Source organism: Podarcis muralis, chromosome 10 (genome assembly GCF_964188315.1).
Source record: "Podarcis muralis chromosome 10, rPodMur119.hap1.1, whole genome shotgun sequence".
Taxonomy (NCBI): Eukaryota; Metazoa; Chordata; class Lepidosauria; order Squamata; family Lacertidae; genus Podarcis; species Podarcis muralis.
The window spans coordinates 41,232,045-41,473,164 of record NC_135664.1 but is presented as its reverse complement, the minus strand read 5'-3'; the positions used below and the strand labels follow the sequence as shown (position 1 = coordinate 41,473,164).

At 41.0% G+C, this 241,120-nt stretch overlaps 8 protein-coding genes and 1 long non-coding RNA gene across 18 annotated transcripts in view; 6 read left to right on the top strand and 3 right to left on the bottom strand.

Moving 5' to 3' along the window:
• The first annotated feature begins 38,373 nt into the window (after positions 1-38,373).
• On the top strand, positions 38,374-51,489 carry USP44 (ubiquitin specific peptidase 44). Of its 2 annotated transcripts, XM_028747570.2 has the most exons (7): positions 38,374-39,193; positions 39,817-39,906; positions 43,780-45,279; positions 47,401-47,599; positions 48,439-48,547; positions 49,889-50,094; positions 50,616-51,489. In XM_028747570.2, the coding sequence occupies exons 3-7, from the start codon at positions 43,855-43,857 to the stop codon at positions 50,813-50,815; spliced, it is 2,139 nt and encodes a 712-aa protein (XP_028603403.1). In that variant the 5' UTR covers positions 38,374-39,193; positions 39,817-39,906; positions 43,780-43,854; the 3' UTR covers positions 50,816-51,489. The 2 variants fall into 2 exon arrangements, with proteins under 2 accessions (XP_028603403.1, XP_028603402.1); XM_028747569.2 differs by lacking the exon at positions 39,817-39,906.
• Positions 51,490-54,505: 3,016 nt separating this feature from the next.
• Positions 54,506-70,214, bottom strand: METAP2 (methionyl aminopeptidase 2). The gene is made up of 11 exons (XM_028747571.2): positions 69,816-70,214; positions 68,791-68,892; positions 64,937-65,002; positions 63,976-64,078; positions 60,238-60,399; positions 59,607-59,788; positions 59,431-59,525; positions 59,243-59,339; positions 58,183-58,286; positions 56,882-56,997; positions 54,506-55,672 (listed from the first exon to the last, which is right to left on the bottom strand). The coding sequence occupies exons 1-11, from the start codon at positions 69,976-69,978 to the stop codon at positions 55,420-55,422; spliced, it is 1,443 nt and encodes a 480-aa protein (XP_028603404.1). The 5' UTR covers positions 69,979-70,214; the 3' UTR covers positions 54,506-55,419.
• Positions 70,215-73,845: 3,631 nt separating this feature from the next.
• LOC114605895 (uncharacterized) lies at positions 73,846-100,414 on the top strand. The gene is made up of 18 exons (XM_077934819.1): positions 73,846-75,217; positions 75,303-75,403; positions 75,897-76,462; positions 77,548-77,628; positions 78,294-78,393; positions 80,678-80,908; positions 82,910-83,059; positions 84,054-84,174; positions 85,491-85,622; positions 86,484-86,585; positions 87,746-87,881; positions 89,086-89,302; positions 90,178-90,276; positions 91,533-91,818; positions 92,853-92,969; positions 95,464-95,606; positions 99,577-99,669; positions 100,086-100,414. Exons 1-18 carry the CDS (start codon positions 75,089-75,091, stop codon positions 100,162-100,164), a joined length of 2,883 nt encoding a protein of 960 aa, XP_077790945.1. The 5' UTR covers positions 73,846-75,088; the 3' UTR covers positions 100,165-100,414.
• A 604-nt stretch (positions 100,415-101,018) lies between these two features.
• Positions 101,019-131,838, bottom strand: VEZT (vezatin, adherens junctions transmembrane protein). 2 transcript variants are annotated; one of them, XM_028747566.2, is made up of 12 exons: positions 131,676-131,838; positions 120,631-120,765; positions 115,804-115,893; positions 114,274-114,449; positions 112,492-112,767; positions 110,287-110,436; positions 108,650-108,797; positions 107,196-107,527; positions 105,663-105,856; positions 105,018-105,118; positions 103,732-103,939; positions 101,019-102,690 (listed from the first exon to the last, which is right to left on the bottom strand). In XM_028747566.2, the coding sequence occupies exons 1-12, from the start codon at positions 131,709-131,711 to the stop codon at positions 102,119-102,121; spliced, it is 2,418 nt and encodes an 805-aa protein (XP_028603399.2). In that variant the 5' UTR covers positions 131,712-131,838; the 3' UTR covers positions 101,019-102,118. The 2 variants fall into 2 exon arrangements, with proteins under 2 accessions (XP_028603399.2, XP_028603400.2); XM_028747567.2 differs by having other exon boundaries at positions 110,287-110,424.
• Positions 131,839-131,989: 151 nt separating this feature from the next.
• Positions 131,990-184,826, top strand: FGD6 (FYVE, RhoGEF and PH domain containing 6). Its single transcript, XM_028747559.2, has 21 exons — positions 131,990-132,254; positions 144,187-146,599; positions 153,962-154,121; positions 156,367-156,434; positions 156,533-156,563; positions 160,084-160,235; positions 162,425-162,581; positions 164,531-164,618; positions 167,884-167,934; positions 169,133-169,191; positions 170,051-170,122; positions 171,213-171,281; positions 172,347-172,430; positions 173,518-173,597; positions 174,229-174,331; positions 175,518-175,664; positions 176,400-176,502; positions 177,156-177,286; positions 179,935-180,063; positions 180,774-180,922; positions 181,624-184,826. Exons 1-21 carry the CDS (start codon positions 132,242-132,244, stop codon positions 181,658-181,660), a joined length of 4,296 nt encoding a protein of 1,431 aa, XP_028603392.2. The 5' UTR covers positions 131,990-132,241; the 3' UTR covers positions 181,661-184,826.
• On the bottom strand, positions 155,704-164,999 carry LOC144328975 (uncharacterized). Its single transcript, XR_013394369.1, has 3 exons — positions 164,675-164,999; positions 164,303-164,370; positions 155,704-155,827 (listed from the first exon to the last, which is right to left on the bottom strand). It is a non-coding gene; the product is annotated as an uncharacterized LOC144328975 (long non-coding RNA).
• A 3,343-nt stretch (positions 184,827-188,169) lies between the features above and the next one.
• On the top strand, positions 188,170-210,554 carry NR2C1 (nuclear receptor subfamily 2 group C member 1). Of its 7 annotated transcripts, none has more exons than XM_028745809.2 (16): positions 188,171-188,374; positions 192,933-192,988; positions 195,493-195,568; positions 196,240-196,347; positions 197,456-197,686; positions 198,456-198,537; positions 198,912-199,091; positions 200,964-201,129; positions 201,212-201,302; positions 202,484-202,668; positions 203,588-203,753; positions 205,130-205,251; positions 205,992-206,131; positions 206,400-206,537; positions 207,630-207,735; positions 208,292-210,554. In XM_028745809.2, the coding sequence occupies exons 3-16, from the start codon at positions 195,515-195,517 to the stop codon at positions 208,464-208,466; spliced, it is 1,944 nt and encodes a 647-aa protein (XP_028601642.2). In that variant the 5' UTR covers positions 188,171-188,374; positions 192,933-192,988; positions 195,493-195,514; the 3' UTR covers positions 208,467-210,554. The 7 variants fall into 7 exon arrangements, with proteins under 7 accessions (XP_028601646.2, XP_028601642.2, XP_028601647.2 ...); XM_028745814.2 differs by having other exon boundaries at positions 188,172-188,374; positions 200,982-201,129; XM_028745811.2 differs by lacking the exon at positions 188,171-188,374 and adding an exon at positions 188,638-188,756.
• A 3,353-nt stretch (positions 210,555-213,907) lies between these two features.
• On the top strand, positions 213,908-221,731 carry NDUFA12 (NADH:ubiquinone oxidoreductase subunit A12). Its single transcript, XM_028747695.2, has 4 exons — positions 213,908-214,063; positions 216,196-216,278; positions 217,280-217,367; positions 221,458-221,731. The coding sequence occupies exons 1-4, from the start codon at positions 213,975-213,977 to the stop codon at positions 221,636-221,638; spliced, it is 441 nt and encodes a 146-aa protein (XP_028603528.2). The 5' UTR covers positions 213,908-213,974; the 3' UTR covers positions 221,639-221,731.
• A 14,837-nt stretch (positions 221,732-236,568) lies between these two features.
• The window catches only part of TMCC3 (transmembrane and coiled-coil domain family 3), a 106,425-nt gene continuing 101,873 nt past the window's right edge, over positions 236,569-241,120 (top strand). The window contains exon 1 of one of the 2 annotated variants that reach the window (XM_077934814.1): positions 236,569-236,959. In XM_077934814.1, coding sequence (XP_077790940.1) covers positions 236,753-236,959 — 207 coding nt within the window. In that variant the 5' untranslated portion in view covers positions 236,569-236,752. The remainder of the gene's footprint in view (positions 236,960-241,120) is intronic. The other variant, XM_028747693.2, reaches the window with a different exon arrangement.

Genomic DNA, 241,120 nt, shown 5'->3' with positions numbered 1-241,120 from the left:
CCAAGGTTTCTGTACTTTCTTGTTGATTTTTTTTCCAATGACAGTGAGTTCCGAAATCTAACCTTGCACGAAGGTCAAGGCAGCTCATAGCTCCTTTCCCACAGTTCAGTAAGAAAAATATTTACACATGTCCCTCACTAATCTGAGGGAGGACAGGGCCACAGGGAGAAAAACAAGCAGGAAAAATATTTCTGGAAATATTCTATATATGGAAAAACTTCAAGGCATGTTGAAATATTAATATAACCCAGTGCCTAGAACAAAAGATTGGGCATAAAAATACCTTCTGGTAGGCCCTAATTTTGGAGTTAAGCAAGCTGGTATCCTTGAAGAAATATTAACTCTCCACCTGCTAACATCCTAAGCCTGGCAGTTGTATCTTCCCCACCCAAGCTGATCTTAAAAGTTTTGTGCCAAGTCCTCTGAAATATACTCGGAGTCGAGAGTGGATTTCATGCTCTTTATTCAGCTCATAGTGGTGAGGAGGAATGGGAGTTCCCCCAGAATGTCTGCTTTATATACATTATTTACACAATGGGCCCCACGTGATTGGCTAATTCCAGGATTCTCCTGTAGGCCAATCAGGTTGTGGATTCACTTCCACCTGGAGCTGGATTGAGTGGCTCCTGTGGACCAATCAGACTGCTGCATTCTGGGTTCTATTGTTCTAAGACCAATCAGACTGCTGGATTCTGAATCCGCAGACTGCTGCATTTTGGATCCTATTCAACTCAGTACATAACATCCTCAAAAGGCTTCTTTAATTCAAGCACACCATACCTGGCTGGTATTTCTTCCAGTTATGCTTCTGCTTCCTTAAGAGCTGCCAGCTGTGGCAGCCTCTGGCCCACATAGGGGATGTAGATGCTCACCCATCCCTCCTTACCTAATACTTTCCCTGCCATATTTATTTTTTGTCATGTCCCATCTGTGAGTTGGAAAATGAAGTGACAAGGGGGGGCGGGGCGGTGTGGAGCTCTGTGGGTATCTAGTGGCCATTGACTCACTTGTCTTATTTATTTAGTTTATTTATAGAGTGCAAAGTCATAAATGGCTGTTTACACCTTAAATTAATAGCTTACAATTTATAATAGACAAGATAAAAAAAAAAAGTAAAGGAGAAAAGAAGAACATAAATAAATTCAGGTCCCCAGAGCCACAGCATAAACCAGAAGGACATAAGCCAAATGATGGGTGAAATGAAATGAAATGAATGAAAGTTGGTACAAATTACCGGTAAGCTAATGGGTTGGGGCTCTGCTCCCCTTCCTGCACTCACAATAAGGCCCTTACATGGATCTCAAAATCTGACCAACAGGAGACTGACTGCTGCTGGGCCCTCACAGCTCCATACTGGTACATACAGTCATTCATTAAGAGTGACAGCTTGGAGGTCACAGCAGCTTGGAAAAGAAGTGATCTATTTTTGTACAGAGGACAAAAATGATCCCATGAAATCCTTAGTACATTCTAATGACAGAGAATGAGGATATCCTTAAAGAAGTGGTCAACATCACATTTTCTTCATATTTTATGCAGACATGCAATAGAAGCTACAAGTGGTGACCTCACCGCCCACTTTTATGGAAGAAAATCACTCATCTCAGTCAGTGGCGGAGAGCAGGCGGAGCGGGGCTGGCGTGCGTCCAGCGGGCGTGGTGTGCCGCCTGCGGGAGCATGGCACCCAGTGCGGGGGGGCAGCTGTGATAGCACCCCACTGGGATCGCGCTGCCAGGGGTGGTGCACTCCTCTCACACTCCTCTTCCTCCGCCAGTGGTCTCAGTATACCCACTGGTACTGAAGAGAAAGCACCAAGAATGCATTTTTTTGAAGTGAAGGATTTGTAAGAACTGATATGCACCTATATCTTTCTGTACACGCACAACAACAATAACACACAAATTGTATAGATACTACCAGTCGCAGAAGGTGTGGTGGGGCCCTGCTGGTCACCCGACCCACCTCCAGGAGCAAGGCAGTGCAGCAGTTGGTGTGGTGCAAGAACTGGCAGGAGACCAGATTGGCTCTGCCAGAATGCTTGCACCATGCTGGCCTCACTACCAACTAGTCCCCGTTGGTATGCAGTAGCAACTCAGCCAGAGGGAGGTCAAGTGAGTGGTGCAGCCCCACCACACAATCTGCTAGGTGATATTACATGTGCAGGCATAGAGTAATCCAGAAGACTATTAATTCCAAGTTGAGTTCCATGTTTGAGTATCTGATTTCACCGCAAACATTTGCTTTGTATTAAATATGTATTAAATAGTATCGTATTATTATTACTTGTATGCAATTTTTATGTTGTAGTAAGATTATTGTTGAGGGTCTTTAACTCCGATTTAACTCTCCGGCTAGGGAATCACAGTAAGACTCAATTGATAGTGGACTCTTGCCTACGTGCTTCCCATGTCCTATTTTGTGTCTTTCCTGTTCAAAAGAAAAGCTCTCTCCATTTGATCAAGTCAACAAATATTTGAATGTACCGGTATTTTGCTTGTGCAGTTTCCTACAGACAATAGATTCTGCTAGCACTAGCTGTGATTCGTACTCAGGTGGTTACCGGTGTTGAAACCAAACACTGACCTGAAGTTGACTTTTACCAAGAATACCTCTTGTGTAAACACCATAAAGGGACACTGAGGATAAATAACTTTTTTTCTGCTCTGGGAAATGAACTAGATAATTATTATATCACTCCTAGAAGGAGAACATTAGTGCCAAGGAAATTATTTCCCCAACTGTAGACAAAGAAACAATTACAGTGGTACCTCGGGTTACATACACTTCAGGTTACAGACTCCGCTAACCCAGAAATAGTGCTTCAGGTTAAGAACTTTGCTTCAGGATGAGAACAGAAATCGTGGCATGGCAACAGCAGGAGGTCGCATTAGCTAAAGTGGTCTTCAGGTTAAGAACAGTTTCAGGTTAAGTACAGACCTCCGGAACGAATTAAGTACTTAACCCGAGGTACTACTGTATCAAGAATAAATACAGTATCTCTAGAAAAAGAAATTTGTGTATTTTATATTAAATATATGCCTTTTGTCAGTAGTCATCCTGGAGTTATGTTGCTTTTCACTAGAATTAGAATTACATGTTAGATGTTCTTTTGTGCTGATCATCAATGGGGGGAAATATACAACATAACAAATCTAGTATTGGTTAGCACAAATTTTCCTTAATGTTTGCTTAGTAAAACAACCACTTTGTCAAATGTAGACCCAGAGCTTATTATGTTTTAAGACTGGGATGTGAACTTTACTGTTTCAGAGTGGAAGATACATACTATAAAAATACAAAGCAACTTCTGCTAAAAATTCCTGATGAAATTCAGCACTTAAATTGGAGTACATATGCCAAATGGAACTGTAGTTCTCATACCTTTTACTTTCAAAATTAGAGCTCTCTTGAATTTCTGGCTGCTTCTGGCAGCACAACAACAATAAAGAGCACAACTTTCTATTATTTACATTTGGTAAGATGCTTAAAAGGGATGGGCTCTACATAGGAACTGAACTTAAGGCCAAGCAAAAATCTCAAGTAATTCATACATTCAACTGTGAGCACATTCATGTTTCCTGAAGTATGTGTCCTGCATACCTATAGCACAGTTTGCATGTTGCATGGGGAAGGGTCTGCAATTATGAAAATTACCAGATAGCATGCTGCACTTCTGGGAGATGATGGCGCCGAGTCAAGTCTCCACTGAGTCTCTGCTGTGTGAGTAGGAGCTCTAATTATCAAATTACTCTGATAAAAAGGCTCAACCTATGAAAATAACTGCCAACTTTTATCAGTAAAAGACTCCGGGAGCTGTTGGACAGACTTTCAAATCTCCCCTCCCTTTTGAAGCTACTTAAATCAACTTTGAACTCCCCCCGTGCAAAGCCCTTAAAACTGTGGGCTGGATAAAGTAGCCCTATTTATTTCCGATTCCGAGCACGGTACTTACAAGACAATGTTGCAAAGAACTGGGGATTTCACCCACAGAACCTGTAACAACTCCCCCAAAGAAAAAGCAGGCCAAAATTTCAACCTACTTTCAACCCAAGGCTAATGAAGCAAATAATCCAGGAAACCTCCATTCTCATGAGTGGTCTGTTGACCACACCTGGATTGGAAGGGAAGAAAAAACTACCTGTAATGACGGAGGTGAGGGAGTGGACCTGGCAACCGAACTAAAACAAGCTGAACTAGCCAAAGAGGGGCCTGAAACAAGTCTAGAACCAGCAAATGGGCGGCCTACTTTCAATGCTCCTTCCTCAGATGCTGTCAGGCAAGGCAGCAGAATCCTGAGGCTACCTGTTTTCTTAATGCCTCCTCATCTTAATTTGCTCTTCAGGGCAACATCAAAATTCCCAGGTGAACACATCTAATAAACTAAATCCACTGAGTACGTAGAGCAAAAAATAAAACGGGGGAAGGGAATAGAAAATGGAGCATGATTTAGGCTTTATAAACTCTCTCACACAGCACAATCCTATGCATGTCTACTCAAAAGTAAGTCCCATTGAGCTCAATGGAACTACTGTAATTCCTTTAAAATAGGAATGCACCTTTAGTGGGTTGCTGGCCCTGTCAACTGGTAAGGTATCTCACAGACTTTGATGGCATTCACAGGAACACAGAATGTAGTTGAATCAGACACACAGGGCTGTATTCAGCAGTGGCTTTGCACTCGTTGAAGTGCATTCCCTTGGACGAGGTAGGACATCAGATTTTTTACTGATGCCTCCTACCTAATGCAACCTTTCCATGCCCCCAAAGCCCCTAAAATTTCTCCTAAGGGTTCATGAACCCTCTGGAACAGTGTGGTATATGGCACAGACCCCAAAGGGCTACAACTAGTAGGGCAGGAATGATAAAAATGAGGTGCCTCACCTTGCACTAGCCACAGAAGTGCTTCCAGTTAGCACAAATCCATAGCTGGATGGAACCCGTACCTAATATTCAATATGCATATTTGTCACCCAGGAACTGGAAACATTTCTACAGCATCCCTGAAGCCAAACAGGTCCTGGTCTTGGGCCAAAACACCATTGTAACCTGATACGATCCTAATAGTGAACATTCTGAGGGACTCTGGGGATAAATTTGCATCTCTGTACAAGGAGAATTTGGCTTCTTGTACTTGGGACTATATTTTCGTTCTGGGAGGCTAATTGTAATTTTCCACCTAGTGCTCTGCAGGAGGTATGGAACGTGTCCACAGTGCCTAGGTATTTGCATTTAAAGAATTAATAAAAATTCCTGGCTGGTCAAAAAGCTTCCATGAACATTATGACCTTGACATTTTTATCACCTCCTAGCTTGTTTTCTCTTTCATTGACCAAACACAAATCTCTTTACCAAAGTATGCAAGTATCCATTCTCCCCTAGAACTATGCAGTTTCCCTGCCACAGAGCTTCAGAAGGGAGAAACAAAAAAATAATAAAACAAAGGCAAGAATTCAACTCTCCACCCGCCATGCTTGGACACCCGTCATAATGACTGCTATTTAAAGGAGAACTTTTCTATGTTAGCAAATAGTTGATAAAAATGGTCAAACATACTGGTGATATTTTTAAAAAGGTCGATATACTGAGTCTTACTGGGTGTTATTTGCTTAGTTCAATATCTCCCTCTCACGCCTTTGCATAGTCTTGGGGTAGATAACTACAGTTAAATAAAAATAAAAACCAAACCACACATCCATTAAAAACAAAATACTCAGTTAAATTAATGTCGCTTTAAACCTGCTGAATCTGAATGCTTTTCCTCAAGGAGGGAAGTTCTTCAGAGGAGAGATCTGGTTGTGAGTAAGCCACTTTCGACAGCTCCCTGCATGCACTTGTGTTGGATTGCATGGTAGTCAAGAAAATGTTCTTGGTAAATAGTAACTGGTTGTGAATTGTTGAGACAAGGTGGGCTCTGGGGCATTTAGAATCGAAGCTGCCAAGTGTTTTTTAGACCAACGCTCACACCCTGAAAGACTTTAGGGACGGAGCCAGTACAGATGTTGGGGTAGTTTATTGTGCTGTCTGCAATCCACCTCAGCCAGGAGGTAGTCTGTCATGGTCTGCTCTACGTGAATCTGTCATCAAAGGCAACCCAAAATACAGGATTATTTTCCACAACAGCATCCAGAAATTCCCTGGCAAGGTTATTGACAGCTACAGAGGGAGCATGCTGTTCTGTCTTCTTCCATAAAAGCTTATGCTAGATTGCACATTGACTGGGGCCCCATTTAAGCATTCTGCTCCATATCAGCATCCCGCCACCAGCTCTGCCCTGCAACCATGTATGTATGTATGTATGTATGTATGTATGTATGTATGTATATTTGAGAACGATGGATTCAATCAGTGGGCTCTCCTTTACAGAAATTACCTTCCTTGTGTCTGTCATGGATACTTTAGCTGAGATTCCTGCATTGCAGTGGGTTGGACTACATGACCCTTGGGTCCCTTCCACTTCTATGATTCTATGAAGTGGTGGAGAGCAACAGCAAGTGCAATAGCCATGGCAGGGCTAGTCAGCACAATCTGACTTTCTACCACTGAGTACTTGGGTACTGGTCTTTGTATCCTATACCTCTGAAAATAAACAAATCATTACAAGATTCTTATCATTCTTATCTTTCTCATCTGCCAGTCAAAAGGCTGGCCCAATATACATTGATTTTTGTGGGAAAGGTCAAGCTGCCCACCACCCTATCACAACTAGAGAAGATGATTGGAATGGCAATAGAATCTTGCTTCACCACGGGTAATGAGACAGTGTCCTCCACCACAACTGTGAGAAGCAGACCAGGGTGCAGGGCACATTCAGCTCCGAGCATCACACACAGCTCTGTCCTCCCACTCCTCACCACCACTGTCCATCCTACAGCATTTGCCACCTGAAGCACCCAACACATGTAGCTCATTGGGAGAGCATCTGCTTCTCAGGCAGGAGGTGCCTGGATTGTTCCTGGCATCTCCACGTCAGACTAGGAACTTCCCCTGTCTGAAACCCATGAGAACCACTGCCAGTCACTGTAAAAGACAGTATTGAACTAGACAGACCAATGACACAAGGAAGCCTCCTGTGTGCAGTCTCTGTCTAATGCTCACAAATGGAGAGTGAAAAACAACACTGCAATCAGGGCTGGATTTAGGTTTGATGAGGCTCTAAGCTACTGAAGGTAATGGGGCCCTTTATATGTCCAGCTGTCCTTTGTCAACAACAAATTGTCACGAAGACAATTCAAAACACCCACCCACCCCACTCACACATGAAAACAAAGATCACCACAGCCAATCACAAACAAACAACCACACCCTAGGCCAGGGGTCTGCAACCTTTAAGACAAAAAGAGGCACTTGGACCTGTTTCCGAAGGGGGGAAAAACTGGGAGCCGCAAAACTCGTCATTATAAAAATAACTTTTTTGTCACTTTTTTATTATTTCTTTGTTTGACCCCTCAGAATTACTCCTCCTCATAGAAATAAACGTTAAATTAAAAAGTTACCTTTTTGTGTGTGTGTGTTCTTCACTCCCCTTCAAAACAGTGACCAGCGTACATGCCCCCTTTCAATGCAGTGACCAGCGTACATGCCCCTTACAATGTAGCGGGCGGGCGGGAAGGTGACGTTGGGACGGTGCGTGACTAACACACGCACCGCCCCCATGCGACGTCACAGCCAGTACAGCGCCCGCCACAGTGGGGAGTGTCGGGGCGCACAATGTGCCTCCTCCCCTCGCTAGTATCCGCCCCGGAGCCGCGGCAAAGGTGTAAAAGAGCCACATGCGGCTCCGGAGCTGCGGGTTGCCGACCCCTGCCCTAGGCCAACCCCAACCTCTCTCACCACCAAAGGAACACAAGTGAACAGCAGAGAACCTGCACAAGCAACGCTGACACAAAACCCCCTCATATATTAAGTAAAATAGAAACATCACCACCCCACCCCACCCCCACTCATCTTTCCCCCCTCCACCTCTTTCTCCCTATTCTTCCTAATGTCTCAACAAATGAAACCGATTTGTAAAAAAAAAAAAAAAGTTACATGGGGGGGGGGAAATATGAGAGAGACATTGCACTTACCTTTGTAAATCAAGAAAATCTTTAATAAAAATACATTTAAAAAACAACAACAACAACTTGTTGCTGTTTTTTGTGTTGAATATATGCTATATGGTAATTTATGGACCTAGTAGGTATCTAAAGCCATTTGCACATAACAAATAGGAGCCTACGCAACACAAAACACTGTTGCTGTATGTAGGTTTTATTTTATTTGTTTTTTAGCTTATATTTTGGAAATGTACATCCAGTTTTTCCCTTTAATTTTTTTGGGGGGCCCCAAGAGGGTGGGGCCCTAAGCTATAGCTAGTTTAGCTTTTATTTAAATCCAGCACTGACTGCAATACTGGAAAGGACAGCATGGAGTCCTTGAATTATATCTGCTACCCCAGTGCACTTTTCCGTGCTTCTTTGCACAATCTGGACAATTCTATTTGTGGGGGGAAAGTTTCCAGTTGTCAAGGGTGTAGAGGTATGCAAGCGAGCTAACAATGAGGAATCAGAGAAAGTGCATGTAAAACAAATCCCACATTCAATATGTTTCTGGACTGTCATGACATCTGCAAGAAGCAAGAGCCAACATCCTCAAGATGCTATCAAACAAAATACAAATTTGACTACGATTATGCAGTTCATTGTACATATTTTTTATACAGCCCTTAGATCTAAAACAAAAAAGGCACAACTGCCTAGCTCTGCTATAACATTCTATAGATTCCTTAAGCAAATGGAGATGCCTAGTATACTGTAACTTGCAAAATATTTAATACATATTGAAAGCAATGCCCTGGGAAGGTGAATACATTCAACAGCATCTGCAGCCATTATTGCTTCAGAAACATTCCATTTTCAGAGGAATGAAAAGAATGGGGTCAGAAGGGATTTAGTGTAATTTTAATTGGAAGCCGTTTAAACTGCATACTTATACTGCAATTGTGAGGTATAATGAGATAGTGGTGCTGCTTCTTTCTATGACTTTATGTAATGATCTAATATAATTGAAGCAAACTTGTTTTAACAACTGATTTTATCAGTAGATTTAATGTCTATTTTATATTTTATAAATAAGCTTTTTAAATTAAGCAGTATATACATACATTTTATTAAATTAAATAAAGAAAAATGAACTATACTTTGTCCCATTTTGCTGTTGTAAAAAAAAGGGCAAATAGCTTTTAATTTAAGCAACACGACTTGTTTCCTTCACATGTATCTCAGGGCCAAAGTAGATGTGACACTGTTCACACAGTGAGTAATTATGTGAATGGGTAAATATCAGGCAAAGGGGGGCCCAATCCAGATTGGGATTTTGGCAAGGACTAGAGGACTTTAACTCATTGTGTCCTACTATTGTCCCAGATATTAAACATCTGCTATTTGCATTGGAAAGAAATCTCCCATTGGTGCATGTCATTTGCATTGGAAAGCAAGCTTCCATTGGCAAATGCACGTTTTCTTTCCAATGCAAATGGCAAGTGCAAGAGACCATATTTAGACTGGGAAAACTTGGGGGGGGGGAGAGAAGGGGTTATTCCTCTACACCCCCATCAGGATCCTAATCTAGGCTTCATGTTCACTTTTTTTGAAAACCATTCACACATTATGAATGAAGGGGTGTGTGCATATTTTATACAGATGATAGATGATGATAGATAGATAGATAGATAGATAGATAGATAGATAGATAGATAGATAGATAGATATAGATGATAGATAGATAGATGATAGATAGATAGATAGATGATAGATAGATAGATAGATAGATAGATAGATAGATAGATGATAGATAGATGATAGATAGATAGATGATAGATAGATAGATAGATAGATAGATAGATAGATAGATAGATAGATAGATAGATAGAGATAGATAGATAGATGATAGATAGATAATAGATAGATAGATAGATAGATATAGATAGATAGATAGATAGATAGATAGATAGATAGATAGATGATAGATAGATAGATAGATATAGATATATAGTGTGTGTATGTAGGTACAGTGGTACCTCTAGATACGAACAGGATTAGCTCTGGAGCCCCGTTCGCATCTAGAAGCAAACATAACTGGAGATGTCACGTCTGCGCACACACGCGTTGCTTTTTGCCGCTTCTGCTCATGTGTGTGACGTCATTTTGAGCGTCTGCACATGCGCAAGCGGCGAAACCTGGAAGTAACGCGCTCCGTTACTTCCGGGTTGCCGCAGAGCGCAACTCAAATGCACTCAACTCGAAGCGTATTCAACCCGAGATATGACTGTATGTCTGTGTGTGGCATAGTGAATATGTGTGGGGGCCCTCTTACTTTGGCCATGCATACTTTTGGTATGTAGAACACAGTCCTTCAGCTGAAAAATTTCATCCCACCTCAATCTACAGTGTGCCTATATTTTATCCATATGACAGTTATAGGAAATATTAGCATAACAGAAAGTAAACATCACTGGCCCCAATGTAAATAGTCCTACTGTTACATTTTTAAGGCAACATTATCTCAAAAGAGGGTGAGGTAAACAAAATCTTTTAAAAAATTGCAAGTGGATCAAATAAACAACATCATTATTAACAGCTGTTAATAAGCAGACAAAGAATTTACTTCCATGTCTGGATTTGCCCTTCTGCAATATTAAATCCAGTATGTATCTGCTTTTAGACTTGAAAGTGTGGAGATATAATATTTCCTTTTCTTCTCTCAGCCTCCTTGGTGCTCTTGTATTCAAGAAGAGTGGAAATGGTATCCCCTTGTAGCAGTCTTAAAATTCCCTGAGGAGGAACCTGAAATGACTCCAAATGTGTTGAGCATTTAAAGAGAGATTTTTATTCAAAACATTTGCACAACCACCTCTGGGATTTCCCCCTTTTGTTTCCCTAATAATAAGGGACACTTGAGAGGCGGCTGGAGCATGCTTCTGGCAGGTGGCCAGGGTTCCAAATGCTCATATCCAGTTCCTCAAAGTTAAATCGGTGGAAGTTGAGGAAAAAGAAGAATTAACTGAAGGAAGTTGTTCATCCATGAACTATAAATACATTAGAAGGTTGATCCCTGTTCCCTCAGTTGTGTTCTTGTATTGCACATCATGTTCCTCATACCTTTTCCAAATCCAGAATTCTCAACCTGGTTTGAGGTTGTAATATTTTGTGCAAATTAGAAGAGAGAGCAATGTAATTTAAAATGCCCTTCACAATAAATAGCAGTCCATTGTCAGCAGTCTATATGCCGTAAGGAAACTTCCTATAATATGATAGCGCTAAGCAGACCTCATCTACGCCAATATAACAGAAGCTGAAACAGTAAGTCTCAGATTTCAACACTGATTGAAATCCTCTAGGTTAGAATGTCAAAAGCAACAGTTTAAAATTCTGAGACTCTCCCCGACAAATTAAACAAAGCAGGTGTCCAAAATGAACTATTATAACTATTAAAACATGAACCTAACTCATACCTCAACTTAATGTGGATTGTGAACCCCTCGTGCCTCTTTTACTTCATCTTTGTCCATGGGGTGTTATTTTCCAACCAACGCTGTCCCACACTTTCTCTTCCCCAGATCTGGAGATTCCCTACGTTTTGAATATCAGTATAGGAGAGCAACAGTATAGGAAAGTAAACTATTACTCAACAATTCGCAGGCTCCTTGTCCCAGGTCTTCCAGTGTGGATGGTTCAAATTCACTCCCTCCCAAGCCTCCCTTTGTTCCTAGTTGCTGGCATTGCTCAGTTGGTTGTGGAATAAGTGGTTTGTACAGAGGTAGACTTAGAGACAGGCATCGCAGGAAACAGTGCTGTGTGAAAAAAGGAGACACCCACCAGGTATGGCAGTGTTTCCCAACCACTGTTCCGCGGCACACTAGTGTGCCGCGAGATGTTGCCTGGTGTGCCGCGGGAAAAATTAAAAAATTGAAAGATTTTTTTTTAAAAAAAGTCAAATTTTCGATTGGGGCGCCGTCACTAGATGACCCCTGGGGTTCCCTCCCTCCCTCCCGCTCTGCGCCTCCCTCCTCCTCCTCCTCCGGGGAGGCCCTTCCTGGCTCTCGGCCAAGGCTTGGCGGCTGCCACTCACTCACTCGCTCGCCCACCCGTCCCTCCATCCCTGCACCCGGCCTCTCCCCCTCCGTCCCCGGCGCGGGGGCTGCCGGGATCCGTAGTCCCCTCGCCCTTGGGCTCCGCGCCCGCGCGGGGTGCACGAACTACGTTTCCCAGCGTGGCCTGGAGGGCCGGGCGTTTTGTTTGAAGCGCTCTTCTCCCGGCCATGGAATGAGCGCAGCGGCGGCGGCCGGGCGGGCAGGGGCTCTTCCGCGCAGACCCCGCGCAGCCTGCCTGCGCCCCCCGGAGATCGGGCGGCAGGATGGAGCCCGGGGATCCCCGCGGAGGCGGAACGGCGGAGGCTGCCCCCCAGGTAGGGCTGCGTCGGGGGTTTTTTATTTTTGCAATGCTGCATCCGCGCCGGAGGGGACGCATCGGACCGCGGGGAGACCCCTTGGCGGGCGTGCAAGGCAATGCATGCGTGCAGGCGTTGCATGGAGTGCAGTGCAATGCAATGGCAACGCGGCGCCCTGCATGCATGCATGCAACTTCCACCGGCGCTCCGGACTTGGCAGGTGAGGGGGGTCCCCAGTGGGCGGCAGAGAGAGCCGGGAGGGCGAAGGGGAGCTGGGGGGGAGCAGTGCTGCTCCCCGAGCCGAGCCCGGGGGGAAACTTCGGCGTCGTTGCGCCGGGTGTTGGAAGCGGAGGCTGGCGGGGGCCCCTCACCTGCAAAACCTGGTCGCCTCTCATATATTTCGTGCATTGCATTCATCGCCCGCTTTCTCCTCCAAGGAGCTCCCGGGGGCGCGCGTGGTTCTCCCCGTGTTATCCTCGCAACAACAGCCCTGCGAGGTGGGTCAGGCGAGTGGCCCAAGGGAGCACCCAGGGATTGTCCTGGCCAGGTGGGGGTGATTTGAACCCTGCTCTCTGCCCGGTCTTCGTCCTCATTTAGCCCCCACATGTGCATGACTGTGCATGACTGAGGTTTTCCCCCCTCGTCTTGGCTATGGTGTGAGTCTGTGCTGTTAATTAATGGGGTTCTGCCTTCGGAGAAGATGAGCCAGCCCTCAAGGAGGTGATGATGTAATTTGCTAGCAATTCATGTCCCTCCCGGCGTGACGCTGCGCGCTGACGTCACGGGGCTGTAATGGTGGTGTGCCTCGAGATTTTTTTCATGAAACAAGTGTTGTTGTTGTTTAGTCGTTTAGTCGTGTCCGACTCTTTGTGACCCCATGGACCAGAGCACGCCAGGCACTCCTGTCTTCCACCGCCTCCCGCAGTTTGGTCAGGCTCATGTTTGTAGCTTCGAGAACACTATCCAACCATCTCATCCTCTGTCGTCCCCTTCTCCTTGTGCCCTCCATCTTTCCCAGCATCAGGGTCTTTTCCAGGGAGTCTTCTCTTCTCATGAGGTGGCCAAAGTATTGGAGCCTCAACTTCACGATCTGTCCTTCCAGTGAGCACTCAGGTCTGATTTCCTTAAGAATGGATGCGTTTGATCTTCTTGCAGTCCATGGGACTCTTAAGAGTCTCCTCCAGCACCATAATTCAAAAGCATCAATTCTTCGGCGATCAGCCTTCTTTATGGTCCAGCTCTCACTTCCATACATCACTACTGGGAAAACCATGGCTTTAACTATACGGACCTTTGTTGGTAAGGTGATGTCTCTACTTTTTAAGATGTTGTCTAGATTTGCCATCGCCTTTCTCCCAAGGAGCAGGCGTCTTTTAATTTCATGACTGCTGTCACCATCTGCAGTGATCATGGAGCCCAAGAAAATAAAATCTCTCACTGCCTCCATTTCTTCCCCTTCTATTTGCCAGGAGGTGATGGAACCAGTGGCCATGATCTTCGTTTTTTTGATGTTGAGTTTCAGACCATATTTTGTGCTCTCCTCTTTCACCCTCATTAAAAGGTTCTTTAATTCCTCCTCACTTTCTGCCATCAAGGTTGTGTCATCTGCATATCTGAGGTTGTTGATATTTCTTCCGGCGATCTTAATTCCGGCTTGGGATTCATCCAGCCCAGCCTTTCGCATAATGAATTCTGCATATAAGTTAAATAAGCAGGGGGACAATATACAGCCTTGTCGTACTCCTTTCCCAATTTTGAACCAATCAGTTGTTCCATATCCAGTTCTAACTGTAGCTTCTTGTCCCACATAGAGATTTCTCAGGAGACAGATGAGGTGATCAGGCACTCCCATTTCTTTAAGAACTTGCCATAGTTTGCTGTGGTCGACACAGTCAAAGGCTTTTGCATAGTCAATGAAGCAGAAGTAGATGTCTTTCTGGAACTCTCTAGCTTTCTCCATAACCCAGCGCATGTTTGCAATTTGGTCTCTGGTTCCTCTGCCTCTTCTAAATCCAGCTTGCACTTCTGGGAGTTCTCGGTCCACATACTGCTTAAGCCTGCCTTGTAGAATTTTAAGCATAACCTTGCTAGCGTGTGAAATAAGTGCAATTGTGCGGTAGTTGGAGCATTCTTTGGCACTTCCCTTCTTTGGGATTGGGATGTAGACTGATCTTCTCCAATCTTCTGGGCACTGCTGAGTTTTCCAAATTTGCTGGCATATTGAGTGTAGCACCTTAACAGCATCATCTTTTAAAATTTTAAATAATTCAGCTGGAATATCATCACTTCCACTGGCCTTGTTATTAGCGATGCTTTCTAAGGCCCATTTGACTTCACTTTCCAGGATGTCTGGCTCAAGGTCAGCAACCACACTACCTGGGGTATACGAGACATCAATTTCTTTCTGGTATAGTTCCTCTGTGTATTCTTGCCACCTCTTCTTGATGTCTTCTGCTTCTGTTAGGTCCTTTCCACTTTTGTCTTTTATTATGGAAATCTTTGTACAAAATGTTCCTTTCATATCTCCAATTTTCTTGAACAGATCTCTGGTTCTTCCCATTCTATTGTTTTCCTCTATTTCTTTGCATTGCTCGTTTAAGAAGGCCTTCTTGTCTCTCCTTGCTATTTTTTGGAAGTCTGCATTCAATTTCCTGTATCTTTCACTATCTCCCTCGCATTTTGCTTGCCTTCTCTCCCCCGCTATTTGTAAGGCCTCGTTGGACAGCCACTTTGCTTTCTTGCATTTCCTTTTCATTGGGATGGTTTTAGTTGCTGCCTCTTGTATAATGTTACGAGCCTCCATCCATAGTTCTTCAGGCACTCTGTCCACCAAATCTAAATCCTTAAACCTGTTCCTCACTTCCACTGTGTATTCATAAGGGATTTGACTTAGATTGTATCTTACCGGCCCAGTGGTTTTTCCTACTTTCTTCAGTTTAAGCTTGAATTTTGCTATAAGAAGCTGATGATCTGAGCCACAGTCAGCTCCAGGTCTTGTTTTTGCTGACTGTATAGAGCTTCTCCATCTTTGGCTGCAGAGAATATAATCAATCTGATTTCGATGCTGCCCATCTGGTGATGTCCATGTGTAGAGTCGTCTCTTGTGTTGTTGGAAAAGCGTGTTTGTGATGACCAGCTTGTTCTCTTGACAGAACTCTATTAGCCTTTGCCCTGCTTCGTTTTGAACTCCAAGGCCAAACTTGCCGGTTGTTCCTTTTATCTCTTGATTCCCTACTTTAGCATTCCAATCCCCTATAATGAGCAGAACATCCTTCTTTGGTGTCATTTCTATAAGGTCTTGTAAGTCTTCATAGAATTGGTCAATTTCAGTTTCTTCAGCACCAGTAGTTGGTGCATAAACTTGGATTACTGTGATGTTAAAAGGTCTGCCTTGGATTCGTATCGAGATCATTCTATCATTTTTGAGATTGCATCCCAGTACAGCTTTCACCACTCTTTCGTTGACTATGAGGGCCACTCCATTTCTTTTACGGGTTTCTTGTCCACAGTAGTAGATATGATAGTCATCTGAACTGAATTCGCCCATTCCCGTCCATTTTAGTTCACTGATGCCCAAGATGTCAATATTTATTCTTGCCATCTCATTTTTGACCACATCCAACTTACCCAGGTTCATGGTTCTTACATTCCAGGTTCCTATGCAATATTTTTCTTTACAGCATTGGACTTTCCTTTTGCTTCCATGCATATCCGCAACTGAGCGTCCTTTCGGCTTTGGCCCAGCCGCTTCATCAGCTCTGGATCTACTTGTACTTGTCCTCCGCTCTTCCCCAGTAGCATGTTGGACACCTTCCGACCTGAGGGGCTCATCTTCCAGCGTCATAACTTTTATATGCCTGTTGTCTTTGTCCATGGAGTTTTCTTGGCAGGGATACTGGAGTGGCTTGCCAGTTCCTGCTCCAGGTGGATCACGTTTGGTCAAAACTCTCCACTATGACCTGTCCATCTTGGGTGGCCCTGCACGGCATAGCTCATAGCTTCTCTGAGTTATTCAAGCCCCTTCGCCACGGCAAGGCAGTGATCCATGAAGGAGGAAACAAGTGTGCCTTTGCCCAAAAAAGGTTGGGAAACACTGAGGTATGGACATAGAAACTCTGGGTTTGAAAACATGCCCGAATGCAAGCCGCTTGGTATGGACTGCTAGGGGACAAAGCAATTAGAGAAAATGTGGATTTTGTAACCAAGTACAGTACCTAGTTTCCTGGAAGCTAGCCCCACTGAACTCAATGGGATGGTTCACATACCATGTCAAGCCAAACTTCTGAGTAAACAAGTGTAGAATTGTGCTGTTAAATAAGCTGTCTTCAGCTTCCTGGATTGTGGAGGCCATTGTGGAAGCCCAATATGAACACTAAAGTAATTTCATCCCATCCTGCCAATTCAGTGTCAATCATTTTAATATTTGTATATTTTGTCCATGATAATAAGATATGCTACAAAATACAACCTGAAAAATTTGCCTAACTCTCTACATGAAAATAACTATATATGCTTTGCTATATAAGGTATGTGGTTGTTTGCTAAGGATATAGTTTTATTTTTTATGACAAGAACATTTTTGCCTTTCATGAAACAGCAGCTTACAGCAAATGAGCTGGTTCTAAATAATTAGTCCAGTTTATCTATATAGAATATTAAAATGGTAGGTTCTGAAAATTCTTTTTACTCCTGTGGGAATGCTTCACAGATTATCCTCCCATTCTCTGGGATTTACGCTACTGAAGGGAAAAAAGTCAAAGGATAAAAGCTCCATCCATCTAATTATACCAATCAGGAAGCTTTATCACATCAGCTTCAAGACTTCATGTTGTATGTCTGGGAAAGACCCTGCTGTTGTTGGGACATAACAGAGAGTCTAGTTTTAACACACCCTGAAAATAGAGCTCTTTCAGCAAGTTATTTATAGAATTTGTGCCAAGCAACTTAAGCAGCAGTAAGTGATAGGGTAAAAATGTGAAGGCTGGGTTTAGTTGATTTAGCAAAGATCTTTAAATTAAGACTCTGCAAAAAATAATAAGGGCGCCTTTTCTTTATTTATCTATTCAACCACAGGGCAGAAAGGGCAAAGAAGCTTAAAAGGCCTATTCATGCGAACTGAACTGGTGCTTTGAGTCAACTATTTACACATTGTAAATGTATTTCATTCACATTAACACAACATTCACGGAGTAAAATGCATGCAAATTAAGCATCTCTATCTATACAGAAAATAAATTTTAAAAAGGAAACTGATCTTAATGTTCACTTATTTGGTCAGGTAGAAGGGTTAAATGGCTTTTTCAAAATGCAAATAGTAAGCTGAAACATCATTACTACCACTTTTTCAGTGCATTGTTATTTTAACTGAATATAATTTATCTGCTGGGTGAAGTTGAGTTGAGCTTTTTTTTAAATTCAACTACCTCAAATACTACATAGATATTCAAAATTAGGAGAAAACTCCTCATACCTGAATCTATACAATTATTTTACCAAACATTTGCATCTGATGTTTTGGAAATCCTGCTTACCATTTGGCAGATTGATACAGATGACTTAGTGATGCAGTATGTGATGCAATTATATCACTTTGCGGGGGAAAGCTATTTGACCTAGTTCTCCCTAAGGTGATAAACCTGCGTCTAGACTGCTTTAGATTTCACTTGGGGCTGAAATGATCAGCAGCATCTTCATCTGGCTCCCTTAACCTGGCTCCCAAACCCTTAAAATAGAAAATTAGGTATCAGGGGGAAAAGTTCTAGCTGAGAAAACAATCATATCAGAGAGAAGCATGGCTTAAAACACAGTTAACACACATTATTTCTCTCAAACAGTCATGGGTGCTGTAGTTAACCTCTCACAGTTACAATTCTCAGCAACTCTTAGCAAACTAAGGTGCCCATAATTATTTAATGGAAAGAATGAACTTTACAGGTTTAGTGTGCACTGTCTAAACATGGGAAGCTTTTTTCATGAGGCAGCATTCCAGTCCTATCAGCCCCTACCTGAAGACTAAAGCCGTACAGCCAAGAAACAGGACTTACCATGGAAGTGTACTGGGACAATATTAAACTTGGAGTTAACTTAGTAGTTTTCTGCCCCTCCTTTAGATGGTATGACTTCATCAAATGGTCTTCCGGAAGCGACACTCCTTTTATGGTGCATTACTTCGCTTTCTTCAAATTGCCTTGTGTGGAGAGGAATTCACTGAAGTGAATTACTTCAGTGATTCCCAAAAGCGAAAAGTTGGCCAAGCTGCATCCTAGGCGCCTCTCTGTTCATTCTGCTGATCAGATCTCCATGTCTTTAAATTTGAGGAAATGGCAGCTGGAGGAGAACTGACATTTATCAGGGTGTGTGTGTGTTTCCTTTCCTCTATGCCTTTTTTTTTTTTTTTTTTTTTTTTGCCTGTGACCCCCACCCTACTCCTTTACCAATGCTTCTATTTGGTTTCCCAAATGTGGGTCTCCAGCTGTTTTTGGACTACAATTCCCATCATCCTTTACCACTGGTCCTGCTAGTTAGGGATGATGGGAGTCATAGTCCAAAAACAGACCCAAGTTTGGGAAACCCTGTATTAGAAAAAATTATAGGTATAGGCTTTGTAAACACAAGTTTTCCACAAAGGAAGCAAGCAGCAGCTTCAGGGGGGTGATTCTCATTGGGGGAATGAGTTGAATTGATCCTTCTCTCCCCCAGGGCTCCAGTTCTGTTCTGCTCGCTTCACTGCTGTTATTACTCAGAGATATGATCTGTGCACAAATCATTGTTGCCCAGCTCAGCCCTCAAAACGAAACTTAGAAATGCTATAATTTCAGAAAATATTGATTGCGTCTTCACAAAATCAATATACTTATTTTCATTAAAATAAGTCCACGTAATTCTTACAGAATTTTATAAATATATATACTTATCCAATGCAATTGTTGAATTCTTCTTTCGCCCTAATCCTCGATGAACCCAGATGGGCAAGCATCTTGTACATAGTTCATCAAATATTTTCATTGTATGTTAGCAATGTTAATATACTATGTATGCTAAGTGACTGGAATTTCTCCTTCAAATATGATGCCTTAAGGTTATTTACATTTCACATACAATTGCAAGTAACAGCTTGCTTTAGTGGCAGAACATCTATTTAATGAAGTTATTTGTAGCTGCACCGTAGTAAATAAGCTCAAAAGTAATTTCATGAAAAATTAAAAGAAAATGATCTGAAAGCTCTCACTGGAATTATATGCTAATACATTCAGTTAAGAAAGGGTGCTTTCAAGGAAATGGATTATCATTATTTTTATTTTATTAATATTTTTTTCATGCTCTCTTCCAAAGGATAACTTATTTCAAACATGATAACTAATTTATAGCAATTCCGTGAGTGGGAAGCCCACCCTCTATTTCATAAACCCCAGTAAATGGCAGCTCATACAGCAAGCACTATAACATATAATGAGATAAGCAGAAACATGGGAAAATACCCCCACAACAAGTAACAGCAAAGCACCAACTTTTCTGATACATTTTAATTTTTTATTAGCACTATTATTTATTAAAATCCTAATGTCACATTTCTTAGCAATGACCCAAGGCAAGAAGAGAAGTAGAAGAGCTTGGATTTGATATCCCGCCTTTCACTCCCTTTAAGGAGTCTCAAAGCGGCTAACAATCTCCCTTCCCTTCCTCCCCCACAATGAACACTCTGTGAGGTGAGTGGGGCTGAGAGACTTCAAAGAAGTGTGACTGGCCCAAGGTCACCCAGCAGCTGCATGTGGAGGAGCGGAGACGCGAACCCGGTTCCCCAGATTACGAGACTACCACTCTTAACCACTACACCACACTGGCTCTCAACATACATAAATATGAAAATATATATAATATAAAAGAATAAAATATAAAAGAAATATACAAAATTTTAAACCAAACAACAATAAAGCCATATAATGCTAAAAACAAGCAACCCGTAAAAATTAACAAAAATCACTCTCCTGGCCTACTCAGGTGTCCCTGCCCTACTTATTTCAACCATGAGTGGCATGTTACTGGGTGAACCTGACCTAGCATCTAGTCTACACCTTGAGCTGCACCAATTGAAACTCATACAACAGAAATGGACAAGACAGTTGGACCAGCATGTAAACGATCTTAATTTTTTTTTTTAAAAAAAACCCTCTGTTGAATAACATAAAGTGAGGTGGAGAAAAATAACTTATTTGCTGCTTTCACTGCCACTGTGTGGGCTCAAACATGGAGAAACATAGCATCCTGTTACATTCATCTAGAGTTTTTCTCTACAGTACAGTATTTGTGTTCAAGTCAAACCTCTGAACGCCTGAGGTTTCCACTCGAGTGCAGGAAGCTCCTGCAGCCAATCGGAAGCCATGCCTCAGTTGTTGAACATTTCAGAAGCTGAATGGGCTTCCGGTATGGATTATGTTTGACAACTGAGGTTTGACTATACTGTGTGTGAGAGGGCACTCACGAGGGCCACAGTAGTGAGACTAAGGGCTATGGGGAGAGCTTTTCTATCTTGCAATGTAAGGAAGGAAACCCTTCTCTCCCAGCACAGCACAGAAACCAGATCCCTGCCCCTGTTGTTTTTTTAAGGTGCCATGGGTGTAGCCAGGGAGGTACGGGGGGTGGGGCAGCTGCCCTCCAAATAAAGTACAGTGGTACCTCTGGTTAAGAACTTAATTTGTTCTGGAGGTCCATTCTTAACATGAAACTGTTCTTAACCTGAAGCACCACTTTAGCTAATGGGGCCTCCTGCTGCCGCCGGAGCACGATTTCTGTTCTCACCCTGAAGCAAAGTTCTTAACCTGAGGTAATATTTCTGGGTTAGCAGAGTCTGTAACCTGAAGCGTCTGTAACCTGAAGCGTCTGTAACCTGAAGCGTCTGTAACCCAAGGTACCACTGTAAATACATAGAAATACTTAACTAACTGACCAATTGTGTCACAGATAACTCGGTTCTGCCCCCCTAGCATATGCCTGCCCCCCCTAAAATAAATCCTGACTACGCCCATGAAAACAACACAATCTGCTTCTTCCTTCTGCAGCTTCCTGTCCTGTCTCCAAAGTGTTCTGTTGGCCAAGTTTGTCTCTCTCAGAACAGAAATGCAGGAGCAGTAATCTGATTGTCCGAAAGCATCCAGAATGAATATTGATTGGTCCAAGGACACTAATCAGAGTAAAGATGGGGGAATGTCTTGAAGTGTTTGCAGTGGATTGGTTGTGTGCATAGGTCTGAAGTGAACCCCTTTGTACGAATTGCAGCCCTGTTCTGCAGTTTCTAATGTCAAGGAAAGAAGGCTATGTAGAGGATGTGTGGGTCTTGTCACTGACTGAATATCATTACTTATCATTGCTTGAAAAAAGCTGTCTCCCTAGCAATGTAGACTCCAAGCAGGAAGACAGGCAGAGTGTTAGTGATTGTAACATGAAAGAAGCAGAGCATGTGTGTAAGCAAAAGCCCTGGGATTAAGAGGGGACTGCTCTTGGTAGCTCACTATTCCTTTTGGCCTTTAATTCCAATCATTCCTGAATTACAGCTGCAAATTAAATATGCATCAAAAAGCACTTTGGAAACTGCATCAAAATATGCACTTCGTTTCCACGCTCTCAGTGGGGGGTGTATTTGAATATGCAACTTTAAGGTAACGGTAAAGGGACCCTTGACTGTTAGGTCCAGTCGTGGACGACTCTGGGGTTGCGGCACTCATCTCACTTTACTGGCCAAGGGAGCCGGCGTACAGCTTTCGGGTCATGTGGCCAGCATGACTAAGCCACTTCTGGTGAACCAGAGCAGTGCACGGAAACGCTGTTTATCTTCCCGCCGGAGCGGTACCTATTTATCTACTTGCACTTTGATGTGGTTTCAAACTGCTATGTTGGCAGGAGCAGGGACCTAGAAACAGGAGCTCACCCCGCTGTGGGGATTCGAACCGCTGACCTTCTGATCGGCAAGCCCTAGGCTCAGTAGTTTAAACCAACCTTAAGAGTATCTCTCCATAAAGGCTGTGGGGGGAGCTTTTCTGTGTTGCCCAGCAAGAAAGGAAATCCTTTTCTCCCAGCACAGCACATGGTCAGGTTCATGCAATGACTGCTGGGAGGAGTGCAGAAAGAAGGAATGCCATGGTAAATCTACATCAGCACAAACAGACGTCTTCATCTGCCCCAGCTGCTACAAAACATGTGTGATCATTCCCCATATTGGTCTCTACAACCACAGCAGGCACTCTAACTCTACAACAGTTTGCCTTCACCCCTGAAGCCAGACACTTCCATTGTCTCCTGAGACAGACGGATGCCAAACAACCTGTCTACCTTCTGACACAAATAATCACATTCAAATATTGTTGAAAAATACTACTAAAGTTGGAAAGCGTCTATTATGCTTTGACTTAAGCAATTCTGTCTACATGTGAGAATTTTTTTTATCAAAACTGTTTATGTCTTAGACTTTTAAATTACAAAATCACCACAGTTCCATCGCTAAGTAATTCCAAAGGATAAAACACCTGAAATACAGGATTCAGAGCTGGGCCCAAACCCAAACTTCCTATAGACGTTTGATGATATTCTGTGCCAGACCCAGCTGCTTAAGCCAATCCCTAAACTCCATACACCAAAAGCACACTGAGCTTAAAACAAATGGTGCTTATTCTACATCAGGCTTTGGTAACAATGGCAGCATTGTTAAGCAAAGAGACAACACTATTTTTTTTCAGTACAGAAGAAAGGATCTCTCACTAACAACAGCTGCCTCTAGAATCTAGATGGAGTGACTCATATCCTGAGAACAGGCACACCTCAGCTTCTCACTCTGGAGTCAACTCTAATTCTAAGTACTGTACTCAGCAGTGTATGAAAATTGTCTCATTTTGCCACTGTTCACTTTAGGAAACTGAGAGTGAAGAGCCTTAAGTTCCATTCACATATCACAGGGAGATGACTTTCGTATTGCTGAGGGGGGGGGGGTGAATGGGACTTGCTATATGCCAATACAGTGGTACCTCGGGTTACATACGCTTCAGGTTACATATGCTTCAGGTTACACACTCCACTAACCCAGAAATACTGCTTCAGGTTAAGAACTTTGCTTCAGGATGAGAACAGAAATCGGGCTCCGGCGGTGCGGCGGCAGCAGGAGGCCCCATTAGCTAAAGTGGTGCTTCAGGTTAAGAACAGTTTCAGGTTAAGAATGGACCTCCGGAACGAATTAAGTACTTAAGCCGAGGTACCACTGTATAACAATTGACTTCAACTCCTGCAAGAAAGAATAAGGCCCTATTACACTGCAAGCATATGCTGGCTTCATTTCACTTCATCTGCCATGGCTTCCCTCAGAAAATCCTGAGTGTTTGGATGGAACTGGGAAGACCAGAATTCAAATTTCCACCCAGCCATGAAGCTCTTTTCTGGGGCAAATGATTACCCCTAAATCTAAACTACCTCACAAAGTTGCTCTAAAGAGGTCATCCTATACAGGCAACCTCCAATTGGGGGGGGGTTTGCATTCCTGCCCTCCTCCTCGCCAGCAGGTTGGCAGAGCACTCATAAGCCTACCCTTTTCCGCCCTGTTCTGCCCTCTTCTGGGTCCAAAACAACCCACACATTGGTAGTTGTGTGTCAATTGAACAAACACAAAATGGTCACCACTTGTATGAGACAAGTGGGAGATAGCTAAATAATGGAATAATGCAAATTACAATATTTTCAGAAAATCACTAGTACTAAAACAATATGAATAACTATTGCATGTAAATCAGAGCATATCCATTGCTTTTGAACTGCAGCCTATTTTACTAATGTATTAACATGTGACTAATTGTTAATTTATTGTATGTTGATTTCTTAATGGCTTTGACCTCCATGGAGGCCTTCTTGTTAAATGAATATTTATTTATTTAAAATAAATAAAATAATTTTTTTATATATTTTGTGAGAATGCAAGACCTATTTAATCATTTTATACCAAGGTCCCAATATATTAAAATAAGAAATATTTTCAATATAATTAATATTTCATATTCAAGAACTCTCTGCAAATATTAATCAACTTGATCCATCTGCAGGCAGGGAAGCATGGGAGCTGCTGTCCTAGAGTGCCATCTTGTGGCCAAATCAAAGTAAGTAAAATCTTATTGTGGAAATGTTTAATGTAAACTGCATATTTTATGGCAGGGTGAGGAGGTATTCTGTATTTAGTGGTGAGCTTCCTAGTAGTGCCTCCTGGTTGCTGCGATTCCTACAAAGAATTATGGACTAGGTAAACCTTGGTGTGATCCAGCAATGCGCTTTGGATGTTCTTAAGCAAGTGCTCATATCCAAATCACTGAGTAAATTATTAATTATGACTGTACTGCCAAACATATCTGAGAATACATGCACTTTTTCTTTGTAAATTTAAAATATTTCAGTGGATCATGGGAATGCTAGTTATAGATAGATAGATAGATAGATAGATAGATAGATAGATAGATAGATTATAGCCACTGTGGTGTAGCAGTTAGAGTGTCGAACCTGAGAGACCAAGGTTTATATCCCTACTCAACTATGAAGCTCACTTAAGCCAGTCACTCACTAATCTACCTCACAGGGTTAATTGTGAGAGAGAACTATGCATACCACCTCGAGCTCCTTGGAGGAATATAAATGCATTAAACAAGTAAGTAATCTGGACCCTGTGGTATGGAGACACCCAAATATGTCATCTCATACATTAAATGCATTCCACAGCTTTCCTCACAAGCTGCAGCACTGACAGTATGATCATTGTGACCTGAGATGCATATCTGCAGTGCACGGCAATAAATGTCCAACTGTACCCTGATACTTCCTGGAAACCCTGTCAAGTCATAAGTACAGTGATAAATAGTTGTCAAACACAGACCAGAAAGCTAAAACGACACGTCTGATAAATCATCTGCACTCGCTGTCCCGATGCTACTAGGACAGGTTCAAGGTTCTTGTATCAATATAGAAACAGATACCGGTATATCAAGACTATTGCCTAGACCAGTGGTCCCCATTTAGTACTGTTTTTCAAAAGCCAAGCCACTGACCCCTTTTTAAATAAATTAATAATAATAATAATAATAATAATAATAATAATAATAATATATCAATGGTAGTTTTTGTAATGTGAATGGTGCCAGGGACCCCCTGGATGGGTTACTTCTGACATCAGGAGTGGCCCAAGCCATTTTGTTGCCTGAGGTGAATGACAATATGGTATATTCCCCATTCTGTACCAAAAAATGTAAGTAGACTGATAGCTGAATATTACTTCAGCATTGGCGATAGAACAGAGTCCTCCACCACACACTCGGGCAGCAAGCTAGCATAGAGGCTGCAGGGCAGACCATATAGCACACATTTCTAGCCACTTTCTTCCCCTTACAATTTGCCTTGTGAAGCAGCTGGCTCACTCTGCTCCATGAAACAGCCGGCCCTGTCTGATATACCAGGCTCTGGTAGCATAAACCATTTTTTAAAAGGATCAAAATCAAGTCCTTCAGCTAGGAACAGAATAACTATTTAATTTAGCCTATATCCCCTGTGCAGCTATTGAAAAGTTAAAGAATTGCAAGATCCTAGACATTAATGGGCTTGGAGGGGCATTTTACAAGTCTTTTAGTGGGGTTTGAGTCTGCTTTTTTTAAAGCAACCTAATGAAATCTTAGAATGGGGTGTGATTCCAGAAATGTGGTGCTGATTGAACCTCATAGCCATATTAAAACCAGGTAATGATCCCTTCTCTCAAGGGTAGTACCACCATATTGATCTCTTAATATGCTAAATTCCTCACTTCCAACCTAGCAGCCCAGCTTAATATTTCCTTTCCTTTCCTTACTTTACTTTACAGAATATACTGGAATAGACCAGACTGGCTTCATACCAAGATGTCAATTGTCAAATTCTGTGAGGAAATACTATTCTTTATAACAAAATCATTAAAATTCCCTCAGCTTTATTATCGCTTTACGCTTTTTGCGTAACATTTTGTATCACTTAGAATGGCCAATTTTAATGACACTCCTACATAAATTAAATTTTAGATCACATTTTTTGAATGCAATCCAACAATTCTATTCATCTTCAGAAGCTATGGCTAGAGTCAATGTGTACTACTCAGACTTGATAAAATTATCCTACTACTCACACTTGATAAAATTATCCAAGCAGGCTTCCCCCGCTCCTCAGTTCCTTTTACAGGAACTACTGAAGGACTAGCAAACAAGATCTGAGCAGAGAATTACAATTAATAGGAGGCAGCATGTAATACATTTACTAATGACATTTTATTGATGTTAAGTAATATGTTGCTTGTCATTCCAGTGCCTACAGAAACAGCTCGGCGACTTCCATAGGGCATGAGATAAATTACCATATGTGCTCATCCTCCTATCTATTAACATCCCTGGTAACAGAACAAAGGTGATTGCAACAGCTATCAAACCTAACACTATATCTGAGTATTGTTACATCTAAAGAGGTTATGAAAGTGAAATCTTGTTCCCCTTTCAAGAAATGTAAAGTAATAACTTGCCCAGTAGAAGAAAAATAATCTTTCACGGCTGGGGGAAACCTAAATTCACCTTCCTATTTCAACACCTCCCAATTATGATTCTTGAGGGTGCATTAAAACAATGGCAATATTTGTTAGAGAAATTTACTGTTGGTGGTAAAATAATAATACCGTAATTAATAGTGCTATCTTATATAGATGGGATGCGGGCGGCGCTGTGGGTTAAACCACAGAGCCTAGGACTTGCCGATCAGAAGGTCGGGGGTTCGAATCCCCGCGACGGGGTGAGCTCCCGTTGCTCGGTCCCTGCTCCTGCCAACCTAGCAGTTTGAAAGCACGTCAAAGTGCAAGTAGATAAATAGGTACCGCTCCGGCGGGAAGGTAAATGGCATTTCCATGCGCTGCTCTGGTTCGCCAGAAGCGGCTTAGTCCTGCTGGCCACATGACCACAAGCTGTACGCCGGCTCCCTCGGCCAATAAAGTTCTTCAGGTTAAGAACTTTGCTTCAGGATGAGAACAGAAATCGGGCTCCGGCGGTGCGGCGGCAGCAGGAGGCCCCATTAGCTAAAGTGGTGCTTCAGGTTAAGAACAGTTTCAGGTTAAGAATGGACCTCCGGAACGAATTAAGTACTTAAGCCGAGGTACCACTGTATAACAATTGACTTCAACTCCTGCAAGAAAGAATAAGGCCCTATTACACTGCAAGCATATGCTGGCTTCATTTCACTTCATCTGCCATGGCTTCCCTCAGAAAATCCTGAGTGTTTGGATGGAACTGGGAAGACCAGAATTCAAATTTCCACCCAGCCATGAAGCTCTTTTCTGGGGCAAATGATTACCCCTAAATCTAAACTACCTCACAAAGTTGCTCTAAAGAGGTCATCCTATACAGGCAACCTCCAATTGGGGGGGGGGGTTTGCATTCCTGCCCTCCTCCTCGCCAGCAGGTTGGCAGAGCACTCATAAGCCTACCCTTTTCCGCCCTGTTCTGCCCTCTTCTGGGTCCAAAACAACCCACACATTGGTAGTTGTGTGTCAATTGAACAAACACAAAATGGTCACCACTTGTATGAGACAAGTGGGAGATAGCTAAATAATGGAATAATGCAAATTACAATATTTTCAGAAAATCACTAGTACTAAAACAATATGAATAACTATTGCATGTAAATCAGAGCATATCCATTGCTTTTGAACTGCAGCCTATTTTACTAATGTATTAACATGTGACTAATTGTTAATTTATTGTATGTTGATTTCTTAATGGCTTTGACCTCCATGGAGGCCTTCTTGTTAAATGAATATTTATTTATTTAAAATAAATAAAATAATTTTTTTATATATTTTGTGAGAATGCAAGACCTATTTAATCATTTTATACCAAGGTCCCAATATATTAAAATAAGAAATATTTTCAATATAATTAATATTTCATATTCAAGAACTCTCTGCAAATATTAATCAACTTGATCCATCTGCAGGCAGGGAAGCATGGGAGCTGCTGTCCTAGAGTGCCATCTTGTGGCCAAATCAAAGTAAGTAAAATCTTATTGTGGAAATGTTTAATGTAAACTGCATATTTTATGGCAGGGTGAGGAGGTATTCTGTATTTAGTGGTGAGCTTCCTAGTAGTGCCTCCTGGTTGCTGCGATTCCTACAAAGAATTATGGACTAGGTAAACCTTGGTGTGATCCAGCAATGCGCTTTGGATGTTCTTAAGCAAGTGCTCATATCCAAATCACTGAGTAAATTATTAATTATGACTGTACTGCCAAACATATCTGAGAATACATGCACTTTTTCTTTGTAAATTTAAAATATTTCAGTGGATCATGGGAATGCTAGTTATAGATAGATAGATAGATAGATAGATAGATAGATAGATAGATAGATAGATAGATTATAGCCACTGTGGTGTAGCAGTTAGAGTGTCGAACCTGAGAGACCAAGGTTTATATCCCTACTCAACTATGAAGCTCACTTAAGCCAGTCACTCACTAATCTACCTCACAGGGTTAATTGTGAGAGAGAACTATGCATACCACCTCGAGCTCCTTGGAGGAATATAAATGCATTAAACAAGTAAGTAATCTGGACCCTGTGGTATGGAGACACCCAAATATGTCATCTCATACATTAAATGCATTCCACAGCTTTCCTCACAAGCTGCAGCACTGACAGTATGATCATTGTGACCTGAGATGCATATCTGCAGTGCACGGCAATAAATGTCCAACTGTACCCTGATACTTCCTGGAAACCCTGTCAAGTCATAAGTACAGTGATAAATAGTTGTCAAACACAGACCAGAAAGCTAAAACGACACGTCTGATAAATCATCTGCACTCGCTGTCCCGATGCTACTAGGACAGGTTCAAGGTTCTTGTATCAATATAGAAACAGATACCGGTATATCAAGACTATTGCCTAGACCAGTGGTCCCCATTTAGTACTGTTTTTCAAAAGCCAAGCCACAGACCCCTTTTTAAATAAATAAAATAATAATAATAATAATAATAATAATAATAATAATAATAATAATAATATATCAATGGTAGTTTTTGTTATGTGAATGGTGCCAGGGACCCCCTGGATGGGTTACTGACATCAGGAGTGGCCCAAGCCATTTTGTTGCCTGAGGTGAATGACAATATGGTATATTCCCCATTCTGTACCAAAAAATGTAAGTAGACTGATAGCTGAATATTACTTTAGCATTGGCGATAGAACAGAGTCCTCCACCACACACTCGGGCAGCAAGCTAGCATAGAGGCTGCAGGGCAGACCATATAGCACACATTTCTAGCCACTTTCTTCCCCTTACAATTTGCCTTGTGAAGCAGCTGGCTCACTCTGCTCCATGAAACAGCCGGCCCTGTCTGATATACCAGGCTCTGGTAGCATAAACCATTTTTTAAAAGGATAAAAATCAAGTCCTTCAGCTAGGAACAGAATAACTATTTAATTTAGCCTATATCCCCTGTGCAGCTATTGAAAAGTTAAAGAATTGCAAGATCCTAGACATTAATGGGCTTGGAGGGGCATTTTACAAGTCTTTTAGTGGGGTTTGAGTCTGCTTTTTTAAAGCAACCTAATGAAATCTTAGAATGGGGTGTGATTCCAGAAATGTGGTGCTGATTGAACCTCATAGCCATATTAAAACCAGGTAATGATCCCTTCTCTCAAGGGTAGTACCACCATATTGATCTCTTAATATGCTAAATTCCTCACTTCCAACCTAGCAGCCCAGCTTAATATTTCCTTTCCTTTCCTTACTTTACTTTACAGAATATACTGGAACAGACCAGACTGGCTTCATGCCAAGATGTCAATTGTCAAATTCTGTGAGGAAATACTATTCTTTATAACAAAATCATTAAAATTCCCTCAGATTTATTATCGCTTTATGCTCTTAACGTTTTGTATCACTTGGAATGGACAATTTTAATGACACTCCTACATAAATTAAATTTTAGATGACATTTTTTGAATGCAATCCAACAATTCTATTCATCTTCAGAAGCTATGGCTAGAGTCAATGTGTACTACTCACACTTGATAAAATTATCCTACTACTCACACTTGATAAAATTATCCAAGCAGGCTTCCCCCGCTCCTCAGTTCCTTTTACAGGAACTACTGAAGGACTAGCAAACAAGATCTGAGCAGAGAATTACAATTAATAGGAGGCAGGATGTAATACATTTACTAATGACATTTTACTGATGTTAAGTAATATGTTGCTTGTCATTCCAGTGCCTACAGAAACAGCTCAGCAACTTCCATAGGGCATGAGATAAATTACCATATGTGCTCATCCTCCTATCTATTAACATCCCTGGTAACAGAACAAAGGTGATTGCAACAGCTATCAAACCTAACACTATATCTGAGTATTGTTACATGTAAAGAGGTTATGAAAGTGAAATCTTGTTCCCCTTTCAAGAAATGTAAAGTAATAACTTGCCCAGTAGAAGAAAAATAATCTTTCACGGCTGGGGGAAACCTAAATTCACCTTCCTATTTCAACACCTCCCAATTATGATTCTTGAGGGTGCATTAAAACAATGGCAATATTTGTTAGAGAAATTTACTGTTGGTGGTAAAATAATAATAATTAATAGTGCTATCTTATATAGATGCAGAAAAAAGAGATTCAGTTTATTAAACTTAAGTCTGTCCTGAGGTGTTTCATCTTAAACTATTAGTACACTAGAATTAGAAATTATAAGGACATCACCTAACTCATGACACAATGGAGATTTCATAAAATGGACTCTCAATGAAGCATACTGCCTCTGACTCCAAGGTGGTTTGGGTCATTTCAGTAGGGTACTTCAATGGGATTGGGGAAGAGAACTACATTGTGATGGGATGCCATTGGCTTCATTGTGTCCTCTATGCAGAGCCAAGGCCGATGTCTAAGAGAAGTGGCACTGGGGAGGAAGAGGAAGCTGCTTCCCTGCTGCTCCTTTACACCGTGGGGTAGCCATAGCCACTGGGCAAAGTGGCGGTGGCAGTGGGGTAGTGGCTTCTCTTCGCCTTCCTTTTCATTGAGGTGCTGCCCCTCTCTGGGCGGTTGGCCTAGGTGAATAGGCTTGCTGCTTTCATAGCCTATGTATGACAGCAGCAAGCCTATTCGCTGCGTGTCCAAAGAGCAGCAGGCCTATAGGAGAAGCAAGCTACTGCCCTGGGGCTGCCCTTGCTTTACACAGCAACTACAAGGACCCTACCTTGTAAAGCAGCAGTGAAGCAGCAGCTTCCTCTTCTGCTTTGACACCTCCTCCTACTTCCCTTGTCCACCCATTCCCTCTGCCCCCCACCCACCTGTTCCTTGATTTTTGCCTTGGTCACCCTCTCCACTTTGACTTCATATTTCAAATGTTGCTGGACCACAATTTATTTACCGCATTTATGCTCCACCTTATTATTCCAGGAGCTCAATGTGGGGTACATGGGTGCTCCCCCTCATCATTTAATCCCAACAATCTTGTGAGGTAGGTTTAGGCAGAGAGAGACAGAGAGAAAATGGCCCAAGGCCACCCAATGAACTCCATGGCTGAGTGGTGGTTTGAACTCTGGTCTCCCAGGCCCTAGTCTGCCACTCTTAACTACACCACACTGGCTTTTGAGTGTCATAGCATCTCTGACCATAGGCGATTCCAGCTGAGGGCTGGTGAGTGCTTGGTGCTATACATGGAAATGTTGATTATAATTGCTACCAGGTACTCAGTGCTGTAGAAATTCAAAATCATCATCCTCATTGCTGGTGAGTGCTTGGTGCTGTACAAATGTGGAAAATGTCCTAGTAAGGTTGCATGTCGGGGAGAGTGCATTTTGTGGTTTGCACAGTAGCAAAACAACACACACACATTTCAAAGCCCAAAGGTTGGTAATTAACCAAAGATTTGTGAGAAGATATGTAACGAAAGTGCCAGGTGAGCCTCCCTGGGGAGAGCATTCCACAAATGGGGAGCCCCCCCAGAAAAGGCCTGTTCTTGTGTTGCCACCCTCTGGACCTCTCGTGGAGGGGGCACATGAAAAAGGGCCTCAGATTATGATCTCAGGGTCTGGGTTGGTTCATGTGGGGAGAGATGGTCCTTGAGGTATTGTGGTCCTGAGTTGTTTCAGACTTTTTTGGTCAAAACCAGCACTTTGAATTGGGCCTGGAAACTGATTGGCAGCCAGTGAGTGCACTTGGGCCAGGATTGGTGCAATATGCTCAAACTGTCTTGCACCAGTGGGCAACCTGGCTGCTGAATTCTGAACTCATTGAAGCTTCTGAACTGTATTCAGCATGGATGTTGAAATCCCCCCCCAAACCAGCAGTCTATGAGTCCTCAGAGACCAGCTCTGTCAGCTCAGGCTGGAAAACTGATGGGCAGTGAAGTGGATGGTAAACCAGAAAAACTCCTAATTCAACACCAGGAACAAACACTCTAGATCCCCATTTAACTGGACACAGAGCCAAGAGAGAGAGGTGGCATTTCTATAAGACCAAAACAACTCCCTTTCCTGACCCTCAGGTCTGCCCTGATGCTGCCCTGAGTACCTTGGCAGGCACAGCTGGGTGAGACCAACTCTGCTCTGCTCTCCCACCAAGGTCTCAGTCATACATACCAGATTGGCCTCCTCATCCACGATCAAATCATTGATGAAGGAGGTTTTATTGAGAATCGCCATGGCATTCAACAGCAGCAACCACAGACACAAGACAACCACAATTCCCCAGGTTGGAGGTGACACAGTGGTGGTACAATGTTTTTGTTTCATCTTCAATCAATCCTCAATGTTTTTCTTTTTCTCAGGCTTCCGTTTGAAATCTCTCAAATATTTTGTTCAGAGTCCCTCAAGGCACAGCCATTTAAGCTTTGTCTATGTTGCCAAGATTATGATGGATAGCTGCCCACCCTTACAGAAAAGTACCAGGATTCCCAGCTATCACTACCAACTGCAGCCAAACTACTAGCTCAATTACTGACTGATATTCTGGGAAGAAGTTCATAATGTGATTAATCTCTGCTGTAGACACACTCGAACCTTTATGGATCTATAGGCTGCTATATTTCTGTGAGGTCAGAATAGATTCACCGAGGTGGGTGGCTAGCATTTAACCAATTCAGCTGATTTAAGCAAAAGCACAATTCCACAATCTACTCAGACGTATGTGGGATCCCCCAGGGCCAGCAGTATAATTTTTTCCCCTTAGGAGTGGAGGGCTGGGAGGGGACTCCTTAGAGTCCTTCTGAAAATGAACAAATAAAAAGTAAAAATAGCAAAAGCAATAATGTAAATGAATAACAATAAAATAAACAAACAAATAAATATTTACTTCAACTATTTATATTCTGCTTAGCACTGTTGTCTAGAAGGAGAAGGAGTATACAATACAATACGTTTACAAAAGATACACTAAAGATAAAATCTGTCAAATTATCTACAAAATCAGAAAACTTCATTTAAAGTGCCTGCTGAAAGGGGGGGGGGGGGGGAGAGAGATTACCAAGCACTGAAGTTCAACAGGAAGGAGGCCTGTATGCTTTCTGCCAGGAAGGATTTCCACAGAGTTGGGTCCAAGCAATCTTCTTCTTCTTCTTTGGAGATCACTCGTACCTGAGTAAGATTTTCTTCCATAAACATGGTTTTAACTATGAGTCCATAAGTGACCATGGAGGCCAATTCTGGATCCACATGTCATTCCACAGTGGGGACATTGGTGGGAGTTGAATGGGGTACTACTAACAAAGACTCCCCTGTAATGGGGCAGGGATATAAGGAATCAGGTGGTCCTTAAGGTTTCCTTGTAAATTAATGCAAGAACTCTGAATCTGGTCCAGTAACATATAGTCAGCCAGTGCAAGCTTTTAAGCACTAGAGTTATATCCTGGCAGTAGTATATCCTCAAAAAAGTCCAGCAACAGCATTTTGCACCACTTGGCACTTTCAGAAGGGACCCCAGGGTAGCTCTACAGTAAATTGCAGTTGAAGTTAAGGTAAAGGTAAAGGGACCCCTGACCATTAGGTCCAGTCGTGACCGACTCTGGGGTTGCAGCGCTCATCTCACTTTATTGGCTGAGGGAGCCGGCGTACAGCTTCTGGGTCATGTGGCCAGCATGACTAAGCCGCTTCTGGCGAACCAGAGCAGCGCACGGAAACACCGTTTACCTTCCTGCTGGAGCAGTACCTATTTATCTACTTGCACTTTGACATGCTTTCGAACTGCTAGGTTGGCAGGAGCAGGGACCGAGCAACGGGAGCTCACCCCATCGCAGGGATTCGAACCGCCGACCTTCTGATCGGCAAGTCCTAGGCTCTGCGGTTTAACCCACACCGCCACCTGTGAATTTATCACTGTAGCCAGGCTATCCTTGTCCAAGAATGTCCATATTTGGTGTAATAGCTATAGCTGATAAAAGGAACTTCTAACCACTGAGGCTACCTGAAGCTTCAGCAACCATGATGGACTCAGGAGCACTATGACCCTGTTCTTTCAGATGGAGTCCAACCCCATCCAGAACAGGCAACTGACCAATCTCTAAGACATGGTAAAGTTACATACAGTGTCTCTTTTCCCCCAGGATTCAAATTTAGTTTAGATTCCCTCATCCAAGTCCACTATGAAACCAAGACAATGGTCTAGATCCATGGTTTCCAGTTAGGTAAGTACTGCAGATCCCTTGTTTTTCAAAAGCCAAGCCATGGATCACCCTACTTTTGAAAAGTTGATATCACTATGGTAGTTTTTGTTACATGAATGGTGCCATGGACCCCCTGGGGTCTGTAGACCACCAATTGGGAAACACTAGATCATACACAGTTGTTTCTGACTCAGATGTTATGGAGAAACAGAACAGAATACTACTGACATTTTGCCCAAATTACTAATGACCACTCCTGTTGGCTTCATATAGAAGTAGAACAGCATTGAAGACAAGATCGCTCATGGCAGCACAGCATAGTGCAAGGAACACGAGGCAAAAAACGTTTCCCAACACTATTCACCTATAGGTAGTAGTCACTGTTAAGAATGTGTCCCCAATATCAATTCAGACTAGAATGTCTAGGAGGATACTATGATATTGGTATCAAAAGCTGCTGAGAGACTGAGAAGCAGAAACAGAGTTGCCTTCCTTCTGCCCAACTCTCCATTATCTGTATTGTCCAGGAACACCTGCAACAGCTCCGTCACTTTCTCCATCAATTTATTCAAGAAGTGGGTATTTGTGGGAAGTGAGATAGGATGTACTACTGCCTATTCAAGGGCAGCAGGCATAACTCCTGAAGAAATGAAGAAGTTTATCACAGCATTGCATTGGTCTTATCTCTTTAGCCATCTGTAATGACTTTGTAAACTTCAATGACTTTGCTGGAGCAACAATTACTACACCAGGTTCAGTTTGTATGTTTGACATTAAATTGCAGTAAGGTAATTCCTTTGTTTTTAAATAAGCCCTCAAATCACATTATACATATCCAAAGAACAATGGAAAAATCCGATGGATGCATTCCTATTGCATTAGAATCTGTCTCTGGCCTACTCCCCAGGGTTATAATTAATTTAATTTATATGACAGACTACAACTCGAATACAATAAAATAGCATAATCATGAACTCACATAAGAAACAGGAATATATTCAAGTTTAAGTAAATAGTGCTTTAAATGCATAAAATCTCTAGATGAGATTTCTTGAGAAGTAAAACCTCTTTCCTAAAGTGTCAAGGCAAAATTTTGTTAATCTGCTTTTGCTGCTAACAATAAGTATTAAAAGAAAAGATAAAAGTAAATTCTCAAAGGAGTTGTTGGCAAAGAAAATCCCAAGTAAAAGAGAAGTAGTAAAAAAACTAAGAAGCTGAGTGAGGAGGGGCAGCTCCATTCAAATCAGCATAAGAATGGGCTGTAACATTTTCTTTTATTCTTAGATAGAAGAGGCAGGAAGATCTCTGAAAAATAGGGCAGCAATTCAATTACAGTGCTTAGTGGGACTTCAGTAAGCAATCTGAAGCACTTCAATAATGTTATAAATTTTGTAGAATACTCAGAATGTGTAAGCTATCCATATCTACTTAAAAGTAAGCCTCAGTGAATTAAAAGGGATCTATTCCCAGATAATTGCAAAGCAGTTATAGACTACCTATTTACCAAGAAGTAAATCCCACTGAAATCATTTAAACTTATTTCTCCATAGCACTGCTAGGGTTATGCTGCTGAGATACTAACTTGAGGTATTAAAATCAGTACCGTATTTATTTATTGCTAATGAATTAAACAGGAAAACTGCACTCTTACTATGCAAACCTATACATATCTACTCAGATGTTCAGTGGGGCTTACTCCCAAGTTCCTATGATAATTATTAATTTCATTTCTATACCATTTTATTTATTTATTTTTTAAAATACTATCAGAGTGGTTTACAACACATTAAAACATAAAATAAAACAATCCAGAATAAAAAAAACCTGAAGAAAGTCAAGTATAAAGTACTGTATACATTAAAAACAACATAATTAACAGGACTGTCAATCCTGCCAATGGTGGTTCATGGCGGGCAGTGGCTGTGGAAGCTCAGGCTTGATGACTTGGGTCTGTTCTAGCTGGAGGGAGTCAGTCAGGGCCCTGACCTCCCAGCCCAGGTGGAAAAAGGCCTGCAAGGCAGGGAGCAGGCCATCTAGCATGGATGCTTTCCTCGAAATTCCTGCATTGCAGGGGATTGGATTAGATGACCCTAGGGAAACCCAGCCAGGGGTATAAATAATAAATTATTTGTATTATAGGGATACCTTCCAACTCTAAAAATCGATGGCTCACAGCAAAGATGGTCTGTATAGGATTGCAGATTTGTTAATAATCTGCACTCTGGCACATTTCTTAGAACTATCCCAGAATAATTTCAAAGTCTATTCTTTTAAATTTGTTTTTCACATTTTTATTGTAAGCCATCTTATAGGGCCTTTCCCTAAAGTAAGGGGTGGACATTATGGTAGCCTCTACTTGTAAGTAGAGGTAGCTGCATGAGGCCAGAGGAACACTGCCCAGCTATGAGGCCGCTCCCTGCAAGGCCCTTTCACCTGGCCTGGGGGGCAGGGCCCACACTCACCAACCCTACTGAAGAGGCTCCTCATGAGGCCGGAGGAACCTCACAAGGTTGTCATATCGCCCAATAATACAGATGATAATGCAACCTAAAACCTAAAGGGATAGTGTTTTGAACCACATACCTTTTACCAGTGATTTCCTCTGCTAGTACTCCTGCACACTCCAGACTCATAGCCTAACTCTGCCTTTGTTCGCAGCCTGTTTTGTCCTCAAAATATCTGCAATGTTATAGGGCTGTGCTCTCCAGCCCAAGCTGACTCAACTCCTATAGCTTACTGTTCAGAATACAGCTATGTCTGTTAAAGGAAGAATTCTTCCCACTACATCCATGTGCATAAGCTCTATCGTGTTGCTAATGGAGAGCTTTGTTCTCTGGCCGTGAAAGAAGCATCTGAAACAAGACAATGACCCTATCTTCCTGCATGGCAGGAGGTGCAGTCTTTTTAAAGACATGCTTCCTCACACCTTAACAGGGGGCAGGGAGTGGATCTAAAGTGCTGCATAAGTGGTTCTTTCTTCCACATATGTTTTACAGCAGGGGTTCCCAAACGGAGCAATGCCCACAAATTTCCATTCAGGTGGCTCACAGTGCATCTGCATTAAAGATTCATATTGATTTCTAATTGTAGGTAAAAGTCTTCTTTTATTTCTTATATTCGATGGCACTCAGTTTTAAAACAAGAAATGTAAATGTAAGACCCTCTGCAAAGAAGGATCTGTTAGTTTGGCCAAGTGGGGCTGCCCAGGAACAGCAGAGGAGGGCTGACCATATTACAGAGGCAATTGGCGCCTCTGCTCACTCGCTCTTCTCTTTGGGCAGATTGACTGGGAAGGATGGATGTCCGGAAAAAGCACATAAGCAAATGAAGAGCAAGATCAGCTTCCACTCCTGCTGTAGCGCCCAAAGAGTCTCGGCAAGAGGCGGCTGCTCGGTTGCGGGAACCTCCACACGCTCCACCTTCTCTGTGTGGTGCCCTAACAGCGTTCAGTCGCTCCTCTCCTCTTGGTACGCTGAGAAGAAGAAGAGCAGGGACCCAATCCAAGACAGGCGGCCAAGGCCACCTTATGCATTGGGGCGGGCGGCAGCCAGGCCTCCAGACTTCACCTTCAGGAAGGGCCGCGGTGCAGCAGACGCTTCTGAGCCACCGCCTGGCAGGAGTCCCTGGGAAAGACCCTTGTCCCAAAGTCCGAAGAGCCGCTGCCAGTCAGTGACCACAACGCTGAGCCTGAATGGGCCAATGGTCTGAACTCGGTGCCAGGCAGCTTCCTATGTCCCACCTTGGCTCAATAGTAACCCCCAAAGAGGGGAGGCGGAGGCAGCACATGGCGAAGGGCTCTTATTATGGCAGGTCGAGAGACAGACGCTCGAGCGGGACTCCACCGAGGACCACGAGGCAAGCGCCGCCCGCGGGATCCCCGCTGCGTGTGCGAGCGAGAGAGCCGCTCGAGGGAGGCGCGGCGCTGACGCGGCCGAGGGGGCGGTTGCTTGTGACACTGAAAAGCTGGAGGCGCGGGGAGCACAAGATGGCGGCGGCTGCTGCTGGCGGGCGCTGGCGCCGGGGACGACGGCTGCGTGAGGGGCTGAGCGGCTGAGCGGGAGCGCGCCGCAAGCAGAGGGACATGGCTGGAGCCGGTCCGGTGAGAGTTGGCGGGCTCTGAGGCAGCCAGGCGCTCCGGGAGGCGGGGTGGCGTGGGGGGTCCGGTCGGGGGCAGCCGGGGGATGCCAGGCGCTCCGAGAGCGAGGAAGCAGCCCGTTACTTCTTCCAAGTAGTGTCCTCCGCTGCTCTTCCCGTCACCCGGGAAGCCCCCGCTCCCGAGCTGGGGTTTTGGCGCCTCTTCGAAGGAGCCGGGAAGGAGAAACTTCTCTCCCTCGGCTTCTTCGCCATCCCGTCGAGAGGCTCCTTCCCTTATCCTGGGACGAGAAAGAGGGGGCTCGGAGGCGCCACTCGGAGGGCTTAGGAGTCCCGGGGGCGCTGGTCTGGGGCGCTGGATTAGCTGCATCCTTTTAAATAATTGCGAGTGGGCTGGTTCCCCGATGTGCATCTTGATTCACGCGCGCACAAATGTTTTATAGGTAACTTGCTCGTGTGGAGATGGTCCCCATGTTATCGGCCTCCATAGGTTAAAGCCGGTTCTGGATGACTAGACGTTTTCGTTTTGAGATGGTGGGATAGGAAGGAAGTGTGTTAAAAACTTTTTATGCTGTGGAAATGGGTGTCTAGCTTTTACTTCTGCCTTGATTTATTTATTTATTTTGAAAGGGAACAGATTTCTGCGGACCTGTTGAGATGTTTACTTTCAGAGATATAACTCTCATCTTTCAAAGGAAGCACTTGTTGCACCTGGAATAGGTTTGTAGTGGTTTTTGAAAGTCGAGGTTAATACACTCAGTATGTTGTCACTTCCTCTGAATTAATAACTCTCATCTTACTTATATCCACCCTTCATTACATATTTATTGTATTTTGGAAGTTGGCACCTGCAACCTCATTGATCTGGAATACTTCCTGTTGGTAATAACTGACATAGATTAGGTGAACAGATTAGAAGAAACATAAATAGGAGAAACTTGTCTATTTACTGTCCCTTAACTATCCTGATTGAGAATACAAAGGACTACTAAATATATCTTAAGTGATCTTGATTATGCACCTGAAAGCTGTGTCTGAAAACACAAGTTCTTAAAGAACATCCACTGATAGGAGTATCACAGGTGAATGTGTTTTTTTAAAAAAGAAGAAAAAAAGCTAGTGACCAGAATGAGTAGAGGAAACATTTTTCTTAATAAATCTTATATGATTTATAATATTCTTAGAATAAGCATCCACACTTGGCCCCACACTTGAACTCTTCTGTTGTGTTGAGTAACTGACAGTAAGACATACCTTTTGAATCTTTGTTACTTAGGGTTTGTGTGCATAAAACTCATTGAAAAAGTATCAGAAGATAATGGGAGGGGGAAATCTATGAAACAATGTGAACTAGTAGATTTGCTAATAGGTCAGCATGGAGCTGCAATTAAATGTAAATTGGAGTGAAACAAAACTGTTTCACTCAAAAAAGCCAGCCTATTATTTCCAGAATTTTGGGTTAACAGTGCTTATGTAGAAAGGAGTACTGCATGTAGTATATTTTACACAAAAGTTTGTGACTTTTAATGATGGCAAGTGATTATAATGATAAAAGGTTGAGATTTGTTAAGTTTTTATGTACTTAAATTACTTTGGTAGTGCATGAACTTTATTACATGAAAAGGTCATGAAGATCCAGGTTTCAGGGTGCAGTCTTAACTTCACATACCTGGGTGTAAGCCACTTTGAATTTAGTTCTGAGTAGACATAGTTAGGATTGCAGCCAAAGAAACACTTTTCATTGTAAGAAGTAAATGATTGTAGTAAGATGTTAATTCTCCCCTAGACCCCCACCTTTCCCCACCTATCTGAGAGTAAGCCCCATTGAATTCAATACAACTTACTTCTGACTAGGCATAGGTAGGATTGTGCTGTTAGGCTGTAATCCTATACAAACTTAACTGGCAGTAAATTCATTGAATTCACTGGGGCTTACTCTTAATGTATAGGATTGTACTGCTAAGATGCAATTTTAAAGTACTAGACCAGATTTATCATGTATTGGTTATACATGCTAACATTCATCATTCAATTTCTACTACACAGCTCTTAACATTTGTAACTTATTTTCTGTGCTTGACATCTGCACTGCACCAGTTTGGGAATTGTTCCTTTAAATAATGTGATGCTTAATGATGAAAATTTGAGTCCTGTCTGTAAATACTGATTTATGATCGTAGGAGTTCATATTTTCTGACTTGCATCTAGCACTGAGTGCCTATTTGTGTTAGTAAGAAGTTAAGCTACTGCTTTTGTATTTGACTTTTTACTTCATATTAAAAATTCCTGTTCTGTGATTATTTCATGATGTGTATGGACCAAAGAAGGAATGATTACTTTTTACTTTTGCATTTTGTCAGTGAGGTATGACAGCAGGTAGAAGGATTGTATTTAAAGTGAAATGATATATATTGAGGCTATTTGCTCAGTTATTTCAAAATTGTATTTAAGACATGAGCCAGAAAACCTTGATGTACAGGTATTCCGTTTACTTAACTGTAGGAAAGCATTTTTGTTGCATCTTTTTATTCATTTTTTTACTCTTGCATTAGAATCTTCTCTACAATGAAAAGAGTTAAGAATTTTGGACTTTTTATTTAACAAAAAATGGCTAAAGGTAGAAGGGAGAGAAAGAATCTAATAATTATCAGGGTGATTTACACATAAAATAAAATGACATAATGCACATCTTATTAAACTATGTTCAATTATGCCTGGTGGCTGAATGAGAAAAAGTAAGCTGAGCTTGAGTCCCAACTGTTTGTAAGTTGGACCCCATGAGGGAGAATTCAGCAAATTGTCCACGGTGCAAAATCTAAAGGTGGCCAGGGGTGCCTTTTATCTATGGCCCTTTAAACCGGCTGTGTGTTGTTTTTGTTTGTTACTATGTTATACATATTTGTGTTTTTATATTGTAAACCTCCCTATGATCCTCGGATGTAGGGCGGTATAGATATTGAATAAATAATAATAATTTTATCACCTCCGACTGTTGACAGGAGCTGCTGTTGTCCCTGGACCAGAATAGTTTGAGCACAGTAGGCCAAGCATTGGTAAAGTCATGGTTGAATTATTACAGTGTGCTCTATGTGAGGCTTTCCTTGTGCTTGATCTGGAAACTACAGTTAGTACAGCATGCTGCAGCACAATTGCTGACAGGAGTAAGATCCTGTCAACATATAATACTTCTGCTCACAGAACTCTCCTGGCTTCTGGCTTGTTTCAATTAGTATATAAAACCGTCAACTCTTTTACTTGAAGTATTGCCACTCCATATGTGCCCACTTGACCTCTTCAAGCTGTGGTACTGGCAGTTTTACAAGTGCCATATAATATCCATTCTGCACTTGTGAGGAAAATATTTTAGTATGTGTCAGCATCTATGCTCTGGAACTCTGTGCCTATCAATATCAGGCAGGTGTCTTCATTGCACTGGATTTTTTGTGTTTTTTTTTATGCCTGCTAAAAACCTCCTTGTTTAAGGAAGCCTACCCAGACATGTAATTTAATTATGTTTATTGTTCTTAAGATTCTGTTGATTTTTATCAGCATTTTAAAGCCTGATTATTATCAGTATTTAATTATAAATATTTTATACTAATTAATGTACACTGCCTTAGCTAATTAAAAAAAGTGTTTCTAAACTGAGTTTTTAAAATGCTATGTTTATAAAGTTGTAATTCAGTAGATAGGAATAGGTGCAATGCTGAACAGAATGATATGTGCTAATGAAACAATGGGAGTATCCAGTAAAGTTTGACTGCTTGTCAGGCTAAAGTTTCATAATCTTCCTTTACAAGGGCACATGGGGCTTGTTTGTCTTTGTATACAGATGTAGTGACAAGTGTAAGTGCTGTGCCCCATCCTAATATTTGTCAGTGGACCACCTTGAGCCGTGATTTATTAAATAGATCTGTCTTAAACTGATGCTGCATGCTGATTAGGGCAAATTTTCAGATAGACAGAAAATGTTCTGCCATACTGAATAATTTATTCCTAAGGGGAAAGATTTTGGCATTTGGCATAAGGAGAAACATGATAAAGGTGTGTACAGTTATGCATTAAGTGAAGCAGGTGGATAGAAATAAGTTTTCCCCCCTCTTCCTTTCATAGTATTAGAACCCAGGATCATGCAGTGAAGCTGAGTGTTGGAAGTTACAGGACAAAAAAAGGAAGTACTTCACACAGTCCATAGTTAAGACATAGAATTCACTATCATAAGATGGATTGTAGGCTGCCAACTTGGACAGCATTAAATTGGGGTTAGACAAATTCATAGAATCATAGAGTTGGGAGGGACCCCAAGGGTCATCTAGTCCAACGCCATGCCATGGAATGGAGGAAAACTGCCATCAATGGTTACAAGGAATGATTGCTTCTGTATCTAAGGTGGTATGCCTCTGAGGCCAGTTGTTGTAGAGGATGAGTGAGGAGTGTGCTGCTAAGTTCATGTCCTGCTTTCAGGTTTGCTGGAGGCATTTGGTTGGGCACTCTGAGAACAGGGCGCTAGACTAGGTGGGTCTTTGATCTGACTCAGCAGATTCTTCTTACGTCCTAAAAAAAGCTGAAGCTAACTTTTGTTTCCGCTTGCAGGTCAAAATGCAAAGACTGAGAAACTCTTTGGAAGATGAATTTCTGTAGCATTTCATTAACATTATAGTATTGAGAATGGATAAGTGTAAACATGTAGGAAGACTTCGGCTTGCCCAAGACCATTCCATTGTAAATCCTCACAAGTGGCATTGCATGGTATGCAATACTACAGAATCTGTATGGGCCTGCCTCAGCTGCTCACATGTTGCTTGTGGAAGATACATTGAAGAACATGCACTAAAGCACTTTCAGGAAAGCAGTCATCCAGTGGCATTAGAAGTGAATGAGCTGTACGTTTTCTGCTACCTTTGTGATGACTATGTTCTTAATGATAATGCAACTGGTGATTTAAAGCTGTTGCGAAGTACATTAAATGCAATCAAGAGTCAGAATTATGACTGTACTACTCGCAGTGGCAGGATTTTGCGATCGATGGGCACAAGTGACTACCTTTCCCATAATAGTGCTCAAGCCTTGCTTCGTAATCAAGACCGTATGTTCACAGCTCTGTGGCACAGGAGGCATGCATTAATGGGCAAAGTTTTTAGATCTTGGTTTGAACTGACACCAAGTGGGAAAAGGGTTTTAGAAGAAGAGAAGCTAAGGGAAGAAGCAGAAGAAAGAAGGATCAATGCTAAGAAGAAAAGAGAAGAGAGAAAGCGCCAGTTGAAAGAAGAAATGGAAAAAATGCCTCCAAGAAAGAGCTTTCGCTTGCAAAATCAAAATAAGGAATCCTCAAAAATATCACTCTATGCACTAAAAATGTCACAGAATTTGGACTCTGCTGTAGAACTGAAAGTAACAGCTACCTCAGATGATGTAAAATTAAAAAAAATTAATGACTCTCCAGTTAAACGAAGGCCTACTGTGACTCCCGGTGTAACAGGATTACGAAACTTGGGGAATACATGTTATATGAACTCTGTTCTCCAGGTATTGAGTCATTTGCTCATATTTCGGGAATGTTTTTTAAAGCTTGATTTGAACCAAACTCAAGAGTTGTTAGCAGCTGCAGCCAATGGCAAAACAAGATCATCTTCTAAGCATTCTCCATCTGCCGGCTCTATATTTCATGTGAACAAAAGTCAATTTAAGGACAAGGAGTCTTCTGCAAGGCGATCTAGTGTTTCATCAGGCTTAAGTGGTGGAGCGTCAAATAGCAGAAATATGGAACTTATTCAGCCTAAGGAGCCAAGCTCAAAGTACATTTCTCTTTGTCATGAGCTGCATACATTGTTTCAAGTCATGTGGTCTGGCAAGTGGGCTTTGGTATCTCCATTTGCCATGCTCCATTCTGTGTGGAGACTAATCCCAGCCTTTCGTGGTTATGCCCAGCAAGATGCTCAGGAATTTCTCTGTGAACTTTTGGATAAAGTACAGCAAGAATTGGAGACAGCTCGTACAAAATGCCCAGCCCTCATCCCCACTTCTCAAAGGAAACTCATTAAACAGGTTTTGAATGTGGTCAATACAATTTTTCATGGACAGCTTTTAAGCCAGGTATGTTGTGTTGCATTCACAAAGCTCTGCAGTGATTTAAAATATTAATGTAAATTAATGGGTCAAAATGAAGACTCGTTTTACTGTTATCACTGGAGTGGGGTGTAGTCACTTTTAATAAATATTTTAAATAAATATATTGCCTTCATGGATTATGTAAATTAAGTGTCAGAAAATAACTTTTTAAAGAACGCACAAGAAAATATAGAATACTGTCAGATACAGAAAGGTACTGATTGTCGGTAGTTACAGCTATTCATTTATTTCAAGCTTGCAAGAAGACATTAAGTTGAAGGCTAAAGGTATGGCTGTTGGAAGGGAGTATCTCCATTACTCTTCCGGAGAGCATACTGATCATTCAGGGCATGACCATATCAGAGTGCTACTAAACCAACATCTAAACCAGCTTTCCTTTCTGTTTTAATTATTTTCTTTAAGCACTGATAAAATTAAACAGCATAATCTCCTACTCCAGGAGGAAAAAAAATAGAGCAATTATTAGCCTCTTATAAATCAGACATCTTTTTATGTGTAGTAAAAACATGCAACTTGCTGCAGGTTGTTGTGATTTGAGACCCATATTAAGATAATTGAGATCTGGAACATGGGGCTTTCAGGTCAAAGCTGACTTAGATTTCCATCACTGAATTGGGATGTTTGTATAATGCATGCCAGTAGAATAAGTGTCTGCAGCTGTTACAACTTTTCTACTTCATACACAGTAAAAATCTAATGATTTAAATTCACATGTATTTGATACTTTGCCGTATATGAAAATGTACTCATCTAAGAGAGTTAATCTAATCAGCCGTCTGTCAGCTTGATTTTTATCTTTAAGGAAGTGAGAGTAATAGCATTAATAGCATTTCAAGCAATTTTCTGCACAATTCACTGATCTCGGAGCATCACCACTGATTTTACTGGGACTGCTCTGGTCTGTTAATTGCAACTATAATAACTTATCAGAAGGCCCTCTGTAGTCTTGATGTGCAGATTCCTAAATGGTATTAAAAATACTACCGGGAGCTTGTAAGTACTTACTGTATTTTGTGGTAATTCATGTACAGAAGCCTGTACCCAGGAGAACCTTGCTTGAGTCACTAACATTCCCGTCATCCCTGACCACTGGTCCTGTTAGCTAGGGATCTGGAGGACTGAGTTTGGGGATGCCTGCCCTATGGAGTTGAACTGCTTGGGTTTGGAAACTTCACCTGGGCCCACAGTTTCACAGTCAGCATAATAATGCAATTGCACTATTGTTCTATCCCTAGATTTCAGCAGTTTGATTATTCATTGAGGGGTATTTTACTTCTTGTTCCACTCCCCTCATTTGCTTTTCCTTGCATTTGCTAGTTTCCAGCCACTTTAGACTTGTTTCCTAGAAACAAATACAGTGAAACCTTTGCACCATACCCATGAATGCCCACTTAATTTTCACCTTCAATATACATTGTTTCATTACCTGCATAAAAAAATTGTATCTTTTGCCCCCCATTGGAAATACTAAAATGACTATAAATATTAAGACTCTCTACTAATGAAGCACATTAAACTGGTAATATATAAAATATTTATTGATAGAATAATAACAGCATTAATTACAATGGAAAATAAGAAAGAGCATCATATATCTGGCTTTGTCACTGAGCTGTAATTTTACATTTTTTAAAAAAAATGTAATCAATTTTAAGATGATGATGAGGCTTTCAACAAAGCAGCTAAGGCCACAGTCCTAATCCCTTGAACCCCAGCGACAGGGCTTCATGCAGGCGGCACTGCATCCGTAGTCTCAGTGTTTGTGCTGGCCAAGACAGAAAGGGGGCAAATGCCACTTCATTGCATCAGTTCCCCCCTGGATTGGGCCCGTTGCTGTTGCTTGACTGCAGCATGCTGGTCATGCTGGTCCAGTCCATCCCCAAAATGCCCTTCTCCATCAGTGGAACTAACCAGAGCTGGGCAGGAGGACCCCTCCCACTCTGTCCAGACCCCCTCCAGTGTGAAGGATTTGGGTTTTGGATTGCTCCACCCCTCCTCTTCACATCTGCAATATGTATGCACATTCACTTGCAAAAGAAGGAAGGTCTAGAGAGTCAAATTAAGTGTTTTTTTTTGTCTCGACAGGTAACGTGTCTTGCGTGTGATAATAAGTCTAATACTATAGAACCCTTCTGGGATCTGTCACTGGAATTTCCTGAACGATACCACTGCAATGGAAAGGAGACAACCTGTCAGCATCCATGCTTGTTGACGGAAATGTTGGCCAAGTTTACAGAAACTGAAGCATTGGAAGGAAAGATATATGCCTGTGATCAGTGCAACAGTGAGTAAAGGCAGCATGTACTCGGGCACCTGACTTTCATGTAACATGTGGCCTAGCTTTGGTTAAGAGCATAGATACTGCCAGTACATTTTTAAACATCATAATCAGAAAAAATACCTCTTATTTGTGCATCTGTTAAATGTGCAAAACAAGGTGTGAACAGTCCCTTGAGCTCACAGTATAAGGTCATATGATACATAAAGGTAATCTCAAAGAATGAAACTATCAATCTACATTTGTAATTTTTTTTTATTTTTTTTTTAGTATATATATCATGCGCTCATCTCAGGATTGCATCAGTACATTGTCCATACTTCACTGGAGCTCATCGCGTTTTATACCAACATATACACCTGTGATAAGGGTTTTCTGGAATTTTTTTAACTGAATTGCATTGAAATGTATTATTTAGAAAATTTTCAATTCATAAAATTTTCTGATGCCCTAATTTGGTTTATTTTATTTGCTTATAGTAAACAAGGCTAGAAATTACAAAAATGCCATGCTTTCCTAATTATTTGCAATTGGTATTAATTCACAAACTTACATAGTTTTTTTTCTGCAGAAAATCTTCAACCCCCACATAACTGATATAAAGTTGTATATTGAATGTTCTTTAAGTTCAAGTAATGTTTCCACAATATATCTCCAAAATGGATTCCTGCCAAGCTGACTGTACACACAGAAATTCTTCTAAACCAATGCTTAGTTGAGAAGCTCTAGTCTAGACTGAGGCAACCTATGTTTGGCGTGTATTATCCAAAGTGCATTGATTTATTTTTTCTACAACTTGCATCTATTGTGAATATGAGTGGAGGATTTTCTTTTTCTTGTCATAGCAAAACGAAGGAAGTTTTCTTCTAAGCCCATTATACTCACAGAAGCACAGAAGCAACTTATGGTATGCCGACTACCTCAAGTTCTGCGGTTACACCTTAAGCGGTTCAGGTACTGTAGTGAACTACCTTTGCTATCATATTAAGGAAAATGGGCTGGCAACCTTAATGTGTTTTTTTAAAAAAAATAGATCTGTATATTTAGTCAGATTATAAAGAATGCTTCTTGAGATTACAATAAAAATGTGTGCTCCACCCAGAACCCAAGGGATATTATGCCTGTTATCGATACTGTTTTGCATTAAAGGAATTTGATGAAGCTTCTGACAGTGATTTGAACTGGTGTGAATATTGAGGTGTTCCTGAACATTTCAGGTGCTCAAGGAATGAAGTTGTCAGTATCCAAATGTTAGCAGCCTGCCTTCTGCGAGGCAAAGTTGTTTGACTTAAATTAAGACCTTGTATATGCCTCAGGGACAAGAAGCACCACTGTGAAGCAAATCTTAAGTGGGAAGAGACCCCAGGAAGCATAGAGTCTATAGGAAAGACAGATGCTTTGTAAATTACAAAGCAGAGAATAATTCCCTCAGATTTTCTTGTTACTTCTAGGGAATGATTGGGGAAGGCACAGCTGGTGAAATTCTCCCTTCTATGAAACTCTTAAATGGCCCTCTCAGAGTCTGTGACTGGAAATCCCTAAGGAACCAGTGGCATTAGAGAAAAACATTTTACAGTGGTACCTCTGGATGCGAACGGGATCTGTTCCGGAGCCCCGTTTGCATCCTGAAGTGAACGCAACCCACGTCTGCCGTCTGCACGTGTCACGATTTGCTGCTTTCGTGCATGATGTCATTTTGAGCCTCTGTGCATGCGCGAGCGGCGAAACCCAGAGGTAACGCGTTCCGTAACCTGAAAACACTAAACCTGAAGCATATTTAACCCGAGGTATGACTGTATTTTATCAATTGGGTTTGAACAAACCAGTCAAATTTATCACGGGGAGTGGTTGTGGTTGTGAGGGAACCAACTGCTGCAATGGACATAAAGAAAGCAATTTTTCAGATACAAAGGAGTGTCTTGCAAATGAGGACTTGATCTAGTGGGAATAAGTTACAGGATTAAAAGAAACCTCCAACAGAAAGTGTTCTACAATGAAACTAATAATCTGTAAGAGTGTTGGAGTCTCTCTCACTTGTGGTTCTCAAGTAGCGACTGGAAATACTATTATTGTGGATTCTCCTAACTGTGAATTTCCTGCACTTTGCAGATGGTAGGACTTAGCCTACAAGGTGCCTATAATTATGATTCTGTAACTGCTTCCACACTGTAAGAGATACACATACTCCCAGGCTTTAGCCCACAAATAGAGATTTTTTAACTTCTAGTTATGTTGAAGTTACCCTACAGAACAAAGAAATAGAAAATAACCTTTTTATACTTTTCATCACCCAAGATGGTCAGGACGTAATCATCGTGAGAAGATTGGTGTGCACGTCAGCTTTGATCAGACGCTCAACATGGAGCCCTATTGCTGCAGAGAATCTCTCAAGTCCCTTGTTCCAGATTGCTTTACCTATGACCTGTCTGCTGTTGTGATGCATCATGGGAAAGGTTTTGGCTCAGGACACTACACTGCCTATTGCTATAACTCAGAAGGAGGTACAAACAAATTTGAATCTGAAATCCAATTTAAGCTTGCCTTTTAGATACAGTGGCTTGCACTGCCACAACAGAAGGGTTATATTCGACATATTGTTAAAGAGAAGGTTCCATCAGGGCAAGGATTTCTCTTTGTGCAACTGTAATGCCCCCCACCCCACCGCATTCCCTCTAAATCTTTTCTGGGGTTTCTCCCAATCCCATAAAGTAGCTTTTTTGGGTGGTGCATGGGGCAAGGAGTCCCATTGTGCTAGTGCTAATCATTTTGCTGGCACGAGTATTTATTGAATATTTCATTCCCTAAACTCAATACTTTTAAGCAGGGGAATCTTCTAAAATTGTAATGAATGCTGCACAGAGAGGCCAACCTGTCATTTGGACAGTTCTGCATATATCCTTTTGGTGGGGGTAGTACAGCTATTTCTGTGTAAAATGTAGTATTCTTATATTGCAATACATAAAATCCTTTGATCTGTTACAAGAACCAGTACTGCAATACTTTTATTGCTCTTGTCTTCTAGGATTCTGGGTTCATTGCAATGATTCCAAGCTCAACATGTGCACTATGGAAGAAGTATGCAAGGCCCAGGCCTACATCTTGTTTTATACTCAACGAATTACTCAGGCAAATGGACACTGTAATGTTTCAGCTCTTGACTCACCATCTGGAAAACAGCCAAATACTGAGGTTAATTGTTCCAGTGCAGATAGTAACAGCTAATCCAAAGCCAATTTAATATGTACAGTACAAGTCTGAGAGTTGTCACTTGTACATGTGTTGAGATGAGTAAGTGCAGTATTGTACAATGTATCTTCATACCCTTTTGTACTAGCTGAAAACTTGTTTTGGGGAATTTTTTTAGTATAAATACTTTTTATTGATGGTAGTTAACTTCCAAAATTATTAGGATATCTGTATAGCTATTTTTTTAAAAGAAATTTGCCATTTGAATTGTTAAATCTTACCTCAAGCTGTTTCTCAGCATTTTTATATTTTGATATTTTGGTGTAGAAAACATAGATAAGGAATTTTGGTGAGCAACTTGTGTAATTTTGGATTTTTTTTATAAAAAATGTGCATTTTATACCATGTTTCCTGAAGTACCAGTCATTGCAGGCATATGTCTTGCTTCCACAGAATTTAAAAAAAATAAGATGGTATAAAATGTAGAACTTTGCTTTCCCCTCTGAAGTGAAAAGTCCTGCAGAGAGCAAAATAGAACTCTGCTTCCTACCTCCATTTGGTAAACCATATGATCTACTCAGTCACTAAGTCCTGGGGAGAAGCAACAAGATATTTATTCGGTGTATGCAACTGCTCAGTGCTAGGGGAAGAACAACTGGCAAATTACCACCCTCTGAGTCAACTGTATCAATAAAACACCCCAAATCTGATAGTGCCCTCACAAAATCTTGTGTTGCTCTATTTGTCTTTTATCTGTTCCTTTAGGACCATAGGCTGTGTAAGAAGTGAAGCTGTGTAAGTGAAAGTGGGCTGTGATTTGTTTTGTATAAGCAAAGCAAAAGGTTTTTTTATTGGTAAGAGCTTAATTTTTTTAACTGCCTGCTGCTCTGCTTGGGGGGGGGGGGGGAATCCTTCTGAATTCTTCAGCACTTCCTAACCAGCATGAGGGACAGCCTTACATTGTGATGTCTGTTGGAGGACATCTGCCTCCAACAAAAAAAGTGCTGAGAAAGTGAACTGGTTAGTGTGAAGCTCCTAAGATTTTTTTTTTTTAATTGCAGAGATAGCTGAGGGGTATCTTTGAGCAAGAGACACAAACCCTTGCTCTCCTGCCCTCTGGAAATAGGATTTTGGAGTTTTGGGTGACTTGCCCTGTGTGAATTAGGGAGGGAAGTTACTGCTTATACAAAAACCTTTCTCGTCTTCTATCCTTCCAACTCTGAAGGACACAGAGAACTGTATAAAGTTTCCCCGTAGAGAGGGAATGCAAGCACTTCACCACCCCAAGAGAAAGGGCTGGGAGGGAAGAACTGAATCCAGCGAAGCTGTCTGTGCAGAAGTTCTCAAATGCCACATAAAAATGCATGTCTCACGCTCACATAAAAATAAGCATTAAGTCCCTAATTCACTTTCTTCTCAAAGTTATCTGGGGTGACAGGAAAAATACTTTTGTATACTCTAGTTTAATAGGCACTCTCTCTGCATGAAGAACCCAAAGAATAATGGTTAGTGCCCTTTTTTCAGGACCTCTTAACACAGCAGGTCCCCTGATTATTTGCACACAAGGCAGAAACTTGAGCATAGACATTTGTCTTAATTACTGTAATCTTACTAGTCCTTGAACTGATAGCCACCCAACATAAGTGAGATACCTAGATAAAGACTGCATATTTTATTAAACACAAAACTCATTGCCTATGAATATTTGATGTTAAGTAGCAAAATGTCTTCATTTGCAGCCTGTTTTCTACTGCTCAGCTAGAAGGGTACTAAATTTTCTTTCCTTTGTTGGCCAGTACAGCGAACAGTTAACCTGTCTGCTACAAAAAAAAAACCTACCATCTTAAAAGAACCCAATGTCCCAACTTAAAAAAACACCATGAAAGAGAATTAAGCATAGCAACTAGTTAAGTTCTAAGAGCTTGAACCAATTTGTCAAAAGTCATCCTCTGAGCACGTCAGGTGCCTATTGTGTCATTGTGGGTGCAGGTGTATCAACCCTGATTATTGGGCATGCTGGCTGGGGTTGATGGGAGTTGGACCCCAACAAAGGTTACCCACCCCACAGTTTTAGGACAAGACCCATCTGTAAATGAAACATGTTTGTGCAAAGGAAGCAGGAGGGGCAAAGAGAAACAGGACAAGAGAACATCTGTAAAAGAAAAGCAGAGACCAAGAACAAAACTAAAGGGAAAAACAGGCAAGGTTCCACCAAAAGCAGAGGAAAAGGGGTAAAGATGAGCAAGAAAAAAATGGCAATTCTAAGCTATTTCAGATTTAATAAAAATCAGTTACATTTTCAATGGCCTGCTGTGGCAAGTCTGATCTAGCTCTATCTTGGCCTGTACCTTGAGAGATAGTAGTTCAGTTAAGAGGGTTTTAATGTTGTTGCTGCAGTTTCAGTGCCTTTAAGAGCTACATAAACAGAAATCCAGCAAGTGAAGCATTTCCTTCTCTGCAAGTGGCCTGGGGGGGGGGGGAGGACTTCCTTACCCTATTCAGTTTTGAAAATGTATCATTTTAAAACAGCCCATCAGAAAAGTAGCTATTTGTTTTTTATTTAAACTTCCAGTCGATACCTAAGCAAAACACCATTCTTTATAGAACAACCAAAGCACTCAAATAACTCCATGCCAAAAATTATACATACTAAATATTTATACTACTTTAGTATAATTGATTCTGCAATGCAGGGACCTCTCTGCTTCTCAAAAGGCATTTTAAAAGTATTGATAAGGAATTGGCCTGTTCATAATTGTACATAGGTCTTCACGGTCTGTGCCTATGCAACACAGAATCTGAAGCCTTTCAGACAGACAATGAAACATGTCAGTCCAGACGCTCAGGACACATCTTCCAATGAGCATGGGCACCAATTTTCTGCTTGGCTCCTTTGACTGCTACAACAGTAGCATCGTTCAGAACTTTATTCTTGTTACTGACAACTAGATGGTTTTCTTCCCTTTTGGCTTTTTGTTTTTCCTACAAGCTGCTTTGCTGCTAGTTTTCTTCAAGAAGCTTGCTGCCTATAGGGGGTTGGTGGGCTATGTCAAACACCTTGATGGGCTGGATCTAATATATGGTTTTAGCCTTACATTTGCCCTTCTACCTCAATGTGCATTAGCTTTTCCCAACATAAAGCTCAATCCATTAAATGTTCCTTTATACTCAATCTAGCTACTATTGCATAGAGGCTACCTAAAAATAAAATGGAAATCTTTAGGTAGCTTTCTGGATAAAACAAATGATTTTCTAAAACCACCTTGCGTTTCTGCAATAATTTAATAAAAACTAAGTAATCTCACGGACAAGGTGAATAGTACTTGGTGGCAGAGGGGTCCAACTCAATTGCATTTGAGCAATGCTAGGTCATAAAATAAACAGCATTGAAAACAGGACAAATCCCAGAGTCAATCTAACAACAATTTATACAGATAGTACCTTATTGAGCATGAACTGTGTTTTCTATACCTTAACTCCAAAGCACATCCTAACAGTCTGCAAAAACCTACTGCATGAATGGTCAATGAAGCATACGGATTAGCACTACTTAATGGTTGGACTTTTTCTGCTGCTTTGTACGGAAGAAATATGCAGCCTGCTAAAACCTTTTCTAGGCTCAAACTAGAATGTCAAACAATTCTGTAGAAAATATGTGGGAGTCCTGTTATACTTTGATTAGCCTCAACCCTACTGCCACTTACATGGGTACAGAAGAATAGCATCTAATGTATCAAACTTTTATTAGCAGAGATTTCAAATGAAACTAGTCTTAACAAGTGTAATGGGAAAATAATATAATCCAGTTTCTGAACATAATGAAGAATATCCAGAGTTCTGATAAATGGAATATTTGCATTGTCATTTAAATAAGTGTCATAACTGAAGTATCAAATAATGTTTAAGCTGGCTAGGGGATTTATCATAAATGAATGGGGGGAAATGAGCAGTATAAGACCAACTTCAATTCCCCATTCATAGAAAGAACCTATCAAGCTATGCAATATAGGTCAGTGTACCACAGCTGAGGGCAGATAACATTCCTGAAAGTTCGTAACTTCATGACTTAAAGCAAGGCAAGACTCATGCTATATAGGACAAAACTTCAGAAAAGTAGACCATGCCTTGTGTTGATATCCAATGTAAGTAGAGAAAGAATACATCTACAGGATTTAATAAGGCAGGTTTTTCCCCCAGAGCACTGCTGCCTAGCACTTTTAACACTTTTAAAAACCATATTTGGTGTTAGATCCATAAATCTGTCTTTATTTTTTACAAAATGGATTCCAGGAAGTTAAAAGGCAATACCAGAGACGACTTAGGCGCAGAAATCAGGTGTAGTCATTCAAAGCATTCAAGTAGGGAATATGGTAATATAAATATTCAAAAGCCTTCTCTCAGAAATATTAAAACAATATGTATAACTCATTCCAAACTAAGAAGTAACCTGAAATACTCTAGAGGCCTCAAAAGCTGTTTTTCCTTTTGTTAGATACATGAGAGAACTTGCCTTTGATTAAATTCCTCTTTCCGAACATGGAAAGTTATCACATGGGGTCCACTGTTAAAACAGACTGCAAATTTATTCTGGCATAATGTGTTCCAACAGAGTACATAGGTGAGGTAATGGCCTTGAAGTTTTAATAGTCATCTCCTCTACTGACAACTTCTTTGCATGTTGGACGCAATAATATGGTATGCTCAAACTGTGCTGTATATGAGCCTTTAATATCACATAGGGGAGGGTATGGATCCACTATACCCAAGTCACACAGGTTCTTCAGAGCCATTAGATATTTACTTTCTCCCAGACGATCTAGCCATCTGCGGCAGAAGGCAAGAGTGCCAAAGTTTTCGTTGATAACATTCAGCAAGTGTTTTGCTCTTGGAAGCCTAGAAGAAAGAGTGCACTGAATGAGCAGGAGGAAATGCTGATCAGACAGATACTGTGCAATCCCATGCATGTTTACTCATGAGTAAGTCATGCTGTGTTCAGTAAAGAAGCAGTAAAAATATACTTTAAAATTCCATAATGCATAGCACTAGTAGCCAACAAGACACGGTAAACAAAAAGAAGTATTCAGCATGCACCAGAATTGCATCACTGCTGCTGCATACCTTCTTTCTGGTGAGGAGACCATTCCAGAGAGAGTGGTCTTTGCTTTCATGTAACAGTGAACATACAAAGCTGTGGTGGGGCCTGAGGGTTGCATTTATTGTTGGCTAAGAAGAACAGAAGGGATTTTTCTTCCAATTGCAGCACTGGAAAAAGCCTCTCCACTAAGTCCAGCACTGCTATGGGAAGGAAAATAACCCCCTTGCTCCTACCAGCCTAGTGCTGCCCTTCCATTGGAACAGATCAGAACACTCCTGTTTCTGAAGTGATCCAGCCTGCTATCAATGGCGGTATTCAAAAAAATATTTAAAAAAATTGTCCAGTGGCACCTTAGAGACCAACTAAGTTTGTTCTTGGTATAAGCTTTCGTGTGCATGCACACTTCTTCAGATACAGTCAAGAAGACTGAAAGCTGCCTTGCTGAGTGTTGTTATTCCTGTCACTGCAGGTAATTTGAGTCAGGAGGCTGATAGGCTACGTCAAACACCATCATGGGCTGGATCTAGCCCATGGGCCACTTTATTTACCACTGCTGATTCAAAGAACAGAATTCAAAGTATTTAAGATGCTAGGCGTTTTTTGAAATCGCTATGATTAAACCACAGTAATGTAAAGCTGCTGCTAATATTGGCTGTATTTGGATGTCATGCTAAACCATTCTTCCCAAATCAGGTGTTCCCCAGCTGTTCGTAAACTGATTATCCCTGACTACTGGCCATGCTGGCTAGGGCTGATACGAGTTGTTAGTTCAAGAACATCTGGAAGAGTTTCAGCAGTGGTAAATTACTGTCCACTCACACACAAGTAAATCAAGTCACTTTAAGGACAAGTAGCTCTAAAAATTGTTGGTTTTTGTCTCATTTGTGCACCTATAGTATATAGGCAGTCTACTTACCATTCTTTTCAAGTTGTGAATTAGCAACGATATTTCTTTCAATAGTACAGACAAAGGGACATTTACCCACTGTAATAAAAGCAGGACTAACCTTATTGGCACATGTCCAACATCAAAGTTCTTCATATAATGAGAACATTCCATATCATCATGAACAACACCTTTTCCTGTGCTGCCAAAGGTTTCTATAGCATATACTTCTCCCTCCTAAAATTAAACAGACACATATACTAGATAAGCATACTGGAGTCCATGCTGAGAATTAATCAAAGAACTATTTTTTTGCATTTGAAAACATGGGTTCTGGCACAATATTATTTTGCTACAGGAGACTAACTCTAGAAATTTTCAGAACTATAAATGTAGGACAACACATAATACCCCACAGAGCAGATGTACAGGCAGCATGCCCATGAAATACAATCAATCTATTCACTTCCTGTAAATCAAAGATTTTCAAATACTGTCAGGGTGATACTTCCTTACTTAGACACTGCCCAATCAGGTTTAATGAACAGCTTAATCCCATGTACTAGGAATAGCTGTTCTGGTGTTGTATTTCATTTATAGACTCAGACTGGTTCAAAGGTGGCCTCCCATACAGGCAGCTTACAATGTTAAACCCTCTTCACTTCAGCAACATAAATTAGTCATATACCTTCAAATTATTCTCTGGGGCAGTAGGTTATGCCTGGGAGCTAAAGTAGAGTACTTAGAATGCCACCAACAAGTGAGACAATGGTATTCCAGTTAGCTTACTCCTGGTGGGTAAGAATAGGGAAAGTGGGGCATTTTCAGAATAAATTTCTAAGACTTCTGAACTATTTCTGGAGTGGCATGTATTAGAACAAGAAAGAACAGTTTGCAAGATCTTCTGATCAGTTGTAATAACTATCAGATAGTGCATGAATTGTGCTGCCCTTTGTCTTCTTAACTAAACAGCCAGATTTTCCACTTTTCCCAATTAGGTAGTTCACCTCCCCATTTTATTTTTATTTTTTTAATGACACCTTCATTTGCTTCTAAATACAAATTGTAGATGTGGGGATAGGGCATTTTGAATTACTTGCAAGAACAAAATGAATGTTAGGCATACCATTCATTTTTCATTTTAATAAAACTAATGCCAACTGTTAAGTATTACACACATTTACAACATTCTGTTGTGAGCAGTAGCCATATGCTTCCTGGGTAATTTAGTACTACAGACTAAAAAACTTCTGAGTTGAGGGGGATGGGAACAGAATTTCAAACAAGGGCCAGGTGAAACTGGAAGTTCAGCTGCAAATATTAACAGGCTAATACTGTGCTTATTCTTCAGTGGGAGTAAAGGCCCATGGAGCTCTATACTTCTGTGTACAGAGGGTAAGGGTGTAAGAGTTATTTGCTTACTTCCATTCTTGTTGCTTCTCCTCCTTTCACAATGGGAACAGTTTTGCCTGCATGTATCCTATATGGTCCAATAGAGTGTCCATTCAGGTTGCGAATTGGTTTCACTGTAACATAAAATATGAAACACTATAAAATTAATGCACGTAGGTAACTAGAACAGTTAACCTTTCCAGAATAAGCAATTTCATTTTTTAAAAAAAGCTATTCTCAATTTTTGGAATCCAAAAGACAACATGAAATTCCCGAAAACACAATTAAATGCAAAAATCAAAACCTTTTGAGAAGTTTAGTAAAGGTAAAGGGACCCCTGACCATTAGGTCCAGTTGTGGCCAACTCTGGGGTTGCGGCGTTCATCTTGCTTTATTGGCAAGGGAGCCGGCGTACAGCTTCCAGGTCATGTGGCCAGCATGACTAAGCTGCTTCTGGCGAACCAGAGCATAGCACGGAAACGCCGTTTACCTTCCCGCCGGAGCGGTACCTATTTATCTACTTGTACTTTGATGTGCTTTCGAACTGCTAGGTTGGCAGGAGCAGGGACCGAGAAACAGGAGTTCACCCCGCTGTGGGGATTCGAACCGCTGACCTTCTAATCGGCAAGCCCTAGGCTCAGTGGTTTAACCCAACCTTAAGAGTATCTCTCCATAAAGGCTGTGGGGGGAGCTTTTCTGTGTTGCCCAGCAAGAAAGGAAACCCTTTTCTCCCAGCACAGCACATGGTTAGGTTCATGCAATGACTGCTGGGAGGAGTGCAGAAAGAAGGAATGCCATGGTAAACCTACATCAGCACAAACAGACGTCTTCATCTGCCCCAGCTGTGTGATCATTCCCCATATTGAGGAATGATACCTTCTGATCGGCAAGTCCTAGGCTCTGTGGTTTAACCCACAGCGTCACCCGCATCCATTGAGAATTTTGATGGATCTCAGAATGTTTTACTTGTGAGCAACAACAGTAATCAAGTCATACAAATGCAATGCCTTTGTCTGTTTCATATTCACACATGCTCTCTCCCTTAGCGTTGAATCAAAACTATCACATGTACTAGAAAGGGGAAATTTACCTTGATATGTTTTGCCATCAATTTCAACTTCGTAAGATTCCATAACTTCTTGAATAGCCTCACCAACATCACAAAGGCGAACGTCTATTCCAGCGCACTATACACACACATAAGACAGGTTGAAATTGAAGATAAAAATTCCCTCTCACAAAGTATGTAGGTAAGAGATAAAGTTACACTTCCCCTACCTTTATTCCAGTATTAGTTGCATCTTTTACAGCTTGTAACAGCCTGTCATATTTTCGATTGAATGTGACAGTAAAAGCACAGTCAATGATACGACCTGAAATTAGATACAAATTAGATGAAAGAATCTGAACTCAACTAAATGACCTAACTGCAGAGTAAGCAAGAGAAAACTCACCACTGACATGTGTTCCAAAATCTATCTTGCAGATATCATCGTACTGCAATACAGTTGGATCTCCAGCGTTAGGGGTATAGTGGGCTGCACAGTTATTCAGAGAACATCCCGTGGGAAATGCGAGCCCAGCATTTAAGCCATTCTCTTTTATCAACTTCCGTGAACAGTCTTCTAGTTTTTCGCTAGGGAAGCAAAGGTCTTTATTACATGAACGGATTTGTTTCCCAGCAGCTTTATTTAGTTGCTACATTAAAAAAATTTCAAACGATTCCCCTCCTTCCCGTTGCTATGCATATTACTGGGAATGTTCTTAGAATATGAGATATTTGCTGTCCCGAGAATATAAGAACTGAGGAAGTGCCAGGTCTCCAGCTGTATCATACTCGTTGAACAACTTTGCAGCAACATTCTGTTAGCTGCTTGACTCCCAGCCTCATAGTCCATAGAAGCAATTGTGAAAAAACAAAAACAAAAATATACAATCATCACCAACAGTCACCAGAACTGATGGAGAACTAGGCTGATATACGGAAGCCCCACACCTAATCTCTAGGTCCAGCACATTCAATTAAACTTATGGAGATGAACCCTTGTATAGTCCTCCCTTGATCCTATGATCTTTTATTCTCACCAGATTTCTATCATTGTCATTCCAGGTTTGATCCAGCTCATAACGTATTTTCTCACTTGTCTGTGTGCTTCAGCAGCCTCTCTGAAATCATTCCAGATCTCTTCACTTGCTTGATCTAGCGCTTTCTTTTCATCACTTGTTGTTCTCCAAGCAGCAGTTCGCCTTTAATATTGGGATAAAAGGATTGTCAGACTGGCCGTTTTAGCTTGTAATCCAAACTAGATGACACAGCTATACTCAACAGGACTACTACTTTAATATACACATTTTAGATTAACAGACGTATACTTCAAATTACATATACAATCACTCAAGTTATTAAACTCTAGCTAGCCCACTCTGGCCAAGTTCCAGAGTAGCTCAAAATCAATGTTTGTTGCCAATTCTACTGCCATCACAAAACACCTCACTGATTTCAGAAACTGGTAGGTGAAGATTTTGGTAAAAGAAAAAATTATTCATTGAAGGAGAAATATCATTATTGCACCATTTCCACCACGAAAAACCTTGGGTACCTAGCCTGACTCCAACTTGGGAGAATGTAAGGAACAGGTTTAGGAGTTCAGCCAAGTGACTTGCTGATAAGGAAAACTGCAGGTGTCCAAAGCTCCTCTACACATGTTCTTTGAATTCTAGATGTAGCCTGCACACATGCAATAGCTGGTATAGTGGACTGTACCACTTTAGACTGCAGGTGGAAAGGATCATGTTTTTAAACAATGCTCCATATAGGTAAAAGTAAAGGTAGATGACTCAACAGTTAAGTCCTGCCGAATTCAACTATGGGGTGCAGCGCTCATATCTGCTTTCAGGCTGAGGGAGCCTGGATTTGTCTGCAGACAGCTTTTCCGGGTCATGTGGCCAGCATGACTAAACCACTTCTGGTGCACGGAACACTGTGATGAATGCCAGAGCGCACAGAAATGCCATTGACCTTTCCGCCACAGCAGTACCTATTTACCTACTCGCAGTGGTAAGCTTTCAAACAGCTAGGTTGGCAGGAGCTGGGACAAAGGAATGGGAGCTCACCCTGTCGTGCGGATTCAAAATGCCGACCTTACGATCAGCAAGCCCAAGAGGCTCAGTGGTTTAGACCACAGAGCCACCCGCATTCCTCCGTATGAAAAGCTCTTGGCTATGCAGAACACTAGCCCAGTAGAGAGCAAACTGGACTATAACTTCTTCCCTTGTTTTGCCGTTTTACTTGCACAGATTTGTTTACACCACTTAGAGATGATTGTGATTAAGCAATATACAAATTGCTGAAATAAAATAAATAAATAAAACTACATGGGGACATTCAAAAGTGGTACAACCCCACTTACTGTCCAAAATTATACAAGCCACTCTACCACTTCACTGTTCTACCAAGTCATTGTTGCATGTGTAGACCAGGTCTTATGTCTTATCTCAGGGATGGAGAACCTCTGACCCACCAGACCATTTTGGCCAAGCCACACCCTGCACTGTACCTCACATCATATAACAGTGCTCCAGCACACTTGCCTAAGCTGGCCTGTGGGTAAAAAAGCATCTGGATAGACTAACAAAGCATATTCCTTCATGTGCCATCACATATTTTTTTGAAAGGTGCGAAGCCTGTCAACTGCATGACTTAAGATATGCAAGTTTGGCAAATGAAAGACTGGAGGATATTTGTGGAGAAGGATCTTGTTCACTTGCCCTCCATTAAGTCTGAGCAAACAAACGGGTATGCGGTCCAGTCCTGAATCCACAAACCAAGGGAAAGGTTCTGTGGCAGGAAGACTGAGCAATTCCAGTGGTGATTTACACCAGTGATAACCATTCATGCCTGCCTCTGTGAGTGGCCATCGTCTCCCCAATTCCTGGCCAGGTGCCATACCAGTTACCTGCCAAAATGTGACATGTGCTCTAACTAGCAGGAAAGAACCAGGTGCCACTCAAACCAACGAGCAGAAAAGAGTCCTTACAATGGGCTTGGGTATGCAGTGCTTTGTTTCCTCTATTCAATCACCACCTACCCTCCATCGGTGACCATCAGGAAACCATGCAACTGACCACCTAAAGCCATGCTACTCACAAGTAGACCAAGCAGTCAGTCTGTAAATAACTAGGTCAGCACAGGTAGATTTGATCTACAGAGCTTTTATTTTCAGTATTTGTCCATTTGCCTTTTCCTCTTCCATTCTTAATAAAGCTTCATATTATTTGACTGCTGCGATCTGAAGGGTGTTTATGCCAAACTTTAGGATTTGGGTAATCTCCTACATGCTTAACCACTGAGCGTATATATGCTACTAGGGCAAAAGTATGGATTTCATAGGGAATGTGCTGAATTCCATGGTGGAAGAGACAGTTAGATGCCAGCCCCACTGTCCTGAAAGGCATCAGAATTCTAGATTTTTATTATTTCCTGGAACACCACAGAATTCCCTCCCACTGGGGGCTGGAATCCAACTGTAGAACTGCAAAAACTGAGTGATGGTGGCAGCAGTTACTGGATAGTTTAGAGGGCACTGCTGGTCTACTTTGCAAGGCAGCTGTGCAGAGTGTAGGCAGGCTCTCCTAACCTTCCCCCTTCCATTACAGTATTTTATTTTATTTTAAAATTGTTTACTGTTTTTTAAACAAACACTAATACAATTACCACTAAGCACTTATCCAGCAGCACATCTAATGGTGCTTGATTTATCCATTGTCTCTAGACAAACATTTACACATTCAACATTCAAACATATTACTTAACGAAACCTCTCCACTGAGAAAACGGAGTGGTTGGTATAACAAGGTCTTGATTTTGGTCATTAACATAAAGGGGTCCGCATTTCTTGGAAGGTATCTCTATTTGTTATGCCTTTAATTGCCCTCTTGTGTCTAGTGAAATGCTCAAACGCTAATCATGCTGCAGTCAGTAAGAAGCCTACAAGTTCTCTGAAGTGCAGGGTGGAGCCTAAGCCTATGTCCAAAGATAGTAGGGCTAAGGCAGGATTTGAAGAAAGGCGTTGGCCTGTAATTGTGGATATAATAGAGAATACTCCATTCCAAAAGTTTTTAACATGGCGGTATTCCCACCAAAAATGAATAAATGAACCCAGCTTTTCCATCACAGTATTAACCTACTGCAGGCTTTAAGGACTGCAGTGGAGTTCTCTACAGAATTAAACAGAACATAGTTTTGAAGTATAAAATACACAGGTACATTGTCACTTTTGAATGACAAGCATCATTATTATAGTTATTACTATTATTAATACCTCCCCTTTTCCCCTAATAGGACTCAAGGCAACTTACAGATTTTTAAAAAGGAATTAATAAAAACATAGAAAAATAATAATTAAAAAACAAGAGAATTAAAACTATATACATTTAATAGTATATAAACAAGCACAGGCCTTGATTATGCCTATGTTCAAGTACTATATAGTTTGCTGGCAAAGTCACTGCTACATGCATTTACCATTCATACATAAAAGTAGTCCCAACTCATTAAGCATATCTACATCATCCCAAGATCAACTGCCAACAAAATACAGTATGCAGTTACAAACATATACAAAGATCTGCAGGTAGGAACACTCTAAAATTCACTTACTTCCAATTAGCACCTCCAACATAACGGATAACAGTAGAGCGAATATAATAACCCAGCTCTTGGGGCAGAGACTTATGAACAACAGGCAAAATTAGGTGAGCCTACAAAATAATTTGTCAATGTACCACACTGTGCATGTTAAAATTTTTAAACAAGATACATACCCATCTTGTGTTGGTGGATACTCACACTCTTCACCTTTTGGAAATATTCCAGTGGTAAACAAATCACATATTGGAATAGACGGAGGATCTGTCTGGACTTTAGCTGTTGGGTGAAATGCAGAAGTTGAATCTCTTACAATGCACTGCATAGTTCTATCATTTTCAATACAAAAGCATTAAAAAAATTTTTTTTTACATTGCCTTACTTGGGCTCACATCTAAAACTGAAAACATGCCAAGATACCCTTAAATAACCTTGCCAGTTCTGAGTGCCTTTTGCAATTGCAGCACTGAGTCACTTTAAGCAAAAAAACCTGGGTTGTGCATAGCAATCAATTTCTTTAAGAATTCAAATATCTGCATACACTTCAAACACCACTGTTTACCAAGACAGCTTCTATATTCTCATACCTGTCCTTGGTGAATCACTGAAATCATTTACAGTGATTAAAAATATAAGACTGTAAAAGTGTGCACATAGGTACTAAAGTGTTCCTCTCCCAGGTCTCTATAAAATATATACATGAGGATGGTTGTTGTTTTGAGATTTAATCTTCTTTTCAACTATACCTTATAGCTGTATACCAAAACCACTTCCCTCCCCCATGTACCTGCTGAAATGAAGGGTCTTACAAAGTAATCTTCCCCCAGCACTGGGGTGGGTTAACACATTTCCCACTTGGCCTATAAAGAGCAGGCAAAGAGCCTTATCTTCCCTTCACAGCACTGAACATCACAGCTTTGCAACTGGGAGATAAAACTGTGGAGGCTCACTTGCTACAACTTGCCAAGCTGGGTGCCGACTGCAGGACAAAGGTTACCTACCCCTGCAGTAGACAATACTGAGCAAGACAGCTAAATGTTCTTGCTATGTATAAGGTAGTGCTATGTGTAAGCTCCATAAACATGACATAAGCAGAAACAAAGTTTGCATGATACAACCATAGTAACAAACACCTACGTCCTTTCTTCTTTTTCTTCTTCTTCTTTTTCTTCCCTGCTGCACCATCACCTTCACCTTCACCATCTACAGAAGACAAACATTTACAAATTTATAAACAATAACTACAGATAATAGCACTACTACCTAAGATTATTATTCTATAGTTGCAAGAGGGGAAAAATCGAGTTAAGAGGCTTGGCTAAAGAGCTAGAGCAAAGCTACATATTAGAGCAGCCTGATTAGACTCGCCCAAACTGCATGCAACTTCACACCTGCACAGGGCATGAAGATTTCTAAGAACAAGCAGGGATAACTCCTGCTGAACCTCTATTGGCAAGAGTTCCACAGAGCAGGGCTTGCTACACTAAATGCTCAGCGCTGGTAAAGACCAGCTGAACCTCAGGGGTATATGAGACCACCAAGTGCCTCATCACAAGACTTCAGTGATCAAAGTGGAGCATAAAGAATCAGGTGGTACTTCAGGCCCAAATACTTTATGGCTTTGTGAGCACAAGAACATTGAAATTGGTAGTCGGAAATTGGTATCCAATGAAGGTTTCTCAGCAGCTATCCCTTATGCAAACATACACGCACACACAACCATAGCTAACATCATTCAGTGAAACGAGTGGTGATGACCTGAGTACACCCCAATAAATATATTTCTTTGTGTAATAAACAGTATTAGCAGTAATAATAATAATAATAATAATAATAATAATAATAATAGAAGAAGAAGAACACTACCAGATCCTTAAGTGCAGATTGAGACACAAAGTTTAATCATGGCTGTAACCACAAGCATCTTCACTGTGATGTCAATAAGGCATCAGCAGCTTTCAACATGCCCGTTATGACACCAGAAATCTGGAGTTTAAAATGTACACTAGTCACTGCATGTTGTATGCTTAATTTTGGAAGCATACCAAGACACATTATAGAAATTAGTATGCACAGGTGGAATCTGTAGCAAGCTACTGCAATGTGGCATGCTCCTGGTCAGTGTTTCAACCAGTCATGCCCTCCATTTCATTTCCTCTATTACTTCATTACCCCGCAAAAATAAATCAGGATTCCATGCCCACGAGACATGCTTAATTCTCAGTGGCTTGTTTTGGGATCCCCCTCCCCCACATTTTTAGTTTAGTTTACTGTCTTTCTATGCTGGCTAAGAAGCAAGGAGCTTCGCTTTCTCCATGGCGTATACTGAAGTCAAGCTAGTTGGTGAAAGATGGGTAAAGTGATTTGTCCCTCCTCAGCCAGTCCATTTGTTCTCCGGAGAGAATTCCATGCACTTCCCTGAGTGGAATTCCTGGTTGTTGAAAGTAATTAAATATTTGCTAATAATGCAAGAATAAGAGGGCAACATTAGATAAAAGCAAAACCATATTTTTAAATAAAAAACCCCGCTGATGCTAAGCAGCATTAATAGTTCAAACATGTTGTGTAAGTGCTTCACACATACAGTTGGGTACAACATTCATAACAAAACCACTTTCAAAGTGAACTAATTAATGCCACATGAGAAATCAATAAAAATCATGGCTTCACAAGGGCAAATCATATGCTGTTCAGCACTGCCAATGATTATTCCTTCTAGCCACACACTTCCATCACCCTTCAGTTTACAGCAGCTACCACCAGAGAAGTCTAAGGCCTCTGGCTGGCAGGTACATTTCTGGCAACAAAAAAGGAGAGAGATAAAGCGCATGAAAAGATAGGACCGCTGCCTGGAAAGAACCCTTTGTTTCTGTAGTTCTATGGAGAGGAAAGGTAAGAGGCAGCATAAAGAGAAAGAGAGTATCCTTCAGGCAGCCAGAGTTGGCCAGGTAGCCACTAGTTTCCAGTAACTGACCTATGCACTTATTTAAAATTCTTAAGTTTTAAAATAAGAAACTATCACTTTGGTAGTGATCTGGCTGACACACATTATTTAAGTTTTACATTAATTTTATTTTACTAAAAAGATATAGTTAGGGCATTAAAGACTGTAAACACTTTTTTATATATAAAAAACCTAGAACCCATTTTAAAGCATAATTTCAGTCTGTCACAGCACATTCTGAAACAAAGACACAGTCGTTCTTTAAATAGTCAATGCTCTTTAACACTGCTACTCGTTTGAATGAAAACTGCATCAGATTCCTCCTGCCCTTGAACTATGCTTAATCCATTTACACTACATCAGAAAAAAAGTTCTGGCATGCAGTTCATTCATCTACCAATCTGGAATACTTTCCAGTTCCATATGCTAACCACTGCAGATTCTGGCAATATTCAGTCCTACAGTGGCTGCTGTTCACTTATTACAGGCTTCTTCTGCGGTACTGTGCTGGTAGATTTGCCAATCAGCAAGCCAAACTGTTTAGACTGCCATGTCCTTGAAGACTGCTGCATTATTTCCATCCTTTTGTCAGAGTCACAACCACTGTCTCTAATCAAGGCTATAATCCTAGGAGTTGAATGAAAACTTAATTCCAAGTAACATGTTTAGCTTCCACCATGAACAATTGATTCCTAATGCAAAACACCAGACAGCAATGAAGATTCTGTCTGAAAGGTTCTTGATTTGGTCCAAAACATATTTTTGCTATTAGGTTTAAAAAAGCTTTGCCTATTTATTTATATTACTAGATTGCTAACACACCTTTCCCCACAGGACAATCAAGGTGCCATTCATGGTCCCCCCCTCCATTTTACCATCACAAAAACCATGTGAGGTAGATTAAACTAGGGGAGTGTGGCTGACCAAGGTCACCCAGTGAGTCTTATGGATGAATGGGGATTTGAAGCCTAGAGTTAAGCATCATCATGTAACAGTCTCTTAACATTTAGGATCTCTTCTGAATTATATGAAGCTCAGGTCACTAGCAATCCAGTTAATTAGAACTTAAGCTATTAAATGGGTGGGTGTGGGGAGCCCCAGACATCTATTCCAACACCCAACAGGAATAACAAGATTGTTCTTGTTCAAAACCAATTAATGTGGACATGAACTTGAACTGAAATGTTTTGTCTATTTTAGATAAATAAACTCACAGCAAAGTTTCTAGGAGAAAATCATCAAAGTGTATTGAAAACATTGTTAGCTTAACCACCATGTCTTATATACAGCCCCCTATTCTTGGTCCAGAAAAAGCCCTTTGCATGTAAAATGGGGCTTCTGGCTGTCATTCATATTTCATTCCTATCTTCTCCATCATATGGCTTTTCAAAATGTAGATATAATACAAGGACAACAGTAATAAAGCCTGTTTTCTGTAGTTTAAATGACTTATAATTTATAGAATAATCTAGGTAAAATTGTCACTTTAAGAATTAAGCTGAATTTTATTTCATCTCTTTTAATGAACAGAAAGACTGTCATTTTGTTTAGAACAAAAGCTCATCAGAAATTGCTTCATAAATTGAATTCAATATCTGACTTTCAAGCATGTATGTATGTACCAATAAAATTAGCCAAAGATCTATCAATATTCTCTATTACCATTCCCAAACAGGAGTTTCAATATATATAACACAGTCACTGTGTTGCAGTGGATAGCCTATTGTACCTGAACAAAGGAGATCTAGGTTAAAGTCAGTGCTCAACCATCCCTTGGGATAGATCCTATCTCTCATCTTGAATTACCCTGATAAGAGTTGCTCTTTCCAAGGTTATAATTACTTAGTATAATATGATCTCTTTTTAAAATCAATGAACAAAACATTTGATAATAGCCTTTTTATACAGCAGCGCTTTCAACAACCTACATAAAACTGCTTCAGCATGAAATATCTTTCCCAACTCCAGTAATCCCTTAACTAAAGCAAACTCCAAATATTTTTACATTAATATTTTACATATCATGGACAGGGTAAATTATACTTGCCTTCATCATCATCTTCTTTCTCCTTTTCCTCCAGTGCTTGTTTATCCAATTGTTTTGTCACCTCATCAAGTGTTGACTCAGATTCTCTCTCGGTTTCTTGTCCTGTTTGCAAATAAGCAGGTAGTTTAAACAATAACGCAAAACCCAGCTAAACAAAGACAATATACTTTCAAAATTGTGTGTCTCTACTTTCTAAATTCTACAAGACTGTTCCTATATTATCACTGCAGGTAAATAATAAATTTCTTCCAAGCAATTCCATAAATTGAAATCTCTCTCCCTAGACCTTAGGACAGGTACCATGTACTAATGAAAGCATGTAAATCCACCCCCCACCTCCGCCTTATGCAACTGCAACAGTCTCTGAGCCTTAACACACACCCTCAGTCCTGTAAGGAAACCATGCAGTTACAATCGTCCTCCTTCTATACCATACGAGTGAGTGTCCGACGGCAAATGCATCATGCCGAAGACCCCATCTCCAATTACATGTGAATTTCGTGCATGCTCCCACCATAAAAGTTATCTTCCGACTGCAGTGTTGATTAACTCCCCTCCCCTCTTCCCCAGGCCCCCTGACAGCTGCATACCAGCACTCTCTTGCTTCCCAAGAAAACCCCGGCAGCGTGTCACCACCCCGACACAGAAGATCTCACACGCGAGGTCGCCTTGCCATACACGACCCACGCCCTAGTTTAACGATTTCCAGTCTCATATACCGCGGTGGGCTATGATGATGAAAGGCTTAACATGAGCTTGACGGCCTAACACCCAGACCCTCCCCATCGCTTCCCCCTAAACCCCTCCGACTCTGGGAACATTTCCCCACAGCGGCGCCACGGAACGACGTCTTTCTTTCCCTCAAAAGGGGCTCGTCCTCCCACCGACCCACCCTGCTCCCTTCAACCCCGAACGTCTCAGGGGCCAAGGAGGCTTCGCTCCCGCTTCTCCTCCTCCTCCGAAGTTGTCCCCATGGCTCGCCCCTGACGCGGCCTCGCCATCGCCTTGCCCGGCCCAGCTCCTACCCGCGGCGGCTCCTTTGCTCTTCTTCTTCTTCTTGCGCTTCTTCTTCGCTCCTTCTTCAGCGCCAGGCCCCGCCGCGCCTTCTCTTTCCTCGGGATCCAAGAGCACCTCCCCGTTCAGGTGCTTCTCCTCTTCGGGGCTGCCCCTTTCCTCCACGGCCGCCATGTTGCAGCGCCGCCGTCGCCGCCTCTCCCACGACTAGCCGCCGCCAGCGAGCGAGAGCCAGAGACCGAGAGTGGGGGGAAGGCCGCTCCAGCCCCAGCTACTCTATGGCTCAGCCCTGGGGCACGTCGGGAAAGATGGAGGGCTAAGAATCCCGTCGGGGGCGGGGAGGACGAGCAGCGAGCACGTGCGCTGTGGAAGCGCGAGAGAGTTGTTGTCTGTGAGGCTGTCCGTGGGAGGTGCAGTTTAGGGCCGGGCTCCTAGCTCATGCCGTCGCCTGGGCCTCCTCTCTTCACACCACGTGGTTGTTGGGTGTCCCCTCCCCGCCCCTCCTCGCAACCAATTTCCCTGAGTAGGTTGCAGCAAAACTTAACGTAGAGAGCTTCATGGCACCTTAAAAGACTAACCGTGCAAACCTATGGCTGCTTGTCTGTCCGTTCAAAAGGAAGCCCCGTTGAGTTCAGCGAGTGAGTCTTCCTTTTATCTAAAACTCTGGCGGGATTGCAACCCAACACATTTTATTGTAGCATAAATTGTCCCTGGACCAGAGCCCATTTCATCAGATGTGTACAAGGCACCATAAATTCGACAAGACTGGATTTGTCTGCTTCTATCACTAATCTAAAATGCTGATTTTGAAAAAAAATTGCTTCAGAGACTTAACTCCTGTTCTATTTCGATATAGGATGGATCATAGGCCCAAAATGCGCCTGAAAAATAACACTGAAAAGTACTATAAGCTACACCCAGCTAAATAGACTAGGAGCATACCTATCTGACAAGATGTTCACCACACATTGTTTTTTCTTCCATTTTAGTATGTCAATTCTCTATTGTTTTTAATTGTAATTACCTCATTCAGCAAGGGATACCCACAGATGCACATCTGCACCCGTCAGTGCTCATTCTGAGAGTATTGTCATTTAATGAATGATAACTAACATCTGTTGGATGTGAATGGGGATGTGTGTGCTATTAGAGCTGGATCAGGGGAGCTACTTAAGTTATGAAATAACTTAATTTTAATAAAATTAAAACATCGCAGCCAAATGCCTATCAAGCTGTTCTCAAGCCAAACAAATGTGATATGCCCACCAATGTGTTTTCATTCCAGAAAAAAGTTAATGCCCATAGTTACCAGCCAGAAAAATAATTTTGGGAGGTGGAGGTGCAGAACGCATCCATGGCCAACTGGAGCAAAACAACTGCTGTGGTTGATGAGGGAGAGACAGATCTGGCCTGTTTCATTGATCAATACTGTATATAACAATGCAGGGAAAGTAACCAGGGCTTTCCTTTATTGTAAATCTTCCCAGTTAATTTAAATGTATTGGCCCCCAAACTGGAAGACAGGAAAAGAGAATTTACTAAGGACAGTTATAGCGCCTATGTTTATTACTGAGGGGGCAGAATAAAAAGCCCGTCCCTGTATGGTACTATATGGAAGTGCTGCATCCCCCTTACTCCACTTAATTGCCTTGATTCAGAGTTTCAATTGAAAATTGCAGTTTTGGGTCAATGTGTTTTTCTTTAAAAAGCAATATTGAACAATTGAATCGAACAGGGTACTAGTCTGTCCTAGAGCTGACTGCCACTTCGGCCCTTAATACATTCACTTAATTTGAGATGGAAGGTTTCCCAGTGTTTCCATTTTATGAAGATTACGTAATAAACTTGGTTGACTTTAAAAGATTATTAGACAAATTTATGGAGGATAACACTATTAATATCTATATGATGGCTCTACTCTCTCTCCACTGTTAGTGGCAGTATTTCTCTGAATACCCTCAAAGGTGCATTCCTCCTTTGTCTCCTGAGACAGACGGATGCCAACAACCAGTTGCTGGGAATCACAAGTGGCAATCCAGTCCTTGCGGACTTCTCATAGGCATCTGGTTGGTCATGGAGGGAACAGGATGCTGGACTAGATGGGCCTGATGTAGCAGGATCTTAATAAGTTCTTACTCTATAGCTTGTTAAAAGTGAGACATTTAAAGCAGCCCCAAGGAATCCTGGGAATGTTAGCTTACCCTCACAGAGTTACGTTTCCCAGTACTGTTAACAAACTTGAGCTTCCATGGTTCTTTTTTAGGGTAGGGCACTAAATGATGGTGACAAAAGCACTGAAGCTAAGCAAAAGCTTTGTTTTCAGTGAAATAATATCAGCCGCCATCTGGAGCAGTTAAGCATCCTAATAACCATTTACTTATGCTGGTGCGCATATGAGTACCTTTAATAGTGGCTAGCTTGCTGCTTAAAGCTTAGAAGTGGCTGCGGAAAGGAAGTATGGTTCGGTATAATCCACACCATGTGGTAACTAAGCAACAGGGCTTTTCAACAGTGTGTTGACTGACTGCGACCACAGAGAGGTAACTTTTATTCTGTTCACTTTGAAAGAGACAGCTTTTAACTGTTACATTTTACATTACTGACAAGCAAGATCTGCTCTCTGTGGGAAGACTTCTAAGGTACGTTATAAGATTTATTGACTATATACAAACAGAATCATACAAGGGAGGTTTGAAAAGAGAGAGTACAACAGAGACAGATAGGAAGGGATTATCTATATCTGTATTAAGGAAGAGTTTTAACAGGGAATTATTTTGTTTGTTCAGTTTATCAGAACAGTCCATAAATACCTGTAAATCTATGGCATTAATGATAACCTTCTAAATACTGGTGGAAGACTGCTGGAGATCTGAAAAAAGGGAGTAAGCCGTATTAACCACATTTGATACATATAACCAACATGATCGCATAAAATGTCCTGTAAAGATATTTTTTGAATTTAATGAAATTCTTTTTACATTGTGTCTGAAGATGGAAGTTTAAGTCTGGCTTTATTGCTAGCTTTTGTAAACTAGAGCAATCAATAAATTATTGCTGATATTATTATTTATTAAAAATTGATCCCGACATTTTCTTCCAAAAGAGCCCAGAGCAGTAAACACCAAAGTGGTAAAACAATGCAATTAAAAATAAACATTCAAAAACATCTAAAAGCATTAAAATATATAAAATGTTTATTTTATTTAAACAATCCAAAATCTGCAGAAGGGCAATATCTCCAATTGCATCAGCCAAAATGTCACGAAATACATTTGCTTCCTTGTCCCAAGGTGCAAAGCCCTAGGTGCAACCTGAAACCTGCATAGCACATAGTATGGCTTAGTTCAGTTAAGGCTGCAATCTTATACATCAGGAATGGAGAAGCTTTTTTCAGCCTATGGGCTTCATTCACTCATAGACAGTGCTGGATTTATGTATAAGCTAAACAAGCTATAGCTTAGGGCCCCACTCTTTTGGGGGGCCCCAAAAAATTTACCTGTATGTACATTTCCAAAATATAAGTTCAACAATTACTTTGATAAAATACATATTTTGTTATGTGCAAATGGCTTTAGATATCTATTAGGTCCATAAATTACCATATAGCATATATTCAACACAAAAAACAGCTACAATTTGTTGTTGAGAAAGGACAGTTGGACATATAAAGGGCCCCATTACCTTCAGTAGCTTAGGGCCTCACCAAACCTAAGTCCGGCCCCGCTCATGGACAACATCTTTAACAAACTGAAGTTCCCAGGATTCTTCAGGGGAAGTCATGTGCTTTATATGTGCCTTGGATGTGCTTTAAATGTATGGTGTGGACCTGGCATCTGCCATATTCTCTTACACCCCAACTTAAAGACTGTGACTAAACGCAGACTTTGTGGCTTCAGCATCAAGCCACCTTTCTCTCCCTGCCCCCGCCTTTAACTTAATATCCAGCCTAGAAAAATTCAATAACATAATATCCAGCATGTTCACTACTACAAAATGTCACAAAGGACATATCTATGGAGATTACATTGTTTTTAATTCATCAAAATATCTTTGTATACTTTTTTGTTTTATTTTTGAAGACGTGTTTGTCAGTGAAAGGAGTTGAGTTTGTAACCATTGCAATCCATTTGCATTGCCAAATGATTGGCTAATTATTTAAAGTCGAAAAATTAATTCAACTTTATTGAAATGGCAATATACAGTAATTTTAGTCTCATTCTTAAAACCATTGGCTTGGCTCCAGAACAGTCACATTTAAAGCAAATGATCTGTTCAGTATTAGGTATAATAAAGATTATAGCTTTAAAGCAATGATACAGCTGTAAAAGGTGAACATATATTCCTGACCTACTATGAGACAGATGGCTTGTCAGCCTTAATTCAGAAGTGTATGTATTATAAGTTTATATCAGTCTGTATAATAATATGCCCTTAATATTATTTTAATGTTATAGAATCAAAGCCAAAATTAATTAATGTGAAAATATGTATTAACTAGTCAAGCTGCAAATAAATGCACTGGATACATAAACAAATTTTATTCACAGAAGTTAGGAAACAATTTAATGTTTATTTTGGTTTCAAATGCAGGCAGTCCTTGGCATAACACTAGAAATGACAGTTTTGTCAATTGTATCCTCGGATCATTTTGTATTTCATTTAAACCATTGGATTTGCAATATTAGTTTTGTCTTAATGTCCATATTTGAAGGCTAGTTGTTCTACCACAACTGTTCCTTTCCTCACCTGGTTCAAATATGTTTTAGATCTCACTTCTGCAAGGAGTTGCATAAAATTAGTACCCCATTGCAAAGAAGTCAAACTATTTCCAAACTGTCTGTGTGTGTGTGTGTGTGTGTGTGTGTGTGTGTGTATACACACTATACCATATTACACCAATTAAATGGCTACAGATGTCATTCATTAGCTACAAGTCTCACCCCACTGATAAGAATGCAGAATGCAAAATACTTCTCCCATGAGAGCTCTATGTGCACAGTTGTACACTTGAGAAGGCCTGCTGCGTTTTCAGTTTCTGTTAGATACTACTTTAGGAACACCAAATCTGTCTTGGTTATAGATTCAGGTAGGTAGCCATGTTGATCTGACACAGTCAAAATAAATAAAAAAATTAAAAAATTGTCCAGTAGCAACTTAGAGACAACTAAATTTGTTCTGGGTATAAGCTTTCGTGTTTTTATACCCAGAACAAACTTAGTTGGTCTCTAAGGTGCTACTGGACAATTTATTATTTTGTTTGGTCTTGGTTATATTTCATTTAAAAATGCAACCATTTGTATTCTTGTGTCCCATTTTTCTTGGTATATTCATATTTTATCTCTGTAGGCACAAAATCCTACTGAGAGAAATGGCTGAAACCCTGGAACAAGAACCCATATATTTCTTTGACCAGGTACTTCCCATCTCATATTTGATATGTTATTATTGCTCTCTCCAAATCTATTAAGTGTTTAATAAAATCCTATATTTTATTTTAGCTCAAAACCAAACGAAAGCGAAATATGAAAATAGAACCAGGAGAACACTTTGTTGATATAAATTTAATCAGCACAGATCCAGATCCTCATGAAATTCACAGGTAATAGTGGTGATGTACTTAAATTGGAATAACTGATTGAATGCATTAATGAATTGATATATTATATTAAAATTTAGTATTTTCCCTGTTTTTGTTGGTTGGAAAGTTCAAATGGGAAAACTGTTAAGGGCATATTGCAACTTGAAAATTGTTCTGATTTTAATTTTTTAAAGGATGAATAGGATGTAAAAGCGCACTGTTCCAGCAGGAAGCAAGTATGTCTTCTGTACTTCCTACTTACCTAAGTCCTGCTGTTCTCGTAAGAATTTAAGCCTGAAAATATATATAGCTGTGTCTAAAGATTTCTGTACATAGTTATGTCTTCTTCACACTTATAGAATTTGGTCTATATCTGGGTAGTCCAACATGCAACATTTGACACCCCTCCCCCAGCCCAGTGGCAGACCTACCGTACATTTTTGAGACCCTCTTGGTATGAAAAGTCTGAATTCTGGAATCAAAGGCATAACATACATTTACTGTCCACATGCAGGAACTCTGGAAGCATGGATGAACACAGGGAAAGAAATTATGCTTTTGTGAAAGACAGTTTAGCAAAGAAAGAACCAGTTTCTACTAAAACAGATGATCCTTCTATATCCATAAACATTTGTGAGAATCCTCTGGCTCACCTCTCCCAAATACCTTCATTTCCACCTGCAGAAGAAGACCTACGGTCAACTTCACTGGAAGAACATAAATGCATGGCTGCTACCATATTATGCGAGCTGGAAGAAATGTTGAAGCGTTTTACCAAGTTTAAGTTTATTTTACCACAAGGGGTTTTAAATATATTGAGCTCCAGTTGGAAAGATCTCATTGAAGGTGTCTGGCAAAATAAAAAATATTTGCAGGAATTAGCATACAAAAACTTTAAATCAAGGAGAAGGCAAGCATCACAGGAGTCCAACAGATTGCCACCTGCATTTGAATATACTGACTATGAGACGGCTAAAAATGTGAAAAGGAAAAGCAGGAAAAGTGTTGATTTTCCCATGGGTGCGACAAAAGGAATGGACAATCCTGGAACTCTGTCAAACAGACTCAATGGAAGCAAGAGTAAGGAATTTTACTGGTTTTCCCTTAATACTTAATATTCCAGTATCATATAGCAGAGGGTGGTTCAGCTTGGCCATTATACTACAGGGGGCGACAATATTGCAAGTGTTTGTTTGGTGTGCAACTGCTGACACACGTTTTCAGCCCTGGAAGGAGGTGGGGAGGGCTTACATGCACTCCACCAACATGTGAGATGGCCTGGGGCAACTTTTACATATAAGAATAGGAGCAAACTGATTGGTTTTTATCCTAATACCAAAACTCCGGGTTTACTTTGACTACTTTACTATACATTTAGCACTCAGTAGATAAAGGTCCCCGATTAGCATAAACAGGAGTAGCTCTCATTGAGACTAATTTCAAAGTAAACCTTCAGGCTGCAAGTCTCTAACCTAATAGCATGAATAGGCAACAATGGAGAATATTAAATTCCAAGATATAGTTTGTCTTAATACATGTTTCTATACAGTGCTTTTTGCAGGGTTAAAAATTAGGTGCTGGTGCACATAAATAAAAGTATTGTGGGCAGCAAAAAGAATCATACTCTATACCAGTAAATATGACCACACAAAAAACCAGTTGTCCAGCACTCGTTTAGAATGATATTTATTCTTGACACATCTAGGCTAGAGAGAAAATGCCAGCTCTGAAATTTGCTATCTTCGTCCCAGACCACAATCACAAGTGGAAGTAAGAGATCTCTTGTGATTGAGAAAAGTTGCTGAAGAATACCAGCAAATGGCCTTTGCAGCTGAAGTTAGAGAGGTACAAGCACTTGGGGGGGGGGCTGAAAATAAACTAGGCAATTTTTCAAACCATTTATTACAGAAGCTTCTCTTTCCCATTTCAAGGTGAGTGAAAAAGTAATCATAGTACTCAGCCAGGAGAGGCAATCTGTACCCAGAGCACTTCATTCAATAATGAAAAAATTTAACAGCACATAAGCACTTACTCTGGCCATTACCTAGCTCTTTGCAAGTTTGCAATTATAAAACAACAAACAGTTCTTAATAAAGAACTGTGATTATGTGTGCTTATGCTGCTGAGGACTCATGATCAATACTTTTCTTTTCTCTCCTATTTAGCTGCAGTCTCTCAGCAATATAGCAATGATTCACCTTTTGCAATCAGTTTCTCACTGTCATCAAAACTATGCAAGGAAAGAGGTATTATGTGTGCACTCTCTCTTTCTTCATTCAGGTTAATGTTTAGATTAATGAGCTACAGTTGGAGGGGAGCAAGCTTATTCATTTACTGTATAAGATATCTTATCTGCCCTTCACTATAGGGCCCCAGGGTGGGGTACAACATTATAATGATACAGTTATGAGGGTGGGATGGGGATGACAAAAGTGAAACAGCTTTAAAAAGAGGAAAAAAAATATAGATTAAACAAAAGAGGTGGGTCTCACAACACAAAATATCTTAACTGTCAAAGGGCAGGGGAAAGAGGTCCATCTTTAGTGTACGACAAAGGTGATGCTAGATGCCCTCACAATCTTCCAGGCTGCCATTCCCCTTTCTTCTAGTAGGACTACCAAGAGATGATACTTGAGGAAACTATTTTTATTTTATTTTTTAGGTTAATTGGTTCTGGTGGATGACTGTAATAGGGAATGAAAAAGAAAATATTAAAGATGGCCTTTACTTCTAACAATAACTGATACTTGTGTTTGTGTTAACAAATCAGCTTTCTTAACTTTTAAATGTATTTTTTTGATTAATCAAAAAATGTCCCGATGTCTTGGAATTCAACAGGCACTTAAAATTTATTTATTTATTTGCAGCATTTCAGTTAACTAATTATGAGTTTTTTCATTTCTTCATAAAGGTTGGGTTTTTCAACATTCTGACTGTGACTCTAAAGACCTAGAATGGAAAGCACCGTATGTCTGGGCAGTGGAAAGATTACGAATGGCAAAGATTGAAATGTAATATTAAAATGGGGTTTTCTATTATGGCTTTTAAAATCTATTCTTGTTAAACTGAAAATTCATCTATTTTATTACAGGCTAAAATAACCAGAGATAGTTTAAGATGTGTTAAATTGCTAATACAGATGCTCAGAGAGGTCCATGGGAGAGTATGGAGGGCCTCTGGCGTTTTCTAACTGGAAAAGGGTAGCATGGAGGCACTGGCTGTATGAACCAATGGCCTGAATTGGTGCTTCCAATTGGGACCCATATATGACAGCTGTTGCAGTTTTTCATAATCAAAGCATCTGCTTTTTTAGCCACTGTGACTGCACAAATCACACAGTGTGAAAAGTCCTAATGTGAAAGTGTTGCTTCATGCAGTTGGTGCCTTCATGCAATCATTGTTGGGCCCAAGAGCAATCCTGTATGACCATGTGGAGCAGGACTGGCCATACCATTAGGCAGAGTAGGGCTTTTGCCTCAGGCAGAGGGGGTGTTGGGAATTTGTGTGCCAAGTGGTCTTCCCTATGTTTCCTTCTTCCCTCAGGTATATCACAGTTTTGACATAAGAATCTACTGCCAGTCCAGGCAGGTTTTGGACGTAGACTAGGGGGCAGCATCCCCTGGTCTTTTCCCTCAGAAAGTAAAATGTCTTGGGCTAGCCTTGATGTGGAACATAACACCATGTTGCAAAACCACATTACAGAAACTCATTTCCTTTGGGGGGGAAATTAAATAATTGAACATTGAACATTTGGTATTTGACAGGAGTGGGAAATAAATATACTTTTTTCTTAGGGAGAACAACCTCAGAATCATGATGTCTGGTAATTTTTAAAAACGTCCCCAATGTAGTGCAGACTGAATTAATCCTAGCTAGTATTTTTGAAAAACAATAACTATATCATTTTCAGAAGTCTTTTACTTTTTTGTGCCCTGTGTTTCCCTGTACAGTTCTAAGTGAATAACTCGATTAATCTTGATGAACTGAGATCTTCTGTTAGCTATTACTGTTTTTACACTTGTATGTTTTATATTATTATTGGAAGATTTATTTTCATCTGAGATATAATTATATAGACAAAATCTCTGCAAACCAATCCATCCCAGAGGAGGAGAGTATGTTTTCTTTTTCAGTGTTTATCACCCCTATTGGCACATAGACCTGGCGCTGAAATCCTGATCCTCATTTTGGAAGGTACAGCGCTGACTGCTGCCAGGTTTCTGTGCCAACGCTATTGCACTTGACTTAGTGTTATTGAATGCTTATTCCTAGCCTGGTCAGCAAAAAGGTGTCCTGAGTGCTATCTTGTTGCAGAGTTTAAGGTGTAAGGAATGTTGGCTTCCAGTGAAGGGTTCTCCTTAGATTTCCTCTAATTAATATTTAGAATTACAAGCTTCTGGAATGCTTTCCTGCTTAATTCCAGCCTTCAGTTAAAGGTTTGGATATCTGACTCTCTCAAAGTCAGCAATGTGTAATACATAGACCATGAGAAAATTCATAGTGACCTTGAAATAAAGCTGCTTGAAGGCTCGTAGAGTAAATATGTTGCCTACCAATGGAAAGGACAGTCCAGTCCAGTAGCTCTTCTTTGAATGAAGTACACATAGTAGCTTATGCAAGTGCAAGCCAAAACAATATAACCCTCACTCTCCTTCAGCACCTACAGTGAAGAAAGCTAGCTGCTCTGTTGAATTTTCCCAGTTTTACTGGTTCTGTAGCTCAGTATCTGCTAGGATACTTAAGAGCTGCAGGTGACGTGCAAGTTTCTGTGTAAAAGGGACGTGGGACATGGGACAACTATTGACTCAGAAGTACTTACCACTAAGTCTGGACTGGGGTTGAGCCTTGGCACTGGTTGGTGTTCCTTTATTAATGTGCTTATTCAGAATAACAGGCAAATAATTGGTAAAGATCTTTTGAAAATAAAACCAAAAATGTAAAATGGGGATCAAACGTGGTATAGATTAGGATTTCTGTGTTCGGAATCAGTATTAGGACTCTACCAAGTTGCCTGAGCAGAAGGCAAGTGAGTTTAGACTTGCAACTTACATTTTATATTTAGAAAGAAAAACAGTTTAGAATGTATTTTCAAAGCTCTTACAGGGTTTGGAGTGAATTGAACTGCTTTTTACTCGGATGAATAGAAGACTGGTGCCTGGAATATGCTATACTACATTGCTTATTCAGATCATATAGAAAGCTGAACTTTTTCAGCCTAAATGCTAGCTATGTTGAAGACCTTATTTAAGAGAATTTCTTAGTAAATAATTGATTAAAAAAAAATCTTCCAAACAGAACTGAGCAGCTGTCTAAGCTGAAAGAATCAGGATTTGACAAGCCTATTATTCTTCGTCATTATGGTGATATCAAGAAGGAAACCTTTCCCCAAAACATCAAAGGGCAGCCCAGTAAGAAAGTCTCGTCTGAGAGCCTGTATGAAAAACCACAGTTGCCAGTGATCAAACAAGCTGATCCAGCCTTAAAAAAAATGCACTATGGATTGGTTGATGGCTCATCCTTCATTTAATATCCTTTGAAAGTGTAACATAAAAGAGAATTCCATCTAGCAGGAATGGGAGGAAACATTCCTACAACAAAGAAAAAGCATGGATTTAAAATTACTTAATTCACTTGGCAGGTAGGAAGCAAATTTCTTTAGGATTTCTGAGTAAACGTCTTTAAGGATTGAACTGTAAAAGGTTCTAGATCACTTTACAGGAGCAAGACGTTTGGAAAAATCTGTTTCCAAATAATGGTGTGCGATTTTATGCAGGTTAAGTCTAGAATCAAAAAGTGGGTGTGTGTGTTTTTTTTTGGGGGGGGGGGACTTGCTTTGGAACCTTTTATCCAAACTGAGAAGAAGGAAAGTTGTGAGTCATGACCCAAGCATTTTTGTTCCTACACACTTGAATGTCAAATTTTTAGATTATTACCTGCTGCTGATTTGAGAAAACTCAGAAAGGACCCCTTACTAAACCTCAAACTGTCTAAAGTTTTATATAGAAATAGGTCTTTGCATGTCTATATCTATCTAGCTATCTATCCATACATCTATCTGAGCAGACAAACACCTGCCAACAGTGGTGATGTGGAAAGTCATTCATGATAGCATCCACTTTAGCACAGATAGGTCACTGCTGCTTACCACAGTGGCTGCTTATAGTTTTGAAGTTTTGAGATGGATACTTGGTAAATCCTCTGAATAAGCATTGAGCAAGTTTGAGCTGCAGTCAAATGTACAGTAGACAAGAAATAGAATGAGTAATTGACAGTTGCATCACACAAGCCATTCACGCTTGTACATCCCAATACTGACTCCTCGGTGCAATTTTTAGTTCAGCTCTACATGTATTATGAGTGAGAGAAAGCAGGCACTAATATTAGAGTTGTTTCAGTCATGGCTGCATGTCGTTATTGCAGGCACCTTTTTTAGTAGTTCACTGGGTGTATCTGGTGCTATGCATCATACATACCCATTTCCCCATAGCTGTTTGGCAAGCTTTATTTTAAAATTATTTTTATAGTATTTTAAAGATTCTTCATTATACCATAAATAGTAATGGCTTGAAAGGACAATAAACTGAAGCAGAGTCCTGGCAAGGGAGAAGTGCTTGTGGTTTGGTAGATTCCAGATCTGGGAAACAGAAAGATGGTCTGTTCTGACTGTGGTTGGACTTCCCTAAAAGATCAGGTCCATTGCCTTGGTGGAGGATGGGGGGAGTATGCCTCTATTCCACTTCCATGGAGTATCTTTTTCCAAGCATGCTTGGTTTAGCTTTCCTGGACATGGCTAGCATGGCCATGATTATCCATATTCTTGTAATCTCCTGTTTGGACTATTGTAATTTGCACTTGAAGATGCCTCAGAGATTGCAATTGGTGGGAAATGCAGCAGCCAGAGTTTAGATGGTGCTTTCAGCTTGGAACCTTTTTCACTGGTCCTCAGAGATCTGTATTGGCATTGTTGTTGGTCACTGAGCCCAATTCAATCTCTCTCTCCAGGCAGTTTGATGATCTGCTGCACAGCTAGATTACTCCACGTTAACAGCAATAGTTAGTGCTAAGATGGCACCCGGTACATTTCTGAGCACAATTCAAAGTGTTGGTGCTGACTTTTAGAGCCCTAAACGGCCTCGGCCCAGTATACCTGAAGGAGCATCTCCTCCCTCCAGGTTCAGCTGGACACGGAGATCTTGCTGTGAGCCTCTTCTGGTGGTTCTTTCACTGTGAAAAGTGAAGCTACAGGGAACCCAGTAGAGGACCTTCTCCCATCAGATGTCAAGAAGATATATAACTATACAACTTTTAGAAGACACCTGAAAGCAGCCTGTATAGGGAAGCTTTTTAATGTGTAGTGTTTTATTATTTTTATATATATATTGGAAGTCAGCCAGATGGACGGGGTATAAATTATTATTATTATTATTATTATTATTATTATTATTATTATTATTTTAAAGTGCCTTATAATTAGACACCTGGAAATGCCCTATCCATCTCAGACAAACTCCTTGACTCTTTATTTACCTACCCCTCTGGACATGTTGCAGTCTGTCAGAGTTACTCTGATCTTCCTTGTGGTGGCTTGTACACCAATATATTTAATGACTGTCCCGACCGTGCGTTAGTTGGAACATTTACTCCTTCTGGACATGGCAGCGTTTGCTTCTCTAACAGGTAAGAAGAGATGTTCCAGAGGGCTTCCTAACATCAAATGTTAACCGCAGCAGGCACTGAGAGACAGTCCTTTGGCGGTACCTGCTATACTGGATGTAGGACATAATTAAAAGGCTCCCACATTGTTTCAAGCATGACTCACTCCCTCTAAAAACTAAAAGTGTGCTTCAAAAGCTTCCACTCACCCCACCCAGAACAGCACAGACATCTTAAGGTAGCAGCCAGCGCTGCTGTATCGTATATGGTGCAGTGACAGCCACTGACCCATCAAGTTGGGCCTGGTGACCTGCATTGGTTAGCTCAAAACACTCGACACAACAAGTGAAGGTGCTGTGCTGGTGCAGCACTTCTTATATCCTTTCTTAAGAATCTTGTTTAATTTACACGGTAGTTTAGAGCTCAAGGTAGGCCATGTACCAACTTGCTGTGTGGAATCAGAGCCTTTTAGAGTTCAGGTATCCTTCTCTCGACTTATGGTGAGTTACAAGCATTCTATACACACAATTTTTTTATATCAAATAGAATGGGAAGGGAGAGCAAAGTCTTTCACACCAAGTTTAACACTATCAGCCTAGACTGTGCTGCGTGCCTCTGCTGATTTGTGGATCATAGCCTTAGCAGATGAAAGTGTGGGGTTTTTGCCTTGGATAAAACCACAATGGGATATAATATATATGATATGTCATTGATTACTGTAAAGTATGCCTAGAATAAGAACCAGTGTTAACATGGGGTTATCCAGGCACCTTCATGTTTTGCAGTTAAAAAGTAAGGGCTACGTTACGAAATAATTTGGTGACTCTCTTAAGGCTGGATTGTTCATTCACAGCCACTGTGCACACCTGTGTTGAATGCTATATGAAAATATAGATGAAGCAATAAATATGCAAATTACTATGTTAATTAAAAGCACCAAGATCAAAGTAGACAGCTTGAGTTACTCATTATGTTTTACTAAATGGCACCGTGAAAAACTGGCTTTTGGTTTCTGCAGCAGCAGCATAGCAATGATATTTAATCAGGAAGGAGGCATGGTGACTAATAAAGATGGAGAAATACTACGCCAGTGGAAATGGCCTGGAGAAGGGAAGCTTGATGACCCAGTTATTATGCAGGTAATATATTTTTTTTAAATTCTTTTTTCAAATACAGCTTTCCTTCTGGGGGATGCTGTTATTTACAGTGTTGTAAATTCTTCAGCTAACAGAAGTAGCTAACTACCTAAGCTAGCTCACAGTAAAATTAATGAACGAAGTTTAATGAAGAAAATGATACTTTGAATTAATTTTCTTGTTCCCAAGATGAAGCAGCACAAACACTACAATGAAGATTGAGCCATCATGGTACAAAACAGGATCATATTCATATATCAAATCCATATTTTTATAAATTACATGTGCTTTTGTATGAATGAGTTATTATAATATATTTATGTTTTTAAGTGTGTTGCAAATTGCCTGGAGACATCTGTGTAACAAGTGACTTAAGAAGCCTAATAATAATAATAATAATAATAAATAAGCAGAAGAGAAGTGGGAAACTGCATTACTTTAAAACTGAACTGCTTTGCCCCTGTCCCTTCCTTTCCCCCTAAGGCAACATGCTTAACCCAGCACTTCTTAAACTGTCAAGAGTAGAAAAGTCATGTTTGCACTCGACCTTTCCTTACTATGATGTAAAATTTGAAGTAGAGATTAAATTTCACCCCTTTATCTGGCAACCCAACCCTATCCAATCCTGGCAACTAGCTATGCTCTGTAATTTCCACAACTATCCCGGCAACCTACATCTGGCAAGAAGTACAGAAGCCTAATTATATCTTGCAATTATATGTGCCCGATTATATCTTGCAGACACTAGTTTTTTTAAAGGGGGTGTGGTAGAGAACATGCTCTGCATGTGAAAGGTTCCAAGCAGACTTGGGTGAGAACCCTGTCTGAACTCCTAGAGAGCTACTGCCAATCAGTGTTGACAGTAATGAAGTAGATGGACTAATGGTTTTGATGATGCAGTCGTTGACAGATTCCCATATTCCCACAACAGCATTTCTGGGAAGGCGCCATAGCTTATTTGTAGCACACCTGCTTTGCACGCAGAAGGCCCTAGCTTCAATCCCTGGCACCTTCAGGTGTGCCTGGGAATTCTCCTGTCTGAAACCCCAAAGCCAGTCAAAGCAGAATAGACAATTGTGAGCTAAATGAACCAAACTGCTTTGGGGGAGGAATGGAACATCAGGTGGGAAGGGAGGTGGGATGGAGTATCCTGGAGAGGGGCACAGCACACTGAACCACCATAAACAAGATGGTGTCACCATAAACAAGATCTGTCTCTGGTTAGTGTCAGATTTCCCTTGTGGCTTCCTATCTTCATTTTGGCAAATTCCCTAGCTGAACAATACTGTGAAGTACACATCTCTTATGTCTTACCCTAGGTTAACAAGTGCATCACAGTGAAGGTTGCAGGACGCTTTGCTGTTGGATTGCTTTACAAGTGGCGACATGAAAGCGTGCGTTTGTCTTTGTCACCGGTACGAGGTGTGGCTGGTCCACAGTTAGAAAACCTGGTATGGTGCAATAGCTTATGATGCAAAAAACCCACACAACATGCCAATCAGGCTGGAGCCTGTAGGGAAGTTGCAGGGAGATAATAGCCCTCTGTGGTGGGTTGTGGGAGAATTTGGTTGCGAGAGGATTTGCAAGAAGTAAAATATTTGTTGCACAGTAGTTTCAAAAGGAATAACAGATAGAAGAGGGCCGTTTCCAGCTCTTGCACATACATACTGTTTCCATGCAAATGGACTTTTCCATTCAGTTCAAAATCAGGATCAGCTTGACATTTAAATTCATGGGTATACTATTGGAAGCCCTACACAAATGTTAGAGTCATGGTGGATTGTGTGTATCCAGGCAAGTGCAATAGTGAGACAAATGAATATAGAGAAGACACTACATTATTTTCTCCTACATCAGGGATGGACACTCCCAATTCCCACCAATTCCCAATATAACAAAGACACCACAGTCTCCAGTGACCTACAGTTTAAGGAAACCAACCATGAGTTATGTGCTGACAGCACCCCTGAAATCTCTCACTGCTCGGAGATTGGGGTGCACATAGCAGTATTTTAAGCAGCTACCGCATCACAGCCAGGAGCCAAACAGAAATATGTTGCTCTTTGGTTACAGGTAATCTCATACCAGTCACACAGAATTTAGCTTCTGCTATTTTCTGATGGGGTTATGTGCTTCATGGCTGGTAGCAATTCAACAGCAGATGCAGTTGTCAACAAAAGGTTTGCCTGCTTCGTTACTTGACCTGTAGCTATGGGAAATTGTAGGACTCCTGCAAGAAAAATGGGTAGAAACTCAATGGACTGCATATGATTAAAGCAAATTCTGTTGTTTGTTCTCTCTTGGTTTTCTAGAGCAAGATATTCACAGAAGTTAATCTACCATCCACATCAGTAAAAGGATTTTCTAAAACACATGGCAAAAGGGAAGACGCAAAAAAATCTATTAAAAAAGAAGTAAGCACCTGTCAGAAACTCAATATTAAAATAAGTAAATGTAATTTTATTTTCACACTGCTACAGCTTACTTTTTTCTAACATTTCCTCTTTCTTTGCCCATCCACTAGGATACTGTAACAGCAGCGTATTTTGCTACAATTTATTTTCGTTATGCTGATTTAACACCATAAAACTTGTGTGCAAAACGCCCCTTCAGCTAATGAAACTTTGATTCCTTATTTCACAATAACGTAGGAACATGTTTTGACAAACCCAATAGAAATGAAAGGCAGATGTACAATATTTGCAGCTGTTCACTGGAAGCTTGGGTGCCACAAAAAGATTCCACATATCTGCAAATGCAGAAAGGAAGACTGAATAAATATAAATAAGAGGGCGGGGAGATAACCGAGGATGGAAAGAAGGGGAAAGGGCAGAAGCAAAGGGGACCACAAGACAGAAGAAGCAGGGGCCAAGGCAAAGGAAATAAGAGTTGAAGCCGGCCAAAATAGTTGCCTACTGGTCTACTGGTCATGTCTATGGCTTTGTACATATTCCTCCCATTTGATGGCTTGTACTTTGATGAACTGAAAGGAGAAGGGAAGGATGAAGCAAGCAGATTAGGAGATAACGTATGGGGAAAGCAGAAGCTGAGTTGGGATCAAGTGGAGGCAATAGAATAGAACAGACATATAGGCCAAGAGAGCAGAAAGTGGAACAAAGCAGCTGAGAATAAGGAAGAGAATACCTGCCACAGAAAGGATCACACAGGATTGCCTTTTTGTTATGTATTATTTATGTGACATCGTATTTATACCCTGCCTTTCCTCCATGGAGATAAAGGCGGTGTACATAATTCTCCCCCTCACCATATTATCCTTGCAATGCCTCTGTAAGGTAGGTTAGGATGAGAGACAGTGACTCCCAGCAAGCTTCATGGCTAAGTAGAGATTGGAAGCCTGGCCTCCCAGGTCTGACACTCTAACCACTATGGCACACTGTTCAGTTTGAGGTGCCAGGTTCAGACTGCTTTGCTGCAACCTTTATTTAGTTTTATCTTCTGGGAATGTTTGTACCAGCCATTCTATTTTTATCTGGTCCCTTATTACTTTTACTGTTTTTTCTTTGTTGTGCTACTCATAATTTGATCTGATTGCTGATAAAAAAAATTACCACAGGAGAGAATACCTAGAATTTCAGAAGGGGATCTAAGCCATGTCAAAGACTACAACCCTACCAGAGAATTAAAAGCGCTGAGATGTAAAATCAAGAATGTCCTAGAAGACTGGATGGAATATTACCGGATAGCCTTAGGTCAGTCTCTAATTTAGTAGCATAAGTATTGGAGGAGGATGCTAACACTTCTAAATTCAGAGGACTGAAATAAGTAATGACATGGTTTATATTTTTGGTGTCGGATATTTAAATATATTTTAAAATTATAATCAGTATGTATAGACTAAACATTACAGTTCATCTGCATTTGTATCTGTTAATGTGATATTAACCTAACAGCTGCATCTGCTTTGCAAAAAGGGAGTATGAAATCACTTAATGAAATTATATATTGCTTTATCTTTTTTTACATTTTTTATTTGAAAGGTACACTTTCCTATAAAAATTGATTCCACATTTCATTAGTTTGTTCGCAGGGTATGCTTTGAGATCGGACTTTTGGTACTAATTATTTTCATTTATGTATGCATGAAAATACATCACTTAAAGTCATGTGTGATTGATAAAAAAAAACCCCACATGATATATGTATACATTTGTGAACTAAGCCAGTATTCTGTGTGTGATTTCATTTCCCTTAGTTCCAGAGCCTATTGCATGACAGGAGAAACAGGAATATTTCCTGATCCTGCATCTCCAGGGCACTCACCATATACAGTACAGCAGAAGAATACTTTGTGTTCTTAGCTTGGGTTTGAGCTGATCATTGGTCATGCTGCCTAGGGCTAATGGGAATTGGATCCAACAACATCTGGAAGGCGAAAAGTTCACCATCACTAGACTGGAAGATAAGAACTGGTACAATTTCTCTACACCAAAGAGGTGAAGCGCTGGTGGAAGCTTGAGCCTAGGGGAAGCATAGAAGCAGAGTGCAATGTGGTCTATGAACATTATCTTCCCTTTGGCCAATGTTTTATTGGAAGCAAACATCTTGCTTGATCCAAATGTGATGTTAATCTTCCTATCTATTTTCAAAGTGCTTCCTCTTCGCAGTACAGAAACACTAAGCGTTATAAATAATATAAATTAACATTTGGTTGCAATTATTTCTTAAGTGTATAAAAAGGTATTTTATACTCTTAACTTCTTAAAGCAGTATTTCCTGGAAGTTGTATTGAATGGGAAGGACTCCACTTGAAGGGGACATTTTGCTTTGCACTTTCAGTTCTTGTGATGTGCAGTTGTCAACCAAATTCCACATGCATCTAAGTCAGCTGTCTTATATGTGAGCTTAAGGCCTTTTTAAAGTTTGTTGCCTTGGTGGTGTATTGTTGCATTTCAGAAATCAGCTCACCACACACACACAGAACCTCAGCCTTCCCTCGGATTGCTGGCAGACGGTGCAAAACACAACATGTGGATGATTTCCCTGGCTTTCATACAGCACAGGGAAAAGAGAATGACAGGGAGACAGAGACCCTTACACCAGGCAACCATCCTCCTTTCCAGTCTGTTCCGTCTTGCGGCCCCACTCAAGGTGTGTCACCTGGTTCTTACAGGTAAAAGCACAAGAAGTCAAATGCCTACAAACTCCCTTTGCAATGGAGAGTAAATACTTCACCATTCTGTGAATGTATGGAGGAATTTGATGTAGCACTATGACGACCCTTCCTTCAGTGCAAGCATTTCAGTTTGCCAGATGGAACATTTCCCCCCTCTCCTCTGCCTGCAAGCTGTTCTGGGAGTTCTCCTGACACCCACCCACCCAAGCCAACTTGGCAGGGTGCATGCAGGGACCAAGGAAAAGCCTCATTGTGGATAAATTTCCCAATTTGCTCAGAATATTACCTTTATTTTATTAAAGTTAATTTTAAAACTTTGTGCTGGGTAAATGAAAATAAATTGAGAAAATATTCCAAAGGGACAGATGTAAAATGTTGCAATACTGTATTAATTCTTTTTTGTAGCAATGAGTTTGGTTTCCAAATCCTCTTAATTAAGATAGGTGCAAGCTAAATATTGGGTCATGAATCAACCACAGCACACATAAGCTCAACTGATAAATCACCAGAGAGGAGTGGGAACAACTTCCTTTATACTGGGATCTTATACTGCTCTGATTAAGTGCTTTAGGAATTCTTACGTGCTGAATATGCAGCGTGAACCTACTAAAACGATACTGCAGAGGTGCAGAATCAGTTGCACCCTGTACGCTGAATTTCAGCTTCCATCATCTTTGAATATTGACCATGTTGGCTGGGGATGATGGGACTTGGAATCCAACAACTTCTGGAGGGACAGAGGTTCCCCACATATGCTGCATTGTATGAAACAGCCATTAGAAATGGGTCTACATTGCATATCAGTGTAAATATCAGCATAGATACCTTGGAATTGCAGAAAAACTGTTAAGTGTGTTTATTTTCTCTTGCAGAGACCCTCATTTATTGAGCAGCATTTTCAGAACAAATAAACCACCCATGGCTCACCTTAATATAAACGATGACACACTCCAAACCTCTCACAAAGCAAAGTAAGTAAAACTAAATACCATTTACTATGTTCTTCGAAGACTTACTAAGATTCTTTAAATGCCATTTATATTATTTGGAGCATATGTTTTAAGAATGACACAAAGGCATATTCAGGTGATTTTACAGTATTTTTGCTTTGTATATGATATATTTATTATTCTATTTATTATGTTTATATCTTCCACTTTTCCTGCAAGGAGTAAAGGGGAGTATACATGGTTCTGTACCCTCCAACAATAATTCATCTTTGTAAAATTGACTAGAATTGAGCTGCTCACAATCCAGTGGCCTTAATTTTACTACGTTTACGGTACTTGGATTGGATTTCTGAAGTTGCAATCTGCAACTAGGAATGTAAAGAAAGCAGTCCTTTTCCTCTGCAGCAAGCAACCAACATTTCCTTACATTTGTAATGTTATCACTGTAACAATGCTAGGTTCAGTTCTGGTAGCCTTGGAACCAAGTTGTTCTTGTTTTTCCACAGAAATAAGCATTTGTGTCTTACACACTTCAGGACCTTACCACTATTTATTCTGCGTCTTGCCCGAATTTTGTTTGAAGTTGTCTTCAGAACTTGTTCAGCCAGTTTATCCACACAAAGAGCATCTGCTAGAGTTTTCATTATACTAGTTTGGCTAGTTCTTCTGCTCTGGAGGATCAGAAAGAGCATCAAAGTGCTGTGGACATAGTAAACCTTTAGAAAACCATGGATTTCAGCTAAAGTCAGGACTCTGGGTTTATTTGTATAATAATGCAAGGAGAAAAGAAGTGTGGGCAGGGTGATTGAGCGGGTGGTCGCTGAACAACTCCAGGCACGCTTGGAGGATGCGGACCATTTAGGTCCCTTCCAGTCGTGATTTAGGCTTCATTGTGGGACTGAAACTGCCTTGGTTGCACTGGTCGATGATCTCTGGTGGGCCACGGACTGAGGTGAAGAACAAAATATTGTAAGCCCCTTTGCAATGTTAATTAAATGAATAAACAGAAGAGCTACGGTTCGTGACAAAATGTTGGATAGCCCTCAAGGAAATAGCTGATCCCAAAAGGCACATTAAGAAGTTGTAGACAAAAAGCATCATGATGATAAAAACAATTTCAGACAGAGATATGATTTTGCAGCAGCCTTTTGAATTACCTGGGAAACAGAGAGACTTTGTTAGGTAGATCAAGTAAGTGTAAGCTGGTTAAAGTTTTGTTACTTCAGTTCGTTCACACTCCAACTTACGCTCCTTTTACCACTGCTTTCTCATGACAGTGAAAAGGCATCCGCTGCATCACACAGTGCCTGCCCTGTAGTCCTTCGAAGAACGATGCTGGGAGATGAAATGAGGATATGCAGATGCAGCAACCATCAGATTCCATATGTTACAGACCTGGAATATGATCACATTATTAACAACCAGATGTCTTCCTCAGAGCAGATCACTGTGGTCTGTGTGACTACTTCATTGAGAGAGGCAGATTACGACCCCAGAACAGATAAGCACCTAGAACAGCTCTATGAGAGAAAGAACAAGAACAGGAGTATGCCATGTACACAGGTAGGGCTCTCGGGTGTTGTCTCAATCGCATCAGTGACCTGGTTCACCTGTTAACACTCAGCCAAGCTATGGCTAAGCATGAACACACAAAAATTGCAGGTGCCTCATTGTCCTGCTGGCATGCTAGCCAGAGCTAAACCGTGGGTGGCTTAGTGTTACATCCAAACCTAGGTTTATGGTTTGTCTTGCTCCAAACAAATCATGAGCTGTAACCAACGTTTGTTCTTGGTTTGTTCCCCAGGCAAACCATGAGCCCAAGTTTGGATGTAAAGCTAAGTGAAACCATGGTTTAGATCCCGGTAGCATGGCATTAGCAGGAAATGGGGAGGCATATTTTCCTGTGAGTACCCACATGCTTGCTTGTTCACACTTAGCCATGGTATAACTTAGTGTTGCATTTGAACTGGGCCGATGACTGGTGTAAAAGCAAGAAGATTTTGAATAACATCTTGGTGTGAAAAAATTGCTTCATTTTATTGACTTCTTACAAGTACAGAGAAATTGGGTTGTTGACATAGGAGTTTAATGCCACAAAACGTCCTTTTATATCGTTTGTGGATTGGGGTATAAGTCTAGGGTTGTCATATGACCTCTTTTTCCAGAACACGTCCTCTTTTTCATGGGTATGTAAAATGAGTCGTTATAGCGATCCATGGTTAAAAGTAGAAGTTGGCAAATGTGTCCTCTTTTTTGCTCTTCAAAATATGACAGCCCTAAGATGGGTGAGCTTTTTCAGAACATGAATGCTATTGCTGTTTCCCTATACACACTAGATCTAAATTAACAGTAGTGCCCCCCCTTTTTTGGTAAGGTGGGAGTACATCAGAGGGACATTCTGACAATTAGGCATGTCCATCACTAAGTTAAATGTATTTGGGCCATTTGCCAATGTGAGCAGTAAATAGCTGAATAATTCAATTCCTTTAATGCTGACTTGTTCAATGGGAACATTGTGCTCTGACATCTGGTAGAATAAGATTTATTATTGCTATTGTTGACCTGTTCTTATAATGATGCTGTCTTTGTTTCTGTAGGGTCGTCTGGACTCTTTTCGCCTGCTCAAATACGATCTTGGGTCTGCAGATGAGTTTACAGGCCACTGTGGATCACTACTGGTCAAAAGGCATAATATTGCTCCTGGCATGTTTTTGGTAGGTTATAACCTTCCTGTCGCACATCCAGGTCATTTCAACTCATACCGAGAAAATGGCTTCCAGATCCTATGGCTGGAGTCTACTTCTTGTGTTCTTCGTTCAAGAAAAGTCCATTCCCCATTTCATAGCAAATGGCGATGCAGCACAAAGACAATGCTGACATCTTCCTCTTGTCCATTGGGATCAGTGCCATCACAATAATTGGAACATAAGGATGATTGGTTTCGTTCTGCAGAATAGTGAAAGATATGGCACTGACTGGAAAAAGACATAAAATTCCAGTTTCTCCCTCAAAGGGGTCTAGTAAGAACAACTGCTCAAGTTTCTGATCTGAGAACTAAGGGAAATGTCTCTTTTCTCTCACTGTTTTAGATAGATGGGTAAAGGGAGAGATGGAAGCACTATAGTGAATCGGCCTATAATTTGTTCTCAGCAAATGATATGAACTCTAGAAAGGTGACTCCTCTGCCTTATTTTCTGAATATGGAGCCTAACAGAAGCAAGAACGAAATAGCTAGCATGATCCCTTCCCAATGCAAGGGGCATGTTTGAAATACTCTGTTACAATGAATGCAGGACAAATACTTTCCAGGACTGAGAGTAAGGTTTATTCTTACTGGGGCAACTGGACCTCTTCTCCATGACACTCCCTGGCTACTAATGAGCACTTATTCCATTGGGTATTGTATGCCTGTATCCAATAAGGAGTGTATACCTGCTCTTCCAGAAGCAAATAAATAAATGAGTGCATTGGACTCACCTGAAGGGTATTTTTACATGCTAGCATCTTTGATTCCTGTCCCAGAAGCAAGCAAGCAAAATATCTCTTTGTAGTCACCTCTAAGCAACTGCAATGTCTATGTTTGTCCAGCAGAGGGCCCCTGTCCACCTACATCTAGATTTACTAATCTATAAAACGAGATTTCCCTTCCATTTTAATCTGTTGCAGCTACTTCCTATTTGCAAATTACTTCAATTTCTGAACCACTACAGTTGACTCCTCCTCAATTTCAACCCAGTGAGGAAGAAGGTCTCATAAAATATATGGGTTTCCAAGGTTATCATGAATGTTTGTGCAAACTGGGGAGCACGAGTTAAAAAAAAGAAAAAAATACGTTAAAACAATTGTCACAAGCTGCAGAGCCGAAGCTAAATTTATAGAATCCTAGCCTATCTGCTGGAGCTTGTTCCCAAGTAAGCATGCAAATAATTTTGTATAATGAATATAGCTTAGTCTTTACAAACTGACAAATACCAAGGTTAGCAAGTGTTATATTTTATAATAATCTTCGATGGTTTACAAGCCACTGTAATGTGTCATGAAAGAGCAGAAATATAGTATTATCTGTCTTCTGGTTTGTGCACAGTCTCTTCAAGTTTGGCTTACCTGAATCAATTACCTTAACTGACGAAAGGCCTATAAGAATGACCTTTTGCACTTGATTGCTTTTTCCCAATCAACTGTCAAAGTAGGCCAATTGTTTCCCTTGGTGTTAGTTGAGAATATAGGAAGCTGCCTTTACAGAGTCAGACCACTGATGCGCCTGGCTCAGTATTCTGGCAGCAGCTCTCCAGGCTTCCAGACAGGGGTCTGTCCCAACCCAACTGAAGATACCAGGGACTGGCCCTTGGGCTTTTTGCCTGCAAAATATGCACTCTGCCATTGAGCTATGACCATTCTACTAGAATGCTTGGCTGCCTCTTTTTATGCAGATAAGGAAACATTCTCCCCAAACTGTGCTACGTTAGGATAAAAGAAATCCTTGAAACTATCCCATAGAAGTGATCAACCCAAACATTCAAGGTACCTGTTTCAGTTTCCTCAGCTTTTACATTTTGATTAAAACACTCTCTAGAGGGCAACATCAAAAGCTTTCAGGACTCCTTTGTTTGAGAGGGTGTCCATAAATGCAGACAATCCTGTGCATATCTACTCAGAAGCAAGCCCCATCACCTGTACACTGACAAATGGGTTACAGACCTGAAGCAGAAGGTGTCTCTTTCTGCAAGCTGGCTGAGAAACTTGCCTAGCCTGGAGCATGAAACCTACAATTGGCTAAAAACAGCAAATCTTAATGAGCTGGATTACTGGCCTGCCACTAAACAAAATGAACTACCCCAGGAGCAAGATGGCAAACGCCTAGCTGAAAACAGTTGATCTAAAAAGGTTAATGATGTCTTGCAGGTGACAAGCTAAACATTAGTTCATACTACAATACAGAAGAATGCCAGTGATGGAGGCACCCTAGCCAAGGTTTAGAAGGTGCTGGGTCTCTCCAGTGCTGGGGAAAACTGTGATATTGTACTTAGTTCTGGGCAGTCAGTTCAGCAGGTGAGCAGGATGACTCATGATGGTGTGATATGGCCTGCTAATGAATTAAAAATTGGTAATGCGGCTCCAGACAAAACTGTGTCCCATTCTCCTGTATGTCTCCTCAAAGGCAGCTTTTGCATTCTACTCACAGGCTGATGTTTTATGTATTTTTGACAGATGTACATTCGAGGAAAGCTGCTCTTTGCCAACTACATTTTCAATGGATACAGCAAATCGGTGAAAGATCTTCAAAAGCAGATTGCCCTGACAAGGAACAATTACAACAGGGGCTACTACTTACCCCCTGATTATAGACTGAGGTATTTTACTCTGTGTAGACATACCTGTGATACATAGCTTTAAATGTGGTTTGTTGAAGCCCATCATAATAATTTGGTAGATCATATTATGACATTTTCACAGAGCGGTGGAAGTTTGAAGTTGTTTCGGTTTCTTTCTGGTGTTAGGATTCAAAGTTTTAATTAATAAGTTAAAAATCCACAGTAGTTGTTTAATTGGTGTGTGTGTGTGGAGCTAAAATACAGCACACCAATTAAAATTTAAGGGCACACGGTTTTAAAGGCTACTTTAGTTTTAATGTGCTATGTAATATTCTTGAGATCTTCCATGTGCTGTCAGGTGAGATGCTCCTAGTCAAGTAAGCTAATCCCCAAAATCATTGCCAAACAAATGGGTAAAACTTAGCCCTGCGTCTTAGCCCTGTATTTATTCAACTTTTTCTTATACGACCTTGCACCCTGCTTACACGGTGTGGATGGCCATTGCCTGAAGCTCAGCTCCATCCATGTTCCCATCTAACCTTGTCTATGGGGCTAAACCAGCAAATTATCTGAAGAATTGTTGTGACAAAGCAACACAGCAGAGAGAGTGGGTGAGGAGGGCAGTATAGCTTTTAATGAGAGAAAGGAGAAATTCAGGAAGTTATATAAAAGTACAGTTTATATAAGTCAAACATCAGAAGAATTAATAGAGAAGTTCAGAAACAGGAAATAATGTTTTGTTACATAAAGTACTTATTCAAAAGTTACAATCTCCTATGTACATTCTTGTTAGTTTAGGAAACAGGTATGATTCCTTACACAGGAAAGAATGACAATCCAGCTGGTAGTGTTGCTCTTTCTCATGAAATACTTACATTTGTCTGTATACACTTTGATAGAGTGTCAAACAAATATTCAAAACAAAGGCAGCAGAAATCTGGAAAGGGCTTCTTTAGCAAACAAGCTTATCAGCATCAAATTAAGCTAATATAAATGATTAGAAGAACTTAAAAAACAGACCTTTAGTTCTAGGAAACTTATATCACATAACTAAGCAATTGTCAATCTCAGCACAATATAAATTCACTTCCTGAAAACAGTTTGCCTCAGTTGCAGCATCTCTTTTCTGCTTTCTGGCTGAAAAACCAAGTTCCCTCTCTGTCTAAATGAATTCCATTCCAAAGCAGCAGCAGTAAGGTAGAGATGGGACATCACCTCATATATTGATGAGAAATCTTTCAGCTGAATGTACAAGCTTAACCTTAAGGTAAAGTCGCAGAGGGAATTGACTTTCCCACTGTGATCACAGGCTGCCACAGTGGCAAGGACAGAGGCTGAGGCTACGTACAGACAATTTTTCAGAAACTTGATGGCATTTTAAAGCCGCCATTAATCTGCAGAAGTGTACATAGCCTGCAATACAGAGCTTAGGAGAAAAGCTACCAACTTGGCCTCTCCTCTGCACTAACCTGTGGGCCTCCAAATGTTGTTGGACTACAACTCCCATTCTCGCCAATGGTCAGCAATATCTGAGGCCACACTTCAACTATCCCTGTTTTAAAGGCATGCAAAGGGTGACTGGGATTTATCCAGAATGAAGCCCTCCTTTTTGTGTCCAGTATTCTCTTCCAGCCTCCTCAAGTACTGCCTGCTTCCCTCTACTGATTAATCTCATATGGTCTCTGGCTAGCAACTTTTTCATTTGGTGTGACAAGAAGCTCTCTCTGCAGAGGTTGTGTTGGACTGCTGCAGAGTCATTAAGATCTTATTCGAATCATTAAGAGTTTCCCACAGAGCTACTGCATGAGGAAAAATAATACATACTGTGCCTTACTTCAGTCAGCAGGTATAAAGACAGGACCGACCCACATTCATTAGTGAAGTGCCTGAACAGTGAGCCAGCACTGTGCATTGCATAACTAGCTGTTGCCAATATCATTTAGCAAGAAATTCATCTTCAGTAGAAAGTCAAGTTATAAACAACCATTTATATAAATAGACAAAAACTGCAGTGCTGATGAAGCAGATATTTGCCCCTCTCACCTTCTATTTTACTGCAAACTGGAGAACTATGTATTTGCACGATGAAGAGTAGGGTTTTTTTAAAACACAGACAATGAGTTTTGGATTTTAGAGAAGAAGGAACAAATCTAAGTATGAACCATGATATGTCAAGTAATGGTTGATTAAGAGGAGTAAAAGACACCAAAGATATGGAACAACATTCAAGAGAAAGTGAAAACCTTTGGATTGCTTATCTTAAAATACCCTTTCTGGGCTTCACAGCCACACTGAATATTGCAAATGATTCAGTGAAAGTGTGAATTTAATTCAACTAATTTGGTATCAGAAACAAAGGGCGAGATTCACCTACCACATCTTTTCCCCCTGCACCCCCCCCCCCAATAACTGGCTCTGGGGTGAGGTGGGAGTACCCTCAAAACAGCACATGGGGGGGAGGAGCTATTGTTTCATCTGGAAAACTGCAATGCTTACACAGATGTAATATTTGTAATAGGATGCTTAATTTCACTCAATGTTCTAATACTTATTTTGGTTATAGTAAACTTTAAAGCAAAACGTAAGCACTTATAAAGTGGTTTGCACTAGTTTAAAAGTAAAACAGAATGTCAGCTCCACATGTGGTTTACCCCCCATCCCAGCTCCAATCTATAATTCAAGTATAATCATATGTCAGGAGCCAGAGTCAGGCAATAAAAACAACAATGTTAGTGAAGTTAACTCTTTATTCAAAGAAACCAAAACAGCACCTCTTCCCAGTAGGTCTTGCCCCCACTGAGGCAGTTGCAAGGACTGAAGGTCCCTGCCTTCCCACCGCTCTCTAAAGCTCCTCCTCTCCAGGATCTTTCCCAAACAGTTACAAACTGCGTCTGCATACATCTCTGCTCTGCTCTTTTCATTTCTCTGAGTTTTCTAGGAGACCGGGGGGGAGGGGGGAGGAGCTGGTCACAGCAGGATGGGGAGACCTAGGTTCTTCAGCAGCCTGTCTCAACTCTGCCTCTTGGCCAACCTCCTCTCCAGCCTCAGAGTCTGAACTGCTCTCTGCCAAAGCCTCTTCCTGCTCACCCTGTTGTTACCTCTTCTGCTTCTGACACCTCCTCTTCCCAGTCTGCTCCCTGTTACCACTCATTGTCATCCCACCACCAGTCCCCTGGCTCTGAGTCTTCTTCCCCTGGGGGTTCCCTTGGGAATTACCTAGCTGGTGCCTCCCACCACTCCTCTGCATCCAGCCAGACCGTGACATCACACAAGCCTCCTCTTCAGTGAGATAACTAAGTGCTCAAAGCACTTCACTTACATTAAGTATTTTGAACACCTTTTTTATTTCCATTAATTCAAAGTATGTCTGTCGGTGGACAAGACTAAAATATGAGAGAAGCTAAAATGATCAGCAAAATAAATTAATGCCCAGGGCCAAAAAGCAAACCTACACCACACAGTCATTGAATTAAGGACTGCTGTTAAAAGGGAAACCAGAAAGTACTAGGAAGACCTTAGTGAACTGAGCAACATGCACATACGGGATTGCACTGTTAACTCAGAAATACGTCCTACACTCTGGGGGTGACACCTAGGTAAGAGCATGTAAGATTTCAGTGTGAAGGATCTAAAATGTATGCTTAAAAAACCTTGAAAGAATAGCACTTAGATTTTCTGAACTTACAATTGTGAGAGTCCTTAACGAGAACAGAGAGGGAGACATGTTACCTGTTAGGAATCCAAATTAAAAATAGGTGATCTGATGTACTCACCTATGGGTTTAACTTATACAACTAGGTTTTTTTATTATATGACTAGGTTTTAAGTGAAGAATGAATAAGCAATGGAAACTTTGGACTAAGCTTGTGATTAAGTCTAGGGGGAAAAAGTAAAGTCCACTGTGTTCTGATAACCTAAAATTATAAAATACATAGTAATCAAAGTATACTGAAGTGTACCCTGATTTCTCTTATAACTCCAATACTTTAATTTGCTTTTTGTATTCCAGTTCTCTTGAAAACAGCCTTCAGAGTTACCCTGAACATACTCAAGCAAGGATTTCACACAATATTTCTAGTTGTATTTGCTATGCCACTGACAGGTATGGAAAAATAATTATTTTGTCTTAAATTCCACATGCTCTGAGCAGAAAATTATCAGTTTCAGTTCATGTCCACCATGAGCACCTTGGGGTTTGGATGTTTTGTCTTTTTGAGATAACACAAATCACAGGAATTATGGAAGAGTCCAAGCTAATGATTTGTAAAGGAATGTCTTACATGAGAATCTTAAATAATGGCCAATATCTTTTTTTAAGGCTGTTGCTTTGCGCCCACTAGAAAGAAAATCTCAAGCCAAGGATAGAGTTCCTAGTGTTTGGGGCCTTCAGGGCCATTTCTTTAATTCCAGTGTGCATACACATGCCCATCTGGGTCACAGACTGTGTTTGAACTCTTATATAGATTGTTGTTGAATATTTACAAATTTTGCTTGATACTTTATTTTGAAATATACCAGGAGAGCAAGTCCCCATGATTGTGTGCTATTCAGCTTATACAAAGGAGCCACCTGCACTCAGGAACAACTCAACGGATGAAGCCAGATCCAAACTCAAATTATTATTTACCCCTGCAAACTCACCATGAGCTGCAGAAGATCATTGTACAGGAGAAGAAGAAAAAGCCAAAGTATGGACATGAAGTAGGAGAAGAAGAACCTTGGAAAAAGATATGTGAGATGGATGGGTTTTTTTGCTTTTTTTCTTAAAGTCTGAAATGAAAAATGGGACTTTTGGGAGGAAACTGAATATATTTCTGTCTTTTGGGGTGATGAGTGAATTTTTTTAAAAAAAAATAATTATGATGAGTGAATTTTTTTTAAAAAAATAATTACATTAAAATGTTATAGTAATTTCAGGCTTCTGTAACTTTTCTAGTCCCCAGACTAGAAATCATATTTGTGGTAACAGAATTGTTACATTTATTTGACTCCACTACTGAACAAAGCAATGCACTTTGGCCCGGATTCCACTAAAGTGTTGCGCTGGTGGAAGCCAGCAGAAGTCATGCTAGCACAATACGGCTTCCTCCACTCTCATCCCGTGTCCCCCAATAGTTCTGGGCGATCAGGAGACTCCCTCTGGAACAGCGCATTAGGAGGAGGAGAGGGTAGATTGTTCCATGAGCGAAGCAGAACTGCTTGCACTAACAAAGTGACCGTAATACCATGATGTTGAATTCCTTGCTTTATACTTGATGTTGCAAACATACTTGTAAAACTTGCAGAACATAGAGCATTCTTAGGGTTTTGATCCAATCTGGGAATCTGCCAACCATATTGCTGCTACAACGTAATAGCAAGGCATACCCTCCATCATTTCACATTGTTCTGTGAACCGACCCGAGACCTCCAGGGTATAGGGCGCTAAATAAATTCAATAAATAATAATAATACAGTTCTTGTGGCTTTATTCCTTGTGTGGAAGTCAACAGCTGCCGCCGCCACCTTCCACAGTAGGGAAAATCAGCTGAAGCAGTTACTCTAATGGTGGTGGAAGTGCTGAAGTGAAATACATGAAAACACTTGTAGATCAGACTGAACATGAAACCAATAGAACAAGAATCTGAGTTACCTTTGGATGGAGCATTTTCAGAGAATATGACCCAATGGAAAACAAAGTAGAAACTAAAATCAAAGGATTCCAAGTCTCAGTTAGTCTCTGCTGCAGAAGTAAAGTTGTTTTTATCTACACAAGGTAACAGATGGAAAGAAACAGGGGAGAAGACCTGACCAGAATCTGTTTAATTTCCCTTATCTGCAAAAGGGGGTGGTGGTGTCACATGTGACAACTTGGGAGTGTTTGCAATACGGAAAAATTACTGCAAAAACATGAAACAGTCAAATTATTCTCCATAGTCCAGAAGTTAAAATACAGAAGATTCTGCTGGGTTTTTGTTTTGCTTTGTAACCCTTTGCTAATAACTTATTATTATTTTAGGTTAGCATCCCAGGATACACAAGCTATGGCTTTCATTAAACAAAACAGTCCACATCTTAGGCTGTGGCCCTGATGAACCAACAGCTCAACAAATATGCAGGTCATTAAGTGATCTAATGCAGAAAGGAGAGGACGCAAAGTGGGCAGAAAAACCCACATGGTGTTAGGTTCTTGTTAAAGAACCATTTCAAGTAGTTGCATAATTAATGTCAACATTATAATAAGCAATAAGGAAATGACAATTAGACCATTTGCTTTTACATTTTTGGAAAAAATGTCTAATAATTAAATAAATAAAGATAAAATATTAAAAGAAATGCCAGTCATTCGTGGTACCTGTAAGAACCATACTATACACTTGGAATCTAGTTGATATTTGCACATGGATATATTTCAAAAGACTAGTAAAGTCCAATTGAAGTCATGATTTTTAATGGTTATCTTCTCTTCAACATCCAATATTATCAATGCTGAATCTTTGCATGTGCTGCTGTTGTTAATCCCACTAGCCTTCCATTGTGTCCAAATAGGAAAGACAAATTTTAGGTGGGCTCTATGATTCTTCATTTTTGCAGTCATTTACTTCACCTTTGTGTTTTTCAAAAAAGTCTTCCTTTCCCTGTATCTCCTCCTCCTCCTCCTCCTCTTCTTCATCGCCAAATGTTTGCTCTTGCATGGTTGTAAATGTCAGTGACCTGGCAGCAACCTGTGCTGCGAGTCCTGATGTGAAATTCAAATCTGCTGATATATGAAGCTCAGCCAGTCTTTGTTTGATGGAGGACTGTAACGCATCTCTCTCAGGTGGCTGCAACACATCAGCTCTGTCCACACCAGCTGAATCAGATTCTTCTTCACCTTCTCCATTGCATTGGTAACATGTTCTTTTTTCAACTTCTGGTGAGCCACCATTTGCAGCAATGTCGTTTTTGTTCTTACCAGATTCATCAGAGAGGTACTCCACCCTATCTTTCTCACTGTCAGTAGCTTGTGTTTTGAAGTCAGAGACTGCTTCTTCCAAGCTGTCATCTCTGCTGCACACCTGCTTGCTTGATTCTGAATTCTTCGGCAATCCCAAAACATTTATGGGTTCCTCTTGCTCTGTACCAGGCAAGGGTTTCATCGCAGCTTGAAAGAGGGGGAAATATGGAATGAGTATTCAAAATAACTTCACTGTAAGTTTTAAAGGATGTACTGCTCTCAGTGAAAAAATATGAATTTCATTTACTACAGAGGATGCTGAACACATAAGGTAACAGGTATATATGCCCTCTCAAACATTAAGAGGGACAGAATAACTATAAAACAAAATGGATTTTTTTTTTAAAAAACCTAGTAATTTCACCACCCATACACTGGAGCTGTTACATTGCTTCCCACTGGTTGCTACTGAATAAATGCAAAACATGCTCTGCCCTGTTTGCTTCTGGATGCCTTCAGAAGGGAATGTGGCCCTCACACTGATAAATTCCCCACCTCTGATCTAGAAGGAAAATCTGTAAGGATCCTTCAAGAGAACAAATTATGAATACTCTTGACAATTCTGTGAGTCTAGAGAAACTCTCACCCAATGTATCCAGCCTATCCTTGGATGGCCCCACAAGATCTTGAGAAAAAGCATCCCAGAGCCCACACACTGAATGGGCCTCGATCAGTAATCAAGTCAGAGAGCTTAGAGGCTCTTTCCATACCAAGAAAACCTAATGCAAATAGAGCTTTTAAGGTCTCTGCCTTGCATGCATTTGTGCAATTTCAATGAGCAGCCTTCAACCGCACAAGGTTGAAATAGCTCAAGTTAAATACGTATAAGTTGTGATTGTAATGTATAGTACTTTAGAACCTTGGGAGCTGTAAGGTATTACAGTCAAACCTCGGGTTACAGCTGCTTCAGGTTGCATTTTTTCGGGTTGCAGACTGCCAAAACCCGGAACTACCAGAACAGGTTATTTCCGGGTTTCGGCAGTCGCGCATGCGCAGAAGCACCGAATCACAACCCACGTGTGCGCAGACGTGGGTTGCAAACGCTGTGGGCTGCGAATGTGCATCCCGCACGGATCACGTTTGCAACCCGAGTGTCCACTGTACTCCTGATCATCAAAAGCTAAACCAATTCAGAAAAGAGAGTTGCATACAGATTTCCTTAAATTAACAACAAAAGTTAACACTTACCATGATCACTAAACAGGAGTTGCTTCCACTTTTGTCTTTCTGCCTCTGAAGCTTTAAATCCCAGCACAGATTTTAATTCCTGCAGCACTCTCTTGGATTCCTCTCTTTCACGTTTTTGCCTCTCTCTGTCTTCCAGGGAAAAGTAATAAAAGTCATCTCTTTTATACTCGCTGTCTATATCTGCATCATCAACATATGCTTCAAGTTCCTGAGGAAAAAGTTAACAAACATCTTGTTGCATCTAAAAATTACTCAAATACTACAAGACAGTGATGGTTCCTAACTATTTATTTAAACTACAAGATTTGGATCCCAAGTATGGTTTATAGGCCAAAGGGAATTCTGAAATAACTCTACCAATATTTAAAAGAATGTTAATTAAGGTCACTTATGGTATTTCAGGTTTATATAGTTCAGACACACAAAGGCTGTCAACAGATTCTCTAGGGTGGCTGAAATGTTTAGTTGACAATAGTAACCCACTTTCTTAAACACTTTGTATATTTAAAATGATGCTTCACCACTAGTAAAAGGTAAAGGTACCCCTGCCCGTACGGGCCAGTCTTGACAGACTCTAGGGTTGTGCGCCCATCTCACTCAAGAGGCCGGGGGCCAGCGCTGTCCGGAGACACTTCCGGGTCACGTGGCCAGCGTGACATCGCTGCTCTGGCGAGCTAGAGCCGCACACGGAAACGCCGTTTACCTTCCCGCTAGTAAGCGGTCCCTATTTATCTACTTGCACCCGGGAGTGCTTTCGAACTGCTAGTAGTTGTCACCACTAGTATCATAGCCTTATATCCAAGGTGTCACATGTTAAGAAAATGCCAAGGTTGGAGAAATCAGTGGCCTGCCATTAGTTATTGGACTACAACTCCCATCATTCCTGTTCACTGGTCATGCTGATACAGGTTGATGCGAAGGCTATAGGTTTTTCATTCCTGCTAGATACCTAGCACTAGACTCTTATCCTATATAACAGCAGCAGAAATTTTCTTTGCCAGCACAAACATTACAACAAATAAAGATAGCAAGTGACAAGATGCAACTGACAACCATTTTCATCATGTTCAAGCTTCCACTCTATGAGAAGCGAATTTTTGGTACATTTTAAATGCATATTTTTATTAGGTTTTTCCAGAAAAAGTCCTCTGCTTATGTATTTACTTAATCTGTTGAATAAAGTATCCTGATACAACTGCAGAACACTATTATACTTCCCTCAATCATCAAATAAACATACACATATTGACACATTTTGTGAATTTTGCAGACTATAATATTTGTACCTGTTCTTCAGGGATTGGGTCTTTATCCTCTATATGCACAGATGGTTGCAGCAAAGGTACCAGGGTGCAATGCTTGTTCTCACATGATGGTTCAGGATTGCCTGGAGGTAGTAGAGAAGCAGCAGAGAAAGTAGGAGTCAGCAGAATTGGGTTTTTGTTTTTTTGAATGTCATCCCATTGGACTCTTGTCAGCCAATTTCACCTTCCCTACCCAAATCTGCCCCAAAGGGCTAGAAGAATCCATTAGCAGGTAGACACTGTCCTAAGTTTTAATTACTTTTTATTTTAAAAAATAAACATAATAAACAACTTAAGGACATCAGTTGATATTTTTAGGAGTCATGAATCACCGCTGAAAGTACACAGTGGATCCCATGAATTTATAGCAAGCTCAGATCTACTGCTATGAAGATAGTATCTCCTTCCAGATTTACGCCCAAAGTCTGAGTTCATGTAGCCCTTCACTTATGTAAATCAGAAAAATATGTACAATCCACATTACCTTTTTGATGCATTTTTAAAACCTACTTACAAACCCAGGCACTTTGCTATTGCAATACTGGAGTTACTATTTACCGCATATATGACTACCTACTGTAGATTTTATTTTACCATGACTGGAATGCTTTTGTGAAGACAATTTACCTTTTTTCTCTGGATTTCTTCGAACCATTTTTTCCACCTGAGAAATGGCCTCTTCCCAGCAGCTGTTGCTTGCTTGCATGTGAGGTTGAACAAGTCTTAGTTTTGTTTCTACAACTTGGTAGGCCTCCAAAGTTAGTTCTTGGCTTTCCTTGGAACTAATAAACTTCTCAAGTTCATCCTCAAGAATTATTACTCTGGACCAAAAACAACAACAAACCATTTAATTAGTACACAAATCAAATATTTTATGAACCTGCTGTGGGCAGTGAGTTGATGTGACTGTAGTTATAAGTCTCCAGATTTTATATCCTCCTTTTTTATTCTAATGGTCTATCAGTTTTACCTATGTGGGCAGAGCCCATATGTATGATATCAAGGTGCCAGAAGCAACTGGTCAGGGCTTAAAGGGTGAACTTAGTTTTAGACAAGTAATCCAAGCCTTTGAAACAGCAGTAAAAGACCACAATCATTGCACAGTGTCTAGCAGCTGTTCTAATGAAGGCTAGAGAGAAATCCATAAATTCATAAGAACAACTTCACTTGTGGAAAGACGTTATAAAACAGTGAAAAGACATACACTTTTCATATAGAAAGTTCTGCGTTCAATTCCCTGCATCTCCATCTAAAAAGACATTCAGAAAGATCCTGAATCCTGGAGTAAGTCCCACTAAACTCAGTGAGAATTAGTTCTATGTAGACATGCATAGGGACACAGGTGGCGCTGTGGGTTAAACCACAGAGCCTAGGACTTGCCGACCAGAAGGTCGGCGGTTCAAATCCCCGCAATGGGGTGAGCTCCTGTTGCTTGGTCCCTGCTCCTGCCAACCTAACAGTTCAAAAGCACGTCAAAGTGCAAGTAGATAAATAGGTACCGCTCCGGTGGGAAGGTTAACGGCGTTTCCGTGCGCTGCTCTGGTTTGCCAGAAGGGGCTTAGTCATGCTGGCCACATGACCCTGAAGCTGTACGCCGGCTCCCTCGGCCAATAAAGCGAGATGAGCGCCGCAACCCCAGAGTCGGCCATGACTGGACCTAATGGTCAGGGGTCCCTTTACCTTTACCTTGTAAACCTTTGGCAAGTGAATGAAGAGATTATTAGGGAACTAGTAAACATTTCTGCTTCAAAGCATGTCTGAAGGATTAATATGAATAGATGTACACATATCAGCAACGGTGGTATTGTTTAAGAACACACACCCATTTCTAATCCATGGGTTCTCTCTCCATGCTTTCTGCCCAAAACTTCTGCGGCTAATCAGCAAAAGCCAAACAAAGGAAAAACTGATTTGCCCGATCTCCCCTGTTCCCTGATCTGTCTCCCTTCATGGTTTCTGCCCCAAATGGCTTCAGCTAATCAGCAAAACAAACAAGCAAGGAAGTGGACAAACTCTGGCTGTTCTGATATCTAAATCAGCCGTTTGTGTAGCAAGGTTTGGGTATACTTCTTTGTGTTCAGATAACTGAGATTTCAAATAATAAGCATTCTGACAGCGGACCTGTGTGTAGTAACAAATCACTCCCAGAGAACAGCTTACTCATTAAGCAAGGCCTTCAGATGGAGTTGTAGGCTGCGCACTGCTGTGTGGAGACGATTTAGTTCTCTTGACTTTTGTTCGGTTTTGACTGAACGTTCCAAACCAGATTGATGGTGTGTTTCAAAGTACCGATAAAATTCATAGCTCCGTTTAAGCTCTTCTAAACAGGCAGCATGTGCATGACGAAGACCCTGAGTCACATCAGTAAAGGTCGAAAGTGGCAAATGTTCTGGCCTAATCAGCGTCTTGATAGATGCATTGGAGGGGGACAGCAGAAGAATTAGCCGCCTGAAGAATTCAGAACTTTGTCCAACCCAAAGTTGAAATAAAACCTACAAATACAGAAAACTTATTATAACCCTAATTGTTACAGAAAACAATAACATTTTGTTTTTCCTGCTTTTCCATACATTGTAAGCAATTCAACAATAATATGATTACCAAACCACTAAAACTTTTTTTTTTAAAGGTTTACAATGCACCATACATGAATATCGATATCAGGGCAGGGTACAAGAAAATATACATTGCACATAAACAGCAACAAAACTAAAACAACATAAAGACTACAAATAGAATTTAAGGTAGCTAAAATCGACTGGGTAGGACACACAATCAGTCACTTAAAACCTTTAGCCAACAAGTAGGCTTTAACTAGCTGCTAAAAGACCAAGTTGGCACCTGTAAGGGGAGGACATTCCACAAAGCGAGCGCTGCCACAGAGACCACCTTGGGGTGTAGTCAGGCAGAGCAGAAATGTTTTAAATGAATGACATTCAGTTATGTAAGAGCTACAGTCGTACCTTGCATCCTGAATGCCCTGGAACTCAAACATTTTGGCTTCCGAATGCCGCAAACCTGGAAGTGGTTTGCGAATGTTCTTTGGAACCCGAACGTCCAACGGTGCTTCTGCGGCTTCTGATTGGCTGCAGGAGCTTCCTGCAGCCAATCAAAAGGTGCCGTTTGGTTTTCGAACGTTTTGGAAGTTGAACGGACTTCTGGAACGGATTCCGTTCGACTTCCAAGGAACTACTGTATTTCTATTAAAACCTCTAACAGAGAGACAGAGACAGAGAGAGATTGGTTGTCTGACTCTTTTGATCCACCTCAATGGCCCATAACTACTGGAACTCATCCAGTGCCCTCTTTTTAAACAATTATATTAAAAAGTAGAAAAAAAAGATGTAAATCAGGGATTTTCTATGCTATAGCAATTTATTCTGATAATTAAATATCCTTTCAAGAGTCCACAACTAAAGCTTACAAAAGGTAACAAACGAGTCCAGCCCAAAGATGTAAGTTAACTTAATATATTCCAGGCAGCTGACTTGAGCCTTGGCCTGGGTGGGTTTTTTAAAGTTAGTTAACAGGCTCAGTCAGGTTTTCTTGTTTAATTGCTACAAGTGGAAAGTAGTTACAAAATAGGCCAATGTTAAACCTGAAGGCTGGATTACCTTTAGTGCTGGCAGGCTGAAGCCATCTGTGAGATTGTGTGCTTCTTCCTCAGACACCTGCTCTTCACTGAGTCCAAGGCCCAGTTCTTTGAAAGGCACCACACAGATGTAGTTTGTCACATTGTCGCTCTCAGAATTCAATGGGTAAGTTTAGTTAGTGTTAAGGCAGTTAAAGAAGCTTTTGTATGACACGCAACTTGGGCAAACATGAGGTAGTTCTAACAAGTTTCAGAATAAAGACATTTTCGTTCCCAAAAAACCCCACAAGTGATTTGATTGGGGGTTTTTTTTTCTATCTAGCAAACAATCATGAACAAAAAACTGTTAACAAAATTGAAACTGACAGGATTCATCTCAAGTGTTAATCCATCTTTATTGAATGCCAAAATTTATCTACAGTGGTGCCTCGCAAGACGAAAAGAATCCGTTCCGCGAGTCTCTTTGTCTTGCGGTTTTTTCGTCTTGCGAAGCAAGCCCTTTAGCATCTTAGCGGATTAGCGCTATTAGCGGCTTAGCGGATCAGCTGATAAGCGGCTTAGCGGATCAGCTGATAAGCGGCTTAGCGGATCAGCTGTTAAGCGGCTTAGCGGATCAGCTGATAAGCGGCTTAACGGCTTGGGAAAAGGGGGAGGGGGAAACCCTGCAGGAACTCACAAGACATTTTCGTCTTGCGAAGCAAGCCCATAGGAAATTTGTTTTGCGAAGCACCTCCAAAACAGAAAACCCTTTCGTCTAGCGGGTTTTCCGTCTTGCGAGGCATTCGTCTTGCGGGGCACCACTATACATTAAAAAGAACACTAATCAATACCACATACAATATTCAAAGAGGGGCAATCCATTGCCCCACACTTCAACATATGGCTAAATAGTGCAGTCAGTGGAGCATGAGACGCTTAATCCCAGGGCTGTGGGTTTGCACTCCATGTTGGGTAAAAGATTCGTGCATTACAGGGGGCTGGACTAGATTATCCTTGTGGTCCCTTCCAACGCTGCAATTCTATGACCTCTACTCCAAAGACAGGAGGAGGAATTGCAGTTGAGCCATGTACATAAAACTTTATCTCTGTACAGTAGGCTAGTTGACACACACACACACACACACACACACACACACACACTCCTCTCTATTCTTTATCCAGGAAAGGAAGAAGCATTATCAGAATGTTCAAGCCAGGCAAAAACATTCCAGGAGAGTGCAAAGTAGCACAAGTGAGGAATGTGGCCTGGTGAAAGTCATGAAAGCCAGACAGGGAGTCCTGGAAGATTGCCTTTGGCTGCTGGGCCTGAGGGTCCCCATCCCAGGGTTAGTGTGCTGGACTTACACCAGGGAAACTAGATTCAAATCTCCACTCAGCCATGAAGTGGGCCAGTCCTTAACTTAGCCTGTCTGACAGGGTTCTTGCAAGCATAAAGGGACGCATGTGCTGCATGGTAGGTTGAAAAAACTGTTATGAAGAAAACCAAACAATGGAGTTAGTGAATATGTAGGATATTAAGGCCATGGACAAGAAACACAAAGTTGCGTTAAGTTCTTGAGACAAAATGAACATAAACATAAAAAGAGGTCCAGCAATCATTAATTCTGCATTACATCTATTTAGCCTTTTCCAGTTTGTCCTATTTCAAAAAAAGGATATTGTTTCAGCATATACAAGGTAGCAAGCCTTGACGCTCTGAAGTTGGCTCGTACTGACCGATAAACTGCTTTCCGAAGACCAATGAGATGCTGACAAGGATGCTGTCCGGCTTTATTATATGGGCAGGCAGCACTGACCCTGTCAAGCAAACTTGAAAAGTAAAATGTGATACAACTGTACAGATGTCCTAAGTAATGATAAAAATACAAAATAAATCAGTATTATCATCTTACATGTTTTCATTTTATGTAATATACCTTCATGCATATCAAAAAATTGAACGATTATTTCATTATTATACAAATTAAAGAAGCCCACACGTAGCTAGTAGCGATGTATAAAGTCATTCAAACTTTAATCCCGCTAGAAAGTGAAGAGAAAGACAACACATTTACATAAACAAATATCATGACCTTTAGGGTTGCTTCTGTCTTTATATGCAAAAATTCCTATCTGTCTTTCCCAGTTTTCAGAATCCTATATGATCTGCAGGTACCAATTTCATGTTTTTATAAGGAAATATACTTCTGCCAGGCTTTCAGACTGAAGAAGCTAAGTGACAAATGGCATGAGCCACAGGTTTATGTGGTCTTCCACATAATAGTGAGCATGTGACAGCTACCCATTGCAGCTGCATCTGGCACACCATATCATTAAGAGGCTTCCTTGCTCCATACCCTGAAAAACTGCTCCTGCAGATCATGAGGCAATTGATGAAATGAGAGATTCAGAAATGGAAGTGCCTTTTGCTAATGCTCTCTCTGAGCTGGATCCTAGCCACTAACTTTTTATTTTTTTAAAGCTGGAGAACTAGACTACTTTCTTCACACGGTCCATTTGCAAAAATAAAATATAAGTATTTTGCCTCAGGGTTTGATCAGACTGCAGCTAACACTTAGCTCTTTTGAAGTACCGTTTTAACTATAATATTAACTATTCTTAATTGTATGCTACCTTGCCAACAATAAGGTTGGATTGTCTTACCACATGCCTAAACATTCCACAAGACAATCTCTTTTTTTGTCAGTAAAGCTCAATTCAGACTAATTCTCTGCGTTTGGGAACTTCGCTTACTGTAAGATGGCTACACTTTTAGTTATACATGTAGCTGCTTGCATTTGCAAACTACACAGCAGATCTAGTATTAGAAGCACACGCTCTGTAAATAGAGATTAAAATATTATGTACACATGAGAATGTTTAAGCAACAAACTCTGGATAGTATTGCTGTTTCTTGTTCTTTATGAAGTATGTTAGAAGTAATCTTTGAAGCCAATATACATCTAGAAGAATTTTGACTCTTATAACTCAGTGTAGCCATTCATCTAAAAGCAGAATTGGAAACAAATAATCCCCTAAAAACACATGATGTTAAATTATGTTGCATTTAAAGGTTCCGAAGTGTTATGGGGGTGGAAGAGGGCTTTCCATAACCTGTATAATGTTCTACATGTTTAAAACATCTCTCTAAAACTATTCTGAAGCAAATTACATGTCATTCAGGAGAAAAATAAATTGTAAGAAAATATGGTTTGAATAATGCAAAATCCAAATGAAATCTTAATACAAATGAATCTTAAATACGAAACATTTTAATATTTGTGAAGTGAAAATTGGTCCCAAAAAAGAAGTGTGCACTTTTTGAATTTGGTATATTTGCAACCAAAGCATATGAAAATTTAGGAATGAATCTCTTGAGGAAAGTTTGTAGCAGGCACTTGGAAAAAGTTAAAAGCTGCCTCATCAGGATTGGGGTTTTTTTTTAGGTGAGACACACATCTAATGTTTGTTTTGCATGTAGATTTGGCTTCCTTCAGCTCCCAAGTACGAAATTATTTTTATTATGAGTTAATTGACCTTTTTCTTTTTATCAGACTACCAGAAAGAACACAACCAACCAGCTGTGAAGCTCTTCAATACGTGTGTCTTTTGCAGGTATTTTTTACTGAAACGCTTAACGTGGAGGTTGCTGAAAAATTGTGCCAAACATATCAAAACCCACTTCATTCCCATCCATGCCCTTGTTATCTCCTTTCCACAAATCAGCTTGATTTGGGTACCAGTGACTCAAGCTTCATGACAAATATGTTGTGTGCATAAGTGAAACATCTTAGATTTAGACATTTTAAAGGAAAAGTTTATTCACTCCTGGTTAAACAGGGATGACTGAACCAATTAATAAAATAACCTAAAAATCAGACTCACAGAGTAAATCCTCTGGAAATGACTTCAGTTTCTTGAATGAGCCGTAGAGATTTTCTCACAAGGTTAGTGAAGGCTCGACAATTAGTCACCATATCTTCTAGCTGGAGTTGGCATTTTCTTAGAGACATTTGCAGCTTGGCTGTGTTCAGTGTGTCCAAACCTCGTAAGCACATGTAAATCAACAAGCCTACTCCCCCCACCAATCCAAGAGATCCATTCCATGAAGAAGGAAGAATAATCAGTGTGCTGATGAAGGCAAATAGTAATGAGATATCCCTGCAAAACAAAATAGCCAGTATAAGCCACATCTTGCTTTTTTGCAGCTTGCCCAGATTCTGGGCATGCCAGCTGTTGCCCAGCTTTCATTAAAAATGAAGAACAGCAATGAAAAGTATGATTGTCATATGAAGGAAACCATGATATCAATAGGTATGGTACTATACAGAGTCCTAACTCAATTTTCTGGAGATGTATCTTTATGTTTTAAAGTGTCATTAAGAAAGTATTTTTGCTCCCCTGAAACATAAGTAAAAGCTGTCAATATAAGTTAATCAAGAAGCCCAGTATCTTAGTATAACTGTGACTGGGTAACAGTAGCTCTCTCTGCCTTAAAAACAAATGGTAGCAGTAAGAGCAGGAATTCATGTTATTTCTAATTTAGGTATTATTTCGTGTGAAATGTATGTCCTTGATTTCTTTTAAAACCTTTTTTCAAAAATTACCCTGCTATTAGGACAGCAGAAGGGGGACATATTTCTCCAGGGAACCAAATGCTGATCTATTGACAGTTTCGTTTTTCAAGTTTCTGATTCATTTAATCTGACCATTACAGTCCAAAAGTGCACGCTTGGTTTCCTTTAAAGCAGAATATGGAAGACCTTTTCGTGGCATCATTTCAAATGGCTTGCTCATTATTTTTCTTAAAACCATATACACTCAACAGCAAAGCTTCTCTCACTTGTTTTTGTCACATTTGCAGAATTGTTACAAAATTGTTGCAAAATACAAGTCTCTGCAGGGACACTAAAACATTCAACATGAATAAGTCTAGTTCCCTTCTTGCACGTTATAAACTGTGACAAATTTGCATTCGCTTATCAAATGCTACTTCTTGAAACATTGGTCGTTACAACATTATTATGTGTGCAGCCCATATAATCTAAAGAATGGACCAGAAGAACCAACAGAATTGCCTAAAATGAACCAGAGACATAATATTTATAGATATTGTACATCCAGGCTCGTATAGTGAGCCTCTCCCAAGACGAGGAAAAAAGATTTTAATCAAATGATGCAAAATCCAAAGAAACCTGAATTTGTGTGAAACAGCACACTCTTTCCATTAGCCTCAAATAAACATAACGGGGAGGTGGGTGGGGGAGAGTATGTTAAAGTAGCCCAGAACACAGGCCCACAAAATAGAAAGCTCACTAAGAAAAATGGGCTTATCAATTGCCAGAGCAGTAAAAATCAATGCAAGAGATAGGGTAATAAACTGTTAAGAAGGGAATATCACATGCAAACTTGTGGCTAACCATCTTCAAAATTTCACACCTAAGAAAATATGCTCCTGCTGTACACTGCACAAATTAATGCAAAGCAAAGAATACACAAAGGGGAAGTCAATTCTAAATCCATGGGATAGAAGGTTGAATAATAAGAACCAGAAAGAAAGAAAGAGAAAGAAAAACAATTCCTGTTCTCTAAGAGGTTATCTATGTGAAGAGCAAGATACTTCCTCCAACAGAGCTTGTAATCTATGCAGATAGCCCAAGGCAATACCAAATATTAGGAGTTGCTAGGGAGCGTAGTGTTGGAAGATGTCCATGTTCCTGTTGCTTGGGCTGCCCTGCAGACAGGATACTGGGGTCAAGTAGCTCAATCAGTTCAACATCCTCCTGCAGCAGAACTTCCTGTTGCAGGATGGTGCAGAGAGCCTCCGAGCGAAAACCAACATCCTTAGAGAAAAAAACAGCATTTTCACATACACAAGCATTTGTCAAATAAAATATTTTTCCCCCTATCGCTATGCAATATATAAAAAAAGGATGGCCAGTTCCTACTTTAGGAGTCTGAACCACCACCCAGGCAAATGTTTCTGCCTCCCCTAAGACCCCCACTGATTTTGGTTGCAGAGTGAGGCAAAAGGCAGATAGGGGACAGGATTCAATTAGACACAGAGCTGAGGTGGGTAGAGCCCAGTGCCCCTGATAAGGAAGCAAGCCACCCCTCTGCAGTCATCCAATTGATCATTTGGTTGGACGGGATGATAACTTTCCCTCCTCAGCTTATGTGCATGCATCCATTGAGGAGAAGGAAATTTGGGCCTGTGATAGAACGTGTCTATGAGATGGCCATATCCATCATTGGCTTGCAGCCCCTGGAAGATGTGCCAAGAGGAATGTGGCCCTCAGGACAAAAAGGGGGCCACCAACACTGATGTAAAGCATTCTGTGGTTGCTGTTGTTATTGCTAATATAGCACCATAAGTCTGCATAGTTCTTTACTGAACAAAAGACAGATCCCTGCTGCAAAGATCTTAACATTCAACATGGGAAATGACAGAAGAGAGAAGTGGAGGCAAGGTTAATGGGAAAGCAATATATGGTTGTTTCAGTTGTACATGATTTGGCTTAGTTTCAGGTTGTGTCAGATCAACAACAACAGCATTTGTACCCTGCCCATTAGGGTATGGGAACCAGGAGGAGCATGCCAAAGACTTCTTAGTTCTATGGAAAGTCTCAATAATGGTCATGTGACTGCTTATTACTGCTAAGATCACTTCTGCTATATGAATAGTTTGCTGAAATGAACACACACAACCATAAATTGAGATGCTGTGAAATACAAAGCACATCGTAATAATATAACTTCAGTCAACAATAAGCCCTGAAGTTAGATGGATTTGTAAATTAAACTTGGCCATGCAGGTGAACAACAATACAAGCCAGAAGCCACTAACAGAGACAGAACCTTTCAAAAGCAATTCTCAAATTAAAGGAGATCTAGAACTCTTCGTTAAAGCACTCTAAAGCTGAAAACAGCATTTTTAAATTACAAAGTTTGTGAACAAAATCACAAAACAAGATTTTGACAGCGTAGGTAATTTTAACTAGGGTTGGGAAGCAATAATTCATAAAACATCAGAACATATGCAAAGCTTGAGCTTTGGTCTCCTCCTCTTTTACGCAGATTTGAACATTAAACACTTTGCCATACTTTGCTATGTCATGTAGAGAACAAGCTATTGGCTTAGCTAAAAAAAAAGGTAGAAGAAATTTATTTATCTGGGATTGCAGAGTTGCAGCTTACCAACTGGTGAAGTAGTTCATCTTTTTTCTTATATGGTAAAAAAGAAAGCCAGCTTTTAAATTTCTCAGCTAAGTTTGATAGGACGTCTTTCTATTAAAAAAAAATCAATACAGTAGTAATAAATATAATAATTATCATAAAAACTGCCTTCATTTATTCCACTGGTCTAGTCATATGTGAAGATGATGTCTGTTAAGTAGCTTAAGCCTACAAATAACACAGGTCATTGTACCAATAATCAAATACACCAGCACACCAGTGTTTATAATGTTCTGACCAACATCACAATTAAGGCACCGAAAAAGGACAAGGAATAGAGAATATGATGGGGAACTGTTTCATGTTGAAATAACTGTGTACACAAATGTACTGAGGGCAGCAAAAACTATTTTTTTAAAAAATGCATAAATTATTTGAACACAATTGCTCCTTAGCAAGAGGCAAGCTATAAATGCATGCTTTGTTAGATGCGTTTTGAGAATCTCCAGCTTTCCTGCAAACATCATCACAATATTCATTACAACAAAAATCCTGTACAATTTATTTCAAGAAAGAACAAAAGATGTTTTGATACACAAGTTTTCAACAGTTGCCTAATGAAATGGCCTATTAAGGTTCTATTATATAGGTATGTATATATGGTTAGTTACTTTGGGAAGGAAAGATTGGAATATTCACTTTGTTTTTTGGCCAAGTGAATTTTCATTAAAGAGGAATTTTGTTTTCATTGAGTATCACACTGTTCATTACTCAACATGGAATCATTTTAATCAGCAACACTTGAGATGAAAATGATTATTACAAAATATGATTTTTTTGTAATAAGCTATTTTTAGTATATGTAGAGTAGTCATCAGCAATACTAGAGGATGAAAAGGAAGTAGCCTGCTGAGTTTCCTGGTAAATATAGGAACTACTGTTCACTTCTAATTTTAGTGTTTCTGGGCCTCTAATTCACAGCTAAATATATAGAGTATGCTAAATATATATTTCATTTCTACCCATTACAAAAGGAAGGTCTAAAATGATGATTTTGAATTGCAAAAATGTAGGAAATATAGAATCATAGAATCTTAGAGTTGGGAGGGACCCAAGGGTCATCTAGTCCAACCCCCGGCAATGCAGGAATCTCAGCTAAAGCATCCATGACAGATGGCCATCAAACATCTGCTTAAAAATCTCCAAGGAAGGAGAGTCTACTACCTCTTGTGGAAGTCTGTTCCACTACCAAACAGCTCTTACTGTCAGAAAGTTTTTCTGAATGTTTAGTTGGAATCTCCTTTCTTGTAACTTGAAGCCATTGCCTCGAGTCCTACCCTCCAGAGCAGGAGAAAACAAGCATGCTCCCTCTTCCATGTGACAGCCCTTAGGATATTTGACTATGGCTATCATATCTCCTCTCAGGCTAAACACACCCAGCTCCTTCAAGCGCTCCTTGTAAGGCTTAGTTTCCAGACCCCTGGTCATCTTGGTTGCCCTCCTCTATTTGAAAGGTTTCTCTCGGATTTAAAACCACAAGCTACAATTCTGCCAAAAAATGGTGCCAGAACTGCAATTATCATCTATAGATAATTGTGGGTGGGTGTGATGGGTTCCCCCCTTGTTTTATTATGTATTTTGCAGTTTTATCTTGAATTTTTATGCTGTGAATTGCCCTGAGATCTATAGATGAAGGGTAATAATAATAATAATAATAACAACAACAACAATAGAAGTGGTTATATTGAATAGTGAAGTTTAAACCAAGCCATTTTCCACAATCACATGCAAATGAGGGCAGAAAATAAAGACTCCAAGTTCCTCAATTCCAGCAGAGATCCCCAATTACAATGGTGTTCTCTTTATGCAAGCACTAGGTATTTATATAAGCAAGACACAAGTTTCCGAAATACATGCCTGCAAGTTTCAGGTATCTGCAGGTGAGGACTGACAGAAGAAACAGTATACAACCTTCTGACTGCCAATTCTCTCTCCACATGCCCCTCCCAGGTCACCTCCTCCTCACCTTCGCAGAGACAAACAAGACTTCTAGTCTCTGAGCCCAGCTGGGGAGGGGTGGGGAAACAGTTGAAAAACTGGCCATTATGCATTTGTAGGGTAAAATTAGATCTGGATGAAGAGTTGAACAGCCCACCAAGGACTTAGGCATTAGCATACTGAAGGAAACATGGGATAGGGAACATAATGTATAGTTCTGCTGTTAGTACAATGCTGACAATGAATCAGTGTTCTTCAGCAGATTTACTGCAGAGTGGTAGAAAAATCTCAGAAGCAGAAGTAAAAGAACAAAAATAGACACTAAGAACAACTTTTATTTTTGGTCTCATTGTGGACTCATTTTGTTGGACTCATTGACCTGGTTTGCAAGACATGTTCAACCATAGTTAAAATAAATGATGGATTAATGCAGCCCTCCAGATCTTGCTGGACCACTTCCACCATCTCTGACCACTAAGTTTGCTGGCTGGGGCTGATGAGAGTCCAACAACACCTGGAGGGCCACAGGTTCCCTATCCCTGGCTTAGTGTGAATGAGCTGCATGTTGGTGCATGCTGTTGAAATTGCAAGTGCTTCACCCTTAGTCCTGCTGCAGCTACACCTAGGAGTTTGCTACGATTTACTGTTTGGGGAAAACAAACCACCAGACTGGCTTTGGACATAATGGCAAGGCAAACTATGGCTTGTTTCCTACATAGCACGGCAGCAGCATGGGAAGAGCAAAGCACCTGCAATTTCATGCTGCTCAATCCCATTGAACTATCTTTAACAATTTTAATTATGGTTTACTGTGACGTGAACGAGTCCATTGGCTATTAACAGTTCTATTTGCATCATGCCATGACCATAGCTGAGTAAAACACCATGTTTTTCAGAATATTATCATCAAATTTTGCCAACTGGTTTTTCATTTCCTTCCCCTTTGGGACAGTAGAAAGGCCTCTGCCTGCAGAGTCATAGCCAAGGAAGTATGCAGAAAACTCCCTTCCTCCATGATTTCGTTTAGCATATAGATGGATAATGGCCATTAAAAGAACTCGCTGTTATCAAGAACAGACAGGCAGAAATAACTGGGCCAAGCATGCTCCAGCTAGGTGCTAAAGATGAAGAGATGACATAAAAATGGATGAGTTTCCAGCATGTGACCAGTGCTAACCTTATACAAGTTCACCGTGCTTAGCATACATTGCTAGCAAACAATTAATTACACTGCATTTTTGAAACAAAATGAGCAGCAGCATGCAGGTGTTCTCTTCCCTAGCGGGATTTATTGTCAAAAGTACAGGAGAAACTGCCTGAAAAATGAACACTGATTGCACAGGAAGAACCTTGCACTAAGAAGGTACCTGAATGCTCTGGATGAGGCAGCACCTGCCTGCTCCATCTTTGTCCAAATCGCCAATATGGAGGGGCAATGAGACACAGTGAGAGCTCAGCAGATGATATGGATGAATTGCAAAATGCAATTCCTCTCTTCCTGTATCCCAAGCCCCTACAAATGAAGCCCCAGCTGACATGGGAAAAGGACCTGAACTTCAGGTTCCATTTTCCATTGATTCCCCCCCCACCACCACCCACGCATTTTTCCTTTTCCTTACAATGTCACGCAAGCTACTGATTACTAGTTTTAGAAGTTCTGCCGATATTTTATTTAACTTTAGCATTCTTAACTAAGGGTGCAATTCCACACACACATACTTAGAATTAAGTCCCATTGGACTCAAACTTACTTCTGAGCAGATATACATAGGGTTGCATTGTATGGGAGTCAGGAAACTTAAGATTCTCTGAAACCTATGATTTTTTTAGACACCCAATCTTCATTAAAACACTCACTTCTGAGCAGTCTAGGGTGGATTCCAGGCTTTGATATACCATGTTAAGATTGCTGTGTTTTCTTCTGAACAAAAGCATGCATGACCATATGAATGCTCTACATGCTACTGTACAAGTGACTGATCACTGGCAAATGAGTCCTAGGATGTTCCTTAATCCCGCAGTTAATCAGGAAAAAAGATGCTTCTTCCTCTGCTATAGTGAAACTGGTCAGTGTTCAGCTTTCATTATTATAATTGGATTCTGAGCCAGATCAGAATGAGACATGTTTCTGGAGGGGGAAAGTAATACTGAACAAATTCAACGGTATTTAGGAGATTTATTCATTTAAAAACCTGTGAAATTTGAGTGGTACCCTTATTATATGAAATCTAATGCAAACTAAAGGAAAAGGTTAAAATAACGATTTACCATGCTGGGTTAAAGCAAGTTCATCTTGCTTTTTTTAAATCTTCAATCTGCAACAGACATTAAGCTATTAACTATAATCCATATGCATTATATCACCCCCCTCTCCTCTAGGCTGCATGATGTAAAAGAGCAGTGGGTTGGGTGGGGGATTGACAACAGAACACAGTGGATGAATCTGGACTGCTTTCAGGGAACTCAAACTATTTGTATTACAACATTAAATAAGTAGAGTAATTAGGACTAAAATAAAGTGATACCATGACTACAGAGTGGGGAGAGCGAGTGTAGGATCTTACTGATGTATGTAAGGGGTGGTGGGGAGAAAACCCTGACCATCACCTGACTCCAGCTGCCTCTTAAAAACAACATCTGGACAACTTTCACAAGGGATGCAAAGGCAGGACTAGCTCTGCACAATAATAAACTGTTAACAATAAACAGTGCACAATAATGCACAGTATTCAATACCACTGAAATGCAGACAAAGGATACACATTATGAAGGGAGTCCATTTTTAAATAGAGGCTGGGATTTTCATTTGATAGATTATGTAGCAGTTGAATTACCAAATTGAGTACTTACGTTCTGAATTGCAACTGTAGCCATGTCTTTTTGCCCCTCTTCGAATGTACATTCTTCCGGCTTTTGTACCAATGGTGAGCATACTTCAAAATCAGTATGTCCTACGTCCTGTAAGTACTGATAAAGTGGCGAATTCTAAAATAAAAAATTAAAGGTATAATTAATTAATTAATTGATTTGTTTATATGAAGTATTCTGAGTTCAAGATGCATTCATTATTTTTATTTATAGCCCACCCTTCACTGAATAGTCTCAGGGCAGATGTTAAAAATACCACAATTTAAACAATCAAGGTAACTACAAATTATACTGAAATAATACTAGTATTCTTGTTTTCCTTCAGCCAAAGTCCAACCAAACTTCCTCATGACATGAAAAAACTTAATTAACCTGTTCTGGGCCAATTATAAACAGTCCATTCTACATTATAGTGTGTTAGGGGATTTACTGCTAAGCTTCTAGCTGAGCAAATGTGGTATCATGGAATGTTCACAAACGTTTAAACTACTCAAGGAATGAAGTTGTCAACAGAATACTGGTAGTCGAGTTACTGCAAGGTAAGAGAAAAGTGTCACACAAGGGCTACTAAAGAGGAGTTATGGGAGGCAGTCTCATAACAAAAAAGGTGAATAGGAAGAAATCCTGGAAAACTGGACAGCTCAGAATCAGGTAAGTCTGACACCAGAGAAGGAGGTTGTTGAAAAAAAGGGGGAAATAACCTGAGGAACAGAAACTTTAGCAACAGTAGCTGGTAAAAACAGATGCCCAAGGAAAATACAAGACGATAAGATAGAGCATTAAAACTTTAAAGTGGCTGGATGCTTTTTAGGCAGGAAGAAGAAACAGGAGAGATGAGCAGGCTGGGAACCTAGCCAAGAATCATGAGAGGTGAAGAAAGTGAGAGCAAACAATAGGCTGAAAAACCCAAGGGAAAAATACAGTAGGTGGTGAAGGCATAGAGCGCTTTAGGAGGCAACTTAGGGGGACAGGAATGGGAGGGAGCAAAACTACACATATGGCTTCAGGACAGAAGATTTCATAGGTTATGTGAAGTAAGAAACAGATAAGCAAAGGAGATGTGAACACCGTTGGTAATCAGATCTAGGAGACAAAGGATTGTTAGGTTTAGAGAACAAGACGAGAGCTGAATTTAACATAAGAATTTGAACTAAATAGCCAATTATTTGGCGACAATGTTCTAGTTAGAAATTAAAACAATGTTTATATTAGCACCAAATAGTTGTGTTTCCAACTACTAAAATGAATCAGACAAATGCTGCTTTGTATTAGCAAGCTTTCACTTTGCTATGGTTACTGTAGTAAGCAAGTAGCTTAAGGTCTTAAGGGAACAGCAAAGGGCCCAACTCCTTTACACATAAGTACAACATTAGGAGCAACAGCTAGGAGGAATCAACTGAACCCAGTCTCCTCCCTGCTGAAGCTATAGTTCAAAGCTCCAACAGCTGAAAGGTCAACTCCTCTAGCCATACCCTACAAGAATGGAAAGAGTCATATACAGCAGTGGGAAATTGGTGGCCTTAATGTGGTTGATCTACAAGTCCATTATCCCTTAACATTGGCTGTGCTGATTCAGGCTGAAGGGAGTTGGAGTCAACATCATCTGGAGGGACACAGGTTCCCCACTTCTAGGCAATGGCAATCTGGTAAGATAAAACACTACTAGAGTCTCCTCAAAATGAAATATTCTTCTCCTTTCAAGGCTGTGTCCTGATTGGAAGGAGGGGGGTTTCTCTCAGAAAGCACCATCTGCTCAATATGTGCAACTTGAAGCTTTTATCTCTACAGCTTTCAGGTACATACCTAGCATATATGTCTAAAGAACCCTGGAACTAGTCCCTATCTTTCTGCTGAACCTGCCTGTACATGTATAGTGTAGTGGTAAGTGAAGTATTAATAAACACAGTGTATCAGGGTGGATGCTGTAAAGAATCTAATTAATAATAATGCATGCCCCAGACCAGGGGTGTCTAACTCAAATTCATCGGGGGCCGCTTCAGCAGTTTGGTCACCCTCAAAGGGCCGGTTGTATCTGTAGGACTTACAGTACAGGAGAGAAGGGTTCAGGCAGCCATTAGATCTGTCACATCACAGGATGGCATGCGCTCAATATAAAAACAAGTGGAGGTTTCCTGAATGCATGTAAAGTGGAGGTTTCCTGTGTAGAACGGCCGGCGCTGCTAGAGGGCAGACATTCTCTGGCTTGTAGGCTGCCGCACATGCGCTGAAGAGGCGGCTTTCTTGTGTAAAAAAAAAAAAAAAAGCGAGAATAAAAGGTGAAGGCTGGCGACCGGCGGCAGCTACACGGGCCACATGACGAGGTCTGGTGGGCCGGATTCGGCCCGCGGGCCTTGTGTTTGACACCCGTGCCCCAGACCCTTAGCAACTAGTTGGCTAATTTTACTGAAAAGATCTAATGTCTTTTTACTGAACTGAACTACATACCACAAAGATTAAAAAAAATTCAAGACAACAAATAGCAAACAGAGAAGTTTCTGAAAGAAACACCAAAATTTAGAAAGATTTAACTTATCTTTCATCAATTCCCTTGTCATACTATGCATAGCTACCATTGTTTACCTGTTTTAATGAGTGAAATTGAAACTAAGACACAAATTTGAGTAATCATCCAATTCATTACAGTATTTCTAAAATCAAAGCCACACCTCTGTAATTTCTGCTGATGCATTATAAAGGAAATGACTAAGACTTTCTCCATTAGTATCTCTCTGGTTTCCTCCCTCTCCCACCCTATGATATCTCCTCTGGATCTAACCTTTTATTAACTCTTAACCACATTAACAGTGGAACTTAAAAACCTCCTTTAGATTAGCAGACAATAATATTCTTGCTTTAAACCACAGCAATTCTAGTGTATAATGAACTAGAATATAAACAACAGATGACACTCCCAACAACATCTTGAAACTTCTTTCCCTCTCGAATTTTATCCCTCTCAACTACTAAAGTACAAACTCTGCTAATGCCTAAAACAAAAGTCAGCCAAGTTTATTCTGAGGTGCAGTGATTAGAAGAATAAAAGACTTACAGGCAGTGCATTCCTTGTCTCCTGGAAAATATGATTCCACCTCTTTCTCAGATACACTTCCAGTGCATCTGAGAGAATATTCTCCACCTCCCCATTTCTTTCTACTTGCCTCTCCAGGATGACTGGAGCAGAAAATGAGGAGCATCGGTCAGAAAAACTGCACCTGTGCTCTCACACAGGCGCATTTTCCTAGCATCATCAGAAGCAGCCAGCAGCAACTCACTAAGACTCTGCAATTTCTTCTGTTACTGTATGATAGGAGGAACCGACAATCAGTTGATGGATTTTAAAAGGCTTTTAGGAAGCTACTGCTTAAAAGAAATAATGCACATCAATATTATATAGAATCTTTTGCAAAGACTTGCCAAGCTACTGAATTTAAATGTCTTAGTCATAGTCCCTTGGCTCATAATCATCTTGGCCTGCTTATCATCTAGCCAATTACTCATAAATTGCATCTTGAATGAGAACAAGACAGGGATTCTAGAAAGGTACATTATTTATAAACATAAAAACTATTTCCCCCTATGTAAAGGTTGTGCTCCTGCTCCCTTCAGATTCTCACATTTTTCAAATGAAAACCTTCTGTCTTCCAAAATTGCCTCACAGCCAGACTCAATGCTATCAAATTAAAGACAAGGCTTTAAGACCATTTAATTTGATGGATTCCAATTTCTTTCTTGATTTTACTCCATATATGATGACGAACAGTACAGTACATGATTCCTTTAGTATTCCAATAGAATAGTCATTCTAATATTTATGCTTTAACCTTTATATTTGCATTTTCATGTCTAATTGTACACACTGGTTTAAGTTTTGGTTACTGACATTCAGAAGGCTGACATCAAACTGGAATAAGTATTTGCAAAGAAAAGGGCAACTTGTAAAATAAATAGAAAAAATGTATACAGTATGCTTCTTTTTGGTTAAGCCTATTTAGCCTACTAAAAAGATTTCTGAGCACTGATAGGATTATGTTTCACACCTTAATAGCATTAATCTTTCCCTTGTCCTATTCTGTTTCAGTTGCATATGGTTTGATGCAGCAGAAGAGTGTATAACACAATTTTCATCCTGTGGATCTATAAAAATGGCTACTTTTAACTTTACAACAATTAGTTTATCATAAAAATGTTTCATTGATTCAGTTAAGACAGAAAAGTGTTCATCTTATTGTATGTCATTCAGAAATTTGCTAGCCACCTTAATATGTCAAATAATTAAGGATTATAAAAATTAAGTCTGTCAAAAATTCCCCTGTATTAAAAAAAACAACTGCCAAGCTACTCAGCTTCTTTGAGAGCCAGTGTGGTGTAGTGGTTAAGAGCGATAGACTCCTAATCTGGTGAACCGGGTTCACGTCTCCACTCCTCCACTTGCAGCTGCTGGGTGACCTTGGGCCAGTCAGACTTCTTTGAAGTCTCTCAGCCCCACTCACCTCACAGAGTGTTTGTTGTGGGGGAGGAAGGGAAAGGAGAATGTTACCCGCTTTGAGAATCCTTCGGGTAGTGATAAAGCAGGATATCAAATCCAAACTCTTCTTCTCTTCTTCTCAGAAATTCTGGACTAACCAGTTCATTCCAATTTTGATGACTACTACTACTAATTTATACGCTGCCCATCTGACTGAGTTGTCCCAGCCACTCTGGGCAGCTTCCAACAAATTAAAGCATCAAACACAGTAAAATATCAAATATCTAAAACTTCAATTAAATGCCATTAGACCAGAATAAAAATTCTTACAGGCAGTAGAAAATATATGAAGGGGGGGACGGACTTGTCCAATTCCTTCAAAATCAAACTAAGGAGAATGCAAGAGGCTTTCATTAAAAGTTACTAAAATAGTTGTCATAGCAGCATAAGGAAAAGTTACAGGTAAGTTATTTGAAAGGCCTTGTCCTCTAACTTTTATATCAAGCTTTAGTATTTCAGAGTAACTTGAATATTAGCCTTTTCTTAATGGAAGCAAACAGTTACTAAGTAAATGAGAAGGCATTCAAAATTATGTCATTAATATGAACAACAACAACAACAAAACACACACACAGGAAAATTATTAGGTATCAAAGTTCACACAAAAGAAGTATAAGGATAATGTAAAGTGTTTTGCCAACCATGTTTCATTCTGGTGCCTCAAGCGTCTCAGTTCCATACGGAGTGCTTCATATACAATGAATAACATGAAGGAAAATACAGTACAACTGAGTGTTCATAAACAGTGCTTCTAGTAACAGCACAGGCTTCATGAATAAATTACAAAAAAGATGTGGTTACAGTAAGGAAACCCTTTAAAGCTAATGAGAACCTTTCATAAAAGAATTGCACCATGTCATTAAGACTGCCATTTTTTTAATTCCACTTGCCAGTTTGCCATTGCAATGGATATGTATTTCAAACTTGAAAAGTATGAAACAGCATGAAGTCAACTGAATATATGGGAATAAGTCACATTTAAAATAGAAAATTATTAGATATTGAATTCACTTCACAGTTTGTAATTCTTTTCAATAACTGCAAGAGCAGTTTGCACTTGCATCTCATCAATAGTTGGGGGCCAGAATTTAGGATCTTATACCAAGGGCTCAATTCAGACATCATCTCCGTGGGCTAGAAACTAGGAACATGCTGCAAGCATATGCATCTTCTTTCCTCATACATGCCAATTTCATTCTCCACTTCCTGGTAACTATGGGTTGCTTCTACACTAGGAATTTAGTGCGGAATCACCCTCTTGTTCATTCACATTCTACTGGGAGGAAAGTGAAGAGGTCCACATATTATCATCCACTTATGTGGTGTGTTTTTTTACAATTCTCCATTTTTCTTACACAGAACGTTTGACTTTTTTGAGATAGTTGGAAAAGTATATTGCTTCTTGGCTTTTTGGCGAAGATAAAGTGTGGGGTGTGTGTGGAATGTAATAATCTCCACAGGTGTAGCATTACACTTCTGTACATTTAAGAGTCATGTTTTTGGCAGTGACATATCAGAGCTGAATACATCACACACATTTACTAACCTTTGCAGTTGTTACCATTTTCTAAACATTTAATTTTTAATTGATCTTTTAATTTGAACTAAAATGTTTCTCCAGCTATATCTTTTTAAAATATTAGAAAATAGTGCTGAAATGAAATATTTTTATGGTGAAATTACAAAATAAAACTAATTTTAAAATCTAGGAAAAATCCCTTTCTAGTCTCTGCTATTTTAGCATCTGCCATCACCCCCAATTAATACTTCCAATCTTAAAAAAAATTAAAACCTTTTTTTTTTTTTTTGGCATTGCATAACTAGCATTGGGCAACTGTGCTTAAATGAATAGGTGTTTCATGGTAATTAATTGATTTTTATGTATTTATTTTTTTAAAGGATTGTTTGGATTCAGTTTTCCAACTTGACACTCATTGGACTTTCTGCTTTTCCACCACAGCCAGTTATGTTATGCCCACTGGTGTAGATGAAACAGAGGAATGAGCATCCAGAAAAAAGCCCAGATAGGGTAGAACGTCAACAGCAATTCCACCAGTAGCAATGATTTATTAGTGCAACAAACCACACATCTTGAAACTGCCACAGTTAAACCTAGTCAAAGTTTGTTTCTAAATTAAATAGATACACATGTAACTTTCCAGAAAATCTGAAGCTACACCAATTTATCTGGAAGGAAGCCTTATGAAAGTCAGCGAGACTTGCAAATTAATGGATCAGCTATATATATATATTACTTTTGGATGATACTCTCAATTTAAAGAGTCTTTTTAAAACTTTTGAAAACAAGCATGCACCTCATTGAAGTACACTAAAGGCTTTTTTTTTTACTTCAGTGTTATGTACAGTACATTAGGTCTTTCCCACAAACCACTATCAACCAATGTCTGAACTTAGAAAGCGACATAGCAGTCTAGTACTGCTTGTACTGCACTAGTACAGCATACAAGTCAACTCTCTGCATCAGATTGTGCAACTTAATTGTGCAATGTATGCATGAATCCCAAAATAATAGAGGGAATAGGTATAATACATAAGGGGCAAATAAATAAATAAAATAATACTCTAGCAAAGATAGAATATGAACTATTCTTTTGCACTTAGATATATCAAACACACTACCAATACAAAAGGATCATGTACTGAGAAACGACAGCACAGAATAACAACTAGCTTGCATGGATACATGGGCATAGCCAAGAGGGTCAGGGGAGTCAGCTGCCCCCCACCATCAAGTAAAACAATAGAAATACTTAACTAACTGGTTTTCCAACTGAAGTTTTCCCCCTTCCATTAACCTTGTCTAATATCGCTTCTGAAAATGATAACACTTAGTAAACACTTTAATTTAATTATGACTGCAAAAAATGAACCAACTGAAAGAGAATAAATTAACATGGCTTATTATAATGAGCTTAATAGGCCTGTTAGCAGTCTCTTTGAACATGTAAAAGAACTTCTGTTCAGGATTTTGCAGGAACAACTAGCTCCTGGACATCTGCTATTTGTTTGGGAAGGGGGTCAAGGAAGCAGTTTGATAGGTTGGAACACAGTTAATGACAAAATAGTGAAGAGTTTTTGTAGCTAGCTAACAAGGAAGAGGAAAACCTCAAGACCACTGGGTGACTGGGCGTTTGGCTGATCCCCAAGCTCACCATGTATGTTTCTAAGTAAACAGTTTCCAAAGTTCATATTAGGCAATACCTTTATTGGGCCAACTAAAATATAGCAGAAAAACCCAAATAGCGCAAAATTACACACACACACACACACACACTTTTAGTGGTCTCTCCTTATAAGGAAGATGTCCATTTCAAAGCATACTCCAAAAACTTCTTGTTCAGTGCAGCTTCAAGAGGTAAATACTATTTATCCATTACAATTAAACCACAAGGATTTCTAATGTTAGAAACCTCATACACGAAAAACACATGCTACACTATATGCCTATGATGCTAATGAAAGCGTACAAAAGTGCTTTCTTTTATACATTTCAAGAAGCTGGATTCATTTTTTAATTATTATTACAGTTTACTAATCTAACCAATATTATTGAAATAGACAACAGCATTTGCATTGTGCCAGGTCTGCCACAAAAAGGGGAATTAGATCCTACTAGAAGGAATGTAAATCTATAAATAAGTTGGCAGTCCAGAAAGAGTCCAGAAAGAAAAATGATTTAAGGAAAAAGCAAGAGGATAAGGCTAGAGAAGGAGAGGTAGAGGAAGAAGAAGAGGAGCAGATAGTAGAGGAAGAGGAGGAAGAAGGGGAAGGACACGAAGAAAACAAAACCAGACTGTTAATTGCCCAAAATTGGAAGAGTCAAAATATACCGTCAATAGAAGAGTGGCAAACGAAACTATTTGAATTTGTTAACTTAGCAAAATTGACACAAAAAATTAGAAACCAAAAAAATGCAAAGTTTATTAATGATTGGAACAAATTCATGACCTACATAGAAGAAAACTACAGAAATTTAAGGACTATAGCGGGTTTGATGTAAATCTCATGATGTATAAACTAATTGAAAATGTAAGCTGCAGGAGAACTAAATAATAAAGATTAAGAAGCCTGAAAGCAGGAGGGATGGAGGTCGGTAGGGGGGCGAAAGGAAATTTAGATCATGAAAGACATAGAAAATAAAGGAGAGGACTAATAATTGAAATGGAAATTGTTTATTACTGATATTAGTTTCTCTCTTTTTATCTTTGGAACTTTGTACATGCAATGATCAATTTTAGATGCAAGTATATTTTCTTTTTTTTGTTTCTCTTTTTTGTGTATGTTTATTTGTTTTCTTTTTTTCTGTTTTATGTATATGAAACTTAATAAAGAGAATTTAAAAAAAATATATAAATAAGTTGGCAGTGGTGGGGGAAACAAAGATGCTTTACAGAAAGTGAGATCTATGACCTTTGGATGGGGTGTTTCTTTCTTCCAAAAAAGCCCTTATACTTTAATACTAACACATTGTCTTTAATCAGAAAGAGTACATCTCCACTAGGAGTTTGTGTTAACAAATGGAGGGTCAGTGGTCAGAATTCACTCTGCTATGCCCTTTCCCTCACTGATAGTTCTTGCCTTTATTAGAAGGATCCTCTATTCCTTTGACTGGTAGAGGGGACCACCCTGAATTATAATCTCAAATATTACTGGTGCTCTTTGGCATGCCATATTAATTGGTCCCCCATTGCTGCAGAGGCTTTGAGATCCAGCAAGGTTAAGCCCCACAAGGTGGTGATATGACTATGACAAGAGAACTAAAGGAAGTTCCTCCACTCTAAGACCACCACCATCCAATACAATGCAAAAAACCAAGTCCAGAGTGTGTCCTGCAGCATGGATAGGAGTCAGAAGTTACTTGGTACAGACTCAAGGTTGGCATGGCAGACATGAAATCCTGATCCACTCCTGACAGCGAAGCCTCAGCATGAATGCCAACCCTAAGACCTTCCCTGCTAGTTCAGGAAGGGAGACTGTTGAGCATCAGGGTGGGTGGTACATCAGTAGAATCCCTATTCTGCCCCAGCCACCTAACTTCAGATATGCACACTTGAACCCAGTGGGCTGCTGGAGAGGACATCTGGTCAGGGAGATGCAATCAGGACAGACCCCTAGATCTTGCCTGCTACTGTACACAGGTTTAAGGTGCCAGTTGGCCATTACGTTATATATCTGAGTTACTAACATTGGCTGTACAGAGAAACCCGGTGGGGCAAAGTTGAGACAGATTAACCCCACTCCCAGCATCATCCAGCCAGTTCTCGGCAATAAAATCCAGGTCAGCATGGGCATCTAGGATAGCTGTCATTTGAACCATTCCCCAGCTTGCCATTGAGCAGCAGCATTTACAAACGGGGCGGGGTGGGGGGGCTGTTATTTGAATTGGGGGAATCTATGGGGGCAACCAGCACCCTGTTGTGGTGCCCCCTCCATCTGCCTCGACAACTCTGACTGATGGGTGCTCCTTGGACAAAAAGGCTATTGAGCTGAAATGGCAAAGAGAACCACGGTCTGGGGGCAGACGGTGCCTTCATCCTCCCACAAAAGCAGGCTTCGATCTTAGGCACCCTCACCTGGGAGCAAGTGCCATTGAGTGGCTGGGTGAAACCCAGCCAGATGGGCGGGGTATAAATAATAAATTATTATTATTGTTGTTCAGGGACGCGGACTTATAAAAAATATTGGGGGGGCCCGGGAAAGCTCATGAATAATAAATAAGCTCATGAATATGCAAATAAAGTGGCGCCGCCTCCTCGTGAGCGAATAGGGGAGAGCGTGCTGCGCCTAGCCCCATGGAGTCGGCGCCTATGAGAGAGCCAGAGAGAGAGAGAGAGAGAGAGAGCCCGAGAGAGAGCGAGAGAGAGAGAGAGCGCAGCCAAGCCCCCTTCACCGCCTGCCCCCCCCGCCAGCCCCCTCTCCCCTCCTCCCTAGGCGGCAGCTCCGCCATGACCACAAACGGCGGCGGCAGCAGCAGCAGCCGCGCGCGGCCCGGGCTCCCCTCGCCGGCCGCGGGAGCCAAGGCGCGCGATAATTTTTTTAATTATTGGGGGGGCCGAGCCCCCCCAATAAAATTTTTGAGGGGGCTCGGGCCCCCTCAGGCCCCATGGGGTCGGCGCCTATGTTGTTGTTGAACTCTACTGAAACTGGTTCCAGGCTGGCAGGCACGGATGGGATTGTGGCGAGATGGCCAGCCCCTTTGAGCTGCTGCCCTCCAAGTGCCGTGACTGGGGCTTCAAGGCGACCCTCCCTCCCTCTCAGGGGGGCGGTTTCAAAGACCAGCACCACCTCAGAACCTCCTGGCCCCTCTGTGGCAGCCCCCGCTCCCAGCAGAAGGCCCCGCGAGGTACCCCCACCCCCAACGTCCACTCACGGGGCCGCCCCACCCCGCCCCGCCGCCTGAGGCTGTGAAGGACCCGGGGCGCCGGCTCCTCCGCCTGCGGCCTCCTCAGAAACACCCCCAGACAGGCCGCGCTTTCGCTACCTCAAACACCACTTCGTCGTCGAACTCCGGTGTCATCCTTCTCCGCCATCCGTGCTTCTACCCTCCAGGCACGACGGGAAACCGAGTCCGCCGAGCCCGGGCGGTATATAATCTCCCCGTACGGCCCAACCGCCGGCGTAAGAAAACTACGACTCCCAGCAGCCACCGCGAAGGACGGAGAGGGCGGGGTTGAGAAAGGCAGGCCAGGTAGCGCTCCGCTGATTGGAAGCGTATCTTGGAACAGAGATTTTTTTTTGGTTCTGCTTTTTAAGCCTGCACTGGCGGCTCTCGGCCTCTAGGGGGCTTTCGTGTTGTAGCTGTGGGAGAAGCCTATACGGAGAGTTGGTCGCTGTCGGGGCTCGTTTCGGTGCGAGTCGCTTCTCCTCGACGGGGATGTTCCGCGGGAGCCGGGGGAACGAGCCGCATTTTTCGGCAGCCGCCGAGACAGAGCAGAGGCCTGTTTTCCTCTCAGCAGGCTCCAGAGGAGCTGCTATGGCTTAAAAAAGAAGGACGCCGGGTTAAGGGGCAGGCAGCAGCGGCAGAGAGGCGCGTGGGAAGGAGGCACCATGAGTTCAGCCGGTGAGTTTCTCGACGGGATGAGCGGAGGAAAGTTGCGGAGAAGTTTCTCTTCATCCGGCGAAGCCAGCTGCGACCGGTCAAGGTGCAGGAAAGACAAGGGGGGAAACACACACACCCAGCAGACACATCGGGGCTACTCAGCCAGACATGGCTGGATACAGACAATGCAAGGAAACTCCCTTTGCCCCCTCTCGCCTCATTCTCTGCTTCCATTTAAAGGCTTGGTTGGGGGTCGTCTTCTGGGAAACTTCCTCTAGGCTGGAAGTCGAGCTGTCCTTGTTCACAGCCCCCACCCCGCTTGTCTTTTGTGTCATGCCCCTTCCCCCCTTAGCTGGAGTGGGAGAAGAGCCCTTACTGGGAAGTTTCTATAGCTCTACTTGAGCCCCCCCCCCCGGTTTCTCCCAAGTTTTTGGCGCCCCCCCCCCTTCACGCAACAACGGAGTCCCTTTGGAGAGCTTACCATTACGAAATACTCGTCTTGAGGTCTGTACCCTGAGAGAAGTGCATGATCTGGTGCTCTTATTTTTGGGGATTATAACTGCTTTTCCGGTAGTGTCCTGTGAAGTCCGTCTTTGTTTTCTCGTGATTCTAACTACTGGGAGGAAATTAAAAAGCTCCAGTTTCCTGCTTGGTATGGTTGGACTCTATCCTCCTTATTTTGTGCCTGCAGATACTCAAGGAAATGATTCATCTTCATTTTTCCCCCTCTCTCTCCCACCCATCCTTTTTTGGGTGGGTGGGTGTCTTTGTTAGAACCACGAGGTGGTACCCAAAAGAGAAAGATATTCAGCAGAAAACTTAATTCCCCCCCCCCCGCCTCCAAAGGACACTTACTGGTTTAATGGGGAAAGGAGGTGTCATCTTCTTTTTAATGCTTGTACTTTTCTACACCTAGAAACTCTGCTAGGTGTAGTTGGCCATTGTGTGAGGTACACAGACAGGTCAGGTGACTTTTATTGTGTTGAATGAACATATGGCAAGCTTTCAAGTTAAATAGAACTCATAATAACCCATAACTTGTTGAGTGCATTTCTGATACTCTGTGTCGTCTTGTGTTTTTAAATTGATTCAGTTACTAACATTGTGGAGAAGCGATCTGTATGGCTTCAGGCCTAGAGCTCCCACTTTATAAACAAATAGTCCTAAGAAGATAGTCTTTTAGTAAACTTTCTTTCAGTTTTTGCTGTGGTGAACAAAAAAGTTGACCCTAGCTACCCCTTGATGATTCAGAAAACAAAGGCATATTTTATTTTATGCCATGACCCCAATTAAGGAAAACAAAGTCAGCTTTGTTTAAAATTATAAAACTGTGGGGAGCTCATGTCTGAATGGTTTGCAGGCATTGGTACTGTGTTTTAAAATGGTTTAATTCGTTTGTGTGCATGCATCTGTGGAAACAGGCAATTGGAATTTTTGTGCTGGTGCATGAGGATGCTTCTTAACCATAACGGAATCCTATGAATATCTGCTCAAAATTAAATTCCATTGTATTTAATGGGGCTTGTAGAACAATTCTTACTAGGCAGATACACCAGTGTATTTCCTGTGAAAGTTAATCTGTATCCATGGGCCTAGCCAAGGTGGGGGGCAGAGAGGGGCAGCTACCCCCCCTAAATCAATAAAAAATGCATAACTATCTGAGGTTCTGCCCCCCCTAACAGAAAGGTCTGCTCCTCCCCCAAAATCCTGGCTACACCCATGGCTGCATCCTAACTCTCTGGTCTGGGTGGGGTCAGGAAGCAGTGTAAACCTTCACTGTCTGCCCTTGTATTCATTCCTTTTGGGGTGAGTATACTAACATCCTTCCAGTAGCACCTTAGAGACCAACTAAGTTTGTTATTGGTATGAGCTTTCGTGCTCATGCACACTTCTATTTAGTTTCAACTACGGCAGACCAACACGACTACCTAGTTGTAACTATACTAACATCTGCAGTTTTGGTAGTGTAAGGTACCTGTGGATGGAGCTGGTAAATATGCAATGTATCTGTTTCTCCCTTACTCCACCCATTCCCTACTCTTGACACACCCCTTTTTCTTAGTGTAACTTGGGCTGTCTTAACTTGCACCGGCAGTAAGCAGGCCTGGAGTAGATAACTCCTAGATAAATAATTTACTTAAGATTCACCACATCCTAACCGCTCCCAGTAGGGGTGGGGGTAGGATTGCACCTGGGTTTTGGAGTGCATGATTGCTCTCAGTTAATTGTGTATAGAATTGCAGTCTTCAAGTGTAATCATATATAGGCTTACTATATAATCATATATAGGCTTACTTGGAAATAAATCTAATTGGCCTCAATAGAGCTTGTGTCTGAGAAGCCATGTGTGCGCAGGAAACATTCTCATCCTGATAACTTCATTGATAACCTTGTTTAGTCAAGTTTTGTGTGGCACTTGGCAAAATTACCAGTAATTTGTATCCTTATCATAAATATGTTTGCCTGGAAGTAAGCTGTAGCTAAATAGGCTGTGTATGGTTTCTTTGTTACATAGCCAAGCAATGGAGCTTGAGGTCAGCTGTTCAGATCTAGACACTCTTTGTTCTCACTTTATAGAAATCATTGTAAATGTGTAAAATTAATCCATAATATATTTGTTCATCTTTAATATGCCAGAAGGCTCTGTTTCTGCTATAGCAGACAGCTACCTCTCCACAATAGCATGGTTACTATAGCCTTCATGGCTGCTCCTACACCAGCTTCCCCCAGACTGGTGCCTCCAGATGTTGTTGAACTCCCAACTCCCATCAGCCCCAACGAGCATGGCCAATGGTGACCATGGTCATTATTGGGGATAATGGAAACTACAGTCCATAATTTCTGAAAGGCTTGGGGAAGAGTGTCCTACACCAACCTGGGAGCATTTATATCTTCTGCCCAGGTGCTAGAGTGTTTGTGGTGTGTATTAAGTTCATCCAACCTACAAAAGCAACGGATAAACTCCAGGAATGACATGGAAACAACTGCAGAGCTTGCCGCAGCCATGATACTCTGGATGACATGGAAAGTGACCAAGGTGTACTGGTGTTTCGTTTGTGAATCGTTCTTCAGATCCAGTGCTGAATTTTCATTGACCTATAATGGCTTGCTACTAGGTCTCTACAGCAGTGGAGCACACATGAACACATGACTAGGTATTCTTATCTGTTGCCCTTTTCGTGACACACAGTTTTATTATCTGGGTGAGGTCTGGACTTTGTAGACTGTCATTGGGGTTTTCTTACACACAGCAAAATTCTTGTGTTTCAGGGGTAGAGTGAGCTGTAGGAAAGTAGAATTCTAAGCTTGAGTCTTAGTTTGGAGAATTGTCCTCTTGTGTAAAAATCAATCTTAAATACACATGTTTTACTATAGCAGTCAATATTTATAAGAGCATTATTTTGTTTATGTGGCATTACCAGAATTATTAATGCTAATTCCACTAATACTTATTTCCTTTCCAAGAGTATACTCCCATCTTAATCAAGATCATACAAGTTTAGTCACATATGTTAATCATGGAAGGCATTAATTAGGCTTTTATTTGAACTGATCAACATCATGGAAGGCATTAATTAGGCTTTTATTTGAACTGATCAACATCATGGAAGGCATACCCTAACCTTTTTTCACCTTTAAATGAGAAGTTATTGTATTTCTGGGTATTTTTCAGGGAAGGGTGAGCGTTTGTGAAACAGAGGTACATTATCCATGTTTTTGTTTGCCCATTCTCTAGGTTAATAGCTGCTTTATGCCTCCATGAGCAGCATAAATAAGAACACTCTTCATTGAATGGAAAGCGGCAGATAAATCATCCTTATCAGCTCCTTAAAGGAAGTATCAAAAAACAGATATAAGGCATAATGGATACTTACAATGTTTCCTTAATGGGAAGGATTCCATTACTGATTGCGGTCTATGGTCAAATGTAGACATATTTCAGCTTGTCCCATGGTTGCTCCTCAGATGTCTGTGGAAGCATTTTGGAGTAATGCCTTAAACCCATTAAGTCTCTGCACTACCTAGCTGTCTTTGCAATTTTATTAATTGGCACATCATTGAGAGCAGAATTATTTTAATGTTTGCATTTTAATTATTTGGCAATATATTGTTTATGTTACCAAAGCTGTAATAGTGCACATGTAACTGACTTGGATAATTTTCTGTTGTTTAGCAGTTACTTTAGGACACCCACCATATTTTTTTGTTCATACTTTGCTAATTGCACTGTCTTCTCAATTAGATCTCATTCCAAGATCAAAATGGCTCATAATCTTGGAGGTGTATTCCTAGTGCTAAAATTAAGTTAATAATTAGAAAATGGTAGGGGGAAGGTGACTAATCAAGATAAAAAGGTTCCTGGAAGCAAATAGTATTTACTTTTAAGTATTAAATAATTAGACAGACAGTTGAATCAATAAATGTTTCAGTATTTGAACCCTTAGGGTTACATCCAACATAGCACTCTGTGAATGTTCTGCAGCACAAGGATTTCTGCTTGTGCAATGGAATGTCACCCACCTCTCAGTGCATGCCCCAGAAATCTGTTTGGCAGATCCCTCCAACTCTCTGAAGCCAGATTTGGGGAGGACACAGGGTATGCACAGGAGGCAGAAGGGGGCAAAAGTCCTGCTGCTCAAATGGAAATGCCTGCATTGATGGGAATATCCACAGGTTTTTGTTTTTGTAATTGTGATGCAGCCAAAGTTTGTAACTATCTGGTTCAGAAGAAAAAATTGTTCCGCTTGCAATGCTTGGATTTATAATGGATCTGGCGTTTTACATTTTAGAATGTAAAATGAAATTTGGCACATGTGCAGACTTTGGTGGTATTTCAAAAGTTCTTCCTAACCTGTGCTTAGTGGCAAGCAACTAGGCAAAAGTGAGAACATTTTTAGAGGCCCTTTAAAATCAAGCAATACGACAAGAGGCATTCGTGCACATGTGCCATTGTTACCAGTTGGGAGGGAATTTGTGTGGAAACTGAGGTTTTCCCAATAGTTCTCCAATAAATATTGTAAATGCCAACAGGTTCCAAATTGAATTGAAGGGAGTTTCCTATTACCAGAAACAATTTGGGAATAAAGGACAACAGTGTTACCCGATTACAAAATGGCACTTAGTGAAGTGGGTTGTGAAATAAGCAGCAAAATGTATTGCGCTCCACGTTTTCTGGTAGTGTTACAAAGCAGGTAAAAACATCTCAGTAACCTAGCACAGAAATGCTGGTGATATCTTAACCACAAAGAGATGGGAATGGGCTCTCCATCCCTCACCTACATTAACTGCCCACCCCACCCCTTTCATTCCCCCTACACTTGTAACCATGGTGCGGCTGTTGCATCTGCACAGACGAATGTTTATCAGGGTTTGCAGGGCTAAACTGGGTTACAGCTAACTAAATGTAACATTGCACCATGAGCAACTGGCATAGCAAGAGGAGGAACATGTGAAGCCAGGGCCTGCTCCTTAAAATTAAAATGAATTGATCAGCAGTGTTATGTTTCCATTGATCTGTGGGAAATGTTTTTGAAACCTTCTAAGGCCTGTCTATTGAATCAGAGACAGAAGCTTTGGTGATGCTTGAGAGAAGGTTAAAAGGGTTCCACAGTGTAAAAAAGCCAGCTAATCCTTGCATGTGCATGTTAACTCTGTAGGTACCTAAGACTTGGATAATTCTGAGTTGCCAGTTTCTTTTCAGAGCAGTGTTAGAATGATGTGGACTATTGTTAGCTTTGGGTTTAGTTTAACAATGCATTTTCCAGGATTTGTGATGGTTGGTTTGGGGAGATGCTCAAACAAGGTTTTTCCCTTGCAACTGGATTTGTTTGCATTTTGGGGGTGGCAAAGAGTAGCTTTAACAGTGGAGTAGTCTGAATGAGCCAGTGGAGTTTTCCTAGCAGCTAGACCACTCTGGTAAGTATGTCTGCTCTTGAATGAGAGGATTTAAATCTTGAAGAAGGTCATAAAATAGATCTCATAACTAACATGCACATTACTGGCAAACACTCAGTAGGCTTTCATCTCCTGCATTTTCCCCACTTGATATGTCAAGAGTCCTAGAGTGTGTAGTGGACGTGGTTACATAGAAGCTAAATTTGGCTACATGACTGAATATTTGTTTAGGTATACAGTGGTACCTCGGGTTAAGTACTTAATTCGTTCCGGAGGTCCGTACTTAACCTGAAACTGTTCTTAATCTGAAGCACCACTTTAGCTAATGGGGACTCCTGCTCCTGCCGCGCCGCCAGAGCACAATTTCTGTTCTCATCCTGAAGCAAAGTTCTTAACCTGAGGTACTATTTCTGGGTTAGCGGAGTCTGTAACCTGAAGCGTATGTAACCCGAGGTACCACTGTATAGCCTTTAAAGGTAAAGGTAAAGGTACCCCTGCCCGTACGGGCCAGTCTTGACAGACTCTAGGGTTGTGCGCCCATCTCACTCAAGAGGCCGGGGGCCAGCGCTGTCCGGAGACACTTCCGGGTCACGTGGCCAGCGTGACATCGCTGCTCTGGCAAGCCAGAGCCGCACACGGAAACGCCGTTTACCTTCCCGCTAGTAAGCGGTCCCTATTTATCTACTTGCACCCGGGGGTGCTTTCGAACTGCTAGGTTGGCAGGCGCTGGGACCGAGCAGCGGGAGCGCACCCCGCCGTGGGGATTCGAACCGCCGACCTTTCGATCGGCAAGCCCTAGGCGCCGAGGCTTTTACCCACAGCGCCACCCGCGTCCCTATAGCCTTTAGTGAAGGTTAAAGTCAAGGTATGAATTAATATAATCCTATTTATAAACTTGAGTTAGGATGGTTTAGGGTTGGAGAAGGTAGAATATCGAATGTTGACAGGGCTTCCTCCCACTATGTCAGCTTTGCAGCAGAACCAGTTGAACATCTTAATACCTCATTTTGTAACAGTGTGGCGGTGTAGCTACTGTCCCTGCATATCTGATTGCTGACATAGGAAGTCTAGAAATTGGGCTTTGTGCTTGCTCAATTAATTTGCCAGATGTAGTGATTTAGGGACTTGGGATGAGCACTATGATGAAAAAATGTTGGAAGGCTTGTTTGTTTCTTTGGTTGACAAAAATGTATCAGGAGGAGGATGCACACCCCCCCCCCCCCGCAAGCATATTCAGCAAATATCAGATTAATATGCATTTTTGCTGTGAAATATATGCTCATGTGGCCTTATGTTATGCGAGCGTAAATGTTCAGGTGCAGGTCCATAAAATGTGGTGATGTCATTTTAAAAGCTACAACGATCTCTGATCTTGTGTGTGTTTTCTTGAAATTAACTCCCACTAAACTCAAGGGACTTGCTCTCAAGTATGTGCGCATAGGATTGCAGCCTTAGGCACATTTGCAAGTGACGTCTACTGAACTTAATGTCCTCTCTTCTATGTAAACATGCATAGGATTTGACTGTACATCTATTGTACTAAATTGAAGAGACCACCAAGTAAACATCTTTATGATCAGGCTGGAAGTTGGAGACTATGCCTTGGAAGAAATATAGTTGTGGTGATGCAGTTGCAAAACAAAGTCCTAATTTTGAGCTCTTAATCTGAATGCACTAAACTGCAGTTTTTATTCTGTTTTCGAAAACCAGGAACTCTTCTAGTACAACAGATGAGGGCAATACGCAACAAATAGGAAGACAACTAGATGAACATTACTCTCTTTCAGTGTTTTTATTTGAAAGGCTAAAAAATTAGATTAGCAGGGTAAGGTGTCCTTTTGATCCTTTAAAAATTCCACTATTTATTCAGGTACAGCTGCACCATCCGGATTAAGGAAGTTGTTTGTTCATCTCTTCTGTATTCGTTTTAAAGCTATTCACAATTTTCCTGTTTTCCTTCATCATGGCGTTAAGCAAGTTAAGGGTTTAAATTAATGTTTTCCTTTTGGACTTGGGATGCATTTATGTCAGTTACCATCACAGTTTTAGAAAATATATCTTCCCCAATCCCATGTTTTGAAAGATTGCTTCCTATCTTCCGGGATGTTGTGAGTCATTTCCTTTTGTGTTTCTGTTGAGCACTCGTGCACCTGAAAGGAGGGAAAAATCACAGGCACTGAGCAAACAGAATAGGGAGAAAAGGTTTGCAGTGTAAGACTGAGAAGGTGGAAATGCTGTATTCACTTTTACACATTGCCTGGTGCTCTTTAGATTCAAAATGATAACCTTTATAATGAGGGAATTTAAAAAAAATATGAGTTTAAGTAAGAGAAAAGTCAATGATGAGAGGGAAAGGAGACAGAATATCTGTTTGGCATTGCATAACAAAAAAAAAGACATATAGTTGGTCTGAGAAGTGCAGAGGTTCAGGGCATGGCAGAAGGCCATTGAGACAGGCATTCATGAAGTTCCTCTTTGTGTCCACGAAGAGCTGCTCTTATTCAGAAAACTTATGGATGATTCTGCATTTGTGAGGAGCGACTGGAAGAGAGTTTGAGTATCCTGTTTAAAGGAGTCTGGAGCGCCTTGGTGAGCAGATGGGCTGTGCCTATTAAACCCAGCTGAGTATGATTCATGCTTGACATGTGTGGGAAGTGTACCTCATGATATAAATAAAGGAAAAGGCAAGTTTCAACCTGAGTTAAATTGAATTGTCTGAGACGGGTTGTTGATTAACGTCTGAGGCTGCTGAAAAATTATGAAGGGGTTTTCTATGAAAAGGTGATGTTCTGTGATATCATAGATGACTATTCCATTTAATTGCTAGGAAACCAAGATGGGGAGATGCTTGGTTGCTGATAGCCACGAATTGAACTTTTGTTTGAGGATAATGCTTGAGAAATTAATATCTGTCCAGAGTGCTACAAGGAGACAACTTGAGGATGAAAGCTTTTGGTGTAGGGTTTTTTTTTTTAGTCTTTGGATTGGTAAAAAACATAGTTGTTTTAGAATAGGTAGAAGAGATTGTAGGCATTAAGTTTTAAAGACCATAAATTAATAGATACATTATGATGAACCAATGGTACATTGATATATGGTGGCCACTGAAGTTCAACACTATATGCACAAGTAGATTTCTATACTGAATTGAGAAGATGTTATCTGTATTAGCACAATGTGTAATTATCTTAGTGAGAGGGCTTCGCTTTTATGTACAGCCATAAAGGGAAAGACACAATTAGGATTTGAATCTGTAGTCTTTCTTGAACTAGTGTGCTCATGTGCCATCACTTGGTTCGGGTTGAAGGAAGGAACTACAAGGCAACAAGTCCAGGAAGTTCCTGGGTGTAGAAGTTTCTGAGCTGAGCTTCCTCTTCTGCCCTGAGCATTGAGAAACATGTTCTTGCAAGCTACACACACCTTCATATTGTTCCTTGTCTGCTTCTGTTCCCACCCACCACCTCAAAGCTGTTCAGGAGCAGGGACAGAGGAAGGGGGGTGCGGTGGAGGTGGACCGCCCTGGGTGTCTTTGCTGAGGAGGGGTGGCATTTGGCACGCCACCTGCCTGCGATTCCCAAGCCTAACCCGAGCTGTCGGGGAAGGGGGGAGCTGCGCTGCTTTGCCGGTTGCATTCCCCCCTTCCCCCTTTGTTTTGACAGCTCGGGGGAGGCTTGGGACTCACAGGCGGGTGGCGCACCGAATGTCCGCCATCAGCAAGTCACTCTGCACCCAGTTGCAGGGTGTGTGCGCTGCTCCGTGCACCCGAGCGGCTACCCCATGCTTGGGAGGGCAACCTCCGCACCCCATACCCCTTGGGAGTGTGCCCGTCCTGTGCAGCTCAGGCATATGCTCCTCCGCTGTTCAGGAGTGGGGTCTGAAAATCTGTAGGACAATTGGAAAGTTGTCTGAAGAAGGACATAGGTTTATAGTGTCTTTTATATGAATTGTTTTCCAGACTGCCGTAGGCTGTGCAATTTATGTAGCTGTTTTATGACTGAAAAATAGTAGGACTGGAAGATGAATGTTCTTTCAAGAGATGGATGAGGGATCACCATGTCTGCACTTGTTTGCCCCGTACATTACGGAAATCACCGAGCATGAAGTTGGCAAGTTAGCTGAAAGAGCCTGCTGATGTTAAAAATACATTCTAAGTTCAGGGTGGTAGTTGGTGATTGGTGATAAGCTTAAAATTAACAGATGAGTTGTGGATGACTTTGACATGGAGCAGGTGAATAGAAATATTTTAGAGATGTAATTCCATAAACTGCAAAGGAGACATTCGTCATAAAAAGTACTTCATCGTAGAGGTCATGATGAATTTCTCGCATGCCAAAGGAGGAAACTTAGTAACTTCTACAATTAATAGAGAGAAGGTAACTGTTAAAATTTGTGGGATGAAAGTGTGGGGGTTGGAGGACTCATAACCTCTTAGAAATGATTGAAAACATATTAAAGTGATTCTAAGTTGGCCTAAGTGTTGCAAGTGGAAGGGTACACACAAAGTCTTCCTCTTACAGTGGGTAAAGCTGTAGATTGTTTCCCCCCAAAAGGCATGTAAGAATAGTTTGTAATAAATAGCTGGATTAAATGGTATGGGACTTATAGTTTATGCAGCGCCTACAGATAAGTTTATCACAGTGAATATGAAACCGCAAATCCATTAATTAAAGATAAAATATATGGCAGGGTTAGTTGCTTAGATCCTTGAACTCAGAATGTTAATTAGAAATGAGATAAAAGATTTTAGTCTATTTGTATTTTGTCGTCATCTGCTATAAATGAATATTTCATTAATGAAACAGCAGTGCTTGCAGTTGCTGCTGAGAAAGTAAGTGGTTGAAGCTTTTTGCTTTTGCTTTGGAGACCACCTGCTTTAAGACACCCCTCCCTACTGTCAGAGTATTCAGGGCAGATTCCAATATTTTTTTAACAAAATACCACAAAACTTCCAAAAATATAATACCTTGCATGGAGAACTTTACAGCCATCACATTGCACATGAAGTCCCATCACACACACATGCTGAACACATGGGTGATGGGGTGGGCACATGACCACTGGATGTAGTTGTGCCAGGGAGTAAGATTTCCTTGACCCATGGAGTATGGCTGGCCTGAGATCACTTGTGAAACTGTCACTGAATGAGATTTGAACCTGCTTATCCACAGTCCCAACTGGATGTTCTCGTCTGGTGAGCTACACACTATTCAAGTTGCACATGGTAATTTATGACAGCCTTGTAATTGGCTTGGTCGCCCAGAGCTAGCAAAAAAATCTGTTAAGATGCCAGGTAGGAAAATTTAAATTGATTTATTGATTTTCATTAGATTATCTTGGCCTTGTCTGGCTGCAGGCTCCTCACTTCCTGCTACATATGATGGCATACTGTCCAGAGGCAGAAAAGGAGGAACCAGATGTGCTGACTAATGATGGCATCTGGATGTTCTGATAGTTTTTCTTTCATTTAGGATACAGATGACTAATATACTTACGTGTAGAATAGCAGATACATGAAAATGTTTATTGGTTAGTAGCTATAGTTTTGTGGAATTGCAAAGTTTACTTAAGCATTTTGGGGAGAAGTGAGTAGAAAGAGGTGCAGTCAAACTACAAAGTGTGATTGTAATGTGATATAAGATTATTATTTTAAAAAATGTTTTCTGCAACTTATATTTTATATCTAATACTTGGTATAAATTATCATTGTTAGCATTTGTTGCCATTCTTTCATGGCTAGTATGGAAAGCATTTAAAGGACATGGTAACCACAGTCTGCCTTCCCACTTCTATATAATTTGTTGATTATGAACAATCAGATGAATCAAATTCTTCAAGCTGTCTCATGCTCATCTCTTGAACCAGAATGCATATTACAAACTGTGGTCAATGCTTATTTGTTGTTGTTTAGTTATTTAGTCATGTCCGACTCTTCATGACCCCAAATAGCAGTAGTACAGTTGGCTTTTTAAAGTTTCATCCTATATTTATTTGATCCGTATTGTTAATTAGAATCAATTAGACCAACCTAATATTTCTCTTCTTTCTTCTCCCCTTCTAGAAATTAAGAAGCCACCAGTGGCCCCGAAACCAAAATTTGTGGTGGGACATAAAGTAGTGCCACCTCCTGTGGCACCTAAACCAGATGTTGTCCTTGCAGATGTTTTACAACCCACAAAGAAAACGAAACCAGCAATAGCACCAAAACCAAAGGTTCTCAATTGTTCGCCTGTTCCTGAGATTAAAACTGTGCCATCACCTTTAAGGAAAAATTCCAAGAGTTTAGAAGAATGCAAAATAGACTCTTCTGAGTACTTGGTTCATTTGAATTACAAAAATGGAGCCCCAAGAGAAAATACTGCTTATATTATATCTGTGTGTTCATGCAGTTTTGAATGCATGCATAAATTTGGGAATGGGGAGAATACTTGCAAAAATCCAACCATTTTTGAACAGCTGGAAAACTTAGAGAACATTGATAGAGCTGAACAACCATCATCATCTCTGAAATCTCGAACAATACTTGATAGCCATAATGGTAAAAGCATACATAAAAATAGGGTAATTTTAAAGGCTAATTTTTTAGATGAAAAGCTCAAAGATGTACTAACACAAAGTGTATGCCCCAATAACAGCTGTTTGAAGCAAACACCTTTGAACAAATTTGAAAAAGATAACATGAGTAGTTCTAAAAAGGACATTAAAATTGAGTTTACAGACCTGGTTTCGCCATCATCCAGTTTTGAGGAAATGATGGGCAATTCAAGCAACCATGCAGAGATACCTGGTATCAAGTCTGAAATGTCAGGAAATCCTCTTTTGACTGAAAATATCAACAGTTCCTGTTGCTCGCTTAATACAGCACCTTTGGAAAAAGTTGATACTAGTGATTTGCACACAGGCATCTCCACAAAAGGGACTGATGAATCTTTATCTTCATTAAGAGTAGGCTCTGCACCATCCCCTAAATCTGCCCCAGTTCCAAAACCAAGGAAACTACGTGCTGCTCCATGTCTAATCCGGCAAGATGGCATAGATATCTCAGGAGAAGGAACAAAAGAACTACTTCCTTCAGACTGCAGTTCTGCTGGGCTTTCTGAGCGTGCTGTTAGAAAAACCACAAAAATTAATGTTCTTTTTCAAAGTGTTTCCTATAACAACCGAGAACTTACACATGCACTTGATAAATCAGAGAGTCCTTCATGTGTTGCTGGGGAAATGATTCCGGAGGCAGAATCTGCTGAATCTGAAGAAATGATCCAGCAAAAGGTCTTGCCTGAAAGCCCTCACCTAGTAGGAAATACTGAGCAATCTTTAGACCTTAACTCAGTAAATCTTGCTGACAATATAATGGAACAGAACTGCATGTTGGCTGCTAACGACAAAAAACCTGGATTTATAAGGTGTAGTAATCTTTCCATGAGTTTGCCTAAGCAAGTGAAATTATCGTGCAACCAGCATTTGCCTGCCTTTGAAAGCCTAGATGATTTTGCACAAGAGAAGGAACATAAAGGTGCTGAAGATAAAGATGAAAGTTCACCAAGAGTTGTTCCTAAGAAGCCTCAAAGGCACAGCATCCCTGCAGCCGGACTATTGAAAAAAGCCGCATCAGAGGAACTGATAGAGAAAAGTGCCTACATTACTAGTGAGCAGAGAGATTTAGATCCTCCCTTGGAGCGACCTCGTATAAGGCATTTGTCAGCCAAAGAACAAAGTACTTTGCAATCCTGTGATGCTCCAAAGTTGTCTTTGGAGAGACCTGTTTGGAAATTACCTCATCCCATTCTTCCATTTTCTGGCAATCCGGAAGCCTTAAAAAACACCAAGAATGCAAAAAACACTCAGCTTGCAAGTGCTGTGACAAAACCTCGAGCCAAATCCTTGTCTTCTGTAGATATGGACAGAATACACCCAAAAGAGCCCCCAAAAGAGCCTCAAAAGAAATATTCACTAAAGAAACTTCTAAATATGAAGCTGTCTGTTTGCTTAATGAAAAGTGACTTCCAGAAATTTTTGACCAAGGGTAGCCAGTCGGCGGATAACGGCACTGTTACTTTTTCCAGTGATGAAGCGCGTGGCAAAACTCGGAATGCAGCTAGTGCAACAAATGGAAGGAAAACTAAACCCTCAAAGGCACATTCTGCAGAAATGGGCAGCCTATCCTCACAAAAGGGAAAGCAGAGGTCCAGGGGTCAGGATGAATCAACAAATAGCCAGAGATCACAGTCCTTGGATGAACAGAGTTTCCTATCGCAAGGACATGTGGATTCTCTTACTCATGACTATGTACCAGAATATGAAAATGTGAGCCATTATGAAGAAATCCCAGAGTATGAAAATTTACCTTTTGTGCCAACTGATAAAAATCCGCCTTTTGAGTGGCACAATTCTAGCAGTGCTGAAGACCACGATTCTGATGTGTATGAGGTACAAGAACTGTATGATGCAACAAGGAGTTGTTCAGAGTTTAGCAGGTAGGATACTGGAGTTGGGAGCAAATCATATACATTTTGGTGTCCATCTACACAAACAGTTGGTTAAACTCCTTCTGCAGACTTTCACAATGCAATCCTGTGTGTGTCATAATATATTCCATCTGACACACTCCCGATTGTATCCTCAAGGACTGGGAAGTCATATTTAATGAATTACGTTGGCCATATCACTCCATATTTTTGCATCCATACATGATCATCCCTGGTTAGACACTTAATGTTGATTTAATGCTGACTTCTTGAGACTGTGACCAAATAATGTCTGTAACCTACTTCTTCATTATAGCTCAGTTTTGCAATCTTTTAATTCTCCCTAATAATTCTGGTTATTTCCCCCGTGCGATTATTAGGAGTGACTGAGAAGACAAAGCCTGTCTTTTATGCATAAACTGGAGAAATGATTCTCCAAGGAAATTGTCATCTCTTACTGCAACATTTTAATCAGTGTTCTTTAAATCTTTAGCTGGATCAGGTGGAAAGGCAGATAGGGTTCCTTAACAGTAATTCCCCACATAGTAATGTTGTTCATCCCTGCCCTCTTACCTGCTGTGCAGAAGAGGCCTCCAGGTGCTTTTTCTCCTGTTGCAGCTGGATATGTACACCTGGTGTATGTGTGCACAGGCATGTCGATGGAAGAGTTGGACATAAATTGACTACAGGGAACCTTTTTTAAAGCTATACAATATATGTCTTAAATTGTTTGTACCATATACAGCCCAGGGACTGTTAGGCATATACATGAAGTTTTGAGTAATTTCCACAGGATACTTTTACCAATTCATGCATTTCTCATAGAGGAAGGAAGATCTGCACCCCAGTGCCCAGATCGCCCCACCAGAATGTGCATGTAAGGAATAAGCAGCCTGTTTTATTTTGTTTTAAAATAGCACCATAAACTTTAGCAAACAGAGTAAAACTTTTTATTAGAAGTAAAGAGTAGCTGAAGTATTATTAAAATGTACAGTGTGAATAAACCTTTCATAAGTCCTAGGACAGGGGTCAGCAAACTTTTTCTGCAGGGGGCTGGTCCACTGTCCCTCAGACCTTGTGGGGGGCTGGACTATATTTTGGAGAACCCCCCCCCCCGATTCTCCCCGTCCCTTCTCCACAGCACCGGACGAGCCCCGGTGGCCGCTTACCTGTGCCTTGTGAGCGACAGGGGCTGGCGGCGGTGGCAGAGGGATGATGAGCGGCGTGAAAGGACTGGCTCCAGAGAGGAGCTGCTTAAAATGGCGCTTAGCCAACCACGGCTCAACAAAGCGCAGCCCCCTTCCTCCTCTAGACAGGGCGGGGAGAAGCCAGGAGGAGGGAGGGAGGAGGTGTTGCCATGGTGTGTGGGGGGAATGGCGCAGCCTGAATGATCAGAATCCCCACGCCGATCCACGTGGCGATTCCCAGAGTGTCTGCGGGCCGTATCCAGAAGGCAATTGGGCCGAATACGGCCCCCAGGCCTTAGTTTGCTGACCCATGTCCTAGGATATTCATTTGAACCCTGTCACATTTGATATCGGACCACAAAATTTTAATATCAGTCAACAGCTTTCACCAGTAATTTGCTGTGCAAATAACACAAAAAATATTACCACTACCCCTTTTATTTTAATAATTAGTAGTAACATTCTTCTTAAACCATAAGTTAGTTTGCTTTTTAAGCAGTACATCCTTTTATATAATTCTGTTCCAATGGCAGCTTCCCTCCTGGATTGAGTAGCAGCTTAGTGAGAGGAGGATTGCCAAACACCCCCCCCCCCAAAAAACCATGATCTTCCTGTAAGAGCAATGTACTACGACACGATCACAGAAGACACTTGTAACTTAAAAGAGTAGCGGAAAGTCTAACAAAATCAGAATGGATGAAAGGCCTCTTTGTACAAGTGGACAACAGCCTTTTCCTGTATGTTATTTTCAGCAACAGCTAGCTCAGGAAATACAAATTAGTATTGGATTCCGCCCGCCCCTCCCCCTTTATGGTGACATTCTAATCCCTGTTTTAGAACCCCTGATTCTTGTTATTGTTTATAGTAAATCAGATTGTAAAAAAGGATTTCCTATGCATCTTGGATAAGGAAAGGATTCCACCCCCTTCAACACTGAAAGCCATGGGAGGTCGTGGAAATTTAACAGCAAGAGTAAATGGGTTCAAATGTTTTTGTGTGTTTGGTATTGTACTAAGGTAGTATTACCAGGCTGTCAAAAACTGGTGCAAGTCAGGAGCTTTCTAGATGAGCAGATAATCATATGGCAAAACTGTTTCAAGCTGCAAGTGGTGAACTGCAGCAATGACTGTTTCACTTTATGAAAAGCCAAATCACAAAATTCCATGCAGATGGAAAACAAGAGCTCTGACAAGAGTTAGCCTGGTCTTCTCCTTAACATGTTAGTTTTATGTTTGTATAATTGGAGGTAGGGTTATTCTTATTATTAGTGCCATTTGTCTAAATACCCTCTCTATGGAATTGAGGGCCATTGTTAACTATGTTGGAGCCGTGGTCCAGGTGTTTAACTAAACCGAACCCTTCATCATTGCGGCTCAGTAATTTTGAAGATTAAGTTCCCAGGGAGATCAGAATGAGTTACAGCTGTATACTTAACTAGTAGGGATGGGTGCCAAGTAAGGTGCACATCAAGGCAGGAATAGCATGACATTAGTAGCACATAAAAAGACCCAAAGCAGTGCCAAGATACTGAAAGCTGACAAAAGCCCTGTGGTGTTCAGACCTGTTTCCCTTATTGCTTTTACAGCTTCCACTAATGTGAACAATATGGTAACTTAGGAATTAGTTAGACATGTCTGCACATGAGTTCTTCCTTTATTCTCTGTGTGCATAGAAATGTGGAGTGCTGATACTTATGCTTTGTTTGATAAGAAGCTAATAAAATATTAGGGCAGGGGGTTGCTCTGACATTTTTTATGCTATGCACAGCCAATAGATTCTGTATAGCACTTCCATATTGTTTTTCTGGCTATTTGGATAGCTACATGGGGATCAGAAAATATGCTAGCAGGAAATACAGGTCCATCATCATTCTACTGTGAATGATGTCATATAACTATTGCATAGACAAATGTTGTTAAGAAGCTGGTGTTAAAATGAACTGGGATTAGATTATATGCACAACACATCAAACACACCTCAAACCATAGTTTAAGACCCTAGTTAGTAAACTGGCATTAAACCACACTTAGCTAGTTCCCAGTTATGTCTGAAAGACCTAACTAGGATTGAGGTGCTAGCCTGGGGTCCTTTGAGAGGCAGGGCGGGGTATGAATTTAATATATAAATATATTCTAAAGGGAGGAAAGGAGATAGTGGTCCCTGTGCTTATTCTCAGATGCTAAACTAAATTATGGTTTAGCTTGTTGGTGAAGGTAAATCTGAACTGGCCCAATATGTACCTGAACGTTTTGCAGCTTTCCTGTAGCAACTATCCATAATATTTATAAGACACACATTTTTATTCACAACCTGCAGCGTGAAACCTAATTAACAGACCACATTGGTATTTTGTTTCTTCTCTCCTTAAAGGAGGGGTGGGGTAAAATTAGGATGGCTTCACTTACAATGGGTTGGGTTTGGGTTCAGTTGAGGATCAAAAGCCACCAGGAGATCCTTTGTTGTTACAATAAACTTTTATAGAAGATTGAGTAGCACAGCCAGGTGAGATATAAAAGGTACACACTCTGGAACAGTTGATGTTGTGATGTTGGAGCATGCTGGGTGCAACTAGTCAACTGCACACATCCTCTGCTGATCAAGACTGCATTTTGTTTCATTAATGGGGCACCTTTTTCAGTTAAGTGACCACTAGGGTTGACTATGCAGCCATGAAGATTTATTTATAGGAGTCAGGTGTGCCTTTCTTTAATACTGTTAAGTGTACAAGTGTTTTTTTTTACTATTGCTAAACTGTCTTAATATGTTTAGGAAGTCTTCATTTGTATTATGCGAACTTGACTATTCTTGCAATAATTTATGTGGACTTGCATGCATCTGAAGGTGGCACAAGGTAAAATTGTGTGTAATTGATAGGCTTTTGACACACTTGAGAGAGTATCCAGTTAAATGAGACTTCCAATGAGTATTTACTGTATACTGATAAACTAGCTGCTGGTTATGCTGTTAAGTTGGAAATAAGTATCAACTCCCCAGAACTGAAGCATCAGATTTGATATTACTGTGTGCAGATGTTGCTATTTCTTCTTGAAATGAAAGCTGATATATAAACAACAACAACAACAACAACATTATTTGTACCATAAAATAGTTTGTACACACACTCCCAACCATCCTTCCATCCAAGCAAGCAACATTTGCGTGTCGAGGTCCCCAGGTCCACCCCAATAACTCACACATCACACAGAAATTTTTGTTTAAGATTTTTGGCATAATTTTGGCCACAACTTGATTAAAATACAAATTGGTGAGTGGTTGTGTAGGCATTGGTTGCGACTATCTGCCCCCACCATGGGGGACAGACTGACATTCCGCACAATGCGAAAGTCAGAATGGGGGAATACACTTGGGGGTTACGCGGAGCAGGGAACCTGCCCTCAACAACAAGGGAAGCCCAATCGCATCAGTGGCCAACGATCAATTAGCCCGCCCTCCAATTTTGGAGTGTCCTGGAGGCCCCCACTGCAACACGTGCTCTCTGAAGGAGAACACGCTTTATCACAGTTCAGGGACACATTCCAGGCAGGTAAAAACACTCAAGAGGGGTGCAAAGTAGAACCAGTAGCCTGAGAAGAAGTGCTGTGCTGGGGGAGGGTGTAGTGTATGCCTTGGGGGCCAGAAAGAGAAGTCACCTTTGGTCCCAGGCCTGAGGTTCTCCTCTGGACTACTGTGACAAATATGCCCACTGTTAATCCCAGTAATCCTGCATCTTTAATCATTGTAAAAAGAAATCTTAAGATTTTGGGTTTAGCGAGATAAATATGCAAAATGTCTGGTAGCAGTCTCATTTTCTGATGAAATTATGCTGAGAGTTGTGGCTGGAAATATTTTATTCAACATAAATGTATTTTCCCTGGTTTGCTTTTTTGTTACCTGCTCTGAACTTAAAGTTAATAAGGCAGCACCTAGTGCAATATTCTTGCATTGTGATTGAGCTGATACTTTTTCAAGAAGTGTAAATTATTTAAGTTCGGTGAAAGAGACTCTTGCTGTGGTGTGTTGGTGTTTGAGAGACAGCTGGCTCACATGATACAACAGGGCATTCTTACTCAAAGACTAGTGCAGTGATTTAATGGTGACTTGTTTCACATGACTGCTAATGCAGAAGTTTCTCTTCCCAAAATAGCTTATATGCGGTAATCCTTGACACTGAAAACGTGGGAGATTAATATTTCAAAGGAAGTGGGTACATTTTACATTTTGCTCATTTTGTAAACTTATTCAGAGATGTTGTGTAAATTTGAAAAACTGGTATGAGGTCAGGGGTTCAAATAAAAAAGGAGTATTGGACAGATGCTTAAAAGAGATTCTATCGAATTAATAAGAAATCTAAGGGAAGAAGATAAACATGGTTTCAGGTGTATTCAGTTGCTTTTAGGATTGCTGCACCTCTGTCACTTGCAATGTTGTGGACAGATGTAAGCCATAAGTTTTTCTGCTAGGTCTTTGTTCTCGGGTAAGACTAAGGTGTCGGGTCCTCTCCCTGGACAAGGCCCTGAGTACCTTCTCACAGTGGCCAGGGCTGTGCTGCTTCAGACGTCATCCTGTCTTTATAAGATCCTCCAGTACAGTGGTGCCTCGCAAGACGAAATTAATCCGTTCCGCGAGTCTCTTCGTCTTGCAGTTTTTTTGTCTTGCGAAGCACGGCTATTAGCGACTTAGCGGCTATTAGCGGCTTAGCGGCTATTAACGGCTTAGCGGCTTTAAGAAAAAGGAAACAAACTCGCAAGAACTCGCAAGATGTTTCGTCTTGCGAAGCAAGCCCATAGGGAAATTCGTCTTGCGGAACGACTCAAAAAAACGGAAAACCCTTTCGTCTAGCGAGTTTTTTGTCTTGCGAGGCATTCGTCTTGCGGGGCACCACTGTAGTTTGTCATGAGATCCAGGTTTCAGAACTTGGTTGCTCCTAGAATTGGGAATAACCTTTCCTAGAGGTCAGAATGGGCCTTAGCACTAGATGAGAGTCGGGGGGGGGGGTCCCCCTTCCAACTCTCAAGTTTCTGCCTGGCTGAAATGTGTCCTTGAACTAATAATAATACCTAACCCTGAACTTTGTCTTTTCTTTAATAGTTCACTTATAGCAGACTTGCTGTACAATGCAGAAGACTAGCAAAACAGTGTGTCCTGAAACTATTGGCACGATTGAGCTACTTTATACCACTTCATTCTTTGCCAATTATTTCTAGGCCAATTGATTTGGAAGGCAAAAGTAGTTTGAAAGAACTATGCTCCCTGATCCTCCAAAATATTCAATAAATGTCTTACTAAGCAACATACTTTTTAAAAAATCATTTGATTATACGCTAGCATTAGAGGAACAAGTACCTTCATGATGTCAGAGTGGCCTTCCTCTCTGAGTTGCTATAAGAAGGTGGGTGTATCTAATGAAAAGTGACAGCATCTTGGGTCCTAGCAGTGTGGAGTATCCAGGTGTCACTTAAAAAAAATTATTGTGGCAGCTGTCAGAAAGCATTTTTGTTTGCAGACTTGAGCTGACTTCTATAATAACTAGTGTGTATATAAATATATAATATACATCATCAGTGGAATCCTATACATGCCTGCTCAGATTGCCCTAGGAAGAGGGATTGGTTGCTAAGCCACAATTTCTAAATTGTAGCTCGGTTACGGGGAATAGGGGTATCCTAATAACTCTCAACACTCTTAAACTATGGCTCCCATAATTCCTTGGAGGAAGGCATGACTGTATAAAGTGGTATCATATGTGTAGTGTGAATTGGGCCACAGTCTTCTAGCACCATTGTACACTATGTTCTAAAAATATGTCCTTGAATCCATAAGAAACTAAATGAAGGAGGACAACTTTCATGGTTGTGTCACAGAAAATAAACGAAACCATGCATATAGAGAGATCCTGAGCTTGGTCCCAAACATTGACAAAGATATATTTTTGCATCTGTCTGGAAAATTTAAAAGGCATCCACCAAGATGTTTAGTTTGTAATGCTCTTCGAAGGCCATGATTGTAACCGTGAAACAGTCTTAGTAGCAGATCTTAAGTGGATTGCTCTCTCATTTCTTTGGGATATGTTAAAGAATTTAGGATTGTATTAGCAATGAAGTAGCCTTGTTTAATGAACAGTGACTATGCCTCAGCCAAAGCATTATAATACAATGTTTTATATTGTAAAACAATTGTTTCATAGGTCCTCAGTAGAAGTACTTGATGGCTCTGATTTGGTGTTGGAAGATGAACATTCAGATGATGAGATGCTACAGAGAGATGTTGATAGCTCTGATGATGACGATGATGACACAAATTCAGACTCTAGCAAAGGAGAGCCTGATACACAGGAAAATAAGCAGGTAGATATTGTGACTTGGAGCTTAGCTAACTTTCTAAATGGAGAGAATTTGGATCCTTTGTTTACTACTACTGGAGTATAGGACCAGAGCAACATTTTTCACCGTTCTCCCCTTTCTCAGTCACTGTTTCTCAACCAGTGCTCCAACCCTCCAGAGTAGATTTTTGAGACATGGCGATCAAGGGAAAAACACTGGTGGGAGTGGCCTGTTAGAACTTCTACCAGTGGCACATTAATTAGGATCAAAGCAAATGTGTTCCTCTGGCATTCTAATGTTAATTTACTTCCTCCATTTCTGTACCACCTCTTAGTATAAAAGGTAAAGGGACCCCTGACCATTAGGTCCAGTTGTGGCCGACTCTGGGGTTGCGGCGCTCATCTCGCTTTATTGGCCGAGGGAGCCGGCATACAGCTTCCGGATCATGTGGCCAACATGACTAAGCCGCTTCTGGTGAACCAGAGCAGCGCACGGAAACGCCATTTACCTTCCTGCTGGAGCGGTACCTATTTATCTACTTGCACTTTGACGTGCTTTTGAACTGCTAGGTTGGCAGGAGCAGGGACCAAGCAACAGGAGCTCACCCCGTCACGGGAATTCGAACCGCCGACCTTCTGATCGGCAAGTCCTAGGCTCTGTGGTTTAACCCACAGTGCCACCCGCGTCCCCCTCTTAGTATATATGCAGGCAATTTGTCACTCATGTGACAGAGCAGAAAATGCACTATTTTCAGCACCAAAAGAGGGTGAGGCACAGTGGGGAATCCCCACTTGCACACATTCTGGGGATGTGAGCAGCGGCCAGGAACAGAACTCTCGCGTAAGTGGTGGTTCCCCTGTATCCTCAGCTCAGAACAATAAGAAAAGTACAGTAGGAAGCAAACAATAATAACATTATAATAATGAAAGTTAAAACATTGAATGGAATTGGTAGGAGTAAAATCATCACAGCATTGACTGGGCAAAATAACACTTTTCCATTAGAAGGATGCTTTGTTTTTTGTCTCCATCCATCCCTGGGCCCAGTCCAACTCAGCCTCCAAAGTTTACTCAAATTACTGCACTTGCCTGTTGCTATTAGGAATGCCTAGTGCCAGAACTTTGTGAGGCACAGATATAGTTAAAAATCTAATGATGTGCATGGAACATCCCTGGAAAGTCATACTGGACAATTCCATCTTCATTGGAAAGCTTCTTGTGTTTCACAGGACATGTATTAGTATACAGTGGTGCCCCGCAAGACGAATGCCTCGCAAGACAAAAAACCCGCTAGACGAAAGGGTTTTCCGTTTCGGAGGCGCTTCGCAAGACGAATTTCCCTATGGGCTTGCTTCGCAAGACAAAAAAGTCTTGCGAGTCTCGCCATTTCCCCCCTGCTTCCCCCCCCCTTTTTCAAAGCCGCTAAGCCGTTAATAGCCTTTTAACAACTTAGCCGCTAAGCCTTTAATAGCCGCTAAGCCGCTAAATCGCTAATAGCGCTAATCCGCTTAGCCGCTAATGGGCTTGCTTCACAAGACGAAAAAACCGCTAGACGAAAAGAATCGCGGAACGGATTCTTTTCGTCTTGCGAGGCACCACTGTACATGGAACTTAAGACTTAATTGGCAAATATCATCTTCTTTCTCAAGCTTGCCTACCAAACATTGAATCTTGCAGTTGAGGATCAAATTTCCTTCCTTCCTTCCTTGACCGTTGCAAAACGTTGTGCAGCTGCAGAGAAAATTAAAAGCATGTATAAATTGTTAGCCAAACAAATATATATTTCTTGGCCTTGACAAACTCTGATTAAAAACTGTTTGAAAGTGAAGACAATCAACTTTTTTAAAACCAGAGGCTGCGTGTTCTCATTATTAGACCATAATTGGAGAACAGTTTCCAGTTACGCTCAGTAACATCATCCTGACTCCAATTTCTTTCAACAGATAAGAGGTGCCATTTTTAAGACAGACTCCTAAGTAGGTAGTAGTGGAGGCAGCTAGCAATTAACTGAACATTAACATTTTTTATGGCACCTAAACATGAATTCACTTGTATCCTGAATACTTGAAAGTGGAGATGAGTGTCACACCCCATAGTCAAATTTGACTGGACTTAACTGTCCAGGGGTCCTTTACCTTTTTTTTACCCGAATACAGAGTACAGAGCAATAGGCCAATAAAGCTGTAGCAGAAAGAAACTAAGATTTAGGGCTGTTGCATTGTTCTGAAAATAGCATGTCTGCATTCTACAAAGTTTAATTTTATTTGCAGATTAAAGCAGCTGGGAAGAAAACAAAAGTTTATCATATTGCTAAAGAAATAATGAGCTCAGAGAAAGTGTAAGTATTGGTGTAAAATTTAATAATTTATGCATGGAAGCATGTATGTTTTTCCTTTGCGGTTGAGATAATATTTACTGTTCTTGTTTTTGTATTAGGTTTGTAGATGTTCTGAAGCTTTTGCACATTGTAAGTATTTATTTCACTTCATAAGCATGTTTGCTTCAAAGTTAATTATTTATGAAGTTCTTTTCAGAAAATGTATTCAACTGAGTTTCTTAAATGTGCATTCTTTTTTTAAAAAAAATAGCCTAATGAAACAGCAATTAAATATCAACCCAAACTCCTGGAATGCTTCCTAATGAATAGAAGGAATAGAATGTTTGAGGTGCATTAATTTTCCTGTTGAAGTGCTGCAGGAAGTTTGAATGTTACAAACGTGCTTAGAATGTGTACTAGAATATTTCTAGGCCTGCAGATGGAAAGGTGGAAGGTCTAGCTGTCAGAAATCCTGGTGCATTCCCAGTTTGGTCAGAAATGCAGTAGAGCAGGAGGAGGGTGCTCTTCTGTGTTTTGTTTTTGCTTCTGACCTCTGAAAGCTCTTGTTTGTGTGCGCACAGGTGAACGTTTGCACACTAAAGAATTTATTAACACAGGTTTAATTTGTTTATGGTAGCTTTTGAGTTGCCAAGTAGTCTTTTGTGCTGGGATAGAAAATAGCATACTCTTACCAGCTCTGTGAACCCTGCCATGAGGCTTCATGACACAATTCATGTAACTGAGGGGGACAAGGGCAGACGCACCCTTTTAATGCCGAGTTCAGATTTATTGCTTCCTGTTGCCATGCGCCAGTGAAACAGGTTTTCACAGCCCTATCTTGCTGTCATTTTACCTGCATCGCCTTCTCTTAGAATGCCTAGGCTTGGTTGTGTATACATTGAAGAACATCCAAACTGAAGGAAATACTGAAAAGTAATACTTGTAGGGTGTGTTAATACTTAGCTAGGCATTAAAGGAATAGAGTTTTTCTACAGATTGTTTTCAAGTATTACAAGAAACATGTGAGCTTGACTTACTAGGCAGCCAGGTTTGAACCTGACGGTTCAGGTTTTGCTGATCCTTGGGCAATCAAAGTTCAGAGGCTGAGGACTGCTTGCTAGGTCAGGGCTTTTTAAATTTCGCAATGAGTCTTCCATTAAGTAAAATAGAGCTGTTTGAAAATCTCCAGATGGAAAGCAAAGATCCCCACAGTCTGTTTTTTCTTCTTAATTTTAGGAGTAATTGGGGATTGTGGAGTCTGGTGCAGCTTTTTTAATTGTCAGTAGGAGCAAAGTATAGTTTGGTGATTCAGATGTAAATGAAAGCAACTGATTAAAGCAGTCTTCAAAATGGGAGGAAGGAGCATAGGTGCGTATGGATCTTTCATGTCAGTTGAGATGTTGACTTCACCAGGATTTCTCTTTGGTAAATGTGCTGGGCTTATAACCTCACAGTCCCAGTTAACAAAAGATTCCTTTGCAAATCACTTTCTGCTAGCTCTTCTAGTTGGCCAGTAGTTGGGAAGTGTGACAAAAGAACTTTAAGGTTATAGGATGTGTGTGTATATATACGGATTACATGACATCAGGCATAATGAAATGCAATTTATATATAGTGGTAAGTTTTTTGAATTTAAAAAAAGATGAAAGGCAGTATTTGATTACACCACTGCTCCAACATTTCTTGCAAGATGATGCAGAAGTTGTTGGGGTTTTTTTTGCTTTAAAGTGGCAGTATATGAAACTGTACCTTACTAGTCTGTAATTCAAGACTGCAGCACCTGTAACCCATTAAAATTTAATAGAATAATTGAGCCTTTCCTGGGACTCACCTAGGAGCCACATAGGCATGTTAGAATCTGCATATGCATGTCAGAACCTGAAGTGACTAGGCAGTGGCTTCTGAAGATGGACAGATGTACTTTTTATATTAAAGAATGAAGAGGGAAACGTCTTCAGTGCAAAGTGTTGCACTGCTGGAAGCCTGTAACGAATTTTGCTGTATCTGTTGATTTGCTGCCTGTTTTGCAGCTCTAAAAGACACCAGACCTCTCTGTTAAGAAAGAAAGGCAGTAAGCTGCAGTATGCGCTTCAGAAATGTGGTGAATAATTTTCTCGTCTCTGGTACAGCACAAACAATTGAATTTTCTGCCTTGCCTGCTCCTATTACAAGATAGTTTTACTCCATCCTTTTGTGGGAGAAAGATCGCATTATGTGCTGCACTAGGCTCAAGAGTTTTGGATCACTGGACCTGCAGTTGCTCAGGCAGAACGTTTTGCTTTTCCACATAGCATGAAGCATACATCTGTTCTTGTTTTCTTTTGCGGGCGGAATGTATAAGATCAATAGGGAGAAGGAATAATTAGTTGCAAGTCTTAAGCCAAAAAGAGCTAGACCTCACAATTATTAGCCTTTGACTGTCCTAGATTCATGAATAAATGCATTCAAGATTGGGTCGCAACATAGGTCTGGCTTGTGCAAGTTAAGAGTACACACATTCCCAGCATATTTTTCCTCTTATGTTTTTAAAAGTGTTCCCTGTTAAATGTTATGCATCTTACGCTTTGCTTAAAGTTCTCTGGAGCTCCTGTGTTCCATCTGGGTTCGATTAGCTATAGTAATTCCTCAACTTATTTCTCTGTGTGAAGGCAGTGTTTGAAGGTCACCCCCGGGATGTAAAAAGGCTAGTTAAGTTTTGTGTCGCCAGTTGGCTTACAACATACAAAAACACAGCATTTCCATATGAATGAGGCCATCTGTTTCCACTGAAACCTTGTGCAGCTGAGTCTCCAATACCAAACCGTACCTCTGTTCCTTTCTGCTTCAAGTCCTCTAATCTTAATAAGGGCTGTAAGGAAAGGAAAGTGCTGACCAGTGTTCACCCACCCCCTCACACGTTGCAAAACAGCTGTGCGTGCATTTACATAATTGCTTTGCCTTGTTTAGATTTGTACATTTCTCCTTATTGCACTGTTTACATAAAGTATTGCTTGGCTGGCAAAAATGAACTGAACCCACTCAATGGGTGGGTTAAGTAAGTAAGGAGATGGGGTTTTTGATCTTCCCCTTACCGCACAAAATAAAAGACAGAGAAATTCAGAAAAGAACACATTCTTGAGTATTTGGCTCCATATGCAGCCACTTCGAACTGTAATGTCTTCTGCTTCCCATAAAGTGTCCTGGGAGCTATAATTTAAGGAGTTCAGAGTTGTTAGGAGACACCCATTCCCCTCAGACAGACACAATTGCCAGTGACTTAACAATCAATTCTACTTCCTGGGGAACTCTGGGAATTGTAGCTATTTGAGGAGAATAAGGGTCTCCTAAGAACTTTCAGCACCTTTGACAAAATACAGTCAAACAGCTTTCCATTCTATTAGATCAGAAAGAGAAATGGATTGTGGCTAGGTATGGTATTTTCCAGGCAAATTTTCTCCAGAAGTTGTACCTATTTTCTTCAGTAAGCTTAAACATAGGATCAGCTGTGCCTGAACTTCCCTTCTTTTCCAAAGCACAGAAGTGTCTGACCTTGGACTGCATATCTGGTCCTGGGGAATGTGGCCAAATGGGCCTTCTGCATGTATACAAGGGAAATAGTGTGACCTATATTAGTTGCTTGGAGACCAGATTTTCAGAGGCTCTTTGTGTGCCTGTGTTTGTACTCTAACAGGATTTCCGGGATTCAGTAGCACATGCTTCCAGGCAACTTGGAAAGCCAGTCATTGAAGACAGGATCCTGAATCAGATCCTGTACTACCTACCTCAACTGTATGAGCTTAATCGGGACCTCTTGAGAGAACTTGAAGAGCGGCTGTCCCACTGGTAACTACATATTCAGAGCATAGATTCCTGCTTACTTATTGGTTAGAATATTGGGATATTCAGGCTTCTAGTACTGTGTGCTGTTTTTAGACCACAAAGTTGAATTATGAGTACAGTGGTGCCTCGCAAGACGAAATTAATTCGTTCCGCAAGTTTTTTCTTCTTGCGAAGCACGGTTTCCCATAGGAATGCATTGAAAATCAATTAATGCGTTCCTATGGAAACCGCTTGCCAGGCTGGCGGTGCGGAGAAGGGCTTTTCTCCCCACCGCAAGCCTTCAGGACAGGTACGGGAACAGAGGGGAAGGCGCGCAGCACTTCTCCTCTGTTCCCGGGGCTTGCGGTGGGAGGAGGGTTTTTCCTCCCCACCGCCAACATTCAGAACACCCTTCCGAAGACTGGCGGCGGGGCGGAGAGACCTCCTCCCACCGTCAGGCTTTGGAGCATCCTTCCGAAGCCTGGCAGCGGGGCGGAGAGACCTCCTCCCCGCCGCCAGGCTTTGGAGCATCCTTCCGAAGCCTGGCGGCGGGGCGGAGAGACCTCCTCCCGCCATCAGGCTTCGGAGCATCCTTCCGAAGCCTGGCGACGGGGCGGAGAGACCTCCTCCCGCCGTCAGGCTTCGGAGCATCCTTCCGAAGCCTGGCGGCGGGGAGGAGGTCTCTCCGCCCCGCCGCCAGGCTTCGGAGCAGCCTTCCGAAGGCTGGCGGCGGGAGGAGGTCTCTCCGCCCCACCGCCAGCCTTCGGAGGAGGTCCAAGGACAGTGGGGAAGACACGCTGCGCTTCCCCGCTGTCCCGGAGATTTCCCTATGGGCTTTCGTCTTGCGAAGGAAGCCCATAGGGAAATTCGTTTTGCGAAGCGCCTCCAAAACGGAAAACCCTTTCGTCTAGCGGGTTTTCCGTCTTGCGAGGCGTTCGTCTTGTGGGGCACCACTGTATATGATGTTGCAATGCAGCTATTTTTGAACTGAGATTTTCCCTGGTGTGTGTGTGTGTGTGTGTGTGTGTGTGTGTGTGTGTGTGTGTGTGTGTTTATGTACTCACATATATTAGTAGTTTGCAGCTAGATTGGCTATTGGGGGTCAAAGGTACTAAGTTCCTTTCCCTCTTCATCTTTACTTTCTATGACCAAATCACTCCTAACTAAATGAGCCTTTTTAAAATGTTTTTTGACCCTGCTTGGCTGTGTTTGCTATTTTTGCCATAGGCTATTTGGGTGATTGGGGCTGAGCCAGGTCAGGACTATGACATGGGAGGAGGAAGGCTTTAACTATTTGTTCCACCATACTCCTAATCAAGCCTCCTGCTGCCATTTGGCTGCTAATTGCAGTGGGAAGATAGCAGCCATTGGTACCAATGGGTGCTTTCCTCCCCCTTTGAATAGCAGGCATCCCGCCACATCTGGATCAGGGCTGTGGCAGAAAGGGTTAAAGCTCCACCTACCACAAATGTCTATATGTGAAAATTCTCAGCCAGTGTGGTGTAGTGGTTAAGAGCGGTAGATTCGTAATCTGGTGAACCGGGTTCGCGTCTCTGCTCCTCCACATGCAGCTGCTGGCTGACCTTGGGCTAGTCACACTTCTCTGAAGTCTCTCAGCCCCACTCACCTCACAGCGTGTTTGTTGTGGGGGAGGAAGGGAAAGGAGAATGTGAGCCGCTTTGAGACTCCTTCAGGTAGTGATAAGGCGGGATATCAAATTCAAACTCTTCTTCTCTCAAGGCCAAGCAACATTAATAGCATCGTGTTTGGTTAGGGCCTGAGTTCTGCTAGGCAGCGTAGCAAGGATGGAAAAGGAGACGGAAGAAAATCTGAATTTTGGTCATACCTTTTGTCCTTATGAAGCCAAGTCAGATAAATCTTGACTAGGCTTAGAAGGGCCCCTCTTTTTACCTTGAAGGGTATATATGAAGAAGTGTGGCTTGTCCAATGGCCAGGTTTAGCTCAAAGGCTACTAGCTGCCCCCTTCTGATTTAGATGCCTGTTTCAATAGCAGTCCTCTGGAACATGTTGTTAAATTGCAAACACTTTCATTCCAGAGGGTCGCAGAGGAGGCCTGGGGGTGGGCACTGTTTTCCCAGGATGGATGTTGAGGTCCTTGTGTAGAAGGAATAGAAAGAGGGAGAAATATGCCCCCCCCCCCGTCATGCATTCTTCAGGTTTAAGTTCTAATTGTCCATGGTGTTAAATTCTAGGATTGACCACCAGCGAATTGCTGATATATTTTTGAAAAAAGGACCATACCTAAAGATGTATTCAACGTACATCAAAGAATTTGATAGGAATGTAGCTCTCCTAGATGAGCAATGCAAGAAGAACCCTGGGTTTGCTGCTGTGGTTCGGGACTTTGAGGTAATGGAGCCTTTTATCAATGGTGTCAGATGATACATTCCATCTTTTGACTTTAGTTTTCTCTAAGGCCTGGTTTGTACAATGCCAGAATACAAAATGCACGCACATGTCTCTTGTCAGATTTTTTTCACTTTTGGTCCCTTTTTAAAATGCATGTGAGCAGAGATTCTACACATCCCCCATAGTAGCTTGGATCTTTTTTAAAGGATCAAGAAGCAAGCGATAAGAATAACATCTGGTAAGCAACACATGTACATCGTATTTGGCCATAATATGTAACTGGAAATAAGTAAACATTCTCTTTACGATTACTGTATAACCAAAGTTCTGCAAGGGGAGTACAGCAGAGCAAATGCCTGGAAATTTAAAACACCCAAGTCAGAATTCTCACTGAAACATTCATTCTTAAAAGCACTGATTCTTCAAAGATACAATATCATGAAGCGTGTCTTGGAATCTCTTTGCGATCAAAAGATTTTGTTTGCCATATTGTAGTTTACAAACTGTATCTAGTTCTGTTGACAGATTTATAAAACCTATACATTTAATGAATTTGCAAAACCTGATATGGAAAGCAACAATCGAAACTAATATATATTTTATTTTACGAAGTTTGGTGACCGTGGACTTACAGCTAGCAAGGAGGTTTGCATCAGATGCAATTTGGCAGCAGCATTCTTTGCCTGTTCTTTCATCCAGTGAAATGTATAACTGAGGTTAAGAAAATAAATGTAAACAAGAAAGGAAGTAATATTTCCTCTATTAGTGAGGCTCTCATCAGCCCTGTACAAGTCTTCTGTCCACAATAAATGACTTTTTCAGGCAATTTGAACTGAATGGAATGTTAGAAGCTGGTCAAGCCTCTTGGCTGAGTTTCTTTCCATTTGAGATTCAGTCTTCTGCCAAAATGCAAATCCAAAGCATCGTGCTGCCCTGTTTCCTTAATTATTGCTTGTTGAGTCTATACCATATGTTGATCTGAGGCACCATGCGTTCATCTAAATTTGTCCTCGGATTTGTTAAGTCAGAAAATCCTTATTTTCTATCACGCTTTGCAGCTGCCTGTCTGCTTTTATGTGGCACTAAAGTAGACACAATTATACTTTGCTCATATGGGGGTGTGGAGGAAATGATCAGAATGGTGAAGCTGTTGGTGTCATAGCATGCTGACATGTTGGCTAAATTCTACATCTATATAAATGTGAGCCAGCCTAAAGTCTTCTATAGGTTGCTTGTAGGGTGAGCATTTGGGGCTTTTTAGTTTAGAGAAAAGGCAAATAAAAGGGGACATGATAGAAGTGTGTAAAAGTATGCATGGTATTGAGAAACTGCCTAGAGAAACATTTTTCTCCCTCATAATCAGGGCCCCAGATTAAGACCTTTGGAGACCCTAAGCACTTAAAAGATTTTGGTGCCCCCATATAGATCTAATTCAAAATATTGTTTCATTTAATGGCTAATTCCGCCCCGCTCTTAATACTAGAACTCGGGGACATCTAATGAAACTTAAATGCTGGAAGATTCAGTACAGACAAAAGGAAATACTTACGTTGCCCCTTTCAACTCTACAATTCTATGATTCTGTGATTCACAAACACATCATTAAACCATGGAATTAACTCCCATAAGAGGCAGTGATGTCCACAAATTAGATAGCTTTAAAAGAGGATTAAACAAATTCCTGGAGGGCTATCAGTGGCTACCAGATAACTATACTCTACCTCCACTGTATGCTTCTGAATACCAGTTGCCGGACTAGATGAGCCACTGGCTTCATCAAAACTTCTTTCTGCAAAGGCAAAACCACAATTGAATAACAGCCCATTTAAAAAAAGGGAAAAACCAATACAGCTTGCAGACAGTAGCAAGAGTAAACTATTTGGTCTGGTTCAGGCAAGTTGTTTTAAAAGAATGTTAAGTTTCAAAATCCTGGGTGTTTTCTTTTTCAGATGAGCTCCCGCTGCGCTAACTTGGCACTGAAGCACTATTTGCTCAAGCCAGTTCAGAGGATCCCCCAGTACAGGCTGCTTTTGACAGGTAAGAGCTAAAAGTCAATGCTCTACAGGTAGCAAACTCACTAGGAATATTTTTACCTGAATTCAGATGCATGGAAAAATTATTCTGCAGAGAAATTCTTCTGTGGTGGATGAAAATGCAAAGGAAGAGCACAGCTGATTCTTTTTCGTCTTCTGCTGAATAAATGTTGACGGTGATAAGCATCAGGGCTATGATGTTATGCTATGTTTCCACAGCTGTTCATTCTGGTTCTGCTGTTCAGGGTAGAACAGTATTGATTTCAAAAGGGAAAGGGAAGCTCTGAAAACTGATATAATATAAATATTTTTCTTATACCAAGTGTTGATCCATGCATATTCTCTTATTTTGGTCATGTTATTATAGTTTTAGCTATAGTTTAAAACAAACAAATCCATACTCTACTACTCCTTTGTAAAATTGACTTTCCTTTTTTTCTATTGCCATAAGGCAATAGAAAAACATTTATTAGGATATATTCCCTATAGAGCATGGTAGGACTTCTTTGTAAACACGCATATGATTGCACTGTAACAGAATCCTTGCTCTTTGATGTTGAGAGTAGTCTAAGGATACTGCATAGTCCCACCTTCCCACCTTGCCTCCCTTCTGCTGTTTCCTTACCAGTGTGTGGGAACTTCAGCCATCTATGGACCTCTAATATGTCTCACTGGTCATGCCCTGAACATATAATCCCTTTACACAAAAAGTTGCTTTGAAATTTCCTCAATTGATGGTCACTACATGCGACCGTATACATTAGCGTTGCCACGAACTCGGAAATGGCATGAAAAGGGTAAAAAATGGCGGTAAAAGAGCGTGAAAACGACAAACATGTTCAAAAACAGAGTGTAGCAGAAATATCAGGTTTATTGCTAAAGATGCAGAGAACATGATTTATGCTGAGTTAGTGAATTCCACATTATTCAGACTTCCTCACTCTATTTTCTTTTTCTTGTGTAGTGTAAGTGCTTGGCAAGTCAGGAGGTGTAAATGTTGGGTTTGACATTATTGCTCTTAGGCTTTGAGAAAGACCGTAGAACAAAATAATTTCACAACCTGTCTTCTGCGGGTCTTCTGAGCATCATTTCTGTTCAGTAGCTCCTCAGCTGAATCCTCAAATATATGACTCAATGAATAGTCAAGTGTGCTAATTACTCTGATGTAGGAAAGGGATATGCACACCGATTTGCTATACATAATATAGCTTGTTACATAAAATATACTTTCTCTAAAACACTTCTATGCATATTGGGTTAGAGCCATTGCCCTTCCACAAAGGAAAGGACCCCTTCATTTATGAGATACAGGAGAAGCACTCTCCAGAAGAAGCAATTTTTGATGATTCCCCAGTTCCCCTGCAGCTCATAGCACTATTTCCCATTGTCTTCTGGAGGGTCCACTAGCCCTCTGGAACAGCTTTTCTGGAGCACAGGAGACTACAAGTGAGAAGGAGAAATAAACAAACATCACCTTTTCATCCCCACTTCCTGCAGCAGGTAACATAGATCTAACCCATAAGCAACGTAACTACATACATAAAACCTTGCACATGCAGGATCTCGAGTTGAACTCTGGGATGCCCTAGCTTAACTTAATTCCTGAATTCCAGGAGCAAAACACAGCAAAATGAGTAGGCCTTCCTCTGACTCAAGAGTGTAGTCATTTCTTTCCCTTCCTCCTGTTTATTCATATCCATTTGGCCTTCCTCACCTTTATCCTATAAACTATTATTATTTGTCGCATCCTTCTCTAGGGCTTGTCTGCTTGCCAGAAAAATATCCACTGCTTTGCTTTTCTCAGCTGCTGTATAAATAGTAAGATTTCTTTCACTGCTGCTTATGACTCTGCAAAAATGCTGTGTTTGCCTAGAAATTACCGTGTGGAATTTTGTCCCCCATGTTGTCATTGTGAAAAAATCCAAGTCTGTAACGTAAACTTGTAGTTAGTGCTTGAGGTTGAAGAAGAGCAGTACTAATTACTGTACTGTAAACTCAGAAAACCACTGGGGAATAATCACCACTTCTGTGTGAGAGATCTGCATGAACACGCAGTCAGAAAGATCAGCCAGACTGCTGCTGTTAATCATCCCCGACTGGCAGAGAAGTTATTGAAGGGGTGGTGGCTGGAGTACAGCATGCTCACTCTCAGAGGATGGTCTGAGGGCACATGATGCAGCCACCTTGCAAAAAAAGCTAAGCAGGTCTAGGTCCCCTCTGAGCTTCTATCATGTATTCCATAATGGAAATAATGGTGCGTCATAAGTGCAGTACAGTGGTACCTTGGGTTACAGACGCTTCAGGTTACAGACTCCGCTAACCCAGAAATAGTACCTCGGGTTAAGAACTTTGCTTCAGGATGAGAACAGAAATCGTGCGGCGGCGGCACAGTGGCAGCGGAAGGCCCCATTAGCTAAAGTGGTACCTCAGGTTAAGAACAGTTTCAGGTTAAGAACGGACCTCCAGAACGAATTAATCTCTTAACCCGAGGTACCACTGCAAATAAATCACCTTTTGTGTGTGTTAGCAATCCCTCAGAGGTAAAAGGCTGTCCAGTCTGCCCATTCAGTCACAATCTACTTGTGTCTCCTACCACCCATTTTAGTAGCTTAACAGCACTGCACTTGCCTGGCTGTCTTTCACTCTGGAAAACCCTCCCCCCCCCTCATTCTTTCTTACCAAGATACTTGCTGCCTTCTGGGGGGGGGGAGGAGAGAGCAAGCACCATATTTATGCTGCCTTTATGTTTAAAAATCATAAACCATAAAACAAAAAATAGATTAGGGGGCACTATACTAATGCATTTTAAACCTACAAATATAACATGAAACCTAAGCAACAATGCAATGGAACTAAGGGGAATAAAATTATTCAATCATCTCAAAGCACCGTAATTTAAAATGCCTGGCATATAGAAAGATTCTAACCTGGCACCAGAAATAATACAGTGTTGCTGCTTGGTATGGCTTCCTTGGGAGGGCATTTCAAAGTTGCAAGGAGCACCAGGGAGAAGATCCTCTCCTTAATATATGCATAAGGCACTTCTAGAAATACCGTGGACCAGTGCTTAAACCATGTGCATTCAGAGTACATTTCAGCTACATTAAACATGTTTAAGTCCCTTTGAAATCAGTGAGTGTGAGGACTTTTTGTAAATGTGCAAACCTTTTCGGAGATGTAATAATCTTATAGCTCAACTGGGCCACCTAGAGGTTCATTGTAATAATTTCATCCAGTTCTCTTCCTTAATAACATTTCTCTTTCCACAGATTATTTGAAGAACCTCTTAGAAGATTCGGCTGACTTCAGAGATACTCAGGGTAATTGCTTTTATAGTAGTTAGTCCATAGTTTATCAAAAAACACACATCTTCTTGAATTTATGGGTGTGTGTCGTTTCACTGGTGGCACAGCCACAAGGCTGGATCCAGAGTTTCTGCAAGAGAGAAAGTTTCACTTTCAGGTTTCTTGAGTTACACTTCTCTTGCAGTGGCCTGCATGTTTGCTCTTGGGCTTGGGGCGCATCCTCTGAACAGCAGGAAAGGTGGCATAGGAAGCTCCCAGGGTGAGGAAGTTGCCAGAGGTCACCTTGCTTCACTTCCAGTCATGTTTGTTTGTTTGTTTGTTTGTTTGTTTGTTTGTTTGTTTGTTTGTTTGATTATACCCTGCCCATCTGACTGGGTTGCCCCAGCCACTCTGGGCAGCTTCCAACATGTATAAAAACACTTTTTATGGGGGGGGGGGGATTAGAAACCTCTTGGTGTTAGCACCACTGGTTCAGGAATCCCTGAAGGTCAGAAATAATTTCTACAAGGCCAGAGCTAAGGTTCTGTGTTATACTTGCTGGCTATTTTAAGGCTACAGAGGTTCCTGATATAAAAACACTGAGGGATCAAGTGGTGTGAACTCTTCTGTGTCAGGGAGCAAAGGCCATATTATGTTTGACTGCAGACCTTCCTCAGGCCTAATGTAGCCTGATAGCTTTTAGTTGCCTCTGTTGAGAAGATAATCTTCTTACTCTCACAGTTGGAAAGTTTAAAATCTCACACATTCTTTCCTATTTCCCTGATATTTGTTGATGCTGTGGAAATGTATCCCCTTAGTTACTGTTTTAAGACTTATTCCACAGTGTCCTTACCTTTTCAGGAATCGTTTTCAGATATAACAACTTTAGAAAACATACCCCAAAAATTACCTTCCTCAACCCTCCCTGTTGAGCACAGTAGTGTCATTTATTATTATACAGATGTTTCCAAATTAAATGAAGGTGTCTTGTCATGTCCCCATGAGTAGTGAGTGGTCGATAATCATGTTTCTTTGTTAATGTATATGAAATAAATCTAAACCATATTGCAGAAAAAAGTTCTGTTCTTGTATTTTCCCCTTGATCTTGAACTTTGTTGGTCAACTTTTACATTAAGTTGTGAAACACAAGGTCCTTTCCATTAAACTTAGGTGTCTTTAATACTGACTCACATACTGTAGTCAATGCTGAAATAGACTTTGTTTTGTTTTCAAGATGCTCTTGCTGTTGTGATAGAAGTGGCTAACCATGCTAATGACATCATGAAACAGGGAGTAAGTATCTCAGTTGTGGAATAATGTGGTGATAATGGTGATAATAATTATGACTATAAATATTATTTATCTATTTATCTCTTCCCATGAGGCATCCTGAAGTGATTTATTATATAATAGGAACATATATAAAAGCCACATATATAGAAAAGTCAAAGGAATAACATACAAACTTTAAAGCATATATATTATATCATCCATTTAAAATAACAGCCCATATGAAAAATCAGTTCAAATCCTATACAGACAGAAACTGGGATAAAGACTTCCATTTTGAAGGCTTTTTGAAAGGACATTTTAATATGGTTTTCAGCAGCTTTGTGGGGTTTTATTTCTCTGTGTGTCTGTATTTTGCCATTTTACTTTAGCTGTATACTAGTAAGCCCAACTTTGTGGATATCAGTTTGAACCATAACACATTTGTGTCGCCTGGAAAGCTCATAGATCTCTAGATAGAAGACACGATTATACATGACTTTAATGGGTCACTTGAAGCAACTTCAGTCTCTTTACAAATGAGAAACAAGGGAGGGAACATGGAGCTTTTTACTGTTATGGACAGTGTGTGTTAAATTGTGGAGGCCTGTGTATAGAGCTAACCCTGCAGTTTTAGTCCCTAATGCTTAAATCTCCTGTGTTCAGTTCCTTTAATTCAGCAAATAGTACTTTTTGGATTTGTGTAATTTTGTTCATACTGGTACACATCATAGAATATGGAAGTGTGTTTGACTTCAACACTTCTGCAGCCAATTAGAGTGAACAACCAGTGTGGCTCCCTGGTGTTCACAGAGGATTCTTCCGCCATGGAACTTTTCATCAGTTTGTTTACAAGAACTTTATTTATGCTTCCACCCTCTAGGACAACTTTCAGAAACTTATGCAAATACAGTACAGTTTAAACGGTCATCATGAGATTGTACAGCCAGGGAGGGTAAGTTCACCAACAAGCAAACAGCAGGTTGCGAAAAGCAAACAAACCTTAGTGTGTGAAAACCACTTTTATGGCCCATTTATAGGTTTTAGTTCTAAAAGGGAAAAGGAAGATCTGGGGTTTCTTTTTCTTTGTTTCATCAGTCACCTCCATCTGTGACAGTAACTATTGCCTCTGCAAAGGCAAAGGTGCTAATTCCTGTGATGGGAATAAGACAAACAAAAGTTGGTGCCACTACTATAGCCCATTAGTCTAGTTTGTAGTGCACCGTGGGGGTCTGCTTAGACCAGCGATGGCCAAACTTGGCCTTCCAGCTATTTTGGGACTACAATTCCCATCATCCCTGACCACTGGTCCTGTTAGCTAGGGATGATGGGAGTTGTAGTCCCAAAACAGCTGGAGGGCCAAGTTTGGCCATCACTGGCTTAGACCAACCTTGCTCAACCTGGTGCTGTGCGGATATTTTGAACTACCAACTCCATGTTGGCTGACTGATGGGAATTATATTTCCATATGTCGGGAGGACACTAGGCTGGAAAAGTCTAGCTTAGGTGAACCAACCAAACATTTGTCCATAAGGGCAAACTCCTAGGGACTGAGGTCCCTTTGGCTTCCCCAATAAAATATTTGAGGGGACCCCCCCCCAAAAAAAATTTGATGGGTATTGCCATACAAATGGTGTGTGTGCATCAAGTCATGTAATCAATTAGGTGTGGCGGAGCTTACCTTCTCCCCGCCCCCCAATATTTTATTCATGTTGGCACCCCTGTATTTGCCCAGGCCACATTGCCATACGGCCTCTGGGCAAAATGAGTAGGTCCCATTCTCACTTGACTTGCAAAAGCAGCATCCTGGCCTTACAGACAACTTCTAGTACTAGGAGTAGCTGTTCCTCTCCTAGCAATCCCACCATCTCTCTTTTAGCAGTGCCCTTTCCTGTCTCTGCAGTATTGCTCTGTTGTCTTATTGGGCTCTGGGCTAGTATGTATTTAATACCATGTTTGAAAATGGAACTGCTCTCACACTCTTCTTGGGAGAGTTTTATACTCCTAGCAGCTGACTACATTTATTTGCTTGCTTGAATACCCAGGTCTTTTTGAAAGAAGGAACGTTGATGAAACTGTCCAGGAAGGTTATGCAGCCGCGAATGTTTTTTTTGGTAAGATGCCATGGATGTTTTTACATACCTAATGCTAGAGTGATTTCATAATGGTGCAGTCTGTCCCCACTGCAATTTCAAAAACAAAAACTAGCAACTCCAGTTAATGGTTCTGAATAATTTATATTTCAGTTTATACTATCATCGTCTCCTTTTCACAGCGGTTTTATGAATTAAGCATCTTTTCTCTCCTGCTTAGTGGTTTATATGTAGCATTTATTTTTGAAAAATGTTCTGCTCAAAGTCTGAGGTTCTCTTTCAGATGCATCAGGGTCTTTAATCAAATGCAATCAAGGCATTTAGCATTTAGCTATACTTGTAATGTGTTTTTTTTAATCCTAGAATAATGTTATTAAAAATGATTCTTTGCTTATCAATGAAAAAAGGACACACTGCAAAAGCAAGTTTCTAATATTTAAATTGCAAGATCTGAATTTGATTAAGCTTCATGCATTCAACATCACTTGGGTGAACTTTGCAAGAAAAAATAATAATGGTTGTTGTTGTTGTTGTTAATGTTAATGATGATAAATGGAAGCAGCAGGGTGATGATAAATGGTTCCAGTGAATTTTGGCCACAGCGTGGCTTCCTCTGCATGGAACTTAATGAAATCCTTGTGCTGAGTAGCCTGCACATGGGGACCTGAGGAGAAAAAGGTCACAGGATGTTCCTAACAGAGAGGACAAACTTGGGCACCCCTTGCCTGGCTACAGAACATTGTTATGGGCCCAGCATAGCTTCGGGACAGGGACAGCCTGTCCTGTTTCACCACCTAAGGTGGAAGGGGAATGGACCCCCCCCCCAAATCCCACCACTTCTGTCATCATCAAAATGTGCACACCCCCACTGAAAGGGGGACATTCTGCAAGGCCTTGCTACTTGTCTTTTCTGCCTCAGGAGCAGGAAAAACAAGAACAATGGGGAAACAAAGAAGGCAGAAAGAGGGCAGAGATGGTCTTTTGCACCTTTCCCTGTGTCGGTGGAAGTTGATATGTGAAACGTACAAAAGTCCCTATATGTTACATGTAATTTCAGTTACTTTTAAAAAAATATTTATATTGCAGTTTAATGATGCTCTGCTGTATACAACGCCCGTACAGTCTGGAATGTATAAACTCAACAACATGCTGTCACTGGCTGGAATGAAAGTGAGTAGATAAATTTTCTTCTGTAACATGTTTTTGTCACTCACAGCTTGAACGCCTGCCCAGACATTTAATGTGTACTAAGACATACTATAATGCTGATAAAGACTACAGTCTTTCATTTACTGATAGCCTTTTGTGCTTCTAACGTGCTTGTTATGTGTATCTTTCCCTGCTTCACTAATAGTCCCAGGGTACATTCATAGATAAAACAATGTAACATCAAGTTGAAAATATACAAGCTCATAAAACTGTATTAGTTTGTGATCAAAACAATTTAAAACAGTATTCAGTTGAAGGAAGATACCTTATCTTTGTACAATACAGTCCAGCCCCCCGCCCTTCCCCAAAGGCTAAGCCAACAAAAGACATACTGTGCAAGATCTGTCTTTGAGGAAAGAGCACTCCACAACCTGGGAAGGGGAGCACTGCAGAATAGGCCCCCTCTCATGCTACTGCTCTGAGGTAAAAATGGCCTGGTTTACATGTTACATTAAGCCAAGTCATGTCTTAGCATAGCACAGACTCCCAGGGAGGAGATCATGGCCACTTTGCCTCTCTGCAGTAATTTTGCTGCTGTACCATGCTGAATTTAGCCATGGCTTGGCATGTTGTTTGAATGCAGGCTTGTGGTTTAAATCCCTCCAGACTAACCATGAGGAGTAGCAAAGAATGTTGTTGGTTTATGGCTCATGGTTACTCTGGAGAAACCAGAACTACGAGCCCAGATATGGATGGCATGCTAAACCAAAGTGAAGGACTGAGGAGGAGTGAATCTGCCACAATCTCTTCCCTGGGAGTTGGTACCTTCACTCTTGGGCATGTTTCAGCTTACTGTGATGTGCGAACCAGGCCAGATATCTTCATCATTCCAATATCTGGGTTTCCCAGATTAAAAGCTATTTTTTTCTCCTGCAAATGTTACTCCTTTTGTGTGTGTGTTGAAATTGTCTTCTGCTTCTAATTTCTGAAACTACTGTACTGGTTTGTTACGCCTTTTTCCTTTGCTAAGCCTTTTGAGATGGCAGGTTGACAGAACATTTGTTTTTCTTGTTTTACAACTGGATTATTCATTCTTTTTCCTTCCTAGGTTAGAAAGCCAACCCATGAAGCTTACCAGAATGAACTGAACATAGAAAGTGTAGAGCGATCTTTCATTCTGTCAGCAAGGTATGCCTTTAGGCACAACATTATGTGTATTTTGATAACACATTATTGCTTAGTGCTTTCTCCTCAATATTTATTGGATAGTTAAATGTTGTGATAAAAGGATAAGCTGCTTAGTTATGTTGGGTGTGAGAAAGTTGCTTTACAATCAGCTACTAGACCATGTTCAATGTCTTGTTGTTAACATATAAAGCCCTAAACAAATTGGGACCTGGTTACCTGAAAGACCACCTGCCCTTAAAGAGATGTGTAAGATCACATAGATCAACTGGGAATTTTTTACTTTACAGCACCCTACAGAATGTCATAGAGTGGTGACCTGAAAACGGGCATTTTCTGCTGTTTCCCTGTAATATGGAACGCCGTTCTCTCTGCCATACATGAAGTAGTGACCATCAAAACTTTTTGCCCAGGCTTTCCCTGTCCCAAGAGATTGGACCCTGCTTTATGTATTTGAATCTCCTGTATTTTGTTTGATTCACTTTTATGTTTCTCTGTTTATATTGCTATTTTATTGGTTTTACATTATATTTTTGTTTTAATGATACATTACTTGGTTGTTAGACTGTAACATTAAGTGGTATATAAGTGCTTTTAAATAAACAAATTTTCATATGTGTTTTACCCCCAACAGTTCTGCCACGGAAAGAGATGAGTGGTTAGAAGCCATCTCCAGGTCAATCGAAGAATATACAAAGAAAAGAATCACTTTTAACCCCAGTAAAAGTATTGAAGAGGTATGTCCAAATTGTTCTGGTCCAAATTGTTGCTTGTACACACTGTATGGCAGTGATGGTGATTTGGGTCCATAGACCTGTTATGCATGCCAAAGGCACAAGTGTTTAATGTCAGGAGAAAAGACCGGTTGTTTGTCCTGTGTTGATAACTGTTACATAGCTAGTGTGTTACTGGAGAATGATTTTTCAGTAGTACATTAGGAGAAACATCTTAACAGTAAGAACACTTCAACTGTGGAATCAATTACCTAGTAGAGTGATCTTCTATTGAAGGGCTTGTGGGCCATCAGAGTCCAACTTGATACTTGACCCAGGAAATCCAGAGTTAGGGCATAGCCAACAGATAACCTCCAGCATGAAGACCTCCAGTGAAGCAGAGACCATTACTCTACCAGGTACTTGGTGCCATTGTTGAACTACTCTTACTGTAAGATGTTTTAAGAAAAATAATAGGGGTGGGGAACTTCTGACCTACAAGCCTAGTAATACCCAGCAAGGGTTGTGATTTGGCCTGCAGGCCATTTTCTTCAAATTGCACTCACCTGTAATGTCAGGTGTGGGGCAGGTAAGGATGTAGCTACAAAAGAACAGCCAGGAGCTTAAAATGAGCTCCTGATTGTTCCTTTGCATGTGTGGCTCACTGATGGCTCCAGTCATCCCAATGGCACTGTGAGTCCCATTGGGACCAACTGCATGAAGGACTTCTCTGTCAGGAACTCCCTTGTGCAGCAGAAAGGGCTTGCTGTCAGCAAAACCCACTTTGCCCACTTGCTGGTGCGATTTGGATTCAGCCTGCACCTGCAAATGGACATTTTTCTCTCTCTACAGTGTCCTGCCCTGCTGATAGGTTTTAGTTCCCCACCAGATGCTTGATAGTAAAGTAACAAATTAAAACATTTCTTAAAACATGCTTGTCTTTGGGGAGTTTTCTGCAGTTGAATCTCAAATATATGCAATAGGCCCAAATGATCTCCTCCCCCTATGCCTCCTTCATGAAAGCTTTCTGTCCCCTTCCCTCCCCACACCCCCAAATTCACACTGAAGTCTGCTAAAAATAATTCAGTTTAATTTCATCAACTAGTGAAGAGTTGTAATATGTACAGCACTAGTTAGAAAACTAGAACATCGTGGTGGTTGTTTATTTAAATCTGTAATCATGTGAGATTTTCTTTCCTCTCTCCCTTAGGCAGACCCAGAAAAAGAGACCGAAGATAGTCCTATAGGGTCAAAGGCGCCAATCTGGATTCCTGATACTAGAGCTACCATGTGTATGATCTGTACTAGTGAGTTCACACTCACATGGAGAAGACACCATTGCAGAGCATGTGGGAAGGTTGGAAACATTTCACAGCCTTATTGTAGCTATTAATCAAAATATTCAGTGGTTGGACTTGACTGCTCTGCAGCCTGTTAAAGAAATATTGCAGTTTTGATAAGATCACACTGCAGTGCATTCAGTGAGCCAGTGCAACTTCCCTATGAGCCAAGCTACAATTTTGGCTTTTAAGTCTAGGGGGAAAGCAAGTAACGGGGGGTGGGGGGACATGATAGAGATGTGCAAAATGATGTACCGCATTATGTTGGGGAAGTGGATACAGAAACATTTTTCTCCCTCTTTCATAATACCAGAACCTGAATGAAGCGGAATGTTAGAAGATTCAGGACAGAGGATATAAAAAATGTTTTTCATACAATGCATGGAATTTGCTTCCCCCAAGGTGTAATGGTGTCCAGAAACCTTGACCGCTTTAAAACAGGATTAGAAAGTAATCAAAGAGGATAAGTCCTATGACTGTCTGCTTGTCAGGATGGCTATACATTGCTTCCCGTATTGAAGGTGGCATGCCTTTGAATACCAGCTGCTGGGGAGCCTGAGTGAGGATATTGTCTAGGCATCTGCTTGACCACTGTGGAGAAAGGATGCTGGACTAGATGGGTCATTGGCCTGATCCAGCGGGACTCTAATAGGAAAGCTCTCCGATTGTTTTGAACCACATATCTCAATCATCTTAAAATGTAAACTAGAGATGTGTGGTGTGTGTACTTCATGTTTCTTTTTCCTTTCCAGATAATCTGTCAAGCTTGTTCATCAAATAAACATGGGCTAGACTATATGAAACATCACTCTGCAAGAGTATGTGACCATTGCTTTAATGAGTTACAAAAACAGGGTAAGGTAAAAACTTTGTCTAAACCAGCTTTTCAATTTTTGATGCTTCTGTTTTTGCTACAAACATATTTTAAGGGCATGTAAACCCCCTAAGTTGGAGCAGTCTTCATTTCTGCATGGCTTGTAGTGGCACAATTTTTTGAGGATTAAATAGAACATAATCAAATTCCCAAAAGACAATAATAATGCAATATCGTTTTAGTTTTAAAAGTGGTTCTCCAGATGAAAATATACTGCTCAGATTAAATATCCTTTCCTGCTTTGCTCATGTTTTACATAAGTGCATGGATTAACTCACATTGCATTTTACAGTTGATTTAATATGGATGGTAGGGTTAGTAAAAGCTTAAATCCATTTTGCAGCAGTTTTGCAAGAGAATATTGTTTTAATCATCACCCCCAAATACTTGTCCACCATCATGCTGTGTTCAGAAGGCAGGCTTGTTCACTGAAAAGGGGACCATAGGTTTAAGCACATTCAAAACTGCAATATAATTTCTCTCATATGTACAAATAGTATGTGAGAAACTAGAATGACAATAATCTCAGGGTGGGCAGATGGTGTGCACTTAAAACTTGCAATTTGTGAAGAAATTCACTTTAAATTGAGGTTTCCATTTGTATGAAATACAAAAGTAACTGTTTCCATTTCAGATAAGCTGAACACACCTCCTAAAAATGGTTCCCCAGTAAATCACAGAACTCCGTCTAGCACCTTATCCACAGTGTTGCACAGTATCCCATCTGGAAGAAAGCAGAAAAAGATCCCAGCTGCTCTTAAGGAAGTATGTGTTACATAGTCTAAGTATTAAATTATCTGTTTTTATTAACAGCGTCATTGCTAATCTTTAGTAAACTGATTTTAGAAGGGATATCTATTTGAGTGGGGCATCTTACTTTTTTTAGTATAGATTTATAGTAGGACAAATAGTTGAAATATATTTAGTCAGGTGTGGTTGAAGATTAATTAGCACTGTGCTGCTCTCTTGGTGCAACCCATTGATACTACCAAATCTCCTTCTCTGCCCCAGATATTTTATTGCCCTGTGTTACCTGTCTCCAATTCCTTCCATGGCTAGGGAATTTGAATTGTGGGAAGCATGGTGGAATGAAACTTTCCTCCCTCTTACCTCTTATTATGGGACCAAGTACATGACTTGTTAGATTTAAACCAGGTACAAACCAGGGATCCCAACACTAACGTTTAACTTTCAGAGTTAAATTAAACTTTGCAGAAATCCTTCTGGGCACATAGATGGAAGAGATGACCATGTGAGGTCCTTTGGTTTAGTATTGACCATTATATTTCTTGTGCTTCTTGCACTTGGTGAAATACCAGTGATTTGCACACACATTTCTATTTTGGTCACCAGGTTAAAAGAGTGGGAAGGGCTGTCCTTTGTACCTTCCTCTCTACTTGCTTCAACATTCTTGGGCAAAGTACTTGTGCTCCAGTAGGCCACATATTTTGTTGCAGACTTCCATTTATACAGTTGTACTAATATTCTACTGCACCAGGTGGGAAATGAATTGTCACAACGCAGCATTCCCAAAGTGAAAGAGAGAAATAGAGTCTGTTAGAAGGAGGAGACTGTTCAGGACACTCATAGGAGAGTTATAGAAAGAGATGACAGAGATGGGGGGAGGCTTCCACAACGCTGGGTATGATTTTTGTGAACGTATGTTCATGCGATATCTAAATTTAAAAATGACTGGATAATTATTTGTTAAGCTGCAAAAAGGAAAATATATTTATGCATATAAATATATTTATATTTATATTTATATAGGGGACTGTTCTGTCCCATTTCAGTTGAATATTTACGGTGCTCATATTTAGCATGGTAGTATGCTATTTCTTTGCATATATTGATACAGAGCATTCGCAGAATCTCAATTAGGCAACCTTTTTTCCCCCTTGTCTGCTTCCCAAAGAAACATCATACAGCCTGAGGAATTTCTTGAAACAAATTATTTATGTAGCTTAATTGTGTTCATATACCAGCTGTTGCTGTAGCAAACCTTTTAGCACCCCCTGTTGATTGGAGTTACTTTAATTCTTGATGTATTCTTTGTGTGTATTGCACATGCACATTCCCTGAGAAAGATGTTACGTGCAGTACCTTCAATATGCTGCCTTGATGGATTGTTGACGCAGAAAAGTTCAGTGTGCAGTTTGGCCCATCTCTCTCTCTCTAGGGATGCTTTCTTGCTGCCAATTGATTTTTCATGCTAAAGGCATCTCTTTCTGGAAAAGTGGTGAATTTATTTAGAATACCTTTTAGCTTTATTACCCTTTATAGCTATGTCCTGTTGAAAATAGTGTTGGGTGCTTTTATCCACACTGTTCACATCGAACTGTACTTAAAGCTGCAGTTAGGAATTTTCAAAGGTGTGTTTAAATCCTATCTCTACAGTTTGCATTAAAATTATCATTATAGGGTAAAATCTAGGAAGATGCATCTAATGGAAAATATTAATTAGAACAACAACTTTCTTTTATAGCACTTTCTGTCAGGGGATACACCTGGCATGCCTTGCAGTCACTCACATTGTTCTGATTTGAGACTAACAATCCTTAATGTCCCAACTACTCATTCTAATCTAACCCAGTCATCCTTGCCTTTTAATAGTCACTGGAATCATCTTGTGGTAGCCTTAGGCTCCTAAAAATTTATTACTCATCTTTCTGAAGAGCAGTGAAAATGAAAAATTGAGACAATTTTATGGTTTGGAACCCCCCTTGGGACATAACAGACACCTATTGTAGGAAAGCCACTCTCACATTTTGGAGAGAATATCTGTGGTCTGTATTGTGGGAGTAGTAGAATATCTGCAATATGTTTTACGTTGCTTCACCTTAGCACGTGCTCAGCACACATATGGAACATATAGCATGCTCAGAAAACATTGTATACCGCCTTCCATTTCAAGGAAATGTCTCCTCTTCCTCCAACTCTTTCATTAACTAACTCCTAGTTTGTACTGAGATTCTTGATCATATTTATTGCTATATTTCAAGGAGAAATGAGTTCAAGGTTGTATCCAATGGTAGCCCTGCTCAGAGTAGGCCCAATGAAGTTAATTTACACGACTAAATTAGGTTCATTAATTTCAATAGCTCTATTTTGAGTAGAACTTCAATTCTGCTTTGAAATGAGTGCTGAAAGGATTATAACCAGTCCTGGAAAATACAGCACGAGTTACCAGTGCCTAGCAACTTACGGTGAGAGCTCAGGTTTTCTCAGCTGGAAATTGTGGCATATCCTTAATGTCATGTATAATGTTATGTTATTTCAGGCCTTTTTAGCAGGATTATAATAAAGATATTGATACCAACATTTCCGGTTAGATGAAGAATGTTGGTATAATCAAAACGTTATTTGTTCAATCTCATGCACTCTTACGAGTACCATGTTTGTTCTAATTTCAGGTATCTGCAAATACAGAAGATTCTTCAATGAGTGGCTATTTATACAGATCAAAGGGCAGCAAAAAACCATGGAAACACCTGTGGTTTGTGATAAAAAATAAAGTGCTCTACACATATGCTGCTAGTGAGGTGAGAAATCAGATCTCACAAGTTAACGTAGAACATTGCATGGTTGAATGAGTGGGATGCTGGGAGTGGAGTCTAAAGGCCTGCTGAGACACGGGGGCTTTCAGGAAATCACTGACAATAGTGGCTGGTGTAAGGGGGCAGAGCTGCACTCCCAACACTGGTGGCGCTATAGCTTACTTGGGTGGAGGCAGTTGGGATTCTGTAGACACACTGGTTAGAGCACTGGATTGGTTCTGCTGCTGTATCCACTGCCTGCTCCTCCTCTCTGATTAAATAGACAAAATGAGATAGAAATGGTGTTGAAACCAAACAACACTGGTGGGATTTCAAGAAGCACTGTGAAAACAGAGATATATTGTTAAAAAAAACAAATAGGAGTGGGAGGGAAGTTTAATGGCAATATAAACAAAGAAATGCGTAAACCGAGAATTAATTATGGATGATTGTCAGAGAAGCCGAAGGAAGTCTAAAAAGAATCAAATTTGTGAAAAATTGTGAAAATTTGGCATAATTGTATTTTTATGTTGGAAAATAATAAAAATTATTTTTTAAAAAAGAAATGGTGTTGAAACCACATAAGGAAACCTTAAGATCCATCCCACGGATCTGGTGCTGCCTTGATATTGCACAAAACACTTTTTTGTATGCTATTGACCTAGACCTCATATTATTTTGCAAATGGTTACAGTAGTTTTTCTTTGTAATATTAGGATGTGGCTGCATTGGAGAGCCAGCCTTTATTGGGATTTACAGTTGCTGAAGTCAAAGATGAACACTCGGAATCTAAACTTTTCCATTTGCTGCACAAGAATACTTTATTTTATATATTCAAAGCGGATGACCCCCATTCAGCACAAAAGTAAGTGAGCATTTTTTAAAAAAAATAATGCTAATTAAAAAGTCTCATGATTATTAGTTTTATTAGGGAATTTATAACTATACAGTTTTGTAGAAGTATATACAGGTATGATTGGCCTGTCCATTTCAGTCAGAAGAGGTTCCTCAAGTTCCCTTACAAAGCCTCTGCCCTCCTCACAAACTGCAGAAAATTAGGGAAAGGATTGAAATACCCCATCCTTGCATTAGGCTTTTGTAGAAAGAACAATCAGGAACTTGCTGCCTCTGCAAAGTGCATATTTCTCCCTAGACCGATACATTGGATATCAGCAAGCTGTATGCTGGTTCAAGACTGCATACTGCTCAAAATATACTTTCATTCCAATCTCATGGTTCTTTGCAGTTTTTATTCATGATTTTGAAAGCTGTTCAATAGTGTCTGTATATACTATACTTTTCTGTGTATAAGACTATGTTTTTTTACTCTAAAATAAGGTTCAAAATTGGGGCTCATCTTATACACGGATCGTATCTCCCCCCATTTTCTTAAATCGGAGTCCCCCAAAATAGGGGGCATCTTATACATGGGGGCGTCTTATAGATGGAAAAATACAGTACTTTATAAATATTGTGACAAATGGAGTTGAAAGTTTTCAATTATACAAGCTCTGGAAACCATTCTGTTTGCTCAAAATATATTAAATGCTTTTCCTTTTCAAACAGGTGGATAGAAGCTTTTCAAGAAGCCACAATATTGTAGCATGCTTGCTTTGTTACTTAAAGGAAAGAAAGTCCGATGACAAAGTCAATACTATGGTTCTGTTTATTGAAGAGTCATCAGATTTTACAAACATCAACCTAAACAAAGCTGGATTGTTCACTGGCGTTAACGTCTTTGTTCAGGAGTAATAATTTTTAAAGAAATGTGTATACCTGTCTTTTTGTCATACAAAAAGTGTTATTTATTAAAAACTTTGTCACTGTTTTACTTAATGGTCAGAATCATTTCTGAGATTCACATTGAATTCCAAAGTGTCCTTGACCTTAGGGAATTTTGTTTGTTGAAAAGTTGTAGCAGGCCGTTGCTCCTTGGTTTGTCATGGGCACAATTTCAGGCTTCCTGTTCAGTTTGCTTTTGGAAAGTTTAAGGAGCAAGGCCTTTCAGCAGGCTCTCTCAGGCCTCTCCTTATGCTTATTTTTAATCTGTGATCATTTGACTGAAATGCTGTCCAGTCTTTCTCAGTGCAAGGTAGATGAATAGTTTCTGAGCCCTTTTTAAGTATACATATAGAAAGATTCATGAACATGTAACACTTCCATATGTGCACTTAAACTAAATTACTTCCATTGATCATATGCTGTTCTCGGCTGACTCCAGAATAGCACAATGAAACGATGAGTCTGTGTATTCAATTTCACTTCAAAGAGGGCCTGTTAATATCCACTTGCAAAAGTCGCCTGTTAATTCCCCCCGCCCTTGTTTTTAAAGGAAAGCTGAAAGGATTATTATTCTACCTGCCCGTGCAACATTACACCACAGATGGTATCAAATCATAAATACCAAAGTGATTTTAAAAATAATATTCATTGTATTTTCCTGAAGTGTGAATTAGATCATTCAAGAAGGAAAAAGCTTGTTTTCAGCATGAGAACTTTTCCTTGACACATGCTTCCCCACAGAAACAGAAGAAGGTCACATACATACTGTGGAATATGATAGCTAGGGGCTTATCAGGGGATTTTTAAATTTTCTGTACTATTTTAACATAAACTGAAACTGGAATTCTAGTATCAAGAATGCACAATATTTTTGAGGAATAACATTGATAAGGAATGTCATTCATTCTAGTTTTCATTCACAATTTGATCTGCTGGACACGTCAAAAATTCTTTCTATTGTGTTTTTATATTAGCAAACTGTTACTTAAAATGAAAGCACTCAATTAGTAATTGTATATTTATTTAATAGTTGGAAAATGTGTGTATATAATAATTGAAACTAGTACTACTACAATGTAGGACAAGTCAGGGAAATATTATTTAGAACATTAGGAAGGTGGGTAATTATGCAATTCTTGTATCTACGCTGAAAATATCCTGGTGGACATTTCAGAATAGGATACTCTGGTGTTCACCAAGTTGCTTGTTCACATCATTGTTCTTAATTATTTTTACAACGTGGAAGAAGAATAAAATATCTGTTGAGTTTTTTGTTTGCTTCTAGTACAAGGGTTGTTGTATCAAAAGCATCACTAACAGAAAAATTGCCTTGCTGCCAAAGATGAGCATATATGGTCCCAAAGATTTTGCTTTATCTTTGGGAATGTGTATTTTTTATTTTTAAATATATTGGCTGGCCTAGGTGGGATAAAAAACAAGCGATTTCATGTTAGTAGGTGTCTATTTTCAATGGGAAAATTCAAAACAGAGGAACTACTTCCGTATTAAAATGGTTTCTTAACTGAGGAGCTATTCTGTATAGTCCAGCTTTCCCCAGCTGGTGCCTTTCAGCTGTTGTTGGACTACAGCTTCCATGATCCTTGACCATGCTGGCTGGGACTAATGAAAATTGGGAGTCTAGCAACATCTGGAGTGCACGGGTTGAAGGCTGGTACACTCTGCTCTCGCCCTACAGTCCCATTTTGTCTTGGACCATGTACAGTGTGTGCTATACACTACATTTTTTGCCCAACAGTGAACCCCAAGGTTCCATAAGAGTTCTTAATAAGCAGGAAGAATGATAGCAAAATACCAAGGAGCTTGCTAGTATAGGAGTTTCGCCTAAAGCAGAAGTGGGAAGCCACTTTTAGCTCAAGGGATGGAATCCCAAAATGGCCAACTTTCTGCAGGTCTTATTGACAGCTGGGTGGGGCCACCCATGTGCCAATTACCTGGCATATTATATCAGTTGATATGAAATATTGAGAGCACACTTTAAAGTAGTATTCATCAACCGTGAGTCCCCAGATGTTGTTGGACTACAATACCCATAACCTCTGACCATTGGCTAAGTTTGCTGGTGAAGATGGGAGTTGTAGTCCAACAGCACCCAAGGTTGAATAATACTGCTCTAAAGCTTGAGTGTACTCCCAGTTCCTCCTTCACAGCCATGCCCTGATTTTGAGCCTTTTTTCTGAAAAAGGCACTGCGTTCAAAAAGCACTGAAGTCAAGTGTGACTACAAAGGAAGAATTGGGAGCACACTCAGAGACTTGAGGCTGATATAAGTTGTAGCCCCAAAACAGCTGGACAGCACTTGGTTGGCAGAGGCTGCTCCCGAGTATTTGAAAAGAAATGTAAGACGGCAAATACCACTACCATTATGAACCAAGTAACTAACAATATGTGGTTGCAATCTAGGCAGCCCCTTTAGCCTTGTGTGAGGGTGCTGGGCCTTTTCACTCTTCCCCCTGCTCTTAATAGAAGCATCTTAGTGCTGAATCTGGAAACATTTTGAAGTATAGTTCAGAAATGGCTTGGTCAGTAGAGCTGCCATTAACGGGAAGGGAGAAATGAATCAAAAGATGTTCTGTGCACAATGTTGTTGCAAGATGACCTTCTGGGTTCTGATTTATTTAATTACTACTGCTGTGGTCTGGTTTAGAGGGAGTTGATATAGTTGATATAGTGATTTACTCCTTGTCAAGTAGATGCTATAGAATAGAGCAAGCAATATTGTTTCCAATTAAGTGTCTGCAAAAAAGGAATGTGGTATGTTTATGTAATCCCTTAACAATTTAAGAAATATGCTTAACAGGTTTCAGTGATCTCAAGTGTAGAAGTGTCACAGAATGTAAGAGGCACTGACAGTTTTGTTTCAACTACTGTTCTATAATTTTTCAAGCGCTCTTATAGATTGTACTGACAATAACTGAATGAACAGAACCTTTAATGTTGAAAATTAAAACAACTGAAAGCAATCAGAAATACGTAGTTACGTTTTTATCAAAATAAATTTGAAGTGTCTCCCTCGCCCAGTGGCAAATGAGTAAAAGCAGAGTCTCCTGAATATAATAAACACTATATAAATTTAATAAATAAATAGAATAAGACCATACTAGTCTACAAAATGTTTTATTAGTCTTCCAGGGCCAGGCAAAAGAGGGACAGAGTTTTGCATTTCTATGTTGGCCATGGAGGGGTGGTCCCTCTTTTGGCAACCCACTTGGTTGCTAAGTTGGACACAGAGGGACAAAGCAATCCATCCCTCCTCAAACAGCCTGACACTCACACCCCTCAATACAATTCCTTGTCTATCACTTAAATACAAGGCTACGCTACAGCGTATACCACTACATAGGGACATGGGTGGTGCTGTGGTCTAAACCACCAAGTCTCTTGGGTTTGCCGATTGGAAGGTCTGCTGTTTGAATCTGCAGGACAGGGTGAGCTCGCGTTGCTGTCCCAGCTTTTGCCAACCTAGCAGTTCAAAAGCATACCAGCACAAGTAGATAAATAGGTATCGCTGTGTCGGGAAGGTAAATGGCATTTCCGTGCACTCTGGCACTTGTCACGGTGTCTCGTTGCACCAGAAGCGGTTTAGTCATGCTGGCCACATGCAGCATGTGGAAAGCTGTCTGTGGACAAACGCTGGTTCCCTTGGCCTGAATCAAGATGAGCACCGCACCCCATAGTCACCTTTGACTGGACTTAACCGTCTAGGGGTCCTTTTACCTTTTTATATCACTGCATGCAGTGGCTACATAGGACTATGTATGTTCTACAGTAGTTTAAATCCTGGGACTCCCCAGATTGTCCCTTTCTCTCCTAACAGTATCTGCTGCCTAGGAAGATGGGCTTATCACTACCCACATCCATTCAATACACTGAAGATATAACCATTGTTAGCAGGAGGCTGATGAGGTCAGTACCCTCAAGCCATCTTTGGGGTGCTTCCCTAATTTCCACTCCTCAGCAAAAAAACGAGAGCTCTGAAAGAATTGACTGAGGTGTCAAGGGGAAGAGAGGAAAAATGATTAACTATAGCTCTTAATATATTGGCTATGCTGGAGCATGAGCAAGACAGAAGATGTATGTATAATACAGATTGAAACATATAAATACATTGCGTTGGGCAAGCACAAATCTCTTCCTAGCTGCCACTGCTTATAGCAGGAGCTGGGGACAAACAGGAATGCAGTTGCCCTCATGTCTTACATTTAAGTTTCCCATGTGGATCTGATAAGCCACTGCTGGGAAGCAGAGTGCTGAACTAGATGGAGCCAAGTGACTTGCACTCACTTTGTGCACAACCAGGGCTTTTTTTCCAGCTGAAACTCAGTTCCAGCACCTCTCAGGTGGGTGCCATTGACATTATAAGAGAACAAGGGAGGTGTTCATCATGAGTTCTGGCACCTCTTTTCTAGAATAATAGCACTGTGCACACCTAAATCCAAAACACTACACTATCCGTTTATTGCTGCAACATCTGTTTTTCTGAAGGCAGACTACTGACTGATACAAGTGACCTGCTCAAGTTCATAAGCAGGTCAACAGAGCTCCCAGATATATTTTTCAATTAAATCATGAATGACAATGGCCAAGTCTATCTTCTGAAGGAAAAGGGGCATTTTTTACTCCCAGATAACTGTGTACAAGATTGCAGTCTTGCTCACCATCACCTAAGCTTCCCAAAGCAGCAGCACACTGAAGCTGAGGAGGTGAGGGAATACATCTACACCAAAGGTAAACTGCACACCCATCCCTGGCTCACCTGCTTCCCAAGCAACAGTACTACTTGATTGTTTACTCACATTTAGATCTCCAGAGGTCCCAAGCAGATTCGGTTTTTACAGTGACTCATTAAGGGGCAAAGTACTGTTATAAGAATTCTAAGGTCTCAAATATAAATTAAATGTTCATAAATGTACACGGCAAACACATACATAAGTACATAAACCATGTTTCTGAAATACCGGTAATACAGGAGAGCAATCCTGAAGCCATTTTGACTCTCCCAATGACCTCAAATATTCCTCTGCTGTAAGGAAGGCAAATGGGGAAAGCCTTCCCATTGTCTTTTTGCTTGCAAATCCTGTCTTAAGGCCGCATTTGTGTATGAATAGGGTGAGCCTGTGACCTGGATTCAGGAACTCAAGTATTAGCCATCACAAAAGAATGGCCAGACAGCCCAGGTAATGCAGTCGGTGACCATTATCAGGTATCTTGGCAAACAGGATTTCTGCTGTAGGCCGCCTCCTTCTGTGATGTATGTATGATGTTTCAGGGGGGTGGTCTTGGACTACAGGGTGGGCAATTTCAAAAATCTATATAAGGACTTGTGCACCATTGTTCAGGGTTCTCCTTCCTCCTGCGTGTGGTGAGTAAGGACCCTGTTGCAACAGTTTCTTTAATAGATAAGGCTTGCTAGCCACTTTGCTTCTCAATATACTCTGGTTGGTCTGTTACTTTCTCCTACTGATAGGGAACCTTAGGAGGACTCTACGGTCTCTGGAATACCCCATAAGGGGAAAGGAGCAGTTTTTTTTCTTCTAACAGTACCCATGTCACAAGTTGTGTATTTTTTCATTATATTACATGTTAAAATGGTGTCATGTTTGTTTAATTGCAAGTTGCTTTGAGCAAGGTAACATAACTGAAGAATATCATCATCATCATATCTCTTGAAATTAGGCCTAAGTACATGTAATGGTATGGGCAGGGGTACCTTTACCTTACATGTAATGGTACTGAATGCCCCTGCTTACTCAGTGACTTCTGTCCTTAAATCCCTTTATTGTAAGACTACATTTCAGTGTGTCTACTCTGATCAGCACTAAAACGGGATGCAACCCATAACCTGCTCTAATAATTGCATACCAATACAGAACATTTTGTTTATAATAAATATGCTAATATTCTAAATAGTTTTTATTGTTTTTTGTTTGGTTAGCGCAGTAAACGGCTAAATACTGAAACCCCAACAAGGCAGGCTACGTGCACCCTTTTGCAAGGGGGGCTGGCTTTTGGCCCTTCAGATGCTGTTGAACTACAACTCCCATCATTCCTGTCCGTTGGCCTTGCTGGCTGGGGCTGACGGGAGCTGGAGTCCAAAAGCAACAAAAGCCCTGAGAGCAAAAACCCCTCTCCGGTTACAGATTCGGAAGGGCTGTTCTAGCTGCCGTACCCGCCCGTCCCAGCATCGCTATGGCAACTTCAGGGTGTGCGTGTGTGTGTGTGGGGGGGTTTCTTCTCTCCCTCCTCTCCTCCTCCCCCTCTCCCCGCCGGCCCGGTGACACTCGCCCCGCCTCCGCCATGGGCTCGCTTTGCGCAAGCGCAGCCGTGCTGATGCTGGTGGCGGCGGCGGCAGCTGCGGCGGCGGTTGGGGGAGGGGAAGGCAGAACGGCGTTACGCCACGCGAGAGACGGGGCTGGACCGAACGCGGGGAGCGGGGTCACGAACTCTGACCTCCCAGATCCGGACCCGCCACCGACAAATTAAACCCCAAGGAGCTGCTGCTGCGCCGCGGCTGTCAGGTATGACGCGGAGAGGGCAGCGGGGAGGAAAAGGAGGGGCTCCGGCGGCGCTGCCCGAGGCCTTCCCGGTGCGCCTGGGCCTCGGCTGGCGCCTCAGGGAGCCTCCTCGGCGGCGCCTGCTCCGTGCCCTGAGGCGGCGGCGGCGGCGGCGGCGGGAGGGCGCCGTTCCCCATGTGGCGGCGGCGGCGGCGGCAGCAGCAGCTCCTCCTGCTGCCGCCGCCGCCGCCCCTCTGACCTTTCACCCACAGGAAAGGCTTGCGTCTCCCCTCCCCGGATCCTAGCCGCGCCCCGGGACCCGCTCCTCTCCTCTCCGCAGGCCCAGGGCTCTCCTGCGCCGAGGCTGATGGAGCCTGCGGGGCACGCAGCCCGGCCGCCGCGCCAGGTGGGAGCGGGTGGCGGCGGCGGCGGCGGAGGTGCTCAGTCTGGCCCCGCAGCAGCCATTTTGTGCGAGCGAGTGACAGCGGGCTGGGCCCTCACCGCGCTGCCCCGGTCGCTCCGGCAACAGCGCCCGCCTGCCTGCCTCCCTCTGGCCTGGCTCTGGTCCTTGGCTGGAACCTGAGGCCTTGTGGCCTCTCAAACGGCAGGTGAAGGCGGCGCGAGGAGCTTGGGCGTGTGACGTAGGAAGCCTTACCCCGAGTAGTCACACCGCAGGCCCTTTCTAGCTCAGTATTATCTACACACTGACCGGCACCGGCCCTCCAGGGTCTTCAGCACAGGGGGCATTTCCTCCTTTTGAGATGCCGGGGGGGGGGTGGGGGTTGCACCAATGGACCTTATGCACGCGAGGCAGATACTGCGGCACTTCCTCGTCTTTTACAGTATGCTGTACTAAAGTTACAGGTGGAGGAAACTCACCTGGTTGAAGGATCTTCCGTACAAAAGCGACAACAGAAGCTCCCGCACGTGGGTGTTCAGTGTTCGCGGCGGGGGGGGGGGGAGAGGCTCTGCCCTCGCCTTGTCTCTTGTGTGCCAGTTTTCAGTGTACTTTTCGCAGGGGAGTGCTCGAATATTTATAGCGCCTGTAGTCTAGAGTCGGGTTTACCACTTACAAAAATGCTGCTTATGAAAATACAGCCCATGTGGTAGCCACTAGTCATCCTTTGTTCCATAATTTTGGATGATTAACCAATAAAGGAAAGATAGATCATTATTTTCCTCCTTGACCCTTTCATATACATCTGTTTGTGTGTGCAATGGTGGCTCCTTTGAATAGGGAGTGATAGCTTTATTTGGCCTAGGTTCATTCCGGTCTGTGCCCTTCAGTTATTATTTTCCTGTTTGACATACTGGAGAGGCTTGTGGCCCTGGGTGCAGTATTTTTGGTACAGTGAAAAGGAAGGGCATACCTTTTGCCATGAGAGAAAGTGACACTAACAGCTTTCCCTGTCTTTCAATTTACCCTTCTTAACGGGTCTTGTCAGATGGTGTGACTAAGTGGCTGGAAAACTGAATTTTATTTGTAACTTGCAATTAAAAATGTGTAACTTGTAATTAAAGATGCTTAATATTGAACATATTCCTTGGATAGGAATCATGATCTGGATTAGAAGATGATAGCTGATTTGTTTTCTTCTCCACTTGGAGATAGTATGTCCCTGAATGCCTGTTGAAATGCTCAGCCAGCTGTTCTCATGTGTACATATGTGTATAAGATCTAAAGTGGAATGTAATCAGAATTGAAATAATTTACAAGAGTTGTACCTTATAGATTGCTTCTGTATCCATGAGTTACACATGCTTTATTTAAAATATTTTAAGGCTGTCAATCAAAGCAGATTCCAGTGGACATGAACGAAACTATTCATACCAGATACAAATACAGCATATCAACATTCATAATGGAAATGGCTTAATGACAAAAAGAATCAGCAGTAAAACTTTCTTGTTATGTGAATCCTTTACATCCACCAAGTCTTTCAACCAGTGATCTACTCGTTGCTTGAAGCATAAAATTAAAAGTGTCTGGAAACAAAAATGATCTTAATTTTTCTCTACTTGTTAAGACTTTGTATTTAATAGTTCAGTTATAAAATATAAAATATATTGTATAAAATTGTAGAGTACAGTAATCGAATGACTGTTACAGGTAAGCACTTCACTACAGCAGCTCAACCCAACTGAGTTTAAAACTTCTACTATTTTTTTTTCTACTATTTTTAACTCAATGTGGAAAAAATATATTAAGCTAGGGTTGTCATACACTGCAATTTCCTGGACACACACAGAATACTGCTGTCGGAAGCAGTGTCTGAGCGGAAATCGAAAAAATGTCCGGGAAAATCTGGAGATATGGTAACACATGGCAACAACTTTTGGGTCTGGATTCTCACTTATTGAAATATAGCAACCCTAATTAAGCACTTACATATGCATTTTGAATATTTTTGTATGCCACCTTGAGCTCATTGATTATCTGCAAGTTCTAGTGTTATTCCTGCTCTCTGGTGTAAAATGTGACCTCCTTCTTTTTCATGACTCCTAAGCTTCCTGCTCTTGCCAACCTAGCAGTTCGAAAGCACGTCAAAGTGCAAGTAGATAAATAGGTACCGCTCTGGCGGGAAGGTAAACGGCTCTGGTTCGCCAGAAGCGGCTTAGTCATGCTGGCCACATGACCCGGAAACTGTACGTCGGCTCCCTCGGCCAATAAAGCGAGATTAGCGCCGCAACCCCAGAGTCGGCCACGACTGGACCTAATGGGCAAGTTCTCCATGATCCAGATTTCTTCAAAGCCACGTTTCAGGCTTGCTTATTTAAATAATCTTTAAGGTTCCTCAAGAGTGTTTGGTGAAGTACTTGGCCAAAAGCCTTTTGTAAGTCTTAAGTACACAATGTCAGTTGGATCACCTCTCTCAATACACTTGTTATCATTCATTCTCAAACATGATGAACCAATTTTAAGCAAGAGCAGCTCTCCAAGATTAGCTTCCCTATATTAATTGATAGTACATCTTCCCTTTCACTGTTGAGCTATTCAGCCAACTGTTATCGTTAGCTGAAGTATTACTTCAAGTTACTTTATGTCATATTCTTCAAAGTACAGTAACTCATAACTAGAAACTAGCTGGACTGGAAGTCTAATTATATTCTCAGTTTTCCCAGTTTGAATTTTTAGTTCTTGCCAATTTTTCAAAACATCCGCTTTTATAAACATTGTCATTAGACCTCAAATAAGAGCACATCACCAGCCTGATAGATCAACATTTACATACTGCATCAGAAGTTATTTGCATTCATGTTGTCTCTTAAGTTTGAGAGACAATTCCTGCATTGCAGGGAGTTGAACTAGATGATCCATGGGGTCCCAGTCCAACTCTTAAACCATTCTATCATTCAGTGTATCAAACTGATGTATTAACAACAATCACAACAACAAAGTGCAAACATAAAGGTGTGTGGGTGTGTATGTGTTTGTATATCTCTCTAGCATCACAGCCTGGATGGAAAAAAAGTATAAAGATACAGCACAGCTCCAAAGGGATAATATAATATGAACCCACGCAATGATCCCCTTTACACACAATAAAGGTTTATAAAAATAAAAGTATTTTCCACCTGTGAGTTCCATTATTATTGAGAATAAAGGTTCAATATAGTGAGCATTTTTCACAAGATGCACACACTGAAACAAAATCTGAGCTTGGTGGATTTTTAACATGGCACTAAGAAACAAAATATTTCCTCATATCTATTTCAACTACAGTATGTCTATCTTTTACTATATAAAACATTTGAAGACAGTCCCCACTTCCTGTACACCAAACAGATGTTTCACATGTACAGTGGTACCTCAGGATACATACGCTTCAGATTACAGACTTCAGTAACCCAGAAATAGTACCTTGGGTTAAGAACTTTGTTTCAGGATGAGAACAAAATTGTGCTGCGGCGGCAGCAGGAGGCCCCATTAGCTAAAGTGGTGCTTCAGGTTAAGAACAGTTTCAGGTTAAGAACGGACCTCTGGAATGAATTAAGTACTTAACCCAAGGTACCACTGTACTAGAGTCTTCCTAGAAGCCTAAGATAACTGATGAATTGAGATCCACTGTTGTTGGGTATGGTAAAAGCCAAGAGTTCAACAAATCAAACAAAAGGAAAGAAAATTTAGTATGTTAATGAACATTAGCCAGCTTTGGCAACACAATACAGCTTCCAAGACTCCACTTTCCCTTTACCTCCCAAGGCTGAAAGGGAGAAGCTCAGTACAGATTTATAGACTGAAGAATCTAGCTTTTGCCAGCTAGATAATGTCTAGACTGCACCATTATGAACTTGATGAAACAGTGCACATCTTCTCACAAATCTGTTGTTTTCTTAAGTTCTTTATTTTCTGCAGATAACTGCCTTATAAGTTGATTCATATATTTATGAATTAATAATGCTATTGAATAGTTTTAAGTAATTGCTGATAAAATATTAAATCATTAAATGTTCTATAAATCTGTATAGATGGTACTTTAATAATTATTTGTGGAACATAAAATTATAAATTATTTTCATTCTGTAAACAATTCCAATAAGATATTTGAAACTAAAATGATCTCTTTTTATTTAATTATAGGAGTCTCTAGAAATTGATTATGTACACCAGAAGTGGAGTATAACATTGGTATATAGGTAAGCAGAATGCTAATTTATAGATTCCATTAAAAAAATTAAAAACGCAAAACTGAGTCATAAAGTGTAGTATTTGGTCCACTGTACATTTCATGTACAGTGGTACCTCTGGTTGCGGATGGGATCCGTTCCAGAGGTCTGGCCGGATCCCAAGGTTTTTGCAACTGGAGAGACCGCTTCTGTGCATGCACGTGTGGCAGTAGAGCACTTCTGTGCATACGCTGAAGCGGTCTACCACTTCTGCGCGTGCGTGCGCGGCAAAAAACTAGAAATACACTTCCATGTTTTCCACTTACATATCCTGAAGTTTATGTAACTGGAGGGATACGTAACCGGAGGTACGACTGTACTGTATTTTGGTTAATAAGGCAGTTGGTCAAGGGTCCACAAACCTAGTTTCCCCTTCCCTTTCTTGCTTCTGCAGAAAAAATTCCCTGTTGTGAGTTCTCTGTAGAGAACAAGAGGTTTATCAGTGTAGCAGGCTGAGGGTCAGTACTGCTTCCCTCTTGAGTTTTGACAGAGGCGAATATATTGTCCGATATTGTTATGCAATAGACCTGTACACCACCACTTTGTGCATAAATACGTGGAGTGTTAACAAGTTATCTTTCTGTCTGTCTATCTATCTCTCCCACGAGAACAAAGATTTTATATAAAAACAGATAAAATAACTCAATTTAAAAATCCCTATTGTAATACATGGCTAATTTTCAGTTCTAAGCAAAACTCAGAAAACACATTTTGATTGTGTATTTACAAGTGCATGAAATGTGAGCTTGGATGAAGGGTGGGATATAAATGTAGTTAATAAGTAAAATAAAATAAAGTAAAAAAGGTTGATGACAACTACAACACATATGTTTGCAAGTGCTCCAGCTTTCTAAAACATGAATTGATTACCCTTTTCACAGAGCGCTTGAAGATTATAGCAGTGAAGCAACAATTAAATATTAATTACACTATAATTGTGATCTTGTGGCTTTCCTGCAAAAATAATGAGTCATAACCTTTGTCTCAATTATGCTGATTATTTAAGAGAAGTCTGTAGAAGATATGCAGAAAGGTTATCCAGAGGGAGATTTATGAAAATAAATTATAAATGAAAATGTTTCACTTGTAATTGACAAACGATTGGCAGATGGTTTTCTGTTCAGCTGGAGAATGTTTGCACATGATCCTGCACTGATAAGGTCTCTAGTAAGCAACTAGTTTTAGAGAGAGAGAGAGAGTTGGGGAGGTATTTGGGGAGGTAGGAGAGAATGAAGGCACGTGGCTGCAACTGCTGCTACTTCTGTGTACAGTGGTACCTCGGGTTAAGTACTTAATTCGTTCTGGAGGTCCGTACTTAACCTGAAACTGTTCTTAACCTGAAACACCACTTTAGCTAATGGGGCCTCCTGCTGCTGCCGTGCCGCAGGAGCCCAATTTCTATTCTTATCCTGAAGCAAAGTTCTTAACCTGAATTACTATTTCTGGGTTATCGGAGTGTGTAAGCGTATGTAACCCGAGGTACCACTATACTTCTCTCACTTGCTGATTAAGTCAAATCTAGTGCCCCATTTGATTATGTTGAAATCAATTAGGGGTATTTATGGAGCTGCATGGGAGAGTGTTTGCTTACTGATATTTTGATGATTGGTTTGTTTGTTCACTCCATGTAGCAATGACAGTGTCTCATCTGTGCAATTAGTCAATATGAAATATTTTGGATGAAGAGCAAGAGGGATGTTTTGTCAGAGGAACTATTTACCCTGCCAAAGGAAAGCAAACAAAAAGCACTTAAGATCTGGCATGTTATGAATGGTCTAAAATGTATGATGTCAGGAGAACCCAAGTGGCAGGACATAGTATTTATTTATATCTCATCTTTCTGACCGTGGTATCCAAGACAGTTATTTGTTTTGCCATTGATGTGGTTGTTAAAGAAAGGCAGTACTGTAAAAGTATTTTCTAGAATAAAAATATTTCTGTCTACGCAAAACTGAGGTACCACTCACAAGTAACTATAGCAGTATTGTAAATAAACCCATGTATGTTACTGACTTGCAGTTTATTTTTATACTTATCTGCTGTTTCCCTGCTGGCCATGTAGGAGTTCCCCTCTTCAGCATCTAGCATGGAAATGCAGGCTTTGATTCTTTTGACCTGCTAATTTAAAAAGTTCCCTTCTACCATCAAGGAGACTTGCTTTTCTCCACAGCTAGCACAGAAACCAAACTTGCAGGGGAGGAATAGAAGAAGTAGTTTGCCATCCACTAGCACACTCGCCTCACCAACATGGAATTCCTAGTCTAGGGGAGTTGTTAAACGTAAGGCTTAGCTATAGGCAGATCACTAGCTTAGCAGTAGTGTGGTGTGATTTGTGAATACGATTCCTGTGTATTTTAAGAGTTGACAAACATTGCTGCTTTTCAGAGCACTGCTGCTGATGTGCCATCAATAAAATCTTGACAACCATTGCTTGCTTTTGTTCTGGTTTTCTCTTAAAAACCTCTGTTTTACAGGAAACACTAGTGACTCAAGATCATGGCAACTATTGAGGAATTGGCCCATCAAATTATTGAACAGCAGATAGGGGAGGTACGTGTACATTTTTACACTATACTGACTCAAGTTGCTATATAAAAATGTCCTTAGTAATTCATTGTCCATTGCTCTGGAATATATTGCTTTTTTATTTATGTTAAAGTTGCTAAGTTGCGTTCCAGAAAATTCTAGCTGATGGTGATTTTGTTTGATAATTCAGCAAAGTGTTACAGTTTGGAGAAATAACAGCTGTCCTCCTTTGGAGAAGGTCATGTTTACTTACTACAAAGAACTGCTTCCACTAGTTACTCCTGTGTCTGGATACCCACCTAGCTTGATTATCTACAGCAGATACATTCCAAGTGGCTTGTAAGTAAGCCAGTTGTGTGTATGTAATGGCTATTCAGATACAGGAATCTCTTGGGGCCAGGGGCCGAGTAACTAGGAATTGTGCTTAAAGTAGCCAGTTCTTAAGCACAACTGTCAGTGATTCTGTTCTGTGGTTGCAGGGAATACAAATGTGTAGAAGGATTGCTCTAACACAGTCTTTAACTAACACTTGTTGGAAAAATCCACTTCTGTGGGGGATATTATTTGATAGCTATCAATACTGATTCCTGAATTAGCTTCTTGTGTGCTGCTGCAGTGAAAGAGCAGTTTGACCCATTTGCTGTGCCTGCCAAACTTTGCTCATGTAGTTAGTGTGCCTTGTTTTTTTGTTCTAGATAGCACATTCCCAAGGATCTGTCACACAAACACTAATGGATGGGACGGCACAAAGAATTCAGATTGTTCCTGCTGATACAGGTCTCTCCTTACCCCAGCGCATACAGGTACAGTCGACCTAAAATACTTAACTAGTTGAAAAATGTGTCCTGGGCACCATATAACAATAGATTTCTGAAACAATTGAACAATAAATGGAGACTGTGAAACTTACCCCATTGTGCAGTTCTCCCACAACCAAAGCATGGTGTTAAAAGCACTGGATTTAACCCAAATGTGATGTTCCTCTGTGTGAGTGTGACCAATGCCACACCCACCACCAACATGTGATTCTTGGAAAGGTGGCAGGCCATAAATATGGCCCCTGGGCCAAAAGATACTGCCCTCCCGTCCCTTTTTAGAACATTAGATTGTTTTCCTAGAGAACCTTGGGAAGGAAGCTGAAGCCCTGAAACTTCAGGTCAAATCTGTGAAACCTGGCAACTCTCAAGTTTGGGGTTATATTGTGAATGCACACAATACGTGCTTTAACAAGCTTTACTAAATTAATCTTAATTTGTGCACTGCAGATTGGTTTTTCACAATTGTGGTATCCATGTTCCCATAGTTCCTGGAAACAAAGGGTTATATGTAATCAAGTCAAGCTCAAAGTAGACCTGTTGAAATAAAAGGACTTGAGGTTCTTTTATTGTCTACTCCACGTGTGACTAATGCTGAATATCACTCATAATGTATGAATTTAGGAGAGATTATATTGTGATCTTCTACAACTCAGTGCTTTACAAATGAAAATGTATAGTGTAAAAAGCTAAAGTGTCAGATTTCTCCTGCCATAGTGGACCTCATATCACAGGCTCCAATCCTGTGCATACTTACCTAGGAGTAGCCCTCCTTGAAAACAGAGAATCGTTCTTCACAAATGTTATGTTAGAATGAATTCTGAAGAATTTAATATCTAATTTCCAAGCTGGATGGTTGTAAAGTTTTTGTTTTTTAAATGTGGACGTGTCTTACAGTATGAAACACTCCTAATTCTTGAGTGATCATAACACTAGGTGAATGAGCTAGGATGCTGATTCATGTAATATATGCTACAGCTATTGAAAACAGTTAATATAGTTCCATTTTCTTTAATCACACTTGACTACACCATAATTCTGCTAGACACACCTGTTAATCATAAGCTACCATAACTTGAAATAAATGTGTCACCAGATTGTCACAGATCAGCAGACGGGGCAGAAGATTCAGATTGTTACAGCACTTGATCAGACTGCAACAGGCAAGCAGTTCATATTAACAAATCATGATGGTTCTACCCCAAGCAAAGTGATCCTTGCAAGACAAGATGCCACTCCAGGAAAGGTTTTCCTAACAACTCCAGATGCTGCAGGAGTCAACCAACTGTTTTTTGCATCCCCAGATATATCTGCACAACATTTTCAGGTATGGTGTCTCATACTGTTAGGACTTATCAAATTACTTTTGAGACCTAGACTTTCTACTTCATGCTCATCCTAGTCCTGCTTTATAAGCTGCAGTGCAATATCCTGTATGTTTTGTGGATTGATAGTCCACTAATGCATAAGAAAGTAGCTTATTTGCTGTCTTGTAAAAAATAATATTGCAGGGCATGTGTTCTTTCTTACTGGAAAAGGAAGCAATATTCAGAGAAAAATGCTTTAATTTTTTTAAGGTTCACAAAATGCTGGTTTATTGCTTTGAAAGGCAGCCAGTTTTATTTATTTATCATTATTTCACTCACTCTCCAAGTAGCTCAGATTGTCATCTGAGTGGCCAGCAATTTGGCACACTTTCTCCTACAGAGTGACATGATTGGTCCTATGTCTCATTAGTGCTGTGGTTCACTTTTTTCCTACTTGGTATTAGATTCATTTAATGCAAGGGAGAGAAATTGGTGGCTTTCCACATGTTCAAATCAGACCTAGTTAGTATGGCCTGCCTATAGCCCTACAAAGGCTACATGAAGTCCAGTGAAGTTTGGAGGCCCACAGGTTCCCCATCTCTGGTTTAATGTTTTCCAATATATTTATTGCCAAAAGTATTTCTGGATCTTGGCCATAGTTTAGTGTAAAAGTGCTTTTTCATGTTCCTGCATTTCACAGGATCAGGCATTTAATTTATAGCTAATAATGTAAGCCAAGAAGTTGGAGGAAATGAGAAGTCATTTATTTATTTGTTTGATTGCTTTCAGATTTTAACAGACAATTCTTCCATAGAACAGACCCTAAATAAAGTATTTGATCTCTGTGTTGTTTGTGGAGACAAGGCATCAGGTAAGTCGCTATGTAGTTCTACTTTGCAAAATTTAATTGGCATTTCACTCTGTAATTTAACTGCTTTTGTCATGTGTTTTAAACAAACCTTTTGTACTAGGACAGCAAGCATAGTTCTGATGTCTTACAAGTTCTTTTGAATATTAATAAGCCATCATTTGTTCAACACAACTAATTAAGTCTTTCCTACTATAGTAATTCTTGTTTTTAATATCTGATTTCATTATTAATTTTAATGTAGATAGCATATGTAAACTGAGAGGTTTCAATGGTTAAGCAGTATATAAAATTCTATTAAATGAATACAAATGTATGCAATTAAATAAAACTTAAGAATAATATTTCATAATTAATGCATTATATCATGTACTCAGGACGCCATTATGGAGCAGTGACATGTGAAGGATGCAAAGGATTCTTTAAAAGAAGCATACGAAAGAATTTAGTGTATTCATGCCGTGGGACAAGAGACTGTGTGATTAACAAACATCACAGAAACAGATGTCAGTACTGTAGACTTCAGAGGTGTATTGCATTTGGAATGAAACAAGATTGTAAGTATGAGTGTTTATAGGTTTATTGTGGGGAGGGTGATAATTATTGGAGGATTTAATTGCTGCTATGTGTTCTTACCTAGTCTCCACTCATTACATTCAAATTAGTAGTTGAGAATTAATTGAATTTTTAGTGGCAAGATGCGACTGATGCTACAAAGACTTAAATTATAGAATTGTCACTTTTTGCTCTGAAGTCCTTTACATGAGTCTTCAAGTGGCAAGAGCATATTGGCCTTTCCCTAACATTTTTGCTTACAGTTGAAGATAAAAAACCTTTCACTATTTCTCAGACTTGGGATTTGACAAGATCTTCCCCACCATCTCATAAAATGCTCAATTTTGAACAGCTGTGAAAAATATTTCTATATACAGGCAACACCGTGTTTATGCAGGGGTTGCATTCTGGGTTATCACTCGTGTAAGCTCATTTTGCCCCCTTCCCTTCCTCTCCCACCCACTTCTAGGGCCAAAAGCCGTGTGCATGTCAGTGATTGCATGTGCTTTGGTCACATACAAAACAGTTGTTTCCTGTATATTGTGGCTGGTCATATGAGGTGCAGTGGCTGTACAGTTGAGAAAGACTTCTTTTGATTTACAGTACTGCAATAAGCAGACAAAATCAAAAGTAAAAATTTCTCAAAGTGGTGGTGTTTAAACTGCCTTCCATGTTCCTGAATGAACAGTAATTTTGAACAAGCCTCTGCAAAAGACAGTTTACTCACTACTATCATCCCTCTGTGTCTCCCAATCAGAGGGGTGCTTTGGTTGTATTAAAATACAGATGGGGAATCCCTTTAGTTCTACGGACCAGATCCATATCAAGTTTGGCCTAACAGCCAAATTTGACAGTTGGGTGGGACTGCCCACTCACATGAAGTCATTATTACCTCACAGGATTGACATGGGGGTTGTCCACACACCTTATCAAAATCCCTTGTGCAGGGTTCCAAAGTGTCTGACAGCCAGCTGCTGTTGCATGCTGGCAAAAGACATGTGCAGCCAAACTCAGCAGAATTTAACCTCCTCTCATTAGCTGTTGAGTAGGGGTTGAATTTTGCTGTGTTGACTCACACGAACAGCCAAAGAAAGCCTGTAAAAGAGTTTTGTCAGTTGCTGGGCATGGTTTGGGGGGAATGACCTTGCGGTTAAATTAGATCTCCTGGCAGGCCAGATGTCCCCCATCCCTGTGTTTTACAGGGCGCACTCAGTTTATCTAAGAAGACAGTGAGGCCGAAAGGGCCAAGCTGTACCCCACAGGAACTAAATGCTTAATCTCAAACTCCTGCAAATTTAAACTGTTGATTGGCAACTGTGAATAGGATTTCCTTGAAGGTGGAAAATTTAAAAGCACCCGCTGGAGAGACTCTTAAACAAACTACAGTATTCCTGTCAAACTTACTGCTTTGTTCAAATGATGGTGAATGTATAAATAGGCATAGCCCTTCAATGTTTTTGAGTATCTATGGGTTAACAGACAACATTGCCAGTGCTAAGAGACTGGAAAGTATTTAGATATGAGCTGTGGGAGTATGGATTTCTGCGTGAAGCCCTTTTCTTCTCATGCATGAATTCCTTCCAGTGAACTTAACCACAGTTGTATCAAGCCTAAAGTAAACGTACTAGATTTTGGTTATGTTTAAAGGCTAGGGGAGTTAATACACAGGAGGGAAAGAACTGAAGGGATGGGAGGTTCTGTCCTTTGTCTTAAATCTCTGATCATGGTTAGGCTATTGCAAGAAGTGTTTTCAGTGAACAGAAAACAAATTTGTTAGGATTAGTTTATTTAAACTACAAAGTTGACAGTAGAAATTGAAAAGAAACTTGTTTTTAACAGCTAATTGTGTGTGAATTTTGGATTGTTACTGATAGCTCCACACCCTTTTGTAGCTGTTCAGTGTGAGAGGAAACCTGTTGAAGTATCACGGGAAAAGTCTTCAAATTGTGCAGCTTCTACAGAAAAGATCTATATCAGAAAAGATTTGCGGAGCCCACTTACAGCCACTCCAACTTTTGTAACAGACAGTGAAACAGCAAGGTATGCAAATATGGCTCTAGATTAAATAGTTTTGAGGCAGTTTTTTTGGTCATAAGCAAACATTTTTGCCTTTTTATTTCAGATCAACAGGAATGTTGGAGTCCGGAATGTTTGTGAACATTCATCAGTCTGGTATAAAAAATGAGCCTGCAGTGTTGATGACTCAGGATAAGGTATATGATGCATTAATGAAATAAACTTTAGTGGATTCACTTGTCTAAATATTTTGTAGTAATAACATTTGTTTGGCATGCTTAAGGAATCAATGTTTCTTCTGTCCACCCCCACCCCCCACCCCCCCGCTGTGTGGTCTTGTTTTATAAAACAACAACATTGAGGTATGCACTGGAAAATGTCTGCAGGTCCTTACGGCAGGGAGCAGGGCAGAGGCAGGAAGCTACCTCTCTCTTTCCTTGTGTCTTCCTTCTTTCTTTTTTCCCTACCTGCCTTTATTGATTTAAGGATAGAGCTAGCAAATCAAATTGCTTCGAACTGTGTTCTTCTGAGCCCAATACAATCTTTTGGGGTCACTGTGCCATGGATGCTTCAGTTAAACATCCTAACTAACGCCCTCAACTCCAGCAAATGCTACTATCCACCCTTGAAGTGTACACCCTGAAATGACATCAACCATGTTTCATCTGCTTCTATAAGAAGCCTGCCAATCTTCCACCTCCACTCACCAGAGTTCACGATGGGGGGGGGGGGAGAGTTGCTAAAAGACAAAGTTTGGCTCAGTTTGATTGTCTATATTAGCCCCCAAAGCCAAACAAGTTCGTTTTTGAACTTTGGAGACAAACTTGACACTCTTCCATTGAACTTAAGATTTGGCAAGCACAGGGTTTTTTTGCTGTCTTACACTACCATGGTCATTGCCAGTTTGAATCTTCTTTCTACATCTTCTTCAAGACATACTGAAATCTTCTTTCAAATCCCTGCTTCAGCTGTCTTTCTTATCACTGGTATTCAATAACAAGAAAGAGGGATTTAAAAGTGGTGGTACCCTGGAATATCCTCAGTCAAGTGTTGCAATCTTTTTGGCACAAGGCAAAACTGTTGTTGTTTCCCCAGGCATTTTAATCCGCTGGAAGCTACTGCTTTATTACTGTTCTACTACAGTCATTGATGATACACTACCCTGAAGTTGGGGGAAGCTGTTTTAACATGTTTTAACCAATATGTTATCTGAAAGTATTTAAGAATAAGAGCTTGTCTTTTTAGTGATTACCAATTCTGCCACAGATATGCTTGCAACTGAGATCTCTTCTCTAATAATTTAGTATAGGTTCCACGGTAAGATTAATTGTTGTGTTAAAAAACATTAACTCTTCACTTCCTCTCCCCTCCTTCTTAGGTTGAAACATGTCAAGGAGATTTAAGTACTTTAGCAAATGTGGTCACATCATTAGCAAGTCTGAGCAAGTCCAAAGACATGCCCCAAAGTAGTCCCGAGCTGTCCATGATAGAAAGCTTAAGCAATGGAGACGCATCCCTGTCTGAACTTCAGCAAGATGAACATGCAAATACCGATGTTACAAGGTAAAAGAATGGTTGCATATGAAAGTAGTAAATGGTCTGACAAAAACATAGGAACAATAGTAGGCACTTTAGCCTCCAGTAGTAAGTGTGATAATAGCATAATGAACACCAGCTATTTACAGGCATGTTCATATGCTTTAATCAGCCTAAATGTATGGAGTCTAACACAAGAATCTGGTTCAGACCCACATATTGTTAGGCAGAGATATGCAAAAGTTTTGTGCCCATGCATTCATGTCCTCTCAGCATCCCTTCCCTCTTTTCTTGGTACACTGTGATTCTACACTTACTGGATTAATTAACCATATGTTTCAGTTACACCTGAATTGAGAAACTGTGGTTACCAGAACAAGCCAAGACTGTAAATCACTCTTTGAAATTGGTTTAAGATTCTGACTTGTTCTGATATGGTAACCATAGTTTCCGGGTCTTATGGCTTGGAAGAAATACTTCCAACTTCTTAAAATACAGTATTAATTTGTAATTATACAAATCGCTTTTTATAAAGCTGGCTGTGGAGGAAGAGTGCTGGTTATATGTCACTGTTCTTATTTCTGCCAATGATGCCCCAGAAGGGACTTGTGCAATAGGAAAGAATGATTTTAATAATGTGAATTATCAGCATCCTGGTGGTGCCTGTTCACCCAGGCCCCAACACTTTGTGATATCCCCCCTTAAAAAAGCCAAAAGAAGCCAAATCAAAAACCATTCATTTAGTGGCCATGCCTTGAGAACCATACAAGTGGGCAGCATTACTCTTGCTTCAGGACTGGAGATTCCTGGGAACCACAGGCATGTTAATACTCATTCCTGCTTTAATTTGGTTTAATGTGTGTTTTCTGGACCTGAAATGGTTTTGTTTTGTTTCACTATCCTATCCAACTTGACTGATCTTACGTTTTCCATATATTATTTATAGGGCATTTGATACTCTTGCAAAAGCACTAAATCCAGGAGAGAGCGCATCGTGTCAGAGTTCTGCAGAAAGTATGGAAGCCAGCGCACGTTTGGTTGGTGAAGAAGCCAGCATGAATATTGTTGAAATAGAAGGCCCACTTCTGAGTGACGCTCACGTAGCTTTCAGGGTACTTAATTATTATTTATAACCCCAGGCTATTTAACTTTTGTAGAGACAAATTCAAACCTGTTATGTGACCTTTTTAAAGAATAACATTTGAGGAACATACTTTGGTGGTCAGCTGACACTTGTTTCAGATAATATGTGATTGTCAATTACTTTGGTTGTGCAGTATTGTTACATACTATGGATAGAAGGTTCCTGGGGGAGGCATCTGTGTACAGAAACTCCTGTTTACTTGGAGAAAGAGCTTTTTCGTGTGTTTAGGGTGAGGAAGGTCAGCAAGAGAGCAGAGAGTTCAAGGAAAGGTTTCTGGAGGAAGCAAATACTTAGAGGAATAGGAATGTGTCTGAAGAGAAGCTCTTGGGCATACTTGGGGTGAACGGGGTCATTGAGAGAAAAAAGCCTGCCTGTTTTAACTAGATTTGTTATGTTATCAATTCTATCAAAGTAGATAAGCCTGCTTGTAGTTTTATTTTCAAAAGGGCTGCACTGAAACTTTTGCTGCTTTTACGTTTGAAAGTCATTCATTTATCTTTTTTTTTTTTAAAAAAAATTATTTTCAATGCATAATCATAACAAAAATTACAAACATTGAATCCAAAATAATACTATACAAACAAAAAAGAACAGAACATACAAAAACAAACAAACAGAAAAAGGGGGGGAAAGCAAAGGAAACAAAACAACACTAAACAAAAACGAAAAAGCACACATCTACAGAAAAAAACCATATCATTACGTACATATACACATATTGACTTCCTTCCTTTGTTCTAAGACCTCAGAAATTTTACTCTTACTATATTGTTGTGTATGGTTAGATTACATCCATCTTTGTACTTTTTTTTTTTTTAACACCATTTCCCCCCCTTTAACCCTGTAAAGCATCATTCATTACATACCAATATACTTACTCCAGAACAATGTTTTTTCATATACTCTTTAGCACAACCCCATTCTTTTAATAATTTCTGGTCCGATTGTCCCCTTATGAATGCTGTGAGTCTTGCCAGGTTTATGTATTCACAAAATTTAATTTGCCAATCTTTCATTGATGGAATTTTTCTCCCTTTCCAGTTTTTTGCTATAAGCATCCTGGCAGCTGTTGTTGCATAAAGGAATACTTTCCTTTGATTGTCGGGGATATCATTTGTAATTAAACCTAAAAGGAATGCCTCCGGTTTTTTACTGAAAGTCATTCATTTATCTAGGGCAAATTGTAGAGCACATTAATGTATCATGAAGTTTTCCAGTCCTGCATTTTTAATATTATAATAAGCATTTTTCATTTTCTTTGAAGTTTTCTGCTATATTATTAATATCTGTATTCTTTGAGACATGACAAGTCATTAATTATTTTAAACTATACTTTTGTGACAGCTTACCATGCCTTCCCCTATGCCCGAGTACCTGAATGTTCATTATATTTGTGAATCGGCTTCCAGATTGCTCTTCTTATCTATGCACTGGGCACGTTCTATTCCTTCCTTCCAAGCTCTGGGGTGAGTATTGAAAAAAATCACTTAATGTAACCAAGGTTTCAAAACAGAATTCCTCTTGGTATGGATGTAAACTTCATTTTGCAAAAAAGTTTGCATTTTATCTTAAAAATAGTAGATGGAGTCCAGTTGGCATTCTTACACTCATGGAAGAACTGTAGATTCACAGACACCTCTTCTAACTCAAGAGGTGGGGAGTTTTTGCTGACTCTCAGTGCCCCATGAAAATCAGCTCCAGAGGGTTGGGATGGAAGGTGGTGTGGTAACTTGCAACTTAGTCATGCTTTTATTTATAAAATTTATATGCTTGTGTTGGTCAAATACTCAGTGCTCAAAGACTTCAATATAAATATCACCAGGGCCAAGAGTGGCAGCCCAACTAAATAAATATTTACATGATTCAAAGCCCTGGCTATACATTTCATTCTTTTCTGCAGTTAGGAAACCTGAGTGTGACAGAGTTTTCATGTTAGGTATGCCAGGAAGTTCAGTTTCATAGTGAGAGAGGTCTTGTCTGCCTGTTGATTGTGGTGAATACTTGTGACTACATGCACTATGGCCTGCTTCACACGTTACACTAAGCCAAACCATGGGTTTGCATGAATGTGGGCTTTTGGTGAGGAGCTTGCTGCTTTGCTGTGCTGAGCTAAGCTAAGCCAGTTAAGTTGTGTGACATGTGAACCAGGCTTGTATTGAACTGAACCAAACAGTTCCATTAATATAGTTCTACTTCTTTTTAATAGGCAGGATAACAGCATATCATTAGTGAAAGCCTGCTGGAATGAACTTTTTACACTTGGTCTTGCACAGTGTTCACAAGTAATGAACGTAGCAACTATATTAACGGCATTTGTTAATCACCTTCATAATAGTTTACAACAAGGTAAGATGCATTGTTACAAGTCTCAGAATTGGTATGGATGGGAACATTGACTTGCTTTGTTACTGATTGATCGCTACTGAAATAAATGCATTTTTTAATATTCATTTTGTGCCTTTCCCTTTACTTGTGGAAACAGCTCTAGTCTTCAAGGTGCTTTTACACCACAATCAACCCTCTCACAGAGGGTTAACAGATATACCTTAACAAATTCACATAACTAAGACTTTTGGAGCCCCTATTAAATTTGCAATGTTTTGTATTCACTTAGATAAACTGTCAGCAGATAGAGGAAAGCTAGTGATGGAGCATATCTTCAAACTGCAGGAGTTCTGTAACAGTATGGTGAAGCTTTGCCTTGATGGTTATGAATACGCTTATTTGAAAGCAATCGTCCTCTTCAGCCCCGGTATGTAAAAACAAGAAACTAAAACCTTTGGCCTTGTTCATTCAGTCTCTTGCTATGTTTACCAGCTTGCTCTTGGAGCAGATGTGCTTAGCTATTTTACTTTGAATTGTACCATCTAAATAGACCAGGCTGTGTGATTTGTGCTAAAGCTAAGTGCTTCTGGGCTTTTTTGTCTGATTTCATGTTGGGTGTGATTTTTATGGCCAAAGCTTGGCCCCTTGGGGGACATTTCATTTAGTGTCGCTGGTTAACATTTCTACATGAATCCACTATCATGAATGACTATCATAGTTTGGGTGGTGGCCTGTCACCAGTATGCAGATGATACCTAGTTCTGCATCTTATCAACTTAAACACCCATGAACAGCTATGCCTGTTTTACATCAATGTCTGGAGTATATGGATGTGGTTAAACAAACTTAAATGAATCCCAAAAGAGATAGATAGGTTTGATGCTTTTAGGTAATTGATGCTGGTAGGTAATTGTAGTGGTCTAGATGGCGTGGCAATCAGCCTGTCTGTGGTCTATGATGGTTGGGGTGGCAATCAGCCCATCTCAGCAGGTGTCCACTGCAAGCATCCACCTATACCATCTGAAAAACTTGGGATACCCCCTTCAGCAGTAGTGCATGAGAATGTTCTCAATGAAAGAGAACTTTGTCTCTTCCTGTTTGAACAAGCATTTTTTTGCTTAACTTATGATGGGTGGGTTTAATCTTGCTTATATCTAATGTTCTAGCTTTTTTTTTGGATGGGCACAAGAAAAACAGGTGCTAAATAATATTTTATTATTGCAATAAAGTTGCTTGTTTATTTACAGCTTTTATTTATTTTTACCATTTTATACACTAATACAATCATAAAGACAATTCAAGAAAAGAGAAGAAACAAAATAGACCAAGTGTCCATTCTATGATTCTAATAAAGCTGCTTTGCAGTTCGTAGTTTCAGCTTTCAGCAGATACTGGACAATTTAAGGAGCAAAATTTGTTTTCATTTTGGGTCGTAAAAGAATATCTGCCGTTATGTGTCCTTTGCTGCCTTTTATGTACATCTGATTTGCAGTCGATTTAACAACATACTTTATTATAGATCACCCTGGCTTAGAAAACATTGTACAGATCGAAAAATTTCAAGAAAAAGCATATATGGAATTTCAGGATTATGTAACAAAAGTATATCCAGATGATACTTACAGGTATATATATATATATACACATATCTGATTTTTTAAATGTTTCCTTTCAGAGTTGTATTAATTCAGGAAACTTCTGGGAACTAGTTTTGTGTTTAAAGTGTGAAAATATGTTTTCTTTAATGGTAGGTTGTAATTTCTCTAGATAATGCTATTCCTTCATACTTTGCATATATGAAATAAATAGTAGCTGTAAGTTTTCATTTCTAGTTAAAGTTCCAATATTGTGTTTGCTTCAAAGTGGCAGGTCCTGAAGTTGCAAACTTAACGAAAAGGGTTTGTTCGTTCTTCTGGTTATACGTAGTCTGATTAAAATCAGTAGGGTTTCCTAGAAGTCAAGCCTGTTGTCTGGTTTTATAAGCCACTGGCAAATGTTTAAAGGACAGAGCACTTGGCTCATTTTGGCAGGAGGGAACAAATGATACCCTTGCATGAGTGCATTGATCAGCCCCATATGCAGATATTTCTTAACACACCATATATTTTGCTTACCAATACAGCTGAAGATTGTTTTTTGAATGTAAACTTGTGTTACCCTTTTGTCAAATATGTCTTCCAGGCTGTCTAGGCTGCTTCTCAGATTGCCTGCTCTGAGACTGATGAGTGCTGCTATAACAGAAGAACTGTTTTTCGCAGGACTAATTGGAAATGTTCAGATTGACAGCATCATACCATATATTCTAAGAATGGAGACTGCAGACTACAATTCTCAAATAATTGGTCATGCTGTATAAAAGTTAAAACCACGGATTCTATACCATGGCAATCATGGTAATTGTAAATGTACACTATCTCCAAGAGATAACAAGTTTTTCTGTGCAATTTTAACAAGAAAAATACAAGAAGGTGCAGCTTCCTCATTACCAACACATTCTGGAAACGCAGTAGACTATCTTGACTGGTGCAGGATGATTTACCTTTTATCTGGTTTTCAAGAACTTTGTATATTGCTTTAGAATCTAATGAAAATCAAGAAGAGTAGTTCATCCTATTTTTGTAGTTTAGCTATACCTGGAACATGACTATAACAAATTCTAAAAAATGTAGAAAAACAAGCCTTTGATAATGGAGAAACTTCATCAAGGCATTTCCATGTGATACTTTAGAAACAAAAAATAAACGTTCTTCCCAATGCTGTATTTTCAGTATCTTGTTTCTACAAATTCATTCTTGTCCGTTTGATGTAAGTCTGAAATCCTGAACAAGGCAACTTATTTCTGATGTGACTGAGGGTTGCATCCCATATTAGTCATACTCAAGAGTAGATCCGCTGAAATGAATAGACATGACTAACTTCAATTTATTAATTTCAGAGGGTCTATTCTGAGTAGCCTAGGTGGACTGTAAACCCTGGACTACAAAGCTTTGGATATATTTCCAGTAGCTTTGGATGGAACTTTAACATTTTTATTAGCCAACTAGCATTTATTTAAATTGAAGATTAATTACAGAAAATCTGGAAAACTGGCTTGAAAGCCTATTTATTAGTGCCCCAAAGCAATGATTATATTTAGATTAACTTGAGTCACAGATAGTTGTTATGTTCAGAGTTATATCCGCTGCTAATATGATTTAGAAGTAAAAAAATTCTAGATACCTTAAATGTATCAGATAAGTGTTGTGTGTTATTTCCTGAGTCCTGTTATTTTATTTATGTATGCAAATCAGTTCATCAGTGCCAACTAGGTCTTTTTAGTAATATTTGTGCCCGTACATCTAGCTAGGAAATTGATTGGTTATAAGCGTTAAGGTGCACATGAGCATATGAGCCATCTCACACAAACTTACCAGTCATATTGGAATTGGATTTCCTTTAGCAATCCTGTCTTTTCCTGAAAGTTGAAACAAGTTTCAAGTTCTCATAAAATTCAAATAAGACTAGAAAGAGTTCCTTAAATGTTCATAAGGAGATAAATAAACCTTGATGGAAAGTATGTGTTACCGAATAGTACTCTGTTTTTCCTACACTGTAGTGATCACAGAATCCTCAATTGCAGATTTTGTGTTTTCATATTGTGTTTGCTACTGAGTATCTTCAGCCTTTGAAAACTTTTCCAGATGCACTTTGTGATTCATTGAAGGCTACTTCTTTTTGAATTACGGTATAGAATAGTTAATCTAGCATAAACACAAAATATTCCTTTACTTTGTCAAGGATTGTCCATATAACTTTTTTTTTTTTTTTTTTTTTTGGTAAATCTTGTTTTCACCTTTATTTCATGTGTTAAGTATTGATCATACTGAATAATTAGAGACAGCTGCCTCTTCTCGTCAAACTGTGGTATTTACCAACAAATGAAATGGGCCTTCTGTAATCTGGACAGCGTTATTTTTATCAAGGTTTTAAAAAATGATTTAATAAAAAGAGGTACCTTTTTATATACTTCAGAATGAGTCGACCAACAATAATGTAGTGAACAGTTTAATTTCTCCCCAAAAAGATAAGCATGCTTATGCACTTGGGCACATGCAGGCTTGTATCATACAGTTGTAATAAATGATGTATTCCTGGGTACATCTTGTAGTTAAACAATTTATTGTTTTAAGTCTGTACAGATAAACTATATTACACATTTTCTGAATGCTTTCAATAAATTTGTTACAGCTAGTTCTTCTCCACTGTCACTGGAAATTGTTTCTGCATTTCATTCCACTTTTGTATACATAATTTTTTGTGGTTCAGCTTTTGTGTATGCATCAGAATGCCCCAATTACTATATTGTTGCTATATAATAACTACTGTAAATGTCTTGAAACCTGAAGAAGTGTAAATTCTATTTTGGCTGTATTTTTAAAAATAAATTGTAACTTTTATCATAGAATGCTGTTATCTCTTTAATCTCCTTTTCAATTAAAAATCAACCTAGTTCATGTGAGCTTTATGTACATAGATGCACTGTTATCTACTATCCTTATTTTTTTTAACATTTTGCAGTATTGTGGTAGAGTGAATTAAGTATTATTTTGGCTCAGATGCATTCACTTTGCTATTTTTAGTTAAGCTTTCCAGCCATTGCGTATCACTGATACGTTAATATCTGAGCTTTCCTTAATTTTTCTCTTGGTCCAAGTATGTACAAAAATTCAGGAACTTGTTTTTTAAAATTTGAAAAGTACTACTGCAGAGTATAGCAGAATTGAGTATCTTTGTTTACTGTACCAACATACTTTGGCAATACTAAAAAATTACAACAGATAAACCTTTTTTGTCAGGAGATATATCCAGCTTTGAAGAGGTTGCACGTTCAGATGATTAAAGGACTACTAGATGAGGATGAGTAAATTGCAGAGGTGTTGCAACTTGCCTTCTAGTGAGCAATAGTCTCTTGCCTTATAAAGACATGTCATGTTCAAGCCATATGGGCTTCTCAGAAGCATCTGATGGGCCCCTGTGAGAAACAGGGTGCTCTTCCCTCCAACCATGGAAGCAAAGGATAGCCTTTAGCACCATGAATTTGTCTAATTTTCTTTTAATCCTCCCACAAGAAGTTAAGACACCATCCCTACTGAGTTTCAGATGGCTGGTCAAAACTTATTTCAGGGGGCCTTTGCACCCTGAATGCTTCTCATATGTTTTACTTTTGTTTGTTAATTAGAGAATTTAAATTCTTGGAGTTTCAAATTCTGAAAGTTTAATTCATGTTTAGTGTTTAAGAGTGGTAGACTCGTAATCTGGGGAACCAGGTTTGCGTCTCCGCTCCTCCACATGCAGCTGCTGGGTGACCTTGGGCTAGTCACACTTCTTTGAAGTCTCTCAGCCCCACTCACCTCACAGAGTGTTTGTTGTGGGGGAGGAAGGGAAAGGAGAATGTTAGCCGCTTTGAGACTCCTTCGGGTAGTGATAAAGCGAGATATCAAATCCAAACTCCTCCTCCTCATCTTCTATTTTATTGCTGTAAACCGATTTGAAACCTAAATGGCGAAAAGTGGGATATAACTTAAAAAAATAAAGCAAGCCATCCAGGTTGGTTGCCATCAATGCTTCCTGTACGGAGTGCATTCTGTACTTTACCTATATCCTGTGCGAAGTCCTTTCTTTTATCAGTCCTGTTTCAGCATTCAGCTCGGTTGAATGTTCACGAGAGGAGAAAAACTTTACACGCCTCTCATGTCACTTATAGAGCAGGACTTCCACCCTCCAGTCACTCAAGAGTCGCATGGATCTGTCTTAGGCTTCCTTGCACCCCTTCAGCAGGTCTATGTAGCATCTCCCCACCACAACTTGCAACCATCTCAACCCTTTCTCTTAGGTCAGGATATCTGTTGACACTGACATCAAAATACAGTGGGGGTTCCTCCCCCAAATCTTCTAAATCCGTGGTTCCCAACATGGGGCACACACCCCACAGGGGGGCAATTTGATTTTTATGGGGAGCAATTCGAGAATGAGTTATTAACAGTTAATGGCCTTTTAGTCTTCTTCCAGGTGAATAAGAGTTCACTTTTTGAATAATAAGAATTATATGTCATGGGGGGGGGGAGGCATCAGGATTTTAGAGATGTGTAGGTAGGGCATGGCCAAAAAAAGGTTGGGAACCAATGCTCTAAATAGTTATATTTGAACAGAAAGTCAAGGTTTGGACTCATTCGTGCCAGATTAGTATCTTGGAAAGTGTGAACACAGTCTATATCGTTGAAGTTAACTGTTTCATTTGGTTTCCCCCCCCCCCTTTATTAAAGATTTCTTGGTTTATAAAAGTATGCGCAATGTCTCTTTTTTCAAATTACATTTTCTATAGATCAGTTTCATTTGTTGAGACATTACATTAGGAAGAAAGGTGGGAAAGAGGTGGTGGGGGCATGGCGAGTGGGGGGTCGTGTGGCAGTGCTTCTACTTAATTATGTGTGGGGTTTTGTGGTTTTGAATACACAGTCTGCAACACAGACGAATGCATGTTTACTTAGACGTGAATTCCCCTGAGTTACCGTATTTTTCGCCCTATAGGACGCACTTTTTCCCCTCCAAAAATGAAGGGGAAATGTGTGTGCGTCCTATGGGGCGAATGCAGGCTTTCGCTGACCCCTCACGCTCTCCAGGCTTCGCACACCTCTCCGCAAGCAGCGGGAGCCCAGCGCGTCCAGGCTTTGCGGACCTCTCCGCAAGCAGCGGGAGCGCTCCCGCTGCTTGCGGAGACTTGCCTGCATGCTGAAGCCTGCGCTCAGCTCAGCACGTCCAGGCTACGCGCACCTCTCAGCAAGCAGCGGGAGCACTCCCACGGCTTGCAGAGAGCTCCCGCGCCTTGCAGAGAGTCCCGCGCCTGGGGGGAAAATAATTTCCCCCCCTTTATTTCCCCCCCAAAAAAACTAGGTGCGCCTTATGGGACGCTGCGTCCTATAGGGCGAAAAATACGGTATGTGTGTGTGTGTGTAGATCGATAGATGTACACAGTGCTTTTTTCTTTTAAAAATGTTTAGGGGTACTCTCATTTTCCTACTTGAATTGAAATACTGCCCCACAATGAGGCCAAACTTTGATTCATAAAATGTTTAGCAGTATGTGCCCCCCTGTGTCCCCCAGACAAAAAGCAGTCACACACACACACATTTACCTGGGCGCAGGGGATTTAGGTTTGATGAGGTCCTAAGCTACTGAAGGTAATGGGGACCTTTACAGTATATGGCCAGCTGTCCTTTGTCAACAACAAATTGTCGCTGTTTTTTGTGTTGAATATAAGCTATATGGTAATTTATGGACCTAATAGGTATCTAAAGCTATTTGCACATAACAAAATATGTATTTTATCAAAGTTATTGTTGAACTGAAATACAATTAGGAAGTATATTAATAGTGAAATAATTATTAAGCTCTAACTTAAAATGATTTTTTTATTCATAACAAAATAATGCAAACACATTGGCATTTGGCAATAACAAAAGTTCCTTGAGAAACACAATTTACAAAAACTCAATTTTGGGGGAGCCCCCAAGAGAGTGGGGCCCTAAGCTATATAGTTTGCTTAGCTTATACGTAAATGCCTGGGAGCCATTCCCACTGAGCCCAGTAGGATGCACTTCTCAGTAAGCACAACGTACCGGCGATGAATTCCCTGAGAGCAAGCAACGGCCGCCTCCTTCCCACCTGCGGGGCTCCAGGCTCTCCCGCCCCCTCCTTCGCTAGTTGCATCTGCTTCCCTGGAACTGGAGGAGGAGGAGGAGGAGGAGGAGCCTCCTGCCGCGGCTGCGCAGACGCGGTCCTGCGGCGGAGCGAAGGAGGCGCCAGGCCTCTCTGGGCCTCCGGGAAGATGGCGGAGTACGTGCAGGTGATGAGGAGGGCGCTGCAGCAGCTCGGGGGTCACGGCGGCATTCGCGGGGCCGTGTTTCAGCTGCTGAGGTAAAAAATGGCTCGGCCCCTCCGCCGTGCGCGTCGGCTTGTGAGGGCAGGCTGGGAGAGAAGCGGCTGCTTGCGCTCGAGGGTCACCTTGGTAATGGGCAGGAGGAAGAGGAGGAGGTCGCTGTCTCTGGTTGGCGTGGAAATGGGTCTCCTCCGCTTCTCTAGACCTTCCCGGATCCCCCGAGACGAACAGTCAGCCCAAACTCCGTCGAGGGGATCAAGGTGGACCAGTTGGGGGACATTTGCTGAACATAGCTGTCAACCTTCCCTTTTTTTGCGGGAAATTCCCTTATTCCAGCGCCGTTTCCCGCTGCTATCCCGGATTGTTAGATATCCCGTAGACTGTCTCCGGGACAGGTGAGGCTGCTGATCCCCTATTTTCGAGGCCGCTGATCCCATATTTTCAAATCTGAAAGTTGACAGCTATGTTTCTGAAGCGGGGTCATTTCAAGGCTTGCGCCTCCCGGTCATTTCGGGAAAGGGAAAGGAGGGCTGTCCGGATTGGAAAGCTTGTTATTGGCTAGATAACAAAGCGGACTTTCATTTTCTGGGATGTTTTGACACTTGGGTTCAGTGCATCATACGGTTGTCTTTAGTATTCCTAGCAGTAAGTCCTGCTGAACTCGACAGAGCTGTGTGGTTTTTTTTCCTTTTCACTAAACTAATGAAGTGGTCCTTGGTGGGGAAAATGCCCTGCATCCAATCAGTGAACTTGTAGAAATTCTGTAGATGTCTTGCTGGGCAGTTTTCAAGCCGAAAAGTTGGGGATATTTGTTTATCTTGCTCCGTTTTCCCTTTCCCTACCACTACTACCCTGTGAGGCAGAACATCTTGGCTCTCTCTTTCTATCATAGGCTTTAATTTTTAAATAAAGTTAAAATTCCAGACTATTTTTTTAAAAACTGCATGCATAACAATACACTAAAGGAATAAAGAAACTGGCTGGTTATAATTCTTAGTCTATTATGCTTGTGGAGACAACAAGAGTGAAACAGCCACGGAAAAGTTGAATTATACAAGTTATTTATACATACATAGAAAAAGCTTGCAGGATTCCATACATAACTTTTTATAATTAGTTTTCTTAATTTTGTATATATTCCTACAAGAGTCTTATGGCATTCGCTTTCTCAGATTACAGTCAGTCAGGTGCATTTTATGAAGCGGACTGTAGTCCATGGGTGTAGCCAAGGTGGGGCAGGGAGGGGGAGCTAAATAAATAACAATACATAGCTAACGGAGGTTCTGCCCCCCCCCCCAACAAAAGGCCTGCCCCTCTAACAAAATCCTGGCTAAGCCCATGCTGTAGTTCATGAATGCTTATACCATAATAAATTTGTTGGCTTTCAAGGTTCCAAAAAAATCTTCAATGTTTTTGCTGCAACAGATTAACACTGCTACCTTTCTGGAAATTATAACATAGTCCTAAACCATTTTCAGGCATTTGCCTGAAAAGGTCATTAGTAATTGGGGCGGGCAGGAAAGCATGCACAGAAGTCTTACCTTCAGAGCTCTGCAAAGTTAGCAATAAAGCTTGAAAAGGGGTTTTAATCACCTTTGGTTGATCACACATAGAAACTCTTCCAGTGAGTGGGAACCTTAGATTATCAGGGTTTCCATTTGTGGGGAGCATTTCTAAGGGCATTCAAGTACACACACTTAAAAACCCTCTTCATTCCTTTACACTGATCTGAAGACCAGCCCAGGGACATTGGGTTTGGATTTGCATGCATCATCATGTCCCCATCCCATTTTATTCTGTACTCCTGGGGAATTTCTAACACTGGCCATATGCAATTGTTCAAGAAGCACGTTATGCAATAATTCATGCTTATTAGGTGCAAAATGACTGTCTTTTCAGTTTTAGCAATTAGAGTTGAAGCTGAGATTGCTTCTGGTCCCTTGACTTCTAGGTCCACTGACAACAGAATTTCTAAAGTTGCCTTCCACAAAGTGAGACCATTGGGCCATCTAGCTCAATGGTACGTCCCAACCCTACCTGGCAATGGCAACAATTGAATGTGTGATCTTCTGCATTCAAAGTGCTCCACCATGGAGCAACAACAGCTCCTCATACTTAAATTTGTTAAGTATCGGGTAATTTTACTACTTCTGTTTTTGGAAACCTGCAGGGTCAATGAACTGAAGACCGGCGCACTAGTAGGCGTTGATAAATATGGAAACAAATACTATGAAGACAAAAGATATTTTTTTGGTAAGTGGATATACTTCAGTAATTTGAATTTAATCTTCTGAAAAAGCTAGGCTAATTTACACTTCTTCAATGTGATTACAATTTAGTCAGCTCTAAGTAATTGTTGGTGTCAAGGAGGAGGATATAACAGTAAGACGTCCTAGTGAGGTGTTGTCACAACAGGAACTTGGATTTATGCTCCTGCTTATAAATATAGCATCTTTTTGCACTGGTACACAGATGTGAAGAAACAGAGAAAGCAGATGGTGTTCAGGGAGTAGTAGTAGTGAGGGTCATCTTTTTGATATCACTATCTTTGCAGACTCATTACTTTGAATATTAAGACCCCTTTTCTAGTTTCAACACTTGGATTGCTAAAATTAATCCGAATAGCAAGGAAGAGAGGCTGCAGTGTCATTGGGTTATTTTGAGGGTTTTTATTAAACATTACATTAATGGAAATTAATGTGCACTATCCCACATACGCTTCTTGTCTCTCTGAGGCCCCTTCATGTGTGACCTTTTTCCTTCACAAAAATAATTTTGATGTGGGAAATAACACAGTAACTTGTTAGATTCAAATGTATTAGATAATTTTGGTTTCCTTCAGACCATATACTCATCACCTTTCTGGTCTACATGATTTAGTAAACTAAGCTCTTCACAAGTGACCACATAGACACTTCATCATCCTACATTGTGTAGGGAAAAAACATGTATGTGAGGCGGTCCCAACGTGGATTTTTATCAACAAAGCCTTACACTGCCTCGGTTTACTCCTTCCATACCTTCTCCCAAACCAGTCCTTTCCCAAAAGTGTATTTGTTAAATGTGAGAATCTTGCAGGCACCGTAATTAAATGTGAGCACAGAATTTTAACTTCACAAAATTTGAATTGTGTATGGGGGTGGGGGTGGTGAGTACAGACTTTTTTATAACTAATAAAATGTCATAAATCTATGCTTCACTTCTTGGTTCAGTTGAATATAATTTGTAAATGTTTAATTATCTTCATATTTAAGGTCGCCATAGGTGGGTTATATATACTAATGAAATGAATGGCAAGAACACATTCTGGGAAATGGATGGAAGCATGGTGCCCCCTGAATGGTAAACCAGCTAGTTTACTGCATGCATTTCTGTGATTATATGTTGTATTAACCTTGTGAAACAGTTAACCTCAAAACGAACCAACTTATCTGAGGCTGACACGCAAAAGCAAGGAAATGAAAATTTAATCCTCTTAACTGTACATCATCCCCTAATCTTCTGCCAGCAAAAGTACTTCACCAGTTCCGGGATAGAGCATAGATCAGGCACCACTCTTCTGTTTGAAAGGGACATTATGGTAAATGCATGCTTTCTGCCTGAAAACTGAAGATGTGCTTAGATGAGGGGTGGCTGATGTGTAGTTGCTTTTGGAGTCTAAACTCCCATCAGCCTCAGTCAGCCTGTCTATAGCCAGGGAAAATCGGTGGTTGTAGTTCAGCACCATCTGGCAGACCACAGGTTGGTCATCGCTAGTCTCTAGGTCACCCCTCTTGCAGTACTACCTAATTTAATGATACACATTATGTTTCACTATGGTGCTGCTCAAGAATTGTACGACCAAAGCCCTACTAGGCATAGACTGCTGGTCATGGCAGTTTTTGAATTGTGCCTGTTAGTATCAGTCTCCATACCACTTTCTCTGCAACAGTCTTGCTGGAATAAGTAGGAGAGTTGTGAAGTGACATTTAAAAGACATATAAGCCACACTTTTTTTCCAAATTCTGACCGTGAAAAGTTAAAGTGCGCCTTAAATTCGTGACCTTAGAAAAATTGGCTTTTATGATATTGCTGCTGAAACAGACATACATACAGTAAAACAGAACCAAAAATGTTTTATTGTTGATTTGCGAACTTGTGACTGTTGATTTGCTATTTACGGGTGTGAGTGCCTGCGGAATTGTAGCAATTGAATACCAATTTGCGATTTTAGCAATTGTACGGTAACTTTTGCGGGCTTGCAAGTTCAAAGGCTTAAATTGGCTCGGAGTTACAATTCTACCAACCGCAGCGATTTTCAGCCCGTAACCCAATTTTAAGGGAGCGGCTTATAGTCAGGTATTGTCTTTTTTTCTTTCTTCCCCTTGAATTTTAAAGGTGCAGCTTGTATTCAAGCCAATACGGTATATTCTGTGTATAGTTGTGAAGTTGGATGTTCACATTCCAAATGAATTATCTTTTATTTGCATTGACGGTGGGGAAGAGGGGTCAGTCCACATGTATGGTCACAAGTAACCTTGTCAAGATGGTTGAACAGTGAGAAACAAACATACTGTAACTGTCCTGGCTTTAGTGACAGCTGAGTTCCTCTGTCATTTCCACCCCAATTAACACAATTGTAAGCTTACTGAAAATGTGTTTTCAGGAAATTGCATTTTTTAACTCGTCAGATATTTGCAGCACTCAAAACAATTGACCTAAATATTATTTAGTGACTACTTGAATTAGTTGCCCAATGCCAACAACATTCTCACAGAATGCACTAATCTTGTTATACTTGTTACTGTTGGGTCACTTACTATGGGAAAAAGTCATTTATCAAACAGATGGGTCCAGTCTTACAATTATTTCACTCTGCGTATACTATGAGGATGTTTGGGGAAATATGCTTACTTCTAGAGGTGTCAGTGAGGGACGCGGGTGGCGCTGTGGGTTAAAGCCTCAGCACCTAGGACTTGCTGATCGAAAGGTCGGCGGTTCGAATCCCCGCGGCGGGGTGCGCTCCCGTTGCTCGGTCCCAGCGCCTGCCAACCTAGCAGTTCGAAAGCACCCCCGGGTGCAAGTAGATAAATAGGGACCGCTTACTGGCGGGAAGGTAAACGGCGTTTCCGTGTGCTGCGCTGGCTCGCCAGATGCAGCTTGTCACGCTGGCCACGTGACCCGGAAGTGTCTCCGGACAGCGCTGGCCCCCGGCCTCTTGAGTGAGATGGGCGCACAACCCTAGAGTCTGTCAAGACTGGCCCGTACGGGCAGGGGTACCTTTACCTTTACCTTTAGAGGTGTCAGTGAATGGTAAGGAGGTTGTGTGCACAGTGATAGTGTACTCCTGAGTTGCAGGTAGCCAAATAATAATAATGTAAAATGTGCATGAGAGATTATATGCAGCCTTTTATAGCTCTTGGAACCTGTTGGATCATTTTTAATGGTTTATTTCTTCATGTAGGATTTACATGAAATACACAAAATACATAACATAATAGAAACAAAGCAATAAAACAATTCCCCAGCACATTTTAATGATTGATTAATCAGCCAAAGGCTGGGGAGAAGAGGAATGTTTTGCTTGGTGCCTAAAGATATGTAACGAAGGCAGCAAAAAGCCTCCCTGGGGAGAACATTCCACAAGCAGGAAGCTACCGCAGAAAAGGCCCGTTCTTGTGATGCTGCCCTCCAGATCCCTTGTGTGGGAAGGCACATGAAGAAGCGTCTCAGATGATGATCACAGGATCTGGGATGGTTCGTGTGGGTAGAGGCATTCCTTGAGGTATTGCGGTCCTGAGCTGTTTGCCCTGGTGAGAAACCTGGCTGCTGAATTCTGCAGTCCTTTAGTTTCTCACTGAACTTCCTTCAGATGCAGCCCTGCGTATAACGCAAGGTAGTAATCTAATCTGGAGGTTACCAGAGCATAGACAACAGAAGTTAGGCTGTCCAGATAGGGGCACAGCTGGGCTACCAGCTAAACCTGATGGAAGGTACTCTGTGCCACTGAGGCCACCTGAGCCTCAAGCAACAGCAGTGGATTCAGAAGTAGCCCCCAAGCTGCATACCTGTTCCTTCAGTGGTAGTATAATCACATCAAGAGCAGGCCAGCCACTATCCATCTGGTCTAGGGAACCACCCATGTACAGTGCGTCAGTCATCTCTATATTGAGCTTCAGTTTATTGGCTCTCATTTTGTCCATTACTGAGGCAAAACATCAGTCCAGTATATCCACTGCCACACCTGCAGACCTGCAGATGTAAAGGGGAAGTAGAGCTGGGTGTCATCAGCATATTGCTTACACTGTACTCCAAAACTTCAGATATTTCACTCAGTGGTTTCATGTAGATGTTAAACAGTATGGGGGATAACACTGAAGTCTGAGGAAGCCTGCAGTGAAGGCTCCATGGGGCCAAACAAAACTCCCCCAGCATCACTCTTTGAAAATGACCATTCAGGTAGGACCAGAACTACCAGAAAGCAGTGCCACCCACCCACAACTCGGACAGCCATTCCAGAAAGCTACCATGTTAAATGGTATCAAAAGCCACTGAGAGGTCAAGGAGAATTAACAGGGACACATTACCCTGTGTGTGTGTGTGTGTGTCCCAACAAAGGGCATCATACAGGGTTATCAAAGCAGTTTCTGTGCCAAAACCAGATCTAAATCACAGTTGAAATGAATCTCGGAAACTGATTGCCTCCAAGAGAGCATTATTGAAAGTAATGCTGTGTAAGGAAGTACTCACAGAGAGTCCTATTGTAACTCCATTGCATTCAGTAGGATGCATAATGCTGCCAGCTTTTGATAGTACCCATACACTTTGGACAGGGAGGTAATGAGAGCTTGGCTTCAGGTACCACCACCACCACCACCAGCAGCAGCAGCAGTGATTACCCAATTGTAGTTAATGATAGCAGCTATCTTTTTGGTACTACTTGTAGAGTCCAACAAGAAGGACCACCCACATAGTTATAGGAGCACCTCCTGGATCGCCCTTTTGTGTGCCCATGACACAAATGGATTGCACCTGCCTTTGTTCTGTTGGGGCAACAGTCTTTTTTGCGACACCTACTTGTCTGTAGTAGAATACTAATTTTCTGATACTAAATATATCATTTTCTGGCATATTTATTTATTAGATTTATGTCCCACTCTTCTTCCCAAAGGAGTCAAGGGCAGCAAACACATCAGTGATAAAATAATACAATTAAAAATAAAATAAACATCTTAAAACAGTTAGGAAACATGCTTCTGCAGACAATAAATCTAACAGAATCTTCATGATCAAACTACTTGAAATGTAGCTGTTCAAAATGGTTCATGCGGTGTAACTTTTGTCTATCAAACATGGCTTGCTTTTGAAACTCTGTGCATATATGCTTCAGGGGCTATTAGGACAACATATTTATCAGTTGTGTGTGTGTGTGTTGTTGTTTTTTCCCTTTAAGGCATCGTTGGCTTCACTGTATGACAGAAGACCCTCCAACTACACACCCTCCAGTGCCTCGTAAATTCATTTGGGAGAATCATAAAATGAATTTAAGTGGTACTCCTAGACAGTATGTACCATTTTCTACCACCCGTAAGAAGATACAAGAGTGGGTCCCACCTTCTACACCTAGCAAGTGAAAAGAAAGGAATATGGTGATCTGTGAAGCATTAGACCTACAATGTGAACTGTAGCTTTCTTTGGGTTTTAAAATAAAAGTCTTTGATCAGAAACCTTCTGAAATCAGAAATATTGATGAGAAGAGAACTAGTGAGTAGCAGATGGCAGATTATGCAATAATCTGCCAGACAGCAGTTGTGTATGGAATATCTTTTTGTAGAAGCAAGAGTTTGCATCTTTAAGACCAGAAAATGTACTATGGCATAAGCTTTTGTTGATAAAAGTCCAACAGATGCAACAACTTATTCCATAATTTGATGACCTTTAACTTCTACATATTAACACAGCTAGCACTCTGATTTTGTTCTGCAGAAGTTTATTAAATCATCCACAGTCCCCCCACCACCACATTATTTTATCTAACTTATGTTAGTATGGATAGTAATGATCCATGATTACGGTATCCTCTCATTATTTGGAACATACAAGTTTTATTTCTGAATAAAGAGAGTGAAAAAAGCTGTTACTATGGCTTCTTACCATATATCATTGATAGGATGATCTTAGGAACATATAAATGTTTCATACTGTGATAAAAATGCAGTGCAGAGTATTGAGAACTGCTGCAAATTATTCATGTCCTTTGAGAGTCAAAAAAGAAGAAACTGCCAAATTTATGAGCAATCAGCTTTTCTTATGCATGTGTTAGTGAAGCTGGTAAGTTTTAGGCATGTGCTACTGACATAGCCCACTTACCACCTGGGGTAGTTTTTGCATCAAAATTGACCAGTGTAATGATTGGCCTTTGCCAGGGTGTACCATAGTGGCTAATAAACTAAGCTAAAAATCAGGTGTGCCTTGAATCTTACCTTACATGAGCTCCCTTTAAAATTCAGTAATAAACTTTTGCACTCAGAAAAAGTATACTTAGTCCTACATCCATCGTGTTCAGTTTTCAGTGCCATGCTCCACAGCGTCTATTTAGGTGTGTGCATGCTAACAATTATCCCTGCACTTAGTTCAGGTCTATTTAAATCTTTCCTGCTACAAATTACTCTTTGGCGTATTTTGAACTGCTCCTACTGTAATTTAAGGTGCTGATGATCTCACACAGCTAGTATGAAGTTTTCATTGGAAAACCCAAGGAGTCTACTGCTAAATGATAGGAACATTTCAACACAAACTCATGTCATCCAGGTGAAAGAATAGACTGAAAGTGGTGCTAGGAGGCAAGGAACACATTTCAAAATGCAGGAAAATATGGAATGGTGGTAGCTATACTGGCCTTGCCAAACAACTGCAATACCTTGGGATTTCAAAGGCAAGCTTACTTGGGTATCAGCAACTGATGAAACGTATCTTGTGGTTCCAGTGCACAGGCAATTCTTGGCTATAATCACATTTCACCACTGCAGGGGAAGTCTTTATCCCATGAAGAGAGAACACCACATAAGAGGATATCTCATAGAGTGAGAGCAGATATGCAGCTTTCCTCCAAACTGAAGAAAAAAATGCCTGGACATCTTTGTAACTGATCCAGCATAAACAGTAAATGAAAAAATATATTCCTTTTTTATATAGGGCTGGATCCAAATGTGCTCCATTTGTGAATAGAAGGATTTGGAATCTAGCAGAGGATCCCTGCAGGAAGAAGGGGAGGATTTTGTCCATGATATGACCAAAACATTCTACAGAAGCTTTGCAGGGGAGGGAGAAACAGGTGAAAAAGACCTCCCTTTCTCCACTCTCAGCAGAACTCTGCTCATTACAGATCTGTATCCAACCAATAATGATTTTCTAGCACTCTTGGGATATTATTATACATTATCTTAGTAATCCTTGGCACTTCCATGTCAACCAGGACATTACTATCCTGATACTGCAGCAGAGAGAACTGACTTGCCTAAGGCCCTCGACTGAATTCATAAGTGGGTTTTCCTGCTTTCCATTTTTCACACCTCGCTGCTATGGTACATTTCTAATGAGATGATGATGTAAAGTTGCCTTACAGGCTCAAAACCTTATAAAAGTTAAGCAGCGCTCATGTTTTCCCCCCAACAGAAGCTACCAAAAGAAGGTCTTTGGATGGCATAATTAATATTTAAAATACTAAGTATGCTATTTCTTTCCACACATCTAAGAAATGATATCTTTTTCTGCAAATAGTGTCAGGAATAGCAACAGATGAAAGAGAGGTGGGAGGCATGCAGGGAACATGAAGTCAGGGATGGGGGAGACAACATTTAAAGTCATTTAAAAGCCGTGTATCTTTTCCCACTAAGCCTGATGAGTCATCTAATGGGAACTCAAAACTGTTTTCACATCTAATTCTCGTGTCCAATCCACAGTGATCTGTAATGACTGAAATGGTCCTGATCCATTTGCAACTTTTTCTCCATTCTTCGACTTGCCTTCTGCATACAACCAGTTCTCTAGTTGGACATTTAATTGGATGGAAGTGCATGCATGCCCAAATGTTCACTTAAATACATTTTTTAAATTCTATTATTTTTTGTGTTGCCCTATAACTTACATTCTTTGGAGCCCAAGTGATTTTTCACACTAAGCTTAAGAGTTCTAGTAATCCATCCTTTTTATGGGCTGTTCTACAGTTTAAGCTTTTACCATTTTTTCTGTGCATCTGTACTGACACTGCGGTACTGAACAATGGTTTATTTTTCTCTGTCCAAATGTTCCTTTATTGCGCACAATTTGCATTTAATCACACTGTATAATTAATCACCATAAACCAGGTATGAATGATTCTGCATCTGTTTGCCCAGAACAGCAGAATACTTAAGGCAATAGAGCGGAACAGAAACAGGGTATGTGTGTGTTAACTGCCCTTTAATGTCTTATTACTTTATTGAGTAATGCGCTCATAATAGGTAGATGCAGCGAAAACCTTTTCCAGGATGAAGTCCTATTTCTGCTTTTAGCTCATCCCTCACTTTCAACATCTATATACTTCTCTCTTGAACGGGAGCCCAAAGTACCAGCAGTACGACACTTTCTTCCAAAGTCTTCATACCTTGGCCTTCTGCACCTCCTTCCCTGTGACACCCATTCTGACATTCAGGACGTATGTGCATGCAATGGAGTTAAGTGCTCATAAGTCACTTCTTGTACTGAAAAACAATTCTCAGTTGCTGATTATGGTTTCAGAAAACAGTTCTACAGAAAAGGGGAGAAATGTGCCCATAGGATTCTGTAAGGAGATTCCTGTATCATCAACTTGGAGGTAAGTGACCATTATTAAATAGAGACTTAGTCCTGGGTCCATCCAAATAACTCCTAGTTTATTACCTATTCGGTTTTTCCATTTTCTAGTCATGAATGTTAATCCATAGTCTGTAGTTCAAAGCATATTGAGGTCATTTTTGATTGATTCCTGTAACAAATTACAAACTTTAATTCTGGGGCCACTGCTCGCTTTTCACATGGATCCTAAAACATGGCAGAATCTTGCTGACACAAGTAAACCTCACTTGTTCCTTGTAGTCACACTTTAACCTTCTGAAAATATTTGCTTTGTCAAAGAGACATACATGTAATTTATTATATCCAGTTTTTCATTCCATAATGAGACTCAAAGTGAAAAAGAGTTCCTGGCCAGCTACGTATCTAAGTACTAACTGCCCGCAGATCTGCTTAGCTTTAGTCAGCAAAAGCAATACAAGTGTCTGTGGCTCCTTCCACAGGCAATCTTACTTGGTTCTGCTTGAGCCTGCTTTTTATTGCAAATAATATTTTATTTTTTATTTTTTCAATCTGTCACACACAAGTTACCTGACTTGCATATCCAATAATTCTTTCTGTAGACAGGAGTGAGCAGAATGATGATGATGATGATATTATTATTGTTATTCGTACCCCGCCCAGCCGACTGGATTGCCCCAGCCACTCTGGGTGGTTTGCAACCCATATAAAAACATAATAAGGCACTACACATTAAAAAGCTTCCCTATACAGGGCTGACTTCAGATGTCTTCTAAATGTTATATAGAATGTGACTGGAGAACAAAAGGACTACAATGATGCTGGTTTAGCAGCTGCAGCCTAAATCAGTTTCTTTAGTTTCCCCTCACCACCTCCAAATGCAGCTTTTTCACACTGTGATACAGGACAGGGAAAAGATATATTGCGGGGGCGGGAATCAATGCCCTCAAATTTCAACTTATATTTGCTTTTTGTAAAAGAGTCAACATTAAGCAGCTTCAGACAGCTGGGACTTTGTGACAAACTGACAGGCAGAAGCCAATCAAGCCACTTGTCAGAAGCAGAATTAATTGCCATGATACTGGCCTTTTGGAGGATTCATCCAAGGAGTTCCTGACAGCGCAATCCTAACCATGTCTAGAAGTAAGTCTGATTGAATTCAATGGGACTTACTCCCAGGTCAGCCCAAAGCTTGAGTCCTTGGTCCACTTCCCTGGGAATAAGCCCTATTGAATTCAATAGGACTCTTGAGTAGCTATAATTAAAAAATAGTCCAGTAGCACCTTAGAGACCAACTAAGTTAGTTCTGGGTATAAGCTTTCGTGTGCATGCACACTTCTTCAGATATGGCATCTGAAGAAGTGTTCATGCCCACAAAATCTTATACCCAGAACTAACTTAGTTGGTCTCTAAGGTGCTACTGGACTATTTTTTAATTCGACTGCATCAGACCAACATGGCTACCTACCTGAATCCTGAGTAGCTATAGTTAGGATTGCACTGTGAGCTGTGTTTTGTTCTTTCAAATTCATAGTCATCACAGCACCAGTGGCTCCTACTGACTCTCAAAATGCAAAGGTGTTCACTATAGTATGCTCAGCCTGGTGAGCAATCATGTCATAAATATATAGAGCGAATGAATTAGACCTTGGTTAAAGGAATACTGAATCATCATCTAGCTAGCTGCAGCTAAGTAGGGCACAAGGAAAGCACCATCTATTTTGAGTTAATGATGCTTAATTTCTTTTTGACTCGTTGAATTTTAAGGATGATTACCTTCAGACAAATGAAGGCTCTACCACATGGAATTTTAGCTGTCATATGCTGTCACATTCAGCTGTCATATTCTGTTGATCACTGTTTGTTCAATTGAGTTTCCAGACAAAGGCAATGAATGGATTCGGGGATAGTTTGGTTCCTAGAACACTGGTCTACAAATGGTTGGTTGGGACCCATTACTGAGTTGAAAGCTGACCTAAAGTATATCAACAGCAGCATTGCCATTCTGCAAATACATTAAAAAATGAATGAGGCGTCGCCCCAAATGCATTTTGGGGCTAAAAGTGCGTCCTAGGTCTGAAAAGGTTGAAAACTTGTTCTATAAAATAAAAATGATAATCCAAGCAGTACGGCTCAATGCAAAGGTGAGTAAACTGAAAGGCAGAGACAGCAAAAGCTAACCACATGATTTATCTGAACATGAGTACATCAGCTCAGATTAAATATAGTTTTAATACCACTCATTTGGGTGTCGTCCTATGCAGAGTCAAACCTAGAAGGAGGCAAGTTCTCCATTTTGCATAACAGAATAGTAGGGCTGTATCAGTGGCATTTTGTTGTCACTGAAATTCACTACTATGCCAGCCAGCTGTCCTCCTGACCTCATGTACAGTGCTAGCAGTAAATGACAGAGAGCATCTGATAGAAGGGGGAAGGTAGACTGAAAGGTAAATGTGGGGAAGTGGTTGCACATGCCTTAATATCAGTTCTGCATTAGTCAATCACATGCTCATAGCTAGAGTGTGTTCTAAAAAGAAAGGGGCACAATGGCTGCTATTCTTTTTTCTTCTTCAAATTTTTTTATTGATTTTCCAAATTTATAAACAAACAAACAAAAATCCTAACTGTAATTATTCCACTATTATTAACATTGTTAGGTGACTTCCTCAAATCCCCCTGGCTGAGTTTCAATGTATATCATTGTAACAGTTTTCCAAAACTAATTTCTCATAAAATTTACTTAGTCAATTAACTTCTTTCTTGCTTTTCATATTCTTATATAAAATAACATATTTAAATCCTAAGCCAATCTGATATTTGCAAGTATTTCTATTTAAATTATCTTACCATATTTGGCTAAATATTCTTTAAATTTCATCCATTCTTTCTGGTACTCTTCCTCCTTCTGGTCATGGACTCTTCCGGTCAGGTCAACTAGCTCCCAAAAGTCCATCATCTTCATCTGCCATTCCTCCACTGTTGGCACTTCTTGTGTTTTCCAATTCTTGGCTAACAAAATCCTAGCATTGTGGCATTGTGGCATACAAAAACAACCTAACATCTTTCTTGGGCAATTCCAGACCTATTATTCCTAGAAGAAAGGCCTCTGGTTTCTTAATAAATGTATATTTCAACATTTTTTTTCAATACAATGGCTATTCTTAAAATATTACTGCACACTTTCTCTTCCTGGTTATCATTTAAGGAATGTGTCAAGAACTGGGGGAAATAATATATGGAAAGGAAACTTGCAAATTGCCTTCCTCCTGTTGCTGTGTTCTCCTCAAATGTGTTGAGTTTGGCAAACGCTGAATCTTCTTAGTCAAAGGTGTGATAGCATACTGGACTCCATAGGTCTAGCTGCGGAGCCTAGAATCAACATCTGTTAAACTGTCTGGGATCCATTAAACTTTCCACAGATTTCAGTGAGGCCCAATCCTATGCACAAAACCTACGGATTCATTGAGGTGCCCTAGCTTTGTATGAGATTGACCTGTTAACAGTTGCAGTTGTCCTAGTCCTGGTTGTGTCTGATTCCAGCAATATGGTTAAGCAACAGCCCAGTATAGTCACTTCCTCCAGTGCTGAAGTGAGCTTCAGTGCTGTTAGTGACCTGTGACTTGCAAGCAGTGGCGGAGCTTCATGCTCTGGCACCGGGGGGGGGGGGGAGGGCGGAGAGCAGGGGGGGCGGGGCTGGCGCATGTCCTAGGGGCATGGCACGCGTCCTGGGGGCGTGGCACACTGCCTGCGGGGGCATGACACCCAGCGCGGGTGGGTGGGGCAGCCGCGATGGCACCCCACCAGGATCATGCTGCCGGGGGCAGTGCGCTCCCCCTGCACTCCTCTTCCTCCGCCACTGCTTGCAAGCCAGGCCATCCTTACTTTGAGTAAGGATGAGTTCCAGAATTTAACCCATCCTTCCTTGCCTGCCACTTGTCCTGCTGAAACAGGGGTGGCTAACCTGTGGTCCTCCAAAAGTTCCTGGTCAATGTCCCCATCATTCCTGACCATTGGCTGAAGGGAGTTGGTGTCCACACCTTGTATCTTCACATTTCACCACCTGAAATAGAGAAAGGGGATTATCTTCAATTTCTGCATGCTATTGTTTGCTATTCTACATATATTTGCTTTGGGGTGTGTGTGTGTTTAGCCAAAGTTTAGTGGAGAATTCAATTTTATTTAGTACTGTTGGATCAATCTAACAAGTGCTTCACTGCATTACAATGGCTTCTTCTATAGCTTCCATAAATATAGCAGTATGGTCTAATTAGTTACTGGTGTGACTTGCACATTGTATGGCAACAGTTGCTATACAATTTTACTGCCAAAAGACCTTTTACCGTTTCTTTGATTCCAAGCTTTGTAGTGAATCCCTGTGTTTCATCCCTCATCTTTGTGTATCTTCTTTTTCCCCCATTGGTGAAATTTCTAAATGTCCCATGAATGTGCAATATGATAGGTTTGTATTGCTGTCATATTTTCTATCTGGCTGTAACTTCCCAGCTGATTTGAACTTAGATAGTTTTGTGCATGGAAATCAAATGGAAGCTATTAACACACTTCGCAAAGTTTTCGAGGTAAAAGTAGACCTATTAACCAATCTGTTAATGGAGGCAGCATGTCCACAAGTTGCTGCGAATCGCAGGTGTGGAGAAGAGTTTGGATTTGATATCCCGCCTTTCACTCCCTTTAAGGAGTCTCAAAGCGGCTAACATTCTCCTTTCCCTTCCTCCCCCACAACAAACACTCTGTGAGGTGAGTGAGGCTGAGAGACTTCAAGGAAGTATGACTGGCCCAAGGTCACCCAGCAGCTGCAAGTGGAGGAGCGGAGACGCGAACCCGGTTCCCCAGATTAGCAGACTACCGCTCTTAACCACTGCACCACACTGGCGAGAGATAATACATTGGAAAACAAAAAGAATCAACTCCTGGCAGTGCTTGATTTATAACGTAGAACACAACTACTTTATGATATTACCATGGGGCATCCAAAAAGTATAAAACAATGCATAAGAGCATCTATAATATACCACAATGAAATGTTTAAACATTTATTTGACTGTCCTTAAATTTTCTCGCCACACTTGCCATCCTCTCCTGCCACACTCTTTGAGAACCACTGCTCTATGACATGAAAGTTTCTAGTTCTGCATTTAACAGCTTGTTGTGCAGAATAAATTAACCTGACCTGGGCTTTTTTTTTGCAACCGGGGACAGAGAGGGAGAATAAACCACTTGAATTTCTCCTTCAGTTGGTAACCCAATTTCTGTAGAAGCCTGCTTTCCTAAACCTGATAACTTTCTGATGTATTAGATTACAGCTTCCTTCATCCCTAAGAGCTGGGCATGCTGCCTGGGGCTGAGGAGAGCTGCAGTCCCTAGCATCTAGGAGGTACCAGCTTGGAGAAAGATGCTCTAAGCTGCCCTTACATCTCTCACTTTTGATTACAAGTTCAGTATAATGAATTTATACAGACCATATAAATATAAACAGTATTTTAAAAGTGTATACTTAAGCTTGCTTACTTACACACACACACACACACACATATTATTATTAATAAATATTTATTAGTCACCTGTCTCATGGAAATGACTCAATGTAACTTACAGATGCAATATAAATACTTAAACAAATTACATTAAACACCATAAATAAATAAAAACTAAAAACAAACAGACATCTATGCAAATAAAAACCAGGTCTGTTAGACTTTGCTCCTCTAAAAGAGGTCACAAATACTTAAACACTGTTCAAATTAAGGGCCAAAAACCCAGGTAAAAGGGGAGGTTTTGCCCCGGTGCCTAAAAATAGATACACACACTGTCAAAGATAACTCACAGTTACTCAGCTCTACCAAACTGGCTTAGGGCAAGTTCTAGCTAAAGGCTTTGCAGGCTGTGGCTTCAATCACTAAGGCAGCAGAGTAAAACAACATCCGACACTTCCTACAGAGCAATTTTCTTTTACGTAGTTGGCTTAAAATCGTCACAGATCCATCTTCAGACAAATATGAAACTAATTCATTAAATACTAATTTGATATGTGTGCTATTGTAATGATTTGAGATAGTGAAGGAAGGAGCTATGCTTGCGTACATAGCCCCTGATGTGAATAAGCCCTGTTTAATTTTCTGTTTAAGCTTCTGTGATTGGAAACTGCAGGCAAATGTTGTGTTGTCATCCGTACGAAAGCCTGGAGATACAAAGAACAGCATCTCAGCTAACGATGCCACTGCACTGCTTGCTAACATCACAGTTGCTATGCTACAGCAATTTCCTTGTTCCCTTTCAGACAATGAACTTGAGCGAGAAAAATGTATAAAACACCAAATCACTTCCCACCTTTTTCTTCAGTTTCATTAGCAGCTTTATGGCTAACCTTTTATACTGATAAGTACTCTTCACCTTATCCATTGACAACAAAGAAGGAGAAGGAGAAGAAAAGCGTACATAAAATCTGCTGAGAAAGCTGTGATTAACCAGTTGGGGAGTATTTCAATTTACGTAGATCAGGGTTGCTGTGTCTCTGTGGCCCTCCAGATGTTATTAAACTAAAACTCCCATCATTCCTGATCTTTGGTGATGTTGGCTGGGGCTGATGGGATTGGAGTCCAGCCATGCCTGCAAGACTACAGATTAGTCACCACTGGCCTAGATATTCCGTAACAGTAACAGATGTAAAAATTGCTATGTTTCCACAATAAGGTTTAAAAGGGAGATTTCCACACAAAGGCGCCAAAATGAAATTCATTTGCGATTCTGACAATATTGCACTTGGGCTCAGTAGAGTTGGGAAGGGGGTAACTCACAACAGAAAGTGATTCTCCATTCATCTTGCTTTGCAAACGGGTACTAGGTGGCTCAACCGTGTTGAGGGACACGGGTGGTGCTGTGGGTTAAAGCCTCAGCGCCTAGGGCTTGCCGATCGAAAGGTTGGCGGTTCGAATCCCCGCGGCGGGGTGCGCTCCCGCTGCTCGGTCCCAGCGCCTGCCAACCTAGCAGTTCGAAAGCACCCCCGGGTGCAAGTAGATAAATAGGGACCGCTTACTAGCGGGAAGGTAAACGGCGTTTCCGTGTGCGGCTCTGGCTTGCCAGAGCAGCGATGTCACGCTGGCCACGTGACCCGGAAGTGTCTCCGGACAGCGCTGGCCCCCGGCCTCTTGAGTGAGATGGGCGCACAACCCTAGAGTCTGTCAAGACTGGCCCGTACGGGCAGGGGTACCTTTACCTTTTACTAGGTGGCTGTTAGAGGTGGGTTGCACCCACTGAGCCCGATTGGATCTTCTAATGATGTGACTGTGGACTTAGCTACATCAGTCAAGAAACGGTGATTTGAATGCAACACCAGATGGCGCCAGAGAGCAAAAAATTCTAAGCGATTTTCCATAGGATTTTTTTCTTTTGTTATAACAATTTAATTTCTGACATATTTATAGTGTGTTTTCCCCCTGTGTGTAGATCCACCCTGTATCTCATTTTCATTCATGCTCTCTGTAGCAGTGTCTCTTGCACTGGCCTCACTTTTATTTAAAACAGCACCCTCTTTCTTTTGTGTTTTCCAGTTTTGTAAAACACATATTTGCCAATCCTCCTGTCATCTGAGCTCCCGTTGTTCAGTCCCTGCTCCTGCCAACCTAGCAGCTCGAAAGCACGTCAAAGTGCAAGTAGATAAATAGGTACCACACCGACGGGAAGGTAAACGGCGCTGCTCTGGTTCCCCAGAAGCGGCTTAATCATGCTGGCCACATGACCTGGAAGCTGTACACCGGCTCCCTCGGCCAATAAAGCGAGATGAGTGCCGCAACCCCCGAGTTGGTCACGACTGGACCTAATGGTCAGGGGTCCCTTTACCTTTACCCTATCATCTGACAAAGGGAGCTCTGGCCCACAAATGTGTATGCTGGTTTGCTAGTTTTGACTGAAGGTTCCACCAGGCATCTTTCATTTTTACATCAGACCAAAAGGACTACTCTTCTGGAACGTGAGACTCTATTGGTCATAATGTTTTAAATTTTCCAGCTTTGAATTCTGCTATCCATTGTAATGGTGTGCCCCAAATCCCATTTTGTAGTCAGCTTTAGACATAGATGTTTTTCTGGTCTGCAGCATTGACAAGAATCATCTAGAACCCACCCGCTCCTTTTTCATGCTGCTCATTCCTATCTGGATGAAGACAGGCAAGCACTGTTAACTAGGGTAGAAGAAGTGGATTGACCACACTCACTGCCTTCATCACAAATGCCTCAGTGCACCCCTTCTACCACCCTTTAGAATGCCTGCCTGCCATTCTGCTTTACCAGTTATCCATCCGCTCTAAGTGTCCTGCAAATGCTTTGAGGGTTTTCTTGATTGTGATTAAGACTAATCTGTAGGGTGGAATCTAGTAGCTGCTATCTCCTTCCTGATTCTGTCTTGTCATTCATTAAGAGTGCTTAGTGCAAATGTACCCTTCATTAGCATGCACAGCAAAACACATTCCCATATGTTTCCCTTGCAGGCTTTTCACATTCCTGAAGATATCTATTGGTTTATGTCACTTGCCGGGTGGACCCAGTCTGCTCAGTCTTCTTCCAGTCCCCTGGGGAGTTCAGTTTTCTCTCCCTCTCTTTTCCAGATGCCAGAAATAGATAGATAGATAGATAGATAGATAGATAGATAGATAGATAGATAGATAGATAGATAGATAGATATAGATATATAGATATATATTGACTAGGATACTTAAATGATGTTAAGAGATGCCTAAAAGTCAAAAGTGAGAATGCCTGCTGAATCTCCGTGGGAAGAGTGCCCCACATATTGGAGCTGGTGACCAAAGTATGTGGATAACTCTCTATTTATTGATATTGGGTGTCTCCCAACCTCCCAGGTGCAAACCGTGAATAAAACTGTGTTGGTGCTTTAAATTTTTTATTTAAAAAATATGCTATACCTAATGAAATGTGGAAAAACCAAAATCCCTGTTAGTGTCATACCTTCTTAATTTCTAGAATTTCATGATTCATTTCACCTTAGAACATTAAACTTTTATGTTAATTTTATATATTTATACCTTTAACCACCAAGGTATTTTAGTATATTAAGGCTGCAAACATGTCACACTTACCTGATAATAAGCCCCATCGAACATTACAACACTTGAACACTCTATTATCACACTGGAAGAGTGCATCTATTTTTGGCATATTGACTTTCCATAAATAAATGTGAATAAAACTCAATATATTTTCTCTGTAAGTGCCTTGAGCACAGAGATATTTCTTATGATGTTGTCTCCAGCCAAGCTTCATGTGGCTTTTAAAAGTACAGAAATATAAGGGCAATCCGCACACTTCAAACCACTCTCCTTCCTGCGAGCGTCAATACAACAACATTGTCATGGCAACAAGGCCCCTTGTCTCCAATCAGATCAATTCAGAAAATAAAGCAAGGTGATGACATCACAATATGTACTGACATCACACAATGTTGCGTGTTAGGGGAGAGGACGGGGTGACAGTGGTTCTACTAGAAAAATAAAATGACATTGTCAGTATAAGTGTAGATTGATAGCATAATGTACCTTTAAGCGCATATAGCTGTAATTACAACGCATTTGATTTCTCTTAGGAACAGGAAATAAATGATCATATAAAAATAAACCATCGACCTCAAACCAGATGTATTTAGTTAGTTACGTGCTGCATTTATAGAACACCCTTCGTCACATCAGAGGTGATCCCACCTGGTTGTTGTTGTTTAGTCGTTTAGTTGTGTCCGACTCTTTGTGACCCCATGGACCAGAGCACGCCAGGCACTTCTGTCTTCCACTGCCTCCCGCAGTTTGGTCAGACTCATGCTGGTAGCTTTGAGAACACTATCCAATCATCTTGTCCTCTGTCGTCCCCTTCTCCTTCTGCCCTCCATCTTTCCCAACATCAGGGTCTTTTCCGGGGAGTCTTCTCTTCTCATGAGGTGGCCAAAGTATTGGAGCCTCAGCTTCACGATCTGTCCTTCCAGTGAGCACTCAGGGCTGATTTCCTTAAGAATGGATAGGTTTGATCTTCTTGCAGTCCATGGGACTCTCAAGAGTCTCCTCCAGCACCACCCAGGCTGGTTACTAACACATAAAAACTGAAAATAAAAGCTAAGTGATTACTGCAACAGCATAGAGATCCAGTAACAAGAGGCAACTGAAACTGGGTAACTGGGTGGGGAACCTTCTAAAGGCCACATATCAGTGGTGGGTGGAGCTGGAGGCAAAAAAGTGGGCAGAGCAACAAATGCAAATTTTGCCTTTGTACAGTACTGTAGTTTCTTTCTACATACATTCACACACCATTCTCTATCACTGCCATTCCATGCCCTTACAACTGCTCCTACACTCCTGAAGTAGGAGTACACACAGGTTTGTTGGCCAGGCATGAATGAGGAGTGGTGGTGGAATACTCTGAGCATCTGCCCATTTCACAGTTTAAATTCACTTACCGTAAATCGTAGTACCATCAGGAGTGCCACTACAGGAATAAAAAGGAGTTTGCTTCTGCTGCCCCGATGCTAACCAAACACATTTACTTGGGAAAAGGCACAATTTTGTTGTAGAAATGGCTTATACAAGTTTTAAGGAAAACTTAACAAAACGGTTATGTAACTACTCACATGTACAGCTGCTCCACTGAGGTTTTTTTTAAGGGGAAAAAAAGTGGGGAGGAGATGAGGAAGGATGCAGTGATGACCAGGCTCATTTCCATGCCAGCCCAAGAACTACTGCCACTTTTTACATCTATTGCCCTCTAGGCAGTCCTTCAACATACATGGTGTAGTGGTTAGAGTGTCAGATCAGGACCTGGGAGACCAGGGTTCAAGTCCCGCCCGCCCCCCAGTTCATTGAGTGACCTGAGGCCAATTACTGCTGTTCATCTTGACCTACCCCACAGGGTTGTTGGGATTAAACGAGGAGAACCATGTACTTCCCCTTGAGCTTTCTGGTGGAAAATGTGGGATATAAATGCAATAACATAAATGCAATAACGTCAATAAGGCCTAGCCTCTGCTGCACCGAGGCCAACATTCATTTTGCCCTGCTAATGACCAAAGCGACGCTCCAGTGTGGAAGAAAAGCTCACAGAGCGTGACCAGAATTTGTCAGACGTGTCATTGCACGCTTGCAGGAGCTTTCCTTCGGGTGGGAGGGGGGCTGCACTTAAAAAAAAAAGGGGGGGAGACGCCAATGAGGGGATGGGGGCAAAGCTCGGTAGAAGGGCCCCAAGCCGTGCATTTAACGCTCCAGCCAAAGGACGTCAAACAGCAGAGCAGGAGTGGGAAAGACCGGGCCAGGAAGACCACTCTGGACTAGCCAGGTTTATCTGTATGGCTACGAGGCAGCTTCACACGCTGCTCCGTCTGACCCTGTTAGAAATGACTGGATAAGTGGTTTCTTTTTTTGGGGGGGGTGTATGAGCGTGTGCGCCCTGAGTGGTCCCCACAGCTAAGGACCTCCCCTGCCTCGCGTTCTGTAAAGCGGCTCGCTCCTGCAGCGCCCGGCCACTCCAGCCTCCTCAGCCGGCGGCGTCGGAGCGCGCGCGAGTGAGCGAGCGAGCGTCCTTTGGGCACCTCCGAGTGCGCCTTTCCGAGCGCGCGGAAGAGCTCGCGCGCTGAGGCTAAGGGCAGGCGGAGGGAGCGGGAGCGGGAGCGGGAGCGCGAGGTAGTCCCCCGCCCGCCCGCTTCCCTCCTCGGCTTTGCTGAGGCCGGCAAGAAGCAGCAGCAACAGCAGCAGCTGCTGCCCCTGCCGCCTGGTTGGCTTGCCGCTGCGCCGCGTGCTCGAGCCGGAGGCTGCTTTGCGAGCGCCCCGCCGCCCCGCTCCAGCCAAAGGAGCCGGCGCTGGGCTCGCGGCAGCCGAGGCAGCCCTGGCTCTCGGGGGAGCGACCCTGTGCATGCTGCCACACGCATGTGCGGGCGAAGGCTCCGGGATCGGAGCCGCTGCCTCGGCGGGCATGAAATGTGCGCTCCTCGGGCTGGCGAAATCGCCCAGCAAGAAAGGCGCCGCTGAATGGCCGAGGGGGGAGCGGGAGGAAGAAGGCGAGGAAGAGCCGGCCGGAGCCAGGAGCCCCAGCCGCTGCTTGCCCAGCATGCTGAGGAAGGTAAGCCATGGATGCGGCGCTCCTCTCTCCACAGCCGCGAAGGCTGTGAGAGGAATCCCGGGCAGCAGCAGCTGCGCCTCTCTCTCTCTCCCTCGCTCCCTCCCTCGCGGCGCCGGCGAGGCTTCGCGTTCGGAATTGGCGCGCTTCGGGGCAGCGACATATGGGAGCCTCGTTTGGTTGAGACCCAGGGAAGGAAAGGAGGGCCACCACCTGCTCCGTGCGGTTCCCCTAGGGCAAATAAAATGGGGAGGTTGCCACACGTTCCTGACAGGGAGGAAACACCGGAGAGGGTACATTGCAGAGGGGGCTTTTCCGTCGGCTCTCCGGTGTCTTGCCGGCTAGTGGTGTCTTTTTATTCCAAAGGACAGTGTGTCCCAAGCCTTGCGAGCGGCTCTGTGGGTCGTACGAAAGCTGTGTCTGTGTGACAGAGAGACCCGGCGCCCTTTTACCATTTATTACACTCACGAGACGGAGCTGCTCTGCTCTCCTAGGCGTTTTTGCGGGATCTGGCCGTTAGAGTGCGCAGTTTCCCCAAAATCTCTCCCAGTTCCTCACAGTGAGGAATCTTTGGGGTTTTTTTGGGGGGGGTGTTTCCAGTAATTCGGCCTCAAGTGGTACCTTTCTCTAGGCAGATGTTTATCTTCAAATATGTGCCTTTCTTGTCGTGAGGGGGCTGTTGGTAAGGCAGTTAGCGAAAGGTCTTGTTTCGGAGCCATCTGACCTGACTGCTTCACCTCATTTTGGATGTTGGCTGTGTTTTTGCTCAGGGCGCGAAACAAAATCTCAGGCAAATCAATGGGCAAGGTTCCCATTGTCGTGCAAGGTGTCGTTTTTGTTTCTAGTCTGCTGGAGTGTGGCATGTGCTGCTCTCATGGATGCACCTCCAAGCACATCCAAATATGCCCAGCAGCCCATATATGGAGTGGACCTGGAGCCCTGCCCACCTGCGCATACCACTGCTTGAGAAGAGCATCCTGGGTTGTGGAATGTGCGTGGTTCACCTGCCCTGTTTCAGGCGTGGGCATGGGCAGTTGTGTGGACCAGAGGATGCACCCCGTGAATGTTGTGCAGAAGCAGTTCATACGCTATACGGAAGTGGAGGAAGTACCTTTTGGCCAGCTCCTGCTGTGACTCATGAAGTGGGACTTCCAGACCTTGTACCTGATTTTTCTCATTTGTAATATTCAAATAGGACTTGCAGTGCTCCATTTGTAGCAGGGTTTAGGGTGCCAGTGAGCAGCCACCCTCACTTCCTCCAGCAGACTCCATTCCACCTCCTTTGGTTTTCTGGGTTTTCCCCTCCTCAGCAGACACTGAGCACTTTCTGGTCACTCAGCATCTGGGTATGTGGTTGTTTTTTTTAAATTGTTTTGCATTTGCTTTTTACTTCCCTTAAATATTTTTTGTACTTCCGTAGACCTTAGGTTTTGCCCAAGCATGCTGATACTGACTGCTTGTTTTCCAGTTGCCCCAGTACAATCCTGCCTGCACTCAGCAACTGAGTTCACTATTAGAAGGGGTGATAAACCAACTCATTCAAAAATAGTTCTCCAATATTAAACTTGTAGCAAAATGATCATGTTAAGGGTGTCCAGAGAAGCATTTTGCATATAAAAGAAAAAACGCTGCTCTGCAGGTGAGTTTTGAGGTGTGCACTGAAGCCATATGCCCCGCAGAGCTGAAAAATTCAACAAATACAGGACCTGTGATGCTTGGATGTCTTGAGGTAAGGAAATGTCTCAAATGACACCTGGCAGTCCTAGTAACTGTAAACTCTTCTGGGAACAATTGGTAACTCCCTGCAAGGAATTCACGTGCTTGGGTATGATTCTTAGTACAGCTATTGCCCAGGTGTGTGGAAACCTATTAAGGTCAATGTAGTTCCCTGTTATTCCCATTATGACTCTGATGCAATCACTGTGACCAGTTTTGTGCCAACCTCCTTTGTCTTTCAGTTGTGTACAATCATTCTCAGTTGTGTCTAGTTAAAGAGGACTCAGATGTGAATCTAACAAGTGCAGTGATTCACAGAACTAGAGAATGTCATGGGACCTGGTAGGCAGGATAGTCAGATGTAAAAGCTGGGGCTGAAATTCCCTCTTCTACATCACTATTGAAGGTGTGTAGGTTGGAGCTACTCTTGGCCAATCTTACTGGGAGGTTATCTAGTCCAAGCCTGCTCAGTCCAAACTTAAGGCCTCTGATCTGATATGTGCGCCCAGCGGTTTCCTTAAAGCCATCTAAGGAAAAATATTCTGAATCATGGGATGAGATCCACTAGTGTGCCATGAGTGTGTCACCAGGATGCCAGGAGTCAGTTTTGGGTGGAAAAATTGATAAACACTAGGTCCTGCTAGTAAAAGATGAAGTAAAAAATGTGGGGGAACCTAAGAGGAGTTCAGGTTTATGGAACAGGATTCTGAATTAGAAGTTGAATTGCAGCATCACCTGAAGGTGTTTTTAAAAACAATCTTAAGTAATATTGTATAGCATTGCAATGTAGATTTGTGCATGCTGCTTTTATTATGAACCTCCTAGTTCACAATGTTTGCTGTGATCAATCCCACGCATAGCATGGAGCAGCGAATGACTTCTTATTCGTGGCAACTGCACTTGCTTACCTACAGGACTGTGGGCTCCATTTTGCAACTTCTGTTTGAAAAAAAATCCACTGTGCTACTTGAAATGGTTAAAGCGATATACAACTAAATCTGTGTCAATCTTGCAGCTGCTACGTCACAGTGGTGCTAGTCAGAGGAAAATTTGAGAGATTTGCATTAGGATTATTCAACATAAGCACTTTTTGAAGTCAGTAAGAAGGGCACAACTGTATGTAGCTACTCTTTTGGCTTGAAACATGATTGATTAAAGTTGTCTGAGATTGTTTCGTGTTGGGGTTCAACAAAGCCTTCCATCTGCCCACCCCCTCATTTCTGCATTTGCCTGATAGTAAATCCTGTTGGGATTGAATCAGATTGCTCCCCAGTAAATACCTACGGTATTTAAGCTTGGAGCTGTTCGGTAGCGAAACTTTCCCATCTACAGCAGAAGCCTCTCCTCACTACAGTATGTGCTTTTAGTTGCCATGGAATCCTGTACTTAAACGTAATGTTAGCTGCAGCCTCTGAGTCAACTTCATAGCACATGCTATTGTTTATGGCTCTTGCAAAGCTTAAGTAAAGGACTTCAGGTTGGCTAAGAAGAATCCTTCTCTACATTGTACTTAAACACAGAAGAGGCACTGACAGCAGCTACTTGATACAGGGGTTGCATTGTTGAAAGCAACTTGCCCTTGCCTTCGCTGAGCCAAAGAATAAGAGCTGAGAAACAGCCGTGAGCTATCTTTAGGGATTGTTGGTGTGTGGCAGTTCTGCCTGCATCTGTTGTTGGTTGCGTGGCCATGAATTATTTCACTGGCAGGAAGATAGTTTATTAGATAACACAACTTTTCATTGTTCGTTTTGTGTAAAGCTTGTCGTAATAATAGATTTAAGTAGAGAAGCACAAGGGATCTTAATGTTAATTAAAACTGGGAAGCAGAAATATGAAGAAACACCTGTTAAGATGAGTAACAGGCAGGTTGGAATCTTCATCCACAATGGCATTTTTTGTGTGCAGAGAATGGTGGCCAGCTAGCACTTCTTTTGGGGAGGGGGAGACTAACCCAAATTTTATGAAATTTAGTGGTGTTCCCACAGTTGGCACAGATGGAAGCTGAAGTGGATCAACCATCCATTTTCCTGTTGTGGTTACATGTGGATAATCCTTACATGCACAGGCTAACACATGATTAAGGGCAGATTATTTAATTATTTGGTTAAGGCAGCCTTCACCAAAAACTGGTGTTTTGGAGCTGCAGCTCTGTGCTAGCTACAGATGATGGGAATTATAAAATCTGGAGGGCACCTGGTTAGTGAAGGTTGGGTTACATGCTTACATTGTCTAGCTTAATAATTAAGCAGCAGGTAGCCTCGTATTAGGGAAGCGGGTGGCGCTGTGGTCTAAACCACTGAGCCTAGGGCTTGCCGATCGGAAGGTCGGCGGTTCGAATCCCCGCAACAGGGTGAGCTTCCATTGCTCAGTCTGAGCTCCTGCCAACCTAGCAGTTTGAAAGCACGTCAAAGTGCAAGTAGATAAATAGGTACTGCTCTGGCTGGAAGG

Bases quoted from the DNA above. Each gene is read 5' to 3' on its own strand.
- FGD6 (XM_028747559.2), top strand. The intron at 162,582-164,530 runs GTAATGGAGCCT...TTTCTTTTTCAG, and splicing joins CTGTGGTTCGGGACTTTGAG to ATGAGCTCCCGCTGCGCTAA. The intron at 173,598-174,228 runs GTATGCCTTTAG...TACCCCCAACAG, and splicing joins TCTTTCATTCTGTCAGCAAG to TTCTGCCACGGAAAGAGATG.
- VEZT (XM_028747566.2), bottom strand. From the start codon at position 131,711: ATGACACCGGAGTTCGACGACGAAGTGGTGTTTGAG. The intron at 120,766-131,675 runs GTAGCGAAAGCG...TTTTTATTTTAG, and splicing joins ACGACGAAGTGGTGTTTGAG to AATTCGCCACTTTATCAGTA. The intron at 105,119-105,662 runs GTAAATTGTCTT...TACTACCTCCAG, and splicing joins AAGAAATCCAGAGAAAAAAG to GCAATCCTGAACCATCATGT.
- LOC114605895 (XM_077934819.1), top strand. From the start codon at position 75,089: ATGCAACCATTTGTATTCTTGTGTCCCATTTTTCTTGGTATATTCATA. The intron at 85,623-86,483 runs GTATGGTGCAAT...TTGGTTTTCTAG, and splicing joins GTCCACAGTTAGAAAACCTG to AGCAAGATATTCACAGAAGT. The intron at 91,819-92,852 runs GTAGGGCTCTCG...TTGTTTCTGTAG, and splicing joins GGAGTATGCCATGTACACAG to GGTCGTCTGGACTCTTTTCG.
- NDUFA12 (XM_028747695.2), top strand. From the start codon at position 213,975: ATGGCGGAGTACGTGCAGGTGATGAGGAGGGCGCTGCAGCAGCTCGGG. The intron at 214,064-216,195 runs GTAAAAAATGGC...GGAAACCTGCAG, and splicing joins GCCGTGTTTCAGCTGCTGAG to GGTCAATGAACTGAAGACCG. The intron at 217,368-221,457 runs GTAAACCAGCTA...TTTCCCTTTAAG, and splicing joins AGCATGGTGCCCCCTGAATG to GCATCGTTGGCTTCACTGTA.
- METAP2 (XM_028747571.2), bottom strand. From the start codon at position 69,978: ATGGCGGCCGTGGAGGAAAGGGGCAGCCCCGAAGAGGAGAAGCACCTG. The intron at 65,003-68,790 runs GCAAGTATAATT...TGTCTTCTGTAG, and splicing joins GAAAGAAGATGATGATGAAG to ATGGTGAAGGTGAAGGTGAT. The intron at 58,287-59,242 runs GTAAATTTCCCC...TTTATGTTACAG, and splicing joins TGATGGCAAAACATATCAAG to TGAAACCAATTCGCAACCTG.
- NR2C1 (XM_028745813.2), top strand. From the start codon at position 195,515: ATGGCAACTATTGAGGAATTGGCCCATCAAATTATTGAACAGCAGATA. The intron at 199,092-200,963 runs GTAAGTATGAGT...TGTTACTGATAG, and splicing joins ATTTGGAATGAAACAAGATT to CTCCACACCCTTTTGTAGCT. The intron at 207,736-208,291 runs GTATATATATAT...TATGTCTTCCAG, and splicing joins TATCCAGATGATACTTACAG to GCTGTCTAGGCTGCTTCTCA.
- USP44 (XM_028747569.2), top strand. From the start codon at position 43,855: ATGGATAAGTGTAAACATGTAGGAAGACTTCGGCTTGCCCAAGACCAT. The intron at 45,280-47,400 runs GTATGTTGTGTT...TTGTCTCGACAG, and splicing joins ATGGACAGCTTTTAAGCCAG to GTAACGTGTCTTGCGTGTGA. The intron at 50,095-50,615 runs GTACAAACAAAT...CTTGTCTTCTAG, and splicing joins TTGCTATAACTCAGAAGGAG to GATTCTGGGTTCATTGCAAT.